The following is a 288,358-nucleotide window of genomic DNA, read 5'->3' on the forward strand; positions in this document are numbered from 1 at the left end:
AAAGGAGTACATCAAGGCTGTATATTGTCACCCTGCTTATTTAACTTCTATGCAGAATATATCATGCAAAATGCCAGGCTGGATGAATGACAAATAGAAATCAAGATTGCCAGGAGAAATATCAATAACCTCACATACGTAGATGACACCACCCTAATGGCAGACAGTGAAGAGGAATGAAAGAGCCTCTTGATGAAGGTGAAAGAGGAGAGTGAAAAAGCTGGCTTAAAATTCAACATTCAAAAAACTAAGATCACGGCATCTGATCCCATTACCTCATGGCAAATAGATGGAGAAAAAATGGAAACAGTGACAGACTTTATTTTCTTGGACTCCAAAATCACTGTGGACAGTGACTGCAGCTATAAAATCAAAAGACGCTTGCTCCTTGGAGGAAAAGCTATGACAAACCTAGACAGTGTGTTAAAAAGCAGAGACATTACTTTGCCAACAAAGGTCCATATAGTCAAAGCTATGGTTTTTCCAGTAGTCACGTATGGATGTGAGAGCTGGATCACAAAGAATGCTGAGCACCAAGGAACTGATGCTTTCAAACTGTGGTGCTGGAAAAGACCCTTGAGAGTCCCTTGGACTGCAAGGAGATCAAACCAGTCCATCCTAAAGGAAATCAACCCTGAAAATTCATTGGAAGGACTGATGCTGAAAGTGAAGCTCTAATACTTTGGCCATCTGATGCGAAGAGCTGACTCATTAGAAAAGACCCTGATGCTGGGAAAGATTGAAGGCATAAGAAGAAGAGGGCGACAGAGAATGAGATGGTTTGATGGCGTCACCGACTCAAGGGACATGAATTTGAGCAAACTCCAGGAGAGAGTGAAGGACAGGAAAGCCTGGCATGCTGCAGTTCATGGGTCGCAGAGTTGGACACGACTTAGCAACTGAGCAACAACAACTAAAGGATCATGACTTCAGAGGGTTAAGGTCTTTAAGTTCCTGCTTCTCTCTCTTTTTTCCCCCCAAAGAGAAGACTTTGTTATTTCTGCCATAGTGAGTACAACATATTACTTAAACATACTTTGTATCCATGGAGATGAAGGCAAACCAGACAGTCACCATTTTAAAGCAAAGAAACAAGAGAATACTCATCTGCTTTCACTTTTTAGATTATAAGCATCTAATTCTATTATATAAAAGATTCATATATTTCTTCATCTGTATTTATCAATCTTCAAACACTTGTGAAAGTGGAAGTCGCTCAGTCATGTTCGATTCTTTGCAACTCCATGGACTTTACAGTCCATGGAATTCTCTAGGCCAGAATACTGGAGTGGGTAATTTCACATATTACAGATGGAAAAACTCCATGCAACAGATTCCCAAAATGCAGATATTTGAATGGAAGGGTCATTCACAGCTAAGGTATGTCACTAGGAAATTTCAGAATCCGCTTCTTGCCGTTTTTTCAACCTCAAAATTCATTTTATTAAAAGTAGGGATGCATTTGACAGTCCCTGTTTCTCCGTCTTCACAATCAAATCTTGCTTTTGGCCATTGTCTCCTGTAAGGTTTCTGATGGCATGTACCACCCATTGGGTCAGAAAGGGGTGACTGTCATTGACACTGCAGCTGCTCAGGATCAAGAAACTGCTGTCCAGCTATTTACCTTGTCCTGGTGATCTTTGTTCTTACAGCACAGTTTTCCAATCAGACAAACGAGATGAGACATAAACGCTTTAGTCAGTCTTATTTGCGGTATCATCTTCGGCTCTTCTGCAACCAGAGGTACTGATGATGTTTGTGGTGTTTTTTGAGCTACATGAATCAGTCATAAAAGACTTGATTGCAGGTTTTTAATACAAGGATATAACTCAGAAATGAAATGGTCGGATGGAGGCGATGTACAGGACAAAGTATGGGAAAGGGCATGGAGCTTTCATGCCCCTCCAAGCTCGCCAGTCTGGACACTTCCTGCTTCTCTTTCAAGAAGCCAAAGTGGGTACTTCACTGGTAGTCCAGTGGTTAAGACTCTGCCCACTCAATGCAGCGGGCCCAGGTTCCATCCCTGGTCAGGGAACTGGGGATGCCACGACTAAGACCTAGCACAGTCAAATAAATAAAGAAAAGAAGAAGCCAAAGTGATAGCTACTTAGAAAAATGCAAGACTGACTGTCATTAGCAGCCTTGTAGCTAAAGAAAGTGATGAATCTGATAGAAGTTGTAAGGAACATTTTCAGTAAATAGTATTAATGTGTAAGTCTCTTTTTTGTGACTTCCTGCTTTAACTGACTTTTTCAATTACCAAACAAACCACCTATTTTAAGAGCTGGCAAAGAGGTTTGCAGAAAATGTTATCTCCCCCTCACTGTTCATGCTTCCCTTCTTCCACATGAAGAGATTCTCATTTTTAGCTGTGCTCTAGCCACCTCTCCATCCCAAATAAAAATATTTCTTAGTCCCTTGAAGTTCAGCATAACCATGTGACTAAAGCCTGGTGAACAGACAGACATATATTGAAATATCTTTTGGCAACTCCTGGGAATGTTCTTTAAGCAATAGCTATAATGTGCTCTTTGCTCCTCTCTTCTTTGTCTGCCTTCAATTCTGGTACCTGGAATGCATATGTGATGGCTGGAGCTCTAGCCACCAACTTGAGTTATAAGGAAAATGTAGAGGAGTCCTGGTCCTCTGAGGACTTTATGTACCCCAGTTGTCAGAATAACATGGAAATTTCATGTCTGCCTTCCTTAAATTACTATTATTTTAGTTCTCTGTGATTCACAATCAAGCTTCATTATAAATGATAAAGAGAGTTTGGGTCTTATTATTTTTTCTGAACTGAAATACAACTTGACCTGAATATTCTGGCAACCAATATTTACGTAGACATTATTACAACACTTAGGGGCTTAATAGAAGCAATACTGGAACTAGGAAGAGAACCCTCTCAGGTCTTTTAAACTCAAAGACTCCACAGTGCTACAATTTACTTTTTTTTTTTTTTTTTAAATCATAAAGTGTATGCCTTGCCCTGAGATAATCCTATTAAAACCAGTAATTCAGCCTAGTGGTCATAGTAAATACTTTTGCCTGCAAAATTTCCTCAGGCCATATTGATTTATTTTCCCTTGTCTAACTTGGAAATGGTTGCAGTTTTAGAGCCAGGACCAGTGTGTTAACACAGATTGATGACATAAGTACCCTGTTCCCTTGGTTCTCTGTCAACAGAAGATGCATCACTGGCTTTGTAACAGCTTTTGAGAAAAGTATATTAAATGAACTCTTTTTTCCTTAGTAAATGTTAATAGCAATATATGTGTGTGTGTATATATATATATATAATGTGTATATACATAATATATATTCATTTTTTTCATCTTTTCCACATCTAATCTGAAGATTCTTTTGAATTACTTTTGTTTCACAATACACTGAGTCTCTGCTTTATCGAACAAGTTCTTGTGTTTTGGGGTCAATTTGCATCTGTGTTACTAACACTGTGAATGGTTAATACTACATGCTCCTATTTAATTGTCTTTAGATAAAGTTCTTTTCATCCTTTTCTCTATTTTTCCCCAATAGAATTAATCTTTAGGCCTGATTATTGTTTTGAAAGTTAATGAAATTCCAGAATCCAGCTTTAAAATGCAACTCCTCATAATGGACAAAAAGTTTCAGAAAAAATTGGAGCTGTGTCTTCCCCTGAACTTCAGAGAAGAAGGTTGATAGGGTCACATTGTGTCTATAGACAGCTTTGGGTAGTCTGGCTAACACAATGGCAGTTTACAAGTCACTTCCTAGAATGGTCACTGTTGGCATCCTGCCCAGAAACCCTTGGATACTTTTTACTAGCTCTGTTTAATCACTTTCTTTTCCCCCAAATCCCCTAGGGCATCAACAGAATATTTTACATAAAGTATTTTACTTAAAAATGTTATCGAGTAAAGGGGGAATGTAGATAAATGGGTGGATGAATATATTTGTAGAATTTAATATATTTATTAAATCAATATATTATTTATTATAATTTATTGATTATATACTTATTAATTAATAATGTTTAATATATAATTATTAATTATATATTAAATTAATATGTTTGATTTAATTTTTATTGAATAATTCATTAACTGATAAGGGAGAAAACTTGTTAATTATTATCCATTTGCCAGAATAGGTTTCAGAATAACAGAGATTTCGCTCAGGGAATGAAACTGAGGCAGGAACATTTATTCTCTTCTCCTGTGATTTGATGACTATTTTGAGCGTTGTATTTAGATTCCTTTTTGTGTGTGTGTGTGTATCTATTATAGATTTTTAGGTTGCAGTTTTTTTTTTTTTGCAGTTTTTTTTTTTGCTATACAAAAAAACATGAGGTTTTTTGTATAGCAGTCTCTCTGTCTCTCTCTCTATATATACACACACACATATATATGATTGTTTTTAAGTTGCTGAACTCCTAATTTCAAAAGCATTAAAAATACTCTGATTTGTACTCTTTTCCCCTCATGATAACTGCTTTTGATACCATATTTTAACATTTAATTATTTTGTGTATCCTTTAACTGAAAAAATATGGAGGACTTCACAAATTTGTCTGTCATCCTTGCCCAGAGGCCATGCTAATTTTCTCTGTATCCTTCCAATTTTAGCATCCGTGCTGCTGAAGCACGAAGACAGGAACATTTAAGGAGAAATTTCCAAGATCGGGCATGATAACCAGAGAGGCTTGCCCGGTTGAGTGAACGTAGAGGAAGGAAGATCTGCTTGTGTGGGGACTAGCACAAAAGGAACACGAAGGACACGTTTATTTGGTCTTCATTTCCCTTCAGTAGACCCATAAAATATCACAGTTCTGTGTGCAAGGCAGACTGAGCCAGGAGAGGACAAGGCAAAGCACCACCGTCTGGTGACCAAATCTGGAAGGGTCGGAAACCCGCCAAGACACCACCCCGAGGGCAGTGAGGCTGTTCCGGGCTCCTAGACTGAAAAGAGCCTCCCAGCGTGGGGGGGCTCGAATCACCCGGCTGCGTGTCTTCCTGTCTGCCCGCCTCCCAGCTCATTGATTGGGGTGAGTGCTCAGCTGTCTTTTCCTGCTGAGAAAACTGCCTAAGTGCTGCTCTCCGCTCTCCTGCTCTTTCCGACACACACGCACAGACCCACTCCAAGCAGGAGATGAGCTCCAAGCGGCGCAGCAGTCATCTAATCTATTGATTGCCCTTTTCCGGTGGCCTTTCCTGAGGAGCTGCACTTACTGGGACGGCAATGTGTGGAGCTGACGTTTGAAGAAACAGAAGTTGAGAGGAGGTAGCAGCACAGACTGAGGCGCCTTGTTGTGAGAGCCAGGGTCTCATGGGTGGCCTGCACGACTTCCGCGGGCCTCCCTGCCCAGGAGGGCCCATGGGTGACCTGCCCTTTGAGGGGGTTTGAATGGTAGCCAGTGTGTACGCGCTCACTGCCTCAGCTCGGGCACTGTGAGTGACAAGACACAGGAGAGGGAAAGAGGTGGGACTGGGGGATTTTGCTCACTCACAGCTCTCACCAGCATCCTCCAAAGTTGCCCAAAATAAATATTAGATCCATATAACTGTTTCTGGCTATATAAATGCAGTTTCAAAATAAGTCCCTGACACCTCTTCCAACCATAAAGCTGCCCCAAGCCCTTTCTGGGAAGAAATTCTAAACTGAGGGACAACTTGGCACAGAACAGTTCCCTAAGAGAAGTTCTCCAATTAGAGTGGACATCAGCCTATCTACCAATATCGGATTCCTTTTGTAATCCAGGCCTGTGGAAGGCTGCACTTCTCAGCTTTTGTGTTCCTTGAAGTTGAAGAGGGCCATGTGACTAGTTGTGACGGCCACTGTAATGGCACACACCATTTCCAGGCTGAGACAGGGAATCGCCCGTGTGTGACTTTCCAGGCTTTTTCTTGCCCTACTGAGGCAATCGTGTGATGGAAGGTCCAAAAGATAGAAGCAGCCTGGACAACTCAGTCCCCGTGCAGAGGACAACTATCCTAGAGAAATGCCTGGGCCTACAAAGGGCCTGGCATGAGAGAGAAATAAACTTTTGTTGTATAAAGCCTTTGAGTTTGGGGCTTGTCTGTCACTAATTTAGCCAATCCTTACTAATTAATATAAGACGTACTATTCAATGGAGTGCCTATTTTTCCCCCATATACACTATATTTTATTTGATTTGACTTTTTTTTTTTAATTGGAGGATACTTGCTTTACAGTGTGTTGGCTTCTGCTATACATCAACATGAATCTGCCTGTTAATTCTCCTCGGATGCCACGTTTCCTTCCTTCAGCTGAGTACTATCCTCTGAACCAGACCTCTCTCTTCCAATCTTCTCCCAAGCCAGATACCCCTTCCAGGCCTTGCTTCCACAGAGCCTGCTCAATTGTGGAGTTCATGCTTAACCACTCAAATCTTAGGGTGCTACAGACTCAAGAATCTTTCTCAGCCAGACTGGCCAAAGCAGGAAAGTCTGTTGAAAACTTATCCATTTGTTTCATGAACCAAAAAAATGTTAAGCCCCATGGGGAATTAGTTTGAGTATTCAGGGAAGAGAGACTATTTGCCTGTCTTCACTCAATAAGTATCTTTACCTGATTCAATTGTGAAGCAGATCAAGTATGTCTTCACTAGGTAAAGGTAAGACTACTTTCCTTTTTTCCTGACACCTGTAAGTCAATCTTAGGACTTAAAATGTTGGTGTAAAAATAATTGCTTTTCTATGTCTATGAAGTTAACACTTAAGTGCCCGGAGGCTCTGCCAATGACGAAACATGAAAACCCAAGCATTTCCACAGAAGGATGCCCCCTTGACCAAATAAAATGTCTCCTTGCTCTAAAAGTCAGGCTTGCAGGCTTGTGAACTGCTCCATTGATTTGTCTGAAACTTGCCATGACTGCTGGGAAGGAACTAACTAGGTCTCTTTTCTCACTGATCACCTCTGAGCCAAACCTTCAGGATAAACAAAGCAATGTCTCCTCAGATGGGCTGTAAGAAATCTTCCAAGGTCACCTTTGAAGTTAGTGAAGTAGGCATCACTCAGATGGTATGTGCACTTGCAATTTTAACTTATTTAGAAGCAAGTAACAGAAAGTCTCAACACAGAGGTTTGAACAATTAGCATTCAATTGATGATTTCTCCTTGGTTTAATACTTTAGAGCTTCAAAGACCTCTTGAAGGTAAGAGGTATCCTTCAGAGAGCACTGGAATGTTATCCCTCGTCCCCAGGACACAGAAGCTTTTTTTTTAAATGAGCTGTAGAAAGGCTGGAAAGCAGCCAATTGTCAGGAAAGTCTCTGTGGGTTATGTGCAGGGCAGTCATGCTGATCTTACTTTCTGCAGAAGACACTGGTAGTTGCCTCAGTGCTACAACCTGCTGCGTATCTATCCAACATCCAATATTTCTCTCTCTTTCCTTCTCCAGCTCTTTCAGGGAGGCAATAGTCTACTGATAAATCATACCTAGCTTAAGCCAGTCATGACAGTGCCGTTTCCTGCTTTCTCAGATTCACAGATAAAGATGACCTCATTATGGCCAATGAGATATAAGGGTAGGTTTGCTAGGGAACTTCTGGGAAGATACTTGTATTTGTAATGAAATGAACAGGCATGGCTGGCACTAAATCCTGCCTTAAATGTAAAGATAATGCTTAGTGATAGAGCAGTCATTTTGCAATCATTAGACCAAGCAAGAGGGAGACGTTTCAAGAAAAAGCTTGAGATGCTAGCTAGCTCTCCCCTCAAAACCTCTGCATCTGGCTGAGATGGAGTGACAGGGATCAGGTTTACCCTTCTACCTGAAATGGACATAAAAGAGGACAAAATATACGAAGTGACAGATTTCAAGGCAATGAAAAACAGTGATATATAAGAAGCTGAGAGGAAAAAAACATGAGCTCTATGATTGCTCCAGATTTCTGCCTTGACAAGGGTTTCCAGGTTGTGGGACAGGAAGGAGGGACCCAGGCAGAGCTAGTGGCCTTCCTGAGTTAAAAAGATAGAGGAAGAATCTGAGGGGACAAGGGCAGCTAGGTTTGCAGGATGGGGTACTGGAGTAGAGGGAGCTACCAAGACAGAAATCCAGCAGTCTGCAGAGAGTTTTCCTTGAGTTTCAGCCAAATATTGATCAACACAGCATGTAAGAAAATTGTGTAAGGCCAGGGAAAAAAAGTGAATTATGATATGTTGCCTGACCACATGGAATCAAATTAGAAATTAATAACAGAAAGATCTCTGAAAAATCCCTAAATATTTGGAAATTAAACACTTCTCAAAATAACTGTAATAAAGGAAATAAAAAGGGAAATTAGAAATTAGTTGGAACTAAAAAAAAAAAAGTATATCAAGTTTGATGGGATGCAACTTGGCGGAAAGTTATAGCACTATTTTAGCAAAAAAGATTTTTAAGTACTTTCAAATTAGTGATCTAACCTTCTATCTTGAAAAAAAAAATAACAACTAGAAAAGAGCCAGTGAGACCCAAGATAAACAGAAGAAAGGAAATAATAAATTTTAGCGCAGAAATCAGTGACATAGAAAACAGAAAAAAAAAAAAGATTGAAGAAATAAAAAGCCAGTCCTCTGGGAAGATTAATATATGTAATTAACAATCCTTATTAGTTAAAAAAGAAAGACAAAAATTAGCAATGTCAGGAATAGTAAAAGTAAAATTGCCACAGATCTACAAATCTTAAAAGGGTAACAGTGGAGTATTATGAATAAGTTTATGTCAATAAGTATGATAGATGAAAGGGAAAAATCCTTTGAAAGACCTACAAAAAACACACACAAAAAGAAATAATCTGACTAGCTCTGTATCTGTTAAAGAAATTGAGTTTATAGTTAAACTTGGTCCACATGACTTTGCTCATAAACTCTACCAAACACTTAAGGAATATTAATCCTAGAGAACTCTATTATAATTCTAACACAACTGACCCCACAGAAAATCTCCCCCCAAAATTGAAGATGAGGAAAATGTTTCCTAATTCAGTTTATATGGGCACATAACCCTGAGATTAAAACCAGATAAAGACATTACAAGAAAAGAAAACTACAGTGTAATATACCCCATAAATATGTATGCAAAAATTTTAAACAGACATTAGAAATGCAACATTGGTTTAACATTTGAAAACTGTCAATGTAATTCACCAAATAAACAAACTAAAAACCAAGCAACTTTATGTGATCATCTCAATAAATGAAGAAAACATTTTTTAAAAACTCAGCATCCATTCCTTATATAAATTATCTGCAAACTAGGAATAAAAGGAATTTTCCTTAACCTGACAAAAGACATTTACAAAAATGTACAGATAACATCATACTTGATGGAAGACTGACTAGTGTCTTCCTAAGATCAGAAACAGGACAAAGATGACCTCTCTCAACAGTTCTTTTCAACACTGCCATTGATGGCAGTGCGATCAGGCAAAAGTAAACAAATAAAAGCATTTGTTTTTATGGAAAAAACAAAAAGAAAGAAAAGGCATTCAGCTTGGAAAGAAAGAAATAAAACTATTTACATACATACACAGAAAACTGTGTAATCTATAAGAAAGCTACTAAAATAAAAAGGTGAGTTTGGCAAGGTTGCAAGATACATGCATAATCTATAAAAATCAATTTTATTTCTATATACTAACAATGGACAATCAAATATTGAAAGTGTAAAAAACAATACCAATTACTATAGCACAAAATATTTAAAATATTTAAAGATAAATCTAATGGAAGTGTTCAACATCTATATACTATACATATTATTAAAAGAAAATTCATAAGTTACAAATAAATGGACAGATCAATTGTGTTTATGGGTCTGAAAACTCAGTTATTACTACAATGCCATTCCTTCCCAAACTGTAGATTTGATGAATCTCAACCAAAATCCTAGCAAGCTTTTTTTTGTAGAAATTGACAAACTGATTCTAAAATTCATATTGTAGTACAAAAGACCAAAACTAGACAACCATCTTTGAAAAAATTTGTTGAAATTAAATTATTCGCTTTCAAGAGGTTACAAACCTACCATAATTGAGACAGGATGATAATAACACAGTTAGATAAATAGATGAATGAAACTGAATGGAGAGACCAAAAATAAGTCCATACCTATATCAATAACTTATTTTTCACAAAATTCCAAAAGCAGTTCAGTATAGAAAGATAGCACCAGAATAACTAAATATCCATATGCAAGAAGAAAAAGTGGAGTCTGAGCCTTGTGTGTGTGCGCTCATCACGTCTGACTCTTTGCAACCCTTTGGGTTATAGCCCACCAGTTTTCACGGTCCATGAGATTCTTTAGGCAAGATTACTGGAGTGGGTTGCCACTTTCTCCTCCAGGGGATCTTCCTAACCCAGGGATCGAACCCACGTCTTCTGTGTCTCCAGCACTGCAGGCGAATTCTTTACCCCTGAACCCTACCTCATACTATACACACAATTAACTCAAAATAGATAGTAGACGTAAATGTAAAACCTAAAACTACATTAAAAAAAAAAAAACTTCTAGAAGAAAGTATAGAAACTCATGGTGACTTTGGGTTACACAAAGGTTTCTAGATACTACAGTAAAAGCATTATTCATAAAAGAAATAATTTATAAATTGAATCTTATGAAAATAAAATACATCTGGGGACTTCCCTCTTGGTCCAGTGGCTAAGACTGCATGCTTCCAATGCAGGGGGGCCAAGGTTCATTCCCTGATCAGGGAACTGGATCCCAAATGCCACAAATAAGAGTTTGTATGCCGCAACAAAGATCCTATAAGATCCAGAGTGCCGCAACTAAGAACTGGCACAGCCAGAATGAATAAATAAATACTTTTAAAAATAAAAAAGTCTGCTTTTTGAACAACACAAAGAGAATGAACAGGTAAGCCAAAAACTGGGAGAAAACATTTGCAAATAACATATCTTATAAAAGATTTGTTTCCAGAACACACAGAGAACTTTTAAAACCTGATAAAAAGGAAACAAAAGTCCAATCAAGAATGGGCAACATTTTGGACGATGCTTCACTAGGAAAACACAAGGAAACAAACACAGAAAGGGAACAATGTTAGGGAAATACAAAGTGAAAACACAATGTGATACCACGGTAAACCCATTAGAATGGTGAAGATTTTTTAAAAATTATCATACCAAGTGTTGGATGAAGGATGAAGAATGGGAACTCTCATACTGACTGGTAAGAAGTTAAAATGGTGGAACCATGTTGGAAACAGAAGATCCCCTAGAGAAGGAAATGGCACCCCACCCCACTTCAGAATGGACCTTAAAATAATTACGCTGAGTGAAAGAATTCAGAGGAAAGGAGTCCATACTGTTGATTCTATTTATATAAAATTTGAGAAAATACAAATTAATCTATAGTGACAGAAAGCAGGTTAATGGTCGTGTGAGGAATGTGGGGACATGGAACAACAGGCTGGTTCAAAATCAGGAAAGGAGTACCTCAAGGCTGTATATTGTCACCCTGCTTACTTAACTTATATGCAGAGTACATCATGAGAAACGCTGGGCTGGAAGAAGCACAGCTGAAATCAAGATTGCTGGGAGAAATATCAATAACCTCAGATATGCAGATGACATCACCTTCATGGCAGAAACCAAAGAAGAATTAAAGAGCCTCTTGATAAAGATGAAAGAAGAGAGTGAAAGGCTGGCTTAAAACTCAACATTCAGAAAACTAAGATCATCATATCTGGTCCCATCACTTCATGGCAAATAGATGAAGAAACAATGGAAAGAGTGAGAGGTTTTATTTTGGGGGGCCCACTGCAGATGGTGACTGTAGCCATGAAATTAAAAGACACTTGCTCCTTGGAAGAAAACTGATGACCAACCTAGACAGCATATTAAAAAGCAGAGACACTACTTTGCCAACAAAGGTCCATCTATTCAAAGCTATGGTTTTTCCAGTAGTCATGTACAGATGTGAGAGGTGAGTGCGGCAGAATTGATGCTTTTGAACTGTGGTGTTGGAGAAGACTTTTGACAGTCCCCTGGATAACAAGGAGATCAAACCAGTCCATCCTAAAGGAAATCAACCCTGATAATTCATTGGAAGGACTGATGCTGAAACTGAAGCTCCAATATTTTGGCCATCTGATACGAAGAGTTGACTTACTGGAAAAGACCCTGATGCTGGGGGAGGAGAAGGGGACAACAGAGGATGAGATGGTTGAATGGCATCACCAACTTGATGGACATGAGTTTGAGCATGCTCTGGGATTTGGTGATGGACAGGGAAGCCTGGACTGCTGCAGTCCATGGAGTTGTAAAGAGTTGGACATAACTGAGTGAATAGAACAGAACAGAAGAATGTGGAGACAGACAGGAAGAAGGGATAAAACAAAGGAAGGAGTAAACTTTGGAGGGTGACAGACATGTTCACTATTGCGAGAATTGTGGTTTCATGGATATATACAAATGTAAAAATTTATCATATTGTATATTTAAATTACGCTGAGTCTCCTCCATGTCAATTATACCTCTAGAAAACTGGCTGGAAAAAGATGCTATCCCTGATGTTGTTAAGCCATTTAACCAATGGCTGTTTATTTCTAAATCATTGACTATGAAAAAAATCTAAATAATCCAAAATAAGTAATTTCCCCATATTTGCAGCTGGAAGAAAAATTTAATACTATATCTACCCAACACCTTGGCTTACATAATAAAAATCACAGCATATTAAAGCTTGAAGAGACCTTGAGGATTAGCCATTAAACTCTTCCCAACAAACCTCCCCTCTTTTTTTTTTTTTTTTTTTGCCAGATGAGGGAAATAGAAACCCAGAAAAGTGGAGGTTGCCCAGATATGTCAGGAGATCCATGACAAGAACCACAGTGTTCTCATTCCCAAAGCAGAGCTCTTTCCAGGATGCCATACCACAGTCTGCCATTTTAATTTTTTACTTTCTAAATTTTATTTCCTTAAAACAACAAAGAAAAAAAAAAATAACACAGAGTGGAATTTCATGCTTACAAGTGGAATTACCTACGGAAAGGTTGTATGTTTTATAAATGAGGCAACAGAGCCTTGTGGTACAGGAAAGAAAGGTGATATTCTCTCCTAGAGTCTCAGAGCAAACATGAAACTTGCTGGTCCCTTGAAGCAAGTAAAGGAAAATGACATGACTCACGCCAGCAGTAATTCTCAAGTGTAGACTTACTTCCAGGAGCCAGGACCTGCTTCCCTTCACTGCCACTGAGTTCACACGGCTGGAATACTATCAGACATTTCAGTCCCGAGGCTTCCAAGGGTATTCACACATTAAAAGTGAAGTGCAACAACTCAGTCATGCTGTGTGGGTTGACGTTTTTTAAATGGCATGGGTTGTTTTTTTTTTTTTTTTTGTAACTTTAAATTTGTTTTAGATTAGGCTTACTCATGAAGAGCAGAAAGTTTCATTCCTTAAATGTTCCCCTCTTTGAGCAAAGGCCAAAGAGGGGCTTCCCTAGTGGCTCAGAGGTTAAAGCGTCTGCCTGCAAGGCAGGAGACCCAGGTTCAATCCCTGGGTCAGGAAGATCCCCTGGAGAAGGAAATGGCAGCCCACTCCAGTATTCTTGCCTGGAGAATCCCATGGACGGAGAGGCTGGTAGGTTACAGTCCACGGGGTCGCAAAGAGTCAGACACGACTGAGCAATTTCACTTAACTTGAGCAAAGGCCAAACAATGAAAATTCTAACTGAAGTATGAGGGGAGCATGAATGTTTCTCTAAACCATGGGAGACTGAGAAACCTTCCTGGCTCCACATGCTGGGAGGGAGGCTGCTTTCTACTCACGCTTCTTCCTTTACCAGAAGGGTGACCAAATCTGGGCTCCCGGGAGATGCTGGAAAGTCACAGTGACTCGCGGAAAAGTTACTAGAATGATTAAGCTTTGAAAGATATAAATGAGCTCTGAGGAAAGATGAAAGGAATGGCAATCACTGAGCCTCAGGGACAAGTTCAGAGGATACTGAATCTCTGCTACTGCTGCTAAGTCACTTCAGTCCTGTCCGACTCTGTGCGACCCCATAGACGGCAGCCCACCAGGCTGCCCCATCCCTGGGATTCTCCAGGCAAGAACACTGGAGTGGGCTGCCATTTATTTCCCAGCCTTCCTGTCCAACTCCTGCCGGAACTGCTCATGACATTAGTTACACCGTATGGTGGACTCTGATATTTGCCCACTTGATATCCATTCCAGTTTCTTCCTCAAAAACAGAATTACGGTTTTGTTAAGGCATGGCAACGTGCCCAGCACAATTCCTCTCTACATCCCCTTGCAGCAAGCGTGCCCATGTGACCCTCGTCTGATCGATGTGAGACGAGCTGGGAGTTTCGAGGAATGCCTTCTCCCCTATCTTCCAGCACCCACTCCTCTACATCTTCTTTTCTGACACATGGACAGGAAACCTGGAGGCGCAACAGATAGCTGGAGATGTAGGGGACAAGCCGAAGGAAGACATCCCAGGGGCCAACTGCCTTCCTGAAATTCTGCTAGGATTATCTCTGGCATTTCGGTCTCAACATTCCCCAAAGGGAATTCAGGATCTTTCCATTTCACACTTCGAGATTTCCTATTTTGCTAAATGGCATCACCACTCCTGCAGTTAAGACTGATCAAAAACCAGGACATCGTATTGACCCACTCCTCTCACGTCCAAGGCCCCCTAATTCTACCAATCAAAATTTCCCTTTTTTTGTGGGTTCTTAGTTCCACAACCAGAGATCAAACCCAGCCCCCCAGCAGTGGAAGCCCTGAGTCCTAACCCTGGACTCCCAGGGATTCTTCTAACCAAATGTTTTCTAACAGGGTTCTTGCTTCCAATTTTTTACTCATTGTGGTAAAGTTCGCATCAATATAAAATTTAGTGTTTTAACCAAAGTGTAAGTTTGGTGGCATTTAGCACAAAGTTGTGCAAGCATCATCATTACTTTGACCTATATTTTTAGGGGTTTCCAAGTGTTTTCATATGTTTCATGATGAAAACATGTTTTCATCACCCTCACCCCTAAAGAAACCCCAGCCTCATTAAGCAACAGTTCTTATTCTCCCCTACCCTTGGCTCCTGAAAACCACTAATCTACTGCCTATGAATTTGTCTATTCTGGATATTTCATATAAATGAAATCATACAGTATGTGGCTTTCTGCATCTGGCTTCTCTCATTCAGCGTGATGTTTTCAAGGCCCATCTGTGTTGCAGCACACATCAGTACGTGTTCCCTTTCACAGCCAAATAAATTCAAGTGTGTGCATATGCCGCATTTTGCTTAACCATTCATTCCTTGAGGGACGTTTGGATTGTTTCTACGTTTGACTATCATGAATAGTATTGCTATGAACACTTAGTACAAGTGTGCATTATAACATCTGTTTTCAATTTGGGGGGAGGATATGTATTGCTGAGTGAATTTGCTGGGTCATATGGTAATCTATGTTTAGCTTACTGGGGTACTGCCAAAATTTTTCGATAGTGGCTGCACAATTTTACATTCCCACCAGAAATTGGAGGGTTCCAATTACTCCACATCTTCATCACACACGTTCTTTTCTATTTGTTTTAAGTATAGCCATCCTAAGGATTGTGAAGTGGCATCTCCCTTCAGCTTCGATTTATATTTCCCTAGTGATGAATGGCACTCAGCATCTTGTCATGTCTTGTGGCCATTTGTGTATCTTCTTTGGGGAAATGTCTATTCAAGATATTTCCCATTTTCTCTTGGCCTGTTTGGTTTCTTGCTGTTGAGCTGTGAGAGTCCTTTATATATTCTAGATAGTAGACCCTTATCAGATCTATGTGGGTGTTCAGTCACTAAGTCCTGTCTAACTCTCTTGTTTGCCCATGGACTGTAGTCCACCAGACTCCTCCATCCATGGATTCTCCAGGCAAGAATACAGGAGTGCATTGCCATTTCCTCCTCCAAGGGATCTTATCCACCCAGGGATGGAACCCCAGTCTCCTGCATTGCAGGCAGATTCTTTACCACTAAGATGACTGTTGAGTATTTTCTCCATTCTGTGGGTTGTTTTTTACTCTTTTAGTAGCCTCCTTTGATCTACAAAAGTTGTTCATTTTGATGAAGACTAATTTGTTTATGCTTTTCTTTTGTTGCTTGTGCTTTTCTTGTCTTTTATCCACTTTTAAATCCTTTACCTCATGCATGGCTCAGCTGGTAAAGAATCCGCCTATAATGCGGGAGACCTGGGTTCAGTCCCTGGGTTGGAAAGATCCCCTGGAGAAGGGAAAGGCTACCCACTCCAGTATTCTGGCCTGGAGAATTCCATGGACTACAGTCCATGGGGTCGCAAACAGTCAGACACGACTGACACAACTTTCACTTTCAGAGAAGAATAATATTTTAAATAGTAAAATCTGATTGTCACTTTCCTGCTTAAACCTTCAATGTTTCCCACTGTGATCAGGATAAAGTCCAAAATCCTCTCCATGGGCTACAAGGTTCTGCATAATTAGGTCCCTGTCTTTCTCTTTAACCTCGCTTTTCCACATTTTCCCTCACTTTCTTTGCTGTCGTTTCTCAAGTATGCCAGGCCCTCTTTAGTCCTAATGCTAATGCTCCTGCCTGGGGAGGGTGTCCGCACCCCTTCTGTACGGCTAATTTTGCTAATTCCAGTTCATCTTTCAGGTTCCGTGTCACCTCCTCAGGAAAGCCTTCCTTAAACCCCTGGCTCCAAGCGTGTTCCCACTTGTGAGAGATGGAGTTTTGCAAGCTGGATATTAAACAGCCATGATTAAAAATTGAATTATGTAAACACAATTAGATAAATTATATTAAAAATCAATGCAATAAACACTTGGAACTCTTGCCATCCTAATTTCGTGTTACATTTACTATGACCCTCTTGAGGCATTCTCTACATACAAGTAGAATGTAATGGTCTGCTATTGTGCATCCCATCCCACCTTTTCCCTGGTGACAGGGATAGGCTTGAAATCCATCGTGGTGGGAGTATTTGGCCAAAGGCTGCAAACCATGAGTGGTTTTTTGGACAGCAAGTGTTAACATTTACCAGCATACCACCACCAGTCAGATTTCCCATTACATGCTGACATGGCACTCTGAACTTGTCTGTGGTTTTTCTTTCCATGCTCACACTCTTTTAGTTTTTTATTCCTAATAAATATTGCATTTCACCCCTGTGTTTCTCACAAGAGTGAACTCTATGAGGGAAGAACCAGGGTCCATAGTGTTCCCCTTTGATCTCCGTACCCCTGCTGCTGCTGCTGCTTCAGTCGTGTCCGACTCTGTGTGACCCCATAGACAGCAGCCCACCAGGCTCCCCCGTCCCTGGGATTCTCCAGGCAAGAACACTGGAGTAGGTTGCCATTTCCTTCTCCAATGCATGAAAGTGAAAAGTGAAATGAAGTCACTCAGTCGTGTCCGACCCTCAGCGACCCCATGGACTGCAGCCTTCCAGGCTCCTCCATCCATGGGATTTTCCAGGCAAGAGTACTGGAGTGGGATGCCATTGTCTTCTCCGCTCCGTACCCCTAGCACTTAGCATACTTCTTGACACATGGTAAATAACTTTGTCAACAGATTGTCAACAAGGCCCAAGAAGCAAACTTCAATATTTTAAACATAGATGAATTGATGGCAGGGATTCACCTTAGAAAAGTATGAAATGTTCCATTTCACTGACTGGCCTGTCTTGAGGATTTAAATACTGCTGAACAGTCAATTACATTCAAAAGGCTAAAGCATTTCTTTGATGCCTTTTTCATTAAAAGAGAGCCCACGATGGCCAAGGGCAATTTTCACCTGGCTCTCTGCACAGGCATACACCCCTGTGTATTGGTTTTTCTAACGTGGTTTCCAACTTCATACGTCCAGCTCTGCCTGTTTCCACGTAGTGTTCTCTTATTTTTTCACTGTTTTCTTATAAGAACATCAGTCGTATTGGATTAAGGGCCCACCTTACTCCAGTAATGACCTACTCTTAACTAATTGCATCTGCAGAGACCCTATTTCCCCATAAGATCACATACAGAAGAACTGGGAGTCAGGACCTTACCATTTTTTTTTTTTTGGAGACAGTTCAAAATAACACACCTACAAATGGCTCATTTCAAATAGCACTTTCTTAGTGTGTTGCAACCAATTGAACCCAGCAGATTGCAATTTGAATACTCAGCTTCACATGATCAGCCTAGGCAGCTCTTTACTTCCTCTAGCTCCAGAATTTGCCTTCACTGTCAGAGGAAGGAGTTCCCAGAACCTCAAAATAACCCCAAGTCCAAATACAGTCATTATGTTTTGTTTGAGGGTTTAAATAAACCCACCCACAGGCCATCATTGCCAGGGATCAGAAGCTGGCATCAGGGCACAAAGCATACTTTCCAGCCCTTGGCTGGGATACCTGAGAAGAGGGAGCCAATATTTACACCAACTCTACATAAGCCTTGAAACATCAGAAGTGATCACCATCCTTAGGATGCAACCCATGAACCAGGTGGCTGACATAGAGGGTGGCCCATCTGGGCTTCCCTGGTGGGAAGAATTGGTAAAGAATTCACCTGAAATGCTGGAGACCCAGGTTCGATCCCTGGGTCAGGGAAGAGCCCCTGGAGAAGGAAATGGCAACCCACTCCTGTATTCTTGCCTGGGAAATGCCATCGACCTGGGAGGCTACTGCCTGTGTCTATGGGGTCACATGAGTCAGACACGACTTAGTGACTAACCCACCACCATCCTTTCCGGGTCATTTCTCAAATTATATTTCTACATTCCTCTGGGGATATATACTTTCAGTAGCCTTGGTATAGATTTAGTGATTGTAGAGCTAGAACTATCCAGAAAAGCTCTGTTCCAAGACTCTATTTTACAAAACCCAGAAGCCTAGAGGAATGGAGAGGTAAGCCTCGAGTCATCAGGCTGGAGAGTGATAGATCTCTCAGCAGTGGCTCTCAAACTGGGCTGCATACTGGAATCACTTGGAAACTCTAAATCCATACTGATATCTAGGTTCCCAGAGATCTAATGTGATGGCTCAGAAGTGCAGCCCAGGATTGGGGCTTATTTTAAGTTTTCCCTGGGTGATTATAATGCACAGCCAAGACTGAGAAACATCAATGAACCTACCAGTCAATATCTTCTTTTAAATGCTTCATTCCTGATCTTTTCAAAGAACGAACTTTTAGTTCTGATTTTCTCTATTCTTTGCCCATTTCCTGTTTATTTCATTGATTTCTCAACTTATTTCCTTTCTTCTGCTTATTTTGGGTTTAACTTGCCCTTCTTTTTTTCAGTTTCTTAAGGTAGAAATGTAGAGCACTGATTTTAGACCTTTCTTTTTCCTCAGAAAATTTAATACTACAGATTCCCCTTAATGTACTGCTACAACGTGTGTATAAGTGTTGATGTATGGGCTTTCATTTTCATTCTGTTCAAAATATTTCCAGGTTCTCTTGTGATTTCTTCTTTGACATCTTATTTAGAAATATGCTGCCTGATTTTCAAGTATTTAGGTTTTGCGGTCACATATCCTTCTGTTACTGATTTTAAGTTTAATTCTACTGAGCAGAGAATATGCTTTGTGTCATCTTGATCCTTTTAAATTCAGTGAGACTTGTTTTAATGCCCAGAATATGTACTACTTGAATATTCTATGTTCATTTGAAAAGAATGTGTACTCTACTGTTGGGTGGAATGTGCCATAAATGTCAACGAGGTCAAATCAGTTGAGAGTATTACAAACCTGTCTATATGCTGATTCATTTTCTACGTCATCTGTTCATTATCGAGAAAGAAGTATTAAACTCTTCAACAATAATTTTAACTTTGTCTATTCCTTGAAGTTCCCAAAGTTTTTGTTTCCTGTGTTTGGAAGCTATGTTATTGTGGGCCTACACACTTGAATTGTTATGTTTTCTTGACAAATTGTTCCCTTTATCACTCTGAAATATCTTTTTGTCTGTGATAATATTCTTTGTTCGAAGGACATTATTTTATTTGAATATGATCCAATACAGCCACTCCAGCTTTCTCATGGTTAGTAATTGTATGGCCTACCTTTGTTATTTACTTTTAACCTATTTGTTTTTATGTTGTAAGTAGATTTCTTATAGACAGCCTATAGATGGGTTGTCTTATTTTAAAGTTTAAAGATTCTTTTGATGGCATGACACAACACAATGACCCTCAGACAGCTGAAAGGCAGAACTCTGTTACTTTTAGGTCCAAAGGAGAGCAGGCCAGGGCCACACAGGGCTCTACACTCAGGGTTATAGCAAACTGGAGCTACAGAAGACAGTTTTCAGAGAAGGCAATGGCACCCCACTCCAGTACTCTTGCCTGGAAAATCCCACGGATGGAGGAGCCTGGTAGGCTTCAGTCCATGGGGTCGCTGAGTCGGACATGACTGAGCGACTTCACTTTCACTTTTCACTTTCAAGCACTGGAGAAGGAAATGGCAACCCACTCCAGTGTTCTTGCCTGGAGAATCCCAGGGATGGCGGAGCCTGGTGGGCTGCCGTCTATGGGGTCGCACAGAGTCGAACATGACTGACGTGACTTAGCAGCTTAGCAGCAGCTAGTTTCTTCAGGGTCTAGGAGATGGGGATCTCAAACAGAGACTGCAGGAAGCCCCCAAACAATGCTGAAGGGAAGCTGCAGGGTTACAGCTGTGCAGCAGCCCAGAGACAAATCAGTGCAGGTCATGGAGAAGGATAACTGAGGGACTGTTAAAAAGTGGGGGAGAAGGGGAGGAGATCTTGTTATTTCCTTGATTCGACTGTCCTGCAAAGAGCATGATTTAGCATGTTATTTAGAATTATGAAGGCAAATATGAAGAAATACAATGAGAAGATTTGAAAATGGTGGTTCTGGGTAGTGGGAATTGAAGATCAGGAGGACCTTGGGGAGGTGATTGTTATTTTTGTTTTAATCCTGTTTTTCTATTTGATTTTTAGGATTGTATCCACGTATGACTTCAATACAGAAAAAATGAAACGGTAAGAGGCCTAAATCAAAATTCACAAATACCAAGCCCCTTACTGGCACAAACTCTTCCCTGGTACCCTAAGGGGTGTGAATGTGACTGCTGTGTGAGTGAAGTCAGAGCATGGGGCTTGCACTCCAAGCCAGCTCAGGTCCAGAGTTCGGTCTTCCCCCTGGCGGATCTGAACCTAATAGGGTTAGGGTTGCTAGACCGCCTGCAAACTGGCTTACCATGTGAGTCTCTGAGAGACCGTGGCAGAAGGCCAGTTCAGCAGTTTTCAGTTAGAAATAACAGCTGTCCAGGACACTTGGGGACCTTCCTGGTGGCTCAGGCGGTAAACCATCTGCCTGCGATGCAGCAGACCTGGGTTCGATCCCTGGGTTGGGAAGATCCCTTGGAGAAAGCCATGGCAACTCCAGTACTCTTGCAATGGAAAATCCCATGGACAGAGGAGCCTGGTAGGCTATAGTCCATGGGGTCACCAAGGACATGACTGAGCAACTTCACTTTCATTTTCACTTTTCAGAATGTTTGGGAATTCTTGTAGCAAGTCTGCTTCAAGAATTCCTCTTTAATAGGAAAACATACTCCGGAAGTCTAATAACATTCACAAGATTGCTTGAAAAAGAGAAACTCAAAGTGAAGCATGTTACACAGCCCTCAGAAATATATCAGTCAGACCACAACAGCCGGGTAAGTCACTCTGCTCCTTTAATAGCCACTGAAGTTCAGCAAACTTTTCTATAAAGGGTCACGTATTCAATGTTTTCAGCTTTGCAGACCATCTCCGCTGCAACCAGTCAACTCGAGGGTTACAGAGCAGCCACAGACGGTATGTAAATGGTGTGGCGGTGGCCACGGCACAACAGAACTTTACCTGAATCCATGCAGATGCCAGCTGGCCTGCCTGCCAGAGCTCTGTCCCCTGACACGCTGAGACTCACAGATTCTTATTCTCTGACTTCTCCTTTCTCTAACTGTCTTCATTCCAATAATCTCAGAGTGTCTTTAAACTCTGGAGAAGGAAATGGCAGCCCAATCCAGTATCCTTGCCTGAGAAATCCCAAGGGACAGAGGAGTCAGGCTGGCTACCGTCCATGGGGTCACCAATGAGTCGGACATGACTTCGCAACTAAAGAGCAAAAACAGAGAAAGAGTGACCTAATTTTAGTTCTAAATGACAGCATCTGGGTTAGATTAAGGAATCATCATAAGGTCAATAGTGGATCAGCCTCCAAATCAGCCTGCCTCAAAATTATTTGGGGAATTTTTTCCACTGAGGCAATGGGACAGAGGAAAGTGGGTTCTCCTGTCTTTCAGAAAGGAAGTTCCTTGCTTCCTCCTGCCCTCTCCACGTCCCTCCCCCCTCCTCCTTCCTTTCTTCTCCCTTCCCTCCCCCTTTTAAGCCTCTGTAGTTTTCATCACCATTGTTGCTAGACTTTTTTTCCTCTTTATCTACATGGCATAAACATCTTTCTGAGATACGTCATTATAAGCAACCTGTGATATGGCATGCATGCCCAGTCACTGAGTAGTATCTGACTCTTTGTGACCCCATGGACTGTAGCCCACCAAGCCCCTCTGTCCGTAGAATAATTCTGACAAGAATACTGGAGTGGGTTGCCATTTCCTACTCCAGGGGATCTTCCTAACCCAGGGATCAAACTGCCGTCCCTTGCATCTCCTGCACTGGCAGGTGGCACCATCTGAGAAGCCCCCTGTGATATGGCATAAAGATCTTTTTGAGATATATCATTAAAAGTGCCCTCTGAGATGTGTTTGCAGTGTTTGTGCTTATTGGGAGAAAAGGCTGCCAATATCAGGTGTGAATTAGGGTTGAGCTGGTTGTACAGCTGGTGAGCTGCTTTTGCAGTGATCTAGGCTCCATCTGTAAGGAAGCACCCAGCACACACTAAGGGGTGTCAGGCCAACCCTTGCTAAGATGCTTCCTAGACCCTACTTTGGCCTCCTATGAGGGCATGATGCTATTCCTATATGATAAAGGAAAGTATTTCCCTCACCTTCTCAGAGTCACAGAGCCCAAAACCCAAGGCCAGGCACATTTTCAGAGAAAAGGCAGAGGGCTGGATAATTCCGGCAGAGTAATTGCTTACTTGTCCTAATCCCCAGGTTTGATTCCACAAATCTGCTTGTCTAGGATTTTATCCTGGGATTATCCATTGATATGATTCTGAACCACTTATACTCCCTTTTAGAAATTCATATCTTATTGATCCAGAGATCTGGCTTCTCAGCGGATCACCAAGTCCAACGAGAGTTATAAATTTGAAGGGGATTTTGGCCATTCATGTACTCATTAACAGGCCGGGTGCTCTGGAAAAAATAAAAAGTTCATCCTTTAGGAAAGGGTTTACACCCACTGTGTGTGCCAGGCATTGTTCTAAGTGGTGGAAATGTTGCTGTTAACAAGAATCTGTGCCTTTCTGTAGTGGGAGTGTGGTTCTAGGCAGTACAGAGTAAGGGAACATACAAAATAAACACATCTGAGTCGGGTGGTGATGAGAGCTATTTAGAGAAATAAAACTCAACAAAAGGACAGGCATCTAGAGTTGGGAGGGGTCGGCAGGCTAGTTAGATGGGTGCTCAGGGAGGCCTTGCTTGGATATGGTGATGTCAGAGCAGAGACTTCACTGCAGTGACAGAGGAACCATGTGGATACAAGGGGATGAGGGCTCCTGGCAGAGGAAAACAGCGACTGCAAAGTCCTGAAGGGCTGATCAGTCTCAGCTGTACTCATGGGATTTCAGTTCATGAAGGTGACCAAGTGATGACGTGGAAACAATGATGCCATTGACAGAAGATTTCATTGCCTGAAGTTGCTGGGGGGATGGGGCATGCCACACCACGCAGGGCCACTCAGGGAAGAATGAGGTGGGGGCAGAGGGGAGTGAGGGGAGAGCCTCACCGCCAGAGCCTTGGATGGGGCTTCCACAGAAAAGGCAGGACCTGGCAGAAGAAACAGTGGAGAAGTGGCTAGTTTGAATAATGTAGCTGGGCTTTGGCTATAGAGGTGGTCCCTACCTGTTTGGTCACTGGCCCTGGGGTGATTTAGGGCCGTGAAAATACTGGTTCAGTGTGTGAGGATTAGACTAGGAAGTGGTTCAGTGTGGGCTCTGGATCACAGCCAAGTGTAAACAACTTTGAGCTTTAGTTTGGTGCTGTGATGAATGGATGCCAAACAGACGGAGAATCTAAAAAGGGCTTCCCTGGTGGTCCAGTGGTTAAGAATCCACCTGCTGATGCAAGGGACACAGATTCGATCCCTGGTCCAGGAAGACCCACAAGCCGTGGAGCAACTAAGCCTGTGAGCCACAGCTGCTGAAGCCCGCGTGGCCTAGCGCCCGTGCCCCACAGCACGAGAAGCCCCACAACGAGCAGCCCCCACTCACCACAACTAGAGAAAGCCCGTCCATAGAGACGAAGACCCAGAGCAGCCAGAAATAAAATAAGTATAAAAGGTTTCAAAAAGAATCCACGGAAACTCAGAACACAATCACATAGGGTCATGAGAGCATAATCAGATCATGTTTAAATTCCTACAGTGGGAAAACTGGATGCACCTCTGGAGAGTCAGGAATCCTTCCGGTCACCAGGACCTGTGTGACAGTAATAAAGATGAGTACTGACTGCTTGTACTCAGTTCTGAAGATTCCTACTGCCTCCGGTCTGATTTTAGACTCTATCTCTATGCGCATTCGTACAGCTGGTTACAAGTTTTATCTGAGCATTCTTGGCATCATTTAGCATGTCTTGTTTTTCCTATTTTTTTCCCTGTTCCAAGTCCTATTTTGTTTCTCTTCCAAGACAAGTAACAGCAGAACTTGTAGCCAGGGACTTTCTAGAACAAGACCGATGATGACAAAGATGCCAGCAAGAGGCTGTTCTTTGTTATTTGTCATTAAGCTTTCATTTCATGGAAGAATGTATCATGAGATTCACACTCATATTAGGACAATTTAAAGGTTCATTTTGTGAACTTAAAGATGCTTCTTAAAAAATTAAAGATGTCTCTCACAGCCTGGCTGTCTGACCAGTTCTGGCTTTTGTTCATTTTGTTCATTTGTTTTCACCGCAATTAAAAACCACAGCAATTATTCAAATGCAAAGAACTGAAAGAACCTTGTTATTGTCTAAACCTTGGAAATGAACATTTTGCTTCCCATATGCTGCATTCTGGTTTACTCAATCTGCTGAAAGCAAAAAGGCCAAATAAACAATGTCTTTGTAGAGCTGCCTGAGTTCATATGACAAAGAAACATCGATTGTAGGTTCAGTCACACAAAGCTCCGAATTTCATTCATTTGGCAAATATTGATGGGGCACTTACTGTGTGCCGGGTACATAAGAGGATGTAGTGTTGAATGAAACAAACGTGGTCTCTGGCTTCATGCAACTCAGGTCTAGTGGCGAGACCTTTAAAACCGAAAAATGCCTAACTACATATGCAACTATAAACTGTGATATGTGCCAGAAAGGAAAAGAGGGGAATGTAACTTAGACTTGGAAGTGGTGTCTAAGGAGGACTCTTTGAAGAAATGTTATTTGATCTGGGGGTTAAAAAAGGTGAATAGGAATTTCTAGTTATCTATTACTCCCTGATGAAGTGAAGTGAAGTTGCTCAGTCGCGTCCAACTCTTTGCAACCCCATGGACTGTAGCATACTACACTCCCTCGTCCATGGGATACTTTCTGATAACCCATCCCAAACTATATGACATAGAATATCATGTTATTATACTCAAAAGTTCTGTAGGTCAGGATTTCAAACAAGACATGGTGATCACGACTTCTTTCTGCCCCACAATGTTTAGGGTCATAGCCAGGGAAATGTGAGTGTCTGGGAGTAGCTTGAACACCTGGCGGGCGGGAATCATCTCCAGGACACCTCACACACATGCCTGGGGCTAAACAGTGGCTCCAAAGAGGTGGGCCAAGTCCTAGTCCCCCTTACCTGTGCAATTTGACCTTATTTGGGAAAAGGGTCTTTGTAGACACGATCACAGTTAAGGCTCTTGAAATGCTCTCATCCTGGGCTTAGGTGAGCCCTGAAGCCAATAACTGGTGTCCTTTTATGAGAAAGGAGAGAATTGAGAGGAGAAGCACAGGGGAAGGAGTATGAAGGTGGAGGCAGAGGTTGGGGTGATGTGTCGATAAGTCAGGGAACGTCAGCGATTGCCACATACCATTAGAAACTAGGACAGAGGAATGGAACAGACGCTCTCTTAAAGACGCAGGAAGCAGCAACACCTTTAACACCACGACACCCGCTGACATCTTGATTTCCGACTTCCGGCAGGATTCAGAACTGGAAGGAAATGGATTTCTGTTGTTTTAAGCCTCCATGTGGGTGGTAATTCATCATGGCGGTCACAGGAAACCAATATAGGTGCCTGGGAGGGATGCCCCGAAGGATGGAGCAGCTGCACGTGGCCTCTTCGCACAGCTTTGGCTGCTCACAGGGTGGTGACTACTTTCTGTGATGGAGTTTCCTGAGAGCAAGTGTCCCAGGCCTATGAGATCAAGGCAGAAGCTGCAAGGTTTCTTCTTTCCTAGCCTGGAAAGTCCTGTTGAAATCATTCCGGGACTTTGGGTAGCACGATGGTTAAGGCTCCGAGCTCCCGACACAGAGTTTGATCCCTGGCCAGGAAACCAGGACCCACTTTGGTTGTAGTGTTAGTGGCTCAGTCATGTCCAACTCTATGTAACCCTCTGGACTGTACCTGACAGGCTCCCCTGTCCATAGTATTTTCCAGACAAGAATACTGGAGTGGGTAGCTGTTTCTTTATCCAGGGGATCTTCCTGACCCAGGGATCGAACCCACATCTCTTGGGTCTCCTGCACTGCAAGAAGATTCTTTACCACCTGAGCCACTTTGGCTGTGGGTGTGCTGCCCACCCCTAATCACTTCTGTCACTAGACATAAGCCCAGCTAGATTCAAAGAGAGGGGATATAGACCCATCTCTCAATTAGAGGCGTGTCAGAGAATTTGTAACTACTCTCTAAAACCACCTGAAGGTGTAAGAAGCTGTGTGCCCCAGAGTAGTTGGGATCCGTACTGTCCATCCTGGCAGCTGCTAGTCACGTGTGATTGTCTAAATATAAATTAATCTGATTTAATCTAAATATAAATTAATCTAATCTTAGTTTCTCAGACATACCAGCCACATTTCAAATACTCAATGGTTACATGCAGCTAGTGTCTACCAAGTTGGACAACACAGATTAAGAATATCTCCATCACTGGGAGAGTCCTATTGGGCAGCCCTGCCTTAGACTGAAGGGACACTATGGGGCAAGGCTCTGAGTTGGAAAATAAATGAGCTTATAAGCCAAACAGATAAAAAGCTGGCTGTAAGGGTAGGGTCTGCCGCCGTGTGCCCACTGGACACGCAGCTCATAGCACGTCCTCACAAAGTATTTGTGTTACAAACAACACAGGCATAAGGCTGCAGTATTCCACGTGTCCTGCCAGAGAACAGTGGTATCAGATGAGACTGGACAAGCTGACAGAGTCAGATCACACAGGGCCTCTCTGACCCCTCTAAAGGGGGTTATATTTCATTTGAAGTGAAACAGAACTTGCCTATAACTTGTTTTGCATTGTGAATACTTATGAGAGGTCTAAAAAGAAGCAGATTTGTGGTTAGTTGATGCATTTGTTAGTAAAATGTTCTGCTATAAGAGACAGAAGTCCAAACTATCACAAAGGCTTCAGGAAATTAGAAGTCTGTTTCTTAGTTTATGTAAATGCCGGCTGCCGTTTTCACCAGAGCTGCTCCAGGTCTTTGCTCACAGCCCTCCAACCCCCACCTTTGGCAGGGGTTCACCTAAATCTTTAAGTTGAAGTATCCATAGATAAGAAAGGAAGCTACAGACGAAAAACCAGATGGAACCAGCTGGGGCCAAGATGGCAATGAATCTGACCTCCAACAGACCTGAGTCTTATTAAACCTTGATTTTACTACATTAGCATATTAAGTGACACACCTACCAGTGACCAGGTGGTGCAGTGGTAAAGAACCTGCCTGCTAAGGCAGGAGACGCAAGAGATGCAGGTTTGATCCCTGGGTTGGGAAGATCCCCTGGAGGAGGAAATGGCAACCCACTCCAGTATTCTTGTCTAGGGAATCCCACAGACAGAGGAGCCTGGGGGGATATAGCAGCACCAGTGGCCATGATGGAACATTTAGGATCAAAAGAGGATAAAAAAAAAAAAAGGGTGGGGTGCAATCGACTCCCTGAGAGAAAGCCTTTCCTGGTAGATTAGTTCATATGCTTCCCCATCATTAGCCTCACTCCTTCTCCCTTTACTCTTTAAAATGAAATCTCTCTCACTAGGTGGGTGAGAAGTTGATCTGTGAACTTAGTTCATTTTCTCCATTCTTTGATCACTGAATAAAGCTTGTGCTGCATCCATCTCAGCTTCGATTATTATTTGGCTGCTCAAACCCCGAAAGGAAAAAGAACTCTCCCCTCCCAAGGCAGAGAGCTTCAGCCAGGCTAGGGCCCGAGCAAGGTCCATAGGACTTAACTCAGCAACACTATGGTGACTCTGGAGAAGGCAATGGCACCCCACTCCACTACTCTTGCCTGGAAAATTCCATGGACGGAGGAGCCTGGTAGGCTGCAGTCCATGGGGTCACTAAGAGTTGGACACGACTGAGCGACTTCACTTTCACTTTTCACTTTTATGCATTGGAAAAGGAAGTGGCAACCCACTCCAGTGTTCTTGCCTGGAGAATCCCAGGGACGGGGGAGCCTGGTGGGCTGCCATCTATGGGGTCGCACAGAGTCGGACACGACTGAAGCAACTTAGTAGCCGCAGCAGCAGCATGGCGACTCTACAGTCATCAGGAACCCAGGCTATCGGTTGAGGCTTCCACCTCATTGTCTAGAATGTCTGCTTTGGACCAGCTATTAATCTGTTTGCCAGCCAGAATACAACAGAAAAGGGAAGATGGAGAGCTGTTGCCCCTCATATCCAGGGCAAGCTCACTGCCAAATCTGTAACTTTGTTATATTTGCAAAAACCCTTTTCCCAAATGAGGTCATTCACAGTTATGGGGCTGAGGGCTTGGACACCTGCTTGATGTACATCCCATTGGCCAATACTTTGTCATATGACCACACCTACCTTGTGAGGAGGGCTGGGAAATACATGACCACACTCACTTTGCAAGGGAGGCTAGGAAATATAATCTTTCTTCCAGGGAGCATGTGCTCAGCTAAAGGAGAGTTCTGTCACTATGGAAGAAGCAGAGATAAGATGTGAACGGGCAGCAACTATCGATCCCTGGCATCGTTGTGAAACAGGAGGGAAGCGGGCAGGACACAGTGTTTAAAAGAATGACAAAGGCTGGTTAGAACTGACTAGGTCCAAGATGGTTGAAGATCTGACTTCCAGTAGACCTTAAGCCTCCCTGTACACTCATTCAATGTATTAGCATGCTAAATGCCACACCCACAGGGTCATGGCAGTTCTGAGGCTGTGAGCATTAAAAGCCCAAAATTGGGCAGTGGCTCAGCTCCTGGAAATTTCCTCCTCATTAGACTTTGAAATTACCCAGCCCATAAGAACTAACCACCCTATATTTAAGGGCCTGTGCCTTCTGAGCTGACCCAGACTCTGCATAGACTGTGCGTCTCTCAAGCCCTTCGTGCCTAATGAGATGGAGACTCTGTGCATAAACTGTGCCTCTCTCAAGCCCTTCGTGCCTGTTGAGATGGACTGTGTTCTATCTATAGAATGTGTACCTCTCTAAATAAATCCACTTCTTATCACTTTGCTTCTCACTGAATTCTTTCTACGATGAGACATAAAGAACTTGAACTTCATTAAGCCCCGAGACCAGATGTGTCATCTCAATTCAGACAGTGGGTTCAAGTTCCACTCCGGGTTGTACAGTTTCAGTTGTATGCACATATGCGTTTCCCCCTAGACTATGAGCTCCTTGGGGAGAGGGAACCAGTTTACCCTCAATCCCCAGCATTTAGCATGTAACAACCCATTGGTGATGTAGCATGTAACAACCCATCAGTGGTTACCATGTAACCAGCCTTTGTCTTTCTGTTAAATGTTGTGTCCTGCCTGCTTCCCTCCTGTTCCACAAGGATGCCAGGGACCCATAGTTGCTGCCTGTTCACATCTTATCTCTGCTTCTTCCATAGTAACAGAACTCTCCTTTAGCTGAGCACATGCTCCCTGGAAGAAAGATTATATTTCCTAGCCTCCCTTGCAAAGTGAGTGTGGTCATGTATTTCCCAGCCCTCCTCACAAGGTAGGTATGGTCATACTACAAAGTACAGTAACAACCCTGCCTGCTTGATTTCAAAGTTTCAGCATCTTTTTCAGAAAGACTTATTTCCTTGAAGCAGCACCGTCTTTTCCTCTCTACTTGTTGGAAGTATGAGGGGACGTTTCTCTAGTCTTCACCTTGAGAATCTGATGATGCTTCAGGAAATAAACAAAAGGATAGACATCCTCCCCTATAAGCACCCCCATCCCTCCCTGCCCCCATTGACTTTGGAATTTTCAACTCTCAAATTAGCCCACTCTGAGCCTCCAACAAATTGTCACTTACGTTTGCAATGTTCCCACCACTACTGGCTCCAGCTGTGGACTTGTGCTTCTGGTAGGTTGAGATTCTCTGTATTTCCTCGTCCCTCCAACTTTCAGGGTGATGGTTGCCTTGTGACCTCAGTTTTCTGAGGGATCTAGGAAGAGGTGTTGATTTTCAGGTCAACTTTTCTCTTTTTGAGATGAGGATTTGAGAAGTGGATGGATTGGTAAGGGGAAATGAAGAGAGAGTGACATGGAGGAGAGGCAAGAAGCACAGGCAACGAAAAGGCTTGGAAGCCAGAGCCCCACCATCCTGTAACCATCACACTTTTCTATCTGGCCAGGGATTCATCCAACTGACCACCCAATATCTGCTGCTACTTCAGTCTCCAAAGCAGTGTTTTTCAACTCTGACTGTTCATTAGAATCAGCTGAGGAGCTTGTATAACTCCCTGCACCTAAGTCCTCCCTAATTAGAAGCACATTAGGTGGCTCTAACGTGCTTCTAGGAGGTTAGGGGAGTTAGGTTCAATCCCTGGGTTGGGAAGATCCCCTGGAGAAGGGAATTGCAGCCCACTCCAGTATTCTTGTCTGGAGAATTCATGGACAAGTAGTCCATGGTGTCGCAAAGAGTAGGACACAACTGAGTGACTAACACTTTCACTTTAGGTGGCTCTAACATGCAATTGGTGCTGAGAACCAGTGATCTAGATTCTTGTTACTCGAAGAGTGGTCCACAGACCAGCAGTACTGTTATCGCCTGCTAGCTTGTTAGAAAGGCAGCATCTTGGGAGCTACCCAAGATAGCACCAAGAGTGGTGCATGGGTGCTCAGTGGCTCAGTCGTGTCCAACTCATTGCAACCCCATGGACTGCAGCCCACCAGGCTCCTCTGTCCATGGGATTCCCCAGGGAAGAATACTGGAGTGAGTTGCCATGCCCTCCTCCAAGGGATCTTCCCAACCCAGGGACTGAACCCACATCTCCTGCATCTCCTGCACTAACAGGTGGAATTTTTACCACAGAGCCAGCTGGGAAGCCCCACCCTAAAGCTACTGAATCAGAATTTGCATTTTAACAACATCCTGGTGGGATTTGCATGCATATCAAAGTTTGAGAAGAAATGATGAGGTAATCCTCCTATACCTCCACTTCCAGTTGTCCTCATGAAGCAGCCAGCTCCCTGGGAAGTGCCATGTGAACTGGGCATCCTACTGACCATATCAGAGCAGTGGATCAGTCCAAAGCAGCTGGGATAGATGGTGTGCCTGCTGTAATTCTCCAAGGCTAACATATTTGAAACGGACAGAATTAGATCTTCCAGCTGAGGGAGGTGCTTGGGCCCTTTAATCTGAAACACCAATGCTGGGGGTCACTAACTTCTGGCCCCACCAGAGTCAAATCACTCTAATTGAATATGTTATAGTTAAAGAGCTGGGGTTAGCTTGGAGGCTGGGGTTGGAAGGAGGCTAAAGAGACTGAGCAAAAAAAAGAAAATAAATCAGGAGTTAAAGAGAAATGACCACTGGGGTAAGGAGGTGAGGGAAGGAAGACCAGAGGTCGTCCATTTTGGTGGGGGTGGGGGTGGTGAGGAGCATGGCAGCGAGGCTGGTGGACTCAAACAGGAATGCCTGGGGGTGGGTGACTAACGAAAAGAAGCGCAACAGACCACCCCAAATCCTGACTCCCCTGAGCCACATGGATGCAGTCCTTCAGCCCTGCTTACTTCCATAGGCTCTTATGTCCTTCTTCCGTACAAGATCTCAGCACTTTGTGAAATAAAATATATTAATAGGCGTGTGTTTGGCACTTTATTGCTCAGCAGGACTGGGGCATACTAGGCACAGATGGGGGAGGGGCTAAGAGCTTGGACTTTGGAGCCACATGGCCTGAATTCCACCCTCAACTCTGCTACTTACTAATGATGTTGGGCGAGTCAGCCGACCTCCTTGGGGGCGCTTCCTTGTTCACAAAACACAGACGATACTGGTAACCCCTTCGTGAGGGTAAACGCAGAATGGATGTGAAGCAAAGAGCACCCTGCCTGGCATAGGTGCATATCCACACGCACATACACATATATGGCATATTATTCAATGTAAAGTGTGGGTATAGTAAACAGTATAAACAAGGAGTTGGGACCTGATTCTTCTGACTTCTGTTTGAGGATTGCCCACCATCTCATGTCACCTTTTAAGGTTCCTTCAAGAGTGCTAAATGAGAGTGAGAACACTTAAAATGATATTTTAACCAAATCACTGTGGAGACTTTATTCAGATTCTGTTTGAACAAATGGTGGATACAGAGACATATTTGATACAAGTGGGAATATTTGAAAATGGACTTGGTGTTAGATATTAAGGAATTAATCTTAATCTTGTTAGGTGTGATAATCAGATCAGATCAGTCGCTCAGTCGTGTCCGACTTTTTGTGACCCCATGAATCATAGCACACCAGGCCTCCCTGTCCATCACCAACTCCCGGAGTTCACTTAGACTCATGTCCATTGAGTCAGTAATGCCATCCAGCCACCTCATCCTCTGTGGTCCCCTTCTCCTCCTGCCCCCAATCCCTCCCAGCATCAGAGTCTTTTCCAATGAGTCAACTCTTCGCATGAGGTGGCCAAAGTACTGGAGTTTCAACTTCAGCATCATTCCTTCCAAAGAAATCCCAGGGCTGATCTCCTTCAGAATGGACTGGTTGGATCTCCTTGCAGTATCAAAAAAACAAAAAACAAAAAAAGTCCTTAGCAGTTGGATTAGATTCATAAAGGGCTTCTCTGGTGGCTCAGATTGTGAAGAATCCACCTGCAATGCAGGAGACCAGGATTCAACCCCTGGGTTGGGAAGATCCCGTGGAGAAGGGAATGGCTACACACTCCAGTATCCTTGCCTGGGAAATCCCATGGACAGAGGAGCCTGGCGGGTTACAGTCCATGGGGTCCCAAAGAGTTGGACAGGACTGAGCAACTAACACCTTCACTTTCAATTCATATTGAGGTATTAGATCAAGCCATATAATATTGCCAGTATTTGACCAGATAGCTTCAGTATGAACAAAACTGGCCTTTGTTTGGCACCTTACTTTTCACCAGGACCAGTGCATAAAGCACAGATAGATTGTAGGGGCTGAGTCGAACGTCTGGGATTTTCTTTGAACGTATTTCTAAGGAACAAAAAGGGTAGAAGGATAGACAGATGAAACAAGATAGTCAAAACCTTAATAGTTGTGAAGCTGGGTGATGGAATGTGGAAATTATGCTCTTTCTACTTTTGTGTTTGTTTGCAACTTTCTGTAATAATCTTATTTTAAAGTTTTGTTTGATGCTTTTCGACTGTGTATCTATGACTACAATGGAAAGGAACCCAATTCAATCTTGCTTAAACAAAAGGAGGGATTTAACTGACCAATGGGCAGCGTAGAGCTGGTCTGGAGGAAGATTGGATTTACTCCTTTGAATGCTTTGAGGACCCTCTTTGTCCTTCTCTATTCTCTGTTTGCTTTGGCACATTAATTTTGTTGGCTGGAAGGAACTTGTCCAGATGGTGAGGTAGAGGGCTGCCCTTACAAGTATATCCTAGGTTTTGTGATCAGAGAAGAACAAGAGGTTCTCACCCCTGGGCAGGAATTTGAAAAGCCCCAGGAACGCTTAGTTTAAGTCATGTGCTTAGTTTAAGTCTTGTGTTTAGTTTAAGTCATGGCTTAGTTTAAGTCGTGTGCTTAGTTTAAGTATTGTGTTTAGTTTAAGTCATGGCTTAGTTTAAGTCATGTGCCACCTCTTAGGCCAATCACTGTGGCTGTGAGGATCTATAACTGGCCTACTACCCTGGGTCACCTGACCACCTCTGTAGCAAGGACGGTAGTTTTCTGAAGACTTGGGAGGGATGAGGGGAAGGACAAGGGCTGAGCAGACAGAAGCAACAGCTGCACTTATAAGGTTTCTTGTTATTTGCACTGTTAGATTACAATCAGCCTTTGATCACAGATCACGTCTTTTTCCTTTCCAGTATCTGTTTCCCCCCACCCCCAGTTTTTAGTTTAAGGTTTATGGAACTGCTTGCAAGGCTTGTTGAAAAAAAACAAAACAAAACAAAACAAAAAACCAGCAGTTTCCATCTCTTCCTCCATTTCCCTTCTTCAGAGGAAACTAGTTTCAGCTCTCTCAACTGGTTCTTTGGCTTTACTTTCACATATCTGAATAACATCCTTATACTCCTACACTTGACGTTTCAGTCTTAGGCATTATCACTGATTACCACCATGGGAGATGATTTTGACATCTCTCACATACACCTACACTCCCCACCCCACGGGTTCAATCCTTCTAATCTCCCCAAGTTCCCAATAAGTTATATCAGCATCCTGTTGATTAGATCAACATTTAAATATTACATAATTAACATTATATGATTATGCCTCTGAAAACAGTATCTAGTTAAGCCATAACTGTACTACTCTTTGTTCTCCTTAAATAATAATGATAATTTTTTTTCATAGACTTTCATTCAGTCCTCAATACTCTGATGATCTAATTTGCCTCTAAATAAATGCTCCCCTCATAGCTCAGTCGGTAAAGAATCTGCCTGCAATACAGGAGACTCAGCTTTGATCCCTGGGATGGGAAGATCCCCTGGAGAAGGAAATGGCAACCCACTCCAGTAGTGTTGCTTGGAAAATCCCATGGAGAAGGGAGCCTGGCAGGCTACAGTCCATGGGGTCGCAACAGTCGGACATGACTTATCAACTAAGCCACCACAAATACACTCAGATTTATTGTGTATTCTGTGTTCATCATCCCCAAGAAATCTCTAAAGCCTTCTGACCTCTTCCAGTCTGTACTGGTTGCCACCCCCATTAGCACCCAGCTCTCATCCTGGGGTGTCCATTCAGCATCACCCTTGGGCTCCTCTTCACCTCTTCCCACATTGGAGTCCCTTTTTCCTGCACAATGATCTTCTTAACAAGTGTGAGAAAAACTACCTGTAAAACTGGTTTAATAATAATCTTTAATAAAAAATAATTAGTAGCCATTAAGACTAAATTAAGCAATGGTGAAACTTATCTCTTCCTTGTTGGAATTGAAAACAAAGTAATGAAAAAGACTCTAAAAATAGGAAGCAATTTCCTATTATTCAGTTCAGTTCAGTTCAGTCGCTCAGTTGTGTCCGACTCTTTGCAACCCCATGAATCGCAGCACACCAGGCCTCCCTGTCCATCACCAACTCCCGGAATTCACTCAGACTCACGTCCATCGCGTCAGTGATGCCATCCAGCCATCTCATCCTCTGTCGTCCCCTTCTCCTCCTGCCCCCAATCCCTCCCAGCATCAGAGTCTTTTCCAATGAGTCAACTCTTCGCATGAGGTGGCCAAAGTACTGGAGTTTCAGCTTCAGCATCATTCCCTCCAAAGAAATTCCAGGGCTGATCTCCTTCAGAATGGACTGGTTGGATCTCCTTGCAGTCCAAGGGACTCTCAGGAGTCTTCTTCAACACCACAGCTCAAAAGAATCAATTCTTCGGCGCTCAGCCTTCTTCACAGTCCAACTCTCACATCCCTACATGACCACAGGAAAAACCATAGCCTTGACTAGACGGACCTTTGTTGGCAAAGTATATTAAAGCACATACATTTTGCTGAGTTTTTTTTGGTTCCCTCCCCCGCCACCCCACTGCCTCTTTTTTTTTTTTTTTTCAGTATCCACTCAGTGTTGAAGTAAAAACTTGAAAGCATTTATGAGATGGCACATAACTCTGTATCTATTTTGCATTGGCATTCCTGTAATGGCTTGAACCAGTGAAGAGTTAGAATGATAGGGCTGTTTCACTCTTTCAATAATTTTTCAGGACTGTCACATTTAGTTTGTGAAAAATTCCTTCTGGGTAGAGTCTGCCTCACCAGCAAATACCTTTGTTTAACAGAATTAACACATCAGTCTCAGCTTGAGACTTTACCACCACAACTTCGGGTTAAATTCATTTATTTTTATACATTTGATAAAATAGTTCCAAATAAGGTAGCAATGTGGTTGAAAATAACTGTAGGAGGACATGTAGATATGGAAATGTATATCAACTGTAGTCATTATTCAGAAAATAACATAGCTATTTCTTCAATGGTATAACGAAAGCACACAAGGCAAAGCATATAAAACATATCTGGACTTCTGACCACAGTGCTTTAGGATCTGAAGGTATCTATTTTTATTGCCATCTATGTTTACTGGTGTTTTCTAAATGCATTTGCCCTAATGTTTAAGAAGTAATTTTGGGGAAAGATACCCTAATAGTAGTTCTCAAAATATGATCCGGAACAGCCTCATCTGGGAATTTGTTAGAGGTGCAAATTCTCTCCCCGCATCCACCCCATTTAATGAAAAGTTCAGGGAAGGAGAAGAGATCTGTGTTTCAACAAGCCTTCTAAGGCAAAGTTTGAAAAGCATTGTCTTAGAAAAACATTGTAAAAGTTAGGGCTCATGTTGTTCTGCTGTTAGTAATAGAGAACTAAAATAACAGTTGTTTAAATACACTTTTTTTCCTCCCATAAAAAAATACTGAAGGTAGGTAGAATTGGCTGATTCAAGTGTCATATTTTCATTGTCTTTGATTATAACTTATATACTCATGGTTTTAAAATGGCTGCTAAAATTCCAGCTATTACAAACACATTCCAGACAGTAAGAAAACGTAAGGGAGGAGGGAGGAAAGCAAGCTAAGTCAGCCACCTTTCAAGTGCATTCTCAGATGCCCCATGCAATGACTTCTGCTTTTTCTCCTTTGCCACCATTGATCAAAAGTGACTATATATTTCAGTTCAGTTCAGTTCAGTTGCTTAGTCTTGTCCGACTCTGCGACCCCATGAACTGCAGCACGCCAGGCTTCCCTGTCCATCACCAACTCCCGGAGTCTACCCCAAACCCATGTCAATCAAGTCAGTGATGCCATCCAACCATCTCATCCTCTGTCGTCCCCTTCTCCTCCTGCCCTCAACCTTTCCCAGCATTAGGGTCTTTTCAAGTGAGTCAGCTCTTCACATCAGGTGGCCAAAGTACAAAGTATTAAAGTTTCAGCTTCAACATCAGTCCTTGCAATGAACAACCAGGACTGATCTCCTTTAGGATGGACTGGTTGGATCTCCTTGCAGTCCAAGAGACTTTCAAGAGTCTTCTCCAACACCACAGCTCAAAAGCATTGATTCTTCAGTGCTCAGCTTTCTTTATAGTCCAACTCTCACATCCATACATGACTACTGGAAAAACCATAGCCTTGACTAGAGGGACCTTTGTTGGCAAAGTAATGTCTCTGCTTTTTAATATGCTGTCTAGGCTGGTCATAACTTTCCTTCCAAGGAGTAAGCATCTTTTAATTTCATGGCTGCAGTCACCATCTGCAGCAATCTTGGAGCCCAGAAAAATAAAGTCAGCCACTGTTTCCCCATCTATTTGCCAGGAAGTGATGGGACTGCATGCCATGATCTTAGTTGTCTGAATGTTGAGCTTTAAGCCAACTTTTTCACTGTCTTCTTTCACTTTCATCAAGAGGCTCTTTAGTTCTTCTTCACGTTCTGCCATAAGGGTGGTGTCATCTGCATATCTGAGGTTATTGATATTTAAGATCATTTAAAGAACAAAAAAAAATGAGTAACTGTGGATATAATTTCAGACACTTTCCTAAACCACTGAGAACTTGAATCATCTCTGAATTATATCAAACTCAACCACATAGCCAACCATTTTTAAAACAGTATCTGCTAGCAGCAGCTAGCTGCAAACTTGTAGTTGCAAAGTTCCCTCCCTCTTTGCAACTATGTAATCATTTCAGACCCTAACTAATCCTTGCTTAACAAACACTCAACTTCTTGCCAGCTTCAATCCTAATTCATGACAATTTATTTAACTTTGTAGGGTTTTGCCTTTATAATCCTCCCCCATTTGCAGTCCAGGGCAACATAAGCACTTGCTTCTTGAATCTGTGTCTCCCTGACTGCAGTCCTAACAACTCCCCAATAAATGTCTCCTTACCTCGGTCAGGTCTCTGCTTCTGAAATTTTGGTTAACAAAAGGCTGGGAATTAATAGTTGCCCAGAATTAAGTCACAGAAGCCGGGGAGAATGGATACGAGAAGGAACTAGCAGCCTTTAGACCCTTACTGGAATGGAGTCAGTCATCAAAATGCAAACCTTTACTATTCTGAAAGGGCTTTCACTAACCATACAGCAAATGCCTTGATTTGTTAGAAGACTGGTTGCATCCTTGCTTTAAGCCAAAGTCTTTGCTTACCTTTGAGAATCAGACTAGCCTTTTATTGGAATAAATAAATAAAATTTATTTCAAATAGGTTGAGGCTGTAGTTGATATATACCAACTGGATGTCCCATACAATTTCTTGAGAGGGCATTTTGCGACATACATGAAAATAAATTTTTAAAAATCCATTATCTTCAGGATTGTCACTTCTCTCTCAGAAATAAGGAAGTCACTCAAGGAAAGGAGAAGATTTATGTATAAAACTGTTTATAACACTGTTATTTATGACAGAAGGGAAAAAGCAGTTTACAATCCAAATGTCCTACAATCAAGGAAGGACTGAGGGAATTATGGTATGACCATTAGGTAGCCATAAAGATTAAGCAGCAAGCAACATGGGAAGTGATTGAAAGTATATTGGCAGTGGAAAGAGACAGAGGAGGCACATGGAAATGGATAGATTAGAAGGGCATTCAAGATAACTATAATGGTTTTGTCAGGATGTTAGAATTATGAATATAAATGATTTCTGTTTAACTTTCCTTTATGCTCTATAGAAAACAGCAACATTAACAACAAAAAAAGGTGAAATAAATTTACCCACATCATTGAACATGATTTTTTTCTCAGATTCTTTCCTGGCTATTTGTCCTCTGCATGACTTGGTCCAAGCTTCTCCCAGGAAGGACCATACATGAATGCCATACCTGAGGGCAGGTGAATAGTCTTTCTGGGGCTTTTATGCCTCCTCGTGGGCTGACACACTGATCATCCGTCTGTGAGACAAAGCTCAAGCTGTTTACTATGCATCATCATAGGAATTTTTTCCCAGTAGTAGGAATAAATTTGCAATCATCTACTTTCTCTTGCCAAGCTTTCCTCATAATCAGTTTCATGAAACTAGAAGCCAGTTGCCCTAGTTTACATATAGATTTGTAGGCACCAAATGGGATTTTTAAAATATGGAATTGCTAATCTGGGAATCAAATAGCTTCTTTTCAAATACCTATGAAGAGAAGTGAAAGGCAAAGGAGAAAAGGAAAGATATACCTATGTGAATGCAGAGTTCCAAAGAATAGCAAGGAGAGATAAGAAAGCCTTCCTCAGCAATCAATGCAAAGAAATAGAGGAAAACAATAGTACGGGAAAGACTAGAGCTCTCTTCAAGAAAATTACAGATACCAAGGGACCATTTCATGCAAAGATGGGCTCAATAAAGGACAGAAATGGTATGGACTTAACAGAAGCAAAAGATATTAAGAAGAGGTGGCAAGAGTATACAGAAGAACTGTACAAAAAAGGTCTTCACCACCAAGATAATCACTATGCTGTGATCACTCACCTAGAGCCAGACATCCTAGAATGCAAAGTCAAGTGGGCCTTAGAAAGCATCACTACGAACAAAGCTAGTGGAGGTGATGGAATTCCAGTTGAGATCTTTCAAATCCTGAAAGATGATGCTCTGAAAGTACTGCACCCAATATGCCAGCAAATTTGGAAAACTCAGCAGTGGCCACAGGACTGGAAAAGGTCAGTTTTCATTCCAATCCCAAAGAAAGGCAATGCCAAAGAATGCTCAAACTACCACACAATTGCACTCATCTCACACCCTAGCAATGTAATGCTCAAAATTCTCCAAGCTAGGCTTCAACAGTACGTGGACCATGAACTTCCAGATGTTCAAGGTGGATTTAGAAAAGGCAGAGGAACCAGAAAAGGCAGAGATCAAATTGCCAACATCCGTTGGATCATGGAAAAAGCAAGAGAGTTCCAGAAAACATCTACTTCTGCTTTATTGACTACGCCAAAGACTTTGACTGTGTGGATCACAACAAACTGGAAAATTCTTAAAGAGATGGGAATACCAGACCATCTGACCTGCCTCCTGAGAAATCTGTATGCAGCTCAAGAAGCAACAGTTAGAACCAGACATAGAACAACAGACTGGTTCCAAATCGGGAAAGGAGTATGTCAAGGCTGTATATATTGTCACCCTGCTTATTTAACTTATATGCAGAGTACATCATGCAAAATGCCGGACTGGATGAAGCACAAGCTGGAATCAAGATTCCCGAAAGAAATATCAATAAGCTCAGATATGCAGATGACACCACCCTTATGGCAGAAAGTGGAGAAGAACTAAAGAGCCTCTTGATGAAAGTGAAAGAGGAGAGTGAAAAAGTTGGCTTAAAACTCAACATTCAGAAAATGAAGATTATGGTATGCAGATCCATCACTTCATGGAAAATAGATGGGGAAACAGTGAAAATGGTGAGAGACTTCATTTTGGGGGGCTCCAAAATCACTGCAGATTGTGATTGCAGCCATGAAATTAAAAGATGCTTGCTCCTTGGAAGAAGAGTTATGACCAACCTAGACAGCATATTAAAAAGCAGAGACATCACTTTACCAACAAAGGTCCATCTAGTTAAAGCTATGGTTTTTCCAGTGGTCATGTATGGATGTGAGAGTTGGACTATAAAGAAAGCTGAGCACCAAAGAATGATGCTTTTGAGCTGTGGTGTTGGAGAAGACTCTTGAGAGTCTCTTGGACTGCAAGGAGATCCAACCAGTCCATCCTAAAGGAGATCAGTCCTGGGTGTTCATTGGAAGGACTGATGCCGAAGCTGAAACTCCAATACTTTGGCCACCTGATGCGAAGAACTGACTCCTTGGGAAAGACCCTGATGCTGGAAAAGATTGAAGGCAGGAGAAGAAGCGGGTGACAGAGGATGAGATGGTTGGATGCCATCACTGACTCAATGGACATGAGTTTGAGTAAACTCTGGGAGTTGGTGATGGACAGGGAGGCCTGGTGTGCTGCAGTCCATGGGGTCTCAGAGTTGGACACGACTGAGTGACTGAACTGAACTGAACGGAATCTGGAAATCAAGCCTAATGGGTTGTCAATGCCATGCTGTATACCCACCCTACCACTGCCACTACCTAAAGCAGTCCGAATTCTTCCATGGGATTACTGTGGATTTGCAAAGTTGTCCAGCTTGGTAAGACCTAGAATTAATCTTAGGTTAAAGTAGATGTTAGTTTTTTATATTGAATTTTCCTAAAATAGCCTTATTCCTCAAGATGGATTGTGATTTATGAGTGTGACACGCATACTCCTTGTTAGTTAGGTAGGATGGTGACTGTTGCTGCTTTAGAAAGGGTGCTAGAAGAAAACTAACTGGCCAGGAGGATCTCCAGAGCAGAGGTGGAGGTGGGGGGCGACAGTGATGCCAAATACCCCTCAGTTTAGTAGAGCTGCAAAGATGGTGTTACCCAGGACAGAGAGAAACTCATCCAGAAGCACCCAGCCATTGAGTCTGAGGATCCTGGTGCAGCCTCCTCATACCCGCGGGGCTCCCAGCCAGGGCAGGCATCCTGGTGCAGAGAGGAAGTATTGCTTTTCCAGGGACTGAGGAATGAAAGAGAAAGAGCTCAACCTACTCTGTTAAGAACAAACTTCCATAAAGTAATCAAGCAAGTGAGAATATTTCTCTATATAGTTAATCTGAGAGGAGAAACTAACCTGAAGGAGAATTAAGAGAAATTCTGGAACATTCTTTGAGACTTTGCCAAATTAAATTCAAATTTGTGAACCTATATTCTGCATATAATACACACACTGATTTTTAAATTTTGACTCTGAGGTGAAATTAACTGTCCTCTTCAAATACTGGGCAAGTGTCATCAACTGAAAGAGTGTGGGGAACCAGTACAACCAGAAAAAAGGAGACATCAGAGATTCCAAGGTCTTGGTTTTGGAGGCACATTTTATTTGACCGTACTAGAGATTAACATCTAGTAACAGCATAATACAAAAATGCAACCCCAATCTACCTAAAACTCATATAATGGGAACATGTCTTTCAAGAAACGTGGAAAAAAAAGTTGGAGATTTCGAGACACGTTGATAAAAATGTTAACAAAAATCAAAGCTCATTCCATCATCATCATTCACTTTACAGTCTCATGAAAAGATTGTCATTTTGTTTTCTCCACAATATGTCAAAAATATATATACTTATGCATAATATTCACATTCTGGAAGGCAAGAGAAATCTTCGAATTTAATTCCCTAAATTTAAACATTACATATATTTCAATTAAAATAACCTAAACATTAAAAATAGCAGCAACACCAGTCTTTAAATTACAGTAGATTATCCACATAATGTAGACATATTTGGGTGGCTCTTTCATTATTATCTGATATAATTTACAAACTCCAAGGTAATGGTCTCATCGTCAAATAACATAGAATCTAGTGTCAATAAATACTATGCAAAGAATTATTATAAAACACAGACTGCCAAACATTCTCCAGACTAGAGAGAACCATACTAAAACATTTCAGGGGAGAATCAGGTTTGAAGGAGGTTTGAAGGCATGCAGGAATCTGTGGGATTCCCAAGGCAAGAGAGAATGATCTGACAAGCTCCCCCAAATGACAGGCAAACTGTCAGGAACTGAATCCTGAGAAATGTGTCCATGGGGACAAGGCACTGTCACCTCTTCATGGCGCCACGTTTCACTTGAATATGGCATTAAAGTGACTAACATCTGGAAAATTTCCCACTAAACAAAGGCTAGGATCATTTCTCACCAGGAGACAAGACATTGGACCAGGAGGTCGGTATTTCTCTATCATGTACATTATTCTGATGACCAAAAGCATAGAAAATATTTCAGCAGGGCTTTGTGTTTTTAAGCCTGGGTGGTAGGAAAAGTATTTCTACCCCTACTCCTGATTTAGGCCACTGGGCCAATTTCCTAATCCTACTGGCTTAAAAAGGACCCCAGGTGTCGGGACAGGGGTTTCTTCATAACTGGACTCAGTTACAGAAGTTGCCTTGAAGATTGTGCCTTCTTTGTATATTTGGAAGGTTTTTCAGAAAAGGTGCATGGTTAAGTATCACAATGGGGTTGGGATCTCCATTTCCCTCACAGTAAGACTGCTTGCTGGTATTTCAATAATTTGTCCCCATCTTCAAGCCACTTCATACACGATTGCATTTGATACCCTCACACAGAAATCTGTGAGGCAGCCAGGACACACCCACGTGTTCCCTTTATAGACGAAGAAAACTGAGGCTCCTGGAGAGGAAAGCAACAAGCTTGTCACAGTCACACACATGGACAAACTGGTAATTTGAAGGAGGCAGAAAAGAAGAGAATATAAATGAATTCATGAGAAAAAGAAAGAGAGACAGAAGTGGTGCCACTTGGCAGACCATATCATAAACTTTAAAACAAGCAAAAGGCATCTCACATGTAGAAAACAGACATTCAAAAATACATTTCAATACTTCAGTCTTCCCAACTGTCTCATACTAGCCTGGATTACCACATATTTATGTAGTCACTGAGGCTGACATTGAAACATAAGATCACCAAGAAATTCTGACATGAGTTTCATGATTTCCCAGTAGACGTAAAAATATCATAACCTGTTCTGAGGACCCTCACTCCTGTCTCATTTCACCTCCAGCACAGTAATTACAGGAAAATACATGTATATTTTGACTCATTTTGGTAGTTTTCTAAGGTGTAGTTTTCACAAAATATTATTAGTGAATTTCCTTGCTATGTCCTTAGGAAAATTAGCTTTTTCTCTCTTAGATCAAAGCTGAGAACACTGCAATAAACTTAGAGCTTTAATAATTTTACGTTTGAACTCTACTTGATAGTTGTTGGAGAAGAACATGTTTTAAATGACTAATAGTTAATTTAGAAAGCTGTCTTATTTCATACAATCTTTTGAAGAAAATTCAGTGATTTTTAGCTTGACAGTTTCACAAAACAAAATTGTACCTATTGCGGTGTAAAAAAAAAAAAAAAAAAACCAACAACTTACATATACTGATAATCTATGAATTGAAAGACTTAGGTTCAATGTTCTGGAGAGTGACGCTGAACTGTTAAGCAGTTTTTAATTTTAATCAGTAAATATGTTTTAAAGAAACAGCTGAATTAAAATAGGAGGCCATTCCGGACACCGCTGGGAAATGTGATGGAAAAGTCATACAGATCCCTTCATTCCCTCTCAGCAGCACTGCCGCTACCCCAGGCACCCCACCGCCTTCCTGACACTCATGCTAGAAACGCCCGGCCGCCTTCCTGACACTCACACGCTAGAAACTCCCGGCCGTTTTCCTGATACTCACACGCTAGAAATGCCCGGCCATCGATGTCCCGGGCCGTGCACGCAACAGACAAGGTGCCACAAGGTAAGTTACGCTTTGGCAAGTAGGAAATCGAACAATTCTTTGAGTTCTTCTGAGGTAGTACAGTCTTTCTAATATTCTAATGGTTGAGAAGAGTCTAAGGAGCTGAATTAACAGGCAAGTGGAGTGCTGGTCACGGCGCTTGAACACTGCTCTGAAATTGGCGGCTAACAGGGCTATGTAATCACTCCACTACTTCTTCAGCCGCACCCTGATTGTCACGTGGAGAACCTAAGATAGTAAGATTGCTGTGTGACTGGGGTAACTGTAACTCATGACAACTGGGATTTAATTCCTGTATGTTTTTTAAAAAGTGCCCGGTATACAGCAGAAACTCAACACATATCAGATTACTGACTGTTTAAAATCTCCCACTTAGCTCAGTGAGATTATAAGTGAAAACAAACATAAAAACACCCAACTGATTGCAGACTAATTGTCACCAAAGGCCAGGTCTCTTTCCCTTGTTCAGGGAATTGTAGACACCTTTCAAATGGTACTGGCTGTGGTATAGCATGCAATTCCATCTTAACCTTTTTTCCATTACAGTTTTATCATGAGGTGGTTACGGAAGGTTTAGCCATAAATAACTTTGCTGAAGACAGTGTGATCCACTTTCTCTGTTGTTCTTCAAGCTTTTCTGCCAAGCATTTAATCAAGACGGGGTCCACCTTAGAATCAAATTTATTAGCAAACCAATGTCCATATTTCATAAGCCACCTTAGTTCCGCTGCTCCATAGATACACACACTTCGGAGGTGAGAGCCAGTACAACTGGGATAGAAAAGGCCTTCTAGATAATTCCACTTGACCAGGCGGGTCTTACTCTGCAGGTCAGACACATCCTGGGCTGTCTTAGAAATCTCCCCAGGGATTCCTGGTACCCGAATTAAGGTAGCCCAAAAGTGTTCATCAGGTGAGTATGTATCTTTAGACCAGGCAAAAAAGTCTTTAACAAAGGAGTTGTTGAAAATATATTTAACAAATGCTCGACTTAACACAAAATAAGCACTGCCAACAAATATCTCGATGTTATGAGGGGGGGCCTCCTTGGAAATGTTCGTCCTCATCGGTAGTTTCACATATTCATAAGGTGCCTGTTTGAGCTCATGGTGATAAGTGAATCTTTCCGTCTTAGTGCTAGGGGGTTTCACTGTCTCTAACATATTTGATCCATTGAGTTTCTTCAACTCTGACACTAATTCGAAGTTTGACTTCAAAGGAAAATCCTGCCCACACAGGTTGATAACATATTTCCACTGAACTGAAGACTTGAGGAGGTCTGACAGGCAATTTAAATCAGCCTGGAGTCTGGAAATGTGTGCGTACTGCACAGTCTCTAATTTGGAAGCAATGAAAATATTGGAGAAGCACTTAGCTAAGTTGTTCATGGCAACTTTGAAGGTATCCGGTGATTTTTGGTCATAATGGATGCAATAAATATTGTGCTGGTTGTATATGGCAAGGATTAGCCTTTCAACCATAATTGCATCTTTGTGAACAACCAAAGAATAGGCTATTGGGAAGCTCTTCTCCTCCTCTGAAACAAGCTTTTCATCGTAGCTTCGGAGGGCCTGATAAATCTCACAATCACTGGTGATTGCCACAACATCATCATCATCCAAGTCGATGATGGTTCTTCTTCTTATTTCCAGACTCTTGCCAATTTCCAAAGGCTCCTGTTCATAGACACCCGAACAGTTAATCTCATATCCGATTTCATTCTTGATATGGGTGTATCTGTTCCTTACAAAAGGCGAGGTACTTAGAGAGTACTCAACCAAGTAAATGCCCCGTTCAGGGAAGAGGAATCGTTTAACATTTAGGAGCTTCAACAACGAGAGCAGCCATAGGGTTAGAAACAGGATGAAAACTTTCTGTTGTAGGTGATACTTAAAACAACATTTGAATGTCTTCATTCTGTAAGAGAACAAACAAACAATTCAGTTGAAATAGGAAGAGAAAATTAGTTCAGTTCAACCAACATCCCCTAGGTGCCTACCACACACTAGGCAAAATGCGGGCCCAGAGATGATTTAAATAAGTGTTCTTGCCCTTTAAAGAATCCAGAAATAAGGCAGTGGAAATATGTACAACAGTTGTATTTTGTTGTATTCTCTGTTAGATATCTAATTTTGAGAGATATTGGTTACCAAATATTAGAATGAAAAATAATGTTAACTCCTTAAATATAGGTACTGCTGCTGCTGCTGCTAAGTCGCTTCAGTCGTGTCTGACTCTGTGTGACCCTGTGGATGGCAGCCCACCAGGCTCCTCTGTCCCTGGGATTCTCCAGGCAAGAATAGTGGAGTGGGTTACCATTTCCTTCTCCAAATATAGATACTAAGTATCTTAATTGTCTGATTTTCTGCTTAGTATATTTGCAGAAGGATTGCTGTGGTTTGGACAGAGGTCTAGACTGGATTTTTTAGTAGTCATATACAGATGTGAGAGTTTGACCATAAAGAAATCTGAGCACTAAAGAATTGATGCTTTTGAGCTGTGGTGCTGGAGAAGACTCTTGAGAACCCCTTGGACAGCAAGGAGATCCAACCAGTCCATCCTAAAGGAAATCAGTCCTGAATATTCGTTGGAAGGACTGATGCTGAAGCTGGAGCTCCAAAACTTTGACCACCTGATGCAAAGAGCTGACTCATTGGAAAAGACCCTGATGCTGGGCAAGATTGAAGGCAGGAGGAGAAGGGGATGACAGAGTATGAGATGGTTGGATGGCATCACTGACTCAATGCAGGTAAGTTTGAGCAAACTCTGGGAGAGAGTGAAGAACAGGGAAGTCTGGAGTGCTACACGCAGTTCACAAGGTCACAAAGAGTTGGACACAACTGAGCGACTGAATAACAACAACAAAGAGGTCACTGAAAATGTAAATGACCCATCTGAGGCTAAAAGGAATACCCATCTTGATTTTTACCTTCAGATTCTGATTAGATCTTGATCTGAAGTCAAATGGGGAAAGCCCAGTGAACTCCACTGCTATTAACTGAATGTCTGCATCCTCCCCAAAATTTTAAGTTGAAACCTAATCACCAATTTAAGTTGATTATATCAGGAGGTAGGAGTTTGGGGGAAGTTTTTAGGTCTTGAGGGTGAAGTCCAAATACATACGATAGGTGCTCTTATAAAAGAGATCCCAGGCAGTTAGCTCCCTTGCCCCTTCCATCATGTGAGGAAAACCCGTGGGAAGACTGTTATCTATGAGCTAAGAAGCAAGCTCTCATCAGGCATGGAATCTGCTGGAGTCTTGATCCTGGACAACCCAGCCACTAGAACTGTGAGAAATACATTTCTGTTGTTTATAAGCCACCCAGTCTGTGATATTTTATTATGGCTGCCTGCGTAGACTAAGACACTCACCTTCAGAAATAAGAGCAGTGGGCAGACCTTAAAGGAGGCTATAGTAAATATTAGACATTGTAAAATTTTATTCAGATTACACAAATGTAGTAAACTTGCACATTTCCTTTATTTTGTTAGCTCCCGTTTCCTCACAGGGATTAGCAGTTTAGCCCTTAAAATGAAAAGAATCTGACTCATTGAGAGTATATGGTAGGGCGCCAGTTTGGCTGAATCTGTCCATTTTATGTACTCATCCAGAAGAGTTCATGTGTGTGTGAAGGTTCCCTGCAGGTCAGGCTAAAACCTGAAAACCACTAAAACATCCTACAGGGCAGTGGTGAATTACACCCAACCTGAGACGAATGTGTGTGTGCCTCTGTGGGACAGTCCACACCAGACTGTGAAACAGAAATAGGACTAGGCAGAAAACAGTGTAGAATGAGCTCACATGTGTGTCCAAAATAGACTGTATACACCCAGCAGCCTACACACAAAGAGCACACGTCAGTAAGCTTTTTCTTTCTCTGTCACAGCTGTTCAACTCTGCCACTATAGTGGGAAAGCAGCCACAGATAGTGTGCAAATGATTGGACGTGACTGATTTACTTTTGTAGATTTCTTTTATATAGATTAATTGAAAAAGCTCCTGTAGGAATGACATTCTCTGATCCACCTTCACTTGAATCACTCCCTTTAAAGAATGACACCTTATTTATCAACAGTGAAGTGCCCTGCACAGTCTGTGTTCTCCTGCCACACCTCAGACTCTCCTCTGGTTTCCCCAGGGTCTTATTCTCAGCTTACTGCTCTTCTCACGAACACTGTCCTTGCTTCCAGGATTTCACCTTCCATGTATACACTGCCAGCGTCTTTATCTTCAGCCTCCACCTCTTGACCAAGCTTCTGACATGAACATCCAATTGCTTGATAGACATCTCCACTGAGACAGCCCTTGGGCACCCCACTGAGAGAGCCCATGGGCACTCCACTTCAATGAGTACGTAAGTGAGCATGACACCTCTCCTGTGCTTTCCGTCTCAATTTATCCACTCAATGACTCAAGCTTGAAACACAAGAGCCACTTGACTCTTCCATTTCCTTTACACCCATATGGTCATCTCACAAATACCCCTCAAATTCATCTTTTCTTCTCCTTCCCAGTTACCAGGCCCAGACAACATCCTTGCTGACCATCATCCTCACACTTATTAAAAGCAAAGGCTTCAGCACCTGGGGGGATAACCTGCTGACTCTCCCCAGAGCTGGGAAGAGGCTGAAAGCCCCTTTCAGGATTTGATAAAAGCTCTTTCTGATCCAAGGGCTTGTACCTCCACCCCTTGTTCCTTCTAACTTGGGAAAGGGAGTGCTTTCAAAGGCATTTTTGGCTGTAGTGAGCAGGTGAAGGGGCTTCACATGGACTTAGGACAGGACAGAACTGGAAGGCTGGTTACTTCCCTGATGTTAAAGGCTACCCTGGAGACAGGTAAGTTCTCCTTCTTAAAAATGCCTGGCATGTGGGGAGTCAGAAAGCAAGCTTCTGGGCCGCCCTGATTTCCTCCCTGTCTTCCTTTAGAATTAACTCTCCACCCTGGTTGGCGAAGCTCAGACCCAGGGCCCAGAACACTCCCATAGGACTTCTCTTAATGGGCTGCCACCTCTCCCGCCCCAGGCGCCCTGCAACCCTCCCCTGGGCAGCCATGGCCTCCTGGCTCAGCTCAGACTGTCCTAGGAACCAGCTCAGCCATGCCCCCTCGACAAGCACCCCATCTGCTCTTTCCCTCTGAATGGCTCGTGGGCAGAGAGCAGGCAGGTGTGTCTCTCCTTGAAGTAGTCTTATAATTACATTACAAATAATTCCCCGCTCCTGGGAGAAGGGATATTTCCTTCCTACCCAGCCAGGCGGGCGAGGAAGCTGATGTGCTGGGGAGTTATCACCACACCACACGGGTGCAAGCGCCTCGTGATGACGCAGAAGGAAATGACAACAAAGGTTGACTGCTGCATCAAATGAGTTCTATCTGGATAATTCAATAAAACCCCAACAGGGACAAGGAATAAAGCGTTCTTCCCAAACCATCTTCTTTCCCCTTGCCCTCCCAGGCATCTTTCACAGTCTTAAAGGAAACAGCAGGCACACCAAAGCACACCCCAGCTAAGTGGTTATAATTGCCTTCAGGGTTAAATGGCCACAGCCATTAGCAGCTCTTCAATGACCTCTCCTTCCTTCATCAGCAATTTAAAACCCAGGGCTGTCACTGCAAGACCTGCCTCCTCATGGGGGCAGGAAGGGGGACGGGAAATAACCAGGGAAGGAAAATGGTGAATGCGGTCTAGCTTGGGCACCGAGAATAGGGGGCCCACCGTCCATATTGCAGGCGAGCTGGCCTCTGCCCCACTCCACCCCCACCTCCCTGCCCTGCCTGCTCCCTCCCTGCACACCCGCACACCTTCCCAGGAGCGCACAGGGAGGGGGTTGGGGGGAGAGAAAGCAGATGGGAGGGCTCAGGCACCCAGACCCAGGCTGGAGTCCCCGGAGTGGCAGTGGCTTTAAGACTGAACAAGCGACCCTCTTGAGACACTCTTGAGTCTCAAACTGAGGACTGGAAAGGCTCCCCACTCCCCACTGGGCTGTGAAGGTTCAGGAGCCTGGGTGAAAGGAGTCCCCACGGAGGCCCTTGGAACACGTCCGGGTCTTTTCTTTCCCAGCGCCCAGCTTGCCTGGGAAGATTGAATCTTGGTTTTTTCCCCAGTGTATTACACAGGATGTACTGATTTTTTTTTTTTTTTAAAGAAAAGAATCCACTAGGTAATTATAGGCAGACAACGTGAAGGAAATGACCTGCACTTTTCTGACCACATGAGGAGGTGGAAAGGCAGAAGGAAGAATAGAGCGGCTGAGAGTTACGTTCCTGCTCCAGGCTGAGTGGGAGAAGAGGCGGTCACACGTGGTCCTGGCCGTACAGCCAGGCTTCAGCTTGTGGGAGGCCCCGTGAGCTCCTGGGCGAGCCCCTTACCCGCCACCTCTCTGCCCCATCAGTAAAAGGATGTAAATAACAGTAACTACCTAAAGGGATTTGAAGGCCAAATGAGGTAACGCACGGAGCTTGGGCACAGTCCAGATCCTGGCTCCCTGGTTAACGCTGGTGTGGCTTCCCCCTCAGCCTCATCATCTGCTCCTCAGCCCCCCAGCCTCCTTCCTCCTCCCGTTACCACCACTACTCACTGACTTCTTTAAAGATCCTGCCCAGACCTATGGCTTACTGGGCTACTTTTCAACCTGTCTCCCATTTTACCCCAAACGGTTGACATAAATTCAATATTTTAGAATCAATGCCTGAATGCTTTCATGTAATGCTCTTTATTAATTTAACAATACCATGATTATTAATGTAGAACCACTCAGGAAAGAGTTGTTACATGGTTCTAAGTACTCCACATGTAGCAGGAGTTTCCTCCACGGATCAACCAGGTAGATGCTACCTCTATCCCTCTAACACGACAGGAAATGGAGGCACATGGAGATTAAGAAACTGCCCAAGATTATAAAGAGCTAGTACTGAAGAAGTGATGCTTTTGAACTGTGGTGCTTGACAGTCCCTTGGACTGCAAGGAGATCCAACCAGTCCATCCTAAAGGAGATCAGTCCTGAATATTCATTGGAAGGACTGATGCTGAAGCTGAAGCTCCAATACTTTGGCCACCTGAGGTGAAAAGCCAACTCATTGGAAAAGACCCTGATGCTGGAAAAGAGTGAAGGCAGGAGGAGAAAGGGGTGGCAGAGGATGAGATGGCTGGATGGCATCACTGACTCAATGGACATGAGTTTGGGTAAACTCAGGGAGTTGGTGATGGACATGGAGGCCTGGCGTGCTGCAGTCCATGGGGTCGCAAAGAGTCAGACACAACTTAGTGACTGAACAACGACATAAAGAGCTAGAAAGTGCTTCAGCTGGAACTTGAACCCAAGACAGTTTTGCTGCAGGGACAAATCCTGTAGGCAATGCTGTTTTTTGGAATATAAATAAAAAATATTTTCACAAGAGTTTTAGTCCTCAGTTAAAATTTCTCATTACTATGTCTTATCTAACTGTCTTAAAGTTGGAACAGAAGTGAGCATCGAACCACGTTTGAGGTCCGGAGACCTTCCACCCGGTAGTTTAAGTGCTTGTTTAAATGGAGAATTAGCCTGGAGGAATGCTGGCTGATGAACAAGTTCTGTTCCTGCAGCCAGGGGCTGGAGTCAATCTACATGCTGATGAAGAGATTAGTCCACGGTTCAGTCAATGGAATCTAAGAAAGGAGAAGAAAGTGAGCTCACCCTTAGAAATTCTGCCATCACTTACTCTTGTGTTCTGTCACTGACTATTGACTGATTCACTTGTTCTTGTAGTGACCAGTGTTAAAAACTGGGTTCTCTGAGAATCCCTAATTATTTTAGAAAATTTTCTGGGTGCAATTTCTCTCTACCTAGTGAATATACCCTGTGTGTGTGTGTGTGTGTGTGTGTGCTCAGTCAGTCATGTCTGACTCTTTGTGACCCCATGGACTGTAGCGCACAAGGCTCCTCTGACCATGGAATTCTCCAGGCAAGCATACCAGAGCGAGTTGCCCAGGGCATCTTCCTGACCCAAGGATCACACTTTTATCTCCTGCACTGGCAGGTGGATTCTTTACCACTAGTGCCACTTGGGACAGCCTCCTAAAAATTTTTAAAGTTTGAATCATTATACATCAGTGTAAAAAATAAGATTTGAAGAGTTTATTGATATAGAAATGTCACAATTTCGTTTCTTTCTTACAGAGAGGAATTACTTAAAAACACTAATATAAAGATGAGCTCACTAAAAAAGAAATCCTGTCCTTCTACTGTAGAGCCTTGATTTCAACAAAGCCACTCATTCTCCCCTTGATGACATGCTCATCATCAAACCCAAGGAAAGTTATGGAGTAAGACCACGAGTGGAGGGATGGCACAGCCTAGATGCATTTCTTCAGTGCCCCCAGAGCACCTGAAGTCAGCAAAGGAGCAGGAAGGCCAGTTTTTCGCTCCGATGACCTTACATCTTCATTGTTCTAGAGGGACGATCGCAGTCAGTTCAGTTCAGTCGCTCAGTCATGTCTGACTCTTTGTGACCCCATGGACTGCAGCACGGCAGGCTTCCCTGTCTGTCACCAACTCCCGGAGCTCGCTCAAACTCATGCCCATCCAGTCAGTGATCCCATTCAACCATCTCATCCTCTATTGTCCCCTTCTCCTCCTGCCTTCAATCTTTCCCTGCATCAGGGTCTTTTCCAATGAGTCAGTTCTTCGAATCAGGTGGCCAAAGTACTAGAGTTTCAGCTTCAGTCCTTCCAGTGAATATTCAGGACTGATTTCCTTTAGGATTGACTGGTTTGATCTCCTTGCAGTCAAAAGGACGATTGCAAAAGGCAAGTAATTACCAGGCTGTGAGCAGGTAAAGAGAAGCAAAAAGCAAAGGAGAAAAGGAAAGATATGAGCATCTGAATGCAGAGTTCCAAAGAATAGCAAGGAGAGATAAGAAAGCCTTCCTCAACGATCAGTGCAAAGAAATAGAGGAAAACAACAGAATGGGAAAGACTAGAGATCTCTTCAAGAAAATTAGAGATACCAAGGGAACATTTCATGCAAAGATGGGCTCAATAAAGGACAGAAATGGTACGGAAGCAGAAGCAGAAGATACTAAGAAGAGGTGGCAAGAATACACAGAAGAACTGTACAAAAAAGATCTTCATGACACAGATAATCACGATGGTGTGATCACTCATCTAGAGCCAGACATCCTGGAATGTGAAGTCAAGTGGGCCTTAGAAAGCATCACTACGAACAAAGCTAGTGGAGGTGATGGAATTCCAGTTGAGCTATTCCAAATCCTGAAAGATGATGCTGTCAAAGTGCTGCACTCAATATGCCAGCAAATTTGGAAAACTCAGCAGTGGCCACAGGACTGGAAAAGGTCAGTTTTCATTCCAATCCCAAAGAAAGGCAATGCTGAAGAATGCTCAAACTACTGCACAATGGCACTCATCTCACATGCTAGTAAAGTAATGCTCAAAATTCTACAAGCAATACATGAACCGTGAACTTCCTGATGTTCAAGCTGGTTTTAGAAAAGGCAGAGGAACCAGAGATCAAATTGCCAACATCCGCTGGATCATCGAAAAAAGCAAGAGAGTTTCAGAAAAAAACATCTATTTCTGCTTTATTGACTATGCCAAAGCCTTTGACTGTGTGGATCACAATAAACTGTGGAAAATTCTGAAAGAGATGGGCATACCAGACCACCTGACCTGCCTCTTGAGAAATCTGTATGCAGGTCAGGAAGCAACAGTTTAAACAGGACATGGAACAACAGACTGGTTCCAAATAGGAAAACGAGTACGTTAAGGCTGTACGTCACCCTCCTTATTTAACTTATATGCAGAGTACATCATGAGAAACGCTGGACTGGAAGAAACACAAACTGGAATCAAGATTGCCGGGAGAAATATCAATAACCTCAGATATGCAGATGACACCACCCTTATGGCAGAAAGTGAAGAGGAACTAAAAAGCCTCTTGATGAAGGTGAAAGAGGAGAGTGAAGAACTTGGCTTAAAACTCAACATTCAGAAAACTAAGATCATGGCATCTGGTCCCATCACTTCATGGAAAATAGATGGGGAAACAGTGTCAGTCTTTATTTTTGGGGGGCTCCAAAATCACTGTAGATGGTGATTGCAGCCATGAAATTAAAAGACATTTACTCCTTGGAAGGAAAGTCGTGACCAACCTAGATAGCATATTCAAAAGCAGAGACATTACTTTGCCAACAAAGGTCTGTTTAGTCCAGGCTATGGTTTTTCCAGTGGCCATGTATGGATGTGAGAGTTGGACTGTGAAGAAAGCTGAGCACTGAAGAATTGATGCTTTTGAACTGTGGTGTTGGAGAAGACTCTTGAGAGTCCCTTGGACTGCAAGGAGATCCAACCAGTCCATTCTAAAGATCAGTCCTGGGTGTTCTTTGGAAGGACTGATGCTAAAGCTGAAACTCCAGTACTTTGGCCACCTGATGCAAAGAGTTGACTCATTGGAAAAGACCCTGATGCTGGGAGGGACTGGGGGCAGGAGGAGAAGGGGACGACAGAGGATGAGATGGCTGGATGGCATCACTGACTCGATGGACGTGAGTCTGAGTGAACTCCGGGAGTTGGTGATGGACAGGGAGGCCTGGCGTGCTGCGATTCATGGGGTCGCAAAGAGTCGGACACGACTGAGCGACTGAACTGAACTGAGCAGGTAAACAGTAAGCACAGTGTGGCTTCCCTGGGGGCTCAGTGGTAAAGAATTCACCTGCCAAGCCAGGACACTGGGTTTGATCCATGATCTGGGAGGATCCCACATGCCGAGGAGCAACTGAGGCCGTGCACTACAACTACCGAGCCTGTGCTCTGGGTCCGGGAGCCACACCTACTGAGCCGGCACTCTAGGGCCGGTGATCCAAAACTAAGCCTGTGCTCTAGGGCCCGGGAGCCACGACTACTGAACCTGCGCTCTAGGGCCCGGGAGCCACGACTGCTGAGCCTGCGCTCTAGGGCCCGGGAGCCACGACTGCTGAGCCTGCGCTCTAGGGCCCGGGAGCCACAACTACTGAACCTGCGCTCTAGGGCCCGGGAGCCACGACTGCTGAGCCTGCGCTCTAGGGCCCCGGAGCCACGACTGCTGAGCCCACGTACTGCAACTACTGAAGCCCATGTGCCGTAGAGCCCGTGCTCCACAAGAGAAGTCATCACAGGGCGAAGCCCGAGTACTCCAACTGGAGAGCAGCCCCTGCTTGCTGAAACTAGAGAAAAGCCGGCACAGCAAGGAAGACCCAGCACAGGCGAAAAATGAAAAGAAATGTGTGACTGCGTCAGTAAGACAGCACAGTATAAATCGAGGACAAACGGGCCTCAAATAATAAGAGGTTGTAGTCTCCAAAAGGAGGGGAAAAAAGGTTTTCCAGTCACTGTAAAAGTAAACTTTCTTTTTTCCCTATTTTTTTAAATCAGAAAGTCAGAATAGTCCAAGGAAGAAAACGAAGCTGACCAGTAATCCACCACCTGGCCATAGTACTCTGTGGACAGTGTTCCCATCCAGACTGCTTTCAGTAAACATGCCTGTTTTGGCTTGTTCTTTTTGTTGTTGCTGTAAAAACACTTTTTTTTTTTTAATTAATTCTTAATGGAGGATAGTTGATTTTCAGTGTTGTGTTAGCTTCTGCTGTGCAGCAAAGTGAATCCATTATATATGTAGATTTATCCACTCTTTTTTAGATTCTACATATAGGTCATTGCAGAGTACTGAGTGGACTTCCCTGGGCTATACCGTAGGTTGTTATTAGTTATCTCTTTTCTATATAGTAGTGTATATATGTTGATCCCAATTTATCCCCTTGCCCCCACCCTTGGCTTACTTTCAAATAAGAAATCTCACTCTATAGGCACAGTTGTAGCTATTTCTTTTATTTTGAAACATAGTGTGAATGAGTCCTATTCTAAACTGGGTTTGTGAACTGTTAGAAAATAAAGGATTTCTAACTGAGGTCAGCATACTTTTCTACAGGAAGAAACATTGAAACAATAGAATTGACTTTTGGGGGCTTTTCCCACAGAAGCTGATTTAATTATCCCATAATTCCTGAAGAAGCTTAGAAGCAAAAGCTAAAGCTGCCAGGGACTTCAGTGGCGATCTGAGTCCAAACTCCTTCTCTAAGTGAGGAAGCAGAGGCCTAGTTATCAATAGATGCTGTCTCACTCCTCACCTTCCCCCACTACATGCGCCTTTGTATTTCCAGCTGCTTCTCTTCAAGGGACTGGGCAGAGGGGGCCCTCTGCTGCCCCGCCCCCCAGGTCCCTCAGAAGGCACTCGGTCCATCTGGCTCCACTGCCCCCTTAGCTGAGGCTGTTCTGCCAGCGTGGGTGCACACAGGCCCATCTGTCTAATGGTCCATGCTGAGCCAGTACCATTTACAGTATCTTAGGAATTCCAGCCAGTAAACCTGTGGGGGAGGTACTGTCATCTCCATGTTTCAGATTAGGGAACTGAGTTTCAGAGGATAAAGAGCTAGGATGAGGAAGAGCCAAGATTTTCAACTGTGGCTGATTTCAGAGCCTACACTAGTAACTGTAAAGCAAGCCTGCCATTCAGTCTCCTGGCAGTAGAAGAACCCTGTTGGTTCTACAACTAAAAGGTCAGGGAGTCCACCCATCCCTTTCCACACTACAGGAGCCACCCTGATCCAGGCCAGCACCATCTTTTGCTTGTATATGAAGTAACCTCCTTACTCGCCCGCCTTGTTTCCCTCTAACCCACTCTCTGTACTGTATAGACAAAGGTATCTTTTGAAACCATCAGTCAGATCACACCCCCGGCCTGGCCCCACTCCCCACACCTACACCACCTTCATTTGGGTTTCACTGCATACAAAACTAAAATCCTAAGTCCTTGCCATGGCCAGAAGGCCTAGCTAGTTCCTGCCCCTGCCTTCCTCTCTAACTAACTTCATTTTATTCAGTCTTTTTTTTTTTTTTCAATCACTCATTAAGCTCTAAGCAATTCCAGCCTTTCTATAAGTTCCTAGAACACCACCTCGGGACCTCTGCACTTTCCTGCCTCAGGACCTCTGCACTTGCTGTTCTCCCATTGGGATCATTTTTCCTGAATCCTGGCCTGACGGGCCCTTCCATATCCCTCAAGTTGTAAGAGAAATATTCTTCCCTCTGGTCCTCTCTACTCACCCTTCTTGAATCTCTTTCCTGAATGTCGTACTCCTATTTGCTTCTCAACACTCATCCCGCATAGGAGGCAGACTCTGCCCTCTGAGCCACCAGGGAATCCCACCCTCATCACAGCAGCAGTTAACTTATTTACGTCTGTCTCTGGGACAAGCCTTATTTATACTCTACCGCCTGCCCCAAGTACACACCTACCTGGCCCAGAGTGCTGCTCAGCAGGACAAAGTCAGAAGACTCACGTTCCATCTGGGCTCTGCCACAAAAATGCCTCGAGTGACCCTGGTTAAGTCATTTAATCTTATCTGCACACGCATGCGTGCTCAGTTGTGTCTGACTCTTTGCGATCCCATGGATTGTAGCCCACCAGGCTCTTCTGTCCATGGAATTTTCCAGGCAAGAATACTGGAGTGGGTTGCCATTTCCTTCTCCGAGGACTCTTCCCGACCCAGGAATAGAACCTGCATCTCTTGCGTCTCCTGCATTGGCAGGCAGTGCCACCTGGGAAAGCCCCCATCTAATCTTGGATAAGTTTTTTATTTCCCAAGTGTTGAGCAAAATAATGGTTTTGCTCCCCAACAGTGCTGTTATGAATGTCTTATACCACCATGCATATGAAATAACTATGCAAAGAGAACTGTGATATGCAGAAGTCAGGTACTAGGACCTTTACAGGATGGATGATTTCTTGGGAAACCAACATATTGACTCTTTCCCAGTTTTATAAAATAGTACATTCATTATATTTCTAAAATAGTACATTCATTATTCTCTTCATTCTGACATTCAATTATTGTTTTTCACTTCCTGAAAGCATTCTTTTTTTGTTAATGCCTGACGCATAGTGTTCTTGAAGACATACACCTATCTTGGATTTTGAAAGGCAGAAAAATTTACTCTAGTTAAATTTAAATTTTTAAAATTTAGAATTTTTTCCCCACGTCTGCTCTATATCTTTTGAAAGATCAAGAGCCAAAGAATTCCTTTAAAAGACACCCAAGGAGAGCCAACAGAACTACTTCTGTGTGGTTACAACCAGCCAAACTGTTTATGTAACTCCATGCATTGCAGTAGCTATAAACTTTCCCCGAGTTCATTATCTTTAGGGCGATTCTCTAGATAGTACAAAATTGAAGTGACTCCCTCTAGGATCCCTGGCAAGCAAAGCCAGCTCCAGGAACCACTAACAAAGCAGTCCTGAGAAAGCTGCAGCAATTTGAGTACCCAAAACATACCCTTGAACAGGGCCTCCCCTGGCTCAGTCGCTCAGATTGTCCGTTCAGTTAAAACTGTCCCACTGGGGCAACGAGATGCCCTTCATCCCAAGGGGAGCTGGTTATGGTCCCTGGGGAACATGTCACAACTGATAGTTTCTTCTACAGGCAGCAGGCTTCTGTTGACAAGTACAAGGACTACGGTCACAACTTTTCTTAAACAAAGGTTTACTTAACCCACAGGATGTGAGAACAGAGGTCTGAATAAAAATGCTGGATGGGAATCTCAGTCTACCAAACACCTCTTTACATTATAATTCTTCCAAATAGCAACTTGGCTGGCTCCTCTCAAGCTTGGGAGAGATTTATAGGGTCATTTAAGGTCACATGGAAACAAGCAACCCGAATCAGGATGTACTTACCTCACGTCCGACCCTCAAGGTCATCAGAAATCTGGGCTTGCAGCAATGGAGCAAAAAAGTGCCGAACTCAGCCAGCTTTTTATAGTCACACCAATTAGGAGACAGCCAAGGATTCTGGGCTTTGTTTCATCTGGTCCACAGGGCAAACCTCAAAACCTGATCGTGTATCCTGCTGGGCAAAGCTATATGACTTAAGAAGTCTTTGCTGAAGTCCATGGGGTTGCTAGGAGCTGGACATGACTGAGCGACTTCACTTTCACTTTTCACTTTCACACATTGGAGAAGGAAATGGCAACCCACTCCAGTGTTCTTGCCTGGAGAATCCCAGGGACGAGGGAGCCTGGTGGGCTGCCGGCTATGGGGTCGCATGGAGTCAGACACGACTGAAGCGACTTAGCAGCAGCAGTAGGAAGTTGAAAGGACCAGAAATGATCTTACTGGGTGAAGTTTTTTATTTTGTAGCCATTTGTGCCCCTCATTATGTTGCAAAACAAGATTGGGGCTGGGGACCAGGTTGAGGGTTGGTTCAAAAATACCTATGCTCTCATATTTTAGCTCTGATGGCAATAGCTTAAATCAAATATTTCCTTCTTTGCAGATATAAAGGTTACAAACAAGATGTTTATTGATGTACTTCATCTTTATCTCCCAAGTTTATAAACAGCAAAGTTACATTCCTTTCTCTAGTTCTTCTCATCTCTGCCTCCCATACTTAGCTGGCCCAATACAAACCAATACATAGTTTATGCTTTATGTTCTAACTGTAAAATGTGGCTTTATTTTGGCTTCTTTTTCTATAAAGAGGAAAATCTTAATTGGAAAACATTTAACTCCTTTAAACAAACAAATGAACAAACAAATGCATGTTTAGTGTGCTAGAGAGAAGAAAGAACTTTCTCTGTGCAGCGTGTACCTGGGGTCCATCCCACTCCAGCAATTTCTGGAAGCACTTATTTGGTACTATATGGCTAACTCTCTATTTCACACTGGCCAAAATTAATTCCTCAGGGGGGTTATGCAGCAACTGAAGAGGTACAATAACTCTGATTTCCACATGTGCATTTAAAGTAGAATCTCCAATGCTCATAACTACATCACAGAGACAGCACAGGGACCCGCAGATGTGAATCAAGGTTATGGACAGCAGAAATGGCTTAAAGCCAGGCCACGCTCTTCTTGAATGGATTAGACACACACAGTTTTAAATCATCAGAAAGGCTCCTTTGTTTGTCTTCTGTGTTCTGCCAATGTAGTGGGGAGCCGAGCCGGAGATTTCAATATGCTTCTGCACTTTCACTAAAAAATTCTAGGCTGGCAACACTGTCAGGCTGTCACGAATGAGTCAAGATCTGTATTGTCCTGAGAACTTGTGTGCACAGAGACACAATAAACTTAAGATCCAGGAACTTAAAGGGATGGAACAAATAAAATTGGCAGGGCTCAGGAAAATTCTGCCAAAACAGTAATTTCAAAAGCAGAGGTTTTGTGTAAAATGTCTTACCCAAAGTCAAATCTAGAAATGACTTCAGAAAATTCTCCAGCTGGCATCTCCTAAAGGAGGCATTGTAGCAATGGTTTTTATTACTATGTTTATTTTTACTGAGGTATAGTTGATTTATAATGTTAAATTTCAGATGTACAAAACAGTGATTCACAATTTCAAAGGTTATAGTCTATTTATACTTATTATAAAATATTGGCTATATTCCCTGTGTTGTACAATATACCCACGTAGCTTATTTATTTTATACATAGTAGCTTGTACCTCTTAATCCTCTACCCATATCTGGCCCCCGCCCCTTCCCTCTCTCTATTGGTAACCCATTTATATCTGTGAATGTTTCTTTTTGGTTATATTCTTTAGTAATGGTTTTAATTAAGATAACAGGTCTCAACATGGAGGTTTTATTTTTGGCTAATAAAAATTTTGAAGATTATTTAGTTAAAAACTAAGTATCTCAGCAAACTTATATGCCAACTCAATAGAATGCAAAAGTAGTAATCAGACTCTTCAGGTCTCCAAGTGAATTATAATGTTACAATCACTGAAACAGTGTGGCCAGAATAGACAGAGTTCAGTGGGGTGAAATTCAGAAGCAGATCTGGTAGGGAAGGATTGTATTAATAGGTATGGCTCTGGTAAAGATGGCAATTGCCTCCCAACATCCACCCTCCCTTTACTACGAGAATCTCTATATTGTTGACAGCAGAACCATACCCCTCTAAAAGACTTTTGCCCCTGCCTCCCTTGTAGAGGAGCAGTCAATGAAATACAGTGTGGGGTATCTGGGAAAGCTCTTCAGATGAACCTGATTCACTGGTATGCCATCTGCGGCTTTCTTTCCCCCTTCATCCACTTTTCTGCTTGGAATTCTGACATGATGGCTCGTATGGTAGCAACCACCTTGGGACCATGAACAGGCCAAGAGAATACTAGCAACCTCAGCCCCCAAATCCTCAAACCATGCAACCAGCAGTGACCACCCACTCTACAGTTTTATTATGCTAGTAAAATAAGCCTTTATACGTGTAAGCAAATTTGCAAAGGTGCAACTTTGAAAGAACATATGAAAATGGTAATGCTTCACACACACGAATAAAGCTTAAACTGAAACCAGGTTAAAGTGTCCACTTGAACAACAGTATAATCCTATATACAGGCAAGCACAAATGTGTCTCACATGAGGCTGAAATTCTCATCTGTTTGGATTTAGAGGCAAATGGTGGTTTTAGATAAACCTCTGAAGAAAAGCAAACTCTCAGAGTTACCAATTTAACTCTGATACTGGCATGAACTGAGCAGTCTGCTCACCAGGCCTCAGGTAAGCTGTCTTCAGCTTACAGCATACCCCCTCTTGGATCTCTGAAGGTCACCTTGCAGGTTGGCTGCCTTCGTGAGAGCATGTTTTGCAACAAGCTTGTTGTATGTCAAGAAACAGAGTATCAGCACCATGGAGGGTGAAGTGTGTCCAGCTGTTCTTCCCTCCTCCTCTTGCATGCTCCCCTTCCTCTCCTCCCTGCCATACCCTCAGCTGCCTCCATCTCAGCCTCCTGCTTTATCTGTGCATAGCATTAAGGTTTGGAATTTAAAGCCAAGGTTTCTGAATTGAAGTCCTAAACTGCACTGACAAGAGGTCACTAATCTTGTTAGAACTCTGCCTCCTCATCTGTGAAAGAGGGTCAGGGGTGCTCACTCCCATGAATACAGTGATGACTAACTCAGCTCATGCACTGGGTATATTTTGGCAGGAAAAGCCAATGGGTGCCATTTGAGAAAACCATTAAAAAAAATCAGTAGTGTTAAAAAGTCTTGTTCCTTAGCCTATCCTAGAAAAGCTGTCCCATAAATGTGGCGAGGTCATGGGTGGGTGAGTGTCTGGATAGATGGATGGAAAAATGGGTGGCTGGCTGGCTGGAGAGGTAGATGGACATGGATGGATTCGTGGTTAAAATTTCAGCCATTTTTTTTTCTCTTTAAAAATATTTTTTTTTAGTTGAAGGATAATTGTTTTACAGAATTTGGCTATTTTCTGTCAAACCTCAACATGAATCAGCCATAGGTATACATATGTCCCCCTCCCTCCTGAACCTCCCTCCTACCTCCCTCCCCACCCCACCCCTCTAGGTTGATGCAGAGCCCCCTGTTTCAGCTTCCTGAGCCATACAGCAAATTCCTGTGGGCTGTCTATTTCACATATGGTAATGTGAGTTTCCATGTTACTCTCTCCATACATCTCACCCTCTCCTACCCTCTCCCCGTGTCTATAAGTCTGTTCTCTATCCTCATGTTTCTTTTTTCTTTTTTTAAAATTAATTAATTTTAATTGGAGGCTAATTACTTTACAATATTGTGGTGGTTTCTGCCATACATTGACATGAATCCACCATGGGTGTACATGTGTCCCCATCCTGAACCCCCCTCCCACCTCCCTCCCCATCCTATCCTCAGGGTCATCCCAGTGCACCAGCCCTGAGCACTCTGTTCCATGCATTGAACTTGGACTGGTCATCTATTTCACATATGATAATATACATGTTTCAATGCTATTCTCTTAAATCACCCCACCCTCGCCTTCTCCCACAGAGTCTAAAAGACTGTTCTTTACATCTATGTCTCTTTTGCTGTCTCGCATATAGGATTGTCATTACCATCTTTCTAAATTCCATAGGCATGCATTAATATACTGTATTAGTGTTTTTCTTTCTGGCTTACTTCACTCTGTATAATAGGTTCCAGTTTCATCCACCTCATTAGAATTGATTCAAATGAATTCTTTTTAATGGCTGAGTAATACTCCATTGTGTATATGTACCACAGCTTTCTTATCCATTCATCTGCTGATAGGCATCTAGGTTGCTTCCATGTCCTGGCTATTATAAACCGTGCTGCGATGAACATTGGGGTACACGTGTCTCTTTCCCTTCTGGTTTCCTCGGTGTGTATGCCCAGCAGTGGGATTGCTGGATCATAACGCAGTTCTATTTCCAGTTTTTTAAGGAATCTCCACACTGTTCTCCATAGTGGCTGTACTAGTTTGCATTCCCACCAACAGTGTAAGAGAGTTCCCTTTTCTCCATACCCTCTCCAGCATTAATTGTTTGTAGACTTTTTGATAGCAGCCATTCTGACCGGTGTGAGATGGTACCTCATTGTGGTTTTGATTTGCATTTCTCTGATAATGAGTGATGTTGAGCATCTTTTCATGTGTTTGTTAGCTATCTGTATGTCTTCTGGGAGAAATGTCTGTTTAGTTCTTTGGCCCATTTTTTGACTGGGTCATTTATTTTTCTGGTATTGAACTGCATGAGCTGCTTGTATATTTTTGAGATTAATTCTCTGTCAGTTGCTTCATTTGCTGTGGTTCAGTGGCATTAAGCACAATTACACTGTTGTACAACCATCACCAGTACTCATCTGCAGAACTTATCATCTTCCCCAAGTGAAACTCTGTGTCCATCAAACACTAAACACTCCCCTCTCCATGGCCCCTGGCAACCGCCATTCTAGCTCATCTTCCTATGAATTCGACTACTCTAAGAACCTTGTTTTAGAGGAATCATGCAATATGTCACTTCATAGCTGGTTTATCTCACTTAACACCAAGTCTTCAAGTTTCACTCACATTACAGAGCACGTGTAAATTTCCTTCCTTTGAAGGCTGCATAGTATTTCCTTGGATGTACACAACCACATTTTGTTTTTCCATTTGCGGAAAGTGTCTGTTTATGGACACTTGCATTGCTTCTACCCTTTGGCAACCGCGAATGCTGCTGCTGTGGACACGAGTGAACAAACACTAGTTCATGGCTTTGCTTTCACTTGTGTTCATATGTTACACGTCTTTATTTTTATATATCCTATTTCTATCCCCCTTCACTGGCTGCCCATCCATCCAGCAAACATTTACTGTGTGTCTACTACGTCCCAGGCAGGCATGGCGTTGGATCCTGCAGAAATAGAACTAGAGACTATGCTGTCCGGCGGAATAAATACACAGACAAAGAACTAGTGAGGTTCTGAGAGACTTGACAACACAATTTGAGGAATCCCAGTGGTTTTGTTACATTTAAATTTTGTTGTTTAAGGATAAACTCCCAGAAAAGGTAAGTCACTAGCTAGCATTTAGAAAAGTTTCTTTTCTTTAGAGATTCTTTTGCTGTGGTGTTCATCTTATGTTAGGGCTTCCCTGGTGGCTCAGACAGTAAAGAATCTGCCTGCAGTGCGGCAGACCCAGGTTTGAGCCCTGGGTTGGGAAGATCCCCAGGAGAAATGAATGGCTACCCACTCTAGTATTCTTGCCCGGAGAATTCCATGGACAGAGGAACCTGGTGGGCTACATACAGCGCATGGGGTCGCAGAGTCGGACACGACTGAGTGTCTTTCACATTTTCACTTTTCCTTCGCATCTCCCCTCTGGCTGCACATCCCTTACTCCAGTTGCATGATCTTCACATCACTTGGCAGTATTTCCCCACGATCCAGCCTTGGCGACTTACTTTGTGCCTACCTGTGTGTCACTCTGCCTCTCTCCCCCAACCCATCAGCTTTCACATCTCTCTGCTTCTGCCTGAGAGTAGGGCAGGCTATGGCTGGAAGGGCTGAAGGAAGGGAGAACCTGGGGAAGACGACAGCTGGCAGAGAGAGCCCTCCTTACTGCCCCCCAGAAGGAACGTGGGGGCATGGGGCAAGGAAGCCACACTGCAAATATCCAGCCACGCTGCAGTGATGCAGAGAAGGAACACAGGGGCTGGGCTACGCCTAGTTCTTGCTGATCCTGGGCTTGCCCTCTGCTGCCATCTGAATGAGTTCTGCCAGAGGCTGTCCTGGTAGGATCTGGTAGATGACCAGGAAAATACCAAGGTCTACAAAAACAGGATTGAAAAACAAGGTTTTCAAAGTCCTGCAGAACCTTTATCCAAGAGCAGACCAGCTGACAGACCTGAGTCTGAGCACAGCCAGGAAGCTTTCCTTCAAAGCAACAACCTCATCTATTTTCCCCTAAACTACACTGGAAAAACAACAAGGGGGCAGGAAGAAGGAAAAGCAGTCAAAGAGGCAGAAGTACAGGATATCATGGAGATTTCCTAGAGATTACAAACAGTTCCCTTATCACCCAGCACTTCTTTTTTTCTTGCCATGCTAAGCTAGAATGTCACATCAAAAAAGGTTTGGTAGCATCCTGGAGGAGGAAAGTAGGCTTGGATTTTATTGGGATTTTTTGCAGTTTGGTTTAAAGCTGGTCTTTCAAAGCAGCGTGACAGAGGAGGGAGAGGGCTTGAGTAGGACTGCATAAAGTGCTAGTTGCTTAGTCATGTTCGAGTCTTTGCGACCCCATGGATTCTAGCCCACCAAGCTCCTCTGTCCATGGGATTTCCCAGGCAAGAATACTGAAGGGGGTTGCCATTTCCTTCTCCAAGGGTCTTCTCCAACCAGGGACGGAACCCAAGTCTCCTGCATTGCAGGTGGATTCTTTACCATCCGAGCCACCTGGACTGGATAAGGATCATGAATGATCATGAAGGACCATGAATGTGAGAGTGCAGGAGTCCAGGCATTTTTTCATGCTCTAGCAACCATGGCTCAAAAGCATTCTCACCATAAAATTGTTCTGCTTTCTGACTTTTAAAACTTTTTTGTGTGTGTGATTATATTATTTAAGTGTACTCTTTTAAGAATCAACTCTCTGACATACATCACAGCAGGATCCTCTATGACCCACCTCCCAGAATATCGGAAATAAAAGCAAAAATAAACAAATGGGACCTAATTAACCTTAAAAACTTCTGCACATCAAAGGAAACTATCAGCAAGGTGAAAAGACAGCCTTCAGAATGGGAGAAAATAATAGCAAATGAAGCAACTGACAAACAACTAATCTCAAAAATATACAAGCAACTCCTACAGCTCAACTCCAGAAAAATAAATGACCCAATCAAAAAATGGGCCAAAGAACTAAATAGACATTTCTCCAAAGAAGACATACAGATGGCTAACAAACACATGAAAAGATGCTCAACATCACTCATTATCAGAGAAATGCAAATCAAGACCACTATGAGGTACCATTTCACACCAGTCAGAATGGCTGCAATCCAAAAGTCTACAAATAATAAATGTTGGAGAGGGTGTGGAGAAAAGGGAAGCCTCTTACACTGTTGGTGGGAATGCAAACTAGTACAGCCACTATGGAGAACAGTGTGGAGATTCCTTAAAAAACTGGAAATAGAACTGCCTTATGATCCAGCAATCCCACTGCTGGGCATACACACTGAGGAAACCAGAAGGGAAAGAGACACGTGTACCCCAATGTTCATTGCAGCACTGTTTATAATAGCCAGGACATGGAAGCAACCTAGATGCCCATCAGCAGATGAATGGATAAGAAAGCAGTGGTACATATACACAATGGAGTATTACTCAGCCATTAAAAAGAATTCATTTGAATCAGTTCTAATGAGGTGGATGAAACTGGAACCTATTATACAGAGTGAAGTAAGCCAGAAGGAAAAACACCAATACAGTATACTAACGCATATATATGGAATTTAGAAAGATGATAACAATAACCCTGTGTACGAGACAGCAAAAGAGACACTGATGAATGGAACAGTCTTATGGACTCTGTGGGAGAGGGAGAGGGTGGGAAGATTTGGGAGAATGGCATTGAAACATGTAAAATATCATGTATGAAACGAGATGCCAGTCCAGGTTCAATGCACGATACTGGATGCTTGGGGCTAGTGCACTGGGATGACCCAGAGGGATGGTACGGGGAGGGAGGAGGGAGGAGGGTTCAGGATGGGGAGCACATGTATACCTGTGATGGATTCATTTTGATATTTGGCAAAACTAATACAATTATGTAAAGTTTAAAAATAAAATAAAATTTAAAAAAAAAGAATCATATATGAGCAAAATTTCACATTAAAAAAAATTAAATAACCCTAATCTCCCAGCAAAATACAGACTTGACCACAAAATATCTAAATTCTAGAGCCTGGAGGGATAGAGTCCTGAAGCAGAGAGAAATGACAAGGCACATTTTTTTGCTTCCCATTAGTTGGAAATTTCTGAATTCACCTTAATCTGACCATTAACAAGCTGAAACTTACCTTGGATCACCTACGCAAAAAACCAAGACGCTGATGGTATAAACATAATAGGGACGGAAAAGCAATTGTCAGAGACCAACTGCTCCTGCCGAATGTACTAGGGAGACTGAACCATGGGGGGCACTCAGGAAGGATCTGGGAAACAGGCCTCACGTGGAGAAACCACGCGAGGGGCACTTCCGAACAGCAGTAATTTAAATGCAAACACCAGTGGGGCTGATGACAAGCATTCTTCCAATTTTAGGCCCCCCAGGGTCCATAAAGATGCCAAGTTTTTAAGCCTCATTAACTGTGACAAAGGCCTCTAATCGAGATGCTCCTGTTGTTATTTACTTCCTCGGGCCAGGACACCAGCAGAGAGATCAGCAGAGGGCTCAAAGGTTCACGTGAAAAAGGACAGAAGGACCCAAACAGATCTGGGCAAACTTGGGTCTAGTAAGATGAAACTGAACAGAGATACATACAAAGGCTAACAGTCAGGTCCACGAAATTAACTGCATCGTACCAGCTGGAGAAACGTGATTTCACAGGAGCATCTGGAGAGAATGGTTCAGGGTTTTGGCTGACTGTATATTCAGGAAGAGTCCCAGTTTGTTTGGTACAAGACTGCCAAAAGATTTTTAAAAGGCAGAAAAACCAAACCAGAAACCAAACCAGTATAATCCTGGGCAACATGAAAACCACAAGCTGTAGAACGTTAGAGCCTAAAGGGATCTTAGCATTTTCCATCAGCGTAGACTGTGGGACAGAGGAACGGATGGGTCTGTGTCTGGGTACCACCCTCTACCAGGACACTGTCTGATGGAAAAGTAAGCAGCACAGTGAGCTAGTGACCACAGGAGGGAAACGGAAGGCTAAGACCAAAGAAGGGAAAAAACAAAGAGGCATGGCTGCAAATATTAATTCATAGGTTTACTGGGCCCCACTAGCAGAGGTTCTGATTTAGCCGGTCTGATGGCTGCAGAATTGGCATTTCTAGCAAGTTCCCAGGTGACGCTCGTGCAGCTTGTCCAGGGATCACACTTTGAGAACCGGTGCTCTAAGAAACAACATCTTGTTTTCACAATATATATATATATATTTCTAAGATTTTCCTAAGACACAATGGCCTGTTTTTCTGCTAAGTCTAAATTAGGGAGAATTTACTGGTTTTGAAACACCACACATTTATATTTAAGAATATGCTCCTTTTAAAACCTTATTGTTTAGCAGAAATTCCACCTTTGCTTTCTGACCCTTAGTGTTTCTTACTAGCTCAGCTTCACAAAGCAGACTTCTGCTTCCATTTCTGGCATTTTTATATAATAGGCAGTTTCCCTCTGGTCTTCTACTTTTCCTGAATTTTCTATTGTGTTCAGCAAATCAAGCTTCATTACATATTAAGATGTGACCTGCTTTTACCAAATGGTATCTGGTTTCCCATATCTTCTAAAATAGTAAATATTGACCCAATCCTTTCCCTTAAAATCCACACTGAGCACACCATGCCTGGGGGCCCATTAGGTTTTGAAGCAGCTGCATTCAACTCCTGATTAATATAATTTGATCTTATATATGTGAAGCTTCAGCCTGTAGATCCCAGTTGGTAAATAACCAGCATGTGAAAATGCATATAAAATAGCATGCAAAGCAATGCAAATTAATACAAAACATATATCTCTAAATTGCTTGGGAAAAGTCTGTAAGCCTTGACATTGTTATTATCTGCTTTGCTTATTGCATTCTGACAAGCAGTGACCAGATCCTTTTATGAATTTCATGCAGCATCCAGCATGTTATACTTGTTGACTTGCTAAGGGGGAAGTGACCCTGCCTGTGAGTCAGGCAAATGGGATCCTGGCCTTAACTTCCACTGCTGTTGGGCTCTCTGGACTTGGACAGGATCTCAAAATTCTGAGTCTCCGATTCTACATCTGGAAAAGATGGGAATGAGATCATCATCATAAAACCACCCGCTCTAAGGCTTCCCGAGCATTCATTATGCACCAGGTACAATGCACACAGGCACACACTGTACAGAGATGACGTACACACAAGTGTTGTGCACACACAATGCACACATGCCTACCTTGTGCACACCTCATGCACACAGGCAATCCTCCCCACAGCCCCTGAGCAGGGACCAGAACACACACCCCTCCGCCGTGGGGCCATTTCAGAGACCAGGAAACCAGGGCAGAAAGGTAAGGAGACGTGTGCAAGGTCACAAGGTAGGCAGTGGAAGGGTCAGAGCCAGGGACTCAGCAGCCACATTCCAGGGGCCGCTCTGAGCTACAGTGCAGCTCTCTTTCATGGTTGCCATCTATGTTCCTCCTCATCATTAAATTTCCACGATCTACAAAGTAAAACTTCAAATTTCACGGTCATGTGGGTTTCAAAACATCACTTCAGTAGATGGTGACGGTTTATGTTTTATGAGTTTGACAGTGGAATGACAGCATAATCAGACTGTTTGTAACCTACTACATTAGTTATGTGGCTTCTGCTTAGTTACGTGGCTGCTACTCATCCATCAGACCACAGTGATTGTGTGCTTAGTCACTCAACTGTATCCAACTCTTTGCGACCCCAGGGACTGTGGCCTGCCAGGCTCTGCCCATGGAATTTTCCACGCAAGAATACTGGAGTGGGTTACCATTTCCTCCTTCAGGGGATCTTCCCAACCCAGGGACTGAACCCAGGTCCCCTGTGTTGCCTGCCTTGGCAGGTGGGTTCTTTACCACTGAGCCACCTGGGAATCCCACTCATCCATCAGGTCCACCTTAAATCTCCCCAAGAAGGCTTCCTGCCTCCCCCAGATCAGTGAGCTACATCTGTCCCCCTGCACCCCAATATGGGCCTGGCACACAGTAAGGGCTCACTGAATTTGGGACAGATTGGCTTTTCAACCTCACATCACACAACCTTCCTATCTTATTGCTTTCTTCCTGCATCTAAACCAAAAAAGGAAACCACAGTTTTACTTCATAATCATAGTTTTAGCCATCACAGTTTTCTTCCAGTATGTGGGGCTATGATAAGGCCCAGGGCACCAAATCATACTGAGCAGTCACATTCCAGGGGCCGCTCTGAGCTACAGAGCAGCTCTCTTTCATGGTTTCCATCTATGTCCCTCCTTACCATTAAATTTCCATGATCTACAAAGTAAAACTTCAAATTTCACTGTCACATGGGCTTCAAAACATTGTTTCAGTAGATGGTGAACGTGTTGGCTTCTGTGACTTCTATCGTCAGTCATTCTCAGGGGACCAGGAACTGGACATCACTACAGCCCCACCTGCCCCCGCCCGCCCAACTGAGCTCATTCAAAGTCAGTTTGATAACTATTGACTGCCCACCTATCCTGAGGGTACTTAGTGTGAAGCCAAGCGCCAACCTTGACTTACTGCCGAAAACCCGCCATTCACTCTTACCTCCCTCTGTGCAGACCTTGTGGCATTCAGTAAATGTGCCTCTCAAAGGAGACAAATTTACAGTTGTCCCCACTTCCCGCCCCCAAAGGAAATCCTTTCACTCAGTGCCACACAACCTGATTCTTTGGATACTGTTTCTCTGCAAATACAAGCATGATACGATTCAACAGCAGCTTAATCGATCATTTCTCACAGAGAATTGATTCTTAGAAAGTGCAATAGAGGAACTGCTTTCTGCAGTAACCTCCTGACTTTTAAAGATTTTACTTCCTCAAGACGCCATCAACAAAAGCTGTCAAAACTGACAGCTAGGTTCTAGATTGTCTTAAACTGATAGGTGGTTCAATAGGTGGTTCAACAAGGGCATGCTTCTGTAAAACCAGAAGAGGTGACTTCTATCTACCGAACCACATGAACATTTAATTTAATATCACTGAATGTCATCCCCAACTCCCTTAATCTGGTTTGCCTCTTTTCAGTTTAAAGGACGAGAAGAGGGAACGACAAGTGCCTAAGGGCGAAGGTCACCTCTCCCTTATCCAGCGAGAGGAAAACACGGTTCCCACTACAACCACAAGGAAAACCTCGCCGAGCAGGACAACTCAGTTCTGAAATATACATACAGTATCCATCCGCTCGCACTGTTAGCCTACGTGAAGATGGTAAACTGACTCGAGAGCCTAGATCTCTTGGCTCGGATCCTCGGAGGCTCCCAGCTCGATGGAGGAGGTGCCGCCACCTCACAAGGGGACGATCCGGGCCAGCTCTGCGGTACGAAAACTTGACCGTAAAAAGCGCAGAAGCTCGTCCCAGCTGCAGGCGCGGCGGGCAGGACCGCTCCGCAGCTTCTAATCCGCGACCTACTGAGAGACGCGCACGCCCACCTGGTCCTAAAGGAGAGGCCACGCCAGCAGCCCATTCCCGCGCGCCGCGTCCCGCGCCGCCCCCTCGCCTCCGCCGCCCCCGGGCAGCGCGGCGCGGCGACGCGCCGCGGGTCCAGGGCTGCGGAGAGGCTGGCGACGGCGCGGCACAGCGTGCGTCCGACCCCGGCTCCGCAGGTCCCTCACGGACCCGCCCCTCGCCCCTCACCTGGGCGGCTCTCGGCGGCCGGGAGGAGAAAGACCGCAGTAGCCCCAGCCCCGGAAGGGGCGCGACGGGGAGCCGCGTCCTCACCGCTCGAGGAGAGCCCGGGACGAAACCTAGGTGCGGGTGCGCCCGGCTGCTCCCGGCCTCCCAGACCGGCCCTGCCCGGCGCCGGGAGCCCGGGGTGCGGGCACCACGGCCGCGTCTCTGCAGGGCAGCCTCAGGCAGACGCGCGCTGACCGCCCCGCAGCCGGGCGGCCTCGGAGAACTTTGCAGCGTCCGGCCACCGGCAGGGGCCCGAGTCAACGAGGGCGCGCAGCCGGGCCAGGGCTCAGCTAGGCTCGCGCGGCGGCTGCCCCGGGCTGACCCCTTCCTTCCTACCTCTCCTTCCCCCACCGAGCGAGGGACGCGGAGCCCAAGTTCTCCCCGGCGGGGAAATGAAAGTCGTGAAGAAGGGGTCCCGGGCATCCGAGGCTGGGCCAGGAGACCCGCACGCTGGCCCCGAGCGTTCCTCGCCGGCCTGCGTGGCCGAGTGGACTTACGAAAAGGGAGCGGGGGAGCCCCGGGCGCGGAGTCCCCGCGGATGGACGAGTCGCTCCGGCCCGGCCGCGAGCTGCGCTTTAGGCTCCCGGCCCCTCGGCGGCGGCGGCAGCCTCTGGCTCCAGGCTCTCGCCTCCTCCTCGTCCTCCGCCGCCACCTCCTCGGCGCGCCCGGCTGGGGAGTCGCTCTCCCCCGGCCGGGGGCTGGGAGCGCGCTGAGCGGCCCCCGTGACGTGGAGGGAAAGGAGGAGCGTCGCCGCCGCGCTCCCGCAGAGGGAGCTCCGGCCCCGCGCTCCGGGGCCCCGGCGCCGCGCCGGGGACTAAGTTCCCAGGTGCGCGGTGCGCTGCGCTCTCCGCCGCCGCTCGGAGCGTCAGCCAGCTTCGGTTCCCTCCCCGCATTCAACAGCAAGAAAGCGGAGGTCTGGAGAGCTAAGTGACTTGCCCAGAGATGATCAGAGGGCGGTGACAGAGCAAACACATCTGCGACTCGTTGCTGTTTCCTTTGCGAGGCTCCGGTCCTGCAGGAATCGCCTCGCTCTCACTGGTTAAGACCCACAGGTCAGTGTCCCAGGCAGCCTGGAGAAATACCTAGGAGTGGAGTGGGAAGGTGGAGTTTTATGCCCCATAAATAGACTACAAAGTTGTTTTCCCGTCTGTATCTGCAGGTCAAATAGACACTCTAAGGCTTCCTCTTTACCGTCAAGCGGGGGTGAGGGTGGCGGGCCGTGCCGGCATGGTATCCGGTCCCATTTCTGTTCACCCAATTGCCGGAAACACGCCTACTTAACCAACTGGGCAATATCTACGCCTCAGCCTTGGTGGCGGGTTCTTGTGAATAGACCAACTCTGAGAAGTGGATGCCCTACCTTCCAGACCTTCTAATTCCCGACCTTCCAGACTTCTCTCGCTGCGCTCCGAGTCCTTGGTGGCCAGCGAGGCTCCTGGGGGCCACCTTACAGGCCAGGGATGCACCAGGGAAGTCAGTCCCAGCCGGTTTCTTCCTTCCGTCCTCAGTTAACCCACGTTGACTGAGCGCCTGCTGTATGCCAGGTGTGTTGGTGAGGAGCCAGATCGGACCAGGTAAAACCGGCTAGGCCTTGCGACCCAGGAATCCTAAAAGAGGGAGCTGCATAGGACCCCATATCCTTTACTCCTAGGCTCTGAAATCTGCCCACAGTAGTAGAGACTCTGAGATCACCCTGCTTTAAAAAAAAAAAAAAAAAAAAATCCCCAGTGTTTGGAAAACAAGTATTTTAATAAATACTCTAATACTTTGCACTTATTTTCAAGCAAATGGCCAACTTTGCATTTCTCTCTCCAGTGGAGCCCCCCCCGTTTCTGGAAGAGTCATTAAAGGTCACATTATTCACCCTTCTGGTCTCCCTCATGATAATGATAAGAACAACTAAGCCTTCTGTTACCTGCTGTGAGCACTGTTCTAAGCAATTTGTGCAGATTAATCTTTCAACCCTCACAACTTTATGAGGGAGATGCTATTTTTTCTATTCTGATTTTCCAGAGGAGAGGGAGGCAAGTGAGGGGAAATGACATGCCAGTAAATGGCAGAACCAGAACTCAGACTAGCATGGTCTGCCCCAGTGTCCATGAGATAACAGCTGAGGAAACTGTGACTTCCAGGGCTCAGTGGTCCACCAGCCACCCTCAGCCCGGCTCCCACCATAGGCCCCAGTTATCTAAGCAAGGGCTGCTATGAAATCCATACACACATAGTTTCTCCCAAATTGGTCAGTTTAAAAATTTGGATATATCATATCATAAAGTAGTTGTCCATTCACTTACTTGCACCCCTGTTTCCAACTGGAGGATCAGCCTTTTGTCATAAAGTAAACTGTTTCTATGGTAAGACCTTAAAAAATAGCTGTATGGGCTTCCCTGTTGGTCCAGTAGTTAAGAATCTGCCTTCCAGTGCAGAGGACACCCATTAGATCCCTGGCTCAGGAACTAAAGATCCCACATGCTGTGGGACAACTGAGCCCAAGAGCTGAAGATCCCAAGTGCTGCCACTGAGACCCAACGCAGCCAAAACAGAATTAAATAAATAAATATTAAAAAGTACCTTTACCATAATGCTTGTAAACTCTTTTCTACCCAGACTATATTCAGTTCATTCCCTGTCCTCTTCAGTTACCCTCTTCCCTTAAAGCCTTGCTCTGATCAGCATCCCAGGTCTTCAGGAAGGATGCTTCTCAGCTGCATAGGTATGTGTTTATGCTTAGTCACTCAGACATGTCCAATTCTTGTGACCCCATGGACTGTAGCCCACCAAGCTCCTCTGTCCATGGGATTTCCCTGGCAAGAATACTAGAGTGGGTTGCCATTTCCTTCTCCAGGGGATCTTCCCCACTCAGGAATCAAACCTGTGTCTTCTGTGTTGGCAGGTGGATTCCTTACTGCTGAGCCACCAGGGAAGCCCCTAGGCTGGGTGGTGGCCCCCTAAGGCCTCCACTACACCCTACAGTGTGCTTAGCACTCCTGGGGTATTAGTCTCCCAGGACTGCCGTAACAAGTCACTACAAACTGGGTGACTTCAGACAGTATAAACTTATTCTGTCACAATTTAGAGTCTAGAAGTGTGACATCAAGGCATTGGCCAGACAGTGCTCTCTTTGAAGGATCTTAAGTCCAGTATGGGCTTCCCTGGTGGCTCAGTGGTAAAGAATCTGCCTGCCAGTGCAGGAGACTAGGGTTCGATCCCTGGGTCAAGAAAGATCCCCTGGAGGAGGAAATGGTAACCCACTCCAGTATTCTTGCCCAGGAAATCCCATGGACGGAGAGGAGCCTGGTGGGCTACAGTCCATGGGGTTGCAAAGGAGTTAGACATGACTTAGAGGTAAAACAACAACAAAGAAATCCAGTATGACCTATTCATAACTTGATTACATATGCAAAGACATGAACTTTGAGGGGACACTTGTCAACCCAGTACAACCCCCAAAAGTCACTGTTAATGAAAACACATTGTTTGAGCTAAGAATACAAAGAGGCATGCATAAATCACAGACCTTGCCCTCAAAGAAAGACACTGAAGTTACAGAGGTAGTAACTACACATGTCCTGTACTCAGAACATGCATCACCAACAAGACAGAAGATGCTTAGAATCAGCTGCCTGGGACCAAATGGCAGCCATGCCAGGGGAATTCAGAGGAATTCCCTTTGGACATAGTCCAAATATAATAATCACTGAGGATACCACTAAAGGACTTCACTCAGAGTACAGGGAGTTCCAAGCAGGTCCTTGAAGGAAAAGTAGGAAAGGCGAAGCTAGGTAAGGAGGGCTTGTCAAAAGCACAGCTCCAAAGGGGAAGGTGTGCCTGAAAGAATCTTACTTGTGAAGTTTTGCTATAGAAATGGGAGGCTGAAAAGGATGTAGGTAAGTGCCATACAGAGTGGAAGAACTCAGTGAATTACTCTGACTATGATAATACTATGCTGTAATACTGCAGCAGTGAGCATGCTGTGGAGTGGTCTCTAATTCATTCATGTTATTTGGTCTTTATGGCAATCCTGAGTGCTATTATACAACCAAGGATCCTGGGGCTCAAAGGAAGAGTAACGTGTCCAGGTAAATCAGCAAATCAGTTGTAGAACTGGTAGGGAAACATTGGTCTTGCTATTCTTCATTCAGGAATTCCACCACAAAATAATGTGCCTCCTGGGTTACCCTTCCAGTCCTGATTGTGTTGTTCTTGGCCCAAGGAAACCATTTGAAGAAGACAGTAATCCTGGAAGAAATGGAAATGTCTTCTAAGAAAAGTCATGTAAATCCCAAATTGGAATTGTGGTAAACCCTTCCCAGCCATCTGAATTGCTTTCACGAAACCTTATGAGGAATTTCTAATGTATTTAAAAAGTCTTCTTAGGCCTTCAGAGACATCATAGGATCCAGTGTCTTTCTGCAGAACTAACTTAGCTGGTTATCTTAAGGAAATAGGGGCTGAATGGAACTTGAAGGCATGCAGGGACGCTGGTAAGAAGTTGAGGGGAAGTTGAATCCAAAAGACAAGAAATTACACCACAAGTCAGCAGAAACTGATAATTCAAGCTCTAGGTCTGGGCTCACCAGCGTGGAGGCAAGCACAGATGACCAGATCTTGGCATGTTTGGGAGGCTTTCTGATAAGAATTTGTCACAGGCTACCAACGGGAAGCAAGAAGGAAGTCTAGCCTTGGGTTGGCTATCTGATACTTAATGTATTTCCCTGGATTTTCCTTTACTTAGCAAGCATGTAGCTTGCCAGATTCTCTGCTGGCTGAGTGTTTAAAGGTATATTTAAGGATGAAATGCTTTTGAGACTAATGTGATTCACTGAACTCTTGCTTGTGCAAAATGCTGCACTGGTTGCTATGGAAGAATACAAAAATACAACAGCCCTTGACCTTGGAGAAAATCCCATTTAATTTAGGAGACATGAGACGTATAAAATATGCATGATATAAGTGAGACTAAATGAAACTTGTAAGCAGTTTCTCATGTTTAGATACAACTTCTCACAACGAGGCCCTCCCGGCTCCCCTTTCTAAAGCCATGTCCTGCTTTGGAGAAAGGACCAGGAGGGGTGCGGCGAGTGGGACAGAGATGTGGGGGTGCTGGGGCAGTAGTGGCTGAGAGCACGGTCCAGGCCCCGAGCTGGCCGGCCGGCTGATGGAGTTTCACAGAAAAGCGCTTCAGGGAAGAGCTTGCTCTCGGGAAAACAGAGAAACAGGGGCCCCTAAGGCTGGGGAGGCAGGAGACTTTTCCCTGTATGTCGACTGAGGGACTCGTGTCATTTGGCTTGGCTTCTAAAGGAAAAGGAGACCCACCACTACAGAGACTTAGGGCCCTAGGGCTCACATTACTATACATAAAGTCATTTGTGGCACAGAGCCAAGCTCTTCCAAATTTAAGTGTTCACTCCTTTTTTTTTAATCTCGGTTTTTTATTTGGGTCAAAATCACCATTTTCTTTTTTTCCCCCTTTTAAAAAAAATTGAAGTATAGTTGATTTATAATGTATTGGTTTCATGTGTACAGCAAAGTGATTCAGTTATACACACATGTATGTTCTTTTTCAGATTCTTTTCCATTACAGGTTATTACAAGATATTGCAAACCAACCTTTTTTTAAACCTCTTCATTTCCATCACCAGCATTTCTTTTGGGGACATTTTTACACAAAGAGACATAGTTTCTGTTTTGTTTAATCATTTCACGACAGTTAATGAGTAGGCAATAATGAACAGAACCAAAAGAGCTGTGCTGAACTGAAGATGCTGGGGGATGGGCAAGGTTCACCCACTAGCTGGGTAACTTGCCTCACCATTTCCTTGCCTCCAGCTTTGAAGGACATGAGCCAACTTCGTATCTCAGCCACAAGGCCAGACATCATTGAACTTTAAGGTATCTCGTGAACAGCTAAAAACAGAAATGGTAACTGCTTTTACCTTTAGAAGTATCACTACTTACATTATAGCTTCAAATGTTCACACCTACTGTTCCTACTTTAAAGGAGCCTAAATGAAAGAATATGAACTTACAAATATGGCCAAGGAATTTAGAAGTTAACTATGCAGCCTATATGAGGGACTTTAAGATACAGGCAGCTTGATCTATTGTTCAGTCACCAAGTCGTGCCCAACTCTTTGCAACCCCATGGACTGCAGCACACCAGGTTTCCCTGTTCTTCACTATCTCCTGGAGTTTGCTTGAATTCATATCCATTGAGTCAGTGATGCTTATCTAACCGTCTCATCCTTGATCTGGCATGGCTTCAAATTCCATTCTTCTTATTTAACTGGTAAGAGAATTCAGGACATGAAAACATTACAATTAACATTTAAGCAGAAACTTTCCACATTTCTTGGCTTTTATGTGTTTAAGAGAGATGTATCCCTGGTTTCCTTTTGCAAAGCAGGCTTCAACAAAAATGAAATGAGAAGAAATAGAAAATGAGAGAGTCCAAAGAAAACACATGTGGAGTTTATGTGCTCTTATCCCTCACAGTCTTGAGAACCCAATGAGACTTAAAACCCAAGTCTTATGGGCACATGCAGTCAATTAACAGGGTAGTTTTCCATGAAAACTGAGTTTGGGCAGTATCTCAGATGAATCAACTTTACTTTCTTTATGCCTGGGGCTCCTAGATTGAAAAAGAGAAAGCCCAAGAGCAGGGATCAACACATTCGTACTGAAGCTCTTCCAGCAGGACTTCTGCATTCCATTTTCTACCAGCGAGCATCCCTGTCTGCCCTGCCTGTCATTCACCAAAGTGAGTCAACACTGGCTCCTCAGAATGTGTAGGTGGCAGGAGTCAGTAGGGCCACTGTCACTCAGAAAGATGTCAACACTTTTAATCATCATGTCTATTTTGGGGGCAGATACCTTTGATTGAGAGAGAGGAAACATATGATACCTAACAGCATGAGTTCTGAAACCAAATTGCCAGGTTTGAATCCCAGTTCTACCACCTGGTGGTACATGTGTGACTTTGGGCCAGTTTACTTCATCCTATACCTTGATTTCCTCATCTGTAAAATGAGGACAATAGTTCTACCTCATAGGGTGTGGTTAAGATTAAATAATACATTGGAAGTGCTTATAACAATGACTGGTATATGTTAAGTGCAATAAATACTAGCTCTTACCCCACCCCAGCCTTACTCACGTGCTTTTTGTTATCAGCAGAGTCCGGAGTGTGTACACCTGACTACTTTTCTGCACATGGGCACGTACTTACTTTTCTCAGCCAATCAAGGGTAGCCCGCTTCCCTGGCTAGTGACTGATGTGGGAACAAGCAGAAGGTAAAATTTTGGCTAATGAAATAAACTTTCCTGGGGTGGTGGTGGTGGCATTCGAGGAAGGTTTCTTCCCAAATGATGTGCGTTGGAGGGAATGTTTCTTTCTTCTTCTAATGATGCTGTTTCTGCATCTACATCTGCCTGAAACAGCAGAGTCATCTTGGCACCCTGAGGGGAGCTGGAAGAAAGATGGAAACAATCATAACACTGTTGAGTTAAAGAGCTAACCAACCCCCAGATTCCTACCTCTGGACTTGTTATATGAAAGAATAAAATTTCCATTTTGAATATGGTTTTCTGTTATGACTTGAATATACTCTGATAGTTCTTGAGTATCTAGTATGTCTGAGATATTTTATTGGAAACATGAAGTATAAAACTATAAAGCTGACCTCGACAAGTTTTCCAGCTACTTGAAGACAAGTTTTTCCAGCTACTTGAGGGAAATAAGCCATGAAAAGAACACTAATAATACCAAGCAGCAAATATTCAATGCTTGGCCTGAGAAAGCAACCCAGGAGGGTATGTATGAGGAGAGGGCTCAAAGAATAAGGAAAACATAAATGGACAGATGAGAGAGGGAACATTCTTGATAGTAAACAAAATATTGGGTAGAGTTAGGGATTGTGTTAGTTTGCCAGGGCTGCCAAACTGGATGGCTTAAACAACAGAAGATTATTTCTCTGGACGGGAGAAGTCTAAGATCGAAGGGTCAGCGGGGTTGATTTCATTCAGAAGCCTCTCTCCTTTGTTTGCAGATGGCTGCCTTTTTTCTCTGTCCTTATAGGGTCTTTTACCCCGGTATCCCTTAGTATGGCCAAAAATTTTTCATAAAGGACACCATTCAGACTGTATGAGGACCTACTTCAACTGCCTTATTTTAAACATCTCTTTTAATGATCCTCTCTCCAAATACAGTCACATTCTGAGCGACTGCAAGCTAGGAATTCAACATATGAATTTTGAGAGGACACAATTTCAGCCCATAAAAGGGATGAAAAAGGAGTTTAAGAGTGAGTCAAAGGTTACAGATGATTGGGAGATTAAGCTGGAAAGTTATGTCAGGACCAGAGAACAGGAGCCTCAAACCTTGGGCTGAGATTTTACTCACGCAGCAGCAGCAAGGAAGTAACAATAGACCTTTAGGAAGAATAATTCGGCACAGTGTGCTGCAGGTTTTTATAAGGGAAAGAACTGGGGTGAGAGAAATGGGATGAGGTTGCACGTAATCTAGTCCTGATAAAGGACTGAACTCAGGAAGGGAACTTGAAGGGACTGAATGAAAGAGAAGTGGCAGAGAAAAGGGCAAGATGTATTCTTGGACACTGCCAGCTATCAGGCCAGTGGAAGCTAATCTGTAATTCAAGTCTTAAAAGGAGTGTTATTTTGTCATAACAGGATTCTGAGTGAGTCCCAGGTGATTGGGGTTCCATCTCTCTAGAATTTAGGAGTACCTGTCTGAAAGGGAACAGACTTCCTTGTTGGGTATGGAGTATCCTGGAGGTGTTCAGGAAGCTAATTTTATCGAAAGGATACAAATATCAGGGATTGAGTAATTGGATATTCTTGGAGGTCTCTTATATAGCTCAAGGTCTAGAAGTTAAGCTAATGCTTTAGGGTCTAAAAGCCTTTCATTTAGAACCCAGAATAGACAAAATGTCTTCCCATCACTCCAAATCACCCAGTCATCTCAGAGGGATGATCTGGGGTAAGGTAGCTCTCTGGACCCCAGTCTGGCTTGAAGTAGACCCTTGTGCTTAGTTTGGGCAATACTCACATGCCTCCCCCAGGTGTTATGTCAGTTACCAGTTGGTATATTTAATGTTAAATGGGCTTGGAAAATCAAGTTTAAGAATTTGATTACTAAAATGAAAACTCAGAATTGCAAGATTGGAAGAATTGATGCTTTTGAACTGTGGTGTTGGAGAAGACTCTTGAGAGTCCCTTGGACTGCAAGGAGATCCAACCAGTCCATCCTAAAGGAGATCAGTCCTGGGTGTTCACTGAAGGGACTGATGTTGAAGCTGAAACTCCAATACTTTGGCCACCTGATGCGTAGAGCTGACTCATTGGAAAAGACCCTGATGCTGGGAAAGATTGAAGGCAGGAGGAGAAGGGGATGACAGAGGATGAAATGGTTGGATGGCATTACCAACTCAATGGACATGAGTTTGAGTAGACTCTGGGAGTTGATGACGGACAGGGAAGCCTGCTGGGCTGCAGTCCATGGGGTCACAGAGAGTCGGACATGACTGAGCGACTGAACTGAACTGAACTGAGAATGTATGACTTTTATAAACTGTAATCACTAATAAACAAAAGACCTGCTTTTAAGTTACTTTTTTAAACTATTTTTAAATTACAAAAGAAATGTTTAGCTTTTTAAATGTTCTTTTTTGGCTTTTTTAAAATGTTGAATGTAAACTGCAAAACATCTTTCTACCTTCCCCAGTCCAGCTCCCTTAGGGATAGGCATTGCAGTTTTATTTGTAACATTCCAGGCCTTTTACTGGACATTCCCAACACCACACAAATACTTCTGCATACAAATACACATTTCATAGCTTATAAAGTACATATACCATATATAAAATATGTATAAATATAAATATATGGCCTTACATATTATACATGGACTCAAGGCATATAATTTTTATTTAACATAACCAGGAGTTATACTAAATACTGTCTAACAATCTGCATTTTTTTTAGTTACTTATATATACAATTTCCCATGTTAGTACATATATTCCCAAATGGCCCATGTTTTAAATATCTCCTTAAGGAATGAAAGCCAAACAGATCACCAAATAAGGTAGGCTATTCAAAAATTAGAAAAATATAGTCGTCTAAGAAAATGATAATGGAATAAAATTCTTGTCAGGTCTCACACATTACATGTAGGGTCACTTTATCCTGAACATTTTCAATTGACTCTCAAAGGAAGAAAAATAAAATGATCTGTCTTTACACTTTTATTAATAGGCAGAACTTTTCAGCTGCTTTCTTTTCAGATATTTCAAATTTTTATCTGAATAGAAAGAATAAACACAGTACCAATTTCAAAGTTGCCAAAGGGTGCACATAGTTAGAAGTCCTTCTTTCCTGTAGCTCTCCAATCCCATAATTCTCTCCACAGGCAACTGCTGACACAGTTCTTGTGTATTCTAAAGACAGTTAAGATTCTGTACGTTTAAAACAAGAAAGTATCAAGAAGCAACACATTATGGCTCCTCTGCATCCCCACCAAATTCTAGCACTTGCTAGAGTAATCTTTATTGCAGTCTGACATCTCTACCCAAAAAATGACAGAGACAGGCCACAGAGTTAAAAAGCATATTTGGGAATCTGGGGTAATTACAGATACGAATAAGATGGCTATCAAAGACAGCTAAGACACTTATTTTTTTTTAAAGCTTATGAAAACTTATAAAACTCTTGAATATAACTCTTTAAAAATATCTTCATGACAATGTAGCAAACTTTACAGGTAAAATATACACCCTACTTAAAATAATCAGCCCCAAATCAACCCTTGATTCACTGTTTGCTGTAAGACTTGGCACAGCTGCAATTCTATCTACACTAAATTTTATGAAACTTATGATAAACCTCTTTCATAATTCTACATTTTGATTTCAATATAAATTCCAAAGTAAATGGGGGGTACGTAGTAAGGTTTTAAGTTCTTTTTTGAAGTAGATTCACTTTACCAGGGACTTTTTAAGACCAATTATCACTCCTAGTTGTATCCTTACTTCCCATAGAGAACAACTGTTATTTATGCAAAAGTGAGGTGTTGATTTAAAGATTAAAAGTCTATGATAGTAAAAAGAAAGCCAGAGAGTCAATATTGTTTATGTCAAAAATGTCTTTAATTGCAAAAAGTATTAATCTTACTGTAATAGTTGAAGAGTTACATTTTTTCTTATTATAGACATTATACTTACACATCTTAAGCAGCAGCTCATAAAATGTGTGTTAAATAGGTTCGCCAGTCCAAACAATACGAAATATGAACATTGGCTAATAACATGAACAAATATCAAATAAGTTATTTAAAAGCAAGGCTTTAGAATGTTAGCTCCTCACATTCCACATAGAACTTCCAATGCTCATCCATTATATGGCATGGGAGGAATTCTTGATCGCTGCTTAACAGTATTTCTTTTATTTGAAGATAATGTGGGACGCTTTGCATTGATTCTTTGGAAGTTCCTGTTTAAAGAAGTGTCAACAAATTAGAAACTGCCTTTTGAAAAAATAAGATTTAAATTTACTTATTACAAACCTTAGACCCTAGTTAAGGGTATTAGCATACATAACAGGTTTTCTTGCCAGGTCATTCTTCACTCACTCCATTTTCTATACCCAAGAGAAAGCTGTAAGTCAGCACTAACCCATCTGGGAAGAAAGAAGCCTGTTTGCAGTCTAAAGTACCAAGGCAAAAAAAGGATAACTGGAGGTTCTGAAGGTAGTTAAACAAAGTCCCTCTATGCCTCCATTTCCAATAAACTGAGGGTAAAACAGTTGTGAAGATTAAATGAGACACTGCAAGTGAAATGCATGGATACTGCCTAATACACAGCAACACTCAAAATACTAGCTGCTGTTATTTATTTATACTTCATATTTATTACTGAAGACATCGTTAGGCTGAAAGATTGGTGATCAGTTTTCTAGGTCACACAAACTCGGCTGTGACCTGAAACAAGTTATATGGCTTCTCTAGACTTCCGTCTCCTCTGAGAGGTGAGGGTAGATTATCAACGGGGTCCCTTTCGGCTCTGCCAATCTGAACCAATGATTCTAAAACTGGCTTCTTTAAGCTCCCTGACAGTCTCAGAGATTCCTGTCTTGGAGATTGGCTATATGACCTGTAAGTCACTCAGCTAATTGAATCTTATTCCAGGGATAGCACCAATATGCGTCTGTGTGACCTCAGCCAGGCAGTTTCAGACAGACACACTGTAAGTCCGAGAGCTCTGCTCATAATTCTAAGCAGTACAAATGTTTACACAGTTACACATCCGCATAGATATCTGGGCTTCTAATACCCAGTACTCATTTACCCTTCTAGTGGTGACCCCACCCTAATTTGCCTCTGGAGGACGATCCTGTCCTGTCACACTTGGCCCAGGTGCTTCTGGTGAAATTGCTCTCCCCTGTGTGGCTGAACCACACTGCCTGCCTCTTATCAGCTCCATCTTAGGTCTGCAGTCCATCCCCTCCCCTTTCTGCATGACCACACCTTCGTCTGCTTATGAGGAATGTGCCCATCAACCCACTCCAGTATTCTTGCCTGGAGAATTCCATGGACAGAAGAGTCTGGAAGGCTTCAGGGGGTTGCAGAGTCAGGACTGAGCAACTACCACTCACTCACTCAAGGAATGTGCCCAAGCCAGATAAACTCCCTAACAGCTTGCCTTACCCTTGCTTCTACTGATGAGAAAACTGGAAGAACGCCTTTTGCTGAGGTAGGTAAACGGTCGTGAGACCCCCAGGGAGGGGCAGGGAGCTCCATCAGCACGGACCAGCCAGGCTCCTCCCTAGCAGTCAGGCTCTGTTCCTAGCTTTGGTCCCTTCAAGTCCTCCTTACCCTCTGCAGAGGCATGGAGCTCCGCTGTGAATGCTTCTGGATCATCTCCTGATCCCTCCTACCTGTATGGAAGTTACCCACAATAAACACTTCACAACTGTACTTTAAGGAGTTGCCTGCTTAGTTTTTTGGTCTTCAAGTTCCTTCTCAGTTTGGGGGACATTATTCAATATCTCTGCTTTTCAACATCAATCTGATTTGTTTAGATATAACCCAATCAGTGAACAGACAGATTCAAGGTAAGAACATGACCCATTCAGAGTAGAGTTACATGCAATGAGATCTTTGCTTCACCTTCTAGAAAAGAGTCACATCCAGGTTCTTCCCCTCTGGACTTGGATCTGAAAGCATGGAGCTCTGGAATGAGGACAGGAGAGGCTGTTACAAAGGAGCTAAGAAATGGAAAGTGAGAAAAACTAGTGGTAAGAAAGTGAGAAACACAGGCAGTGCCACTTCCTTGGTAAACCCACGGATGGTAGTGCTGTCTGAACCCTGGCTTAAGTCTGAAAACCTATTCCTAGTACACGAATCAACAAAATTTCTTTTTAGGGGGTTTTAAGGCAGTCTGATTTGGGTTTTAATCTGTTACTTATGACTCAGAGAATTTAAACATTTTTACAGATGGTCCATACGTAAACAAAATAATTCCTTTATTAGCAGCTTTGTTGTAGACAAAGCTGTCTATCTGAAGCAAGGTATCCCACCAAAGTTAGAAGTGGAGAGCATTCTTTCAGGAAAAACTCATGGAAATAAGTTTAAATGTGTACTTAAATTCATTTTGCTAATATTATCTTAGTTTCATAAGAGCAAGGATGGGCTTGTATACACAAAAAACCTATTTCCTCTCTCCAATGAGTGGGCCTTGCCTTGAAAGTCACAGACCCAAACATGGGCACTTGTGAAAGATGGCTGGGAGCACCTGCTGAGCTTTATCTTATCTGTAATGGGCGTAACCAGAAAGGATCAACAGGGTGCTCACACAGCAAAGGTCACCAACAGAAGTGCAGGGTGATAAGCAGCAGCAGCTGCAAGGGGAGCGACCTGCCCATTTTTCCAGCTGACATGCTCGAAACAGAGGGGCCCAAATCTGGCGTGCTGAGACGACACACCTGAAGTGTTTGAAAGACAATGTTCTCAGATGGACGTCTGTTAACTTATTAACCCCTAGAAGTGGGGTTTTCAATCAAGTAATGCTAGTGTTAAACACTCTGATGCTGGGAGGGATTGGGGGCAGGAGGAGAAGGGGACGACAGAGGATGAGATGGCTGGATGGCATCACTGACTCGATGGACGTGAGTTTGAGTGAACTCGGGGAGTTGGTGATGGACAGGGAAGCCAGGTGTGCTGCAGTTCATGGGGTGGCAAAGAGTCGGACATGACTGAGTGACTGAACTGAACTGAGTGTTAAACATTCTTTTCCTTTCGCTTTACCATTCCCATCATTCATCACCTTTGTCAAATGAGGAAGTAAGAAATGTGAAAGCTTTCTGTAAAACTGTAAAGTGTTATTCAACATTGCTTTGCACTCTAAACGAGCTTTGCTTGGAGATGATTTGGGTTTCTCTCTCCCTCATGGGCTGTAATAAATTGAGAGAAAGGGACCATTTTAGGCCCATCTCCTCTTTTTGTTGTTTTTTGTTTGTTTGTTTTAAGCAGTGCTGACTTTATCACCAAAGTCAGTAGGGTGTGATGGTTTTAACGTATAACTTTCTCAACAGGTTAGCTGTGATATACCCACAAGGGTTATTTGGTTGACAGTCTAGCTAGTAGCTGTTCACATGGCTTCTCTTTCAAAGGGACACAGGTCATGGCAGCCAAAATCCCACTCCTAGATCCACTTTTTACTGTTAGCATACTGTTAGTAATTAGAATTACTTCTGAATTTCCTGTAATCTCAGGACTTTAGGAAAACTGCAAGGGGCTCTGTGGTAACGGGCAGTGCCACTTCCTTGGTAAACCCATGGACAGAAGTCCTGGGAACACACAAATCCCACCACAAAATGCATATTAAGAACATCTTCTACTTTCTCACAGTACAGCCTCTTTTCCATAATAACCAGCCTGGAAAAATCAGAGATCACTCTACAAAACCCCTGCTCTCATCTCTGTTGCCTCTCTTGCCCTCTGCTGCCTCTCCCTTCTCCCCTGCCACCTCTTCTGCACCAGCCATGTCTGAACTCTGTCCACCACTCATTCCCACCCATTTCATTCCAGCTGGTGCTGCCAGGAGCCGGCGCCTTTGGTTGACCACAACTTCTAACACTTCCAAGTTTCTTTGTTGTTATCTACTTCTCGATACATTGGGACCAGGCGGGCAACAAAACAAAACAAAAACACACATATATACAGAAAACTGAGCTAAACAGGGTAATCCCCATGTAAGAAGGCAGCAAATTAATTTCAAATGTATGATCCTGGTTTGAATTGTGTTAAGTAACTATACAATTGCTACATTATCCTAGTACATAATAGTACAAGCTTCAAAATCATTTGAATCATTCCAGACAAGTAACATTCAGCAAAGTTAAAGACAAAGAGCTTCACTAACTTTCCTTTCTTTTTCGAAGCTGAACAAACCTTTTCTCCATATCCACATATGAAAGCGTATCTGAAAGCATCAATGCCAGTATATAATGTTTTAAAAACTCTTCACTTTTTCTTTTCATAAAAAATTAAATATATATGCAGTATACTATATGTACATAAAATGAGTAAAAATATATCATGAGATATATTATCAGTCTTCTGAGAAATAATAATAACCTGTTACTAACAGTAGCTGAGGACACAGTTACAGAACCAAGAGTCTCTTCCGTGGGTCCGCGTCTGGGCTCACTCTGCAAATCTCCTGGCTTCAGGGCTTTTACAGCTGAGCTCTTAGTGTTTTACTGTTGTCTATACTTTAAATTTGGCCTGTAGGCATGGTTTTCCTGAAACCCTCCCTCTGTTCCACCTCCCCTCCTACCCAGGTAACTAACGATAACAACCCAAGGTATATTACAGCCTTCTGTAGCTTGCTTCTGTGTTGACAGTATAGTGCACATTTGTCCATCAATTTTCAATACTCTACTCTTTGCACAACCATGTGAGACAAGAAAGGGAAAGAATCCAAGTAGTTGGGAAACTGGGATTGAGATTTTTAAAATTTAATAACTCATTTATAGTATTCAATATATTTATTGTACTTGCTGCTGCTGCTACTGCTGCTAAGTCCCTTCAGTCATGTCCGACTCTGTGCGAACCCACAGACGGCAGCCCACCAGGCTCCCCCATCCCTGGGATTCTCCAGGCAAGAACACTGGAGTGGGTTGCCATTTCCTTCTCCAACGCATGAAAGTGAAAAGTGAAAGTGAAGTCACTCAGTTGTGTCTGACTCTTAGCGACCCCATGGACTGCAGCCTACCAGGCTCCTCCATCCATGGGATTCTCCAGGCAAGAGTACTGGAGTGGGGTGCCATTGCCCTCTCCTGAAGCAACTAAGCTAGTGAGTCACAACTACTGAAGCCCACCTGCTCCAGAGCCTGCCAGTTCTTAATACAACGACTGAACCGGTGCCTTAGAGCCAGAGCACCACAACAAGATAATAGCTTCTCCAAATCACAACAGAGAAAGCCCAAGTGTGCATCAGCAAAATCCCAGTATAGCCAAAAATAAATAAATACTAAAACTAAAAAAAAAAAAAAAGAATTTGGCAGGCTTTGGTCCCCAGGTTGTGCAAGTTTGTTAAGTACTCTTGGAATTTATTTATTTATTTACTTATTTATTTCCTCTTGGAATTTCCTTAGTGACTGAAATGGCTTTATTACTCTCCATGGGCCCTGATAATTTATGCTAACAACATGACCTACGGTTGACCCCTAGTTTAATAATGGGATGACTCAGGTTGTGAGGCTGGCCAGTTCACAAAGACCAAGGAAGTGACTAGAAGTTTGGGGCTTAGAGCCAGGTGGGCTTATTAGCTTCCCTGGTGGCTCAGAGGAGAAAGCATCTGCCTGCAATGCAGGAGGCCCTGGGTTCGATCCCTGGGTTGGGAAGATAACCTGGAGAAGGCTATGGCAACCCACTCCAGTATTCCTGCCTGGAGAATCCCATGGACAGAAGAGCCTGGCGGGCTACAGTCCACGAGGTCGCAAAGAGTCGGACACGATGGAGCAACTTCACTTTTCTAAGGAGAGGAGAATGCTGGAGATGTTACTTTGTAGGTACTTAATAGGTTGCACAAAGTACAGGCACTTAAATAGAAAAGAAAAGAAAACAAGTCTGGCCTCACCAGTGCAGTCTATACTCTTACTACAAGCCTTACTGTTCCCATCAAGCTCTGGGCCAGTTTGGAAGGATGGGAACAGATAAAGCAAGAAGGACATACTTAAAAGACCTGCTTCCAAACTGGAAGCTCCCAGACACTGGAGTTTTGCTTCCACTCTAACCTGGACAGTCATGTTGGAGGTGGTAGCAGAGAGGGAATGAAGCAGCAAGACTCAGATATTGCATGGAAAATGCTTAAAAATAATATACTTTATAGGAAATGATTTTCCTTTGGATCCATTAGCAATTGTTCCTGTGCCGTGGCTGCTGTGATCTGCAGTGATGTGAACTCACAGGCAGGGTGCTGTAACACCAGAAGCAAACACACACATGGAGTCTAAGCAGTCTGACGTGATCTACTATTCATTTTTCCCAGTCTTCACTGCGGGGAGGATTCATGTGTGGACTAGTGCTCAGAAGTTCTGTTCTGCTTAAGGGGCCAGACACCTCCTGGTCCTGAAGCCCCCAAGAAACAAAGAGGAATACGAGGATTTAAAAAGTTCTATGACTAAAAGAATTCTTGTAAGGAAAGGAGAAATTAGAACCCCGAGAAACATTAACTTAATCCATTATTTGGTCAAGAAATTATCTTCTTTGCAATGATAACCAAGGACATCTATTTGTAGCTTTGTGACAAAAAACTTATTCCATCAGCACTGTGAAAACTACCGAATCACCCCACTGGCAGGTAGGCACCCTTCTCCCTTTAATTTTCACTTTTACTTGAGGTAGATTCCCTAGACAAAGTCAGTGCCCTCTGAGACCAGTAAATAAAATTTCTGAACAGTAGCACATTTAGCCACCCAGAACAGCCAGGAAGAAAGCCATTTAATTGGGTCTTTGGCTCATCTTGACCCTAATCTCCAACAGGAAAGGCACAGCTAAGGAGACATTCTGCTCATGGACAGGATAGGGAGAAATAAATCTCCTTCAAGTAGTATCACTCCATGTTAGCTACTCTGCACAAGTCTGCTTAAAGTGAATTGCTAGATTCACTAGTAGGCAAAGGAATGGGCTCATGCAACTATTCATATTATCTAGTTGCCGAAACTAGCACTTCAAAAATGACAAATTAGTTTAAAAATAATTTTAACTTTTACTGTTCTTTTTCCTGTTTTTTTTTTAATTCTCTTGATATGTCAAAACCAAAAAATAATCAGATTCATTATTTTAACTGATAGTTCACTTCAGACACACCTCTATCCCATTTTACTTCTCTTGCTCTCAAGTTTCATTATCTGTAAAACAGGTGCAAGACCTGTTGATGTATTAAAAGTTCACTTCTAACTTTAAAATTATTGAACTGAGACTTCAAGAACTTGTGCTTACAAATGAAGCATTCTACACTTCATTAAGATTATGGGATGAAACACCACTTACTGTAGTTAAAAATGAAAATTAAAATACTTATGTATATATTCTCATTCTGAATCAGAAATATAATTCCAATCAAAGGGAAATGATTAAGAATAATTTTAACAGACTGTAAAAATACATCTGCTCTAGTTATGATGGGGAAAAATTCTATTATGGCTATTTAAATGCAAAGTTCAATGCCTTCTGATAAAGGAAGGATCCTAACTCAAAAGCAGAGACATTAATTTGCCAACAAAGGTCCGTCTAGTCAAGGCTATGGTTTTTCCAGTGGTCATGTATGGATGTGAGAGTTGGACTGTGAAGAAAGCTGAGTGCTGAAGAATTGATGCTTTTGAACTGTGGTGTTGGAGAAGACTCTTGAGAGTCCCTTGGACTGCAAGGAGATCCAACCAGTCCATCCTAAAGGAGATCAGTCCTGGGTGTTCTTTGGAAGGAATGATGCTAAAGCTGAAACTCCAGGACTTTGGCCACCTCATGCAAAGAGTTGACTCATTGGAAAAGACTCTGATGCTGGGAGGGATTGGGGGCAAGAGAAGAAGGGTACGACAGAGGATGAGATGGCTGGATGGCATCACTGACTCGATGGATGTGAGTTTGAGTGAACTCCGGGAGATGGTGATGGACAGGGAGGCCTGGCGTGCTGCGATTCATGGGGTCGCAAAGAGTCAGACACGACTGAGCGACTGAAGTGAAGTGAAAGGATACATATGGTGATAAAGTATTATATGATTGGATATCTAAAACTAAATTAATAATTTGGCATATATTTACAGGGAAGGGCTTCCCTGGTGGCTCAGCTGGTAAAGAATCCTCCTGCAATACAGGAAACCTGGGTTAGGACAACCTCCTGGAAAAGGGATCGGCTACCCACTCCAGTATTCTGGCCTAGAGAATACTATGGGCTGTATAGTCCATGGGGTGGCAAAGAGTCGGACATGACTGAGCGACTTTCACTACACTGATAAAATCAAAAGCCATCTGTGAAAATTGGACTGGAGTCAAGAAACAGACTTGATCATAATATTTAGAAGTTTAAAACTATTTAGGCCTTCATTATTCAAGGGAAAACTGAAATTAACAGGCAGTTCCTTAAGCTGAACTGGGTTTGAGGGACTTGATCGTACATGTAAGGTGTTCAGGTTTTCTGTGTATCTGTTGTACAGATGTGAACCCTGGAGTTCACATCCTGAAAAGAAGCTCCTGTCTACCCTAATGTATGTAGCATAATCCAGCAGGGGGATGGCACATGGCAAGTGCTCAACAGATCATTTGTTTTCTTCTCTTTCTTCCTCTATCAGTAGATGTAAACTACCAGGGTGAAAAAAAAAATGACCTGTTAAAATAGTGAAAAAGAATCAAAAGAGTTTAAATAGGAGCTGAAAGAAACACCCGCTGCTCTGTTATCAGGCAACCGGCTTCCTTGGGTGTTTAACTTTAACCACATCAAACAGAAGCACCTGTGAACGTTTGTCTTCTATTACATATTCTTTTACAGAGAAATGAAGCACAATAACAGCACTAAAATGAATAAAACTGTTTCTTTAAAGTCATGTATTTACAACAGATTACACATACGTCAAAGACTTTTTCAAAACAAAAAAGTCTACTTTTTAGAACGGAAAAATTGTGTTCTATTTCCAAATGAACAAGTGATGTTAAATCCTCATGAAAGAAAATTATAAATTATATAATCAGTGTGCATTAAATGATAGCTTGGGAAAAGAAAAGACCTCAGGAGACACCTTTTTGTTCTGTTTTGCTTAGATAAATACACTCAGCTTCAGGTGTTTTGAGTGTCTTGGTACTATGGTGACAGGGGACATAAGCATATAAAATTGACTTTCCAGGTAAATGATGAAATGTGATCTATATTAACATAATTTTAAAGAGAACTTTATGAAAAGTATATCATTATGTTTATACACAGTGTTCACAAATGATGTAGAAGTTTTGGGAATGTTCATTTTTTCCTATTCCAATATATACTGAAATATCAATGAAGAGTCCCTCAATAACACAAAAGGGAACTATAACGAAGTACGCAGTGGAGAGAGAGACTTGGGAGGAAGCTGTGAAATTTTAAGGGAATATGCACCACAGATTCACTCCATTTTAAAGCTTAAAAGGACGTTAGAGATAAAAACTTCAGGGATTCAATCAACATTTCATTAACAGAATTTCATTTTTAAAGGTTAGCTTTGGTATGTTTAAAATCTTTTATTAGACTTAATATATACCCTCAAATGTGTTACTATACCACATTTTAACACCCTGTAGTCTATCAATATGTTGCCTCGTGTTGCCAAGTTAACTAGTTTTTGTGCAGAACTCAAAAAAATAAAAAGCTCTTCCATTATCTCTGACTTATTGAAGAAAGTCATATTATCTGTTATCTTCAGGACTCAGGATTTTCTTGATACCATGAATCCAAAATGATATGTATTAACAGAAGTAAACTGGATGAGGGGTAAAGAGAAATAGTTCTTTTAAATTTCTGGATGAGAAAATGTGAAGGGCCATCACTTCTTTCTTTTTTCTTAAAGTATAGTTGATTTATAATGTATTAGTTTCTAATGTACAGCAAAGTGATTCAGTTACACATAATATGTTTTTCATAAGACACTGAATATAGTTCTCCGTGCTATGTAGTAGGACCTTGCTGTTTATCTATTTTACATTTAGCGGTTTGTATCTGCTAATCCCAAACTCCTCATTTATCCCTCTCCCACCACCCCTTTCCCGCTTTGGTAATCATAAGTTTGTTTCCTATGTCTGTTAATCTGTGTCTGTTTCATAAATAAGTTCATTTGTGCCATATTTTAGATTCAACATACAAGTGGTATCACATGGTATATGTCTTTCTCTGTTTAACCTACTTCAGTGAGTATGATAATCTCTAGGTCCATTCACGTTGCTGCAAATGCATTATTTCATTCTTTTTTATGGCTGAGTAGTATTTCATTGTGCATATATACCATTCCTTCTTTATGTAAAAAATGTATTTATTTAACTGCATCAGGTCTTAGTTGCGGCACGAGGGTTTAGGTGCCCTGCGCCATGTGGGACCTTAGTTCCCCAACCAGGGGTCAAGTCCACATCCCATGGACTGCAGGATGGATTCTTAACCACTGGACCACCAGGGAAGTCCCCTCCTACATCTGCTTTATCCATTCAGCTGTCAGTAGACATCTAGGTTGCTTCCATGTCTTGGCTATTGTAAACAGTGCTGCTATGAACATAGAGGGGCCTGTATCTTTTTGAATTATAGTTTTGTCCAGATGTATGCCTAGGAGTACCCACTCCAGTGTTCTTGCCTGGAGAATCCCAGGGACAGGGGAGCCTGGTGGGCTGCTGTCTATGGGGTCGCACAGAGTCGGACACGACTGAAGCGACTTAGCAGCAGCAGCATGCCTAGGAGTAGGATTGCTGGGTCATGCGGCAGCTCTACTTTTGATTTTTAAAGGAACCTCCACACTGTTTTCCACAGTGGCTGCACCAATTTACATTTCTACCAACAGTGTAGGAAGGTTCCCTTTTCTCCACACTCTCCCCAGCATTTATTTGTAAACCTGTTAATGATGGCCACCTCTAACAATGAGGTGGTACCTCACTGTAGTTTTGACTTGCATTTCTCTAACAATAAGCAATGATGAGTATCTTTTCATGTTCCTATTGGTCATTTGTATATCTCTGGAGAAATAAGACAGCAACCTTGCTTGTAATAAGGTTAGAGGCTTTACATTTTTCTGACTTGCCAGGTCTTTTGATTTCTTTTAGGTACCATAAAACCAGGTACAAAAGAATCCTAAATCAAGGAATGTTTAAATAAAACTTCAACAGTAGCCTACAGACCTGTTTTATAGATTCCTAGGTCCAGATCAAGGTAGCAAGATGCTAGTTGGCATACTGGTGCCTCCACAGTTCTCAAATTAGTGCTAACATCTGAAATTTCTAAAGGAAAGAAAATTCAGGATTTCTGGAGAGACATTAGTAACAGGAAACTGTTTATACTGCTGGCAACAGAAGCAGAATCCATTTTTCAAATTTCATGCCCCCTTAGCAGGTGATCTATGAGCACTCTGAGAAAGGAGATGTATGGCTGGGGAATATTTTTCTGGGCTCCAAAATCACTACAGATGGTGACTGCAGCCATGAAATTAAAAGACGCTTACTCCTTGGAAGAAAGGTTATGACCAACCTAGATAGCATATTCAAAAGCAGAGACATTACTTTGCCAACAAAGGTTCGTCTAGTCAAGGCTATGGTTTTTCCTGTGGTCATGTATGGATGTGAGAGTTGGACTGTGAAGAAGGCTGAGCACCGAAGAACTGATGCTTTTGAACTGTGGTGTTGGAGAAGACTCTTGAGAGTCCCTTGGACTGCAAGGAGATCCAGCTAGTCCATTCTGAAGGAGATCAGTCCTGGGTGTTCTTTGGAAGGAATGATGCTAAAGCTGAAACTCCAGGACTTTGGCCACCTCATGCAAAGAGTTGACTCATTGGAAAAGACTCTGATGCTGGGAGGGATTGGGGGAAGGAGGAGAAGGGGACGACAGAGGATGAGATGGCTGGATGGCATCATTGACTCGATGGATGTGAGTCTGAGTGAACTCTGGGAGTTGGTGATGGACAAGGAGGCCTGGCGTGCTGCAATTCATGGGGTTGCAAAGAGTCGGACACGACTGAGCGACTGATCTGATCTGATCTGACATGCCTGGAACTAGAAACTCTGAGGAGCAGACAACCTTTCTAATATGAGGAAGAACCTATATTTCTGCTTTGACTCTTAAGGATAAAACTAGGAGAAAGGTTTGCTTGATCTTCCTTCAAGAAGTGTGTGTCGTGTGTGTGTGTGTGTGTGTGTGTGTGTGTGTGTGAGAGAGAGAGAGAGACAGAGACAGAAAAAGGGAGAGGGGAAGGGACAGAGAATGTGAGTATGCAAGCCCTGGGGTGGGTATGCTTTGGAATCAAAGTGAAGGGCTGAATATAAAGAATTTTCAAATTATTACCTGCCTAAGAAATCAGACACTACTAGTCATTCAGAGTCAGCTGTCAGGCTGGCTGCCTAAGAATCACTTCTAAAAACTCTGGGTCCTGGGCTCATCTCCAAGATTAGGTAGAACTGCAGTCAGGGTTAGGAACCAAAGGCCATGAATCACAACTCCTTCTAGTAGTTCCTTAAACCCTTTAACTTCTTCACAACTGTTTTATTTTATGAGTTTCCCCAAAATGATGAGAAACATTTTTGAGGCTATCCTTAGAAAACTGGGGAAAATGCATCTTATTCTGAAGCCACAAAGGGCTCTCTCTGTGTAAAGTTAGGAACGTGCTGAATTATTGGATTTGTTGTAAGGGAGCAAGTGACCCTGGGAAGCCCTGGTTAGGGGCCTGGTGACAGTAATCCTGTTTGATTTTTGACTGGTTATTACAGAATTCTCATTTCTGTTTTGTACCTCTTTTCCTCATATATTGTCCCCAGCTGGTCTAAGACAGGGCCACTGGGGGAGAAAGCGGGAACGCTGCAGTACAGGAGGGTAACAACATTAGTTACGTCCACTTTTCATAAAGCTGCTGGCCTTTCCAACAACTCTGCAATCAACTGCTGACTGAAGACTGCATTCTCCTCAGTTTTCTGAAGGTTTATTCCATCAAATGAAGTGTATCAGTCTACATTAATAAGCAAAGCTTTATTCTAGCATCTAGGATTTATTGTTAGAAAATATGGGAAACTAACCAAATCATGCCTGAAAAGAAAGGAAAAATACCATTTTCCCTCTTGTGCTAAGTTGCTTCAGTCATGTCCGACTTTTTGTGACCTTATGGACCACAGTCTGCCAGGCTTCTCTGTCCAGGGTGTTTCCCAGGCAAGAATACTTGAGTAGGTTACCATTTCCTCCTCCAGGGGATCTTCCCAACCCAGGGATGGAACCGGCGATTCTTACATCTCCTGCGGTGGCAGGCAAGTCTTTTACCACTAGCGCTACTTGGGAAGCCATTTTCCTTTTATGACACTTAAAAAAATCTACCTTACCAATTTTTATTTGGAGCTTGAGTTTTTACATGAAGTCGCATTATTGAAGACTTGGCTGTCTTGTGATGAATTTTTCATATGCATTCTCTGCCATACTATTGTTAAAATGAAATGCTGCTACTGTGAGATGGGTTTTAATTGACCTATTATAGGTTTCTTTCAGATGGCACTACTTTAGGGACATTCAAGCATTCGCTGCTATTGTTTGGGCCTGTGGATAATGTACAGATTTAAAAATAAATCTTATTGCTGATATGTCCGTTTCTTTCCCTGCGCTTTGTTATATCTGGGATGTAGTCAAACTTATCTGATTTAATAAGCATTTTTTAAAAAATGCCATGACTATTAAATACCTTGTTTACATACAGGTGAAATAAATTTATTCCAACCAAAAAAAAATCTACCTAAAATAAGTACATCATAGATTCACAGAGAAAGGAGCTGTGAGGAAAGGGTTATTCTTCTAGAAATTAAGTTAAATGGAGTTTAAATGGAGTGCAGTGAACAAACAGAAAATAATTTTTGGTGGGAATGTGGGAAAACTGGAACCCTTGTACACTGCTGGTAGAAATGTAAAATGATTCAGTTGTTGTGGAAAACATATGGCTGTTCCTCAAAAAAAGTAAATATATAATATATATTAGTAATATTGCAATTCACTCCTTGGTATATACCCAAAAGAACTGAAAACAGGTACATACAAATATATGTATATACCTGTTAATAGTAGTGCTATGTCCAATAGCCAGAAAGTGGAACCCCAAATGTCAATCAAACAATGAATAAACAAATAAATAAATAAATGCCATTATATACATAATGGAAGCATAAAAAGGAATGAAGTGCTGAGAGATGTTACAGTGCAGACAGTCCTTGAAAACACTATGCTAAGTGAAAGATGTCAGACACAAAAGGTCATATATACTAGGATTCCACTTATGTAATATATTCAGAATAGGCAAATCCACACAGACAGGAAGCAGACCGGGAGTTCCCACGGATTGGAGGGGTGGAGAATGGGAAGTGCTGAATGGGTATGGGTTTCTTTTTGGGGTGATGAAACTGTTTTGGAACTCTTTTGTAACAGAGGTGGTGGTTGTACAACATTATGAATATACTAAATGCCACTGAATTGTTCACTTTAAAATGGTTATCTGAACATTAGGTGAATTTAACCTGAATGAAAAAAAAAAAAAGACAAGTGAAATGCCTTCTCAGTGGATTAGGGTGTCGTTTTCCACAACTAAGAAATAGGTTTTGGTCTGCACATACCTGGAAGACAAGGTTGATGTTGTTGAGGTTCCAAGTTTGGGTCTGGAGGCATGGGTGATTCCTCAGAAACATACTTTAAAAGTTCCTTCCCCTGGTATGTTATCTGCACATAAGTAAATACAGAATTTCAAAATCATACAAAATCACCAGAAGCAAATGCACCTATCTCTTGCAAATTGTAACTCCAGTAGAGTACTGACTGTTGTATATTATGTATTGGCAAACTATAACTCACAGTCAAATGTGGGCTACCATCTTTTCTGTAACTAAAGTTTTTATTAGAACACAGTGATACCATTCATTTACTTAACATCTATGGCTGTTTTTATGCTACAAAAGGATCAAGTAGTTTTGACAGAGATCATATGCTCACAAAGCCTGAAATATTTATTATCTGTCTCTTTACAGAGAAAATTGTTGACCTCTGATATATATCATTAATTCTCTCATACATTCACTTACTCAACAAATGTTAATTCAGTACCTGCTACTTTACAACATAAAAAAAGTAGTGTTGCATTAATAAAATTAAGCCATAAAAGTAAAATGGTACTTTTCAAGAAATCAGACATGCAACTGATTAGACGAACAGCATTTCAGGTCTAAACATCAAAGCTTCCCCGCCTCCTCTGCCCTTGGTTTACTTGTGAACTTAGCTATTGTTTATCAGCCCCAAAGTTCAGAGCTTAGAAATACATACATAAAAATGGGCTGGACTGAGGCAGACTGGCAAACACCTGCCAGAAATGTATCAGCCCAAGAGTCTTTGCTTTCTCCAGACTGAGTTCTAAAGCAGTCTGATAACATAATCCCAGAAGCTAGGTTCACTATGGTTAACCCAGCAAATCTTGACTTGAACACCCCTTCCTCCAGGATACTCACCCAGAGATGCTCAAGTAGTGACATTCCTACAGGACCCCATAATCTCTGTGCTTATATTTCTGTCAAGCACTAAACCCACTTAAATGAAACTATGTATTAATGTGTCTGTTTTCACTAAAGATCTGTATCATACTAAGTTTTATTTTCTAGCACTTCACATAGTGCCTGACAATACAGGGAGAAAGCTCTGAAGTCCCAGATCTTAATCAGGATTCTTAAATTCTTTGAGTACCTCCAGATTTTTAAGTTGTGGGGAGTAAAATGGAAAATACTTATGAGAAATATACCTTTGGCATACTGTTGAGCACACCCTCGGTACTCAATAAGTGCTTGTTATTGAAGGGAGCAAGGACGGCCTAAGGAATATGGAATGGTTAGGCAGACTTATAGCTCAATCCTATGACCAAACAGAGCTTCACATGTTAATGTAACAGACTTGGCCTACTCAGCTTGCTAAACCCTCCTTACCTGCAAAGGAAGAAGCGGTGAGGCCACTAAATGCCTTCTGTCACTTCTCCAAATAATAAACAGGTGAAAACAATGGATTTTGACCATTCATCCAAAAAAAAGAAGAATATACCTTCAAAGCGCACATGAAATCATATCAAGCATCTTTTCTAACCACAATATTAAGTGACTAGAAATCAACTACTAAAAAAAAAAAAAAGAACAACTGCAAAACACACCAACACGTGGAAGCTAAACAACATCCTACTAACCAACCAATGGCTCACTGAAGAAATGAAAGAAGAAATAAAAAGTACCTAGAGACAAAAGAAAAGAAAATCACAATGATCCAAAATCTATGGGATACAGCAAAAGCATTTCTAAGAGGGAAGGTTCTAGTGATACAAGCTTACCTCAGGAAAAAGAAAAAACTCAAACAACCTAGCCTTACACCTAAAGGAACCAGAGAATGAAGAACAAAAAAAAACCTATCAAAAAGATTAGAGCAGAAATAGAGACCAAAAAAAAAAAAAACAGGAAAGATCAACGAAACTAAAACCTGGTTCTTTGAAAAGATAAACAAAATTGATAAACCTTTAGTCAGACTCACAAAGAAAAACAGGGAGAGGGCCCAAGTCAATCAAATTAGAAATGAAAGAGAAGTTATCACCAACACCACAGAAATACCAAGGTTCTTAAGAGACTACTACAAACAACTACATGCCAATAAAATGTACAATCTAGAAGAAATGGACACATTCTTACAAATGTACAATCTCCCCAAACTGAACTGGGAATAAATAGAAAATCTGAATAGGCCAATTACCAGTGATGAGATAGAAACAGTAATTTAAAAATTCCCAACAGGGGGACTTTCCCGGTCCAGTGGCTAGGACTCCATGCTCCCAATGCAGTGGGCCTGGGTGTGATCCCAGGCCGGGGAACTAGATTCCACATGCCACGAGTAAGGCGCTGTGTGCCACATTTAAGACCCAACGTGGGCAAAAAAATAAACACACATTAAAAAACCCCACAAAACTCCCAACAAGGATTTCCCTGGTGGTAAATCCAGGGAAAGTGGGTAAAGCTCTATGCTCCCAGTGCAGGGGGCCCATGTTGATATCACTAGCCTGGGAACTAGAACCCACATGCCACAACTAAGAATTCACAGGCCACAACTAAAGACCCCACAGGCAGCAGCTAAAGGGCGAAGATCCTTGAGTCATAACTAAGTCCCGGTGCAGCCAAATATGTAAATGTTAAAACAACAAACAAACAAACTCCCAACAAACAGAAGTACAGAACCAGAGAGCTTCACAGGTGAATCTTACCAAACATTTAGAGAAGAGTGAACACCTATCCTTCTCCAACTATTCCAAAAAACTGCAGAGGAAGGAACACTTTCAAACTCATTCTAGAAGGCCGGCATTACCCTGATACCAAAACCAGACAGGATATCACAAAAAAAGTCCCATAAATTACAGGCCAGTATCACTGACGAACACAGACACATAGATCCTGAACAAAACATTAGCAAACAGAATCCAGCAACATATTAAGAGGATCATAAATCATGATCAGGTGGGATTTATCCTAGAGTTGCAAGGATATTTCAATGTCTGCAAACTGATCAGTGTGATATAGCACATTAACAAACTAAAGAATAAAAATCATACAGTCATCTCAATAGATGAGACAAAGATTTTGACAAAATTCAATATCCATTTATGATAAAAAAAATACTCCAGAAAGGGGGCAAAGAGAGAATATGCCTCAACATAACAAAGGCCATATATGACAAACCCATAGTTAACAAAATAGTCACAGTGAAAAGCTGAAAGTATATCCTCTAAGATCTCAAACAAGACAACGATGACCACTCTTGCCACTTTTATTCACATAGTACTGGAATTTCTAGCCACAATAATCAGGCAAGAAAAAGAAATAAAGGGCATCCCAATTGTAAAGATATAAGTAAAACTGTCACTGTTTGCAGAAGACATGATACTATATATAGAAAACACTAAAAACACCACCAGAAAACTACCAGAGCTCATCAGTGAATTCAGAAAAGTTGTTGGATACAAAACTAATATACAGAAACCTGTTGTATTTCTGTATGTTAACAATGAACTATCAGAGAGAGCTAAGGAAATAATCCTGTTTACCACTGCATCAAAAAGAATAAATACCTAGGAATAAATCTACCTAAGGAGGCAAAAGTCCTGTACGTGGGAAACTGTAAGACACTGATGGAAAAGAAACTGAAAATGACACAAATAAATGGAAAGATATACTGTGTTTTGGGGCTGGGAGAATTAATATTGTTAAAATACCACACTAGCCAAGGCAATCTACAGATTCAATGCAATCCCTATCAAAATACCACTGGCACTGAACTAGAACAAATAGTTTTAAAATGTGTATGGAAACACAAAAAACCCTGAATAGTTACAACAATCTTGAGAAAGAAGAATAGAGCTCAAGGAATCATACTCTCTGACTTCAGGTTGTACTACAAAGCTGCTGTAATCAAAACAGTCTTGAACAGACACAGAAACAGACACACACATCAACAGAACAGAATACAGAGCCCAGAAGTAAACCCATGCACTTATATTCAATTAATCTCTGACACAGGAGGCAAGAATATACAAAGAAGAAAAGAGTCTCTTTACTAAGTGGTGCTGGGAAAACTGGACTGCTGCTGCTAAGTCGCTTCAGTCATGTCCGACTCTGTGCGACCCCATAGACAGCAGCCCACCAGGCTCCCCCGTCCCTGGGATTCTCCAGGCAAGAACACTGGAATGGGTTGCCATTTCCTTCTCCAATGGGAAAACTAGGAGCAACATGTAAAAAAATGAAATTAGAAGCATTTCTCACACCATATACAAAAAGTATACTCCAAATGAATTAAAGACCTAATGAAAGACCGGAAATCATAAAATTCCCAGAAGAAAACACAGGCAGAACACTCTCTGACATAAATTAGAGCAACATTGTTTTGGATCTGTTTCCTAAGGCAAAGGAAAGAAAATAAAAAATAAACAGGACCTAATTAAACTTAAAAGCTTTTATACAGCAAAGGAAACCACTGACAAAATGAAAACACTGAGGGGGAGAAAATACTTGCAAATGATATGACCCATAAGGAGTTAATATACAAAATGTATAAACAGCTCATACAACTCAGTATCAAAAAACAGCTTGTCAAAAAATGGGCAGAAGACCTGAATAGAAAATTTCCCAAAAAAGAGACATACAGATGGCCAACAATGACATGAAAAGATGTTCAACACTGCTAATCATAAGAAAAATGCAAATCAAAGCCACACTGAGGTATCACCTCACACCTGTCAGAATGGCCATCATCAAAAAGAACACAAATAACAAATGTTGCCAAGGCTGTGGAGAAAGGGGAACTTTTCTACACTGTTGGTGGTAACGAAAACTGGTATAACCTCAATGGAAAACAGTACGGAGGTTTCTCAAAAACTTAAAACTACCATATGATCCAGCAATTCTGCTCCTGGGTATACATCCAAAAACAAAAACACTAATTCAAAACAGGTGAATGTGCACTTCAATGATCAAAGAAGCACTGTTTACAGTTGCCAAGATATAGAAACAACCTACGTGTTCACTGGGGCTTCCCTGGTGGCTCAGCTGGTAAAGAAGCCACCTGCAATGCAGGAGACCTGGGTTCAATCTCTGGGTTGGGAAGATCCCCTGGGGAAGGGAAAGGCTATCCACTCCAGTATTCTGGCCTCGAGAATTCCATGGACTGTATAGTCCATGGGGTCGTAAAGAGTCGGACATGACTGAGCAACATTCACTTTCACTTTAAGTGTCCATCAACAAATGAATAGATAAAGAAGATGTGGTGTAAATGTACAATGGAATACTACTCAGCCATAAAAAAGTATCTTGCCATTTGCAACAACGTGGATGGACCTGGAGGGTTTATGGTATGTGAAATAAAAAAAACACAGAAAAAGACAAATATTCTGTTATTACTTACATGGGGAATCAAAAAATAAAAATAAATGAATGTAACAAAATAGAAACATAGATAAAGAGAACAGACTAGTGGCAACCAGCGTGGAGAGGGAAGAACGGAAGGGCAAGATAGGGGCAGGAGACTGAGAGGTACAGGTGACCACATATGAAATAAATAAGCTCTGGGGATACATTCTGCAGCACAGGGAATAGAGCGAATATGTCACAATAAATTTACATTCAGTTCAGTTCAGTTCAATTCAGTCGCTCTGTCGTGTCCGACTCTTTGTGACCCCATGAATCACAGCACGCCAGGCCTCCCTGTCCATCACCAACTCCTGGAGTTCACTCAGACTCACGTCCATCGAGTCAGTGATGCCATCCAGCCATCTCAGCCTCTGTCGTCCCCTTCTCCTCCTGCCCCCAATCCCTCCCAACATCAGAGTCTTCTCCAATGAGTCAACTCTTCGCATGAGGTGGCCAAAGCACTGCAGTTTCAGCTTTAGCATCATTCCTTCCAAAGAAATCCCAGGGCTGATCTCCTTCAGAATGGACTGGTTGGATCTCCTTGCAGTCCAAGGGACTCTCAAGAGTCTTCTCCAACACCACAGTTCAAAAGCATCAATTCTTCAGCGCTCAGCCTTCTTCACAGTCCAACTCTCACATCCATACATTAAGTATAACATAAAAACTGTGAACCACTATGTTGTACCGCTGCAACTGACTATACCTCAAAAATAATAACATTTATCTGCAAGTATATAAAAAGAAGAAAGACTGGGTTTTGTTCACATTATTGCCCTGATGATATCCAACACATGCTATGCCCTCATCAACATGTAGGCTCAGTATGTTTTCATCTGTATCTCAAAATTTTAAGTATATTTTTAATCAGTTAGTGGTGTGTAAAATTTTACCTTAGTAGACTTAGGGGTCCTGAGTCCCCCATAAGCCGCAGACATATTACTAGGGATAATTCACGCATTCAAAGAACATAGCTTTAAGAAAATCCATTGAGTTAAAAATCTACTTTCCATAAGGCAGGAGTGCTTTAATGGACAGTGGTAACAGTGACTAGGCCTCAGACTGAACTGGCACCAGGTCCCTCAGGACACTGCAGCAGCGGGAGGAGCGCGTGCCGCCTGGCGGGTGAGCATGAGGACTCCCCTGGCAAGGCCGCACTGGCTCGGCTGCCTGGGTAGATCTGAGTCAGTTCTGGGGCTCGCCGCTCTGTCATCCTGTCAACGTGGATGTAGACGTAGGACGAGACCCAGTTTTCTGGCATTTCTCGCCTGACAACCTGGCTCTACATCCCCACACCACCTAGTCAGTGAAAATGTCCACATTTACCAAGACAGCAGAAACCTGTTCTCATCAAGAAGTGACTGTGAATTCAGGAGTCACCCCAAGACAAGAAGAGGTAAAGGTTACTGTGGTAAATTTTAAAGGAGGCTTTAAAAAAATTTGTAAACAAACTCAGTTTCTCAGCCTGTGTTATTTATGAGAAGTACATGAGTACTCTATAGTAATTTTTGAAACTATTTCTATTTCTAGGATAATTTAAAAAATCTAAGCTTGCTTAGATAATCTGTATGAATATCTCATATCCAAGAATTGCCCTAATTTTAGTGCCCACATTTGTATTTGGCTTCACCATCACCATCACTGTGAAACAGTATGACTCTAATTGACATGGCTAATGAGAGAAGACCAGAGGTAATGTGATATGTAACTGAGGCATATAAGTACAGCTGCTAAGCTGCTAAGTCGCTTCAGTCGTGTCCGATTCTGTGTGACCCCATGGATGGCAGCCCACCAGGCTCCCCCATCCCTGGGATTCTCCAGGCAAGAACACTGGAGTGGGTTGCCATTTCCTTCTCCAATGCATGAAAGTGAAAAGTCAAAGTCAAGTCGCTCAGTCGTGTCCGATTTTTAGCGACCCCATGGACTGCAGCCCACTAGGCTCCTCTGTCCATGGGATTTTCCAGGCAAGAGTACTGGAGTGGGGTGCCACTGCCTTCTCCAATATACGTACAGAGTGAGGGCCAAATGACATCACAGCCAGATATGCAAAACCAGAAAATGCAGTAACTCCAACAGAGATAAAGAGTGGGAAGACTGAGTCATCGCTAGGCACAGGCATGTCAGACTCCAAAGAACCTCGCTACAGCAACTACCCGTTCGCTCTGTGAGCAGAGATTCAGTTACAGCAAAATAGTATCATCTATCATAACTCTAAGAAGCTTTGTAATAAAAAGGGATTTCCATGCATAAAATGTTAATTACTAACATGCAAATATAATTTATGAAACCATGGAAAGGATTAAGCAGGTTGAATTTAAAGCAGGTGACTCAAGTGGTCAGAAGAAAAAAATTACAGGAAAAGAGGAAGACAGAGACTATAAAGTAGAGAAAATTTAAAATATGCTCATGTAAGTGAAGGAACTGAAAACTGTTCTGGAAACACCTGTAACAGAGGTCCAGGAGACCAGAGTTCACAGTTTAGGGACAAAAACTGAGACAGAAGCCAGCAAAGAGGGTGCGCAGAGCTGAGTTGGACAAAAAAGGGGAGAGGAAACCGCCTTCTACTACTGGTGCATTAAGGCTTACTATAATGGCTAGTGGAGGCTGAAGGTATTTGCAACTCTATAAAACAGTAATGGTGACTGTCTGATGATTCACACTTTTCTGGGTAAAACATTGCAACAGTGTTCCCTGAAATGGTGCCATGGACATCTGGAGATCATCTGGCTGATCATCAGACCTCAAGGGTGTTAGTCATCAATACTCTTCATATAGGTCGTTAAACTGGGCTTATAAATCAGATGACAGAGCTGAAGGAGGACACTACTAAGTCTGGGAAGTCTGAGTAAAAACAGAAATTTTTCCTCCTAGAAGGCTAGCAATTCGTGGGAAAGACTATGTTCAAACATGTGGGTCTCAGGCTCCTTGATCATAACTTTCACCTTTAGGGGAAGAGTCTGCTTTATCATATCAGAATACTAGTAACATATTATTAACTAAATTATCCATACATCAGTGGCCCTGCATCTTCCATGTGGAATCACAAGGACCTGATATCTCTGTGGGGTGGCAGGAACTCTCGAGACAGGAAGATCGGGGCATTCGGTTTTCTGAGACGAGGTAAGGCACGAGGAAGGAGAGGCTCGGTCTGCTGTGCGACCCTGCTGCGGGGCGTTCTGGCAAACGCGGACTGCGGGAGAGCTTGCGGCGTGCTGCAGCAGGGACGCACAGAACTAGTCTGGAGAACCTTCAGCATCCTTTTTAATACAGGAAGCAGTTTTATCAGCAAAGAATATGATGTTATCTCCAACTGAATATGAAGTTAAAGATTAATTTAGGAATGACCCACCTTACTCCAAGCATAATTCCAGGTCACATATCTGTCACCTCCTAGAAGATCCTTGAGCCAGGTGACTGGGTTTTGATAAATCTGACCATTTTCTACCTTAATTTTGCCACTCAATAAAACACTGGCTTTGTGGGTAGCCTCCTGAAGTGAAAAATAAAACAAAAATTAGGATTGAAAAAATACCTGAACTTCTGCTTCTGTCCATGATAAAGTAAACGGGGACCAGAATTATGTTAACACCCGACACAACCAAAAAAACAGACAAACTTAATATATGAAACAATGGTTTCCAAGCTACCAAACATCAGGGGGAAATGTATAGTGATACTGAGAACTGAGGAACTACTGAGGTGAGCCCTACAATCATCCCAGTTCACTGCCTTGAGAGAGCTTCCAGGTCTTCATGCATGGATAGGAAATCCGGACAAAACCTGTCGAGTCTCTCAATTGAGTAGACAGAGCAGGGTCCAGGGAGGCATGATGGTTAGAGTTTGCAGGACAGAGTACTGAAGAAGAGAGAAATACACAGAGACAGAGAACTATATAGAGCTTCAGAGGGTCCTCTTTAAGTATTCTGCTGAGTTGTGATTGGCCACGTGCCAAGCCTGGGAAAAGAACCATCTGAAAGAATTAGATGTAATGGCATTCTCAAAGGGCAGAAACAGCACCTGTTCCCAAAAGTAAGACTAGAAAAAGAAACTGATGGGGAATTGGTAGATACACAGAAGTCTTGCCTTTGCAGTGGGATATAATTAGCCTTAGACTGAACACTGCTCCAATCCTGCCTAACACACTATAAAAGGAAGACCCAAAAGGACTGGAAAAGGTCAGTTTTTATTCCAATCCCAAAGAAGGGCAGGGCATAAGAATGTTCAAACTATCATACAATCGCACTCATTTCACAAGCTAGTAAGGTTATGCGCAAAATCCTTCAAGTTAAGCTTCAGCAGTACATAAACCAAGAACTTCCAGATGTACAAGCTGGGTTTAGAAAAGGCAGAGGAACACAGAGATCAATGGCCAACATTTTCTGGGGGCTTTCCTGGTAGCTCAGCTGGTAAAGAATCCGCCTGCAATTCAGGAGATCCCAGTTCGATTCCTGGGTTGGGAAGATCCCCTGGAGAAGGGAAAGGCTATCCACTCCAGTATTCTGGCCTGGAGAATTCCATGGACTGTATAGTCCATGGGGTCACAAAGAGTTTGATGCGACTGAGCAGCGACTTTCACTTTCAATTTCTGGATCACAGAGAAAGCAAGGGAATTCCAGAAAAACATCTGCTTCATTGATTATGCTAAAGCCTTTGACTGTGTGGATCACAACAAACTGGAAAATTCTTAAAGAGATGGAATACCAGACCATCTTACTTGTCTCCTGAGAAATCTGTATGCAGGTCAAGAAGCAACAGTTAGAACCTTACACTGACAACTGACTGGTTCAAAATTGGGAAAGAAGTAGAAGTCTGTATACTGTCATCCTGCTTATTTAACTTATATGCAGAGTACATCATGTGAAATGCTGGGCTGGATGAAGCACAAGCTGAAATCAAGACTGCTGAGAGAAATGTCAACAACCTCAGATATGCAGATGACACCACCCTTACAGCAGAAAGGGAATAGGAACTAGAGCCTCTTGATGAGGGTAAAAGAGGAGAGTGAAAAAGCTGGCTTAAAACTCAACACTCAAAAAACTAAGACCATGGCATCCAGCCCCATCACTTCATGGCAAACAGAAGGGGAAAAAGTGGAAGCAGTGACAGATTTTATTTTCTTGGACTCCAAAATCACTGTGGACAATGACTGCAGCCATGAAAGTAAAAGACGCTTGCTCCTTACAAGGAAAGCTATGACAAACCTAGACAGCGTATTAAAAAGCAACGACATCACTTTGCTGACAAAGATCTGTATACTCAAAGCTATGGTTTTTCTAGTCATCTATGGATGTGAGAGTTGAACCATAAGGAAGGAAAGTGGAAAGGAAAGTGAAGTCGCTCAGTCGTGTCCAACTCTTTGCGACCCCATGGACTGCAGCCTCCCAGGCTCCTCCGTCCATGGGATTTTCCAGGCAAGGGTACTGGAGTGGGTAGCCTATCCCTTCTCCAGGGGATCTTCCCGACTCAGGGATTGAACCCGGGTCTCCCGCATTGCAGGTGGACGCTTTTGTGAGAGTTGGACCATAAGGAAGGCTGAGCGCCAAAGAACTGACGGTTTTGAATCATGGTGCTGGAGAAGACTTGAGAATTCCTTGCACTATAAGGAGATCAAACCAGTCAATCCTAAAGGAAATAAACCCTAAATATTCATTGGAAGGGCTGATGCTGAAGCTGAAGCTCCAATATTTTGGCCACCTGATGCGAAGAGTCAACTTACTGGAAAAGACCCTAATGCTGGGAAAGACTGAAGGCAAAAGGAGAAGGAAATGGCAGAGGATGAGATGGTTAGAAGCATCACCAACTCAACGGACATGAATCTAAGCAAACTCCAGGAGACAGTGGAGGACAGAGGAGCCTGGCGTGCTGCAGTCCATGGGGTTGCAAAGAGCTGGACACAACTGAGCAACTTACAACACACAAAACCCTTCCTGCTGAGTATAACTAATCTGGTCTGAGAGCCCAAAGGTACTTGTGACTAAAAGGAATAGGGCAATTTTAGGCTTCCCTGGTAGCTCAGCTGGTAAAGAATCTTCCTGCAATGCAGGAGACCCCAGTTTGATTCCTGGGTTGGGAAGATCCGCTGGAGAAGGAATAGGCTACCCACTGCAGTATTCTTGGGCTTTCCTCTAAGCTCAGCTGGTAAAGAATCCACCTGCGATGTAGGAGACCTGGGTTCGATCCCTGGGTTGGGAAGATACCCTGGAGAAGGGAAAGTCAACCCACTCCAGTATTATGGCCTGGAGAATTCTGTGGACTGTATAGTCCATGGGGTCACAAAGAGTTGGACATGACTGAGTGACTTTCACTTGCTAAGAATATAATGGTCAAGTTTCTCCATTTAAACAGCCCAACCAAACCCTTTCCCCTAATAAGAGCTATACACTGACACTATGTGACAGCAACATTTTAGTCACTTATTTATAAAATTTACATAATTTTAGAGGGAAAAAAAGACCAATAGGATACCTGTGTTTTGAATTCCAGAATGTTATTTCCTGGATTAAGTCTTCCTAGCAATATCAGATCCTTTATCTGCATACATTTCTTTTTGAGAGTTGTGTTGTAGTTTGAAGGTTTTTTCACAGTATGTTGGTAGCCAGACCCAGAGAAGGAGGAGCTCTGAGTATCATTTGCATGAGGAACAGTGAGAGCTGATTTTTTAAAGTAAGGTTTCAGCTGTTGCCCCATGTCACTGCCAAAGGCACCAACCCCTTGCTGTGCCAGGGATTCTGGTGTCCCCCTGGGGGCTTGGTGGGGAGCTGTTTTCCTGTTTCCTTCTTTTGGATCACAATCAGAAGGAGCCTGATCACAAATAACACTTGATGGATGGGCATCATGGTGGGCAAACACACTGGTGGTTGCTGAAGTCTTTAATGTGCCAGTCACTGCTGAAGGACTAAAGGACACGTGCCTCTTGGCTGTACTACCTGGACCTGTAAGATCTTTTTGTGAATGCTCTGCTTCAGCAATAAAAGTAACAGATTGGGACTGCACTTTAATCTGATTAGTGCCATCTGAATGTCTGGATTTTGATAATCTATCTAAGGTACAGTCATGGAGATTTTGCTTAGAATTCACTTCACTGCCAGAAAATTCTTCCCTTCTCACTGTCTCCGAATTTGGACAAGTGTGGGTACTTTGGCTGTCGTGCCAGACTTCCTGAGACGACTGTGTTTCCTGCATGCCTCTGCACGCAAGGCTGACAGGAGAAAGTGGACCTGACTGGGGCTGCATGGAATTTTCCAGACTGATACACTCTTGCTTGTCCTTTTCATTAGAGGTTTCTGAGCTTGATGGCAGCTTCCTAAAACTAAGACCAGACAAAGATGTAGCATTCTTATAGGTGTGAAATTTCTGGCTTATTTTTTTCTGTTTTTTGGCTACGAGTAGGAGGCTCTTCTGTCTTGCCGCCAAGTTAGCCAGTTGCTCCCTCAGGACTCCATGCTTAAATGATTCTATGGACACCCTGTAGAAAGAAACAGAAAAGGGAAAAATACAAAAACAGTGGAAAACTCCTTTTTTAAGCAGTCATTTAGATTTTATAGATACTCTGTGTCAATTTAAATTTAATCAGCTCCAAGTACACAAGAGCCTATCTTTGCCCTGTGTATTCTTTGAGAGCAAACTGTTGCTCTACATGAGGCAAATAAGTATGGCTTCTTTAGGAGGTGACAGTGTGCTTATCCACATTCATATTTACATTATTTATCAGTTGTGAGTCAGCCCTAAGACAGAAACACAACTTGCATTATCTATCTAGATATCTACTAGTCCTTTAGTTGGAAGGTACCAACTGATGACCAAGGAGCAATACGACCTTCTTTAAGTTTGGAATTGGCTTAACTGGTTTACAGCTAAATGGTATATCAGGAAGTCAAATTTGAGAGTAAGTTCCATCCAAATTCACTTAGCTATGGAGGACTGGGGTTGTTTTGTGAATAATCATAAGTAAGCTAGACACAGAAATGTCAGTTCATCAAGCGATCACTGTAGCTGTGCTTTCTGAACCTGCAGTGAGGTGCCTGGAGGCCAGACGGCGGCCCAGAGAAGCACTGTCCTGCGTGTCCCCCCAGACCACGCCTCTCGGGGCTGGAGGACTGAACGGGAGGCACTGACTCACTCACACCTCTGACTTCTGGTTATCCTCACCTATGCCACAGTGACCTTCAGGATACCAGACACTTTTGTTTCCAGTGGCTCTCAAACTTTTTGGTCTCAGGACTTTTTTATACTCTTAAAAGTTACTGAGCAACCCAAAGAGCTTTTGTTTATATGGGTCATATCTATCAATATTTACTGTTTTAGAAAATAAAACTGAGAAAATTTTAAAACACAGAAACACACAAGTGTACATCCATTAGATATTAGGGTGATGATATTATTATATACCATGTAGCCTCTAGAAAATTTCATTGTACACTTTTAAGAAAACGAGAGTAAAAAAGGACAAATAACATCTTAATATTATTGTAAAAATGGCTTTTGACTTCTTGGACCCCTTGATATGGTCTCAGTGACCATCTTTTAAGAGCAGCTGTTTTAAAGGGAAGCAACAGTATAGACAATTGTCTCTCCTAACACAGGTTAGAGTTGTTGGTACTAAACTCCAAACTGCCTGGATATTAAAGTAAGTAGCAGATGCAAGGGGAAGAAGTGTCAAGAAGAAATCAGAATTAGCAAATAACTAGCAGTACTAAATGTAAGAAGCTGGTTGGATAGAGAAGAAAAAAGAAATTAATATCACATTTAAAACTATGTGAAACAGAGTCCAGATAGAAAATGAAAATGCTCTTTAGATTACAAAATTTCAAGACTAATAACAACATTAGTAAGAAGACACACATATATAATGGAATATTTTTCAGCCATAAAAAGAAACAAATCCTGCTGTTTGTGACAACATGGACGCATCTTGACGGCATCATGCATCATGCTAAGTGAAACAAGTCAAAGACAAATACTGTACGATCTCACTTATATTTGGAAGCTAAAATAAAAACCAAAAGTCACAGGTTCAGAGAACAGACTGGTGGTTGACAGAGGTGGAGGAAGCATTCGGGTGAAACGGGTGAAGGAATCAAAAGGTATAAACACCCATGGTGACTACAGTTGATAATACTGTATTGTATATTTGAAAGTTGCTGAGAGTAGGCCTTAAAAGTTCTCATCTTAAGAAAAAAGAAAAGAATACAAAAATAGAAAATAATACCCAAATAAGAAAAATACATATAATAAGTTTCTCAAAAAACAAAAAAGAAAAGAGGTATATAATCAACATAATTAGGATAAAACTCTTTAAGGACCCTGAGAACTTACAAGTACACAAGACTACAAAATACACATGATTATACTGCTTAGAAGAACATTTGTAATAGCATAGAAGAACCAATTTTAATGTAAAAAAATGTGAGTTTACTAAGAAAAGAAATTTACTTATGAGATTCATGGCCAGAAAGGCTTTCATTAAATTCATGGCTGTGGACATTTTAATATCCTTTTCTGAACATTTCAAGTAATAAAGTAGAAAAACATCTCTCTAGGAAGTACATATAATTCCTCGTGGACATAATAGATTAGATGACCTCATAAAGTCCTTTTCCAGTTCCACAAAACATCTGTAATCACAAGAAATTCTAGGCCAGGGTTTCCCTGGTGGTCCAGGGATTTAGAGTCTGCCAGCCAGTGCAGGGTCACAGATTTGACCCCTGGCCTAGGAAGATTCTACATGCCATGGGGGCAACTGAACTCATGCACCGCAGCTACTGAAGTCTGTGCTCCGCAACAAGAAACATGCTCTGCCACTCCAATGAGGGCCCATGTGTTGCAACTAGAGGGTAGCCCCTGCTCACTGCTGCTAGAGAGAGCCGGTGTGCAGAAACGAAGACCCAGCACAGTCAAAAATAAATAGATAAAGTTAAAAAAGAAATTCTAGACCTATTATAGATTAAAAATAGATAAATTCTGAAAACTCCAAAGCATTCTTACCTTTTTTTAACTCACCTGTATTTTTTAGCTAGATCATCCCTTTCTGCCTTCTGTTTAGCAAGCACATTGTCCATAACTTCCTTTATCTCTAACATCTCAGCAGCGTATTGTTCTAGAAGCAAGATAATAAAATAAATTATTTTAAGTCAGTTAACTGAGAGACAGCAAATGTTAAATTTGATCACAAAGGACTTAGCCTTATTGTTAATTTAAAAAGCCATTATTTTCCTACCCTCTTCCACCATATCAATGGTCCAGATATCAAAGCTTATGGACTTATGTCACTCTAGAGAAGTACCCTGAGATGTGTGAGACCACATCAAGAAGGAGCGGGCAAGCCTGAGTTCTAACCCTGTTATCCCGCTGACTAGGCTTGGTGATCCTAGACAAGTCATTAACCTCTCTGGTCGCTGTCTTAACTGTGAAATGAGGGTACTAAAAGAAGATAAATAGTAAGATAATTTTGTCTGTTAAAATTATTTACTTTTTAAAATACAAAAGGAAAACACTGTCAATGTAAAGGAAATTTTGAAATAATATGAATGTTTACAGAGAAGAATGCTCGGAAAGATCAAAGGCAGAAGGAGAAGAGGGTGATAGAGGATAAGATGCTTGGATGGCATCATCAATTCAATGGAAATGAACCTCAGCAAACTCAGGGAGGTTGTGAGGGTCAGGGAAGCCTGGCGTGCTGCAGTCCATGGGGTTGCAAAGAACTGGACATGACTTGAACCCAACAACAGAGAAGTCAGGGTATTCCCACTCACCCACTCCTCCTCAATATTTCACTCCATGAAAGAGACTGCTTTTAATACTTTGGTAGGTGTGTGTTTAAAATATGTTTATTTTATATATTTAGTCTATATATGTAGACTATATATAACTCTATTATATGTACTTAAAAATAAGAATCATGCTATCAGTTCTTGTTCTTTACACTTAACACTTAGGGCTATAGGATATCTAAAGTCACTTATGAAGTGAAGTGAAGGTCTCTCAGTCATATCTGACTCTTTGCGACCCCATGGACTGTAGCCTGCCAGGCTCCTCTGTTCATGGAATTCTCTAGGCCAGAATACTTAAGTGGGTAGCTTTTCCCTTCTCCAGGGGATCTTCCCAACTCAGGGATCGAACCCAGGTCTCCCCCACTGCAGATGGATTCTCTACCAGCTGAGTCACCAGGGAAGCCCAAGAATACTGGAGTGGATAGCCTATCCCTTCTTCAGAGGAACTTCCCAACCCAGGAATCAAATCAGGGTCTCCTGCATTGCAGGTGGATTCTTTACCAGCTGAGCTACCAGGAAAGCCATAGATCTATATAAAATTATTATGATCACTTAAATTATTTTCCTACTTTCTTCCATTGCTTCCCAAGTAAAGACATCATGATCTCCCCAGTACAAATTCATAGGATTTACATGTAAATTATGTCCAAACCCAGATTCCCAAATAGGAAATTATTTCTTTTACGCTACTTGCTATTCATTTAATTTTTGGCTTTGTTTCTTAAGTTTTTTCTTAATTTTTTTAGACCAAGGTGTATTTTTCTAGATAATTTAACTAGAGAACATCAGTGGTGAAAAGTGACATAAAGTTCATAGTTGGAATTTGCTCCAGAACCTCCTTTTACAAGTCAGACAATGATCTGACAAGTACAGAGTCAGTGTTCCCAGAGCAGTTTCTATCTCCCTAATCTCCTTAAATGATAATTAAGAATTTAGACACAGATTTGTTGGGAAGACTTGACACTTTAACAAAAGACATTTACATTATCTATATACCCTGCCACGTTTGGCTTTTCTAACTGAATTTTAAACCACAGGTAAAAATAGCATTATCATAGTAACCAAAGTTTCTATAAATAGATATAAAGATATTTTATGTCTAACCTGATACTATATACTTATCAAAGAGACAAAATTAATCAATGGCATCTTTGAGAAAACCTAGAAATTACCCAAATATGTGAGACTTTAATATGTGATAATAAGGCATTATAAAATAATGAAGATGAGAGGAATTATTCAACAAATAAGAGTAGGCAAAGGGGTAGTAATATGGGGGAAAGCCCTATTCTATCTTTCTACCATACGTGGCAAAGAAATTTCAGATGAATTATAGAGTTACAATGCTTAGGAAAAATAACATATAAAATGTTTAAAATGAACATTTTTTTCTGCTTCAATTCAGTTGAGGTGCTAAAAATATTTGATATAAAAATAAATATAAAACATCTATAAAAAATTTACAAAGAAATAAAATTCTTTACTCTTGGCTACCTCAACCAGATCAAAGATGAAAAGGCATCAAAATATGGAAGTGGTGAATTTGCAAAGCTATTTCTTTAGAGAGTTGAAGCTTAACTTGGTGGGATTCTCTGTTTTGAGAAGCAAACGTGAGCAGTGAGGGCGTCTCTCCTCTTCTGTTGTTGGTGTTCAGTCACCCAGTGGTGTCCAACTCTTTGGGACCCCGTGGACTGCAGTATGCCAGGCTGCCCTGTCCCTCACCATCTCCTGGAGTTTGCCCAAGTTCATGTTCATTGCATTGGTTATGCTATCCAGCCATCTCATCCTCTGATGCCCTCTTCTTTCTTCTGCCCTCGATCTTTCCCAGCATCAGGGACTTTCCAATGAGTCATCTGTTCACATCAGATGAGCAAAATACCAGAGCTTCAGCTTCAGCATCAGTCCTTCCAGTGAATATTCAGGGTTGTGCTCCCTTAAGAGTGATTGATTTGATCTCCTTGCTGTCCAAGAGACTCTCAGGAGTCTTCTCCAGCACCACAGTTCAAAGGCATCGATTCTTTGGCATTCTACCTTCTTTATGGTCCAGCTCTCACAACCGTACGCGACCACTGGGAAGACCACCGCCTTGACTACATGGACCTTTGTCAGCCGAGTAATCTCTCTGCTTTTCAACCCGCTTCTCTTTACCTCAGCCTAAAGGGGTAGTTTCTCAAAGGACGGTTAAGAGTGTAACAACTTTCTATTGAGGTGACAATGGACTGATAATCTGACTTGCTCTTTGATCTTGAACATCTAGAGGTTCAGAAGAACAGGGAGCTTCCACAGCAGTGCAAAGAGAAAGCTGCTGTTGTGCTAGGAATTAATTATCCTCCCTTCTGATAGTGGGTTCAAGATCTTCAGGATTGTGAAGACAGTAGGGAGACTGCCCTGTGGTCCTCCTTATGAGGGCTTATACTTGAGGGTGACAGTCTGTGTAAGGTAGACCACCAGGAGAAAATGGTGAGAGGAGACTGAGAAGAGCCAGGGGAAGAAACATGCACTGTCACATTACAGGAGCTATGTAGAAGCTTCAGAAGAGCCTCAGAAATTTTGTTTTGATGAACCTTAGTTTTCAACAACTGTTAAAAAGCAATGGGACCAACAGCAGTCAGGACCTGATCATGAGCCAAGAACTCTAGTATTCTACTGCTGTACCTCTCCTTTCCTAAAGGGGCAAAGAGACTCAAAAAAGGGATCATGATTAGAATAATCCCAGTGATAACATGATCACAACAGAATAAAATTAAGTTACAAAGCCTGGTGGTGAGGAGGGGAGAAAAGTTTCTAATCTTAGAAGCATTAAAAGCAACAGAAAAGAGGCTGATACATTCTACTATGCAGAATTTGAGAATCTCTGTATTTAACACACACTAATATGTTATAAATAAAAACACTGTTAAGGGACAAAAAATGTATTTACAGCAGTTATGGCAAAAAAGGGGTCAATAACTTGATTATATAAAATGGCTTCAATTTCATAACAAACAGGAACAATCAATTTATGAAATAGAAGATAAAATTAGTGAAAAAATACCATTAATAATCAATAAGTAAAAATAATATACATATTTTTTACTAAAATAGTAAAAATTTTTTCAGTAAAATTATTGTAAATGGAAATACTGATGCTATTAGCAGTGTAAAAGCAAACACAAATGTGTGTTGGTGGAAGTACAAATTATTATGTAACACTATAGGAAATCAACTTATCAATATGAACCAACAGATTTTACATGTTTATATATTTTGACCCAATAATTTCAATTATGTTAATTTTTCCTAAGAGGATAATCCTAAATCCAGAAAAAACTATGTATGGTGGTGTAATAGGAAAAAATTGGAAAAATCTACATGCTCAACAAAAAAGGAAAAATTAAGTAAACCATGGGACATTTACTGAACAGGATACTATGTAACCACTAAGAATGATGACCATGACAAAAAGAAAACACAGCATATCTAACAGGATCCAATCTATGCTTTTTAACAATTTTATTGAGGTATAATTGCATAAGCATTCTCTTAGAAAAAAAAAGAAAACTAAACACCAAAATATTACAGAAGAGCAGTAGGTGATTTTTAGAATATTTTTCCTCATTATTGTTTTTGAAGTGTATCTATATACCTTTTATAATGAAAAAAGTATATTCTTGTAAAATTCACCTTAGATGTATAAGATACTATAAATACTAAATAAAATATATGAACTATACACACTGTTTGGGGATATAAATTAATTTGTATTATTTTCCTCAAAATATAACGTGTATCATGTGTTAGGCCAGGATAAAAAGTAGAATGGGTATAGTTTAAAAATAAATAATTTTTTAAAAAGGTATACAACATGAATTAGGGCTTCCCTCATAGCTAAGTTGGTAAAGAACCTGCCTGCAATGCAGGAGACCCGGGTTCAATTCCTGGGTCGGGAAGATTCCCTGGAGAAGGAAATGGCGACCCACTCCAGTGTTCTTGCCTGGAGAATCCCATGGACAGAGGACAGAGGAGCCTGGCCTCCATGGGGTTGCAAGAGTCAGACACAACTTAGTATCTAAACCACCACCACCACAACATGAAATTAAGCTAACAGACTAATTAACAGTTATATCCTGCTACAAAAAAGACTGATGAGGTACCATTTTGATTTTTTTAATTAATTTTTATTAGAGTATAGTTGATTTACAATGTTGTATTAGTTTCCGTTTTACAGCAAAGTACATCAGTTATACATATACAAATACCCACTTTTTTTAGATTATTTTCCCATATAGGTCATTATAGAGTACTGAGTAGAGTGCCCTGTACTATGCAGTAGGTCCTTACTAGTTGTCTATTTTATAAATAGCAGCATGTATGTGTCAATCCCAATCTCCCAGTTTATCCCTCCTACACCCCTTCTCCCTTGGTAACTATACGTTTATTGTCTACACCTATGACTCTATTTTTGTTTTGTAAATAAGTCCATTTGTACCATTTTTTTAGATTCCACATATAAGTGATATCATATGATACTTGTCTTTCTCTGATTTACTTCACGCAGTATGACAATCTCTAGGTCCATCCATGTTGCTGCAAATGACATTATTTCGTTCTTTTCGATGGCTGAGTAATATTCTACTGTATGTACGGACCACATCTTTATCATTCATCAGGGCTTATAATGTGGACATTTTTGGGGGGAGGACAACTTCAACCTCACAGCACTCCTATTTTGAATTCTATCAAAAGTTTAGTTTTGCCTCTTCTTGGACTTTTTAAAAATGGAACCATACTATACCCACCCCATCCCCAAAAGAAAATGAGGCAGCAATGCCTTGGATGACTGAAATAATCAAATATGAGTGCATATTTACCTGCATCTTCAGGGGTTCTTATTTCAAACTCTAATAAATTTTCTTGTTTTTCTTCTATATTTTGTAGAATGGCACTGATGGTCTGATGCTATCAGATAAAATATTAAAAAACTCATTACAAGAAGGTAGATGTTTTTCTCTAACAGGCAGCTGAAAAATGCACAGTAAAAGTGCTAAATCAGATCAGATCAGATCAGTGACGTCCAACTCTTTGCGACCCCATGAATCGCAGCACGCCACGCCTCCCTGTCCATCACCAATTCCCGGAGTTCACTGAGACTCACATCCATCGAGTCAGTGATGCCATCCAGCCATCTCATCCTCTGTCGTCCCCTTCTCCTCCTGCCCCCAATCCCTCCCAGCATCAGAGTCTTTTCCAATGAGTCAAATCTTCACATGAAGTGCTAAATAAAGTACCACAAAAGAAGCTGATTTCCCTTTATGTTCCAAATATATTCAGGCCTCATTTAAACTTAACTATATATATATATATATATTTGGGAAAAAATTAAACTTAAATACATCTTGATTTATGTAGCAGATCTGCTCCTGGAAAACAGAATGTTAAGAGTGGCAACCATAAAAACAATCACAATTTCTCAATGACTCTTTTTATAGGTGTAGGAGGAAAAAAAAATAACTCAGCAAATAATATTTAAAGATTACACATATGCAAGAAGTTTAAGGCTTTATGATTATCATTGCACACTATCAAGATTTCACATACAGTCTTAGAAATACAAAACACTCTCAAAAACCCACCAAGAGGATTTAAAACCACCTCTTTATATACTTGTCAGTATTAATAGTATTAATTAAACTATTAATATTAATAGTTTAATATTAACATTAAACTATTCAATGCAGATAGTTTCTTGGTTTATTGTTAGGGAAATTAAAATAGAGGAATATTCAGACTGAAATGCCTTCAACATATTGGGTTGGCCAACAAGTTCGTTCGGGTTTTTCCATAACGTCTTAGGATCATTTTTACTTTTGACACGTCTTTCACAAATTTGTATATTAAAGCATACTGGTTGAGAGCACAGGCTCTGGAGTCAGATTACCTGGATTTTAATTCTACCACTGCTATGTAATAGAAATGTAATTTTGGATTGTTACCTACCCTCTCTTACTTCAGCTTCCTTAGCTGTAATGAAGAAGGTAATGATATTAATAGAAACTACTTTCATTATTATGAAGGCTAAATGGATTAACATAAAGCACTTAGAGAAGAGCTCACCATGTCATAAATACTCTGTGAACGCCAACTGTTATCATTATGATAATCACTTTTGTACTCACTCTATATGGAGGGAGAGAAGGAGGATGCCTAGATGCTGTGATCTGAAGGTGTTAGAAGGTAGCATCAAACTAAAATCATCGCATTTCCTTTGCATCTGGCCACAGAGTCACCCCTCATCCTCAATTTGGTTTGAAATTTTCAGCACTCAAAAACAAATTTACATTTACAAAGGACAAATCTTTAATGACTTTAAAGTCTGTATATTTTAAGTTTTTTCTTAAAGCTGGTTTTCATTAAAATCTTATATTTTCATTATATTTCCCTGAGGCTTGGCATCTAAAGTGATACACATTATTCCTGAAACAAATACTCATACAGTTACGGTGATTTTTCCATAATGTTTTAATCTTTACATGAAATATACCTTAAAGATACTAATGGTCAATAGTGTGAGCTGAGCTGATACAGAAGGATCCCTGTCTACTCCAAACACCTGGAAAAATACATTAGACAAAATACAATAAATTTTAACCACCCACGCCCAGCCAAAATTTGAAAAATAAAGGGAAGGAAATGAAGCTGGTAGCAGCCCATGAGGGATGTGGAACAAACATAAGTATTAGGAATTAGGGCCCATGTCCAAGGTACTAGAAACCCAAGTAAGATGGTAGGTGTTGTTAGAGGGCATCAGACGGCAGACACACTGAAACCATAATCACAGAAAACTAGCCAATCTGATCACACGGACCACAGCCTTGTCTAATTCAATGAAACTAAGCCATGCCGTGTGGGGCCATCCAGGATGGGCTGGTCATGATGGAGAGGTCTGACAGAATGTGGTCCACTGGAGAAGGGAATGGCAAACCACTTCAGCATTCTTGCCTTGAGAACCCCATGAACAGTATGAAAAGGCAAAATGATAGGATACTGAAAGAGGAACTCCCCAGGTCAGTAGGTGCCCAATATGCTACTGGAGATCAGTGGAGAAATAACTTCAGAAAGAATGAAGGGATGGAGCCAAAGCAAAAACAATACCCAGCTGTGGATGTGACTGGTGATAGAAGCAAGGTCCGATGCTGTAAAGAGCAATATTGCATAGGAACCTGGATTGTCAGGTCCATGAATCAAGGCAAATTGGAAGTGGTCAAACAAGAGATGGCAAGAGTGAACGTTGACATTCTAGGAATCAGCGAACTAAAATAGACTGGAATGGGTGAATTTAAGTCAGATGACCATTATACCTACTACGGTGGGCAGGAATCCCTTAGAAGAAATGGAGTAGCCATCATGGTCAACAAAAGAGTCCGAAATGCAGTACTTGGATGCAATCTCAAAAAGGACAGAATGATCTCTGTTCGTTTCCAAGGCAAACCATTCAATATCACGGTAATCCAAGCCTATGCCCCAACCAGTAACACTGAAGAAGCTGAAGTTGAATGGTTCTATGAAGACTTACAAGACCCTTTAGAACTCACCCAAAAAAAGATGTCCTTTTCATTACAGGGGACTGCAAAAGTAGGAAGTCAAGAGGCACCTGGAGTAACCAGCAAATTTGGCCTTGGAGTACGGAATGAAGCAGAGCAAAGGCTAATAAAGGTTTGCCAAGAGAACGCACTGGTCATAGCAAACACCCTCTTCCAACAACACAAGAGAAGACTCTACACATGGACATCACCAGATGGTCAACATGGAAATCAGATTGATTATATTCTTTGCAGCCAAAGATGGAGAAGCTCTATACAGTTAGCAAAAACAAGACCAGGAGCTGACTGTGGCTCAGATCATGAACTCATTATTGCTAAATTCAGACTTAAATTAAAGAAAGTAGGGAAAACCACTAGACCATTCAGGTATGACCTAAATCAAATCCCTTATGATTAGATTATACAGTGGAAGTGAGAAATAGATTTAAGAGACTAGATCTGATAGACAGAGTGCCTGATGAACTATGGACGGAGGTTCAGACATTGTACAGGAGACAGGTATCAAGACCATCCCCATGGAAAAGAAATACAAAAAAGCAAAATGGCTGTCTGAGGAGGCCTTACAATTAGCTGTGAAAAGAAAAGAAGCGGAAAGCAAAGGAGAAAATGAAAGATATAAGCATCTGAATGCAGAGTTCCAAAGAATAGCAAGGAGAGATAAGAAAGCCTTCCTCAGCGATCAATACAAAGAAATAGAGGAAAACAACAGAATGGGAAAGACTAGAGATCTCTTCAAGAAAATTAGAGATACCAAGGGAACATTTCATGCAAAGATGGGCTCGATAAAGGACAGAAATGGTATGGACCTAACAGAAGCAGGTGTGCCAAGAATACACAGAAGAACTGTACAAAAAAGAGCTTCATGACCAAGATAATCACGATGGTGTGATCACTCACCTAGAGCCAGACATCCTGGAATGTGAAGTCAAGTGGCCTTAGAAAGCATCACTACAAACAAGGCTAGTGGAGGTGACGGAATTCCAGTTGAGTTATTTCAAATCTTGAAAGATGATGCTGTGAAAGTGCTGTACTCAATTTGCCAGCAAACTTGGAAAACTCAGCAGTGGCCACAGGACTGGAAAAGGTCAGTTTTCATTCCAATCCCAAAGAAAGGCAAAGCCAAAGAATGCTGAAACTACCACACAATTCCACTCATTTCACACGCTAGTAAAGTAATGCTCAAAATTCTCCAAGCCAGACTTCAGCAATACATGAACCGTGAACTTCCAGATATTCAAGCTGGTTTTAGAAAACGCAGAGGAACCAGAGATTAAATTGACAACATCCACTGGATCATTGAAAAGGCAAGAGAGTTCCAGAAATACAACTATTGCTGCTTTATTGACTATGCCAAAGCCTTGACTGTGTGGATCACAATAAACTATGGAAAATTCTTCAAGAGATGGGAATACCAGACCACCTGACCTGCCTCTTGAGAAACCTATATGCAGTTCAGGAAGCAACAGTTAGAACTGGACATGGAATAACAGACTGGTTCCAAATAGGAAAAGGAGTACGTCAAGGCTGTATATTGTCACCCTGCTTATTTAACTTATATGCAGAGTACATCATGAGAAACGCTGGGCTGGAAGAAGCACAAGCTGGAATCAAGATTGCCAGGAGAAATATCAATAACCTCAGACATGCAGATGACACCACTCTTATGGCAGTAAGTAAAGAGGAACTAAAAAGCCTCTTGATGAAGGTGAAAGAGGAGAGTGAAAAAGTTGGCTTAAAGCTCAACATTCAGAAAACGAAGATCATGGCATCTGGTCCCATCACTTCATGGCAAATGGATGGGGAAACAGTGGAAACAGTGTCAGACTTTATTTTTGGGGGCTCCAAAATCACTGCAGATGGTGGTTGCAGCCATGAAATTAAAAGATGCTTACTCCTTGGAAGGAAAGTTATGACCAACCTAGATAGCATATTCAAAAGCAGAGACATTACTTTGCCAACAAAGGTCTGTCTAGTCAAGGCTCTGGTTTTTCCAGTGGTCATGTATGGATGTGAGAGTTGGACTGTGAAGAAAGCTAAGCACCAAAGAATTGATGCTTTTGAATTGTGGTGTTGGAGAAGACTCTTGAGAGTCCCTTGGACTACAAGGAGGTCCAACCAGTCCATCCTAAAGATCAGTCCTGGGTATTCATTGGAGGGACTAATGCTAAAGCTGAAACTCCAGTACTTTGGCCACCTCATGAGGAGAGTTGACTCATTGGAAAAGACTCTGATGCTGGGAGGGATTGGGGGCAGGAGGAGAAGGGGATGACAGAAGATGAGGTGGCTGGATGGCATTACTGACTCGATGGACATGAGTTTGAGTGAACTCCGGGAGTTGGTGATGGACAGGGAGGCCTGGTGTGCTGCGATTCATGGGGTTACAAAGAGTCGGACACGACTGAGCCACTGAACTGACTGACTGACTGACTAAGGAACAGGAGATAAGGCCTCAGGGCCACATAAGGAAGAGGTTAGAATCAGTCAGTTCAGTTCAGTTGTATCTGACTCTTTGCGACCCCATGGACTACAGCATGCCAGGCCTCCCTGTCCATCACCAACTCCCAGAGTTTACTCAAACTCATGTCCATTGAGTCGGAGTTAGAATGGAGCCCCACATAAAATTAGTGAGCATGAGTGGGTATCCTTTAGCTTAAATAAGGATTAGTAAAAACTCTACTTGTCACCCACTCAAGCCTTTGGGTAGAAAATTAGAGGTCAAAGGGTATCACACAGAATATAGTGCAGAGAATTAAAGAGATGGAAAATTCAAAAAAGATATAGGGAGACTGGTTTAAAAACAACCATCTCAAAAAATATGAGTTCCATAAAAGGAGAATACTGCTAATGGGAGAGGGGTAATAGTCAACAATCTAAGGGCTAAAAGTTTCCAGAATACAAAGAGAAATCTGTCTTCAGACTAAAGGAACATGTTTAGTCCTTTTAGAGTAAAATTAATTAAAAACACACCCACATTTAGACATACCCTAGTGAAACAGCAGAATATGAAAAAAAAAATCTTTAAAACTGTAAGCCTCAAAGACATATTATCTACAAGGGAGTGACATTTAGATTGACAATTAACTTCTCATTCATTACAAGAGATACCAGGAACAATGTAAAATATTTTTGAAATGTTGAGGCAAACAGAATTCATTTTAAACAGCATTTAAAATATTTTAGGTATAAAATAGTTGATTAATCATAGTTTATGTTCAATGAATTGTATTTTCCTCTCTATAGTATACAAAAAAAGTCTAATCCACACCCATAGTCTTATTCAAAATATTTCTTTGAGGAGTCTACTTTGCTTAAGAAGTTAGTGTCTAGGATGCTACGTGTTTTAATCAAACTAAGCATGTCCATCTCATAAATTAATATATGTGCCACTAAGTTATTTTGTTTAAAATACACCTTCACATGAGGGATTTCACATATAGCAAACTATCACTATAAACCATGCGGGGTCCAGGTTGATTAAACCAGGCTGCTTTCCTCTTCTTCGTCTAGGTTCCAAGGTCTTTTCCTCCACTATGTATCCGAGATACTTCTGGAAGTTGGGTGGATGAAGACACACTAGAACACTGCAACAGTGACACTGTTTGTGGGATAGGTAAGTGCCAAAGAATCCAATCCAGGAGTAAAGGATAGCAGCTGAACTATACTTCTGTTCAATGCAGACAGTTGCTTGGTTCCTTTTTAGGGAAATTAAAATAGAAGTCTTATTCTGGCTTCAAAAGCAGGACAGTAGACCTCTCTGACCACCTGTCTGGGCACTGCCTAGATTCTGAACTCAGTGCCTGCCCTCAAGCACAGCAAATCAGGAGTCACTTTACATAAGAAAGGGAGTGGGTCTTAGAATTCTTGAGCCCCTGGAGGTCTGGTCAACCCTAGGATCTAAGGAAATTCTGACTGACTCACAGGTGAAACAGCACTGGAAAAAGGTATAAAGTAAAACCAGTGCTGCATTTTTGCATGCAAACTGATGTTGACATCAGTTTGTGGCCTGGGATTATAAACAGGAGTCCCGGAAACTGCAATCTGAAGTCTCACCCACAGGGCAGATGCACTGCCCAGAACCTGTCCCGATTGTGACTCCAAATCACTATTAATGAGGGACTTCTTAGTGCTGTTCAAGGCTGGATGTAGGCTGGCCCAATTGGTGATGCATATACACGCTGTTATTTCTCTCTATTGTTTCTATTTCTTTTCTTTTAATGCTTGCATATTGAAATTAAGTCAAATAATCTTCCATAAAAAACTGAAACTGTTCATGTGTGTAATGAGTGGTTTCTTTGGCTAATGAGTCCTTCAAACCTAAAACAAAAGTAAAACTTTTGGCAAAACATTCATTCTGCTCAATTATGCTGTATTATTATCTATGACAAAAAAACATTTTTAACCTGTATGTCCTTAAAATGGAAAGAATGCTGCCAATAGCCAACGGCTGGCTGGTGCAAAGAATGGCATTTTCTAGGCTAAAGAACAAAAGCATTTCAACTTCACTCACCATGGAAAGGTTTTCTTCTGTTTTTTCTTGGTGTGGAACAGAAGGTGTATCAACAGTTTTGGAATCATCACAAATGCACTGTTTATGTCTTCTTGCCCGGACGTCAGGAATTTTTACTTTAAAACATAAAATCAGAAAATATATTAACAATGTGCAAAAATTTTGCCTAATTTTATCAATTGTAATGGTGACAGGAATAGGAAGGATAAATTAAGTCTATAATTACCATGATACCTTAATGTTGATTAGCACCTCATTATTTATCATCAATTGACTCATTTTAGCAAATCTACTGAATACTTATCGCCTGCTGGATATCCAACTCTTTCCATGAATCATCTTATTTAATCTTCATATGAGCCCTGAGGGGTAGGTAGTTAATTACATCTATTTTACAGAAGAGGAACATGAAGCTTTGAGGGATTCAAGAAGTTGCCTGATGTGTCACACAGCTAGTACTGAAACCAGATCTGACTTCAAGTCCATGCTCTACTATGACCGTAATTCACTGTCGCTATAAAGTTCTCTCCAAACCTTTTCCCATTCTGGATTCCCTTTCTCCACATATGGGTACCCTATATCCCTCATTCTGTTGGGTTACCTGTCCAAGGAAAGGTATATACAAGGAGCAACAGAATAGTGGGAACAGATCTAGTACTTTATAACAGAGTGCTCAATAGCTCCACATATGGCTGTGAAGAGAGAAAAAGACATGCCTGGGGCTATAAGAAAAGTCTCACACCCTGTGGGCTTAGCACATGGGAGCAGACAAAGAAATGAGGATCTGTGTGTCAGTCTCCTGACTTTGACCTACATGTGGTCTAGCGCACCAGTGCAATAGGCACGATGACTATCCTTGCCTGTCATCAATCCTATCAGTTGGTAGGGAGAGTGGCAGGCCAGGGGAAAAGCACATCACAGGGCTTCTCTTCCCAATAATCTCCCTCACAGACAGCACGGATAAGCTCCTGGCTTTCTTCTTCCATGAGTCAAGGCTCATGCCTGAAGGAAAAGGAAGATCAATTCCCTCTCCTCAATGCTTCTAAAATTGTTTTTAACTGCCTGTTTTCTGGTTTATCTCTCCACAAGCCTGGAAGCTCCTCTTGGGCTGATGTGTATAGCATGTGCTCAACAATGTATGTTTTCTAAGTCAGTGCTCACTAAATGCTTCTTTAAAAAAACACAAACACACCCGTCACCTCACATTGTTACCTTGTGTGTTTGTGTGTGTGTTGGTGAGAACATTTAAAAGTTACTTTCTTGGCAAACTAAGTACACAATTTATTATTAAAAACTGTAATCATCATTTTATACATTAGACCCGCAGAACCAATTCATCTTTTAAGCGTAAGTTTGTACTCTTTGATCAACATTTCTCCATCTCCTCCACCACTTCCTCCCCCAAGCCCTTGGCAACCACCACTCAACCATCTATCTGGTTCTTTAAGCTTGACTTTTTAAAGTTCCACATATAAGTGACACCACAAAGAGTTTGCCTTTCTGTATCTTTCTATGCTTATTTCATTTAACATGACATTCTCCAGGTTCACCTATGTTGCTACAAATGGCAGGACTAAATGCTTATTTCTTATAGATAACTCATTATATTATTTAAGTGCAAAATACTGCTAAAAATGGTTCATAAAAATTTCCCTGACTATATATTTCCTTGAAATATTCTTTCCACTATAATATATATTACACATACACTCACACACATATATAAGTATAGTATATTTGCTTAACAAATTCATATTCTAGCATTATAATATTAGTCTTGAAAAGTTGGCATGGGTCCAACTTATGCATGAATCATTATAAATTCTGAAGTAATGGAATCTTAGTCACAAAGACTTTAGTATAACGTCATCCTTTTTCAGCCCCACTATAAAGTAAACCAATTTGCATAGTTTCAGTAACAGCTCTATCTCAGACCCAGTGTTATGAGAGATGAATGTTTGTTTAATGAATGTGTTTTGTTTCAACATATAATTCTAATACAATAGAACCATATAATCTATAAATTAAACCAAGTTTTGAAATGCTGTTTCTAAAAATAAATTATACTTTTCAAGAGTTTAATAAACAGACAAAAAATTATCCTTAGTTATGAAACAATTTCCACAAATCTGAGGAATTTGTTTTTCTAAGCAGAGGTATGCTGCTGCTGCTGCTGCTGCTAAGTCGCTTCAGTCGTGTCCGACTCTGTGCGACCCCATAGACGGCAGCCCACCAGGCTCCCCTGTCCCTGGGATTCTCCAGGCAAGAACACTGGAGTGGGTTGCCATTTCCTTCTCCAATAAGCAGAGGTATACATCTGTATAAAATAGCAAGAAACATTGCTATGCATACCAATGACGACAGCGTCACTCCCATCTCTATTGTCAGTCTCAATCGCACCATAAGACTTCAGCAGCTCTTTCATATTTTCATCATCTGCTTCATCCAAAGCAGTCTTCTGCTTTTCATCCTTCTGATTAGGGTTTGCTCCATGTTGTAGTAGAATCTCAGCTGCCTAGAAGGCATTTTTCCAAAGTTATCTCTACAGACACCTAAAATCAATCATTTCTGCTTTCATTATAGGATAACACTATCAAATATTAAAAGTTATCCAAAAATTGCTCAAACTCTGACCAAGAAAATTTTGATTAAACTTGATATGACACTTGTAAACTGATTCACTGTTTGGCCTGGTCTGTCTTCACAGGACAATCAAATACAGTGATACGAAAGTACCAGACATGCTGCTCTCATTGTCTAAGAGCAGACTTAGACAATTGATGCGCAAAAGGATTTACTCCGTTTCTTTTACACAGCCTTTTGCCCTCCCCTAAGCTGCTGGAAGACAGGGTACAGAAGGGAGCGAGGATCATTTCAGGACTATATTATATTGTATTATATTATACTATACACTGTATTATAAACTGCCATTAGACAAAGTTGAATAAAGTTTTACTTGAACTATAACACTTCAGATATGTTACTTGTTTAGGAGTTTTTATAAGTTAGCTTGGGAACCTAATGTCCATTCTAATACTCTCTATGCAAATATGTTTCCTAAATAGATGACTTGTATTCACAGAATCTTAACAAGATAAAAGAAACAGAAATAATCTACTCCAACCCCATCTTTTACAGAGGAGAAAACTGACATCAAAGATAAATGTTGTGACATTCTGGGGGCAAAACTTTCTAATATAAATAATGCTTTCCTGAATAACTCAAACTTGTGTATTAGAATTAAATTAGTAATTCATCAAAGTTAAAGACTGTCATTTATTAGTCGATAGTAAAAGTCAATTTAGTAAAAAACAGTCAATGATTCCATCTGCACAATACAAGCAACTCAAATCACTGAAAAACCTTTTGATCAGGAAAAGATGGTCAGTATTTTGTTAAAGATATGTTATGTTCTAGTAGCTTTTCTCTTTCCATTGGTGTTCAGGTATGGAGAAGCATAAAAATTTAGAAGCAAATGCACCAGTAGAAATTATGACAGTTCCTTATTTGTTCTATAAGCCTAGAATTAGCCCAGCATGAAGGAAAATATACTTGTTTTAAGGTCAAGCATACAAAACTTACTCCTTTCTATGTTCTTGGGCAAGTTACTTACCATTTGAATCTCATCACCCATGAGGCTTAAATGTGAACCCATGTATAAAGTATTCGGCACATGGTGGGGCTTAAGGGAAAACAGTCCCCTAATCAGCTGTGTGTAAGCCCCAGCAACAGTTCTGCCAGTCCTCCCTGCAGCATTTTGCCTAACTTTACATAGTTTCCTTACACAGATTTATAGAACAGCCAAAGTGACGAAGTTCCCCCTTTAAATCACTGGAGAGGTCTCTCTACGCAGATACATTCTGTCTGGTGTCTTGTCCTCAGAATTATAGCTGTTGGAGCCTTTTAAACTCCGAATTCTGTCTTCTCAGCTCTCTGAGATTGTAAGGCTATTTGTTTTCCTCCTCCCTACACTGCTGCCTGGAAACTCCCTCTAGCCCATAAGGTGGGGCAATCCACAGGGCTCATCTCATTTGCTTCTGTTCTCTCCTGCATGTTGTCTAATATCTCAAAACTGTTATTTTACATATTTTTCTCACTCTTCTAGCTTTTAAGGTGGGAGGGGATATCTTATCCCTGCTATTCTATCTTGTACAAAAGTGAGTGTCCATTCCCATTCATATTTTATCTTTAAAAAAAAAAATCTTTTCCTCTTGTTATCCTTTTCCTTATCTTTAAATACTCCACAGTTTATAAGGTAGAATACAAAACCACCTTGGAAGATAAAACAGAAACTAAGATTTTTTTTTAAATATGCAAGTTGAAAAAGAAAATAAGATGATGAACTCAACTTTGTATATAGTCATGCAAGAGAGAAAATCACAGGATATTATAGAATTGATACTTATTGGTTCTACAATTGGGCTTCCCAGGTGGCACAAGTGGTAAAGAATTTGCCTGCAATGTAGGAGACCTGGGACGGGAAGACCCCCTGGAGAAGGAAATGGCAACCCACTCCAGTACTCTTATCTGGAGAATCCCACGGACAGAGGAGCAGGACAGGCTACAGTCCATAGGGTCACAAAGAGTTGGACACGACTGAAATGACTTAGCACACACACAGGTCTACAATACCATAGATTTATATATCTTGCTCCCTTACTTATCTTTCTAATTATCTATCAATATCCTACCTCAAAAAAAAAAAAATAGGGACAAAAGGGAGAAAGTGAATCAGAAATAAAAAAAACAAATGACAAACTGTTACATGGAGGGAAAGTTAATGAAGATATAAGGAAAGATGCTGGCCAATATATGTGTTAAAGTAATTAAAATATGATTAAAAACACTACCTCCATTTTAAATAGAATATTTCGCTTTAAAGTGAAGGCAATAGAGATATGAAAGGTTAATCCAAAAGCAAACTTTATCTGTATCACCACCTAGGTATCAAGAACATCAGTGATTCTCTAGAATAAGCAATAATAGCACACTACGGTCCATGGGCCAAATTCTGTCTGCTGCCTGATTTTGTAAATGAAGCTTTAGTGGCATACAGTCAAAACCCACTCATTTACAAACTGTCTAGGGTTGCTTTTATAACAGAACAGCAGATGAGTGATTGCAATAGAGGCTGTGTGGCCCAGAAAACCCAAACTACTGATTATCTAGCCCTTTGCAGGAAATATTTACCAACCCTTGCTCTAGAGCAGAGCTGTCCAACAGAGGTCTTTGTGATGATGGAAATGTTCTAATCTGCATTGTCTAATACGGGAGCCACTTGCCACATGTAGCTACTGAGCACTTCAAATGTGGCTAATGCAACTGAAGAACTGAATTTTTAAATTTAATTGATTTTAGGTCATTTAAATTTAAATAGTCATTATGTGGTTAGTGGCTATAGTACAGGGCAGTGCAGCTCTAGATCAAACTCCTTATTTCAAGGGTAAAGTTATCTTTATCTTTTTCAAGCAGCAGAGCTAGGCCTAGAATTCAAGTTCTCCAACTTGTTGCTAAAACAAGTTCCCTTTCTGCTATTTCCTGTGGTTAATTTTCAGTTCTTGACATTTATCTTTACAGAAGACCCTCAACGTCTGAGTAATCATCTTCTCTACCCCTTGAAGTTACCAAATTGCTATGAGAGAAGCTAGAGTCTTCAAAATAGGAAAATTCTCACTTATGAAGTGAAAGTCACTCAGTCGTGTCCGAATCTTTGCAACCCCAAGGAATGTAGCTTGGCAGGCTCCTCTGTCCGTGGAATTCTCCAGGCCAGAATACTGGCCAGAAAAATATACTACAAATTGATAACAAAGGCAAAATGTAAAGATGTAGGATTGCCTAAAAAGAAAGTGAAAGTTACTCAGTTATGCCCGATTCTTTGTGACCCCATAGACTATACAGTCCATGGAATTCTCCAGGCCAGAATACTGGAGTGGGTAGCTGTTCCCTTCTCCAGGGGATCTTCCCAACCCAGGGATCGAAACCAGGTCTCCTGCATTGCAAGTGGATTCTTTATCAGCTGAGCCACAAAGGAAGCCCAAGAATACTTGAGTGGGGAGCCTATACCTTCTCCAGGGGATCTTCCTGACCTAGGAAATCGAACCAGGGTCTCCTGCATTGCTGGCAGATTCCTTACCAACTGAGCTATCAGGGAAGCCCAGGATTTCCTGAAGTCATTATATTAAAATAATATTGTAGAAATGCTTAAAGCACCCATGAAGAAAAACTGATAAGGGATAAACTAAAAGGTAAAACTGTTAACCTAAAAAAAGAAAAATCAGGATTTTAATGTCATGTCTGACTCTTGCTACCCCATGGACTGTAGCCCGCCAGACTTCTCTGTCCATAGGATTCTCCAGGCAAGAATGCTGGAGTGGGTTGCCATTTCCTTCCCCAGGGGATCTTCCCAACCCAGGAATTGAACCTGGGTTTCCTGTGTTGCGGGCAGATTCTCTACTGACTGAGCTACAATTAGAAAGAGTTAAATTTATTATATAAAAATTTAAAGTGTGATGTTGACTCTTTTGAAGATTTAATGTAGATTATAATGAACTAGCAGTATTAAAAATACAAGACTTGTCTTTAAATTAGCTTATCTAAATTACTTTGGAATATGGTGTTTTTAGTTGGATACTGTAAAGCCAAAGCCAAGAAGAACTACATGATCACTATATTCTTATTTAGATATTACCAAACTTTTTCTGGAAAGAGTCAGATAGTAATTATTTTGTGGGTGTGTGCTGTGGTGTCTCCGGCATAACTACTCAGCTCTACTGATAGAGCACAAAAGCAGTCACAGACAACACATCAACAGATGAGCATGACTGTGTTCCAGTAAAGCTTTATCCATGGGCACTAAAATGTGAATTCCATGAAATTGTCATGAAATATTCTGTCTTCCCCCACCTAGTCATTTAAGAATATAAAAATTACTCTCAGCTATCAGCTATTCCAAAACAGGCAAAAGGCCAGAATTGCCCTGGGAGCTGTTTGCCAGCCCTTGCTCTAGACGAGAAATGTGTTTTACACAGTGATATGGATTAACAATTCTGAAAATGCATTACATTTATATGAGAGTTGGACAAATAAGTAAATAAATTGTGGATAAAATAACCAGGTTTATCATTGTCAGAAAAAGAAGCTGTAAAGAAACAAGATAGATAAAAGCTAGAATGAACTCTGTGAAGCTGGATTAGAGTATTTTAATATATACAGATAGATTAATTCAGAGATACAGATAAGAGTATACATGTATTAGTATACTCACATATTTTCCTGTCTTTACCCTCTGAAAGGCCAAGAAAGAGTGACAAACTGATAGCAATAAGCATAAAAAAAGAAAAATCAGAATTTTAATATAAGTGTATTAATACAGGACTTAGGGCCAAAACTGTGGCACCTTTCAAAATTTTTGAAAAAAAGAACTTCCCTGAGACCATGATGCAAAAAGTTAACTGTGAGATAAAGGATGTGCTGTCATACTATTTTGCCAGAAAAGCTAGGCCAAGAAAACATACTTTATTATAGTGTCTCTGCTGAACCAGAAATCAATCAGTATGTATTTCAGTTAGAAACTAAATACAATACTACTTAGAGGAGTTAACACAGCAGGCCTAAGACTGCTCTCTAGAGAGGCCGCTTATGTGGCTGGCCTGTAGCTGGCATGTGACAAGTGGGCTGGCAGTCAGTGTCCAGTGCTGATATAAACCTGTCCCTAATTGCTGTGACTCTCTGTGCTTAAACTGTCTACACACACAATGTGGTGTATGCTTCTGGGAGTCTGGAATCTTGGTAAGTGCTAGGTAGAGGGTGCCCACATGACCAGCCCTCAATATAAATCGTGAGCATTAAATTTCTAATCAGCTTTCCTGGACAAAAACTTCATACTTATGTCACTACACTTTCACTGCTGAGGGAGAAGCAAACCGTATGTGGCCTCTCGTGAAGAAGAGTACATAGTAGAGCCTGCACACAGATACCTCCAGACTCTACCTTTTCCTCTGATAATCCAACTATGTATCCTCACTATATTGCTGGAATAAATCTTATCCATGAATACCATATGCTGAACTCTGTAACACCTTCTAACAAATTTCCAGGTATAGGGGTGATGTTGGGGGGCGGTTCCTTATATTCTATATTGCATATATGCAATATTCTATATTGCATTTTTCAGGATAGTCTAAAATCCTAATTTTCCTACTGTGAATTTTTTGCCCTTATTTAAGTGCTTTCACTTTAAATGACCTTTTCCCTGTACAAATAACCAGCAGGTTCATCACTTCAGTGACTCTTCCTGTTTGTTTTCTTCCACTGCACGATCACATAACTTCAAGATTTTGTCAATTCCTTTTTAATGTAAACATCTTTAAGGTCAAATAGCTTCTTTGATCAAAAGAAGCCTCCCTGGACATTAGCCTACCCATCTGGTATTATTCTTAATTATTAGTTTATACCTTTTCTCTCTGCAAATCACAAATTCAATATTTTTCTTTCACATGACTATATTCAGGCTGAAAACAGTGGAGATATATTTTCACAAAATTAAATAAAACTGCTGCTGCTGCTGCTGCTGCTAAGTCACCTCAGTCGTGTCCGACTTTGTGCGACCCCATAGACGGCAGCCCACCAGGCTCCCCCGTCCTTGGGATTCTCCAGGCAAGAACACTGGAGTGGGTTGCCATTTCCTCCTCCAATGCATGAAAGTGAAAAGTGAAAGTGAAGTCGCTCAGTCGTGTCCAACTCTTAGCGACCCCGTGGACTGCAGCCCACCAGGCTCCTCCATCTGTGGGATTTTCCAGGCAAGAGTGCTGGAGTGGGGTGCCATTGCCTTCTCCAAAACTACCAGACTATTAAAAAATACCTAGAGACAGATAAAGTGGTATTAGTGAGAGATCCAAAATATTTTTTTACATGAATCTTGGTTTTATACTGTTGTTGTTGCTGGTAATTTATTCCTGAAATCTACACTATCTACAGACAAATTTTCTCCTAAGGTTTGTCAAAAAAAAAAGATAAGTTTAAAAATCTGAAGAATTTTAACATCTAGATTTGAAATTTAGTGTTACTCTAATAATTAACCTAATAATTTTCCCGTTATTTTCACCATAGTTGTTTATAAAAAAATGAGAAAAAAAATACAACAACCCCCAAAGAAACAAGCAACTTAAGCTTTTACCCATTTCTTTGAAACTTCAAACTAAGAAATTTCTGAGTTTAAAACTTGTCTTGTTATCACATATATCATCACTATATATACTCTTTTATGTACAACAGCAAATCATTTCAGACAATTAAAATTAGAATGTATTACATTGATAGGCTGTGTTTACTCTCAGCCATTTCATTTTATTCTGATTTACATGAATTACACAATGAAGAGACAATGGAAACAGGATTCATTAGGAAATATATTGCTTTTCTAAACTATATGTAATATCATATACACTTGTACCTCTAAGCAGTTTTAAAAATTCTTTGTCTTAAGGAATCACTTTAATTAGCAATTTAAAATACCTTCACTGTCTTCATTCACTTTTTAAAGAAAAAGAAATAGGAACCTAATATGATGAACTATACCTTTAAATGGTTGTTTGCAACAGCATCATGTAAGGGTAGAATTCCATCTACATTTTCACAATTAACATTAGCACTAGCTTTTAACAACTCTACAATTACATCACTCCATCCGTTACTAGCTGCCTTATGAAGTGGTGTCCAACCTAAAAAAGGAAAAAAGAGAAAACAAAAGAAGCTACTTACAAATCAATACTCAAGTAGTATCCTCATTATTAAGTTTATTTGCACTAATGGAATGAATATATATATTGATTCAAATGTATATACTAAGTACTGGACAGGAAATAATATTGAACACGGGCTACTTTAATATCCTCTGAGCCCACAGCTGCCCTTGGACATGGCCCTGTCCACCAGAAGGCCCAGGACCCAGATCCTCCCATTGTGCACACACACTAGTCCCTGGAGCCCAGTTCTACCCACCAATGGGTGGGGACCAGCCCCAGAAACCCCTGGGCCTAAGCCCTGTCTATCAGCAAGCCTGCTCTAGCCTTGGGAATAGCCTCAGCCACTAGCAGGTGGACGCCAACCCCTGGACAATTACAGCTCCACAGCCTGCCATGACAGAAGTCAGTCTACCAACAAGCAGGCCAGCACCAGCCCTAGGACCAGCTGGGCCTGAGTTCTTGCTCAGCAGTAGGCCAACATAAACTTTAGGTCCACTGAACCCCACAGCCACCTGTAATAAGAACTGGTCCCACTCATCAGCAGTCCAGCACGAGCTCTAGAACCTGTGGGCCCTGCCTCCAGTCCCTAAGACCTGGCTCTGCTCACCAGTGGGCTGGCAGTAGTCCCAAGAACTAGCTTCATCCACTGGAAGGCAGGAAACAGCCCTGGGGTCTCCAATATCCAGACTCTGCCCATCAGCAAACAAGCACTAGTCCTGGGGTCTCCTGGGGTGCAACAGCCAACTGCCTTGTGACAGCTCCACCAACCAGGCCAGCAGCCTCCACACAAAGCAGGGCAACCAACCCAACTGGGGACAAGCAAGCCTACCAGACCACCCACAGCAGTCAGACTGACGCAAATGAAGGACACATGTAGCCCACATCGTGGGGACCCCTAGAATATACAGCTCTGCTAATCAGAGGGAAGTGAGCTCCTAGAAGCATAAGACATTTCCTATAAAAGGCTACTTCTCCAAGGTTGGGAAATGTAACAAACCTACCAGATACATAGAAATAAAACTAGTTAGTTAGGCAAAATGAGGCAACAGAGTTTAAAAGAAAGAAACAAGATAAAACCCCAGGAGAAGAACTAAGTGAAGTTGAGATAGGAAATCTATCTAAGAAAGAGTTCAAGGTAATGACTATAAGGACAGTCAAAGAACTTGGGAAAAGAATGGATAAACAGAGAAATTAGAAGTTTTTTAACAAAGTTAGAAAACAAAGACCAACCAACCAGAGACGAAGAATACAATAACTGAAATGACAAATACACTAACAGGAATTAACAATACACTAAATGATATATAAGAACGTATCAGCAAGCTGAATGACACAGCAGTGGGATTCAAAAAGTAAGGAGTTTAACAGCTCTCTGGAACAATATCAAGTGTGCCAATATTTTCATTACAGGAGTCCCAGATGAAGAGAGAGAAAGGGACTGAAAACATATTTGAAAACATAATAGCTGAAAGGTCCCCTAACCTGGGAAAAGAAAGAGACATCCAGGCCCAGGAAACAAGATCAAGACAGTCCCAAACAGGATCAACTTAAAGAGGACCACATTAAGACACATTGTGATTTAAATGGAAAAATTTAAAGACAGAGAATATAAAAAGCAGCAAGAGAAAAGCAACAAATAACATACTAGGGAACTTCCATAAGACTTTTGGCTAACTTTACAACAGAACTCTGCAGGTCAGAAGGCAGTGGTACCATATATTTAAAGTGATGAAAGGGAAAAATGTACAACCAAAAATATTGTACCCAGCAAGGCTTTTATCAAATATGATGAAGATATCAAAAGCTGTATAGACAAGGAAGAGCTAGAAGAGCTCAGTACCACCAAACCAGCTTTATGAGAAACGTGAAAGGGACTCCTCTAAGCAAAAAAAAAAAAAGGCCACAACTAGAAACATGAATATTATTATGAAAGGAAAAAGTTAATTGGTAAAGGCAAATATACAGTAAAGATAGTAACTCAACTGGGTACAAAATTAATAGGAAGTTTAAAAGACAAAAGAAATAAAATCATCTATAACCAAAGTAAGTAGTTAAGGAATACACAAAACAGATGAAAAATATGATACTAAAAACAGATACTGAAAACTCCTTACACTACTGGAGGAGTGGAGAGTAAATATGCAGGGTTGTTAAAATGCGTTTGAAACTAAGAGATCAGAAGCAAGTTAAAAAATCATATTTTATATATATATATATATATATACACACACACACTCTCATGGTAACCATGAAATGAAAATAGATATGCAAAATATCTATATCTATCTATAATAGATATCTATAATAGATATGCATATCTATAATAGATATGCAAAAAGAAAATGGAAACTAAACATAACATTAAAGATAATCATAAAATAACAAGAAAACAAAAGAAAAAAATGAATAAAAAAAGAATTACAAAAACAACTCCCAAACCATGAACACAATGGAAATAAGAACATCAGTTCAGTTCAGTTCAGCCGCTCAGTAGTGTCCGACTCTTCGCGACCCCATGAATTGCCAGGCCTCCCTGTCCATCACCAACTCCCGGAGTTCACTCACACTCACGTCCATTCAGTCAGTGATGCCATCCAGCCATCTCATCCTCTGTCGTCCCCTGCTCCTCCTGCCCCCAATCCCTCCCAGCATCAGAGTCTTTTCCAATGAGTCAACTCTTTGCATGAGGTGGCCAAAGTACTGGAGTTTCAGCTTTAGCATCATTCCTTCCAAAGAAATCCCAGGGCTGATCTCCTTTAGAATGGACTGGGTGGATCTCCTTGCAGTCCAAGGGACTCTCATACATATCAACAATTACTTTAAAAGTTCATGGACTAAATGTTCCAATCAAAAAACGAAGAGTGACTGAATGGATACAAGAACAAGACCATATATATATATATATATATATATATACACTGCCTACAAGAGACTCACTTCAGATCTAAAGACACACACAGATTGAAAGGCAGGGGATGTAAAAAGGTATTCCATGCAAATGGAAACAAAAGCAACCTGGAGTAGCAATATCAGATAAAATACTTTAAAACAAAAATTGTTATAAGAAACAAATAAGCACAACATATAATGACCAAGGAATAAATCCAAAAAGAAGGTATAACAATTTTAAATATATCTGTATCCAATACAGGATCACCTAAATATATAAAGCAAATATTAACAGACATAAAGGGGAAAATCAACAGTAACACAATAATAGTAGGGGATTTTGACACCCCACTTTCATCAATGGACAGATCATCCAGAAAGAAAACCAATAAGGAAAACTCATAAATGACACATCATACTAGATGGACTTAAACTGATATATATAGAACATTCCATCCCAAAGCAGCAGAATACACATTCTTTTCAAGAATGTGCACATGGGACATTCTCCAGGATAGGTCACATGCTAGGCAACTAAACAAGTATCGGTAAATCTAAGAACATAGTAATCATATTGAGTGTCTTTTCATTCTTACTGAAATCACTGAGACTAGAAATCAACCACAAGAATAAAACTGAAAAAACACAAACATATGGAGGCTAAACAATATACTGCTCAACAACCAATGGATCACTGAAGAAATCAAAGAAAAAAACAACAAACACCTAGAGACATATGAAAATGAGGACAAAATGATCCAAAATCTTTGGGATGCAGCAATAGCAAGTTCTAAACTTCTACAGAAGAAAAATCTCAAATAACAACCTAAACTTATCCCTAAAGGAACAAGAGGAAGAAGAACAAAAAATGTGAAAGGAGAAGGAAAGAAATCATAAAGTTCAGAGCAAAAATAAATTAAATAGAGGATAAATAAATAGAAAAAAAATCAGTGAAACTAAGAGCTGATTCTTTGAAAAGATAAAATTGAAAACACTGTGGCCAGATATACCAAGAAAAAAAGAGAAAAGGCCCAAATAAAATAAAATATAAATTAAAATGTTACAATTAACAGCACAGAAATCATAACAGATTACTACAAACAACTACATGCCAATAAAAAGGACAACCTTCAAGAAAAGGAAAAATCCCTAGAAATATACAATCTCCTAAGACCTAACCAGGAAGAAATACAAAATATAAACAGATCAATTACCAGTAATTAAATTGAATCAGTAATTAAAACTCCCAACAAAGTCCAGATGGCTTCACAGATGAATTCTCCCAAACATTTAGGGAAGAATTAACACCTGTCCTTCTCAAGTTATTCCCAAAAATTGCAGAGTAAGAAACACTTCCAAATTCATTGTGCACACCCAGCATCTCCTGGACACCAAAATCAGAAAAAGATATCACACACACAAAAGAAAATTACAGGTCAATATCACTGATGAACATAGGTGCAAAAATCAACAAAATTTTAGCAAATCGAATCCAACAATACATTAAAACTATCATACACCATGATCAAGTGGGATTATCCTAGGAATGCAAGGATTTTTAAATGTCTGCAAATCGATTAATGTGACATACCACATTAACAAAATGAAGAATAAAAATCATATGATCCATTGGTGCAGAAAAAGCTTCTGATAAAATTAAACATCCATTTATGATCAACTCTCCAAAAAGTGGGCATAGGCGGAACACATCTTAATAAAATAATAAATGCCATATATGACAAACTACAGCTAACATCATACTCAACAGTGAAAAGCTAAAAGCAGTTCCTCTAAGATTAGGAACAAGACAAGGATGCCCAATCTCACATTTATTCAACCTATTATTAGAAGGCCTAGCCACAGCAATGAGAGAAGAAAAAGAAATAAAAGGAATCCAAAGGAAGGAATCCAAACTGCAAAGGAAGAAGTAAAGCTGGCACTCTTTGCAGATGACAAGATACTACTATACATAGAAAGATCCTAAAGATACCACCAAAAAACTACTAGGGCTTATCAATAAATTCAGTTAAGCTGCAGGATACAAGATTAATATACAGAAATCTGTTGCATTTCTACACACTAACAACAAATGATCAGAAAGGAAAATTAAGGAACTTTCTCATCTTCAGCTGCATCAAAAAGAATAAATACCTTGGAATAAACCTACCTAAGGAGGTAAAAAACCTATACTCAGGAAATTATAAAATAGTGATGAAAAAAACTGAAGATGATACAAACAGTTGAAAAGATAAGATACACTGTATTAGAAAAATAATTAATAGTTAAAATGACCATACTACCCATGGTGATCTAAGATTCAATGTAAGTTCTATCAAAATACCAATGGAATTTTTCACAGGGATAGAATAATTTTAAAACTTGTATGGTAGCACAAAAGATCTTAACTAGGCAAAATAAACTTGAGAAACAAGAACAGACTGGAGGAATCACATTCCCTGACTTCAGATTATACTGCAAAGCTACAGTAATCAAAACAGTCTCATATGGGCAGAAAAAGAGACACAGAGATCAATGAAACTGAACAGACAGCCCAGAAATAAATCCACACACTTACATCAGTTAATCTATGACAAAGGAGGCAAGAATAAACAATGGAGAGAAGACAGTTTCTTCAATACTGGTACCGGGAAAAACTGAACAGCTATATGTTTTAAAAAATGAAATCAGAATAGTTCTCACACTATATATAAACATAAACTCAAAATGAACCAAAGAACCAAATGTATGACTGGAAGCCATAAAACTCATAGAAGAAAACATAGACAAAATGTTTTTTGAGTAAATTATAGCAACATTGTTTTGGATCTGTCTCCTAAGACAAAGGAAACAAAATAAAAAAATAAACAAATGGAATCTAGTTGAACTGTAAAGCCTTTTCACAGCAAAGGAAACCATTAACAAAAAAGAAAATCTACTGAATGGCAGAAAATACCTGCAAATGATATGACTGGTAAGGAGTTAATATCCAAAATAGATAAATAGCTTATACAACTCAACACCAAAAAACAAACAGGCCAATCAAAAAGTGGGCAAAAGACCTGCACAGACATTTTTCCAAAGAAGATATGCAGATGGACAACAGGCACATGAAAAGATGCTCAACACTGATAATCATCAAAACAATGCAAATCAAAGCCACAACGAGATATTACCCCACTTTGGTCAGAATGATTATCATCAAAAAGAACACAAACAGTGTTCACAAAAAGAATAACCACAGATAACAATGTTGGTGAGGATACGTAAAAAAGAGAGCCCTTACACACTGTTGGTGGGCGTGTGAATTGGTGCAGCCACTGCAGAAAAACAGTATGGAGGTTTCTTAAAAAACAGAACTCCACATGATTCAGCAATTCCTGAAAATATATACCCAAATACTGCTGGGTATATATCTGAAGAAAACAAAAACACTAATTCAAAAAGATACATGCACCCCAATGTTCACAGCAACATTATCTACAATAAGCAAACGAGTACTGCTGCTGCTACTGCTGCTAAGTCGCTTCAGTCGTGTCCAACTCTGTGTGACCCCATAGACAGCAGCCCACCAGGCTCCCCCGTCCCTGGGGTTCTCCAGGCAAGAACACTGGAGTGGGTACTCAGCCATAAAAAGAATGAAATTTTGCCTTCTGCAAAAACATGGATGAACCTGGAGGGTATCATGGTTAGTGAAGTAAATCAGACAGAGAAGTATAAATACTCTATGTTATCATTTATACGTAGAATCTAAAAAATACAAGAAACAAGTAAATACAACAAAACAAAAACAGATTCATGGATATAGACTATAAACTAGTGGTTACCAGTGGGGAGAGGGGTGAAGAGAGGAGCAAGATAGGGTAAGGAATTAAAAGGTATAAACTACTATATATAAAATAAATAAGCTCAAGGATATATTGTACAGTACAGGGAATACAGTCAATATTTTATAATAACTAAGTGGAATATAGTCTATCAATTTTGAATCACTATGTTGTACACTTGAAACTAATATATTATAAATCAAGTATATCTCAATAAAAACATAATCTTCATTTTTTAAAACAAATTAATCTCATCAAAAATATTTATTGATACAAGTGACAAAAGACTAACAGAACACAAGCTATCATGGGACCAAGTAAGTACTAATCAAGTCAAATGGTTTCAAGTCAGATGAGTAAGATCATCTGACCTTGCTATTTATATCTTGTATTGTCACATTTCTCTTTAAAAAGACATGTGAACAATCAGTCTGAGTTTTTTCCCTCTGGAATTTCTTACACAAGTTTTTTTGTGTGTGTGTGCTTGAGAAAAATGTTAGAAGATCAACTTAAAAATGGAGCTTTAAGATAAAAACAAGACCTGGAAGAAAAAAAGGAATATTATCAAGAAATAAGAAAAGAAGGGACAGGGAAAGAATAAAATTTGGCATTCCCTATAAAGTTAGGTAATGATATTAAAGTCTCCAAGGAAAATGCCTAAAGCTTCTTTACTGAAAAATGAATGAAAATAAATGAATGCTCCCAAAGGTATATTAAAAGCTGTTTCAATGGATATTTTGGCAATTGGTGGGAACTGAGATAAACCATAAAATATTATAAAAAGAATTTTCAAAGTGAGCTTCTATATAACAGTCAGGATCAAAATGGGGGAGGGTGGGTGAAATGTATATATCAGTGAGTTCAAATTATAAAGACATTTACAACTTAAAAATCCAAACCTGCATTATCTTTTAGATTCACGTCTGCTCCAGATTCTATCAGAGCTTTCACCAGAGACAAATGTCCTCTTCTGGCAGCCAAATGAAGCCGGCTTTCCCCTGTGGCATTCCTCTTATCGATCCCAGATGTTTTCATTTCTGTAAATTTGCCAAGCAAAACTGAGTTTTCTGCCAAGTGCTGATTTTAATGAAGGATCTTAGAAAACACAAAGCAACTTCCTAAAAACATCCTAAAAAGGATGCACTACACAGAAAGTGAAAGTCGTTCCGTCATGTCCGACTGTTTGCAACCCATGGACTGTAACCCACCAGGCTCCTCTGTCCATGGAATTCTCCAGGCCAGAATACTGGAGTAGGGTGCCATTCCCTTCTCCAGGGGATCTTCCCAACCGAGGCATCGAATCCAGGTCTCCTGCACTGCACGCGGATTCTTTACCATTTGAGCCACCAGGGAAGTCCCACACAGAAACATACGTCAATTAATATTATAATTGCTGTTGCTATTTTAAAACACAATTTGTAAAGAAATGGTAGAGCATCTGAGCACATTAATTCATTCTAGCTGTTGTTCACTCTATCCTAAGCTTGACTGAAGTAAATAAGACTTGCTTCATTTCTATACTCGTTTCACTCAGTAGTCCATAATCCACTTTCCACGTTTATTCTCATATCTCAACGAGTGTGTTTCTGATGACAAAAGATGTCAAGAACCAAACTATGGCCTATTGAGCATTTCATTTTTCTTTCACAGAAAACTCAGTACAATATTATTATCTAAATATTTTTATTTCTTTTCCTTACATCAAAAGTTAGAAATACTAAAAATAATGAATTTTTTCCCTAAACTATGCTAAAATGATATACTAGAAGATATTTTTGTAATATTATATAAAGAAAATAGAAGACACTATCTCTTGAGTGGCCTGCAGCCTAGGGGAATGAGAGACATGTAAAAAATTACATTAAAATCTGATTAAGTGCTACCAGAGTAGCATATAACTAGTAGAAACATACTAGTTTCTTGTGGTTCTGGAGACCAGAAATCCAACACCAAGGTGTCAGCAGGGCTGTACTTTCTCTGGAAGTTGTAAGGAAGAATCCTTCCTTGCTTCCTCCAACTTAGCTTCTTTGGCTTTTGGCCACATTGTTCTTTTGTCTGGCTCTTCACATTATCTTCTCTTTCCTTGTGTGTCTCAAAGCTGACTCCATTTTTCTTTTATAAGGATACTTGTTAGATTTGGGTCCTATTTGGAAAATCCAGTACAATTTCCTCATCTCAAGGTCCTTAACTATATCTGCAAAGATTCTTCTTCTAAATAAGGTAATATTCACTCTTTTTTATATATATTAAATGCAACAGTATCACAGATTCCAGGGATTAGGATATGGACATAGGTTTTTTGGGGGGCCACTATTCAACCCACTATAGGAGGTATATATGCTGCTACTGCTGCTGCGAAGTCGCTTCAGTCGTGTCCGACTCTGTGCGACCCTATTAGACGGCAGCCCACCAGGCTCCCCCGTCCCTGGGATTCTCCAGACAAGAACATTGGAGTGGGTTGCCATTTCCTTCTCCAATGCGTGAAACTGAAAAGTGAAAGTGAAGTCGCTCAGTCGTGTCTGACTCTTAGCAACCCCATGGACTGCAGCCTATCAGGCTCCTCCGTCCATGGGGTTTCCCAGGCAAGAGTACTGGAGTGGGGTGCCACTGCCTTCTCCAGAAGTATGTATAAGAAGTGCTTTAGTTTACATGAGAAGGAGACAATGGGGAAAAGTTCAAAAAGGATGCCTAGTATTCCTACCTCTAACTCTATCAACTTTTTCTTACTAATCAACTTCACAGGGCTTAACATTTGACCTGAGGTAGTCCAGCCTATGGTTCACCACAGAACCAGCTCCAAGAACTACCAAAGAATAGTCATTTATCCATATTGTCAAACACTGACAAAAAGAAACTAGTGGCTATGCTTCTTTAATTTCCCTTATGTTAAAAGGGCTCAGTGAAAGTTCTAAGGGATCGGACACAATCCAGATCTGCTGCCCCGACTCAACCTCCTTGCTGTCTCTACTGTTTACCTTATCTCCTCTAACATAACAAATAGACAAAAATATGACAATATATTGGAAGACTAAGAGATTCTCAAGTGGTGTATTATAGTAAAACCACCTAACAAATAGAGCCAAAATAATCTTATAATTTAGTGAATGACTAAAAAATAAACAGTAAATATGAAAGTATATATAATTCTTTGAAGGAGAGTGGATTGCTAGGAGTGGTCATGCAAAAACCTTGTCCCTATATAGTACAGGAATACAAACCTTGGCTGCAGGTAGCTCTGGAGACATTTTTTCTTTTTCTGAAATTCTGAATTTTTTTGTGTGATTGGATGTGAGTAGGCATATGAATTTCTGAATCTGGTTTTTCTTTTTTCTCTTTACAGTTTCTTATAGTGTTTTCATCTCCATTGACAAATTCCTCACCTGAAAAAAAAAAAAAACATTTTTAAGTATCAGTGTTGTATTTCTCCTTACTGGTTATAGGACTAAGAAAGAGTCTATAATTGCTCCATGTTTCTGTTCCTTTCTAGACTGCTTTTTTATTTAAAGGAATGGAAGCCTTTAAAAATGTTTTCATACAACAAACGTAAATTAGTTTCCTGGATACAATTTCAACAGTGAATCACTAAAATCAATGGAGCTAACATTTTCCTGCTATGAAAATGTTGTTAGGTTTCTTGACATCAAGTAGGTGCTATATTAAAAAGAAAGCTAAAAACTCATAGAAATAGTTTTTTTAACTTCTGTCAATATTAATTTAGCACCTTCTTTCAAAGAAAATACCATTACTTACCTAATTAATAATATCTCTAAATTGTGATCCACATGTCCTCATTCTGATCAGTTTGGGCAGAGGTTAAGTGAAATTCAGTTGGAAATTTCTATGAAATAACTAAATCTATAGGAAATGTGTACAAATTGAACACTACTACTAATACCTGGTTTGTGAGAAATCTCCTTCTCTTCTCTTTGACTAAGTTGTGAGATGTTGGTCAATTCTTCACTGTCAGTAGAATGAAAACCTATATTTTGTACGGCTTTGCTCTCTTGTCTTTTTTCAACTTTAGTTGTTTCCATTACTTGAAAAGGAACACCTCTGGATGAAGGCCTATTTGAAGGACTTGTTTCTTGGCCTGTGTCAGTATAATTCCTTTTAGTGTCTCCTTCCTTATTCACCTTTTCCACATGTAGATCTGTTTGATTCATTAAAGGAGTTAGTATGCTAGGGCTATAATCCTGAGGATTCTTGATTAGCTTCTCATGACTGGTCAACTCTGAAACTTCATGTGTCAAGACTGTCCCTATACAAGCCAGAGGAGTATGTTCAGGATTGCCATGTGAGTGATCAAAAGAAGTTCCACATGAACATTGTTCATAATTTGAAACATGTTCAAAAACTATTATATTATCTGAATTAGAAAAACTAACAGCTTCCTGTTGTGGAAGTATGGTTAGGCTGTCTTCTTTTAACTCATTTTCCTGTGGAAAATGGTCTTGAGAAAGTAAAAATTGTTGAAAATCCATTTCTTCTCTATTTGTTTTATTCTCTTTATAAGTATCATGGTTTTCGCAACCTGAAGAACTTATCACCTTTTTAGATATTACAGTCTCCTCAGAAGCACAGGAATCACCATGATCATCATTATTAAAGTTTTCCTTTATAAAGGATGGGGAAAATTTTTCCCACTTGAGGCTCTCATCTTTTTGACTTGAGTTACTGTTTTCATGAGATTTATAAGGGCTAATGTGCTCCTGGTCTTGGAGAGTATGAGGCTGCTGATCTGTAGTAACAAGTAGTAACTTGGTTTTTTCATGTAGAGAAAGTCCTAAGAGAGAAACAGCTTCAGCTTGGTCAATGGATTCTACTTCCATACATTTTATTTCTTGACTGTCTGATAAATCCAGGCTTTGAACATGTGTCTCTCTGGGAATTGAACAAGTTTCAACACCATTACGCAAACCATTGTTCAGGCCTGATAGAGCTTGGCTAAAAGGTTTACGTGACTTTTCTGGAAGGTCATCAAGGATTTGGAGAGCTTGTTGCTGACGAGTAACTGATCTGCTTATTCTTCTAGAAGAAGAGACAGCCACTGTCTTTCTTGGACTACTTTCTTGGCTTGTATCATCCACTTGAGTCCTTTTATGTTGTGTATTTCTTCTGCCTTTATCTTTAGACACACTTGTGCTGGGATCCTCAGCACTATGGAGATTGTCCTTTCTGAATCCTGTAGAGTGTATCTGGTTAAGAATTGATTGTTTCTGCTTGGATTTACCAATTCTCATGTTTGGGGAATCTTTTTGATAATGTTCATATATATCTGTATTTATAAATAAACTCTTCTTGCTTCCTTTATTGACTTCTACATGTTCTGGCTTCTGTCTGTTGGAATTTTCATCATAAACAAACCCACTGTGATTTTTAGAACTGAATTTTGGTTTCTATAGAAACAAAATACACAGTTTTAACTGTCAGCTGTAATTCTGCATTCAACTCATTCTGGATTGGAGAAAAAGAAAACTATTATTCCATTCAACCTTATAATTTGATCTAACCACAGGGCCTTATAATTTGATCTAACCACAGGGCCTGCTGGGATATATACAACCTGATATATATTTCAGAAAAAATAGACTAAAAGCAGGAAGACAAATGTAATAGATTCAAACTCCATGTATGTGCTAATTGTTATCTTTTCCTGTACATTTTAATTTGTACTTGCCAGTATTTTAGCACTATCAATCTTATTACTAAACATAATAAAAAATTTTAATCAAGCTAATCCATATAGGCTTTTAAAACAATCAGATAATTCCTTCACAAGGAATCTTTGTAACTCTGCTTTAAAACCACTCTCCTCTCCCATTTGTTATAGAGATAGAATTAAGTTTCTTCTTCTGGTATCTGTTAGCATCATAGGTAGGGTAGTGGAAGAAGGGATTTAAAAACAAAAGGACAGATATGCAACCAAGTAGGCGTGTACGGAAAGATTACTGTGGGCTGACAAGACTGAGACAGGGCCAGGGCTTCCTCTCACACATCACAACCTAAAGCATCAGATGGGAAATAACTGCCCACCACATAAAGTTTAACGGGCTGGATTAGCACCTTTGACTCTCATACTGTGCTCAGGCCAGAGGGAAGTCAACATGGCTGATAAACCTCATGGCTTTATAAAGAGGAGAAAGGAAGTAGGAATGGTTACCAATACATTAGTGTGCCCACATACACTACATTTACTCAACTGCTTCCCAAACTAACAGCCCAGAACCTTCTGAGTCTCATGTAATTATTCCAAAGTGTCTAAAAAGCAAAGGCGAAGTCACTGTTCCTGATGAATGCTTCAGCGGTCTTTCTTTCCCCTCCGATGAGCAATAAAATAACCCGCAGGTGTGCTCTATAAACACGTTCACTGCTGAACAGAGAGCTACCTTGTGCGGGTGTGCATCCTCTCCATCTGAGGGGTCAAGGCTATTCTTCTGAGCTGTAAACAAAAAGAGAAAATCAAAGAAAACAGCCTCCAGAGGTCAGACTCTAGGCTTTTAAAACCACAAGGCCTTTGCCATGAGCAAACCAAGTGGAAAAAATAAAATTATGGAAACACATTTTATTAAAATTGGCACATATAAAATTACATAATTTACGATTTCCATATTTATTATAAAACAAATACTATCTTGAGAGAGCTGAAAACACTTCTGTAGGAAAAGCAAAACAGACCCAACAACATAATGCTGAAGATGGGCACTGAACTCGGTATTTTTATATTCCCCACAGTTATACTCAGATATGCAAGTGTACAAGCTTTTATAAGGCAAAAATTCTTTCATAATGAATTGTATCATTATCACTTCCTAATACATCTGCTTACTAAAGTTGAAGGATACATGATTAACATACAGAAATCCACTGCTTTTCTATACACTAATAGGGAACTATCAGAAAGAGAAAGCAAGGGAATTAAAAAAAAACGTACATTTACAATCTCACCAAAAAGAATAAAATACCAAGGAATAATCTTAACCAAGGAGGTGAAAGACTTATACTTTGAAAACTGTAAACATCAGTGAAGGAAACTGAAGATGATACACGGAAAAGAGAAGACATACTGTGTTCTTGGACTGAAAGAATACTGTTAAAATTTCCATACTACCCAAAGTAATCCACAGATCTAATGCAATCCCTATCAAAACAGTCACAGCATTTTTCGCAGAACTACAAGTAATCCTATAATTTATGCAAGACCACAAAAGACCCTGAACTGCCAAAGCAATCTAGAGAAAGATGAACAGAGCTGGAGGAATCATGCTCCCTGACTTCGGACTACACAAAACTACAGTAATCAAAACAGCATGGCGACGGTACAAACACAGACACAGATTGATGGGACAGACTAGAAAGTTCAGAAATAAACCAATGCAGTTATTTTCAACTAACCTGTGACAAAGGAGGCAAAAATACACAATGGATAAAAGAAAGTCTCTTCAATAAACGGTACCTAGGATAAGTCGTGAAACCGGACAGCTACATGTAAAAGAATGAAATTAGAACATTTTCTCACACCACATACAAAAATAAACTCAAAATGGATTAAAGACATAATTGTAAGAACAGAAACCACAAAACTTCCAACAGAGAACATGGGCAGGATGTTCTTTGAAATAAATCATTGTAATATTTAATATTATTTTGGATCTGTTTCCTAAGGAAACAAAGGAAATGAAATAAAAGATAAACAAATGGGACCTAATAAAACTGAAAAGCTTTGCATAGCAAAGGAAATCACTGGCAAGACAAAAAGATGACCTACTAAATGGAAGAAAATATTTGCAAATGATATGACCAATAGAGGTTAATATCCAAAATATATAAACAATTCATAAAATGCAATATAAAACAAAAAACTAAAAAAATGGGCAGAAGACGTGAATAGACATTTTTCCAAAGAAGATATACAGATAGCTAACAGGCACATGAAAAAATGTTCAACAGTAATAATCATCAGAGAAATACAAATCAAAACCGCATTGAGATGTTACCTCACACCTGTCAAAATATCTATCATCAAAAAGTCTACAAACAACAAAAGTTGTTAAGGATTTGTAGAAAAGGGATCCCTTGTACACTGTTGGTGGAAATGTAAATTGCAGCCACTATGCACCGACTCAATGGACATGAGTTTGAGCTGGGAGACAGTGAAGGACAGAGAAGCCTGGTGCGCTGTAGTTCATGGGGTCGCAAAGAGTTGGACATGACTTAGTGACTGAACAACAACAACAACAATGGAAAACAGTATGGAGACATGGAGACTTCTCCAAAAACAAAAAGTAGAGCTAAGATATGACTGGACTTCCTTGGTGGCACAGTGGATAAGAATCCACCTGCCAATGCAGGAGACACAGTCTGATCCCTGGTCTGGGACGATTCCACATGCTGTGGAACAACTAAGCCCGAGGGCCACAACTACTGTGTCCATGCTCTGGAGCCTGTGAGCTGCAACTACTGAGCCTGTGCACCGCAACGAGTGAAGCCCGAGAGCCCACACGCTACAGCTACGGAGCCGGCACACTGCAACTGCTGAAGCCCAAGCACCTACAGCCAGTGCTCTGCAACCAGAGACGTCTCCGCAGTGAGAAGCTCGTGCACCACAAGGAAGAGCAGCCCCTGCTCTCCACAACTAGAGAAAGCAAATGAAGACCCACTGCAGCCAAAAATAAAATTAATTAATTAAAAAAAAAGAAACCATGACATGACCCAGTAATTAAACTGCTAGATGTATCTCCAAAGAAAATGAAAACATGAATTCAAAAAGATACTAGCATCCCCATGTTCATAGTAGCATTATATATAATACCAAAGATATGGAAACAACCTAACTGTCCACAGCAGATGAATGGATAAAGAAGATGGAGTATATATTCATGCAATGGGATACTGCTCAACCATAAAAAAGAATGAAATTCTGCCATTTGCAACAACCCAGAAGGTATTATTCTTGGTGAAATAAGAGAAGGACAAATACTCTATATTACCACTTATATGTGGAATGTAAAAATATAAATCAATGTATAAACAGAAACAGACTCACAGATACAGAGAACAAAGTAAAAGTTACCAGTGGAGAAAGGCAAGAGGGGCAAAAAAAAAAGGTTTGGGAATTAAGAGATACAAAATACTTTGTATAAAATAAATAAGCACAGGGATATAGCCATTACTTTGCAATAACTTTAAATGGAGTATAACATATAAAAATACTGAATCACTACATTGTATACCTGAAACTAACATAATATTGTAAATCAATTATACTTCAATAAAATATAAACGATTCTTATATAATCTTTTTGAAAGTGAAGTTTAACTTAACTGATCCTTTGCTGTTTAACTTACCAGTGTAATGATGAATGACAACGCAAAAGTATAGCCATAAGAAAATATTCTTAAGGAATGAAAGTTAACAATCCTGGCCATATTCATTGAAAAAGATACAGCCAAGCATAAGTCACAACTTATAACTCATGTTATTCAGTCAATGGATTATGGGGGGAAAACCCAGAACTGTATAAAAGTTTTCTGTTTGCAATGCATATCCTGGGGAAAAGTACATTTAGTGTTATCTTTCTAGTTCCTTCAGAGTTCTTCCATTTGGTGCCTTTGCAAACAAGTCAGTGTGCTCTACTAATGGAATGAAGCGAAATTTCCTCAAAATTTCTGAGGAAAATCAATTTAATTTCTATAATTCTAAGCTTGATTTCTATAACTCTCTACTAAGGATGACATGGTTGGATGACATCACTGATTCAATGGACCTGAGTCTGAGCAAATTCCAGGAGACAGTGACAGACAGGTTAGCCTGGCGTGCTGCAGTTCATGGGGTCACAAGGAGTCGCACACGACTGAGCGCCTCAACAGCAACTGCTGACATGATGAACAGATGTAATAGAGCAGTTTAAGTTTACCTGATGCAAGACGGTTTCGATGTTTAGGAACAAATCTCTCAAGGAGACGCATCATACGTGAGTCTTTGGCTTCATCTAAAGCACACTTTCCATTATCATTTCTAAATAAAGGATCTGCTCCATTCAAAAGAAGTAACTCTGCCACCTAGAGGAAGATTGTTTTATGTGAGGAGCCCAGACATTATTATTATAAATGTATGCTAGCATACAACTGTAAGCAACATCAAATATTTCTTTCCAAATATTTGGAATTTACCAACCATACAGAGTTTGGGTTTACCTGTAACATCGTTGCCCAACAACAAAAATCAATGTAACCACTACTGAATCATAATTTGTTGATGTACATATGACTTCTCTTACCAGGAAAAGAGACAGGAAGCAAGGAAGAGGGAAGAAAGCAGGGAGGGTGGGTGGCAGAATGTCTATGGTTTGGCTGATGATGAAATGGAGCTAGCATATATACTGGGAACTTGAATTACATTCTGGGAACCTGAATTACATTAACAGGTTCCAGGAGATAGTATGTCTTCTACACATACCTTTGCTGCTGCTCCTCCTCCTCAGCGTCAGAGAGAAACCAGGAAACTGTTACTACTCCTCAAGTAGCCTCCTTTATGAAGCACTCCCTGACCTCCTCACCCACTGATGCCCTAGAGAAAAATGACCTCTTCCTTCTTTTATGTACATATTTTATGTCCAATATATGCTATATTATATTATACTCACCTCTTATACCTCTCGCTTATATTTCAAGTTTTTTAGGGTGGGACTCTGTTTTTCTTTTAAAATTAATATTTTTGGGTAGAAAATAAATATGGTTCAGAATACAGAAGGCTCAGAGAAACAGACAATAAAAACTAAGTTTCCCTTCTCTACCCTTGTACATCAGTCATCTAATTATTTCTTCTAAGTTAGCTCTAGTTACAGTTTCCCCTGAATTTTCCCAGTGTCTAGTCCAACAGATATATATGTGTATATCATAAATGTGTATATATGTTGTTTCTTACACAAGTGGGCCTATAATACGTACATTTTTCTGTGCTTTAGCTTCTTTCCTGCCTACCCTACCCTGCATCAGACTCTGAAAACTGTTTCAAATCAGATAGATTGAACTTCCTCATTCTTTCTAGCAGCTGAGTAATAATTTACTTTTTAATATACCTATATGAATGTATTAATGCTTCAATTTAGAAGACTCTTGAGAGTCCCTTGGACAGCAAGGATCTCAAACCAGTAAATCCTAAAGGAAATCAATCCTCAATATTCATTGGAAGGACTGATGCTGAAGCTGAAGCTCCAAAGCTTTGGCCACCTGATACGAAGAGCTGACTCACTGGAAAAGATCCTGATGCTGGGAAAGACTGAATGCAGGAGGAAAAGTGGATGACAGAGGATGAGATGGTTGGATGGCATCACTGACTCTCAATGGACATGAGTTTGAGCAAAGTCTGAGAGATGGTGGAGGACAGGGGAGCCTGGCATGCTACAGTTCATGGTGTCAAAGAGAGTCAGACATGACTGAGCAACTCAAAAACAACAACCCTACTAATGGATATTTAAGTTGCTTCCAAGTTTTCACAACAGATATATGTCTTAATCATCTTTATATTCCCAGTGTCTATTTCAGTATCTGGAAAAGACTGTATGTTTAATAAATGCTGTTTAATAAAAGAATGAATGTTGGTCTAGGAGGATGTGTGGAACAAGCTTTAAAGAACATTATACTAAAAGAAGCCTAGATTTCCATGTAAATGTCTAGAATGAGAGATAGGTCAGAATTTCTATAAATTTTAAGCATATAAAAATTATATATATATATACTTATATCTATATATATTTAATATGTATTTCCTTTTACATATATGTATTTCCTTTTACAAAAAAGCATTCTACAAGAGAAAAGTGCCCCATCACACACAGGGATAATATAAGCCAAATCCTTTAAAAATTAAGATTCAGAAACTTGATGATTCTGCTTTTCAAACGACTTTGTTATGGGAGTTTAAAGCTAGGTAAGAGGATTGAAAGTAATAGTAGGTATAATTAAATCTATAATTCATATGCCTAGATCTGCACATACTGTTCAGCAATACAAATGGAAAGCATATTGCTTTCTTTCAGGAAAAGTAATTCCATAAGTTTGTTTATCTCTGGAGGTTTTATGTCAAATAATAAAGCATGCAGTATGAGAGTATCTGAGGGTCAAGGAACATGAAAAGGAAGACAGGAGGAAGGGAAGAGAGCCTCACTTCTCTGGAGATCCGGATGGTTGCCCTAAGCGAGGGAATACATTACTTTGGCAGTCTCTGTTTTATCCACTGCCTAGTGGATACTCTCTATCCATGTACTCTATGGACACCAACTATCCACATTTACCAATTTCCTCTATAGCCTGCTATCAGGACTTCTGAAGCCTACTTATATTACACACTCTTTAACTTAAAAAACTCTCTCTCTTCTCATCAAATGGCAGTAAATAAGTTATTTCCATGGAGTTTTTAACCCTGTATTTTAAACCTGCATTTGATTCTATATTAGTTACCTGTTGCTACCTGACAAGTTACCCCAAAACTCAGTAGCTTAATAATAAATATTTATAATCTCATGGTTCTGTGGGTCAGGAATTTGGGAGTGGTGGAGGTGGTTAGTTCTGCCTTGGGGCCTCTCAGGAGGTTGTAGTCAAGAGGCTGGCTGGAGATACAATCATCTAGAAGCTTGACAGCACCTGGAGGATCTGTTTCTAAGATGGCTCACTCATGTGGCTCTGGGCAGGAAAAGGCTCAGCGCGCTGCCAGAGCACCTCGCCATGGAGCTGCCTGAGTGGCTACTTGATATGACATCTGGCTTCCTTCAGCTGTTGAACGAGTGGCTGACAGAACAAGGAAGACGCCACGATAGCTTTCAACCGGGTCTCAGAAGTCATATGATGTGTTACTTCTGCCACATCCTATTTGTTAGAAGCAATTCACTGAAACTGCAGCCCACACTCCTGAGGAGAAGACTCAGGTTCCACCTTTCAGACAGAAGAGTGTTAAAGAACTTGTGGCTATTTTAAGGCCACCACATATTCTTAACTGGAACAAGCAGAGCCATTTCAGTAAGTGGCTGGCCTCACAATCTCCACTTATTTAATTCATCAAACAGTAGACCCCTGAAGGAAATACTTCTACTGAGAGCTTGCCTGTGGCTTTTCACCTTCAACAATATTATTGAATCTAGTGCTTCTCCTTCTAAAATCAGCTGACTTCTGTATTGCTGAACCACTCTGACTCCATCTTGTCAGCTCTACTTTAGTCCTTCCCCTCTCCTTTCTGCATGACTGCACTTTAGCCTACTCATAAGGAATGTGCTCAAGCCAGATAAATTCACTAACAACTTTGCCTTCATCAGATGTGGAAGCTGAAAGAACGCCTTTTGCTGATGCAGATGGTTAATGGTCATGAGACCCAGGAGGAGGAAAACTCTCCATTCCAGTCAGTGCGGATGTGCTTCTCACTTGGTGGTCAGATTCTAATTTTAGCTCTGGCCCCTTGAAATCCCCCTGGACTCCTTTCTGTGGTGTAGAGCACAACTGTGCATGCCTCTGGATTGCTCTCTGCCCAATCTTGCCAGTATATAAGTTATCCACAATAAACTTCATGATTGCACTGTATGGAACTGCTTTGTTAATAAAGCTCTGTTTTACAGACTCAAAGTTCCTCTAAGTTTGGAGGATATTATTTCATATCTCTTCCTTCCAATAAATCCCTTGTGTAAGAAGCCAATAAGACAGAGAATAAAATTCTTTCAAGTACTTGAAAAGCCAGTATTTTGACTATACATTCCTAATGGGGTATAAACAAAACAAAAAGCTTCATTAGTAGTTCCATTGTTATTACTATTGTTAATAACAGAAATATCACTAATAGTAATATTGTAAATAAAATGTACAATAAAGAAATAAGTTAATATATTAAGAAACAAATGCTTAGCATAAAAGAAAAAGAGATACAAGTAAAAAATAAAGTTATTATTAATCTATAATATTAAGTTTGAAATGGAAATACCAGTAAGAACTCATGATTTTTCTTTCTAAAAGTATGATTTCATGGAAAATGCCTAAAAACAATAACATCCAATAGCAATGAGCACACCTCGCACCCAAACTATGGTCTCTAAATAGATTTTCCATTAAAACAGCCATTTACAGAAAATACGGGAAGAAACCATAAAAATCAGTCAAATCCAGAATTTCGGAAACCCCAACCAACAAATTACCCAGGCTCCAGAAGAGACAAAACACAGGAAGAAATGTTTTAGATTAAAACATACTTGAGACATAAAAAACACATGTAGTACATAGACCCTGACAGATCCTCATTCAAACAAAACTTTTAATAAAAACCACTTTTAGATAATTTGGGAAAATTTGAATATGGACTGGGTAGTATTAAATGGTATTAACAAATAAGTTTTATTAGGTAAGATGATTTAAAAAATGTGGGTGTGAGAAAAAAGTCCTTATCTGTTAGAGATGCAGGTACAAGTATTTATCGGTAAAATGGTACGATGTCTGGAATTCAAAAAAAATACTCCCAACAATGACAAAACACTATCCATGGTCCTGCCTACTATGTGGTATGACTTTCTATAGTACAATAGAATAAACAATCAAACATTATAAGATAGCTCACTCCAGACACAAATGGAATGGATAACCAACATGTCTGGGGATATCTTTTTAATATCTGTGAATCCTAATAACACAGTCAATGAACCTCTAATTCAACATCTCAAATACATATCACAAGCATGCTCCATCAAATAAAAGCTTGCTGCTGCTGTTGCTGCTAAGTCACGTCAGCGTGTCCGACTCTGTGAGACCCCATACACAGCAGCCCACCTGGGATTCCTCTGTCCCTGGGATTCTCCAGGCAAGAAAACTGAAGAAAAGCTTGCTAAAACTGCGATACCTTATATCAACTTGTCATGCCATTTCCTTCACAAATTAAGCCTAATAAAGGAGGATCAAGGTCAGTCTGACATGATGTGTTCTTAGCGATGTCTGCTTATGCTCAAAGATCATTATGCCTGCCTAAATGTCTCCCGCTGTATGTTTAATAATTTATCCCAGATTTTTCTAAGTAACCACAGTAAGCTGATCATCTTAAATTCACAAATTCTACTTTTTCCACACACTTAAAAGAATGTATTTAAGTGTTGTTGCTGTTGTTGTTTAGTTAGTAAGTCATGTCCAATTCTTCGCAACCTCATGGACTGCAGCATGCCAGGCTCCTCTATCCTCCACTATCTTCTGAAGTTTGCTCAGATTCATGTCCACTGAGTTGGTGATGCAATCTAACCATCTCATCTTCTGCTGCCCCCTTCCTTTGCCTTCACTCCTTCCCAGCATCAGGGTTTTTTCCGATGGGCTGGCTCTTCGAATCAGGTGCCAAAGTATTGGAGCTTCAGCATCAGTCCTTCCAATGAATAATCAGGTTGATTTCCTTTAGGATTGACTGGTTTGATCTCCTTGCAGTCCAAGGGACTCTCAAGAGCCTTCTCCAGCATCACAATTCAAAAGCATCAATTCTTTGATGCTCAGCCTTTTTTATGGTACTTGACTACTGGAAAAACCATAGCTTTGACTCTACGGACCTTTGTCGGCAAAGGGATCTTTCTGCTTTTTAATATGCTATGTAGGTTTGTCATAGCTTTCCTTCCAAGGAACAAGCATTTAACTTCATGGCTGTAGTCACAGTCCACAGTGATTTTGGAGCCCAAGAAAAAAAAATCTGTCACGGATTCTACTTTTCCCCCCATCTATTTGCCATGAACTGATGGGACTGGATGCCATGATCTTAGTTTTTTAAATGTTGAGTTTTAAGCCAGCTTTTTCACTCTCCTCTTTCACCCTCATTAAGAGGCTCTTTAGTTCCTCTTCCTTTTCTGCCATTAGAGTGGTATCATCTGCTTATCCGAAGTTGTTGACATTTCTCCCAGCAATCGTGACTCTAGCTTGTGATTTATCCAGCTCAGTATTTCACATGATGTACTCTGCATAGAAGTTGAATAAACAGGGTGACAATATACAGCCTTGATGTATTCCTTTCCCAATTTTGAACCAGTCAGTTGTTCCATGTCTGGTTTTAACTGTTGCTTCTTGACCTGCATACAGTTTTCTCAGTAGACGGTAAGGTGTTCTGGTATTTCCATCTCTTTAAGAATTTTCCAGTTTGTTGTGATCCACACAGTCAAAGGCTTCAGTGTAGTCAATGAAGCAGATGTTTTTCTGGAATTCCCTTGCTTTCCCCATGACCTAACGACTGTTGACAATTTGATCTCTCGTTCCTCTGTCTCTTTGAAAACACAGCTTATACACTCAGAAGTTCTCAGTTCACATACTATTGAAGCCTAGCTTGTAGGATTTTTTTTTTTTATGCTATAAGTTTATTTACGAACATATCTAGGATGCTGAATTCAAGGGATTGATCCTTTTAAGAGACTGCACCTCTTAATATGCTCCTCTTCCTATCTGTCTCATGGATTACTTTTTAAGCAGTTGGTGTCTTACTATAAAGAAAGGTGCAGCAAATCCAGACCCAAAGAACAAAGTCATCATAGCTAGTAATCTCCACTTGTTTTCCACTGAAAATGGTATATTCTTCCCTGGACCCTCCTCATAGTGGCTCCAACGAACCACTGAGGTTGTGAACCTCCGGATGCTCTGTCCCAACACAGCACTGTTGGACGCTCTACAAAAGATCCAGAGACCGGAGGCGGAAGAAATGGCGGCTGCAAACCTACCGCTCCTTGCCTCACGACCTTGCTCCTCCAACTGCCTCTTGTAGGATTTTGAGTATAACCTTCCTAGCACATGAAATGAGCTCAACTGCATCTCTTCTAAGAGATTCTTGCCTACAGCCTTCCCCAGCTCTACCTGTGGCAGGTATTTCTTCTGGAGAAACACAGAACAGATCTTCCTTAGCCCTCTTCCCTACTCTAGAGGTTTTAAACCCAGAAGCAACTTCCACCACTTTAAGTAAACAATAAACTATTTTCAGGAAATGCCTCAGCCCGATGCAGTCCCTGGACCAGAAAAAAATGCCTAGGAAGCTCAGAGTACATATGATAAAGCATTTGTGCCAGTCTTAATTAACAGTTCCATAATTGTGGGCTTCCCAGGTAGCACTAGTGGTAAAGAACACAGCTGTGAATGCAGGGGACGTAAGAGACCTGGGTTCGATCCCTGGGTCGGGAATATCCCTAGAGGAGGGCATGGCAACCCACTCCAGTTTTCTTGCCTAGAGAATCCTATGGGCAGAGGAGCCTGGTGGACTACAGTCCATAGGGTTGCAGAGTCAGACATGACTGAAGCGACTTAGCATTCACGTACCATTACTCTAGTTACTATTAACCAACATATATGGAATTATATTATAACCATTGGTACCTCTGTGCTGGTGTGTACTGGTTGGTCATTAAACCTGAGAGGTTCTCATGTCTTAGTCTGATTTTGAAAGTAACAATAGACTACAAAAAGCTGTGAGCCTGCTGCGACCCTATCATTGCATAACATACTAAGAAGGAAATGTTCTTCTAGAGCCTGTAAGGGTGTCCCTGGTGACTCAAGCACTAAACAATCTGCCTGCAGTGAAGGAGACCCGGGTTTGATCCCTGGGTGGGGAAGATCCTCTGGAGGAGGAAATGGCAACCCACTCCAGTGCTCTTGCCTGGAGAATCCCATGAACAAAGGAGCCTGACGGGTTACAGTCCACCGGGTCGAAAAGAGTTGGACTCGACTGAAGTGACTCAGCATGTGCACACAGAGCCTATAAAGTACTATACAAAAAGAGTCCTAAGGAAGTTGAAAAAATACTATGTACAACCAAAATACACATCATGTAGTTATTAAAAGTAACATGTAAAACTGGATCTGCCATATTAGGCACAACCAATCCATCACAGTAATATTTTATTATAAATTCTGAGTACTGATTAGCAGAATGAACTGAAACTGAATCCCTATCTGTTTTTCTATTGTTTTCCCAGAGGTTTTTAATAGTTGCAGAGTGTAGTGTTTTCTCTGCAAACGAAAGAATTACAGTACCTGATAATGTCCATTAATCACAGCATCATGTAGGGGAGTGATCTGGTACATTCCTCTGATATTCACATCTGCTCCACCTTTTAACAGTGCACTTACTGTCTGATAAAACCCTCCTAAACTAGCTTCATGAAGTGCTGTCCAACCTATGACACAAAAAAGTAATGGTGTTTGTTATATTTGGCATCTTAATAATGTCTGTGCTTGCCCTTAAAATAAGAACTCTAAGTTGTTGCTTTAAAAATATTTTGGCTATATGAAACAAGATAATCTCACCATGAAGCAATCTGTATTATTTGCAGATTCAATTCAAATTTTTATTAAAACTCCTACCCTTAACACTGTTGGTATTAATATGGAAAAATATGAAAACAGTAAAAAATTTGAAAACACTCCTGCCCCCCTCAAATAAAAAGGCTGTAAGGAGGGGGGTCATTATTAGCTCATAGAGAATGCTGGTTGCAGGTTACTTTTCTGCAGAGAAAAGGGAAAAAAGCCTTATTCGTAGCTCAAGGTACTTTCGTTAAAGTAACCCAGCCAGCAGGACCTCACAGAAGTCAGTTTAAAAGTTGACTCTTGAACTTTGCAGGTCTATCTTATATACAGATTTCTTTCCAACAGTAAATACTACGCTATCACATAATCTGAGGTCATTGAAGGAGAAACCATGAATAGGGAGAGCTAACTATAATTTATACTCAGATTTTTTACCACAATGAGAGTCAGGACCCTAACTCCCACACTATTCAAGGGTCAACTGTATAATTTTTTCTCCCAATTTGCAAAAAGTTAGTTACAGTAATTCAACTAACATACTACAAAGTGCTCCAAGAATACCAGTCATCCAGATAAATCTTTCTGTTAGTCAGACACAATGATATAAGTCAAAGATATCTATTAAACTCCAAAATAACAAATCTTTTATTATCTCCCCAAACTGCAAGTTGGGAGATCCTCAAGCAAACTTTTTTTCTTTTTAAAAATGTAACTATCTTGGAGGAAATTTCCTCAAAGCTTTCTGAGAGGACAGATTTCCTATAAAGACAATACAATTGAACACATTTGTTTAAAAAAATTCCATGTCATAATGATATTAGTTGTATGATCTAATGCAGCAACTGTTAACACCCACAGAGATATGCAGTGCACCTTCTTCTGTATTACAGTCCTCAACAATTTTGCTCCTCATTTTTAATGTTTTTATGTGTCTCTTGCCTTGTTGTTGGCTTAAACTTCTTGCTATTATCAATATCCTGGCCTGAGTCAATCTTTTCAGTTCTAATGTGTCATAAGCTTAGGAATCTGTGTAAAATAATCCTCAATTCATTGATCTGACAGGGTTTTAGCAAAGAAGCTTTATTAGATCTATTTTGGGTATTCAGAGTTTATTTTCAGGCTATTTCATGGTTGTCACCATTGGTTTTGATAGGTAAAGAATTATTGAAGTAGGTTTTCTTTTTTAAATCAAAGACAAAAATATCACAAAATGTAAATGAGGACTTATGAAATGCAAATGTTACCTATGAAAAGATAATTGGGTATACTACATTTTATGTGCACTTAAGTCTTTATCGGATTGTATCAAAAAATAAATATATTTTAACCTTTCTAGTAGATACTGTGTATTTTTTTGTTTCCACAGTATTTGGTGCAGAGGAGGCATATGGTAAAAGCTCACTACATTGAACCAATATGTTATAAGGAGGCCATACATCTCTTGTCAGTAGTTCTTGAACTTTAATGAGAATATAAATCACCTAGGGAGGGACTTCCCTGGTGGTGCAGTGGCTAAGACGCTGCACTCCCAGCACAGGGGTCCTGGGTTTGAGCCTGGTCAGGGAACTGGATCCCGCACATTGCAACCAAAGACGCTGTGTGTGCAACCAAAGATCCCTCAGGCCGCAATGAAGATTAAAGACCCCACGGGCCACGACAAAGACCCTGTGCAGCCAATAAATGAGTGGATACTGAAAAAACCATCTAGGGAAGCTAGAGCTCTAGATTTAGCCTAAAGATTTTGACTGTGATTTTCAGTGATTTTGTGTGTGTGCTTCAGTAAAGGTTAAATTTTAAACAAATATTGTAGGTGACTGATAGGAAAATGGCTTATGGACAACCTTTTGCAAACCCTGCTCTCTGCAATTCTGTGAGACATGGTAGTCAGAAGTAGTAAGGTCAGAGTAAGATGCCAACTGAGAAGAAAAAGTAGAAAACAGGGGAGTTCAAAAGTCTGGAAAATATGGACAGGTAAGGAATTCATGAAAGTCACAGAAGTACATGGGGCAGTGAGGAGAAGGTGTATACTGCCAAGCAAAAGACAAGTAGGGAATAGCAACCAAGGATGCTAATAATGGCACAGGAAAGAAAAAAAAAAAAAGGTTAATGAACAGAAACCTGTAAAGATTGATGTTTGGGAAATCCATAAATTCCAGTTGGAGGCACGCAGAACTACTCCTGAACCTAAGAAGCACACAGAGACTTAACAGAAAGAACCATGTGTTTCTCAAAATCAAAGAAGCAAGTGCTCTGGCTAGCAAGTAAGGATCCATGGTTTAGGGTTACAAGACCATGATAGATGAACTGGTTACGAGACTTAGAATAACAGTCTTTAAAGCTCTGATTGATTATAGTACAAACCCAGGTCCTGCTAAAGTAAGTTCTGGGGGAACACTTGTATCACCTGCTTATCTGTGGATTGTGCCGCCGATCTCTGTGTATCAAAAGACTTTATGCACTGTTTCATACGCCAAGAAAGTCTAGAAACCACAGTAAAAGCAAGGACACACAAAAGGTGCTGGCCCAGTGCTGCTCAGTGCTTTAAGTATGTAAGCGCCACTGAGGAATCATTCCTCTCCAAGAAAATATGCCAGGTTCTCCCCACAGGAAGACTACCAGAGATCCAACCTGGCAGAAAGATTGTTCTTTCTGAGCTTCCTGCTCCACCCTCTCCAACTCATCTAGTCTGTTCTCTTCATTTCCCTGGCAACTGTTTTGCTGTCCCTCTACCATTAATTTTCCCAGAAGCTCAATGTATCACCAGCTTCTTTCAGCTCTGAACCTCATTCCTCTTCCATTAAAAGCTGAGTCTTACAGTAACAATGCTCACACAAAGTCAGCAAGCTGGCCCCAGGAGCCCCATCCCTCTGTGGCAGCTGCTGCACGTGGCCCACCAGGTGGGCCCAGGCAGGCACAACCTTTGAAGGGGAAATGCCTCTCCCCTTAAAGATACCACTTCCTGGAGAGGATGGTAAAGCATCACCTAAGAAGAAAAATTACTTGGAAGCTTTCTGTTTCAGGCTTGCCTTAAGCCTACTTTGCCATAATTTCATAGCAGTAATTCAGCTGAAAGAAAAAACACTCTAAAGATAACTGTAGGTGTTAACCACAACCTACCGGCATAACTTGGCTGATTAACATTTCCACCTTTTTCGATATAATGATGAACAAGACCAATATCATTGTGCACAGCAGCTTTATACAGTAAGTTCTCTCCAAAAATGTTTCTCCGGTTAATGTTAGCAAGAGTTACTTTATTCATCTTCATTTTTTCTGAAATAAAGGCATAAACAAAAGAAAACCAAAAATATGAGTAATTCTTATTTGAAAATCAAGAGGAACATCAGTAACAGAATGATTTCAGTTAACATTCTAGAAGAGAGATATATCATATTATGAAGGAGCATTTCATTCATTAACCCAACTATAACGGTATCTACATGCAAAAAGGTGAAAGAGGCAAATGTCATTAGTTTGAAATATTTGAGTAAACTATAGATCATGCAAGCATTTATGTAGATTGAAACTCTAGGAAAGCTGCATATGTAAGAAGACGAATAGATTAGTTTCTTAGAAGTTCTAATGAAAGGGACTATTTAGATGTTATTACACCTAACAAAATGTTACAATACCAAAATGTCTTATAAAACCATGAAGAGAAAATCTCAGAACTGTATCAGAAAGATACAAAAATTACCTCCAGGAAAACCAGAAAAAAGAATGCTACTAAATTTTCTTTCTTTGCTAAAAATAATTGTCATGAAATTAAATAAAGGACTATGATCTTGAGCTGTATAGTAGTTTTGACTTCCTAAGCCGGGAAATACACAATTAAAATAGTTCTCCAGGTTCTGCATCAGTTCAGTTTAGTTCAGTCGCTCAGTCGTGTCCGACTCTTTGCGACACCAAGTATCATTTCTCCACTGTGCCTCCTAAAATACTGAAACTCTTCATTTAGATAACCCAAATCCTGTCCACTTTTACCAATAATACTCATTTGGTTTTCCCAAATTTCAGAAAAGCTTTGATGATAGCTTTTCTAGTTTTCATGTAAATACCCTGCTCCATCCTAAAAAGTAACTGAGTACTGCAGCAGATTTTCTCAATGGATCACAATTCAACTGCTTTGTTTTTATGTGATTCTCTCCATTCAGTCCCACTGTAAACTAAAACCAACCAACTGCTGAACACTTGAGCCTACCTTCCCCTACCCCAGACTACAAACCATTCTGCTCCCACCAGATAAACTATATATAAAGACCAATAGTCTGTAATCCATATCTGTCTTTGCCAGTTGTACTTTCTATTATAAATATGCAATTTATTAAAAACAAATTAAGAATATAAAAATTTTCAATGAAAACTAAGTTGTGAAAGACATTCACTTCCAATCAGGACTAAATGACTGCTACGACTTACCGTCCTGTTGTAAACAACTAGAAAACTAAATAAAATATACGTGGTGGGGGGGAACCCTTTATCCAGAAATTAGAAAAACGGGTAGTTCAGATCTATGACTCCCTGAGTGAAGGCAAACAATGCAGTGAGACCTAAGGTCACTCCAGCTTCCCGTCTGGGGTTTTCCGAGGATAACACCAGCATATGAGGTGCTCCTGCTGGGCAGAGGAGACAGATCAGCGTCTAGGGAGGCCGGGGTAAAAAAATTTACAGGGCAGGGCACCAGAGATGAGGTTGTAGAGAAAAGGCACCAGAAATCTAGAAAAAGGGCTCTTTGAGTCATTATCTGAATACTAAACCATTCATGGGTAAATAGTCATGAGACTGGGCAAGAAATACCCAGGAACTATAAATTATTAATAACAACCATCAGAGATCATACAGGCTGGGGAACATTTACATTCCTGCTCATCTGGGGAGAGAGACTTTGTTGAACAACTGGGGCATTTAGAGACACCTTTAGTGGGTCATATCTTAGGGGCAGAGCTAAACTAGTCCTAGAGTAAGGCCTACACTAGACCTACCTAACCAGAATTTTCTAAATGTATTGAAAGGACCAAGCTGAACTTGTTGGCCAAAACAAAAATAAACACTCTTAAAATACAGAGAATAACACTTAATAATATTCTGCTGCATACAGATTTTCAATTGTTCTCAATGTAAAGGCCTGTGCCTTTGTCAAAACCCAGGGTTTGCTTCTGAACTCCCTTCTCTTCCACTCATCTACTAATATTTCCCTATATTGATGACAGTACCATGCTGTTTTGATCACCACAGCCATAAAATAATAATAATTCTTGAAATAAGGTAGTGTTAGCTCTCAAAACTTTGTTATCAGAGTTGTCTATTTAGATCCTTTGCATTCCATATGAATTTTAGAACCAGCTTTAGAATTTCTACCAAAAAAAAAAAAAAATCCTACAGGGATTTTGATTAAGATTGTGTAGATTCCATAAATATATCTCAGCAGAAAGAAATCTTAATCATATCGAGTCTTCTGACTCAATGAACAAGATATGTTTCCATTTCTCTCCATCAAATTTTGTTCTCTATGTGTAACATCTTCTAGGTTTCAGCATACCTGTCTTTTACATCATTTGTTAAATTTTATCTGTATTTCACATTTTTTTGAAATTTCAGCATAAATTTCACTTCCTAATTGTTTGGCTTTCAAATTTAACTAATTGTTTGTTGCTAGAATACAGAAGTGTAATTAATATTAGTATATTGATCTTTTATGTTGCAACTTTGCTAAACTCATAGTTGCTTTTATTGTAGTTTCCATCAGATTTTCTACAGACGATCATGTGACTTGTGACTAAAGACGGTTTTCTTTCAATGATCAAAAGAAGTAGTGAGAACAGACTTTCCTATCTTATTTCTGATCTTGGGGGGAAAGCACTAAGTCTTTCACCATTAAGTATGAGAGCTGTGTATCTTCTTGTAGATGCCCTTTATCAGGTTGATCCAGTTCCCCACTATTATAAATTTGCTGAGTTTTTAATCAGTAATGGATATTCAGCTCAGTTCAGTCGCTCAGTCGTGTCCAACTCTTTGCAAACCCATGAAGCACAGCACTCCAGGCCTCTCTGTCCATCACCAACTCCCGGAGTTCACTCAGACTCACGTCCATCAAGTCAGTGATGCCATCCAGCCATCTCATCCTCTGTCGTCCCCTTCTCCTCCTGCCCCCAGTCCCTCCCAGCATCAGAGTCTTTTCCAATGAGTCAACTCTTTGCATGAGGTGGCCAAAGTACTGGAGTTTCAGCTTTAGCATCATTCCTTCCAAAGAAACCCCAGGGCTGATCTCCTTTAGAATGGACTGGTTGGATCTCCTTGCAGTTCAAGGGACTCTCAAGAGTCTTCTCCAACACCACAGTTCAAAAGCATCAATTCTTCGGCGCTCAGCCTTCTTATCAGGTGTTACCAAAATCTTTCTCTGCATCATCTACTGAGGTGATCATACGGTTCTTCTCTTTTAGCTTATTAATGTAACAAATTACAGTGTTTCAATTTCAAATGTAAAGTCAACCCAACATTCCTGTGATAAATCTCACTTGGTTACAATGCACATATGCACATATGTTGCATATGATTTGCTAAAATTGTTTAGATTTTTGCATCTCTGCTTATGAAGGATACTGAACTGCAGTTTTATGTTCTTATAATGTCTTTGATTTTTGTTATCAGTTTAATGGTGACCTCATAGGATGAGCTGGAAACAGTTCCTCATTGTCAGGTTTTTGGAAGAGTTTGTGAAGAACTCTGTCCTGGCTTCCCTGGTGGCTCAGAGGGTAAAGCATCTGCCTGCAATGCAGGAGACCCGGGTTTGAACCCTGGGTCGGGAAGACCCCCTGGAGAAGAAAATGGCAACCCACTCCAGTATTCTTGCCTAGAGAATCCCATGGATGGAGGAGCCTGGTAGGCTACAGTCTATGGGGTCACAAAGAGTCAGACACGACTGAGCAATTTTACTTCACTCACTTTGTGAAGAACTGGTATTATTTCTTCCTTAGCTGTTTAGCAGAATTCACTATTAAAGGTATAATGGACTGAAGTATATTCTCACAAAATTCATGTGTTGAAGCCCTAATATAATAGGTTTGCATCCTTATAAAAAAGGAAGAAACACTAAAGCTCTCTGCACACACAAAAAAGTCACTGCAGGAAGGCACTGTCTGAAAGCCAGGAAGAGAGGTCTCAGCAGAAACAGAATTTTGTAGCACCTTGCTGCTGCTAAGTCACTTCAGTCGTGTCCAACTCTGTGCGACCCCAGAGACGGCCTCCTACGAGGCTCATCTGTCCCTGGGATTCTCCAGGCAAGAACACTGGAGTGGGTTGCCATTTCCTTCTCCAGTGCATGAAAGTGAAAAGTGAAGTCGCTCAGTCATGTCCGACTCTTAGCAACCTCATGGACTGCAGCCTACCAGGCTCCTCCGTCCATGGGATTTTCCAGGCAAGAGTACCTTAATTGTGGACTATCATGGCATCTGGTCCCATCACTTCATGGGAAATAGATGGGGAAACAGTGGAAACAGTGTCAGACTTTATTTGGGGGGGCTCCAAAATCACTGCAGATGGTGACTGCAGCCATGAAATTAAAAGACGCTTACTCCTTGGAAGAAAAGTTATGACCAACCTAGACAGCATATTGAAAAGCAGAGACATTACTTTGCCTACAAAGGTTCGTCTAGTCAAGGCTATGGTTTTTCCCAGTGGTCATGTATGGATGTGAGAGTTGGACTGTGAAGAAAGCTGAGCGCTGAAGAATTGATGCTTTTGAACTGTGGTGTTGGAGAAGACTCTGGAGAGTCCCTTGGACTGCAGGGAGATCCAACCAGTCCATTCTGAAGGAGATCAGCCCTGGGATTTCTTTGGAGGGAATGATGCTAAAGCTGAAACTCCAGTACTTTGGCCACCTCATGCGAAGAGCTGACTCATTGGAAAAGACTCGGATGCTGGGAGGGACTGGGGACAGGAGAAGAAGGGGACAACAGAGGATGAGATGGCTGGATGGCATCACTGACTCAATTGATGCGAGTCTGAGTGAACTCGGGGAGTTGGTGATGGACAGGGAGGCCTGGTGTGCTGCAATTCACGGGTCGCAGAGTCAGACACGACTGAGCGACTGATCTGAACTGTGGACTTTCAGCCTCTAGAACTATGAGAAAGTAAGTTTCTGTTGTTTAGGCCACCCAGTTTGTAGTACTCAGTTATGTTAGCCTCAGTCAACTAATACAGGAAGCATCTTGGCCTAGAAGTTTTTTTGGTTTGTTGTTGTTTGTTGATTTGCTTTTTGGTGGGGAAGTTTTGAAATAAAGATGCAATTTACTTAGTAGATTTGTTATTACTCAGGTTGCCCATTGCTTTATAATACTTATGTCTGTCAAGGAATTTGTCCATTTCATCTAATGCACTGGCAAAAAGTTGTTCATAATATTCCCTTATTATCCTTTTGCATATCTGTAGACTACGTCATGATGCCGCCTCTCTTACTTCTGACGTTGGTAATCTGTGCCTCTCTTTTTTTTTCTGGTCAGTTTGAGAAAGGTTTATCAGTTTTACTGATCTCCAAGATTACTTTTATTGACTTTCCTTATTATTTTTCTGTTTTCAACTTCATTGATTTTTGCTTTACCATTGTTTTCTCCTTTACCATTTCCTCTGTTTACTCTGGATTTCATTCACTTTTTTTTCTAGTTCCTTAAGTTAGAAGCTGATATCACTGATTTGAGAGGGTTCTTTATTTCTAACATAGGCATTTAGTACTACAACTCCCCCATCACTCTTTTCATGACATCTTCATGAAATTAGCTGACTATTGTTGACTATTAGTATTAGTTGACTAAGGCTAACATAACTGAGTACTACAAACTGGGTGACTTAAACAACAGAAATTTATTTTCTCATAGTTCTAGAGGCTGAAAGTCCACAATTAAGGTGCTACATAATTCTGTTTCTGCTGAGACCTCTCTTTCTGGCTTTCAGACAGTGACTTCCTTCAGTGACTTTTTTGTGTGTGCTATGTTGTATTTTCACTCTATTTTAGCTAAGCATAATCTCAAATTTCCTTTAAATTTCTTTGACCCATGGGTTATTTTAAAGTGTGTTACTTACTTTCCAAATATCTCAAGATTTTATAGAGATCTGTTACTGATCTTCTGTTAATTCTATTTGGAATCATAAAAAACACTCTATGATATTAATCCTTTTATGTTTATTGATACTTCTTTTATGGTTCAGCATATAAACTATCTTGATAAATATTCTGAGTCCTTGAAAAGAATATGTTATCTTCTGACCTTGAGTGGAAAGTTACACAGATGTTAAACAGACCGAGCTGTCTGACAGCGTTGTTTTGAATCCCCTCTATCCTTACTGTCCACTTCAGTCACTATAATGAGTTAACGATCACTGAAGACTGGCATTAAAATCACTGACTATAATTGTGGATTTGTCTATTTCTTCTTGTACTTTTATCAGTTTTCACTTCGTGTATTTTGAAACTCTGTTATTAACAGAGTAATTGTTTATTTCAGATAGATACCCAGGAGTGGAACTGCTGGATGATATTGTAGCTCCCACTTTTTGAGGAATCTCCACACTGTTTTCCATAGTGACTGTACCAATTTACACTTCCCACCAACAGCGCACAGTGTTTCCTTTTCTCAACATCCTCCCTAACACTCGTCATTTACTGTCTTTTTGATAACAGCCATTTTAACAGGGGTGAGATGGTATCTCATTGTGGTTTTGACTTGCACTTCCCTGATGATTTGTGACGTGGAGCACCTTTTCATGTGTCTGTGGCCATCTATTTGTCTTCTTTGGAATAACGTCTATTCAGATCCTCTGTGAAAACACTAACTAGAAAAGATATATGCACCCTTACGTTCATTGCAGCATTTTTAGAGATATAGAAGCAACCTAACTGTCCACTAATAGATGAATGGATAAAGATGTGACATATGTATACGATGGAATATTACTACTTTTTGCGACCCCATGGATTACAACATACCAGGCTTCCCTGTCCTTCTCTATCTCCCACAGTTTGCTCCAACTCATGTCCATTGAGTCAATAATGCCATCCAACCATCTCATCCTCTGTCGCCTCCTTCTCCTCCTGCCCTCAATCTTTCCCAGGCTCAGGGTCTTTTCCAATGAGACGGTTCTTCACATCAGGTGGCCAAAGTATTGGAGCTTCAGTTTCAGCATCAGTCCCTCTGATGAATATTCAGGGTTGATTTCTTTTAGGACTGACTGGTTTGATCTCCTTGCTGTCCAAGAGATTCTCAAGAGTCTTCTCCAACACCACAGTTCAAAAGCATCAATTCTTCAGCACTCAGTCTTCTTTATGATCCAACTCTCATATGCATGTATGACTACTGGAAAAACCGTAGCTTTGACCATACGGACCTTTGTCGACAAAGTCATGTCTCTGTTTTTTATGATCACATGGATCACAGTCTTGTGTGCCTCAATGAAACTATGAGCTATGTCATGTAGGGCCATCCAAGATAGAAAGGTCATGCAGCAGAGTTCTGACAAAACATGGTCCATTGGAGAAGGGAATGACAAACCACGTCAGCATTCTTGCCTTGAGAACCCCATGAACAATATGGAAAGGCAAAAATGGAGTATTACGCAGCCATAAAAAGAGTGAAATCTTCCCATATGCAACAACATGGGTGGACATAAAGGGTATTAAGTGAAATAAGTCAGACAGAGAAAGACAAACACTGTACAATTTCCCTTACATATGGAATCTAAAAAACAAAACAAATGAACAAACGTAACAAAACAGAAACAGAGTCACAGGTTCAGAAAAGCAACAGGTGGTTGCCAGAGTGGAGGGAGTGAGGGGATGAGAGAAACAGGTAAGGGATCCTAAGAGGTACAAAACTCCAGTTGCAAAATAAATGAGGCCCAGGTATAAGTGTACAGTGTGAGAATACAGTAATATGTAATATCTTTGTATGGTAAAAGATGGTATCTAGACTTATCATAATGATCAATTTAAAATGTACAGAAACACTGAATCACTATAAAGCCAATGCAAAGTTGAGGTCATTACACTTCAAAAATAAACAAGCAAATAAACAAACTCATTGGAAAAGAGACCACATTTGTCGTTATTGGGAGTAAGGGGAAGGGGTTGGGGGGATTGTATCAAGGCAGTCAAAAGGTACAAACTCCCTGTTATAAATAAGTACTAGGGATATAATGTACAATATGATAAATATAATTAACACTGCTGTATATCATGTGTGAAAGTGGTTAAGAGTAAATCCTAAGACTTCTCAACACAAGGAAAAAAATTTTTTTTCTATTTCTTTAATTTTGTATCTATATAAGATGATGGATGCCCACTAAACTTACTGGGTAATCATTTCATGATATATAATGTCAAATCATTAGGTTGTACACCTTTAATTTATACCAAGCTGTATGTCAATTATATCTCAACAAAACTGGAAGAAAAAAGAGAGAAAAATTATTTAGATTTATTATGTACTCTTGGGGAAGAGATCTCCCTGTAGCTCAAATGGTAAAGACTCTACCTGTGATGCAAGAGATGAGGGTTCGATCCCTGGGTCGGGAAGATCACCTGGAAAAGGGAATGGCAACCCACTCCAGTATTCTTGCCTGGAGAATCCCATGGACAGAGGAACCAGGTGGGTTACAGTCCGTGGGGTCACAAAGAGTTGGACACAACTGAGTGACTCACACACACACACACACACACACACACACACACACACTTGGGGAAGTAACCCCTGCATCATTATGGAATAACTTTATCCCTGCTAAGATTCTTTGTTATAAAATTTACTCTGTCTGGTACTAATGATGTATTATATAATGTATTATAGTTCATAATATATGCTGTTCTATATAACAGTATATAGTGACTTCACCCATCTTCTAATTTGTGTGGTAAGATAAACAATGGTCCTCCAAAGACGTTCATATCTTTTTTTTGAGAGTTGCAATATTTTATTTTATATAAACATGTATCTATTCTTTTTCAAATTCTTTTCCCATTTAGGTTGGTATATTATGTTTAGCAAAGTTCCCTGTATACAGTAGGTCCTTGTTGGTTATCCATTTTAAATATAGTAGTGTGTACAGTTCCATCCCAAACTCCCTATCCCTCCCTTATCACTCTTTCCCTGGTAACCTTAAGTGTGTTCTCTAAGTCTGTGAGTCTGTCTCTGTTTTGTAAATGAGTTCATTTCTATCATTTCTTTTTTAGATTCCATATATGGGATATCATACAATATTTCTCTTTCTCTGACTTACTTCACTCAGGATGACAGTTTCTAGGTCTATCCCATGTTGCTGCTGCTGCTGCTGCTAAGTCACTTCAGTCGTGTCCGACTCTGTGCGACCCCATAGACAGCAGCCCACCAGGCTCCCCCGTCCCTGGGACTCTCCAGGCAAGAAAATTGGAGTGGGTTGCCATTTCCTTCTCCAATGCATGAAAGTGAAAAGTGAAAGGGAAGTCACTCAGTCGTGTCCAACTCTTTGCGACCCCATGGACTGTAGCCTACCAGGCTCTTCCGTCCATGGGATTTCCCAGGCGAGTACTGGAGTGGGGTGCCATTGCCTTCTCCACTGCAAATGGCATTATTTCATTTGTTTTAATGGTTAAGTAATATTCCATTGTATATATGTACCACATCGTCCTATCCTTTCCTTTGTTGATGAGTATTAAATTGTTTCCATGTCTTAGCTATTGTAAACAATGCTGCAATGAACACTGGGGTGCATGAATCCTTTCAGACCATGTTTTTCTCCCAATATGTGTCCAGGAGTAGGATTGCAGGATCATACAGTAGCTCTATTTTTAGTTTTGAAAGCAACCTCCATTGCTGAACTCTTCTCCATTGTTCAGTTCAGTTTGGTCACTCAGTCGTGTCCAGCTCTTTGCAACCTCATGGACTGCAGAACGCCAGGCTTCCCTGTCCATCACCAACTCCTGGAGGTTGCTCAAACTCATGTCCATTGAGTCAGTGATGCCATCCAACCATCTCATCCTCTGTCACCCCTTCTCCTCCCGCCTTCAATCTTTGGCAACATCAGGGTCTTTTCCAGTGAGTCAATTCTTCGCATCAGGTGGCCAAAGTATTGGAGTTTCAGTTTCAGCCTTCCAATGAATACTCAGGACTGATTTCCTTTAGGATGAACTGGTTGGATCTCCTTGCAGTCCAAGGGACTCTCAAGAGTCTTCTCCAACACCACAGTTCAAAAGCATCAATTCTTCGGTGCTCAGCTTTCTTTATAGTCCAACTCTTACATCCATACATAACCACTGGAAAAACCATCGGCAAAGTAATGTCTCTGCTTTTTAATATGCTGTCTAGGTTAGTCATAGCTTTTCTTCCAAGGAGTGAGCATCTTTTAATTCCATGGCTGCAGTGATTTTGGAGACCCCCAAAATAAAGTCTGTCACTGTTTCAACTGTTTCCCTATCTATTTGCCATGAAGTGATGGGACTGGATGCCATGATCTTAGTTTTCTGAATGTTGTATTTTAAGTCAACTTTTTCACTCTTCTCGTTCACTTTCATCAAGAGGCACTTTAGTTCTTCTTCGCTTTCTGCCATAGTGGCTATACCAATTTGCATTCCCACCAATGGTGTTGGAGGGTTCCCTTCTCTCCACACTCCCTCTAGCATTTATTGTTTGTAGATTTTTTGAAGATAGCCATTTTGACTGGTGTGAAATGATATCTCACTGTAGTTTTGATTTGCATTTCTCTTAGTAATTAGTGATGCTGAACATTTTTTCATGTGCCTCTTGGCCATCTGTATGCCTTCTTTTGAGAAATGTCTATTTATCTCTTCAGCCCATTTTTTGATTGGTTTGTTTGTTTTGATATTATGCCACATGAGCTATTTGTAGATTCTGAAGACTAATCCCTTGTTGGTCACATCATTTGCAAATATTTCCTTCCGATCTGTTGTTTTGTTTACAGCTTCCTTCATATCTTAATCCTCCAAACCCTGAGAATGTTCTCTTATAGACAGGAAAAGAGACTTTGCAGATGTGATTAAGGATCTAGAGAAGAGCATCTTACCATGGATTATCTGGGTATCTATACAATCACAAGAATTCTTTAAAGATGAAAGGGTTGGTGGGAATGTAAATTGGTGTGGCCACTTTGCAAACGAGTATGGAGGTTTCTCAAAAAAATAAAAATAGAACTACCACATGCCCCAGTAATTCCTATCCTGGGTATACATATGAAAAAAACAACAATATTAATTTAAAAAGATACATGTACCCCAATGGTCATAGTAGCATTATTTATAATTGCCAAGATATGGGAGCCACCCAAGTGTCCATCAACAAATGAATGGATAAAGGACATGTGGTATGCATATACAATGGAATATTACTCAGCCATTGTTGTTTAGTTGCTCAGTTGTATGAGACTCTTCACAACCCCATGGAGTGCAGCCCACCAGGCTTCTCTGTCCATGGGATTTCCCAGGCAAGAATACTGAAGTAGGTTACCACTTCCTTCTCCAGGAGATCTTCTGGACCCAGGGATCAAACCCACTTCTCCTACATTGCAGGTGGATTCTTTACCACTGAGCCACCAGGAACTCAGCCATTAAAAGGAACTAAATTTTACCATTTGCAGGAATATGGATGGATTTGGAGGCCATTATGCTAAGTGAAATAAGTCAGAAAGATAAATACTACATGGTATCCTTCATATGTGAAATCTAAAAAATACAACAAACTAATGACTATAACAAAAAGACTCACAGATACAGAGAACAAACTAGTTATCAGTGGGGTGGGGAGGGGCAATATAGGAGTGGGGGAGTGGGAAGTACAAACTATTGGGTGTGTGACAGGTTACAAGGATATGCTGTACAATATGGGGGAGATAGCCAGTATTTTGTAATAACTGCAAGTGGAGTACAACCTTTAAATTTTGTATTAAAAATAAACACAGAGAAAAGGAAAAAGATTAAAAGAGGGGAAGGCAAAGTGACAAGAGAACCACAGATTGGACAGATGTAGCCAGCAGCAACAGCAGCAGCAGCCAGCAGCAAAGGAATGCCATAGCCTCCAGCAGCTGGAAGGGAAAGGAACACATTTTTCCCTGAGCATAGAGAAGGAACCAGCCCTGCTGAGACCTTGGTTTTAACTCCCAGCACTCATTTGGACTTCTGACTTCAGGATTGTAAGAGAATGTATTTGTGTTAAGTCACTAACTTTGTTGTAAATTATTATCACCATAGGAAACTAATACAACTGATGCTAGCAAAGTATATGTTCCCTCTATTCTTTTCATTTTAACCTGTTTATGCATTTATATTTCAAATATGTTTCTGAAAGTAAGCATATAGTTTCAGTTCAGTTCAGTTCAGTCGCTCAGTCGTGTCCAACTCTTTGCAACCCCATGAATCGCAGCACGCCAGGCCTCCCTGTCCATCACCAACTCCTGGAGTTCACTCAGACTCACGTCCATTGAGTCACTGATGCCATCCAGCCATCTCATCCTCTGTCGTCCCCTTCTCCTCCTGCCCCCAATCCCTCCCAGCATCAGAGTCTTTTCCAATGAGTCAACTCTTCACGTGAGGTGGCCAAAGTACTGGAGTTTCAGCTTTAGCATCATTCCTTCCAAAGAAATCCCAGGGCTGATCCCCTTCAGAATGGACTGGGTGGATCTCCTTGTAGTCCAAGGGACTCTCCAGAGTCTTCTCCAACACCACAGTTCAAAAGCATCAATTCTTCAGAACTCAGCTTTCTTCACAGTTCAACTCTCACATCCATACATGACCACAGGAAAAACCATAGCCTTGACTAGACGGACCTTTGTTGGCAAAGGAATGTCTCTGCTTTTCAATATGCTATCTAGGTTGCTCATAACTTTCCTTCCAAGGAGTAAGCGTCTTTTAATTTCATGGCTGTAGTCACCATCTGCAGTGATTTTGGAGCCCCCCAAAATAAACTCTGACACTGTTTCCACTGTTTCCCCGTCTATTTCCCATGAAGTGATGGGACCGGATGCCATGATCTTCGTTTTCTGAATGTTGAGCTTTAAGCCAACTTTTTCACTCTCCTCTTTCACTTTCATCAAGAGGCTTTTGAGTTCCTCTTCACTTTCTGCCATAAGGGTGGTGTCATCTGCATATCTGAGATGATTGATATTTCTCCCGGCAATCTTGATTTCAGCTTGTGCTTCTTCCAGCCCAGCATTTCTCAAGATGTACTCTGCATAGAAGTTAAATAAGCAGGGTGACAATAGAGAGCCTTGACGTACTCCTTTTCCTATTTGGAACTAGTCTGTTGTTCCATGTCCAATTCTAACTGTTGCTTCCTGACCTGCATACAAATTTCTCAAGAGGCAGGTCAGGTGGTCTGGTATTCCCATCTCTTTCAGAATTTTCCACAGTTTATTGTGATCCACACAGTCAAAGGCTTTGGTATAGTCAATAAAGCACAAATAGATGTTTTTCTGGAACTCTCTTGCTTTTTTGATGATCCAGCAAAAACTCTGCTTTTTAACTGAGAGTGTCGTAATCATTTATATTCAGTGTGATTGTTAACATATGGTTGGGTTTGAGCGTATCATCTTATTACTTTTTTTCAATTTTTCTCATGTATTCTTTATTTTCTTTTCCCTCTTCTACCTCCTTTTGGATTAAAAATGAATATTTTTGTTAATCCATTATAACATCTGTGCTGACTTCCTGGGATTATTTATTTGTTAAAATGTTTTTTTCAGAGTTTATAGTGTATCTTCAATTTATCATGAGTGAGTGAGTAAGTGAAAGTCACTTAGTCATGTCCGACTCTCTGCGACCCCATGGACTGTAACCCACCAGGCTCTCCTCTGTCCATGGGATTCTCCAGGCAAGAATACTGGAGTGGATTGCCATTCCCTTCTTCATCAACTTATCACAGTCTACCTCCAAATGATATCTCCTTACACAAATTTTACAGTGGTATACTTCCATTTCTCCCCTAAAAGTCTTTTTATGTTATTATTGCCAGGCATTTTACTTTTATGTACATTTAAAATCTCATAATCAATTGTTATTTTTGTTTAAATAGTCAACCATTCTTTAAAATTGATTAATAAGAAAAAATTTGTATTTTTATCCATCAGTTTAGTCACTCAGTCATGTCCAACTCTTTGCAACCCCACGGACTGCAGCACATCAGGCTTCCCTGTTCATCATCAACTCCTGGAGCTTGCTCAAACTCATGTCCATTGAGTTAGTGATGCCATGCAACCATCTCACCCTCTGTCGTCCCCTTCTCCTCCTGCCTTCAATCTTTCCCAGCATCACGGTCTTTTCCAATGAGTCAGTTCTTCACATCAGGTGGCCAAACTACTGGAGTTTCAGCTTCAACATCAGTCCTTCCAATGAATACTCAGGACTGATTTCCTTTAGGATGGACTGGTTGGATCTCCTTGCAGTCCAAGGGACTCTCAAGAGTCTTCACAAACAGCATAGTTCAAAAGCATCAATTCTTTGGCACTCAGCTTTCTTTATAGCCCAACTCTCATATCAATACATGCCTACTGGGAAAAAAAAATTGCCTTGACTAGACAGACCTTTGTCGGCAAAGTAATATCTCTGCTTTTTAACATGCTGTCTAGGTTGGTCACAGCTTTTCTTCCAAGGAGCAAGCGTCTTTTAATTTCATGGCTGCAGTCACCATCTGCAGTGATTTTGGAGCCCAAAAAAAGAAAGTCTGTCACTGTTTCCATTGTTTCCCCATATTTGCCATGAAGTGATGGGGCCAGATACCATCATCTTATTTTTCTGAACGTTGGATTTTAACCCGGCCTTTTCACTCTCCTGTTTCACTTTCATCAAGAGGCTCTTTAGTACCTCTTTGCTTTCTGCCATAAGGGTGGTGTCATCTGCATATCTGAGGTTATTGATATTTCTCCTGGCAATCTTGATTCCAGCTTGAGCTTCTTCCAGCCCAGCATTTCTCATGATGTACTCTGCAAAGAAGTTAAATAAGCAGGGTGACAATATACAGCTTTGATGTACTCCTTTCCCAATTTTGAAAGAGTTTGTTGTTCCAGTTCTAACTACTGCCTCTTGACCTGTACACAGGTTTCTCAGGAGACAGGTAAGGTGGTCTGGTATTCCCATCTCTTTAAGAATTTTCCACAGTTTGATGGAATAATTTTTATACATATAGTTAACAAGTCCAATGATCTTCAAGGTGTAAATGCAGATTTCCATTGAGTGTCATCTTTCTACTGCCTGAAGAATGTCCTTTAAAATTTCCTATAATACGGGTCTGCTGATGATGAGTCCTTTCAGCTTTTGTGTGTCTAAAACTATTTCACCTTCACTTCTGAAAGATACTATGTTGGGTATGGAATTCTAGGTTCTAGTTATAGAATTCTAGGTATAGAATTTTTTTTAGTACTTTAAAACTGCTGCTTGCTTTGTTTCCAACAAGAAATTTGAATCACTCTTATTACATGAAAAAAAATAGCTTTTTTTCCTTATCCACATATTTATACTCTTCTGATTTCATAAATGACTGAATATTATTTAATTGGTTATATTGTAATTTGTTAACCATTCAATTTAGGTTGTTTCTAAGTCATTTTATTATAGTAAACAATGCCGTGATGAACATCCTTATGAAATATATCTACATATTTGAGTAAACATAGCCATAGAATAAATCCCTGTAAGTAGAATTGCTGATTCAAAAGAATTGTGATTTAAAATTCTGATAAATATAAGTAAACCACCCTGTAAAAAGACTGAACATACACCATTATCAAAAACATATTTTGTTACATTCCTGTCTCTGAGAATTCTCAAATGTTTACTGGCATTCTCTTAGGTGAAAATTACACCTCTTAACTTGCATTTCGTTAAATGTGAATGAGATGTTAATCTTTTCAAGTATTTATGTATTTTTTCCTGTGAATTCCTTGTTCATATCCCTTACCTATGTTCTTTATAGTTAACTGTTTTGTAAGACGTTTTTGCATACAATAATAATTAACTCCTTGTCATTGTTATTAATATTTCTTCTGTGTTTGATGACTGATTTTCTTTAGGATATTTTTCCATACAATTTTTTTAAAATGAATGTGGTCAATTTTATCATTCTTTTCCCTCTTGGCTTCTGGGTTTGAGTTGTTCTACACAAAGGTTTTTCCAAGGTTGCAAAAGATTCACTTGTCTTTTCTTCTAGGGCATTTGTTTTAAACATTTTGGCCAAACAGGAATTAAGTTTGGTATAAGGAATGATACAGGGATGATCCAGTTTTGTGTTTTTCACTACTTATTGCTTAGTTCTCTCTGCCACCAATTTTAGATGCCATATCTATCACATACCTGACCCCATGTTCCCATTGTATCTGGCTTCTACATCTAAACACTTTATTCTGCTTCACTGATTTATCTGTTGATTCTTGTGTCAGTATCAAATCATTTTAATTTTTATTGCTTTTCTAATTGCTTTCATATTATGTAGAGCTGGTTTGTTCCTCTCTATTCTCCCTTGGCTTTTTTTTTTTTTCAGAATTTTCTTGGCTAGTTTTTATATTTACTTTTCCAATTGAAATTTTATATTATTCTCAAGCTAGCCTCCAGACCTATAAAGCAAAAAAAAAAAAAGAAAGAAAACAATTAACAAATATACGAAATCAGTTTCTGATTGCACTGCCATGCATTTACAGAATAATTTAGGGAGAAGTTTCTTACAATACTGGATCTTTATTGTCAAGAATACGGTTCTCCTTTCCATTTATTCATCTTTTTTATATTCTTCTGCATAATTTTTACACTCTCTTTATGCAGGCACGGCACAATGGCAACCCACTCCAGTACTCTTGCCTGGAAAATCCCCTGGACAGAGGAGCCTGGTGGGTTGCAGTCCATGGGGCGCTGAGGGTCGGACATGACTGAGCAACTTCACTTTCACTTTCCACTTTCATACACTGGAGAAGGAAATGGCAACCTGTTGGGGGCCGGCGTGACGCACTCCGCCCATGACAAAGGTCATGAGGAAGGAGGCTCGACATACACAAAGACGGGATCGAGCCTCAGGAGTCCCCCTGGAAATCCTCAAGCATCTACCCCCATAACCACAGCTTGCCTACTTTACTACTTTATGCTCTCACCTACACCTCTGACTTTACAGGGGGCTGTCTCCCACCACCTCTTTCGGAGAAGGAGTTAACCTAGAGCTCCAGTTAATAAAAACTCCTGGGCGTGACAAGAGTGTTTTAACCTACAAACTCCTCTGAAGGTTCTCTGGCCTGCCTGATAGGCTCGTCCGGCCACATGTGATTGCTCACAGCCTCCCAACCATGAGAGGCATGAGATGGTTTAAACCTTCTAAAAACAGGTTCCTTAGAAAAGTTAGAAAACCATTAGTATAAGTATAGTGGGCTGATAAGAAATTGTATGGGTGAAGGGTTTTTCATTTGTTGAGCCAATGTTTGTTGCTAAGTCTCCACATCCCCTGCCCTTACACACGTTAATGAATATATAGAAGAAATAAGTATTAACCTTTGATATAAATCACATTAGACCTTAGGCTAAGTAAATTCTTTCCCTAACTAAAACCCACTACACCCTCACCCTATAGGAATGTAACTTTATTTGGGTGGTGATTAAGAATAATCACCCCTGGAGAAAAAAGTGTTCTGGTTGACTGACCACTGTCACAAGGAGAGGGTCATAAATTGTCAGCAGGCCCCCCTGGCCAGAAGATGATGTAACACCCCTAAGACCTCTTGTATACATTTGTATGAAGCACCTGACTTTAATAAAAGTCAGGACTGCTGTCCCCACGCGACTTTTATATAACATCTCAGTGTATAAAAACAGACTCTGGAAAATAAAGAATGGGGATCAGTTCCTCGAAATACTGGTCTCCCCATGTTGCTCTCTCTCTCACTCTGGCTGAGTCTCCATCTGGAGCGCGGAACCCACCATGCTTACTAATTATGCCTGGGCTTCTAAGATCCGACCGGGGAGGCCTCAGTGTCTCCTCTCCTTCGGGAGAACGGAAGGATGCCTGCGGCCTACATAAGTGGTGCAAGCTTCTTGTCTTGAAGTTTTATTGGTCTCCCGCATAAACCAAGCTACTCAGCCTCTTTTCTCCACTGAATTTTCCTACTGAGCTATCCTCATTCTCTTATTCTTTATATCTTTGATGAATACTTAGTCACCGAAGCCGTCTCCCCTTCGAATACCCTGGATCAGCTGGGGCTGGACCCCGGCAGCAACCCACTCCAGTGTTCTTGCCTGGAGAATCCCAGGGACGGGGGAGCCTGGTGGGCGGCCATCTATGCAGTCGCACAGAGTCAGACACGACTGAAGCGACTTAGCAGCAGCAGCATATAAGCAGGTATTTTCTCGCTTTTGTAACTATTGTAAATGGGATCTTCTTTATATTTTGAAAATGTGTAATATATATATGTGGAGAAGGCAATGGCACTCCACTCCAGTACTCTTGCCTGGAAAATCCCATGGACGGAGGAGCCTGGTAGGCTGCAGTCCATGGGGTCGCTAAGAGTCGGACACGACTGAGCAACTTCACTTTGACTTTTCACTTTCATGCATTGGAGAAGGAAATGGGTACCCACTCCAGTATTCTTGCCTGGAGAGTCCCAGGGATGGAGGAGCCTGGTGGGCTGCCTTCTATGGGGGTGCACAGAGTCGGACATGACTGAAGCGACTTAGCAGCAATATATATATGAAAGATATTTATTTGTCATGTTTTGTTTTATTACATTTTTTAAAGCATTTTAGCTGGAAATAATTTCAGATTTATAAAACAGTTGTAAAAATAAAACAAAGGATCCACCCATTGTTAACATTTTGCCACCACTTAAATCATTCTCTCTCTTTATATATACATGCACACAGACATATATACACACAGAAATAATAATTTGTATATACCATGCTCCTTTACTCAGTAATACTTAAGGATATATTCTCTAAAAATAAGGATACTACCTTACATAGTGATCAAATTAAGAAAATTCAACACTGATAAAATATTAATCTTTAATCTACAATCCATATCTCAATTCTACCAACTGTCTCACTATTTTTTGTAACCAGTCTTTCTGTTGGTGCTGCTAAGTCGCTTTCTAGGTTCTTATTATTTCTGACAGTTTTAAGTTCATTCTTTCAGGTTTTACATATAGGAACAAAGAAATAACATCTACAAACATAATACGTTTGCCTTCTTTCCTCTATTTATTCTTCTGGGTTTAATTTCCCAAAGCCTATGTTGGCTAGTTACACCACAAAAGGTCAGACATCTGAATCCAAAAAGGATTCTGAAATTACTGTCTTAAAAGTACCAGTTTAGAAAATACATGACCCTATGAGGTAGAAGTTAAGGATACTGACTGAGCCACCAGGGAAGCTTATAAGGTAGAAGTTAAGGATCAAGTCCTAGTTACACTGCTGATGAGCTGCACAGTGCTGGGGAAAATCCTTTCTGAACTTCCTCATCAGTAAAATGAGAAAGTTGAGACATAATAATCTCTAAATCCTTTTTAGTACCAGAATTCTGCTTCTGTAAGTTACTTATTAAAGAAATAAAGAAAACAGGCCTCACCTCCAAGTTTTCTGTTTTTCTTGATCTGTTCTCCATTCTTGAGCCTGGATGAAGGAACAGTCTTCCCTTTACCTTCAATCTTTAAAGCAGGGTTCTGCATTCTTGAAAATCAAACGTGTTTTTAAAATTACTATCATGTTCTCCACAAACATTCACAGAGAATCATACCAAACTTTTGACTAATATTTTTTAAAACTCAAAGGTATTTTACTAGGCTGTTGTCATGCACGATGGCAGTTTTATACATGAAGATTGCTCCTGAGTAAGCTGCAGATAATACAGTGACATATATGCCTGTTATTATGGTTTCTAGGCTTATTTTTTTGTCATCTATGGTATCTCTCCTTTAGGGAAAGTCAGTCACAAGTGTGAGTATTTTGAGTCTCTTGTCCTTCACTCCCCACCTAGGCATGCCACTATCTACTCTATTTCCAACTTCTAGGGAAAAAGAGGCAGGCTCTCTGCAAGAAAGAAAGGACTTGCCATGTAGTATGGCACTGATCAAAAACTGTAAAAAACTGAGATAAGAACAGACATATAGATCAATGAAACAGAATAGAGAACTCCAAAATAAACCTACTCATATATGGTCAATTAATCTACAACAAAGGAGCCAAGAATATACCATGGGGAAAGGATAGTCTCTTCAATAAATGGTGTTACGAAAACTGGACAGTCATATGTCAAAGAAAAAGACTGGACAACAATCTTAAACCACATACAAAAATCAACTCAAAATGGAGTAAAGACTTAAACACAAGACATGAAACCATAAAACTCCTAGGAAGAAATGTAAGTAAGCACCTTGACATCAGTCATGGAAATGATTTTTTGGATTTCACACCAAAAGCAAAAATAAACAAGTGACACTACATCAAAGTTTCTGTATAGACAATGAAACTATCAACAAAATGAAAAAAAAAAAAACCTACCAAAGGGAGAAAATATTTGCAAATCATATATCTGAAAAGGAGTTAATATCCAAAACATATAAAGAACTCATACAACTCAACAACAAAACAGAAAATAAATCCAATTAAAAAATGTGAGAGGAGCTAAAGAGACATTTCCAAAGAAAGCATCCAAATGGCCCACCATCCAAATGGTACATGAAAAGGTGCTGAGCATCACTAGTCATCAGGGAAATGTAGATTAAAACCACAATAAGATATCACCCCATACCAGTCAGAATGGTCATTATCAAACAGTCTACAAATAATAAATGCTGGAGAGGGTGCAGAGAAAAAGGAGCCTTCATGCACTGTTGCTGGGAATGTAAATTAGTGCAACCACCATAGAAAACAGTATGGCGATTCCTCAAAAAATTAAAAATAGGACTACCATATGATCCAGCAATTCCACTCCTGGGTATCTATTCAAAGGAAACAAAATCACTATCTCAAAATAATATCTGCAGTCCCATTTTCACTACAGCTTTATTTTTAACAGTCTAGACATGGAAGTAACCTAAGTATCCATTGATGGATGAATGGATAAAGAAAATGTCACACACACACACACACACAATGGAAAAGTATTTAACCATAGAAAAGAAGAAAATCCTGCCATCTGTGACAACACAAATGGGCCTTGAGAGCATGACGCTAAAAGAAGTAAGCCAGACAGAGAAAGACAAACAATGTATGACCTCACTTATATGTGGAATCTAAAAAGACAAACAAACTAATAGATACAGAGAATAGACTGGTTCTGTAGGTTAGAGACAGGGTGGGTTAAGTGAAATGACTAAAGGTGGTCAAAAGGTAATAATGTATAGCATGGTGGCTATAGTGAATAATATCATATTACATGTTTGAAAAGTTGCTCAGAGAGCAAACCTTAAAAGTTCTCAACCCCCCCAAAAAAAGAATTTGTAACTATGTGTGGTGATGGATTTTAAACAAAGAAAGAAAATTAGCATTAAGCTAAAATACAATTTCCCATTACTTTATCTTAAAAAAAGAAAGTAAAGGTGTTTTCTGGGTTTTTTTTTAATTGAAAAATAAATGTAACAACACTGAAAAATAAAGTTCTTTACTTAAACATAACTGTGAAAAAGCAGAGACATTACTTTGCCAACAAAGGTCCGTCTAGTCAAAGCTATGGTTTTACCAGTAGTCATGTATGGATGTGAGAGTTGGACTATAAAGAAAGCTGAGCACCTAAGAATTGATGCTTTTAAACTGTGGTGTTGGAGAAGACTCTTGAGAGTCTCTTGAACTGCAAGGACATCCAACCAGTCCATCCTAAAGGAGATCAGTCCTGGGTGTTCATTGGAAGGACTGATGTTGAAGCTGAAACTCCAATTCTTTGGCCACCTGATACGAAGAACTGACTCAGTGGAAAAGACCCTGATGCTGGGAAAGACTGAAGGCAAGAGAAGAAGGGGACGACAGAGGATGAGATGGTTGGACGGCATCACCGACTCAATAGACATGAATTTGAGTAAACTCCGGGAGTTGGTGATGGACAGGGAGGCCTGGCATGCTGCAGTCCGTGGGGTCACAAAGAGTCAGACATGACTGAGCAACTGAACTGAACTGAACTGTAAACTTACTCTAATGTCCCAAGCATAAGTCTATAGCATACCTGAAATTCTCAGTTGAAGAGCTATTATTTGTTTGATCCTCACGGCCAAGTATTTTGGGTAAAATTTTCTCTGGCATCTTATACATGTCATCTGTGGGCTTTACCTCTCTGACTACTTTTAGTCTGGACGATCTTCTTAACACATGTGGAGGGTCCTGGTCAGAGTTATTTTCCAGATATGAGTTTCTCTTATTATTTATTGGATCACAAGAGGTGACATTTTGATGAACCAACATTTGCAATTCAAATGGATTTGGGTCTTCTAGACTCTGTAATAAGATGTAAATACATATACAAATGATTACAACAATTCAAAAAAATAAAATTAGAGGAAATTAAGTTTTATCTTGTCCTTTGATTACACAAAAATGCCTCATAAGGTGAAAACATAAAAATCCATGACATATGTGAACAGAATGAAAATTTCATATTAATATAATAAATGACAATATGGATTTAAAAGCTTAATACAAAAATATACTACTTGTATTACATAAGTAATATTCATCCTTAAAACTCAAAGGTAGGGAATTCCCTGGCAGTCCAGCAGTTAAAACTGCCTTCCAGTTCAGGGGGTGTGTATTTGATCCCTGGTCAGGGAGCTAAGATTTCACATGTCTTAAGGTCAAAAAAAACAAAACATAAAACAGAAACAATATTGTAGCAAATTCAATAAAGACTTAAAAAAAAAAAAACAAGCTCAAGGTCAAACCTAAGGTCACTCTGGGTGCTTTCATTTTATAGGAAATGAGTAGTACAAAATGATGACTGGCACATAAATACAGAAATATCATGCCAGGCCAGATCAATGTTCTATTCAGTCTAGAATTTTGCTATTTGACAGCAACAGTAAGTGGTATTTGTGGGACAAGATAGTATTAGTATATAACTTCCATTACACTGATTTAAAAGGTTAGCCAGTATATCATGAATGGCTCAAATATCCCCTTAATAATCCATTATGGAATTAACTTTCACGAGGATACATGTTTTTACACATATCATATAAACCTTTCTTGAGCTTATTTATATATTCAGCATCTGAAGCTTCACAAGGTAACAAATTTCATATTTTCATTACAGCTAAGTAAAAGAGTATTTAATTTGATCTGTTCTAAATCAATCTCCTTTCTACTTTTATGTAGACTTTTTTTTAAGCCTGCCTAAGTCAAAGCTTACTCTGTCAATACCAGTCATAATTTCCTACACTTTACTAATACCACCTCTTTTTAGATGAGAATATTGGAATGTTTAATTTAATCCTCATGTCCTATCCCCATGATTAGTTTCTCTTTTTCTGGATTTTTAAAAATATCATTAAAAAATGTCTGTATTGAAATTTTTTTATCAGAATTGCATGCAGTATTATTCTAGGTATGTATGTTATGTGAATAACATGAGCTTAGTATCATGTTCGGAGAAGGCAATGGCACACCACTCCAGTACTTTTGCCTAGAAAATCCCACGGACAGAGGAGCCTGGTAGGCTGCAGTCCATGGGGTCGCTAGAGTCGGACACGACTGAGCAACTTCACTTTCACTTTTCACTTTCATGCATTGGAGGAGGAAATGGCAACCCACTCCAGTGTTCTTGCCTGGAGAATCCCAGGGATGGGGAGCCTGGTGGGCTGCCGTCTATGGGGTCGCACAGAGTCAGACACGACTGAAGCAACTTAGCAGTAGCAGTAGCAGTATCATGTTATTTAAACCTTTCAAGAAATGTACAAAAGAGCATTTTGGTAAGAGCCAGAGGAAAAAAGAAAAAAATCCAAATGACCTAGTGAATTGGTTAAATAAATTATATGTATTATTTTATACACACAATATATATATGCCCACACAGTGGAATAGCACTCAACAAATAATAATACTTAAGTAGTGCTACCTGGAGAAGGAAATGGCAACCCACTCCAGTATTCTTGCTTGGAAAACCCCCTTGGACAGAGGAGCCTGGCGGGCTACAGTCCATGGGGTCACAAAGAGTCAGACACGACTTAGTGACTAAACAACAACGACAAGTTGTTTACATTCATGGACATAGAAAGATAACCAAGATGTATCATTAAAATTTAAAAATAAGTTACAAAGCATTATGTATAATATAATCCCATTTACTTACAGAGACTGTACATAGCAAAAATGGAGACATACAGTAAATGGTTAACAATTATCTCTGGTAAGTGGAATTGTCAGATACTTCCTCTTACTGTAATGTTTGATTATTTTTATATATAATGAGGATGTATTACTATTATAACCAAGAAAAAACTGCCAACATGAAAAGTTGGTAAGTTGGTTAAGTGATAGGTACTGGAGGGTCTCCCAGCACAAAAGTCCAGGAACTCTAAACCAAACTGTGTCACCGGACAGTATCCTCAGCCACGAAAAGCAAAGCCATACTGAAGCCAGGCAGACCAACTATATTTCCCTCTCCTGGAAGAGCAACTGTATTTATGTCCAACTAGAAATTAACATGGGGTATCTTACCTCTACTTTGCACTCAGGTAGACACAGTGATTTTCTGAGCTAACAGGGAAAAAGTCTGAGAAAGAATTTTTTCTTTCAACTATATAAGCAATGTGATAAAGATATATCTTCTCAGGTTTTCAGAGGATAAACTTGACTATTTTAACTTTCAATTCCTTGAAAACTCTATCCTGGGAACTTTTCAAAAGATCACTATATGCTTCAAAGTCAAAAAGTTGTTGTTTAGGTAGGTTTGAATTTAAAATAAAGTGTATGGGCAATGAAGACTCGTTAAAGGTCACTATAAAAGGTAAAATTGTCGGTTCATACTTACACTTACTTGCTGCACTGGAAGATGCTTGTCCTGCAGCTCAGCTAACTTGGAATCTTGTTCAAATGGTGGAGTAGAACAAAGAGTCTCAAAATCCACCTCTGCTATCTGTGTACAGTCTTCATCAGTCTGAGACATACCGGGCTCCACTCCTGAACATTCATTTCCAGCACCGAGACTGATGCCTCCCTCTTTCCTGTGACAGATGGGTTCCACCTTGGCATCTGACAATGTGTTTAAGGCTGTTGATACCTCAACTGGCAATGCATCATCCTTTGGGTCTTCTAGAAAATCTCTGTGACATGTCAAAGGTATTGATATGGAGCTCGAAGAGTTGCTCAATGGGTTCGCCAGCTCTCTAGGTTCAAAATCATTCATTTTTCTAAACAGTCTTTCTTCCTGGCTGATTTCTGGTGATGTGAGTACCCTTTCTAAGGCAGATACAAAAGTTTCAAGAGAGCTTTCTTCATCTTTGTTTTCTTCCGAAGTCATGGTTAATGCACCTTGCTCACTAGGCTCCTTCTCTGGCTCTAATAATGACTTCTCCTTTACAGCAAATGTATCAGATTCTTTAATAGAAGGATTTGAGAGAAGGCTTATTTCAGGAGAGTCTCTGTTTCTACTAAGTTCCTATATATTCCAAATAGAAGTTACATTATTAGTACATATACCAAAAAGTGTTTAAAATGAAAATGTTATAGTTTTCTAGTTCACCATGTTGCTAAATTCCACTAAAAGGCTTTATCAACTTTCCTCCTTTCCATAAATATAAATATTCTTTATTACTTCCTCCAAATAGGAAAAGGAGTACATCAAGGCTGTATATTATCACCCTGCTTATTTAACTTATATGCAGAGAACATCATGAGAAACGCTGGGCTGGAAGAAGCACAAGCTGGAATCAAGATTGCCGGGAGAAATATCAATAACCTCAGATATGCAGAAGACACCACCCTTATGGCAGAAAGTGAAGAGGAACTCAAAAGCCTCTTGATGAAAGTGAAAGAGGAGAGTGGAAAAGTTGGCTTAAAGTTCAACATTCAGGAAACGAAGATCATGGCATCCGGTCCCATCACTTCATGGGAAATAGACGGGGAAACAGTGGAAACAGTGTCAGACTTTATTTTTTTGTGCTCCAAAATCAATACAGATGGTCACTGCAGCCATGAAATTAAAGCTTACTCCTTAGAAGGAAAGTTATGACCAACCTAGATAGTATATTGAAAAGCAGAGATATTACTTTGCCAACAAAGGTCCGTCTAGACAAGGCTACGGTTTTTCCAGTGGGCATGTATGGATGTGAGAATTGGACTGTGAAGAAAGCTGAGTGCCGAAGAATTGATGGTTTTGAACTGTGGTGTTGGAGAAGACTCTTGAGAGTCCCTTGGACTACAAGGAGATCCAATCAGTCCATTCTAAAGGAGATCAGTCCTGGGTGTTCATTAGAAGGACTGATGCTGAAGCTGAAACTCCAATACTTTGGCCACCTCATGCGAAGAGTTGACTCACTGGAAAAGACCCTGATGCTGGGGGGATTTGGGGGCAGGAGGAGAAGGGGACAACAGAGGATGAGATGGTTGGATGGCATCACTGACTCGATGAACTTGAGTTTGCGTGAACTCCAGGAGTTGGTGATGGACAGGGAAGCCTGGCATGCTGCCATTCATGGGGTTGCAGACTCGGACACAACTGAGTGACTGAACTGAACTAAACTGAACTGATACCAAATTACTAATGACAGTGAATCCATGGTTAAACATTTAATAGTGAATCAAAGGTAAAACTGGCTGGACCATAATTACAGATGACAAATTATCTATTCATTTAAGTTTAAATTATCCGGGCTAAGGAAAGAGGCAGAGATAACATAACATGGATAGTTAAACTAACAGATAACCTAAAAACTTCACTGCACTTAATGGTTGGAAAATTCTCCCTTGCTAAAAATCCGTATTGAATTTTATTAAAACCATTAACCAGGAACAAAATTGGTGTAGTTTCACCTTCTTTTTGTTCCCCACCTCTGTATGAATATGTAAATGTGAAGTAAAAAGGCCAAAGGACAGGAGGTCAGTGGGGAGAAAAGGAGAAATGAAAACACAGATCTATGTAAATATTATCAGCTCTGCTATAAATCAATGGTTCTGACCTGTGGTTATTTTGAACAAAAAGCACAAAACTACAAAACTATTTTTTTGTTCTTTTTTTTAATTTTATTTTTAAACTTTACAGTATTGTATTAGTTTTGCCAAATATCGAAATGAATCCGCCACAGGTATACCTGTGTTCCCCATCCTGAAACCTCCTCCCTCCTCCCTCCCCATACCCTCCCTCTGAGTCGTTCCAGTGCACCAGCCCCAAGCTCTCAAAATATTTCCAGTAATCAAATATTATTAGACTTCTTCTTTTGAAAGTGCTTTTAAAATCATTTATAAGCCATTCAAGAAAATCAGTTTCAATAGCTTAAAGGCACTAAGCTATTTTTCAACATTTCAGATTGTTAATTTGCATAACCTTAAATAACAGAATGGGTTTCAGTGACTTTTGTCTGTTTCTAAAAATCAAGTCCACCTTCACTGACACACCACTGCACTGTAATTTGTAAGCCCTCTAATATTCTGATTTGAATAAGAGAAGTGAAGAACATTTTATTCTCCCTCTCCTCCTTTTCCACCTGCTACCATTTATATTCTCTGTACATAGCATGCAGAGCTTAAGAAGATATATTTACTTGTTAGCAACGCAACCTATAAGTTGCTCCAAAAGATAAAAGAAATTTAGAAGGAACTGAAGAACTGGACCCTACCCATTCTTTAAACATGTTCAAGCTTTCCTTCCTATCTGAAATCCTTATATCTACTAAACTCAAGGTCCTCAATCAAATAAAACTTACATATATATTGAATTGAACTCTGCCCTAAAGGAACTTAACTCCTAAATTAAAACTGAAAGCATTAACTAACACATGACATTAAATAAACTGTAGACAACATCAAAAACACTGCACTAACTCAAATTAATAGCGTAAACCATAGCCCTAGTGTTACAAGAATAAGTTTTCTGGAGCAGAAAAAGAGGAGGCAATAAAGAGTTTTCAAGATAGCCTAAAATTGGTTAAATAGGTTTCTTTACCTCAAGACTTTTCAGAACGTGAGTTATCAATCTCTGAGGAGACTCTGGCATACAGTGCTCTCTAAACTTCTTTGCTCAAAAAATCCTTTCTCTCAAATACATTAATGTCATAGGAGGCAAGTGACAGGTAAATACTGACACAGTAAATAATGAATGCTAGATAGAGAAGGAGCAGTTACTTTGGTCAAGATCACTAAAGTTATCTGAGACAGATCCAACGAGATGGTACTTAAGCCAGAAATTAATGATCTGTGAAGGAATAAAAGAGAAAAACACACATTTCTTAAGCACCAACTAGTACCAAACACCATGAGCTATCGTTGCTCACAGCCCTCATTGTAAGTCTATGACGTATCATTTTCCATATATCACACATGTAAATGACATACTTCCCTTAGAATGCAACCTATATAGTTCCAAATGTTATGCTTTCTCTTGCTTTCTGGCTCCTGACTTGAACAAAGGCATAGAGGTGGGAATGCTAAGGTATATCTGAGATGAAGTAAGGTACAGCTATGACAGGGTTGGCCTTGGGAGGTCCTTGACTGTTGTAGTCTGTTATGGACGGAGCCAGTCTTATCGTCCTCTGATTTCCCATAGCACCAAGCAGAAAGCAAAGCCAAAACAAGCACTCAGGACATGTTTATCAAGTAGCAACTGGAAGATGAGAAAGCACTATCCAATAGGAAATATCAAAAGAAAGAGGGTAATAGATGTAAGAAAAGTGTCCTCATGCTTTCTGTCTGTCTTTGGCAGCCCAGATTGAATGGGGGAAGACAGGGGGAAAAAATATTTCCAATTCACAAAAAACCTTGTGAGCAGTAAAAGCCTGCGTTATTCCAAAGAAGGATTTATAAGAGTTTATAAGGAAAGTATTGGAAAATTATTCCCCTTTTAAAAAAAAACACTGAAATGGGTTTATAGACACATTCTTTTCCAGGTAATAAACAAGGCAACAGAACGCATTTTTGCTATATTACCTCAGCAATTAATCTGATATTATATTCTCCTCCTCTAGATAATGAATAAGACTGACAGAAAAGAAGCACAGATCAATAAAATTCTATTTCATTGGAGACCAGAATAAATACTGCAATGGGTTTCCACTACAGATGTAAGAAAAGTGTCCTCATGCTTTCTGTCTGAGGCAGCCCAGATTGAATGGGGGAATGTAGGGGATAAAAACTTTTGCAATTCACAAAAAACCTTGTGAATGGTAAAAGACTGCTTTATTCCAAAGAAGGATTTATATGAGTTTTCATGAAAAATATTGGAAAATGATTCCCCTTAAAAAACAACAACAACACTGAAATGGGTTGTTACACAATTCTATTGAAATGGTCTAGTCACATTTCTGCTTAGGGGAAAACTTAAATGGGCTTGATACTTATTAATATAATTTTAAAAAATCTAAACCCAAGATCTGAATAGCTAATTTCCATTATACAGACAAACCTTTTCTGGGTGTGTTAACACTTCAGGATTTTCAGCCTCAGGTCCTAGAAGATAACATTATATGTTTTCATTCCAGTTTTATTAAAACAATAAAACATATTGTCTTACTCAGCATTTCTTAATCACATAACTTGAAATGATTTCCTCAGACATGCATGAGATATATCAAATACTTTATAAATGTTACACAAATTTATTAAAAGTATCATGTTAGCAATAAAGTTGTGAAATTCTTCCATTCCTTAAGAAATATTTCACATGAAGCAAGGTAAAATGATAATTATTTGGGACTAGTCGAATTAAAAACTGACCTCTCAGGCTTCCCTGGTGGCTCAGTGATAAAGACTCTGCCTGCCCAAGCAGGAGATACGGGTTTGATCCCTGGTTCGGGAAGAGCCCATGTGCAGTGGAGCAACTAAGCCCCTGTGCCACAACTACTGAGCCCGTATGCCACAGCTACTGAAGCCTGCAAGCCCTGGAGAACACGTTCCTCAATAAAAGAGAAGCCACTGCAATGAGAAGCCCAAGTACCACAACATATAGCCCCCAAGCAACCACAAAAAGCCCACATACAGCACCAAAGACCTAGGGCAGCCAGAAACAGAAATACGTAAAATTATTAAAAACAACAAAAAAACAAAAACCTCTCTACTCTGGCTGAGTCCTTCTAAGTATCTGCAACTACATGAGGAAAACTTGTATCTGCTTTCTCAGTGTCATCATCTTCTCCATTATATGTAATAGAATTTAAATGAATGAATGTGGTTAAGCATAAAAGGAACATTCATGTAAGGGCCAAAAGGAATCAGGAAATGTTCTAAATGTACATGTATTAAAAATCTTTACTTCTTAAAGTCATAAAAATTTTTTACACATTTTGCTATAGTTTGTATATATGTATATAGAGAGAGACTACATTGCTAACATTTTTTGAGTACATGAACTCATGGTTTTTTTCACAAACTTATTTCTATAAACCAAAAGCATTGTTCGTTTTTTTCCTCAACTAATTTGCCACAGGTTGGACAGTGGGAGCACAACTGATCTTTATCCTTTTAGCATTGCCCCCAGACACCCTTGAAAACATTTTTGTTTTCCACCAATGGTAAGACGGTTCAGATCCATCCTATCTTCAAGCTCCAGATCAGCTATCCTTTTAGGATCCCTGGTTTACTTGGCATTTGTACACCCATAGCGTCCATACGCCTGTCACTCAGCAGGCTCAATACATATTTGTTAAAATAATGAATAAATAATATTACAGACCAAACTCCAGGCACTAGGAATACCTAGTTGAGAGTTGGTGCCGGGCTTAAGTGGTAATTCTATTGTTATAGTGGCAACAAAACAGGAGAGGGCAGAACTTTTAAAGCTTAACTTTTCAATTTCAACTATCATGTCCTTGTACCTTTTCTTATAATACAAGGTTTTAATGACCACTAAGAATATTTTCTACACTGTCATACAACATACTTTGGAGACACTTCAAAGAGAAAGACAGCCATCCTCTAATACAGCTGAAATCAAGCAAATGGTCTGCTATGAACAGAGAAAACAAACACTGTTTTTAAATTTGAGCCCCTGAGTTGCAAGTAAAACAGCAGACATATGGAGGAACAAGTATTGACTGCACCTGAGCTGCTTCTCACATGAGCAGCTTCAAGCAGCAGGATCCAAGGTCAACAGCAACACTGATTTCATATGTAAAAGTGTATGGCAGCAATTACAATAGACCAGCCTATTTGTAAATAAATCCATACCTAACTAAGGCTTCTATTTTTAGGCAAAGACAAATTCATTTTATATGATTCTACCCATAAAAGCATACCTAGACTACTTCGGTGGTTCAGTGAAAGTTCAGCCTGGGGAAATGATACTGTGAACACTGGATGACTTTTTCTAAACCTCAGGAAAAAAAAAAAAAGTCAATCAATTAATAAATAAATACAAAATTTTAAGTGGAAAAAAAAACTACTATTTCTCATTCAGACAAATTTAAATTTCTTTTTAATTTAAAGGAATTTCAAATAGGCTTTGTCTTTGCTCCATCATTCTAGTTACTTTTACAATTACTACCAATTTATTAACATGTAAATTTCAAATGGCTTCAAAACTGGAGAGAGCCAGAATATTAAGGAATGAACTTCAGGAGTGTAAACAAGCTAAAGTACACTTAGACCTGAAAGTAACTTTGGAGATAATTGTCTACCAAATACAGGGGTGGGGTGAGAGAGAAAAATTTGTCCTAATTCATGTAGCATGGCTATTTAAATCCTCAAATACACTTAAAGTTTGTCATTATAGTTTAAGATGTAAGTGAAAGTCAGTAATGAGAAAATTCTCAGACATTATTCACCTTAGTAGTATTTCACAGCAAGGGGAAAAGGGTAGGAAATGCTGAAGGGAAGAGATTACAAGCAAAATAAAGGTCATGCTTAATCTACAATTTTGATCACCTACCCTGGGATAATTAAAAGCTGATTGAAGAAAAGCAATCAGTAAACTATTTTTTTCTCAATCTAATTTACTATACAAATGCAATCAAGATATCTTCCTTAAAAAAAAAAAACAAAAAACACTGCTCGTTCCAGTTGTTTTAAGTTTTCATGCACCAGGCATAGCTACTTGAATCCTAAGCAAGAATAATAAATTGGACATTCTCTCCTGCCTAAAAAACAGAAGCAATCAATATAAGCTATCTTGAAAATGAAACTGCTCATACAGAATAATTTCCATGAGGCAAACAGAAAAAATGCCAATTTTTTTCCTAAAATATGATTATGAGTACAAGCTGATCTAAAATAAAACAAAATCATAGTCTGAATCAGCAACAAGATTTTTTTTTCCTTAATTATAAAAGAGAATTTTGAAATTAGAGCAAACTTTCACCTAAGTTATTAAAAAACTTATTTATATTAGGCATAGTTATTTAGATAAGACTGCAAACAACAGTGACTAGTCTAACAATGGTAACTAGTCCACTCTGTGGCCTTTTGACACACTGTTTTTATAATTTGCATCATTGGCTAATTAGATGATATTTAAAATTCTCTGACGATTTCTCTGTGGTTTCATGCTTGATTTCTTTCTGAATATTTGTAAAAGAACAGTTCTGTATGTTTTCCTTGCTGTTGGAGTTCTCTGACAGTGTGTCTGCTTTCATCATTGGTTTTGATTTCCTGTCTCATCCTGTAGTCTGCTTAGTCATAGCCAATCCAGACACCCCCCCAGCCCCCGAGGCTGCAGTTTACCCATCCATCTCCCCTCCCCCGTCCCCCCACTTGCTCTGGTCATAGCCGTGCTGTGGTCCATAGCATGTGTCCCCTTAGTCGGGTTTGTGCTTTGTCTTCATGTCTCATTAAATGGTGTTTTTCCCCCATAGCAGTAAGTTGAATTGGTGTATCACTATGCAGTTACAGGAGAAGGCAATGGCAACCCACTCCAGTACTCTTGCCTGGAAAATCCCATGGACGGGGGAACCTGGTAGGCTGCAGTCCATGGGGTCGCACAGCGTCGGACACGACTGAAGCGACTTAGCAGCAGCAGCAGCAAACAACATACACATCCAATAAGAGAAAAATGATTATATGAATTATAGTATAATAAGTTATACAATGAAAAAATGAGGTCATTAATGCATTTTTTTAGAAAATATTAAAGATGTGAAATAGTAATTATGGTAAACTACTACTTAAAAATTTAAAAACAAGAGGAATTCCCTGGTGGCCCAGTGGTCAGGAATCCAGGCTTCCACTGCAGGGGGCAGGAGCTCGGTATCTGGTCTGAGAACTGAGACTCCGCAAGCTACATGGTGAGGCCAAAGAAAGAAAGAAAAAAAAACAAACAGGAAACAAAACTATCCGCAGACGAATCTCAACTTGGTTGAAAATACAAACAAAACAAAAATATACAGAAAGCCTGAAATAAAATGTTCCAAAACGTTAACAATGGTTCTCTCCAGGCAGTGAGATTATAAATGTTGTATTAGTCTTTTCTTTTTCCAATTCTGAAGATCAACTTATATTGCTGATATATTCAGTAAAAGGGTGATTCTCAAACTTTTGGCCCTTGGACGCCTTTATAATCTTAAAAATTAGTGATGAACTCAAGGAGTTTTTATTTATGTGGCTTATATTTACTTGTATTTACATGTTAAAAATTAAGATGGAGAAAAAAATGTTAATCGTTAACTTAAAAATAACTAATAATCTAATAAATTAATATATTTTATTAAAATTATTGTATTTTCCAAAATGAAAAAAAGTTAGTGTGAAAGTTTCACATTTTTAAAAATCTCTTTAATATTCAGCTTAATGGAAGACAGCTGCCATCTGAACTGCTACAACACATTCAATCTTTTGCCATGTATTTTTTTATTTGAAGTATATTACAAAAGTCTGGCCTCACACAGACATGCAGTTAGCACTTTAGTAGCCTTTTTGGATAATTGTGCGTATTCTTTTTAGATGACATACCAAGACTCCAGAAGCAATCATCTCCTTAAAGGTTACTGGAAATGTGAAAACTGAAACAAAACCAGTCAACTTTTGTATTGGTCTGTCTTGCCCTTTGACCGGATCTTTCACTTGTCTGTGGATGCTGTTGTGATACCATGCATTGGTCTTTAAGAAAATACTCATGTGTTAAGTTATGCAGATCTTCCCTATATTGATACATTTTATCACAAAAATTTCAAAAAGGTCACCTTCATAAATATTTCCACCAATCTTCCCAGAAAGTTCAAGAAAATATCTGCCATTTACTTGCATAAATAATCAGTTTGTCATTCTTTCAAGTTAAAAAAAGTAAACCATGCTTTTTTTTTTTTTTACAAATCTTGTAACTCAATCAAGTGCTCTTAACTATCACACTTTAAACAGAAGTATAAAAAGATATATATTCAAGGTAGAAATTTAATAAAACTAACAACTTTTCTGCTTCATCAAATGCACTAAGTAAAACTGACCTTTTTTTTTTTTTTTAAACTGTAAGTACACGGCCGGGAAAAACAGGACTATTAGTACTATTTGGTGCCCCTGCCCTGATTCCTACTAAGGCTCCATCATTTTATCCACCATTTGCTTTAGCACTATAAGTGCAAATGTCAATACCATGACATAAGCAAATAATGTGTTGGCATTATTATGAAAATAGTTTTGACCTCACAGACCCTCTGGAAAGTCTCAGGGACTCCCGGGGGTCCACAGGCCATGCTTGGTTTTTTCAAAAAAATTTAAAGGACAAGGTCTCTTTAAATATAACAGTTCTATGAAGTCTAATTTCAATAAGCTCTACAAATTCTTCCTTCATGCTATGCTACAAATCTGGTTTTTAAATAATCTTAAGTCAGAGAGAATCAACCCTATTCAATTTTGCTCATGAAATAAAACTTACCTAGAATGTTCGTAAAATAACATACTTATGCTGCTACAGGGACAATTACTCAAGAACATACAATAACCCTAAAATTCTTAAGAAAAAGACTTATTTTAAAATGATTTTTAAAAATCTACAATAATCCAAAAATCATTATACTTACTGTAACAAAGCTCCATTTTGTTCCATTTCATCCTGAGGTTGCTAGAAAGAAAAAACGTTTATTTTCAACTGAGGAATGCGAAGCTAATGCAACAACTAAAAAACTTAACATTTAATATAATTCTTATGTCATTATTTGTTAGATTCTTTTTTATTGTGGCAAAATATACATAAGATTTACCATTTTGACCATTTAAAAAGGTACAGTCCTTTGACATTATGTACAGCCCCACTGATGCATAATCATCACCTCCATTTCAAGAACTTTTTGATCTTCCCTAACTGAAACTCCATATCTAAATAATTTTCCATTTACCCTTCTCCCAATCCCTGGCATCCACGCTTCTACTTTCTGTCTCTATGAATGTGACTAAGTGCCTCATATGAAAGGAATCATGTAATACTTGTCCTCTTGTGACTGGCTCATAATAAGTAATATTATTAGTCTTCAAGGTTTATCTATGTATCAGCAACTATCAGTATTTTGTTCCTTTCTCAGGCTGAATATTCCATTGTTCGTGTGTACCACATTTTATTTATCTACTCATCTATCAATGGACACTTGGGTTGCTTCCATGTTTTGGCTACTGTGAACAGTGCTTCTATGAGTGTAGGTGGACAAACATATTTTCATGTCCCTGCTTTCACTTATTTTGGGTATATACCCAGAAGAGGAGTTTTTAAGTCATATGGTAATTCCATGTTTAATTTTTTGAGGAATGACCATACCATATTTCACAGCTGCTGCACCATTCTACATTTCCCACCAGCAGTGGGCAAGAATTTCAATTTTTCCACATTCTCATCAGTATTTGTTATTTTATTTTGCTAATAGCCATCCTAATACATGAGAGATGGAATCTCATCATGGTTTTGATGTACATTTCCCTAATGGTTAAAGATATTTAATATCTTCTCATGTGTTTATAAGCCATTTGTACATCTCTTTCTCTCTCTCTTTCTCTTTTTAAGCTGCACTACACAGCTTGTGGAACCTTAGTTCCCGGACCAAGGGTAGAATCCAAGCCCAGCGATGAAACCAAGTTGTAACCACTGGACCACCAGGAAATTCTCTATATCTTCTTTACTGAAATGTCTATTTATGTCCATTGCCCATTTTTTAGTCAGGTAGTTAGTTGCTGCTATGAGTTTCCATATATTTTGTGCATCAATCTCTAATCAGATTTATGATTTACATATATCAACATGTTCTCCCTTTCTTCAAGTTACTTTTTCACTCGGTTCACAGTGCCATTTGGGTTTCCCTGGTGGCTCAGAGGTTAAAGCATCTGCCTGGAATGCGGGAGACCCAGGTTCGATCCCTAGGTCGGGAAGATCCCCTGAAGAAGGAAATGGCAACCCACTCCAGTAGTCTTGCCTGGAGAATCCCTTGGAGGGAGGAGCCTGGTGGGCTACAGTCCATGGGGTTGCAAAGAGTCGGACATGACTGAGCGACTTCACTTTCACTTTCACACGTTCTCCCTTTCTTTAAGTTACTTTTTCACTCTGTTCACAGTGCCATTTGATGCAGATAGGTTTTAAATTTTCATGAAGTCTAGCTTACCTATTTTTTATTTGTTTGCTTATGCTTTCATGTGCATGAAATCACTGCCAAAGAGAATGTCATGATACTTTCTCCCTGTATTTTCTTCTAAGAGTTTTACGGGTTTGGCCCTTATGTTTAGTTTTTGTCTTAATTTCTTTTCACAAAAGAATTTGTGGAACTTAGGTAAAGAGAAAGGGAGTGTTCCTTCTTTTTAATTCCTAGTTTTCTCCTTTTCTTAGTTCATTAATCCATAATGGTTCTGATGAGACATTCTTGTCAGGTTCTGAGTTCTATATTTCTCCTGAGGGCCAAAAATCATACAATCTCTGTGTCACAGTGTTAAATGCTTAATGGATTCTACTCAATCCTCAGGTCATGCCCAAAAAGCTGAAGTTGTTGTGTCCCTTTCAAAAAAGCTAAAATGCTCTGATAAAATGCTTACATTTTAAGATTTCACAACACACTGGCTTTCATCACTTTAAAAGAAATCCTTACCTTAAATATCTTATTAGAATCAAAGAAAATCTTTAGAAAAAGATCTCTCTTTGGGGGCCTTCTACATTTGTTTCTATGATCAATAATAAAGCTTTCTGAAAATAAAACCATTAGTCTGAACTTCCAAACTATTTTTGATCACTGACAGTCATAATAACAAGAAAACACAAAGTAATGTGAGAACTTCAATGTTCTCCAATTAGTCAAAGTGAAAGTCGCTCAGTCGTGTCCGACTCTTTGCGACCCCATAGACCATACAGTCCATGGAATTCTCCAGGCCAGAATACTGGCGTAGGTGGCCTTTCCCTGCTCCAGGAGATCTTCCCAACCTAGGGATCAAACCGGGGTCTCCTGCATTGCAGGCGGATTCTTTACCAGCTGAGCTACCAGGGAAACCCTCTCTAATTCACTGTTCACTGTTATTTATTGATAGTGCATCTTTACACTGCTCAAGGTTACTACATTGGTTCCACACATATATACTTCCTAAGACTTTACAAAAAGCTCAGAGACACACAGCAAAGAAGGAATTTTAAGAAGTAAACTTAGAAAGTCCCAAGGATTAATTAAACAATTCACTTCAGTCGCTCAGTCATGTCCAGCTCTTTGTGACCCCGTGGACTGCAGCACGCCAGGCTTCCTTGTCCATCACAAAATCCCAGAGTTTACTCAAACTCATGTCCATTGAGTTGGTGATACCATCAAACCATCTCATCCTCTGTCGGCCCCCTTCTCCTTCTGCCTTCAATCTTTCCCAGCACCAGGGTCTAATTAAACAGGGTATACTTATATACTTGGCTTCCTAAGTGGCTCACTGGTAAAGAAACCACCTACTAATGCAGGAGACGCAGGTTTGATCCCTGGTTTGGGAAGATTCCCTGCCATTCCTTAAATGGCAACTCATTTCAGTATTCTTGCCTAAAGAATCCCATGCACAGAGGAGCCTGGTGGGCTACAGTCTATGGGGTCACAAAGAGTTGGACAAGACTAAGCAGGCACATGTGCACACACACACACACACATTATTTATATATTCACTAGGTAATTTCTGAGTCTTCACAAAGCAATTCATTCAAGCATCTATAACACCCACTTATCTTACTAGAGGACCAGTGAATTTTCCTGTTGAGGGCTAATTATTCCTTTGCTCCTACCCACATAAGGAAAATGCAAAAGATAAGAGAGCAAGTAAGAAGGAAGTTTGCTCCTGACTGCTGATTTTTTCCCTCTTCCACAGGCAGAAATACTCCTCAAGAGATAATGCCTCAGAATATAATGGGTGCTGGAGCTGTTCATTTGTTGATTATCAAAATACAAGGATACACTCAATGCATTCTTTCTTAAGCAGTACAAATTGCTATCTGTGCTGTTGATACATGTGACATCTTCCCCCTGCCCCTTCCAGGTAATTCAAGTGCAGACATTAAAAAAAAAAAACCTATTGGGGGTAGGGTGTGAGAGGTGAAAGAAGGTTTAATTTGTATTAACTAAGAGTACTTGAAAAAGGAACAAGTCTGCTTATAAATCCTTAACCAAAACACAATATTCTACTATCTGAGATCTTCTTCAACTGAATAATGGATTGCTGGGAGAGAAATGGGAGCCTGGCCGACCAGGTCAGCCAGATCAACCCTGGCTCTCCATAAGGCATGAGATGTCTATCCTCAAACTATCCTCACATTCCACAGAACGGAATACACATTCCTGCAGTGCTTCAGTGATCTTGATGAATTATTGATAACGTGTACTTAAAATACCTTTCTCTCACACTGAGGTAGTGAGATTTGGTTATCTATACAGATTTTTTTTTATTATTTTAAAATACCCGCATGATTGTCTTTTAGACTGTTTAATCTGGATATATAGTACCATCTTTACATTGCTTCTGAGTTATAAAATGATAAAACGGTCATTTTAAACTGCACTAAGTGTGCATGCTAAGTCACTTCAGTTGTATCAGACTCTTTGCGACCCTATGGATTATAGCCCTCCAGGCTCCCCTGTCCATGGGATTCTCCAGGCAAGAATACTGGAGTGGGTTGCCATGCCCTCCTCCAGGGGATCTTCGCAACCCAGGGATCAGACCCACATCTCTAATATCTCCTGCACAGGCAGGTTCTTTACCACTAGCGCCACCTGATAAGCCCTAAACTCCACTGCTGCTGCTGCTGCTGCTAAGTCACTTCAGTCGTGTCCGACTCTGTGCGACCCCATAGATGGCAGCCCTCCAGGCTCCTCTGTCCCTGGGATTCTCCAGGCAAGAACACTGGAGTGGGTTGCCATTTCCTGCTCCAATTCATGAAAGTGAAAAGTGAAAGTGAAAAGTGAAAGTGAAGTCGCTCAGTCGTGTCCGACTCTTCGAGACCCCATGGACTGTAGCCTACCAGGCCCCTCCGTCTGAGTAGTATCTAAATACAACTTAAACACAAAGTAATTTAAACACTGAATGAGAATTGTCTTTACTCTGGCTGAGTTAGGAGCCAAGGCCCTGGTTTCATCCTATTTCTTTCCAAAATAATCCTAAGCAATGGCAACTCTGGGCAGAGACAGCAATTCTAGGACCCTAAGAATTAAAGAAGGTCAGGATGGGTTAGAGTCAGGAAAAAGATACCAAAGACACTAATAATCAGCATAGTAGAGTCAAGGAATTCCCTAAGTTTTGCTCACTCACACTGAATTTGACTGGTCCAGCTATTCATGCCTCAAGAGAGGTAGCTAGTAAGAGAGAATGCTACCTTCTCCTGGGGCTTAAAAAGACCCTGCAGGATGCAACCTACTATATACAGAATAGATAAACAACAAAGTCTTACCATACAGCACAGGGAACTATATTCAATATCCTGTGATAAACCATGAATATGAAAGAGAAAAAATATATATGTATATACGTATAACTGAATCACTCTGTTGTACAGAAGAAATTAACAACATTGTAAATCACTACACTTCAATAACAATTTTTAAAAGCCCTTACAGTACATATTAATATACACATAATCTCTGCAACCTCTGGCTTTACCAACAATGATCCTTCTTCCATTACACAACAAGCCTGTCAAACAAGCCTGTGGTTGTTCATTTCTCTTTAAAGGTTCTCTCTAACGTTCGTTTTAACTGATTTCACCTTTACATATGGATAAGGCTGGAAAGTGGAAACTGCATAATGGAAAGGAAAAGTGAAATTCAACCTGATTCAGAACTCTTAGACAGCATTTCAGAGAGCAGAAGATGGAAGAGGCAACCTGACAGTAATAATCACAGGACTAATCATTATTCCCTGTCAAATAAGCATCTTCCAGATGATTAAACAGAGAAGGCAATGGCACCCCACTCCAGTACTCTTGCCTGGAAAATCCCATGGACGGAGGAGCCTGGTGGGCTGCAGTCCATGGGGTCGCAAAGAGTTGGATACGACTGAGCGACTTCTCTTTCACTTTTCACTTTCATGCATTGGAGAAGGAAATGGCAACCCACTCCAGTGTTCTTGCCTGGAGAATCCCAGGCATGGGGGAGCCTGGTGGGCTGCCATCTATGGGGTCGCACAGAGTCAAACACGACTGAAGTGACTTAGCATTAGATGATTAAAAGCTAATTATATTAATACTAAGATCAATGGTGCCTACTGTATTAGTCAGGGTTCTCCAGAGGAACAGAACTAACAGGATATGTATATACAGAGTAAGAGATGTGTCCTAAATGGCTCATGTAATTATGGAAACTGGCAAGTCCAGATCTGCAATGTGGGCTGTCAGGCTCAAGACCCAAGAAAGCTGACAGTAGACCCAAAGACCCAAAGGCTCTCTGCTGGAGAATTCTCTCTTGCTCAGGGAGGCTGGTCTTTTTCTTCTATACAGGCCTTCAACTGGATGGATAAAGCACACCCTCATCCATAATTGGCCCATTTGATTATGGAGAGCAATCTGATTTACCCAAATCCACTGACTTAAATGTTAATCTCATTCAAAAACATCCTCAAAGAAACTCCCAGAATGTCTCACTAACTATTTGGGTACCCAATGGCCCAGTCAACATGTAAAATTAACTATTATATCTTCTAATTTTGATAGTAATGTCTCCAATTATCTCTCCAGACATACTACTAAGCTAAACAAAATTTTAAAAATTTCTATGTAAAATTTAAAAACTGCTTGCCATATCACCTATAAAGAACAAAACTGCTTGCCATATAGCACCTATAAAGAACTGCTTGCCTATAGCACCTGCAAGACCCAACAAAAATGATATTTTAAAACACTTCTTATGTTTTTAAAAATTAGCATGGTACTTGTCAAACCAAAGATTCTCATTATCATCTTCATAGTTTGCCCTTACTTAAAATGTTCCACCATTTAAAAAAAAAAAATCTTTATTGGAGTATAGTTTCTTTACTATATGTTTACTATAACTTTAATGCTGTGTTAGTCTCTGGTGTAAAGTAAAGTGAATCACTTATATGTATATATATATCCCCTCTTTTTTAGATTTGCTTTCCTTTTAGATCACCACAGATCACTGAGTAGAGTTCCCTGTGCTAGACAGTAGGTTCTCATTAGTTATCTATTTTATACATAGTGGTGTATATATGTCATTCCCAATCTCATCATTTCTAAAATTGTTTTCAAGTTGAAATGTCAGTATTATATCTGAGTTTTAATGAAAATTTTGTTTAGAAATCTCTTTAGTAACTGAACTTTTTAGAATTTACTTAACATCAGATTTTGAAGCAATACATATTCAAGTTTCAAAACAATACATTATTTTTTTCTTTAAATTAACTTTGGGAAGTTATTTAAAGAGACCAGTGCCTTTCCTGGTCTATTTATTTGATAAAATCATTATCTCTCACATAGTTAAATTTCTAAAGGTTTATTTTCAAAGAATAAAATTAAAAACTGTGAAAGTAGCAGTATCTTATCAATTAAAAAAAACACTAATTAAAATTTGCTACAGATGTTTAACACTTTGATAACATGGCCTAACTTACTGTTAAAAGAAAAATGGGGGAGAAGCAGGGGAAAGTTAAAGGAGGTATCTATTTTACTACCAATGAAATTCTATGAAGGCAAAAAAAGAAGGACAAATACCAAATACTTCATTTAACCCTTCTTATCTTAAGAAGCCCATGGTCAGCAGATAGCTGATTTACAATCTGATGAAAGAATCTTTGAAAGATAGTCAGGCCTCTAAGGCAATTGTTTCAATCTAGCTGATCATTAGAAATTTCTTGGGAGGCTTTTGAAAAATGGAGAGTCCTAGGTTCTACTCAAATATGAGTCTGAGAGTCTATATTTTTAATTAGATTTGACTACCAAAAAGGTTTGGTAATCAAGCTTTCAAAATTACCATTCTGAGGTACAATCTAGAGCCAAGTACAATATTCACATAATAAACATTTCTGAGATAAAGAGAAAAAATTTAATTTTTATTTCCCATTTCACAGTTACTAAAGCTAAAGGGGAAAATTTTTTTCTTTTTAATTCAGAAGTTATAAAACTTATATTTAAACGAACTGTTAGAAACTAAATACAGGCATCTCCAGCTTTTAAAAAAATATTTGGTGTTGTATTTTTCTCTTTTGACTAGTTACACAAGTTATACACCTTCCTAGATACAATATCCGGAGAAAGCAATGGCACCCCACTCCAGTACTCTTGCCTGGAAAATCCCATGGACGGAGGAGCCTGGTAGGCTGCAGTCCATGGGGTCGCCAGGAGTCAGACGCGACTGAGCGACTTCACTTTCTCTTTTCACTTTCATGCATTGGAGAAGGACATGGCAACCCACTCCAGTGTTCTTGCCTGGAGAATCCCAGGGACGAGGGAGCCTGGTGGGCTGCTGTCTATGGGGTCACACAGAGTTGGACACGACTGAAGCGACTTAGCAGCAGCAGCAGCAGATACAATATCAAAGAAACCCTCACAGTCACTCTTTGAAACTTCTGTCAATTTCTGCTATTAAAATACATGTATTCTCTCTTCCATTCCTTAAATTCTGTAGTTATCTCTGGTTAGTTAACTTATTTATGGCAAGGTGCTAAATGAATCATCCCTTAATTTTCCCCATGGTGACTGCATTAAAAAGAAACAAGTGAAAATTTGTGTATATAATGTATGCCTGCACACATGTACTCTCTCTCTCTCACACACACACACACACGCGCACACACACACACACACACACAGGACAATAGAGGGGGTCTTTCAGTGGCCTGTATCTCAAATTACACCACACAGATTAGTATCTTATTCACAAATTTAAGGTGACCTCTAACATACAACGGAGATGAAAACTGTTAATTATTATATCTTATTTTAGCCTATTTTAACTGTCTCAATCCCACATTTCTATGAGAAAGAGAAATAAATAAAAGAAAAAGAGCCTAAAACATTTGACTTTTACATAAGAAACAGAGTGACTGGCTAAGAAATGGGAAAAAAAGAAAAAAAGAAAGAAAAGCAAAACAATAGCAAAAAGAATTAATTATGAGTAATTTTCCCTTATTTCAAATAGCATTACTAATTTTTAAAAAGCATGCATTTAATCAGTATGCTACACACCTGTAAGACTGTATCCTCAATAAGAATAAGCATCGTTTGATTTATTCTCATTTGCTCCTGTGGATCCTCTCTGAATCTGAATCTAACCTGAATCTCTGGAGAAGATGCACCTAAATGAAATACAATCACAGGTCATTTGCAATAGTGTTATTGCTCTGCTTTAACAATGACCCAAGGCTTCACTCACTCACACACACACACACACACACACACACAACTGTAAATGGTTAATATTAAAGTATGCCTAACCTTGGCACTCTTCAAAAATGCAAATTAAAATAAACAGATACATTTTACTTACCAGTTTGGCAAAGGTTGCGTATGTCCTGTGTTGGATCTAGAGAGAAAAAGCCATCTTTTATAGGAGGCAATATATGTCAAAATCTGACATGTGTTCATCCTTTAAAATCAAATTAATTTTAGCTGCTTATTCTAAGGAAATAATCAGAAAAGTAGGCAAACATACTGAGAAGCATCAAACATTATCAAGTTATTATGTAAAGGTATATTCATATAATGGAATAAAGGCAGCAATTTAACAGGCTGGGGTAGGTCAATATAACAAAGAAAAAATATATGTAGGACAATACTAATGATTAAAAAACATATTTATATTGGTACACAAATGTCTATAAAACAACACAAATACTAAACACTGGCAATTGTTAGGTGCTAAATTAACAGAGAAAAGTAGGCGATGGGATCTTTCACTTTTTACATTATATAATATTACACTTTAAAAATGTTATACTGTTAATAATTAGCAAAATAATTAAGGTCTATCCACCATTTGGAAAAGGGAAGGGAAGCAAAGGGAAAAAACTTTGTTGGAATATTGAAACAGAAATCCAACTTCTTCCTAGTGGCATTTTATACATCATAAGAATACACTTTGGAGACCAATGTTACACAATATCCCTTCCAATTACATGTAGGAAAAACTGTTCCAAGATCAAACTGTAATTTGCCATTGGGGTATCAGGTGCGATGATGTACAGCAAGGACTTTGTGAACTACAGTTGACCCTTGAATAACAGGGGGTCCACTTAAACAAGGATGTTTTTTAATGGATATACATTCGGCCCTCCACAACCGTGAGTTTGACATGCACAGATTCCACCAACCACACATGAAATCGTGTACTGTGTTTACATTTCACAGCTGGTGGAGTCTATGAACGTGCAGTACACAGATGTGGAGGGCCAACTATGGGATTTGGGGATTTGGGTGTATACAGAGGCTTCTGCAAACAGTCCCCCACGGACACCTAGGCACAAGTGCATACACACAAGAGTTCCATGATGGTTAGGATATTTTCCTTCTGTCCTACACCTATTTCCAGATATTCTCCAATAAAAAATGGCTCACAGGAAGAATCATAAAAGGAAATAACCCACTATTTGAATGGCTTTCTGCAAAATTAATCTTTCTGAACTGCAACAATCAGTGACAGATTTTTCTGGAAGTGTAAATATTGATCTAGAAGTGGACTCAGGAAGTTTGGAGAATTTGTAAGTGAAAGGCTCTTTTTAAAAAATATATACCAAGGATACTTGTACTCAATTTTAGTCTGACAGAATCAGACTGATTATTAAAAAGTATTATTCACTTTGCAAATAGGAAAGTTCGAGGGTTAAGTGGGAGATCTCTGGGGGGAGAACTGCTATCCCAGTGCTACTTCCACATTATCAGTAGCCCTCTTTAGGAGTCATAAACATCTTCTAGAAGTTACAAACCCCATTGCTATCCTTAAAACAATAGATCTTAAGATCTGTTACAGATGCCTGTAAGAAATTTATTCTGTGTAAAGTTAAAGAATAAGACTAAATATAAAAGAAGTTAATAGAATAATAATACTTGGAAAATTAAAGGGACTGCTGCTGCTGCTAAGTCACTTCAGTTGTGTCCGACTCTGTGTGACCCCATAGACGTCAGCCCACCAGGCTCCCCCGTCCCTGGGATTCTCCAGGCAAGAACACTGGAGTGGGTTGCCATTTCCTTCTCCAGTGCTTGAAAGTGAAAAGTGAAAGTGAAGTCGCTCAGTCGTGTCTGACTCTTATCGACCCCATGGACTGCAGCCTACCAGGCTCCTCCGTCCATGGGATTTTCCAGGCAAGAGTACTGGAGTGGGGTGCCATCGCCTTCTCCGTAAAGGGACTACTTAATGAAAAGAATTATTTCTCACCTTTACTGGGATGGAGACTGAACTCAGATCTAAGAGACGTGTCTTGATTAAAAAGCAACCTTTCAGAAACAAAAAAGAAGGTATAGATGTTATGATGTTTCTTAAAGACTAACAATTCAACTGTCATTTAAGTTTTTTTTCCAGTTTTACTGAGATGTAACTGACATATAATATTGTATAAGTTTAAGTTATACAGTGTGATGATACACAGCATGCATTGCAAAATGATTAAGTAAATAAACTTTTAACATAGTTCAATATAAACTACTCATAAAAATTATACCTAAATTTGCTAAAATTCCTAGTTATACTGCTGTTAATATTCTATATCAATGCATTTTTTCAGAAATATAGTCTTTAAATTAAAACTTATCCAAGATGACTCACACACCTACGGGTACCTTATTTTTGACAAAGGAGGCAGGAGCATACATTGGGGCCGACAGCCTCTTCACTAAGTGGTGCCGGGAAAACTGGCAGCTATGTGTGAAGGAGTGAAGTCAGAGCACTTCCTAACGCCACGTGCTCGGTCGCTCAGTCATGTCTGACTCTGCGAGCCCCTGGTCTGCAGCCCGCCAGGCTCCTCTGTCCATGGGATTCTCCAGGCAAGAATACTGCAGTGGGTTGCCATTTCTTCCTCCAGGGGATCTTCCCAACCCAGGGATTGAACCCAGGTCTTCCACACTGCAGGCGGATTCTTTACCATCTGAGCCACCATGCATGCCCTCCTAATGCCACACAAAGATAAACTCAAAATGAATTAAAGACCTAAATGTAAGACCAGAAACTATAAAACTCTTAGAGGAAAATACAGGCAGAACGCTTGATGACATAAATCAAAGCAAGATTCTCTATGACCCACCTCCTAGAGTAATGGAAATAAAAGCAAAAACAAATAAGTGGGACCTAATGAAACTTAAAAACTTTTGCACAGCAAAGGAAACTACAAACAAGGTGAAAAGACAACCCTCAGAATGGGAGAAAATAATAGCAAAGGAAACAACTGACAAAGAATTAATTTCCAAAATACACAAGCAGCTCATACAACTCAATACCAGAAAAACTAAAAGCCCAATCAAAAACTGGGAAAAGACCTAAACAGATATTTCTCCAAAGAAGACATACAGATGACTAACAAAACACATGAAAAGAGGCTCAACATTGCTCATTATTAGAGAAATGTAAATCAAAACAAGATACCATTTCACACCAGTCAGAATGGCCATCATCAAAATTCTACAAACAATAAATGCTAGAAAGGGTGTGGAGAAAAGGGAACCATCTTGCCAGTCGGAATGTAAATTGATACAGCCACTATGGAAGACAGTATGAAGATTCCTTAAAAAAAAAACTAGTAATAAAACCACTATATGACCCAGCAATCCCACTCCTAGGCATATACCCTGAGGAAACCAAAACTGAAAAAGACACATGTATCCCATTGTTCATTGAAGCACTATTTACAATAGCTAGAACATGGAAGCAACCTAGATGCCCATCAACAGATGCATGGATAAAGCAGCTGTGGTACATATCTACAATGGAATATTACTGAGCCATAAAAAGGAGTGCATTTGAGTCAGCTTCTAATGAGGCTATTATACACAGTGAAATAAATAAGAAAGAGAAATATAAATATCATATACTAATGCATATATATGGAATCTAGAAAGATGGTACTGATGAATTTATTTGCAGGGCAGCAATGGAGAAATAGACATAGAGAACAGATGGACATGGGGGATGTGAGGAGGGAGAGAGTGAGATGTATGGAGAGAGTAACATGGAAACTTACGTTACCATATGTAAAATAGACACCCAACAAGAATTTGCTGTTTGACTCAGGGAACTCAAACAGGGGCTCTGTGACAGTCTAGACAGGTGGGATGGGGAGGGAGATGGGAGGAAGCTTTGGGAGGGAGGGGACATGGGTGTACCTATGGCTGATTCTTGTTGATGTTTGACAGAAAACAACAAAATTTTGGAAAGCAATTAAAAAATAAATTAAAAAACTTTTCCAAGATGAAAATTAAGACGTATTCATGTGCTCATGTTCTTTTTAAATAAATACTCTGCTATTTTTGGATATTTTGGAGTAAGGGGCAAACATCAATATAGTTTTTGAACAGAAATGAAATGAGGAGATGATGTGAAGGAACCAGTGCTGGTGGGTTTTTTCATTCACCTTTCTCTACATCACAGAGAATTTAAGATCCCAGGGTTAAATTCAAGTGTATATTTTCAGAACATAAATAACAGAAATTTAAGTTTTGGATTCACATCTTACTATGTTCTAGGCAGCACCAAGGTAAAGAGAAAAGATAGTCCTTGTTCTCAAGAAGCTTCAGATCTGGTGAGTGATAAAAACAGCAGATATATCATGGCGAGTATGCTACTAAGCAGAGCATTCTAAGTATGCTACTATATATCATTCTAAGTATGCTACTAAGAATTTCTTCTGTTTAAAAAATCTTTAAAGAATGAAAAAAAAATGGGCAAAGGATTTGAAAAGACACTTCTCCAAAGAAGATATACAAATCAGTTCAGTTCAGTCACTCAGTCACGTGTGATTCTTTGCAACCCCACGGACTGCAGCACACCAGGCTTCCCTGTCCATCGCCAACTCCCGGAGCTTGCTCAAACTCATGTCCATCGGGTCAGTGATGCCATCCAACCATCTCATCCTCTGTCGTCCCCTTCTCCTCCTGCCTTCAATCTTTCCCAGCATTAGGGTCTTTTCCAATGAGTCAGCCCTTTGCAACAGGTGGCCAGAGTATTGGAGCTGCAGCTTCAGTATTAGTCCTTCCAACAAGCGTTCAGGACTGATTTCCTTTAAGATTGACTTGTTTGATCTCCTGGCAGTCCAGGGGACTCGAGAGTCTTCTCCAAAAACACAGTTTAAAAGTATTAATTCTTCGGCACTCAGCTTTCTTTATGGTCTTTCTTTACAGTCCAACTCTCACATCCACACATGACTACTGGAAAAACCATAACTTTGACTAGACAGCACTTTGTTGACAATGTGTCTGCTTTTTAATATGCTCTCTAGGTCTGTCATAGTTTTTCTTCCAAGGAGCAAGTGTCTTTTAATTTCATGGCTGCAGTCACCAGCTGCAGTGATTCTGGAGCCCAAGAAAAGAAAGTCTATCACTGTTTCCATTGTTTCCCCATGTATTTGCCATGAAGTGATGGGACTGGATGCCATGATCTCAGTTTTCTGAATGTTGAGCTTTAAGCCAACTGTTTCACTCTCCTCTTTCACTTTCATCAAGAGGCTTTTTAGTTCCTCTTTACTTTCTGCCACAAGTGTGGTGTCATCTGCATATCTGAGGTTACTGATATTTCTCTTGGCAACATGAAAAATGCTCAACAATACTAAGCATTAGGGAAACCATAATGAGATACTACTTCACACCAACCAAAAACAAATAAACAAACAAAAAACAAAAATAACAAATGTGGCAAGTATATGGAGAAACTGGAACTCTTGTTCATTGCTAGTGGGAATGTAAATTGGTACAGCCACTGTGGAAAACAGTATGGTGCGTCCTCAAAAAATTAGACACAGATTTACAGTTTGATCTAATAATTCCATTTCTGTGTATGTACACAAAACAACTGAAAACAGAGACCTGAATTTGTACACTTATGTTCACAGAAACACTATTCACAACAGCTAAAAGGTGGAGATTGACAAGTGTCCACTGACAGATGAGTAGATAAACAATGTGGAACCTACATATAGTGGAATATTTTTCAGCCTTAAAAAGGAAAGAAATACTAATAAATGCTACATCATGGACAGACCTTAAAGACATCATATTAAGTGAAAAAAATCAGACATAAAAGAACAAAAATGGTATCATTCCACTTACATGAGGTACAGAGAGTAATCAGATTCATAGAAACAGAAAGCAGAATGGTGGCTGCCAAGGGCTGATGGCAGGGAAGAATGGGGAGTTATACACAGAGTGTCAATTTGGGGAGATGAAAAAATTCTAGAGATAACTAGTAGTGATGGCTGCACAAGAATGTGAATGTATTTAATGTCACTGAATTATACACTTGAAAATGGCTAAAATGCTATTCTACATTATATATATATCTCACCACAATTAAAAAAAAATGTTTTAAAATCTTCCCAGAATCCAAGAATGTAACAATGTACTAAGGCATAAATATATGATTTGGAACCCGGGTATGTTTTTTTTTTTTTACCCATTCTACTTCTTTATGGAAAATTACAAATAATCACAAATAAAAGACAATAGTACACTCACCATCTGAGTGCAATAATTATCAGTACCCAGCCATTATTGCTTCCTCTATAACCCTTGCCATCCTCTCCACCCAGTGTGAGTCTCTTACTAGATTATTTTTAAAGCAAATCCTGAACATCTTATTCCATTTCATCTGGAAATATTTCAGTATTCAATTCTAAAAGATAAGGACTCTTTTAACATAACCATAATAATCACACCTGTAAAAACAGCCAAAACTACATATTTAAAAAAGCTAATAATTAATTAATGTTATTAAACGTTATATAGCCTATAGTAAGCAACCTCTTTAATGGCTCTCAGTATTTATACCCTTGTATATGGTATTTATCCTTGAGTATGGACTGGATCCAGCAACTCTTCTCATAAACAAAACACAGCAAACAGGTTGGGATGTGGCCTCACTGGCTTCCATCTTCTCCTCTCATTCTCTCGCTGCTTCCCTCTTGTGGAAGCCAGCCTGCCAGGTTGCGGATGTCCTTTGCAGAAGCCTACATACCAGGAAACTAAGGGAGGCCCCCGTCAACAGAGAGGAGCCAAGGGCTAAAGTCAACAGCCAAAGAAGGAGCTGAATCTCACAACCACCATTCGGGTAGTGGCTCCTTTTCATGAAACCGTGAGATGAATGCAGCCTTCTGAGTCCTTGAGCCTGATGATTAGTCAAGTGACTCCTCAACTCCTGAACCACAGAAACTACACAGTATGTTTATTGCTTTAAGAAGTTAATACGTTTTGGAGTAAGCTGCTATACAGCAATGTAAACTAACAGACAGATTGCAGTCAGATTTCCCTGTCTCTTTTTTCAATGGTTTTGTTCATATCAGGATCCAAACAAGATACACACATTGCATTTGGTTGTATGTCTCTTAAGTCTCTTTTAAAATCTGCAAGTTATACCTTTCCCTGCCCCTTACAATTTATTTGTTGAAGAAACTGGGTTGGTTTTCCCATAGAGTTTCCCACATTTGGGATTTGAAGACTACATGTCATGTGTTCGTCTGTCCTGTATATTTCCTGTAAACCAGTTATTAGATCGAGAGGTTTGATCTGATTCAACTGAGGAGGCAATATGTGTACTTTCTACAGGAGATAACAAAGAATGTGTTGAGAAAGGCAGTCGTGCGCATATCATCTTTCACCCCTGCTAGGCCTTGGGTCTGGAACATTTTCCTCCTAAAAGACAGAGTCCTCCCAGCCTGTACTAGACTTACCACCTTGTATGGGAATACACTTCCCTGTCTAGCCTCAGGGTGTACTCCTCTGTTCTGTTGAAAAGTGTGTGCCAACCCCACTACTCTGTGTGTCCTCTGTGGGGAGAGGATGAAGTCCTTCGTCCGGTGGCACCAGAGAGGGGTGTGCAGGCCAATGACCCTGCATCAGCTGCAGAGAGTGGCTGCTGGCCATGGGGGACTGATGCCCCACTACTGAAGCTAATCTTGCTCTATCTCTTCTCTCAGAGTTTACAGCTTTAAGAATAGTACTTGGCACCATTCTATTTTAATCATTGGAGGAGTAATTATTTTGACATAGATCCTGACCCAAAATGTTTCTTACTTTAGCTATTTTAGTCCAATTATTCATTGTCTCATTGTATCTTGCTTTATATTTTTCCCTTCTGCAACTGTATCCTTTATAACAGGTATTTTTCATCTAGACAATTCATGAGGACAGTGCTAGTCTGTCTTAAAGGACAGAATGAACACTCATTTTATAGGGTATTTTATTCAATTAGCCTTTATATTCACTTATAATGTTCACAGAATATGATTTGACCTGAACATATACTTGCTGTTGCTGCTAAGTCGCTTCAGTCATGTCCGACTCTGTGCGACCCCATAGACGGCAGCCCACCAGGCTCCCCCGTCCCTGGGGTTCTCCAGGCAAGAACACTGGACTGGGTGGCCATTTCCTTCTCCAATGCATGAAAGTGAAAAGTGAAAGTGAAGTCGCTCAGCCGTGTCCAACTCTTAGCGACCTCATGGACTACAGCCCACCAGGCCCTCCGTCCATGGGATTTTCCAGACAAGAGTACTGGAGTGGGGTGCCATGAGAACTCCTGAATTGGAATCCACCTTTTAACAGGATTCTGAAGTGATTTAAAGAAATAAAAAACTTTTCATTGGAATTTACAAAGCCCCGATCCAGGGCATGCATGAGTGAATGAAAATCTGATTATGCTACTCCTCCACTTAAGATCTTAGAGACTCATACAAGCTCTAAGAAGCCTTACATGACCTTATCCTACCTTTCTCTCCAGGCTCATCTTTCACCACACCTATCACAACATTTAACACATCAGTAATACTTAACTGTTTGCACGTTCCAGCACACATAACACATTGCTATGTCCCACCACGACACCCTTACCCAGGCAGTTCCCTTGGCCTAAAAACCTCTTCACCTGACTTAACTCCTATCCATCTTCACGCCTCTACTCAGAAGCCAACTCTGTATAGCAGATGGGAATCCACCTGTCAGTGCAGGGGACATGGGTTTGATCCCTGGTCTGAGAAGATTTCACATGCCGAGGGGCAGCTAGTCCCCTGCCACAACTACTGAGCCGGCACCGGTGTGCCGACACCCTACACTCAACAAGAGAAGCCACCACGATGAGGAAGCCCGTGCACCCCAACAAAGAGTAGCTCCCCAATGACTGCAACTGGAGAAAGCATATGCGCAGCAACTCAAGGGAACCAAACATAAATAAATAAATTACAGAAGACAACCCTCCTCTGAGCTCCTAAACCAGCCTGCACCTACCTCCAACCCTGAACTTCCCACACAATATTGAAACGATCTGTTTATGGCTTTCCTGGCCTGCAGGTTTCTCAAAGGCAGTGGCCTCTTCTCTTTTATCTTCTCCCCGTGTCCAGCACAGAGAACTAGCTATGTTTTGATGAAAGAACTACCATCTTCTCTTGATTCTTACAAAGCTATCCGTCTCCAGTTTGGCAGTAACCAGCTCCCCCATCACACGATCGTTTCTGGAAAGTATAGGAACTGCCCCTTACACGTGAGTTAGGAGTCGCTTGAAGCGTAACGCATGAAGGGTTTAGACCCAATACTTTTGTACCTGTGCAAAAAAGCCCCAGGCTAAGAAAGCGGGCTTTTTTAAAGTGCCGTAATGGTGGCTCAGAGGTTAAAGAGTCTGCCTCCAATGCAGGAGATCCGGGTTCGATCCCTGGGTGGGGAAGATCCCCTGGAGAAGGAAATGGTAACCCACTCCAGTATTCTTGCCTGGAGAATCCCATGGACAGAGGTGCCTGGTAGGCTACAGTCCACGGGGTCGCAAAGAGTCGGACACGACTGAGCGACTTTACTTTCTTTCCTTCCAACGCCACTTAACTATAAAGCTCATTCGGTCCTAGGTGAGGGGGTATGGGGAGGGTTTGGGGGTCTTTATCTACAAAGTTCTTAGCTCAGGCCTGGGCGCCCACAGGCCCTACTCCCGCCTGCACGCAGTCTGGCTGGGAACACCTCCCCCTCAAATCTCGGAGGGCCACCCGCCGCCAATGCCCCGCCCAAGGGCGGTCACCTTCTCCAGGGCAGCGCCTCTTCCTCGGGGTCGCTCTCCGTCACGGACCCCTCTACCACCGTTTCATCGCTGTCCCAGTCTGCGGCCTGGGAGCCTTCTTCCATCTCCACGTCGCACTCGGAGTCTTTCTTATCCTCCTTCTCCAACTCCTCCATTTCCGCAAAACAAAAAAAATTTGTTTTTTAATTAAAAAAATAAAAATCACAAAACAAAAAGTGCTCTGAGGGCCAGGAGAAATTATGAATTAATAAGAACATTCTTGGCGGGAGACCGGCCTGTTCCGCGAGTGCAGCGCCTCAGGCCGCGAGTGCGTCGTGAGGGAAGCAGGCCAGCGCCGCGGTGTGATCGCACGCGGCCGGCAGGGGGAGCCTCACGTGGCCGACAGGCGCAGCCGCGCGCCGCCTGCAGGGGGAGCCGGGCGCCGCACGTCAGCACGCCGCACGACGCCCCCGCCCCGCCTCGCCCCGCCCCGGCCCCGCCTCGCCCCGCCCCGGCCCCGCCTCGCCTCGCCCCCGCCCCGGCCCCGCCTCGCCCCGCCCCGGCCCCGCTTCGCCCGGGTCGTGGCCGGAAGGAGCCGAGCGACGTCCAGAGGGCCCAGGGATTCTCGGCGATCCAGGGCGTGGCTTGCTACCGCACCCACTTTCCGCACTTTTGCTTTGAGGCCCAGCGGTCCTCAAAGGGACCGGAGGTGCGGCCGCGGGGATCAGACAGGAAGCGTTGCCGCAGACAGACCGCAGGCCGAGCCCGCCTAACGCTTCCGGCAGAGAGGGAGAGCTGGGTCAGGTCCCCGTGCAGCGCCATCTCCAGGCTTGTGAGACGCAGACCCCGGAAGGAACTGTCGCCTCTGACAGACTTCTCTGAAGCCAGAATGTAATCTTAGCCCCGAAGAGTGCTTTTGAGTCCTCCAACTGCTGCCTTTTCCACATCCCCTTCCCCCCAAAGTCGCCTTAAGTAGGCAAAAACAAAAATATTAATCAGGAGTTTTTGAATCACCAGCTGATTTATTAATAACTGATGTATCTTGTATTTTTTTTTCCCCCTCATCAACTCTTTGGTTACCCTGGAATACAAATGCTTTATTTTTTCCCTTTATTAATTTTTATAATAATATGGGTGCCTGAGTGAGTGAGTCAGTGATAGTCGCTCAGCCGTGTCCGACTCTGCGACCCCATGGACTGACAAGCCCACCAGACTCCTCTGTCCATGGAATTCTCCAGGCAAGAATACTAGAGTGGGTTGCCATTTCCTTCTCCAAATATGGGTGCCTAGCAACATCCAAAAATTACCAATTATTTTTAAATGAAGTGACTAGATTTTTATATATATGATTTCAGCCTGTTAAAATGTTTTAAACTGAAACTCTTAAAACAAAGCCAAGTGGGCCCCACCTGCCAAGTGAGAGGAAGACTCCAATATGACAGGCTGCTTCTGCATAGCAAGTGTTTAGTACCCATATTGGGTCTTGGAAGGTTTATCATGTAAATGTTAGGAAATAGGATTTTCTGACTCAATGTACTTCACTTTGCAGTAGATGGAATGGCTTTGTCATGCTATTATTTTACTGTTTAGATCTAATTCAAGCCACTGCTATCTAAAACAGTGGTTGTCTTTTAAACTTATTTGATACTGGTGAAGGTGTGGAGAAAGGGAATCCTCCTACACAGTATAGAGATTCCTTAAAAAACTAAAGCTAGTAATCATGCTTGTAGGCATATACCTGGAAAAGACAAAAACTCTTAATTCAAAAAGATACATTGACCCAATGTTAAAAGCAGCACTATTTACAGTAGCCAAGACATGGAAGCAACCCAGATGTGCATGGATAGATGAATGGATAAGAAAGACATAGACACACAAACACACACACACACACTGGAACATTACTCAGTCATAAAGAATGAAATATTTGCAGCAACATGGATGGGCATAAAAAAACACTAAGTGAAGTAAAGCAGAGAAAGATAAATATTATATGATATCACTTATAAGTGGGGAAAATAATACAAATTAATTTATTTACAAAGCAGAAACAGACTCACAGACATACAAACAAACTTATGGCTACCAGAAGGGAAAGTGGGAGATGGGGAGGGATAAGTTAAGAGTATGATATTAACAGATATTATGATATATAAAAAACAACAGAGATTTATTGTATAGCACAAGGAACTATATTCAATATCTTACAAAAACCTATAATGGAAAAGAATCTAAGAAAAGATCTGAATTACTTTGCTGTACACCTGAAACACAATATTGTAAATCAACTGTACTTCAATAAAAATAAAATTACCTACAGTAAATATACAAAAAAAACTTACTTGAATATTCCTCACCTCAACCCCATAAGCCAGGCAGAATAGTAATAAATATGCAAAGAACTAGACATCTTTGTGTTTTTAATACATTTCCACCTACATCCTGCATTAGTCACTTCAGTTCAGTTGAGTGCTTCAGTCGTGTCTGACTCTGCGACCCCATGAATCGCAGCACACCAGGCCTCCCTGTCCATCACCAACTCCAGAGTTCACTGAGACTCACGTCCATCAAGTCAGTGATGCCATCCAGCCATCTCATCCTCTGTCATCCCCTTCTCCTCCTGCCCCCAATCCCTCCCAGCATCAGGGTCTTTTCCGATGAGTCAACCCTTCACGTGAGGTGGCCAAAGTATTGGAGTTTCAGACTCAGCTTCAGTCCTTCCAATGAACACCCAGGACTGATCTTTAGGATGAACTGGTTGGATCTCCTTGCAGTCCAAGGGACTCTCAAGAGTCTTCTCCAACACCACAGTTCAAAACCATCAATTCTTCGGTGCTCAGCTTTCTTCACAGTCCAACTCTCACATCCATACATGACCACTGGAAAAACCATAGTCTTGACTAGACGGACCTTTGTTGGTGAAGTAATATCTCTGCTTTTCAGTATGCTATCTAGGTTGGCCATAACTTTCCTTCTAAGGAGTAAGCGTCTTTTAATTTCACGGCTGTAGTCACCATCTGCAGTGATTTTGGAGCCCAAAAAAAGAAAGTCGTACACTGTTTCCACTGTTTTACCATCTATTTCCCATGAAGTGATGGGACCAGATGCCATGATCTTCGTTTTCTGAATGTTGAGCTTTAAGCCAACTTTTTCACTCTCCTCTTTGACTTTCGTCAAGAGGCTTTTTAGTTCCTTTTCACTTTCTGCCATAAGGGTGGTGTCATCTGCATATCGGAGGTTATTGATATTTCTCCTGGCAATCTTGATTCCAGCTTGTGCTTATTCCAGCCCAGTGTTTCTCATGATGTACTCTGCATATAAGTTAAATAAGCAGGGTGACAATATACAGCCTTGATGTACTCCTTTTCCAGTCTGTTGTTCCATGTCCAATTCTAACTGTTGCTTCCTAAGAGGCAGGTCAGGTGGTCTGGTATTCCCATCTCTTTCAGAATTTTCCACAGTTTACTGTGATCCACACAGTCAAAGCCTTTGGCATAGTCAATAAAGCAGAAATAGATGTTTTTCTGGAACTCTCTTGCTTTTTTGATGATCCAGCGGATGTTGGCAATTTGATCTCTGGTTCCTCTGCCTTTTCTAAATCCAGCTTAAACATCTGGAAGTTCACGGTTCACATATTGCTGAAGCCTGGCTTGGAGAATTTTGAGCATTACTTTCCTAGCATGTGAGATGAGTGCAATTGTGTGGTAGTTTGAGCATTCTTTGGCATTGCCTTTCTTTGGGATTGGAATGAAAACTTACCTTTTCCAGTCCTATGGCCACTGCTGAGTTTTCCAAATTTGCTGGCATGTTGAGTGCAGCACTTTGACAGCATCATCTTTCAGGATTTGGAATAGCTCAACTGGAATTCCATCACCTTCACTAGCTTTGTTCGTAGTGATGCTTTCTAAGGCCCACTTGACTTCACATTCCAGGATGTCTGGCTCTAGGTGAGTGATAACACCATCGTGATTATCTGGGTCATGAAGCTCTTTTTTGTACAGTTCTTCTGTGTATTCTTGCCACCTCTTCTTAATATCTTCTGCTTCTGTTAGGTCCATACCATTTCTGTCCTTTATTGAGCCCATCTTTGCATGAAATGTTCCCTTGGTATCTCTCATTTTCTTGAAGAGATCTGTAGTCTTTCCCATTTTGTTGTTTTCCTCTATTTCTTTGCATTGATCACTGAAGAAGGCTTTCATATCTCTCCTTGCTATTCTTTGGAACTCTGCATTCAGATGCTTATATCTTTCCTTTTCTCCTTTGCTTTTCGCTTCTCTTCTTTTCACAGCTATTTGTAAGGCCTCCCCAGGCAGCCATTTTGCTTTTTTTGCATTTCTTTTCCATGGGAATGGTCTTGATCCCTGTCTCCTGTACAATGTCATGAACCTCAGTCCATAGTTCATCAGGCACTCTGTCTATCATATCTAGTCCCTTAAATCTATTTCTCACTTCCACTGTATAATCATAAGGGATTTGATTTAGGTCATACCTGAATGGTCTAGTGGTTTTCCCTACTTTCTTCAATTTAAGTCTGAATTTGGCAATAAGGAGTTCATGACCTGAGTCACAGTCAGCTCCTGGTTTTGCTTTTGCTGACTGTATAGAGCTTCTCCATCTTTGGCTGCAAAGACTATAATCAGTCTGATTTCGGTATTGACCATCTGGTGATATCCATGTGTAGAGTCTTCTCTTGTGGTGTTGGAAGAGGGTGTTTGCTATGACCAGTGTGTTCTCTTGGCAAAACTCTATTAGCCTTTGCCCTGCTTCATTCCATATTCCAAGGCCAAATTTTCCTGTTACTCCATGTGTTTCTTGACTTCCTACTTTTGCATTCCAGTCCCCTATAATGAAAAGGACATCTTTTTGGGGTGTTAGTTCTAAAAGGTCTTGTAGGTCTTCACAGAACCGTTCAACTTCATCTTCTTCAGCATTACTGGTTGGGGCCTAGAGTTGGATTACTGTGATATTGAATGGTTTGCCTTGGAAACGAACAGAGATCATTCTGTCGTTTTTGAGTTTGCATCCAAGTACTGCATTTCGGACCCTTTTGTTGACCATGATGGCTACTCCATTTCTTCTGAGGGATTCCTGCCCACACTAGTAGGTATAATGGTCATCTGAGTTAAATTCACCCATTCCAGTCCATTTTGGTTCGCTGATTCCTAGAATGTTGACGTTCACTCTTGCCATCTCCTGTTTGACCACTTCCAATTTGCCTTGATTCATGGACCTGACATTCCAGGTTCCTATGCAATATTGCTCTTTACAGCATCGGACCTTGCTTCTATCACGAGTCACGTCCACAACTGGGTATTTTTTTTTTTTGCTTTGGCTCCATCCCTTCATTTTTTCTGGAGTTATTTCTCCACTGATCTCCAGTAGCATATTGGGCACCTACCGACCCGGGGAGTTCCTCTTTCAGTATCCTATCATTTTGCCTTTTCATACTGTTCATGGAGTTCTCAAGGCAAGAATGCTGAAGTGGTTTGCCATTCCCTTCTCCAGTGGACCATTCTATCAGACCTCTCCACCATGACCTGTCCATCTTGGGTGGCCCCACACGGCATGGCTTAGTTTCATTGAGTTAGACAAGGCTGTGGTCCATGTGATCAGATTGGCTAGTTTTCTGTGATCATGGTTTCAGTTTGTCTGCCCTCTGACGCCCTCTTGCAACACCCACTGTCTTACTTGGGTTTCTCTTACCTTGGTCGTGGGTATCTCTTCACGGCTTGTGGTAAACAAAGCCAACAAAGCCCAGCTGCTCCTCCTTACCTTGGACAAGGGGTGTCTCCTCACTGCCGCCCCTCCTGACCTTGAATGTGGAGTAGCCCCTCTCAGCCCTCCTGCACCTGAGCAGCCACCGCTCCTTGGATGTGGGGTAGCTCCTCTCGGCCACCGCCCTAACCTTGGGCATGCAGTAGCTTGTCTCGGCCACTGCCCCTGACTTCGGACATAGAGTAGCTCCTCTCGGCCGCCGCCCCTGATCTCTAAGGTGAATTAAAAGTAGAGTGTCAGCTTGACCACCTCAGATTTCCATTAGGCACTGAAAATTTCAAATTTCAGGACCTAAATTTGTTTTGAATATCCAATAGCGTATATGAAAGTGAAAGTGAAGTCGCTCAGTCGTATCCGACTCTTTGCAACCCCATGGACTGTAGCCCACCAGGCTCCTCCATCCGTGGAATTTTCCAGGCAAGAGTATTGGAGTGAGTCGCGATTTCCTTCTCCAGGGGATCTTCCTGACTGAAGGATAGAACCCAGTCTCCTGCATTGCAGGCAGATGCTTTACTGTCTGAGCCACCAGCAGCTGACTAATATCATATATGCTATGTCACAAATGTTCATGAGGATCAGTGCCCTGGAGGAGGGCTGGGAATTAGGGCCCTTCCTTTACTGCCCTCTCGTCTTAATGGATGAGGCAGATGATAAACAAGTACATGAATAAATGAGATAACTCAGAGTGATCTGTGCCTGAAAGAAAGAGGGTGCTGATTAGACACCATGGTTAGAGACCACCTCTCTGAATAGGTGACATTTGACCTAAGACCTACAACATGAACACAAGTGCAAAGGCTGAGACATCCCAGGAGGCTTCTGCGCCTGGAGCTGGGGAGTCAGGGGAGAGCAGCGTGGAATAAGGCTCAGGCACTAAGCAGGAAGTGGAGTATGTACAATCTGTAATGTAACGAGAATTGCTTGGAAGTGTGGATTTTGAAAAGGAAGTCTCAGGATTTTATAGCTACACAATATATGTGGCTTTTATAATGAAAATTTTTTCCTGCCTATAGTTTCATATCATCTCCATTCTACCCAGGATACTTTATTTTTTTAACCTTTTATTTTGTATTGAGCTATAGCTGATTATGGAGAAGGCAATGGCAACCCACTCCAGCACTCTTGCCTGGAAAATCCCATGGACGGAGGGGCCTGGTGGGCTGCAGTCCATGGGGTCCCTAGGAGTAGGACATGACTGAGCGACTTCACTTTCCCTTTTCACTGTCATGCATTGGAGAAGGAAATGGCAACCCACTCCAGTGTTCTTGCCTGGAGAATCCCAGGGACGGGAGAGCCTGGTGGGCTGCCATCTATGGGGTCGCATAGAGTTGGACACGACTGAAGCGACTTAACAGCAGTAGCAGCAGCATAGCTGATTAACAAAGTTGTGATAGTTTCAGGTGAACAGTGAAGAGACCCAACCATATATTTACATGTATCCATTCTCCCCCAAACTCCTCCCCCATCCAGGCTGCCACATAATGTTGAGCAGAGTTCCGTAAGTTATACAGTAGGTCTCATCAGTCATCCATTTTAAATATGGCAGGGTGTACATGTCCATCCCAAACTCCCTAACTATCCTGGTTACTCTGGATCCCAGAACTATACGATTTGAGACTTTTATGGAAGGTTTGACTAATCATAAATACAATACAACTTGAATATCTAAGAGAGTAAACCCACATTTCACTTTATTATTTTATTTACCACCTCCCACAATAAAGATAGATAAAATATTTCACTGACTATTTCATGGTAAGTATTTTAAAATACATTTTCCTAAAAGAACATTCATTTTCTCAATGATTTGCATTTAAAAAGAAAAAATGTTGATGTTCATCAACCCAAACAGTTTATATGGTGTTTAGCACAAATCAGAACTGTTTTGTGAATTGAAAATTGAATGAGAATATTATGCAATCAGAAAAATTGGGATACGTGAGACCCTTTCTCAAAAACTGCAAAATGTGGGAAAACAAACAGACAGGTTTGCCCAGGATTAGATGTTGGTTCAGTACCTAAATTTATTCTGCAGTCACATTATAGTTGATTCACTGCAGAAATTTGCCAAGCACAACTCCTACAGGCTATGCCCTTCTTAGTACAGAATTTAATAGAGAAGTTCAATTTTACTTTAAAATAGCATACATAGAATAGATATGAAAGTACTTCAGAAAGTTAAAAGTACTCTGAAATTTAAGATAGTAGCCTGCACGTGTGCACACTAAGTAAATCAATCCTTTCCAACTCTTTGCCACCATACGGACTGTAGCCTGCCATGCTCCTCTGTCCATGGGATGTGCTAGGCAAGAATACTGGAGTGAGTTGCCATTCCTTCCCCAGGAGATCTTCCCAACGCAGGGATCAAACCTGCATTTCTTACGTCTCCTGCATTGGCAGGCAGGCTCTTTACTGCTAGTGCCACCTGGGAAGTCGTTAAGATAGTAGCCTAATATGCAATTAATACTTCATTTTTTAAAAATCTAAAAAATAACTAATAGCATCTGTTATTCTGATAACAGACAAAAAAATATAATGAAGTCCATAAAATCAGCAAAAGATGACTGCAAAAACATTCAGCATTTCAAAAATGAGAAACAGAGGATCAGACATGCCTAGTAATAAATCATAACAACCCTCCCTGACCCACTGCCCCAGGATGCCTGCAAGGTGTTGCTATTGTGTGTGATCTTTACTATTATAGTTATTCATTGCTTAGCTCTACTGGACCATGAATAATACATTTTTTTTAGAAGGGAAAATGCAAATGTCCCAGTTAGGGGAAACAGTTACACACTGATCATCTGTCTAAGAAAGAGAACTACAACATTTTATCATTTATGATGACATGAAAAAGCAACAATATTGTAACATGATTATGAGGGTTTTGTAAGGATTCTTAAGATTATTTTCCCCCTATAATATAATCACCATATGGTCAATACCAAAATCAGATTGATTATAGTCTTTGCAGCCAAAGATGGAGAAGCTCTATACAGTCAGCAAAAGCAAGACCGGGAGCTGACTGTGGCTCAGATCATAAACTCCTTATTGCCAAATTCAGACTTAAATTGAAGAAAGTATGGAAATCCACTAGACCATTCAGGTATGACCTAAATCAAATCCCTTCTGATTATACAGTGGACGTGCGAAATAGATTTAAGGGCCTAGATCTGATATATAGAGTGCCTGATGAACTATGGAATGAGGTTCATGACATTGTACAGGAGACAGGGATCAAGACCATCCCCATGGAAAAGAAATGCAAAAAAGCAAAATGGCTGTCTGGGGAGGCCTTACAAATAGCTGTGAAAAGAAGAGACGTGAAAAGCAAAGGAGGAAAGGGAAGATATAAGCATCTGAATGCAGAGTTCCAAAGAATAGCAAGAAGAGACAAGAAAGCCTTCCTCAGTGATCAGTGCAAAGAAAGAGAGGAAAACAACAGAATGGGAAAGACTAGAAGGACAGAAACAGTATGGACCTAACAGAAGCAGAAGATATTAAGAAGAGGTGGCAAGAATACACAGAAGAACTGTACAAAAAAGAGCTTCATGACCCAGATAATCACAATGGTGTGGTCACTCACCTAGAGCCAGACATTCTGAAGTGTGAAGTCAAGTGGGCCTTAGGAAGCATCACTACGAACAAAGCTAGTGGAGGTGATGGAATTCCAGTTAAGCTATTTCAAATCCTAAAAGATGATGCTGTGGAAGTGCTGCACTCAGTATGCCAGCAAATTTGGAAAATTCCTTCTCTAAAGGACTGGAAAAGGTCACTTTTCATTCCAATCTCAAAGAAAGACAATGCCAAAGAATGTTCAAACTACCGCACAATTGCAGTCATCACACACACTAGCAAAGTAATGCTCAAAATTCTCCAAGCCAGGCTTCAAGAGTACGTGAAACAAGAACTTCCAGATGTTCAAGCTGGATTTAGAAAAGGCAGAGGAGCCATAGGTCAAATTGCCAACATCCATTGGATCATTGAAAAAGCAAGAGAGTTCCAGAAAAACATCTACTTCTGCTTCATTGACTACACCAAAGCCTTTGACTATGAGGATCACAACAAACTGTGGAAAATTCTTCAGAGATGGGAATACCAGACCACCTTACCTTCCTCCTGAGAAATCTGTATACAGGTCGAGAAGCAATAGTTAGAACTGGACATGGAGCAACAGACTGGTTCCAAATAGGAAAAGGAGTACGTCAAGGCCGTGTACTGTCACCCTGTGTTTATTTAACTTCTATGCAGAGTACATCATGAGAAACACTGGGCTGGAAGAAGCACAAGCTGGAGTCAAGACTGCCAGGAGAAATATCAATAACCTCCGATATGCAGATGACACCACCCTTATGACAGAAAGCAAAGAGGAACTAAAGAGCCTCTTGATGAAAATGAAAGAGGAGAGTGAAAACCTGGCTTAAAACTCAGCTTTCAAAAAACAAAGATCACGGCGTGTGGTCCAACCACTTCACGGCAAATAGATGGGGGAACAATGGAAACAGTGACAGACTTTATTTTCTTAGGCTCTAAAATCACTGCAGATGGTGATTGCAGCCATGAAATTAAAAGATGCTTGCTCTTTGGAAGAAAAGCTGTAACAAACCTCCTCATAGTAATAGTGTTAGTCACTCAGTCATGTTCGACTCTTTTCGACCCCATGGTTCCTCTGTCCATAGGATTTTCCAGGCAAGAATACTGGAGTGGGTTGCCATTTCCTCCTCCAGGGGATCTTCCCAACCCAGATATCAAACCCACATCTCTTACATCTCCTGCATTTGCAGGAAGGTTCTTTACCACTAGTGTTACCTGGGCAGCCCTAGCTTACAAACCTAGACAAACTTAGACAGCATATTAAAAAGCAGAGACATTACTTTGCCAACAAAGGTTTGTCTAGTCAAAGCTATGGTTTTCCAGTAATCATGTACGGATCTAAAAGTTGGACTGTAAAGAAAGTTGAGCGCCAAAGATTTGATGCTTTTGAACTGTGTTGTTGAAGACTCTTTAGAGTCCCTTGCCCTGCAAGGAGATCAAACCAGTCAATCCTAAAGGAAATCAGTCCTCATTATTCAACGGAAGGACTGATGCTGAAGCTGAAGCTCCAATACTTTGGCTACCTGATGTGAAGAACTGACTCATTGGAAAAGACCCTCATGCTGGGAAAGATTGAGGACAGGAGGAGAAGGGAATAACAGAGGATGAGATGGTTGGATGGGATCACTGACTCAATGGACATGAATTTGAGCAAGTTCCGGGAGTTGGTGATAGACAGGGAAGCCTGGTGTGCTGTGGTTCATGGGGGCGTAAAGAGTCGGACATGACTGAGCTACTGAACTGAACTGAGGGGGATTGAGGAAATAAGAGGGTATCAATCATATCAAGCCACCACCTGACCTTGCTACTGAAGAACTGTATAATTGTTTAATATCTTTCCTTCATTAAGGGATAATTTACATATAATGATATTATATAACTTAGAGTTTGGCTCAGTATGTAGTGGATCTTTTTAACTATTGTAAATTTCTATATTTCTTAAAAAAGCATACACAACCTATAGGAGGAAAATGGGAGTGGTAGGTATAAAAATGGTAATAACTCAAATCCTAAAAGTATAATTTACATAGTTGATATATAATAAAAATATAGATTTTAATTGATTTTTGGACTCATAAAATTGCAAATTTACACATGGTAGGGGTCTTTTTTGTGTATAATTGAAACAGTCACATAAACAAATTTCAGTTCAGTTGCTCAGTTGTGTCTGCCTCTTTGCGACCCCATGGACTGCAGCACACCAGGCTTCTCTGTCCATCACCAACTCCCGGAGCTTGCTCAAACTCATGTCCATTGAGTCAGTGATGCCATCCAGCCATCTCATCCTCTGTTGTCCCCTTCTCCTCCTGCCCCCAATCCCTCCCAGCATCAGAGTCTTTTCCAATGAGTCAGTTCTTCACATCAGGTGGCCAAAGTATTGGAGCTTCAGCTTCAGCGTCAGTCCTTCCAATGAATATTCAAGACTAATTTCCTCTAGGATTGACTGATTTGATCTCCTTGCAGGCCAAGGGACTCTCAAGAGTCTTCTCCAACACCACAGTTCAAAAGCATCAATTCTTCAGCACTCAACTTTCTTTATAGTCCAACTCTCACATCTATATATGACCACTGGAAAAACCATAGCTTTGACTAGACAAACTTTTGTTGGCAAAGTAATGTCTCTGCTTTTTAACATGCTGTCTAGGTTTGTCATAGCTTTTCTTCCAAGGAGCAAGTGTCTTTTAATTTCATGGTTGCAGTCACCATCTGCAGTGATTTTGGAAACCAAGAAAATAAAGTTTTGTTTCCCCATCTATTTGCCATGATCTTAGTTTTTTGAAAGTTGAGTTTTAAGCCAGCTCTTTTGAAGGACACAAAAATCCTAGCCACAAAAGGTTAACCAGAATTTTGATGTAGTTAATGATGCAATTCAATAATTTTAACAATATATTTACACTCAGGAAATCACTGCTTAAAACAGAATAAAGAATATTTCCATTGCTTCTGTCCTTTCCTTGATACCTACCCCCAGACAAAGATTTTCTGATTTCCATCATGTAGAGTAGTTTCTCTACACCACAGAGTGCTGTTTCATACAAATGGAATCATATAATATGTATCTTTTTTAAATTGGCTTCTTTTAGTAAGTTTGATGCTTTTAAGATTCACTTATGTGGTTTATATTAATTCCTTTTTTTGCTGAGTACTATTACATGTATGAATATACCAAATTTATTTAGTCCATTCATTGTGGACAAATATTTATTTCCACTTTGGAGGCTATTATAAAGAGATTGCTATTCATATTCTCATTGAAGTCTTTTTTGTGGATGTATGTTTTCATTTCTCTTATGAAAATACCTAGAGTACAACTGCTGAGGCTTATGGTAGGTATATGTTTATAAGAAATTACCTTTCTGTACTCCTACCAGCCACATATGAAAGCTCCGTTTGTTCTGTATCTTCACCAACAGTTGATACTGTCAGTCTTCTATGTATTACCCATGCTGGTGGGCGTGAAACAGTATTTTATTGTGCTTTTTTAAAACAATTGTATTTATGTATTTATTTTTGGCCACGCTGGGTCTTCAGTGCTTTGTGCAGGCTTTCTTTGTTATGGAGGGTGGTGGCTACTCTTCGTTGCAATATGCAGTCTTCTCGTGGTATGGTTTTCCTTGTTGCAGAGCACGGGCTGCAGGTGCACAGGCTGAAGTGATTGCTCGTGGACTACTTCATGGACTTGGCAGTTGCAGCCATGGGCTCCAGAGAATGGCTCAGTAGCTGTGGTGCACAGGCTTAGCTGCTCTGCAGCACGTGGGATATTCCCAGACCAGGGATCGAACTCGTGTGTCCCCTGTATTGGCAGGCGAATACTTAACCTACTGTGCCACGAGGGAAGTCCTCACTGTGGTTTTAATTAGCATTTCCCTCATGGCTAAGGATACTAAGCACCTTCTGTATGCTTTTTGGCTGTACTTTTTTTGAAGTGTCTGTTCAAACTTTTTCCCACTTGCCAATTTGGCTACTTGTATTTTAATTGTTTGTTTGTAGGAGTCCTTTACACATTCTGAATGTGAAGCTTTTGTCAGATATATCTATAATAAATAATTTTTAATGTGTCTCTGGCTTGCCTATTCATTTTATTACTAATGTCTTTTTATCAGCCAAGAGGTTTTAATTTGGATGATGTCTGGTGTATAGATTTTTTTCTGTATGGTTAGTGCTTACATTAGTTTCCTAAGGCTGTCATAATAAATTACCACATACAGGATGGCTTAAAATAATAGAAATTCATTATCTCACAATTCTGAAGCCAGAAGTCTAAAATCAAGGTGTTGGCCAGGACAGGTTCTCTCCAAAGCTTCCAGGTGAGAATCTATTCCATCCCTTTCTCTTAGCTTCTGCTGTTCCTGACAGTCCTGGTCATTCGTTGCCTTGATTCCAATCTCCACTCCATTATCCAGTGGTGTTCTCCCTGTACATCTCTTTCTCTGTGTTTCTTCTCCTCTTCTTGTAAGAACACTAGTCAGATTAGAGTAGAGCCTACCCTATTCCACTTGACCTCAGCTTAAGTTATATAATGACAACAAAACAACCCCATTTCCTAATAAGGTCACATTCTGAGGTTCCTGGAAGGCTATGAGTTTGTGGGAGAGGACACTACACACCCCAATGCAGTGCTCTTTGGTCTTACGCTAAAAATCTTTGCTTAAGCCGAAGTCATGAGGATACTTTCCCTTGTTTTCTTCTGGAAACATGATGGTTCTAACCCTACATTTCATTCTATGTTTTATCTCAGATTATTTTGTGTGTATGTATTGAGGTTGGGGACAAGATTCTTTTCTTTTTTCCATATGCATGTCCTGTTGTTCCAGCTCCTTGTGTTATAAGGTTAGCCTTTCTTCATTTTATGGCTTGGCACTTCCACTTATTTTTATTACAGGTGTGACATCTTTCCTATATGATAACTACCAGAATTAAATATTGATACAGCGTAATTAGACCATAGGTGAACGTTGGTTTCTTCTTGCATCATCTGTATAGTGAAAAAAAATACGATTGTGTGTCCTTTAGCTTAAATTTTCACACTGTGGGCAATACTAATGAAAGGAGAGGTTCAGTAGAGGAAAGTGATAAATGAGATGAGGGGAGGTTGAACTGTTTTCCAGACACAGAAGGAAGAAAGGACATTCCAGGTAGAAAGACCGAAGCTCATGACTCAGGGGCAGAAGGCCTGCATCTAGAACTGGCTCTTTATAACATGATTTCTTTGTGGCAGTTCAAAGTTGAGTTCTAGTTAATCATTTTACAAGCCAGTTACATGCCGAAAGAAATAGTCACTGTTGGTGAGCCTCAGTTGAGGAAGATTATACACAGGCAAAGGGACCACAGCTACCCAGCCCCAGGCGAGTGGTCGTTATTTCTTTCTGTCACCGTTCTCCTTCAACAATCATTTTACCTTTTGCTTTTCTTTCTTTGGGCTTCCCTGGTGGCTCAGCTGGTAAAGCTCAGCCTGCAATGCGGGAGACCTGGGTTTATCCCTGGGTTGGAAAGATCCCTTGGAAAAGGGAAAGGCTACCCACTCCAGTATTGTGTCCTGGAGAATTCCATGAACTGTGTAGTCCACAGGGTCGCAAAGAGTCGGGAAGATTCCCGGGGGAAGGAAATGGCAACCCACTCCAGTACTCTTGCCTGGAAAATTCCATGGATGGAGGAGACTGGTAGGCTACAGTCCATGGGATCACAGAGTCGGACACGACTGAGCAACTTCCCTGGTTCACTGATTTTTCTCTCTTTACTGTCCGCCTCTAGTCTTCCACCTCGTATTTGGTTTTCCTACTATGTCTATACGTTGAAGAATTAACTCACTTTCCCCCCCAAGTAGGACTCAGAGAATTGAGACTTCCAAAACTTATTCTACATTATTATTGCTTTTTCTTTTTTGTTTCTCTTCTTCCCCTTAATTAAACTCAGGCTGATCCTTTCAGGACTGGACTATGGGGAAGACAGAGAGATGAGGGAGGGAGTCAGGGAAGTCCTTTCTAGAGTAGTGTCAAAGGAGAGTTGGATCCAGCTTCAACTAGTTTGTAAGATCTGATTGTTAAATTTTCAGGAATTTGCAAGTCAGTTATTAAATACGGTCACTAAGGAAAAGGAAAGATAGCACTAAGTCGTGTCTGACTCTTGCAATCCCATGAACTGTAGCCTGCCAGGCTCCTCTGTCCATGGGATTCTCCAGGCAAGAATACTGCAGTGGGTTGCCACTTCCCTCTCCAGGGAACTTCCCAACCCAGGAATTGAACCCAGGTCTTCTGCATTGTCGGCAGATGCTTTCCTGACTGAGCTACACAGGAAACATGGGAAATACAGTCACTATTAAAAATTAAAGTATATGAGCATAATTGAACAAATTATATTAAAAATAAAGGCAATAAATCCCCAAAACTCATCACTTCCCAAATCTTTTGTTATATTTTACTATGGGGCCAAATTTTGTGTTTTACTGAGCAGAGGAAGAGAACCAAGAAAGAAGAACTAATAATGTATAGAATAAGTTTTGCAGTATTTACACCACCAAAATCTACAAATTCTACCGAGTCCCCTTCTCCCCTCTACCTGCCCTGCTCCCACATATCATAGGACTAGCTATTAAACATTTGCCAGCACAGTGCTAGTGATATTTTTCTAAGGTAGTTTTGTACTCTTTGGGTCTGAGATTTGTATCAGGCCAACTCTTGGGCTTCCAGATAGCTCAAGTGGTAAAGAACCTACCTGCCAATGCAAGACATGAGTTTGATGGCTGCATCAGGAAGATCCCCTGGAGGAGGGCATGGCAATCCACTCTAGTATTCTTGCCTAGAGAATCCCAAGGATAGAGGAGTCTAGCAGGGTGCACAGAGTCCCAAGAGTCAGACACGACTGAAGCACAGTCGTGCGACTTAGTAAAGCACAACTCTCTCCTATAGGACTTTGTAATATTTTTGGAGACCTGACCCGCCACTTCAGTTATCTTGATCTGGGAGTATTTCCCTGTTTTAATGATCCCTTATTCCAGCCTTGGATATGGAATACAGAAGTCCATCTCCAGCTTTTCTGTGGAGAACTGTTCTCCTTCTAGACTACCCTTTGGGCAGGATATAACGAGCATGTCCCCTATCTAGCTCAGAGAAACAAATTCTGGTTGTGCACATTGATTACCCCCTTTGCTCTACCATCAGAGCCAAAGAGTCTCCTACTCATCAGTTTTCCTCAGGTGTGAATCAGATACCAGTCTTTCTCTGGAGAACTGGTCTTCTTTCAACCCTTCCTCATCTCATTAAATGCTTCCCTCTGCTGAGCTGCCTCTTTCATAATCATTGTCCACAGTGTGATGTTTTGTTTTATTTTATTATTTTTGGCTGCACCATGTAACATGCAGGATTTCATTTCCCCAACAGGGGATCGAACCCGCACTCCCTGCATTGGAGCCATGGAGTCAACCATTGGTCTTCTAAGGAAGTTCCCAATGTGATATTTTAAATTAAAGCAAACATACTTACTTTTTTTCATACTATATATGATGGCAGAAGAGACCAACACCTACCTTATAGTCTCATTATACTTTATCAGGCTTTCCTGATGGCTCAGTGGGTAAAGAATCAGCCTGCAATGCAGGAGACACAGGAGACATGGGTTTGATTCTTGGGTCAGCAAAATCCCCTGGAGTAGGAAATGGCAACCCACTCCAGTATTCTTGCCTGGAAAATTCCATGGACAGAAGACCCTGGCAGGGCATAGTCCATGAGGTCACAAAGAATTGGACACGACTGAGTGACTAAGCATGCATACTTTATCAATATTTAACTCTGGCAGTCATCACATATCAGGGAACATATCATGATTGTGATAAAAGTAAGCGGAGGTGCCAAGTCATAAAATGAAGAAATGTTAACACAAGGTGCTGCGGGCACAATTGGACAACCATATGGGAAAAAATAAACCTTGTCCTTTATCTCAATACATATACACAAAATAATTTGAAGTAAATCATGGGACAAGCATCCTATAATCCAGTAATCCTATTCCTGGAGAAATCTTCACCCACCGGTACCAGGACACACATACAACGTTACTCATAACAGCCTCAAAATATAACCGGCCCACTTATCCTTCTCAGGAGAACAGAACTAAATGTTCTTGAGGAGGAGAATGGACAGATCACGGTATACTGTAAGATGGGCTATCTTATGGCTGAGAAAAGGAATGAACTTAGCAGCATGGATGACTTTTAGAAACCGTTCTTACAAAGTTAAGAAACAAACAAAACTGAACAGTTTATTAGGGTCCATTCATATGTGGTGAAACTCAAAATAAAGGGATGTTCCAAAAAAAATTCAGGGTAGTGACCACCGCTCTGGGAGAGGGAGATGGGCAGGACGGGAAAGAGTTCATAACTGAAAACAACTGGCAACATCTTATGTCTTGACATGTGCATTTCATCACAGTATCTATTTTGTCATTATGTTTCATAGCTTCCACAGGATGCATGTATGTGTATATATCGTATGTATGTATACACACATCATGTACCATATATGTGCAATACTTTATTATCAAACAAAAAAGTTTATATGTATGTCTACATATACAATATATATAATTAAACAAAAAACATACGTGTACACATATACAATATCTATACAATATTTTATAGTTTAAAAAGTACAGGAAAAAAACTGGAAGGGAAGAAATGCGCTAAAGTGATTATCACCCTGAGTGATTATCTCTGAGTTCTGGGTAATTATTTTCTCCACTATAATTTTCTATTATTTTCCCAATTGCTTAAATGGTAGGGTAATACTTTTATAATCAGAAAATGGCAATTTTTACAATATAAAGTAATTTTTAGAATGTCCAGAACATTTGTACTGTTTTTTGAAACCGGATTAGAAACGTCAGTCAAATTTCTTTTCACATGCCCTAGGAGGGATAATCTCTAAAGATTTAACATTGTGTTTAGCTGACAGATGTCAAAATGCTAATGAACACGTTTCAACTACGCCAACACTGTCTTTAAATATTCAGCCCTTAGTTTTACTTTCTTCCTGTCTTTTGAAGATATGCTTCCTGGTTCTGTGTTTAGGCTTTTATCCTTCCTATTTCCCATAGCTCCAAGTTTCCTTCAAGCTCAAGTTCAGTACTTCAGAAGCTTTGGATAAACCTGAAGACTGCTTTTCCCACAGCCCTTTAGCAACATCTAGTGGGTACTTAAAAACAGAACAAGGCAGTTTCCTACGTAATTTAAAGAGCAACTGTTTTGATAGCAAATGTGACTTAGCAAAAAAAAAAGTCTTAAATCCTCAAGACAAATGGAATCTCTCCTGTGATTAAATAACTTTACATATATGGGTGTGTAGGTAAACATTTAAGATAAAATGTAGCTGACATTTCCTCATCCAACCTGCTGGAATTTAAACAACATTCGTTACTATATTATATAATGGGCATTATCTTGTAGAACCATATTAGAGATCCCTAAGCAAGAGTACCAGAGCAATGTAAAATCCTTCAAAAGCGAAAAGGAAGCGCTTGTATAGAATGCATGTATAAGGAATAGAAGTGCCGAGGAATATAAGCACAGGGTAAGAGAGAAGAAAGCAGGAGGGAAGGCACAGGGAGGAAGCCAAGGAAGAAGAGCAAAGTGAAGCAGAATCACGGGAACTGGCAAGTTTACAGAATTCACGTTTATCCTAACATAACTGCACTCCTGTCACTGTTGTCAACCAAAAGGTCAGTGTCTCTTAGCCCTGTGCCTGTGTGAGGTACCCAGTCCCCTGAAGATCTTTGCCATGTTTCCCTTTGACTTGATGCATTACCTCTCCCATCACCCTTTCACTAAAAGTTGAGGACCTAGGTAGTTGATAGCGTGTAGCTGATAGTCAAGGGGAAAAAGTTACCTTAGAAACTCTTTAATCTCTCTGTGCCTTAACTTCTCTAGCTGCAAATTAGGGATTAATTTGGTCCCTGTTTCTTTTCATAGACATTTCTCCATGATAATCAACTATTATTTCTGAAAATGCTTTTACTCTTAGGAAAAATCCATTAAGTTTATATGGTAATGTTAGCATTCCTGTACACAACTAAGAAGCAAATACCTACTCCTGGCTGTCAACATGTGGGGCTGGGCCGAGTACCACATGAGTTAGGAAATCTCCTCTGCAAAGTGGGACCTTTTTTTCCCCTAATTTGGTTTATTGGAAAGGGAAATAGAAGCACTACGAGGAATTATTGAGGCAGTATGGTGGGGAGGCAAAAAGTACGATGTTGGGGAAATGGAAGCCTTGCTCTATCAGATAGTAAAATGTATTTTAAAAGCTCTATGAATGAAAAGGATATCGGTCCTGAATATTCATTGGAAGGACTGATGCTGAAGCTAAAGCTCCAATACTTTGGCCACCCGATAAGAAGAACTGATTCATTGGAAAAGACCCTGATGCTGGGAAAGACTGAAGGCAGGAGGAGAAGGGGTGATGGAGGATGAGATGGTTGGATGGCATCACCGACTCGATGGACATGAGTTTGAGCAAGCTCCAGGAGCTGGTGATGGACAGGGAAGTCTGGTGTGCTTCAGTCCATGGGGTTGCAAAACAGATACCATGGGAAAATATTTGGAGAACATATAACCAGGAAATTATTAGTATCCAGAGTATATTTAAAAAAAAAACTTTTCTAAATCAAAAAAAAAAATCAAACAATCCCACAGAAAAATGTGCAAAGGTCATGAACAAGCATTTCATTCAAGAGGAAACTTGGACACGTGATAAGATGCTCAACTTCATTTGTTAAATTAGGAAAATGCAAACTGAAATTAAAAGTAGTACCATTTCACATTTACCTAGATATACTTTCTTGGAAGGTCTTACAAATGTGCATGAGAAGATGAGTACAGAATATTCACTAACGCCTTGTTAATTATTAGCAAAATCTGGAAAAAATATTAAGGCAAATGGATTAATAAACTGTGATATATATTCATGGGCTTCCCTGGTGGCTCAGCAGTAAAGAGTCTGCCTGCCAATGCAGGAGACACAGGTTCAATCCCTGGGTTGGGAAGATCCCCTGGAGAAGGAAATGTCAATCTACTCTAGTATTCTAGAGAAATCCCATGGACAGAAGGAGCCTGGCAGCCTACAGTTCGTGGGGTCATAAAAGAGTCAGACATATGTTCATGTAATATGATAAATACAGCAGCAAATCTGAATGAATATAGTTATAAGCATCAACATGAATGACTCAAAAACATATCATTTGGCCAAAAGGAAGGTATAAAAAAAATACATATTCACATAATTTTCAAAGGAAAAAGCAAAACTATTTAAAATATACTGCTTAAAGATACACAGATTGTGTAACATTATAAAGAAAATCAAGCTGAAAGTAGCAGCGGCAGTAGCACAGGGTTTTTTTTGTTTGTTTTTTTTCCAGTTTAGCTATTAACTTATTTTTTTTAATTGAAGGATGGTTGCTTTACAGAATTTTGTGGTTTTCTATAGCACAGTTTTTGAATCTCCTCAAATTCCCAGATATAAACAGAGAAACTAGAACAAAATTTGTGGACAACATTTTTAACACAACCATTTGCCAAAGTCTCTCCATGAACCTGAAAATACAAACGGATGGACATAAACACCCATGACCCCAAGAGCTCTGTGGTACTGGGGGCTGTGCAGGGAGAAACAGAGGGGAACCGGGGCATGTCTGACAGGCTGAGAACAGAGAAAGCCCAAATAGCCAGAAGACAATCTCTGGAAAGCACGATTCACTCGTTTCAGAACAGCCGCTGAAACTGACAAGGGTATTCTCCAGTGCAACAGAGGGTTAGTACAGGGTCCTTTACTTTCAGAGTAAAGTGTGAAAGGCCACAGGCAGACTGGAATGCATGAATGTAAAGACAGCCAGGCAAAGCTGTCTTTCAAGATAAAAATCCCATACTGAGGAGCAAGTGCTGAAAATAGGTTTGAAAAGAGTAGAGATGGAATTTGTGTCTCCTAATGAAAAAACACTGTTTTGAAAAGTGTATTGTTTCCATTTTTATATGTATGCATCAGATCAGATCAGATCAGCTCATATGAGTTGCTCAGTCATATCCGATTCTTAGCAACCCCATGAATCACAGCACACCAGGCCTCCCTGTCCATCACCAACTCCCGGAGTTCACTCAGACTCACGTCCATCGAGTCAGTGATGCCATCCAGCCATCTCATCCTCTGTTGTCCCCTTCTCCTCTTGCCCCCAATCCCTCCCAGCATCAGAGTCTTTTCCAATGAGTCAACTCTTCGCATGAGGTGGCCAAAGTCCTGGAGTTTCAGCTTTAGCATCATTACTTCCAAAGAAATCCCAGGGCTGATCTCCTTTAGAATGGACTGGTTGGATCTCCTTGCAGTCCAAGGGACTCTCAAGAGTCTTCTCCAACACCACAGTTCAAAAGCATCAATTCTTCGGCGCTCAGCCTTCTTCACAGTCCAACTCTCACATCCATACATGACCACAGGAAAAACCATAGTCTTGACTAGATGAACCTTTGTTGGCAAAGTAATGTCTCTGCTTTTCAATATGCTATCTAGGTTGCTCATAATTTTCCTTCCAAGGAGTAAGCGTCTTTTAATTTCATGGCTGCAGTCACCATCCACGGTGATTTTGTAACCAGAAAAATAAAGTCTGACACTGTTTCCACTGTTTCCCCATCTATTTCCCATGAAGTGATGGGACCGGATGCCATGATCTTAGTTTTCTGAATGTTGAGCTTTAAGCCAACTTTTTCACTCTCCTCTTTCACTTTCATCAAGAGGCTTTTTAGTTCCTCTTCACTTTCTGCCATAAGGGTGGTGTCATCTGCATATCTGAGGTTATTGATATTTCTCCCAGCAATCTTGATTCTAGTTTGTGTTTCTTCCAGTCCAGCATTTCTCATGATGTACTCTGCATAGAAGTTAAATAAACAGGGTGACAAAATACAGCCTTGATTTACTCCTTTTCCTATTTGGAACCAGTCTGTTGTTCCATGTCCAATTCTAACTGTTGCTTCCTGACCTGCATACAAATTTCTCAAGAGGCAGATCAGGTGGTCTGGTATTCCCATCTCTTACAGAATTTTCCACAGTTTCTTGTGATCCACACAGTCAAAGGCTTTGGCATAGTCAATAAAGCAGAAATAGATGTTTTTCTGGAACTCTCTTGCTTTTTTGATGATCCAGCGGATGTTGGCAATTTGATCTCTGGTTCCTCTGCCTTTTCTAAAACCAGCTTGAACATCAGGAAGTTCACGGTTCACATATTGCTGAAGCCTGGCTTGGAGAATTTTGAGCATCACTTTCCTAGCATGTGAGATGAGTGCAATTGTGTGGTAGTTTGAGCATTCTTTGGCATTGCCTTTCTTTGGGATTGGAATGAAAATGGACCTTTTCCAGTTCTGTGGCCACTGCTGAGTTTTCCAAATTTGCTGGCATATTGAGTGCAGCACTTTCACAGCATCATCTTTCAGGATTTGGAATAGCTCAACTGGAATTCCATCACCTCCACTAGCTTTGTTCGTAGTGATGCTTTCTAAGGCCCACTTGACTTCACATTCCAGGATGTTTGGCTCTAGGTCAGTGATCACACCATCGTGATTATCTGGGTCGTGAAGATCTTTTTTGTACAGTTCTTCTGTGTATTCTTGCCATCTCTTCTTAATATCTTCTGCTTCTGTTAGGTCCACACCATTTCTGTCCTTTATAGAGCCCATCTTTGCATGAAATGTTCCTTTGGTATCTCTCATTTTCTTGAAGAGATCTCTAGTCTTTCCCATTCTGTTGTTTTCCTCTATTTCTTTGCATTGATCGCTGAAGAAGGCTTTCATATCTCTTCTTGCTATTCTTTGGAACTCTGCATTCAGATGCTTATATCTTTCCTTTTCTCCTTTGCTTTTCACTTCTGTTCTTTTCACAGCTATTTGTAAGGCTTCCCCAGAAAGCCATTTTGCTTTTTTGCATTTCTTTTCCATGAGGATGGTCTTGATCCCTGTCTCCTGTACAATGTCACGAACCTCATTCCATAGCCCATCAGGCACTCTATCTATCAGATCTAGTCCCTTAAATCTATTTCTCACTTCCACTGTATAATCATAAGGGATTTGATTTAGGTCATACCTGAATGGTCTAGTGGTTTTCCCTACTTTCTTCAATTTAAGTCTGAATTTGGCAATAAGGAGTTCATGGTCTGAGCCACAGTCAGCTCCTGGTCTTGTTTTTGCTGACTGTGTAGAGCTTCTTCATCTTTGGCTGCAAAGACTATAATCAATCTGATTTCGGTGTTGACCATCAGGTGATGTCCATGTGTAGAGTCTTCTCTTGTGTTGTTGGAAGAGGGTGTTTGTTATGACCAGTACATTTTCTTGGCAAAACTCTATTAGTCTTTGCCCTGCTTCATTCCGTATTCCAAGGCCAAATTTGCCTGTCACTCCAGGTGTTTCTTGACTCCCTACTTTTGCATTCCAGTCCCCTATAATGAAAAGGACATCTTTTTGGGGTGTTAGTTCTAAAAGGTCTTGTAGGTCTTCATAGAACTGTTCAACTTCAGCTTCTTCAGCATTACTGGTTGGGGCATAGACTTGGATTACTGTGATACTGAATGGTTTGCCTTGGAAATGAACAGAGATCATTCTGTCGTTTTTGAGATTGCATCCAAGTACTGCATTTCGGACTCTTTTGTTGACCATGATGGCTACTCCACTTCTTCTGAGGGATTCCTGCCCGCAGTAGTAGATATAATGGTCATCTGAGTTAAATTCACCCATTCCCGTCCATTTCAGTTCGCTGATTCCTAGAATGTCGACATTTACTCTTGCCATCTCTTGTTTGACCACTTCCAATTTGCCTTGATTCGTGGACCTGACATTCCAGGTTCCTATGCAATATTGCTCTTTACAGCATCGGACCTTGCTTCTATCACCAGTCACATCCACAGCTGGGCATTCTGTTTGCTTTGGCTCCATCCTTTCATTCTTTCTAGAGTTATTTCTCCACTGATCTCCAGTAGCATATTGGGCACCTACCAACCCGGGGAGTTTCTCTTTCAGTGTCCTATCATTTTGCCTTTTCATACTGTTCATGGGGTTCTCAAGGCAAGAATGCTGAAGTGGTTTGCCATTCCCTTCTCCAGTGGACCACATTTTGTCAGATCTCTCCACCATGACCCGCCCATCTTGGGTTGCCCCATGGGCATGGCTTAGTTTCATTGAGTTAGACAAGGCTAACTCCTAGTGTGGTCCTAGTGTGATTAGATTAGATTGACTAGTTTTCTGTGAGTATGGTTTCAGTGTGTCTGCCCTCTGATGCCCTCTTGCAACACCAACCATCTTACTTTGGTTTCTCTTACCTTGGGCATGGGGTATCTCTTCACAGCTGCTCCAGCAAAGCGCAGCCAGTGCTCCTTACCTTGGATGAGGGGTATCTCCTCACTGCAGCCCTTCCTGACCTTCAACATGGGATAGCTCCTCTAGGCCTTCCTGTGCCCACGCAGCCACGGCGTGGGGTTGGTCCTCCCGGCCACCACCCCTGGCCTCGGGCGTGAGGTTGCTTCTCCAGTCAGGAAGATCCCTTGGAGGGGGAGATGGCAACCCACTCCAGTATTCGTACCTGGAAATCCCAAGGACAGAGGAGCCTGGTGGGCTACAGTCCATGAGGTGGCAAAAGAGTCGGACACGACTGAGCGACTAAACAACATCACCAACACCTATGGCGATCAAGAGCCCCAAATCTGGAATAAAAATAGAGGTTTACGGGACCAATGCAGAAATGCCAACTACTTTTTCAATATGTTGGCCAAGAAAAGATGTAGACAACAGTGAACAATCCCATCCTGGGACAAAAAGAGATAAAAGATATTCTTTCCTTCCCTCTCCTTCCATGTGTACACAAAACATGACTAAATACAATTTTGAGTCTTTGAGCAGAAGGTGAAGGTGTGCGATGGTATTTTTCAGGAGTCCTTTCACTGGGTTCCTGGTGTACAATGCACATGTCAATAAACTTTTGTTTGCTTTTCCCTTGATAATCTGTCTTTGGTCAGTCTAATGTACAAGGGCCTCAGAGAATCTAGGAGGATGGAGGGAAAGGTTTTCCCTTCCCTACAACATGAATATTCAAACTGTTTTCAACATAAAACGTAATTTTTTGTCTGTTTTTCCCCTTTGTGCACAAGAAAAATCGAATTCAAATATTTATAGTTCACCTCCTGTAAAGATTTAAAAATTAGGCTATCAGTCACACTTAACCAGTTCTCAGGGAAAGGGAAATTTATTTTTTTGTTACTAATGATCACTGTTCTTGGTTTTAGAAGATAAGAAGGAGGATTTCCCAAAGTCTAAAAAGGAAAAGCAGCAAAGTGAGGTCGAACGTGCGTATATATATATATATATGACCTCATTTCCAAGGGCAATCCTGACATGCCTTGCTTAAGAACAGCAGTCCATGGGACTTCCCTGGCCGTCCAGTAATGAAGATTCCGTGCTTCCAATGCGGGGGAGTGAGTTTGACCCTGGTCGGGGATCTAAGCTCCTAAATGCTGTGGTGTCAAAAATAAACAAATGTGCCTCAGGACATAAAGAAGTTCAAAGAAAGGTGGGGGGAGGGGAGCTAGAAACCCAGTTGGGTAGGAATTTCTTATATATACACCTGTACTTGTCAGAGAAGAATGAACTGAAAGATTTTAAAACATTCAGGCTCAGGCAATATTAGTAATAATATTTAACATTAGCATTGGAAAACAGTATGGAGGTTCCTCAAAAAAATTTAAAATAGAACTACCGTAAAATCCAGCAATTCCACTCCTGGGTATTTTTTCAAAGAAAACAAAAATACTAATTCAAAAATAAATATGCTCTCCTATATTCACTGCAGCATTATTTACAATAGGCAAGACATGGAAGCAACCTAAGGATCCACTGATAGATGAATGAAAAGGAATATGCGAAATATATATATATATATATGTATATGTGCTGTGCTGTGTGCTAAGTCATGTCATCTGTGTCCAACTCTTTGCAGCTCCATGGACTGTAGTTCACCAGGCTCTTCATCCGTGGGATTTTCCAGGCAAGAATACTGCAGTGGTTTGCCAAGCCCTTCTCCAGGGATCTTCCCAACCCAGGGATGGAATCTGTGTCTCTTGCATCTCCTACATTGGCAGGCGGATTCTTGACTGCCTTTGTATTATGTTGGGGAAAAATATCTCACATATCATCTGTTTGATTAACAATAAGAAAATGTTGTAACATTTTCTTACATGTAACAATAAGAAATTAACAATAAGAAAATACGTGATCGTGTTGCTCACAATTAAAATAATATGGCTAATGGAGTTTAAATGGTTAGGATAAAGGTCAATGGAGAGCATGCAGGGGTCTGGGTGCTTGCGGCTGACGGTACACTCAAGGGAAGGAGGCAAAAGATCTAGGCCATGCTATTTTCTCCAGATTGACCAACACAGGGCAACAGGATTAGCAAGGAGGCAGGAAATCTCAGCAACAGCACTGTCTTGGGAGCAAAAATCATGCATTTAGCTGAAATGTCTCAGAAAAGAGGAGAATATGTCAAGACCTGGGCTTGAATCTTTTTGTTCTAATCAAAGAAAAAGAACAAGAAGCAAAAGAAAGTCATAACCCAAATAAGCGCACAGTTGAAATTGCTAAAGGTCAAGTAGCCACTCCTTTGCCCCAAACTCAGATCAACACAATTACGAGACACAAAGAGCTAACAGAGTTTTTGAGGTCAATTATCTCTCACCTGAAACCAGAGGGGACCCTGAGAAGATCCAGAGGCAAATGCTTAGAATAATGTAGGACCGCCTGACCCTTTGTCTCTGCTGGAAATGGCATCCGGCAGCAGGTGAGGGCACAAGTTACTGTTTACTTCTGCTCAGCCCACCTACTATTTTGAAAGCTCCCATTGGTAAGACTGTTTTTGAGGTAAATAAAGCTCTGGTACTTCCTTCCCGAGCCTCCTCTCAATTTTCCCCAAATACGACCTTGTTTTTAGACCTGAGAGACGCTGAGTGGTATAGCAATGGCATCGAAGCCTGCAAGAGGGACTGATTTGGTAGGACCAAAAGTCACTTCAGGAATCTATTCAATCCCGGTGTCTTTCTGTTGCCTTCTTTACACTGTTTTAATCAGGAAAGTAAGCAATACGCAAGATGAACAGAGAAAAGTGTAGCACAACTCGTGGTGCTGTCAAACAGGGCACTTCCTGTCCTAGGTCTCCAGAGTGAGGGTCTTTGCTATTTAGGCCTGTACTTGCCTCCCTGACTACCTGCTTCCACTGGTTCTAAGGGGAAAAGGATTCCACTACACCACAGGCTTTACATCTTTGGGTCTCAGTTTCTTCATCTATAAATTGGGCATTAAATGCATCTCTGTTGTGAGACTTAAAAAGAGATAAACTCAATGTTGGCATTGAAAGTGAAAGTGAAGTCGTGTCCGACTCTTTGCGACCCGTGGACTGTAGCCTACCAGGCTCCTCCCTCCATGGGATTCTCCAGGCAAGAGTACTGGAGTGGGTTGCCATTTCCTTCTCCAGGGGATCTTCCCAACCCAGGGATTGAACCCGGGTCTCCCGCATTCCAAGCTTTAACCTCTGAGCCACCAGGGATTGACAAGGTCCAATTAAAGAGATTCTTGTTTTCAATAGTCATGTTCTGAATAATTGAGGAGTAAGACAAAAGGATATCTCAGATGGAGAACTATAATACCACTTTTATTAGTGATAAAGCTAATGTGAAAAATGAATTATATCTGCAAGCACATAGAATTCCAAATATAGAACTGAAGAATTAAAAGGACTTACCCACCCAGCACTGGAATACTCAAGTGCCCCTCATCACCTCCTCCCTTCCCAGTAAACACCTGGAATGTAGGGAAAGGGGAGAATTTATGATTCTGCTGGGTAGCTTGCTTCCAAGAGGAAGACAGTGTAATTGAGCTGAACATGGCTGGTTTACACTTCCAACCCTACCAATCTATTAGGTCATCTCTTCTTTTCTGGGGAAATGCAAAAAGAGAAAAAAGGACAGAAAGAATCAGGAACGTCATACAAGTAAAGTCATCTCCATATGGACGCGCACTTCAGAAATGTGGAAAAAAAAAAGAAAACACTGCCTTCACCTTCCCAAGAAACCGATCTTATCACACCACGAACACGTTTTATACTTGTATTCAAAAGCTGCACTTTAAATGTAGTACTTCATATCTATAGCAAATGCTGGGGGAAAGGGAACCCTCCTATACTGTTGGTAGGAAATAGAAGTTGATGCAACCACTGTGGAAAAAAGTATGAAGTTTCCTTTAAAAATTAAAAGGAAAGTTGCCATATGATCTAGCAATCCCATTTCTGGGCATAAATCCAGACAAAACTATAATTTAAAAAGATATGTGCACCCTTATGTTCAGAGCGGCATTATCCACAATAGCCAAGACATGGAAACGATGTAAATGTTCACTGACCGACGAATGGATAAAAAAGATGTGATACATATATACAATGGAGTATTACTCAGCCATAAAAAGCATGAAATATTGCCATTTGCAGCACCATGGATGGACCTGGAGATTATCATACTAAGTGAAGTAAGTCAGAAAGAGAAAGACAAATGCCATATGATACCACTTATGTGCGGAATCGAAAATATGACACAACTGAACTTACATTCAAAACAGAAACAGCTTCACAAACATAGAGAGCTGATTGGTTTCCAAGGGGGTGAGGGGTGGGTAGGGGTGAACTGGGAGTTTGGGATTACTAGATGCAAACTAGTATACATATAATGGATAAACAGCAAGGTTCTACTCTATAGCACAGGGAACTATTTTCAGTGTCCTGTGATGAATCAAATGGAAAAGAATTGAATCACTTTCCTGAAACTAACAATGCTGTAAATCAACTATACTCCCATAAAAATTATTTTAGAAAAGAGAAAATGAGGAAACCACACACAAAAAGGCTAGTGAGAGAGTCCCTTTCTCTAGTCTGCTACAACGGTTTAATGTAGCATAATCATAGGGGTAACATCGCCTCATTTTTGGCACATTCTACTGGTTAAAAGCAAACAGCAGGTGTCGCTCTTACACGGGCCAAGAGATCATACAATGCTGTAACCCATGGGAGGCAGGGACCGCCTTGCAGTGTGTCTACCACACGTGGTATGCAGTGGTACTGCAGTTCATCACATTATCACCTATGGTTGGTACTGTTACAGCAATAATGATGACTGTAAGGATGTGGTGATGAACAGATTTTCCTGAGTGCATAGTAGCAGTTACAGAAGAAAAGGAACTGAGGCTTTTAAACTCTCAGCTTAAGTCATCATCATAGAACCAGAGAGTTTCTATGGCAGCCCTAAGGTTTTCAATGTTTTGTGGCCATTAAATTTCTCCTATGAAACTTAGGGCATTGACTGGGAAGAAGTGGGAGGCTGAAACTTAGAATGATTACCTTTGTTTGGATTAAGGTGAAGCTGAGATTCTTGATTCTCGAGACACCCCTTGCAGTGTGGGGAGCTTACACTCTTTTTGTTTGAGTTGGCAAGCCTTAACTTGCTTGAAAAACCTGTAATGATTCTACATGAAGCGGGTGCCCATAAGGGGATGACTTTGTGGCTCAGTTGGTATAGAATGTGGGAGACCTGGGTTCAATCCCTGGGTTGGGAAGATCCCCTGGAGAAGGGAAAGTCTACCCACTCCAGTATTCTGGCCTGGAGAATTCCATGGACTGTATAGTCCATGGGGTTACCAAGAGGTGAACATGACTGAGAAACTTTCACTTTCAGTTTCATGCTCCTTGAGATTTACCCCTACACTCTATCTGGTCACAAGATCCATAACTAGGGTGAGATTGCACATTGCTTCGAGGAGATAAGTACGAAGTCTGACATGGAAGGAAATAGCTTACTCTCTAAAATAATGGCAAAATTTTGCTACTTTCTATTGGCAGAAAGCTGGTGAATATGTGAATGCACTGGTTTGATCAAGGAGGATGAAATGTAACTCTTGATGGATCAAATGTTATTGTTGTGGGTGTATTTGCCAGTGATTCTGGATTTAATGAGTTAGCAGTGGTGCACCTTTGTTTTTATCTGACAGGGCCTGCAGCCCACCGTCACAGTCTTGCCTGAAGGATGTGTCAATTTACCTGCTGTCTGCCAAAATTAGCAGAGATCTTGACTGTCTTCGATTCTATTAAGCATCACACTGGTCTATTACTAATTATGCCTATTGGCCTAATGAGCAAGAAATTTGCAAGTTTTTAGATTCCTTCTCCTATGCTATGACTCCAGTGTGGTGCACATTCCCACCAAGCATTCTGCCTTTTTTAAAGGTAGGCCATCTAGGGGCAGAATGCTTGGTGGGAACGTGCACCACACTGGAGTCGTTATACAGAGCTAGTTACTGAGTAACTGGACAGATTTCCAGACTTTTTTTTTTTAAACTTTATTTCTCTGGAACTTAGATTGACTTCACTCTCAAGCCCCCATTTCCACCGAAAGTAGAAAACATAAATCTTCCTAACCCAAGCTTTCTTAGTTTCATCTGCATGAGATGTCTTGTAGAAACAGCGATGAAAAGCAAGGCATGTGTAGCCTCTACTCTTGTGTTCCCAAGCTCATCTAGTTTTTCTTTTTTTTTTTTTCACTTTGGCTGACAGATCTGAGTGGATAGAAAGTTCAGGCTGCAGTACAAGCTGCTCTTAAGCCCTATGACCAAAATACCAATGACCAATAATACTCAAAGGGTCTAGGGCAGGGGTTCCCAACCCCCAGGCCATGGACCAGTACTGCTCCATGGCAGGAGCAGTAGGAACCCAGCTGGATGGCAGGAGGTGAGCTTCCTCTGAGTCTCCCCATCACTTGCATTACCGCCTGAAACATCCCCTCTCCCCATCCATGGAAAATTTGTCTTTCACAAAATAGGTCCCTGGTGGCAAAAAGGTTGGGAACCGCAGGTCTGGTGCATGTCTATCTAGAGACTTCTGTTAGCACCAATAGGCAATTCAGAGCATATACCTTAAAGATTTGGAAGCAATTTATTATCATCTCTTTTTCAAACAATATTAATCTGAAGTTAAATAACTTGTCTAAAGACAGACAGGTGGGAGGTGGTAGAGCCAACACGAACCCATGTCATTTGAATTAGCCAGCACACTCTATTGGCTTCCGTAATAAACACTCAGGACTTCAATTATAGCACTGGTTGTCATTGTTATTGTGGGCTCCCCCAGTGGGTCAGCAATAAATAATCCTCCTGCAATGCAGGAGATGCAGAGACATGAGCTTGATTCCTGGGTCAGGAAGGTCCCCTGGAGGAGGAAATGGCAACCCAGTACAGTAATCTTGTCTGGAAAATCCCATGGACAGAGGGGCCTGGGAGGCTACAGTCCATGGGGTTGCAAAAGAGTCAGACACAACTGATCGACTAAACAACAATAACTTCAATTACGGGACTTATCTTGATCTAATCTATGCCTAGTCTTCCCACTAAATGGTAAATTAACTAACATGAAGTCACTATTTCTTGATATCCCACACTACCCTGCAGAATGCCTCTCACAGAACGGATTCTGCATTGAATGTCTGTAGGATTTGATAGCTACATCTCCACCCTTGAGGTATAACACTTACCTACGATGTGCTGACTTGGCAATCAATGAGCACCATAGCAGGGCTTCCTGGGTGACTCCGTGGTAAAAATCTACCTGCCAATGTAAGAATGCCAGAGATATGAGTTCAATCCCTGGGTCAGGAAGATCCTCTGAAGAAGGAAACAGTACCCCATTCCAGTATTCTTGCCTGGATAAACCCAGAGACAGAGGAGCCTGGCAGGCTACAGTCTGTGGCGTCACAAACAGCTGGACATGACTGAGCGACTGAGCACGTGCACAAGTATCATAGTAGTCTTTCCCCTGCCAAACCCAATGCCAAGGAGTCTCCTAAGTTACATTAGAATCAGAGCATCCATGTGCCCATGCCTGTGATCCTCTCTTGCAAAGTGCTTTCCTCGTGACATCTGCTTTATAACCCACCCAAACGGAGCATGACTCTCCTCTGTGGGCAAAGTCATATTCTGAGTCCTTTGATCACAACAAAACAGAAATTATACAACCAAAAACCAGACATCTGTAACCAGACATCTGTAAAAACCAGGTACAGTGCTAAGCAATATCCAGATATTAAATTGTTCTTGCGTTTGACTGAAGGCATAATTCCTTTACTTTTGACCTTCGGCCTCAAAGATAGTGGTGACGCCACCTTGTGAGCGTAATCAGGTAACCCCACGCAAGAGTAACAAATAGCCAATTACAAAGTTTCACTCCGGGCCTAAACTGTGGGCCCAGGTGACGCCCAAACGTCATCATCTTTTACGTTATTCAGGACACTGAGAGTCAACCTCCTCCCTAATCTCTGTAGCAAGAAAGAAAGCACAAGGTATGATTTTTCAACAAAGGGGGTTACAGCAGGGGATTTGTGGGCATTATTACTTGTGAAAATCAACATAGGCTTTGACATGTTTTTCTAAAGAACAACAGACAATGTTGATCCATTTGCTCCTCAGGAGACAGTAAAAGGACAAACTGACATCAGGAGATCTTAGACATCATGGGGTCTTCCACCACATTTGTCTACACCATGGGATTATGTCTAGTGAAAGTCTTCTTAAATGAGAAATCATAAGAATGAGAGGACATGTCTCAAGACCAGAAGATTGTCTCTGGGCCTCTGTGTAGGGACCACTCTATGAGCTGTTCAGTACTCGGCATCGCCTATCGGACTTTACCAAAATCTTTGGGAAATTCTACAGTGAGAGATGTTTGGCCCATTCATTCAGCCAACACACAGTTTTGGAAATCTTAGACTCTGGGGAAAACTACTAAGTCTTCTGGAGTGAAGAGGAATGTGAATGGGAGACAAAGCAGATGAGGTCTCTTTCGTCAAGGAATGTGGACTTTAGTAGCAGAGGCAGGAAATCAGACAAACAATTGCAACCACTGTGTGAAAAGCTATAATAAAGGAGGTTCAAGGATACAGTAGTTAACTCAGGGGAAGGGAAGGAAACCCAGCAGAGGTGACATCTAAGTGGACACCTGGGGAATTCCCTGGTGGTTCAGTGGTGAGGACTCCACACTCTCGTTGCCAAAGGTCTAGGTTCAATCCCTGGTGAGGGAACTAAGACCCCAGAAGCCATGTGGTGCAGTCAAAAATAAATAAATAAACAAATAAAATGGTTAGTTAAAAAAAATGTCTATTAAAAAAATAGACATCTGAAGGATGTTTGCAGGTCAGGAAGCAACAGTTAGAACTGGACATGGAACAACAGACTGGCTCCAAATAGGAAAAGGAGTACGTCAAGGCTGTATATTGTCACCCTGCTTATTTAACTTCTATGCAGAGTACATCATGAGAAACACTGGGCTGGAAGAAGCACAAGCTGGAATCAAGATTGCTGGGAGAAATATCAATAACCTCAGATACGTAGATGACACCACCCTATGGCAGAAAGTGAAGAAGAACTAAAGAACCTCTTGATGAAAGTGAAAGAGGAGAGTGAAAAAGTTGGCTTAAAGCTCAACATTCAGAAAATGAAGATCATGGCATCCGGTCCCATCACTTCATGAGAAATAGATGGGGAACAGTGGAAACAGTGGCTGACTTTATTTTGGTGGGCTCCAAAATCACTGCAGATGGTGGTTGCAGCCATGAAATTAAAAGATGCTTACTCCTTGGAAGGAAAGTTATGACCAACCTAGACAGCGTATTAAAAAGCAGGGACATTCCTTTGCCAACAAAGGTCCGTCTAGTCAAGGCTATGGTTTTTCCAGTGGTCATGTATGGATGTGAGAGTTGGACTATAAAGAAAGCTGAGCACTGAAGAATTGATGCTTTTGAACTGTGGTGTTGCAGAAGACTCTTGAGAGTCCCTTGGACTGCAAGGAGATCCCACCAGTCCATCCTAAAGGAGATCAGTCCTGGGTATTCATTGGAAGGACTGATGTTGAAGCTGAAACTCCAATACTTTGGCCACCTCATGCGAAGAACTGACTTATTTGAAAAAACCCTGATGCTGGGAAAGACTGAGGGCAGGAGGAGAAGGGGACGACAGAGGATGAGATGGTTGGATAGCACCACCGACTCACTGGACATGAGTTTAGGTGGACTCCGGGAGCTGGTGATGGACAGGGAGGCCTGGTGTGCTGCAGTTCATGGGGCTGCAAAAAGTCGGACATGACTGAGCGTCTGAACTGATCTGAACTGAAGGATGTTAGACTTTGCCATATGATAAAGAGATGGTGGGGCTAGGAGGTGTGGGAACACTCTTTTAGGTGGAAATAATAGAATATTTGAAGATAAAGAAGAGTGGAAGCAGGAAGAAAATAGTGGGACTGGGCCACAATGTTGACATCGGTCAAGTGGAAGTGACCGATGACTTCCATCATCGGTGGAAGATGAGGCTGAAGATGGAGACAGTCAACGGGATCCAGTGCTGCCGAAGGGTGCCACATGCCTGTGGATTCTAGATAGCTAGCTGCTGCTGCTGCTGCTGCTAAGTTGCTTCAGTCGTGTCCGACTCTGCTTACACATTTTGTTTCAAGTTGCATGGCATTCCATTGTACAGATGCACCAAATGTATTTACTTAGAAGGTGATAGGTAATCTTTCACTACCATGTATGATGCTACAGCGTATCACTTTGCCCATGAGAGCACAGCCCCCGTTGTCCATGACTGCTTTCTCAGTTAATCCTCACCTTACTCTCCACTCCACAGAGGCTGAGAAAAGGGCTCGGGTGCAGTTAGTCTATTGAAATGTAATTCCAGGAAACAGCAGAAAGGGAGTAGGGAGAGGGAGGTGAGGGGGAGGAAATGCCAATATGAAAGTGTGTCTGAGAAGTTGCCAGGACCCCCGAGATATGTACAGAGCACCCGCAGAATTGTTTACATGGAGACAAGGCTGGAGCACTTATCCGCCGCCTCCCATGCCCCCCCTAGACAAAGCTTGCATTAGTTCCCCCTCAGGGCCAAGCTGAATTTCCCCTACAAGAAGCTCACTAAAGGTTACTGTCCGCTGAGATGAGTCTGAGAAACCAAAAAACTGTCCACAGCAAGCTGGCTGAGGTATGTGGTGGGATTATAGAAACATCAGTCATATTTGCCTTTGTGAAATTCAGAAAAAAAGGCGCTCTATCTAAGCAGAGCCAATCCTGCATTCTCCTTGCTTGGTGAGTAGATAGCATCTCTGTGTTAATTTGAAAAAGACTTCTTTCTCTAGGCTTTTATCACCCTGCTCCAGGGCCAGCGTGCACAACTAGAAAAAAAAATAGACTGAATTTCAGCCCCTTGGCCAAAGGTATTCAAGCAGTGAACAACTTGTACAACCATATCGCACGCCCCGGTATGTCTCTATCAGGAGAGTCGTTTTCTCAAAATGGCCCAGAAGTATCCAGAGGTTCTATCCCCAGCTCCGTGGATTCCTTATGTGTCTGCAGATCTCTGGGCACTCTCCCTGTGCATGCTCCTCTCTGGAACTCTATTCATAAATGCCATCCACCCTGGCCTCAGTTCGGTTCAGTCTCTCACTCATGTCCAACTCTTTGCAACCCCATGGACTGCGGCACACCAGGCTTCCCTGTCCATCACAAACTCCTGGAGCCGGCCAATGTCCATCAAGTCAGTGATGTCATCCAACTATCTCACCCTCTGTCATCCCCTTCTCCTCCCACCTTCAATCTTTCCCAGCATCAGGGTCTTTTCCAATGAACCAGTTCTTCGCATCAGATGGCCAAAGTATTGGAGTTTCAGCTTTAGCATCAGTCCTTCCAATGAATATACAGGACTGATTTCCTTTAGGATAGACAGTTGGATCTCCTTGCTATCCAAGGGACTCTCAAGATACTTCTCCAACACCACAGTTCAAAAGCATCAATTCTTCAGTGCTCAGCTTTCTTTATAGTCCAACTCTCACATCCATACATGACTACTGGAGAAACCATAGCCCTGACTAGATGGACCTTTGTTGGCAAAGTAATGTCTCTGCTTTTTAATATGCTGTCTAGGTTGGTCATAGCTTTTCTTCCAAAGAGCAAGCATCTTTTAATTTCACTGTGATTTTGGAGCCCAACTAAAGAAAGTCTGTCACTGTTTCCATTGTTCCCCCATCTATTTCCCATGAAGTGATGGGACCAGATGCCATGATCTTAGTTTTCTGAATGTTGAGTTTTAAGCCAACTTTTTCACTCTCCTCTTTCACTTTCATCAAGAGGCTCCTTAGTTCTTCTTCACTTTCTGCCATAAGGGTGGTGTCATCTACGTATCTGAGGTTATTGATATTTCATTCAGCAATCTTGATTCCAGCTTGTGCTTTATCCAGCCTGGCATTTCACATGATGTACTCTGCATATAAGTTAAATAAGCAGGGTGACAATATACAGACATGACGTACTCCTTTCCCAATTTGGAACCAGTCTGTTGTTCCATGTCCAGTTCTAACTGTTGCTTCTTGATCTGCACACCTCAGGAGGCACTTCAGGTGGTCTGGTATTCCCATCTCTTGAAGAATTTTCCATAGCTTGTTATGATCCACACAGTCAAGGCTTTGGCATAGTCAATGAAGCAGAAGTAGATGTTATTCTGGAACTCTCTTTCTTTTTCTCTGATCCAACAGATATTGGCAATTTGATTTCTTGTTCCTCTGCCTTTTCTAAATTCAGCTTGAACATCTGGAAGTTCACAATTCATGTACTGTTGAAGCCTGGTTTGGAGAACTTTCAGCATTACTTTGCTAGCATGTGAGATGAGCGCAATTGTGCAATAGTTTGAACATTCTTTGGCATTGCCCTTCTTTGGGATTGGAATGAAAACTGACCTTTTCTAGTCCTGTGGCCACTGCTGAGTTTTCCAAATTTGCTGATATCTTGAGTGCAGCACTTTCACAACATCATATTTTAGGATTTGAAATAGCTCAACTGGAATTCCATCACCTAGCTTTGTTCGTAGTGATGCTTCCTAAGGCCTACTTGACTTTGCATTCCAGGATGTCTGGCTCTAGGTGAGTGATCACACCATCATGATTATCTGGGTCGTGAAGATCTTTTTGTACAGTTCTTCTGTGTACTCTTGCCACCTCTTCTTAATATCTTCTGCTTCTGTTAGGTCCATACCATTTCTGTCCTTTATCAAGCCCATCTTTGCATGAAATGTTCCCTGGGTATCTCTAATTTTCTTGAAGAGATCTCTAGTCTTTCTCATTTGATTGTTTTCCTCTATTTCTTTGCATTGATCTCTGAGGAAGGCTTTCTTATCTCTCCTTGCTATTCTTTGGCACTCGGCATCCAGATGAGTATATCCTTCCTTTTCTCCTTTGCCTTTCACTTGTCTTCTTTTCTCAGCTATTTGTAAGGCCTCCTCAGACAACCATTGTGCCTTTTTGCATTTCTTTTCTTGAAGATGGTCTTGATCCCCGCCTCCTGTACAAAGTCACGAACCTCTGTCCATAGTTCTTCAGGCACTCTATCAAATCTAATCTCTTGAATCTATTTGTCACTTCCACTATATAATTGTAAGGGCTTTGATTTAGGTCATACCTGAATGGTCTAGTGGTTTTCCCTACTTTCTTCAATTTAAGTCTGAATTTGGCTATAAGGAGTTCATGATCTGAGCCACAGTCAGCTCCTGGTCTTGTTTTTCCTGACTGTATAGAGCTTCTCCATCTTTGGCTGCAAAGAATATAATCAGTCTTATTTCTGTATTGACCATCTGGTGATGTCCATGTGTAGAGTCTTCTCTTGTGTTGTTGGAAGAGGGTGTTTGCTATGACCAGTGCATTCTCTTGGCAAAACTCTGTTAGCCTTTGCCCTGCTTCATTTTGTACTCCAAGGCCAAATTTGCCTGTTACTTCAGGTATCTCTTGACTTCCTACTTTTGCATTCCAGTTCCCTATCATAAAAAGGACAACTTTTGGAGGTGTTAGCTCTAGAAGGTCTTGTTGTTCTTCATAGAACTGTTCAACTTCAGCTTCTTCGGTGTTACTGGCTGGGGCATAGGCTTGGATTACTGTGGTATTGAATGGTTTTCCTTGGAAATGAACAGAGATCATTCTGTCATTTTTGAGATTGCGCCCAAGAACTGCATTTTGGCCTCTTTTGCTGACCATGATGGCTACTCCATTTCTTCTAAGGGATTCTTGGCCACAGTAGTAGATATAATGGTCATCTGAGTTAAATTCACCCATTCCAGTCCATTTTAGTTCACTGATTCCTAGAATGTCGATGTTCACTCTTGCCATCTTCTGTTTGACCACTTCCATTTACCTTGATTCTGGATCTGACATTCCAGGTTCCTATGCAGTATTGCTCTTTACAGCATCGGACTTTACTTCCATCATGAGCCCTGGCCTCCCCATGGTCTAAACCCTATTCCCCACACCGGAGACCCCCTGAGCCTCCCTTGCCTTGTCAAATTGGAACCTCTCTGCAGGCAGTGATCTTGGACACTGAAAGCATTCACCTTGCTTGTATTCCCAGTTTCTCAGATCACTCTTCTTGGCTGCCTGGTGGCCAATATTTTGAAAGTCATGATTTCATATACTTGGTCTGAATTTACAGTTGTTAAATATTAATATGAAGGTAAATTTGACATCAGTTACTCCTTTTCGGCCAAAAATGGGAATCTCTGTATACTCATGAAAAAAAATTATTATTGGGCTGGTTTGGATCTTTCTTGCATCAGGTGAGATCTTTCCTTGTGGTGCATGAACTCTCTAGTTGTGGCTCAGGGGCTTAGTTGCGTGGCATGTGGGACCTTAGTTTTCCAACCAGGGATTGAACCCACGTTCTCTGCATTGCAAGGTGAATTCTTAACCACTGGGACACCAAGGAAGTCCCTGTATATGCATTTCTAATTTCGATAAATACTCCCAGAATTATTTTCACACCAGTGGTACCAATCTTTACTCCAACTGGCAGCAACATGTGAGGCCCGTGTCTTCATGTGACAGCCACAAGACAGAATATTATCAAAATGTGTTTACCTTTGCCAGATTGATGGGTAAAATGGTGTCCAATGATAGTTTTAATATGCATTATCTTGCTGTGAGTGATATTGAGACTCTTTTAGGATAGTTAAGAACCATTTGCATTTCCTTTCCCATGATCTCTTTATTCACATCTTTTGCCCATTTTTTCTGGGTTGTTGGTACTTTTCTTTTTGACATATGTCAAGGTCCACTATTTCAAAGGGTCACATTATCAGTTGAAGGTCACATCAAGTCAGAGGCTAAGGTGACTTTATAGTGCATCTCATGTCATAGTGTTTCATTTATGAAGTAGCATCATATTTTAGATTTTGCCTTAGTATTTCTTGAGTAAAATGTGAAAATGAAAATACCTTCTCAGCTAAAATAATGGTCTCAATACGTGAGAAGTGTTAGTCACTCAGTCATGTCCAACTCTTTATGACTCCTTTAGGATCCCACCAGGCTCCTCTGTCCATGGGGTTCTCCAAGCAAGAGTGGGTAGCCATTCCCTTCTCCAGGGGATTTTCCCAAGTCAGGGACCTAACCCAGGTCTCCTGCAGTGCAGGCAGATTCTTTACTGTCTGAGCTACCAGGGAAGCCAATATATGAGAACACACATGTAAATATGTTTTGAAGCAGGAACTTCCAAGACAGGTACATTTATTACTATGTAAGTGCCTTGAGGGAAGAGATCATGTCTTATTTTTATAGTTTAATACATTTTAGTCTTTCTCACCATATATATATACACACTCATTCTTAAAAGGATTCTCTGATAAAAATTGATACATTACCCCAAAATTGATACAAAGGCAGAAATTCTAAGCTTTCCTTTTATTGTTATAACTGTCTTCTAGCTTCCTTTTTTAGACTGCATTTTCTTCCGTCTTATATGCTACTTTCCTTAGTATTCAGTCTATATTTTTTCAACCCCTTGAGGAAGGATTTAATATGTCTTCATTTTCATTAAAAAGAACTCAGCTTTACCAAACTTTTGAAAGCAAAACACTTTTTCAAAAACAAAATTTTTGTTATTGAGACAAAATGTAAATATAGTGAAAAGCATCCATCTTAAAGGAACAATCTAATAAGGGTAAATCTACAGACAGGATGCTGGATGTCTGCATTATGGTGGTGTGAGTTATTACTTTTCTCTCCCCTTTGATTTCAGTTAAGTGAACATTCATAATTTTAAAAAAAATGCCTCTGCAGAGCACACCAGGACACCTGAAAGATCTATCCATCTATGCATCGGAAACTGGGTTGACTGGACCACAGAGAAGATGGCAGAGCAAGAGACGTGGTGGCAGAGCCAATGGCAGCAAAGGCCGTGGCTGGTCCAGAAGCAAGCCAGCACGAGGTGGTGGAGGGTGAGGGCGCTAAATGGGAGTGTGCCTGGCCATGCAAGCTGCAGCTGCAGGGACCAGTTGCTCTCTCTAAGGAGAGACCACAGTGACTAGCGAGAACAAAAGAGACGCTTTCATATCTCTTGCTGCCTGCCTTGGGAGGCAAGGAGATGGCTCATAGACCTCTGACATCACCCCAGGCTTGAGGATCCCCCTACTGGGCTATGTGTTAGTCGCTCAGTTGTATCTGACTCTTTGCGACCGCATGGACTGTAGCCCACCAGGCTCCTCTGTCCATGAAATTCTCCAGGCAAGAATGCTGGAGGGGGTAGCCATTCCGTTCTCCAGGGGATCTTCCCAACCCAGGGATTGAACCCAGGTCTCTTCCATTGCAGGCAGATTCTTTGAGCCACTAGGGAAGCCCCTCTACTGGCCATAGGCATATTCAAGTGCTAAGTACGCACATTCCCCACTTCCTGCACCCTGAAATAGGCACTTATGCTGCCACCACATTCGCTTTTTTCTTTTAATGCACCATGGGTCAGTTCCAGAGCAAGAAGCCTAAAACCTGTGCTGTATCACCACCTTCTGGAAACATAAGAAAAGTTCCTAACTACCAACCCGTTAGATAAACAAAGCCTTGCCTGAAAAAAAGGGTGTGCATTATTTCAAATGCAGCAGCAGAGGCAGTTTTCATCAAACATCATAAAAAGTCACAGTGATATGGTATCACAAAAGTAAAATGACAGTTCTTCAACAGCCAAAGCCAAAAACATGGAATATTGAGATGTAAATCATAAAGAATGTAAATAGCTGTTACGAAGAAAATCCATGAGCTACAAGAAAGCTCAGAAAGGCAATTCAATGAATCCCAAAATAAAATTAATGGACAGAAGGAGTACTTTACCAAAGAGATGGAAATTCTAAAAAAATAAGCAAATAAAAATTCTGCAGGTGAAGAACCCAATAGATAAGATGAAGAGTGAGTGAGAATGCAATGGAAATAGAACAGGTCATGTGGAAGAGAGAGGGAATGAACTTGAAGGCAGGTGCCGGGAGCCGGCGAGAGGCATTCCACTTGTGACAAAGGTCATGAGGAAGGAGGCTCGGCATACGCAAAGGCGGGATCAAGCCTCAGGAGTCCCCCCAGATATTCTCGAGCATCTACCCCCAAAAAACCAGAGTCTGCCTACTTTATTGCTTTGTGCTCTCACCTCTGACTTTACTGGGGGCTGTCCCCCACCACCATCTCACTCTCTCTGTCAAAGAGTTAACTTACAGCTCCAATTAATAAAGTTCCTGGGCAATTAGGAGTGTTTAAATCCAAACCCCTCAGATCGCTCTCTAATTTGCCTGACAAGTTTACCCGGACTCCTACAGCTATGCATAAGATTATTTACAGTCTCCCAGCCTCGAGAGGCACGGGAAGCTTAAGATATTCAAATAGCTTAGAGCCTCTCAGAGAGTTAGAAACTATCAGAATAAAACTAGTAAAAGATTTCATTGATGAACCAATGCTTGCTGCCAAGTTTCCACATTCCCTGTGTTGTATCCTTGAATGTGTATTAATTAATAGTTGGTATGTAGAAAAAATAAGTAGTGGCCTTGGTGTTAGTAACTTTAGACCCTTAAGGTAATAAATTCTTTCCTTTGTTGTAAACCCATTACACATCCGCCCTATAGGAATGCAATTTTATCTTCGGAAGATGGTGCCAACCCTTAAAATAATTACTCTTAGAGAAAATAAGTCTTTGTTGATAAGTCTTTGTCAAGAGTCATAAAATGTTAATAAGCCTTCTGGCCAGAAGATGATGTAAATCACCTAAACCATTTGTATATGATAAATTTGCAGGAAAGAAACCCTGGTTTTTGATAAGGATCAAAGACTGCTGACTTTGCATCCCCTATTATCCTCTATGTGTAACTTAGGGTATAAAAGCCTCTGTTGAAAATAAAGCTATGGGCCTTGCTCACCAAAGCTTGGTCTCCCCATGTCATTCTTCCCCTTAACTTCCAGCTGAGTCTCCATCTGGAGCGCGGATATCCTCTGCGACCATTTATTTGCCTGGGCTTCTAAGACCCACTTGAGAAGGTGTCTAAGGTGGGGCACCTTCCGCTATTCGAGAGGGCGCCCGCGGCCTCCGTGGTCAGAGCTAACCTGGTGTCACGGGTTATATTGATTCTCCACGTAAACCAAGCTACTCAGCTTCTTTTCTCCACTGAATTTTCCTACTGAGCTATCCTCATTTTATTACTCTTTATATCTTTGATGAATAAATAAATAAATAGTCGCCGAAGCCATCTCTCCTTCGAATACCCTGGATCAGCCAGGGCTGGACCCCAGCAGGTAGGAATATAGAAATGATTGGGGTGGAAAAGGAGAGAGTATTAAGATTTTTAGAAAGTGAAGAAAACCTGACTCCATTAGAAGAGCCAACAGAAAGAAACTCCCTGGTGGTCCAGTGGTTAGGACTCCATGCTTTTACTCCTGGGGCTAAGGTTCGATCCCTGGTCAGGGAACTAAGATCCTACAAGCCAAGTGGTATGGCCAAAAAAATAAATAAAGTCAACATAAGAATAATGAGTGTAATGACTGTCCCAGCAGCTGCAGAGAGTGAGAAGGGAGCAGAGTGTATTTAAAGAAATAATAGTTGAGAACTTCTCAAACCTGGAGAAGGAACTAGAAATTTGAGTCCACAATGCTAATAGAACACCTTATTATCTCAACCAAAAAGACCTTCTCCAAGACATATTGTATCAAAACTGTCAATAGACAACCATAAAGAAAGGATTTTAAAGGCAGCCAGGGAGAAAGACAGTAGCCTATAAAGTTACGCCCATTCGGCTATCAGCAGATTTCTCAGCAGATATAACAATTGTTATGTAAAGCAGTGCAATATATTCAGCAATTAATAACAGATATTAAGGGACAAATAGACAACAATACAATAATTATATGAAACTTCAGTACTAGAACCTTGAAGATGAGGAGTACAGTGGCCAGCCACTGGAAGTTGACAATGACCAATTGGGAGCACCATCAAAGCCGATCCTCTTACAAGAAGCTGCCCAAGAACTCAAAGTCAACCATTCTACAGTCACTTGGCATTTGAAGCAAATTGGAAGGGTGAAAAAGCTCAATAAGTGGCTGCCTCATGAGCTGATCGCAGATCAAAAAAAATCGTTCTTTTGAAGTGTTGTCTTCTCTTATTCTACACAGCAACAATGAACCATTGCTCAATTGGATTGTGATGTGAGACAAAAAATGGATATATAAGACAACCGGCAAAGACCAACTCAGTGGCTGGACCAAGAAGAAGTTCCAAAGCACTTCCCAAAGCCAAACTTGCACCTATAAAGGGTCATGGTCACTATTTGATGGTCTGCTGGCTGTCTGATCCACCACAGCTTTCTGAATCCCAGCCGAAACCACCACATCGAGAAGTATGCTCAGGAAATCGATGAGATGCACTGAAAACTGCAACACCCGCGGCCAGCACTGGTCAACAGAAAGGGCCCCGTTCTTCTCCCAGGCGATGCCTGGCTGCACATCGCCCAACCAAAGCTTCAAAAGTTGAACGAATTGGGCTACAAAGTTTTACCTCATCTGCCATATTCACCTGACCTCTCGCCGACTGACAGCCACTTCTTCAAGCATTTTGACAACTTTTTGCAGGGAAAATGCTTCCACAGCCAGCAGGAGGCAGAAAATGCTTTCCAAGACTTCATCCAATCCCACAGCATGAATATTTATGCTACAGGAATAAACAAATTTATTTTTCATTGGCAAAAGTGTGTTGATTGTAATGGTTCCTATTTTGATTAATAAAGATGTGCCTGAGCCTAGTTATGATTTAAAATTCAGGGTCTGAAACCATAATTACTTTTGCATCAACCTAATAATAAATGCTCATGTTAAGAAATCAGAAAGGTCTCAAATAAACAACCTTACTTTACACAAGGAACTAAAGAACACACTCAGCCTCAAGTTAGCAAAAGAAAGGAAATAATAAGAACCAGAACAGAAATGATTGAAATGGAGACCAGAAGGACAATAGAAAAGGTCAATAAAACAAAAAGCTGGTTCTTCAAAAAGATAAAAAAAATTGACAAACTTTCAGCTAAACTAAGACAAAAGGAGAGAAGATTCAACTAAATAAAAATAGAAATGATATTACAGCAATACGTAGAATCATAAGAGACTATTATGAACAGTCATATGGCAACAAACTATATAGAAGGAATAGATACATTTGTAGAAACACATAATCCATGAAGACAGAATAAGGAAAAAACAGAAAATCTGAACATAATAATAAAAGCAGATATTGAATCAGCAATCAAAACACCCTCAACACAGAAATCTCCAAAGCTAGTATGACTTCACCAGAGAATCCTATCAAACATTTAAAGGATTAACACCAATCTTCCTCAAACTCTTCCAAAATATTGAGCAGGAGGGAACTCTTAGAAATTCATCCTGTACAAAATTAGCATTACTTTGATACCCAAATCAGATAAGGGTATAACAAGAAAACTATAGACCAATATCCTTGATTAATATAGATGCCAAAATTCTCAACAAAATATTAGCAACCTGAATTTAAGAACACATGAGGGTTATAAATTCAGACTTAAAATGAAGAAAGTGGGGAAAACCACTAGACCATTCAGTTCAATTCAGTTCAGTTCAGGTATGACCTAAATCAAATCCCTTATGATTATACAGTAGAAGTGAGAAATAGATTTAAGGGCCTAGATCTGATAGACAGAGTGCCTGATGAACTATGGACGGAGGTTCGTGACATTGTACAGGAGACAGGGATCAAGACCATCCCCATGGAAAAGAAATGCAAAAAAAGCAAAATGACTGTCTGAGGAGGCCTTACAAATAGCTGTGAAAAGAAGAGAAGTGAAAAGCAAAGGAGAAAAGGAAAGATATAAGCATCTGAATGCAGAGTTTCAAAGAATAGCAAGGAGAGATAAGAAAGCCTTCCTCAGAGATCAATACAAGGAAATAGAGGAAAACAACTGAATGGGAAAGACTAGACATCTCTTCAAGAAAATTAGAGATACCCAGGGAACATTTCATGCAAAGATGGGCTTGATAAAGGACAGAAATGGTATGGACCTAACAGAAGCAGAAGATATTAAGAAGAGGTGGCAAGAGTACACAGAAGAACTGTACAAAAAGATCTTCACGACCCAGATAATCATGATGGTGTGATCATTCACCTAGAGCCAGACGTCCTGGAATGTGAAGTCAAGTGGGCCTTAGAAAGCATCACTATGAACAAAGCTAGTGGAGGTGATGGCATTCCAGTTGATTTATTTCAAATCCTGGAAGATGATGCTGTGAAAGTGCTGCACTCAAGATATCAGCAAATTTGGAAAACTCAGCAGTGGCCACAGGACTGGAAAAGGTCAGTTTTCATTCCAAAGAAAGGCAATGCCAAAGAAAGCTCAGACTACTGCACAATTGCACTCATCTCACATGCTCGTAAAGTAATGCTCAAAATTCTCCAAGCCAGGCTTCAGCAGTACGTGAACCGTGAACTTCCAGATGTTCAAGCTGGTTTTAGAAAAGGCAGAGGAACCAGAGATCAAATTGCCAACATCTGATCGATCATAGAGAAAGCAAGAGAGTTCCAGAAAAACATCTATTTCTGCTTTATTGACTATGCAAAGCCTTTGACTGTGTGGATCACAATAAACTGAGGAAAATTCTGAAAGAGACGGGAATACCAGACTACCTGACCTGCCTCTTAGGAAGCAACAGTTAGAACTGGACATGGAATAACAGACTGGTTCCAAATAGGAAAAGGAATACGTCAAGGCTGTATATTGTCACCCTGCTTATTTAACTTATATGCAGAGTACATCATGAGAAACGCTGGGCTGGAAGAAGAACAAGCTGGAATCAAGATTGCCGGGAGAAATATCAATAACCTCAGATATGCAGATGATACCACCCTTATGGCAGAAAGTGAAGAGGAACTAAAAAGCCTCCTGATGAAAATTAAAGAGGAGAGTGAAAAAGTTGGCTTAAAGCTCAACATTCAGAAAACTAAGATCATGGCATCTGGTCCCATCACTTCATGGCAAATAGATGGGGAAACAATGGAAACATTGTCAGACTTTATTTTTTTGAGTTCCAAAATCACTGCAGATGGTGATTGTAGCCATGAAATTAAAAGACACTTACTCCTGGGAAGGAAAGTTATGAACAACCTAGATAGCATATTGAAAAGCAGAGACATTACTTTGCCAACAAAGGTCCATCTAGTCAAGGTTATGGTTTTTCCAGTGGTCATGTATGGATGTGAGAGTTGGACTGTGAAGAAAGTTGAGTGCAGAAGAATTGATGCTTTTGAACTGTGGTGTTTGTGAAGACTCTTGAGAGTCCCTTGGACTGCAAGGAGATCCAACCAGTCCATCCTAAAGGAGATCAGTCCTGGGTGTTCATTGGAAGGTCTGATGCTGAAGCTGAAACTCCAATACTGTGGCCACCTCATGCTAAGAGTTGACTCATTGGAAAAGACCCTGATGCTGAAAGGGATTGGGGGCAGGAGGAGAAGGGGACGACAGAGGATGAGATGGCTGGATGGCATCACTGACTCGATGGACATGAGTCTGAGTGAACTCCAGGAGTTAGTGATGGACAGGGAGGCCTGGCGTGCTGTGATTCATGGGGTCACAAAGAGTTGGACACAACTGAGCGACTGAACTGAACTGAGGATTATATACCATGACCAAGTATAATTTATCCCTTGGATGATGTAAGGATGATTCAATATATGCAAATCAATAAATGTAACATATCACAACAATGTGCTTTCCAGATAGCACTAGTGGTAAAGAATTCGCCTGCTAATGCAGGAGATATAAGAGACTCGGGTTCAATCCCTGGATTGGGAAGATCCCTTGGAGGAGGGCATGGCAACCTACACCAGTATTCTTGCCTGGAGAATTCCATGGAGGAGCCTGGCGGGCTACAGTCCATAGTGTTGCAAAAAGTTGGACATGACTGAAGCAACTAAACCACCACCACCACCACCATCATACCAATAAAAGGAACAATAAAAATCACATGATCATTTCAGTAGATACAGAAAAAGTATTTGACAAAATACAACATCTTTTCATGGTAGAAACACTTAATAGACTGGGTATAGCAGGAATATACCTCAATGTAATAAAAGGTGTGTAGGAGAAACTCATAGCCAACATGACAGTCAATGGAGAGAAATTTTAAATGTTTGTTCTAAGATCAGAAACAAGGATAGGATACCCACCCTCACCACTCCTATTCACTGTAGTCCTGGAAGTCCTAGCTGGAACAATTAGGCAAGATAAAGAAATAAAAGGCATCCAAAACAGAAAGGAAGAAATAAAACTGTCATTGCTTGCTGATAATATGATCTTATACTAGAAAATCCCAAAGAATCAGTTAAAAACAAACAAACAAAAAAAAAAAATCCTTATTTTTACTTATGAACACACGAACTGTATATCTCCTAACGGTAAACTGAATAACTCTATTCTTTATCAGAAATATTGTTTACTGAATTCTCTTTCTACAAAGTCACCCAAAACTAAAGCCTAAAAGTCATCCTGCACTTCCCTGGTGGCTCAGTGGTAAAGAATCTGCCTGCCAATGCAAGAGATCTGGAAAGGTCCCACATGCTGAGGAACAGCTAAGACCCTGAGCCACAAGTATTGAGCTTGCGCTCTAGAGCCAGGGAGCTGCAGCTGCTGAACCCACATGCCACAGCTACTGAAACCCGCCTGCTCTAGAGCCTGCGCTCTGCAACGAGAGAGGCCACTAGAGAGGAGGCCTGCTCACCGCAGCTAGAGGAAAGCCCGTAGCGTGAAGACCCAGCACAGCCAAAAGCAAATAAGCAAAATTAGTTTTAAATGTCATCCTATACAAATGAACTCATTTACAAAACAGAAACAGACTCACAGACACAGAAAACCAACTTACAGTTACCAAAGGGAAAAGGCGGTGGCAGAGCGGATAAACTAGGAGATTAAGATTAACAGACACAAACTACTGCATATAAAAGAGATAAAAAACAAGGTCCTACTGTATAGCACAAGATATTCAGTATCTTGTAATAAACTATAATGGAAAAAGAATGTGAAAAAGAATATATATGTATATTAATATATAAATATACTTTGCTATACACCAGAATCTAACCTAACACAACATTGTAAGTCAAGTATACCTCAATAAAAATTAATTAATTAAAAATAAATCATCCTTTATTTCTCCTAATCCCTTTTCCCAAATCACTGAGTCCTTCACATTCTTCTACCTTTTGAATTTCTCTTAATACATCCTTTTCATTCAACCCTTATTACTCTGCTTTGGTTCTTAAACACCATAATTTCTCATCCAATTTCCAGACCTTCAAGTCCCACTTTCTCATTTTTCATTCCACCTCCAAGTGGTTTAATAAGCAAGTTTATAAAAGGAGCCTAAATATTCATTGTGTGAAAATGATTTGTTTACATAGAAGCCCTAAGAAAACCCACAGAAAAACTGTTAAAAATAGCAGAACTTGGTAAAGTGGTTGAATATAATAAAACATTTTTAAAAAATATCTTTCCTTTATAAGGAAATAGAAGGGAAAAGTAATCTGTTTATGATGGCAAACAAAATACCTAAACCATCATAGGCAAGTTAAAAAAAAAAAAAAAGAAATGTGCCATGAAGAGAAAAATAGCAAACCTCAGAAATATATAAATACAAAGAAATGTCTTTGTCACTTTTTCTCATCAGATCAGATCAGTCGCTCAGTCGTGTCCGACTCTTTGCGACCCCATGAATCACAGCACACCAGGCCTCCCTGTCCATCACCAACTCCCGGAGTTCACCCAGACTCATGTCCATCAAGTCAGTGATGCCATCCAGCCATCTCATCCTCTGTCGTCCCCTTCTCCTCTTTTTCTCATGATAAACTCCTAATTTTTGTAAGAAAATATGTATAAATTTTTGTTCCTTGTAGACATATCCTATTGATGTCCTTGGTAGAGAGGACTGAAGAGTATAAACACGTCAGTTCAGCCCACATTAATACGTGGATTTATCGAATTGCCACCAGGAACTATTGAGGGAGAAGAGTGCTTGATGAAATAATCTTAAAATTCATGTGAAAGAACTTGTAAAATGGCAAGGAAAATTTTACAGAGGAGAACATTTAGGGGGACTAGGCTCCCTAGCTACCAAAACATTCTAAAGCCACGATAAGTAAAGGTTAAGATACAGCAAAAGAATACAAAAATGAATGAAACAGAAAAGGAAATTCCCATATATTTGTATAAACATCATAATATAATAGCTATTTTATATATTATAATTTAATTGGGAAGAAATGGATTATTCAAGGAACAATTGGGGACAAGGGTTAGATATTGAGAAAAAATATTAGTTGTTTAAGACTTTGATGTCATTTATTTATCTAATCTATTCCAAACCATAAATACAAAAGTATTTCTTAATAGTTGCTACCTCATGCCCCAGACACCAGTGTGAGTCAAATGCCTCCCACTGAACACACTGCATTGCAATAATTGTTTTACTCGTCTGTTGCCCAACTCAGACAGGGACAAAGAACTGGGAACTCAGACCAAGAGGAGAACTGCGGTGTGTCCCATCTTTGTTTGAGTGAGTGCTCAGATAGTTGCGTTTGACTCTTCGCAACCCCATGGACTGCAGCCAATGAGGCTCCTCTGTCCATGGGGCTTTCCTGTCAGTACTGCTACATGTGGGTTGCCATTTCCTCCTCCAGTGGATCTTCCAGACCCAGGGGTCGAACTTGCATCTCTTTCATCTCCTGCATTGGCAGGCAGATTCTTTACTGTTGAGCAACTGAGGAAACTGTTTATTTTATATTAAATATCAGTATGTATAGAGTTCATAACAGAAGGGAGGGAACACTGTGTGTGCAGGCTGGTAAGCAAGACTCCCTTCAATAGCTTTTATTACTCAACTAATAATTGATGGTTGGGTAACTCAAGATTTCCTTTTAGCTGTACAAGTTTAAACAACAGCAATTTCAAAATCAAGATGTTAATTAAATGCAGATTAATGGGGATTTAAAAAGATACAGTAGTAAAATGAAGACAAACAATACCCCCCAAAGAACAGAGAACTTTCAGCTACATCTATCTTTTATTCTACATGGAATAATACCATATCTTCTTGTGTGCTGTGTGCTTAGTCGCTCAGTTGTGTCCGACTCTTTGCGACCCCCTGGATTTTAGCCCACCAGGCTCCTCTGTCCGTGGGGATTCTCCAGGCAAGAATACTGGAGTGGGTTGTCATGCCCTCCTCCAGGGGATCTTCCCAACCCAGAGATCAAACTCAGGTCTCTTGCATTTCAGGCCGATTGTTTACCATCTGAGCCACCAGGGAAGCCCAAGAATACTGGAGTGGGTACCTGGTCCTTCTCCAGGAGACCTTTCCCACCCAGGAATCAACCCAGGGTCTCCTGCATAGGAATACCGTATCTTCTTACATAACTCTAATTCCTCCCAGGTGTATTTCCTCATCTGCCAACATTTAAAGGAAAATACAAGATTCTTTGGTATGGCATATTTTTTTATCCTTTTTTACTTTTTTTAATTAATTAATTTTTATTGAAGCATAATGGCTTTTCAGAATTTTGCTGTTTTCTGTGGGTTAACAGTGTAAAGTTGTTGTTATTGAGCATTTTATAAACATTCATCAAGGTAATTATTTTTCCTGCTATGTTGGAGGGAACAGCTACACAGCATTGCAAAAAACTATGTATCCTCACAATGGTACAATGGAGCAACCATGTCTAGGTGTACAGAGTAGAGGGAGGGGAGACTACGTTCTACTAGATTTCCAAACAGCTTAACAGCAGCAACAGTGAGGTTTGTAGGTATGAGAGTGGTCGTGGTGGCTGTCGTTTAGTCACTCAGCTGCTTCTGACTCTGCGACCCCATGGACTGCAGCCCACCAGGCTCCCCTGTCCATAGCATTTCCCAGGCAAGAATACTGGAATGGGTTGCCATTTCCTTTTCCAGGGGATCTTCCCAACCCAGGGATCAAACCCCCGTCTCTTGCATTGACTGGCAGATTCTTTACCTCTGAACCACTGGGAATACCCAGTAGCAATTGATACTGTGGTAGGGGGGTCTATTTTGTTTTGTTTTAATATTTATCTGTTTTGGCAAGATCTTTTTTTTTTTTTTTTGCAAGGTGACAAGTGGACCATTTGATGGCTTTACTGTTACATAGAAGGAAATGTCTTCTGTGTTAATGATCAGGCTCCCAAAGGAAATTCAGAAAGAAAATCCATGCTGCCAAACATGCTTTTCTTTTCCATGTATAATCCATAACTGAAGGACGCTGGATGATCTTTGGCTGGCTATTCTTCTCAATATGGTGGCCCTTTTCAAACTGAAGGCAGTGTTCATGAGCAGATGACATAGGCAGCCTAGAGAGAGAAGCTGAAGGAGGAGAGCTGGTGGCAGTTGGCAAGAAAAGGATTAGGGAGAAGTCTAATGAGGGCAGCAGGTTGCCTAATACTCTAAAACCCAAACACCATCCTTGTTCTTGCAGCAGTTTGATGGGCCCTTGTGTTTATGCTGACAGCTTCTCTCTGTCACTGCCTTCTTACTACCAACCAACCGCCTGACCCTCCATCTCATATCTCCTACTTACTCATAGTTTCTGCTTACTCATAGCTTCCATGTGCCATACTCTGAGTCTTTTGGATTCTGTTACTACCACCAACTCTTTGGTTCCTTCTTCAGACCTACAGTTCAAATTTCCTAGGAAGAGAATCGGCTTCACTAAACATTGTCCCCATTAAAATAGAGTTTTCCTATCAGGAGATTTAATAATCACAGGGCTAAGTCTATGGATTACGGAAATATCTAGGACTTCTACAGTCAGCAAGATCTTTGGGGGAGAAAAGTTCAATACCAGACATGGAAGGAGCCTGCGGACATAGCCACATAGGCTGGTCTGGTACTAAGACACGAAAGAAAGAACTTGAGAAAGTGGGATGGATGGGGAGTCACAACATGGGTTTTGTTTCGTTGGTTGTCTGTAGTCTAGTCCCATCCATATGTCCTACAGGCTAAGGGAAGTTTTGGGTCCTAGAGTTTTGGAAATTTGGGCAGCATTTTTCATGTCTCTTACAGTACGTCAGTTCAGTTCAGTTCAGTCGTTCAGTCGTGTCCAACTCTCTGTGACCCCATGAATCGCAGCACACCAGGCCTCCCTATCCATCACCAACTCCCAGAGTTCACTCAGACTCACGTCCATCGAGTCAGTGATGCCATCCAGCCATCTCATCCTCTGTCGTCCCCTTCTCCTCCTGCCCCCAATCCCTCCCAGCGTCAGAGTCTTTTCCAATGAGTCAACTCTTCGCATGAGGTGGCCAAAGTACTGGAGTTTCAGCTTTAGCATCATTCCTTACAAGGAAATCCCAGGGCTGATCTCCTTTAGAATGGACTGGTTGGATCTCCTTGCAGTCCAAGGGACTCTCAGGAGTCTTCTCCAACACCACAGTTCAAAAGCATCAATTCTTCAGCGCTCAGCTTTCTTCACAGTCCAACTCTCACATCCATACATGACTACAGGAAAAACCATAGCCTTGACTAGACGGACCTTTGTAGGCAAAGTAATGTCTCTGCCTCTCAATATGCTATGTAGATTGGTCATAAATTTTCTTCCAAGGAGTAAGTGTCTTTTAATTTCATGGCTGCAGTCACCATCTGCAGTGATTTGGGAGCCCAGAAAAATAAAGTCTGACACTGTTTCCACTGTTTCCCCATCTATTTCCCATGAAGTGATGGGACCAGATGCCATGATCTTTGTTTTCTGAATGTTGAGTTTTAAGCCAACTTTTTCACTCTCCTCTTTCACCTTCATCAAGAGGCTTTTTAGTTCCTCTTCACTTTCCGCCATAAGGGTGGTGTCATCTGCATATATGGGGTTATTGATATTTCTCCCGGCAACCTCGATTTCAGCTTGTGCTTTTTCCAGCCCAGCGTTTCTCATGATGTACTCTGAATAGAAGTTAAATAAGCAGGGTGACAATATACAGCCTTGATAATGACCAATGTACTTGTTTCCAAACACCAGATTGCTCACTCCATGAAGCCCAGTATTGGTCTTATTTATCTTTGTGCCCTTAGTGCCTGACATGGATGATGAGCAACACGGATGATGAGTTAAGTCCAACTCTTGGCGGCCCCTTGGACTATAGCCTGCCAGGCTTCTCTGTCCATGGATCATCTTGGTGAGAATACTGGAGTGGGTTACCATTTCCTCCTCCAGGGGATCTTCCTGACCCAAGGATCAAACCCTAGTCTCCTGCAGCTCCTGTGTTGGTAGGTGGATTCTTTACCACTGAGCCACCTGGGAAGCCCTGCCTGACACAGAGTAAATGCTTAATAACTATTGATTTGAATGAATGGTTGTGGCTTGGAATCTGAATATTAAGAATGTTTCTGAATAACTTGAAAGATCATAGTATCATGGCATTTTTTTCCTATTTTGTACTTGAAAAATATTAGCAGGAAAGACATTACATCTTTTGAGATCCTTCAATACATATTGATAATGTACATAATCTGAATTTTTAAAAAATGCCTTAATATACATTTCTTTACATATTTTGCTTTTTTCCATTTAACATTCTTTTGTACACAGATTTCCAAATATTGATGTAGCCACATAGTAGATATTTTTATGAACTTCCATGGTCTTAAATAATTGTCTACTTAACCATGTCTCAATTATTGGATGTTGAGAGATGTTATGGTGTCCAACAGAATAAAGACTTGTGTACATGTATAAGTTAATTTTCACCTCACCATAGAGGTATTTAGTTTATATTTAAAATACTCCAACCAAGAATCTGTACTCCTGAGATAGATACACAAGCATTCAAAATAACTTATTGAAATCTACCCAACGGTTTGCTAATTAGCTGAGGGACATAATGTATAACTTTTGTTGGTGAAATGAGTGGTGGTCAAGATTCAAAGACTGGGCTTCCTTGGTGGCTCAGATGGTAAAGAATTCACCTGCCATGTGGGATATCTGCGTTCAATCCCTGGGTCAGGAAGATCCCCTGGAGAAGAAAATGAACCCCACTCCAGTATTCTTGCCTGGAGAATTCCATGGACAGAGGAGCCTGGCAGGATACAGTCCATGGGGTCGCCAAGAGTAGGATACAACTTAGCGACTAACACTTTCACTGCACTTTATTGATGAGATGAGTGGTGTTCAATTCATGAATAGGGTGTCAGAATCCAAGAAGCCCAACAAGTTATTACTCTTGGTGGAGCATCTGAGGTCTAGAGCTTTGCTTTATCCAGCAGCTGTCACTTCAGAAAAGATTCCTGATAACTACAAGGTGAATTTCTGCCCAGTCCACTAAGAGTGAACCACCAACTTCAGATACAAGTCAGAGTGCCTGAAGCCAGAGACTGAGATCTGCTCTTAGTGTTGGTTACAAGATAACTTTGTGTTTGTTTGCTTACAAATGATTAGGCAGAATTTGTTTGAAGATTTGCTTTCACTGTAGCTTATAACTTGGAAGCAAGTTTGTGGAACAGAGACACCCTCCACCTATTTAATCACCAGAGTATTTATTTGTACCTGACAGCTGCTGAACGATCAATGCAAAGAAATAGAGGAAAACAATCAAATGAGAAAGACTAGAGATCTCTTCAAGAAAATTAGAGATACCAAGGGAACATTTCATGCAAAGATGGGCTCGATAAAGGACAGAAATGGTATGGACCTAACAGAAGCAGAAGATATTGAGAAGAGGTGGCGAGAATACACAGAAGAACTGTACGAAAAAGAGCTTCACGACCCAAATAATCACGATGGTGTGATCACTGACCTAGAGCCAGACATCCTGGAATGAGAAGTCAAGTGGGCCTTAGAAAGCATCACTATGAACAAAGCTAGTAGAGGTGATGGCATTCCAGTTGAGCTCTTTCAAATCCTGAAAGATGATGCTGTGAAAGTGCTGTACTCAATATGCTAGCAAATTTGGAAAACTCAGCAGTGGCCACAGGACTGGAAAAGGTCAGTTTTCATTCCAGTCCCAAAGAAAGGCAATGCCAAAGAATGCTCAAACTACCACACAATTGCACTCATCTCACATGCTTGTAAAGTAATGCTCAAAATTCTCCAAGCCAGGCTTCAGCAATACGTGAACCGTGAACTTCCAGACGTTCAAGCTGGTTTTAGAAAAGGCAGAGGAACCAGAGACCAAATTGCCAACATCCGCTGGATCATCAAAAAAGCACGAGAGTTCCAGAAAAACATCTATTTCTGCTTTATTGACTATGCCAAAGCTTTTGACTGTGTGGATCACAATCAACTGTGGAAAATTCTGAAAGACATGGGAATACCAGACCACCTGACCTGCCTTTTGAGAAATTTGTATGCAGGTCAGGAAGCAATGGTTAGAACTGGACATGGAACAACAGACTGGTTCCAAATAGGAAAAGGAGTACGTCAAGGCTGTATATTGTTACCCTGCTTATTTAACTTCTATGCAGAGTACATCATGAGAAACGCTGGGCTGGAAGAAGCACAAGCTGGAATCAAAGTTGCCGGGAGAAATATCAATAACCTCAGATATGCAGATGACACCACCCTTATGGCAGAAAGTGAAGAGGAACTAAAAAGCCTCTTGATGAAAATGAAAGAGGAGAGTGAAAAAGTTGGCTTAAAACTCAACATTCAGAAAACGAAGATCATGGCATCTGGTCCCATCACTTCATGGGAAATAGATGGGGAAACAGTGCCAGACTTTATTTTTCTGGGCTCCAAAAATCACTGCAGATGGTGACTGCAGCCATGAAATTAAAAGACGCTTACTCCTTGGAAGGAAAGCTATCACCAACCTAGATAGCATATTGAAAAGCAGAGACATTACTTTGCCAACAAAGGTCCATCTAGTCAAGGCTATGGTGTTTCCAGTGGTCATGTATGGATGTGAGAGTTGGACTATGAAGAAAGCTGAGTTCTGAAGAATTGATGCTTTTGAACTGTGGTGTTGGAGAAGACTCTTGAGAGTCCCTTGGACTGCAAGGAGATCCAACCAGTCCATTCTGAAGGAGATCAGCTCTGGGATTTCTTTGAAAGGAATGATGCTAAAGCTGAAACTCCAGTACTTTGGCCACCTCATGCGAAGAGTTGACTCATTGGTAAAGACTCTGATGCTGGGAGGGATTGGGGGCAGGAGGAGAAGGGGATGACAGAGGATGAGATGGCTGGATGGCATCATTGAGTCGATGGATGTGAGTCTGAGTGAACTCCGGAAGTTGGTAATGGACAGGGAGGCCTGGCATGCTGCAATTCATGGGGTCGTAAAGAGTTGGACACGACTGAGTGACTGAACTGAACTGAACTAACAACTGTTGAACGAATTGGCTTATGTCAGTTCTCAGTAGACAGCTTGAAATATTCCCTGTCAAAAGTAAGTGACAAGAACCTGAGGTCTTTGATGTTTAAGTGATTTGTTCAAGAAACACACAACTTGTTATGGCAGAGCTGAGGCCAAACCACAGGATCTTGTAGCCTAGAACTGTACAAACACACATCTTTATTTTTCCAAGGACATTCAAGTTTTTCTAATAATGGTCTATGTGGTGATCTTGAAGGCTAGATAAAGTTTTCATTGCTTAAAAGTTGTGTCGGGAAAGTTCAAGGTTGGCATATGACAACCTGAGTCATTTGGAGGCTTTATTCGTGTTTAGTTTTATTTTCAAGTCTACTAATCTTCATAATCTCAATTTAGTGATCTAATTTGAATGACATTAAACTAGAACAGGTTAAAGTTATATAATTATGTTTGACTTCAATTATAGTTACTAATCAATCTAGATTGCTACCAATCGGTTACACTACATATATGAACTTACAGATTCACATGTTACTTTAGTGTACATTTTTGGAGGCCTAAAATATTCATTTTCTATAGAGTGTGTGCATCATGCTCAGTTGCCTCAGATGCATCCAACTCTCTGCGACCCTACGGACCGTAGCCTGCCAGGCTCCTCTGTCCGTGGGATTCTCCAGGCAAGAATACTGGAGTGGGTAGCCATGCCCTCCTCCTATGTAGCACATGTGCTATGCTGCGCTGTGCTTAGTCGCTTAGTCGTGTCTGACTCTTTGCTGCCCCATAGACTGTAGGCCACCAGGCTCCTTTGTCCATGGGGATTCTTCAGACAAGAATACTGGAGTGGGTTGCCATGCCCTCCTCCAGGGGGTCTTCCCCACCCAGGAATCCAACCCAGGTCTCCTGCACTGCAGGCGGATTCTTTACCGTCTGAGGTATAGGGACGCCCCATGTAGTGTATACATACTAATCATTTCGCAGCTGGATCCTTACATGAGATTTTTTTTTTTTTCAAACTGGCTTCTGTCATTAAATGGCTGACTTTGGGTGAGTCACTTAATCTCTCAGGAAGTCCTCATAGGAGAATTAAGGTAGAAAATGTCTAAGAACAAGTCTCACTTCCAAACTGCCCTTCACCGCTCACAGTTTAGATACCCCTCGACATTCATATTTACTTTCAAAGGGTATTCTAGACTCCTGTCTTCTTTCTAACTTGGATCAGGCAGTTTGGAAGGAAACCTGAAAATCCCCTTCACCATTTCCCTTGCACCTAGAACCAGCCCTCTGAGGCTCTAAACTCTTCAAAGTCAAAGAGACATCTTAAAAAGAAAACCCTCCTTTCTCATCTAGCCTCTAAATTCCCTTCTACCCTATTCATGTCTAAAGTTCTACACTCTTCAGTTTTTCTGAGACTGTAATCGTTCCCTCTTCTAGACAAAATACTTTTCACTCTAAATGCTTTCTCTACTTCTAAGAAAGGAAGCAAGTGTCAGCTAGCATCTCTGTCCCAAAGTGTAGGTTTGTCCAAACTCCAATCAATTTAAAATATTTTGTGTAAGCAAAGTCAGTTTCACTCTTTTACCTCTGTCCCATTTAATTAAATTTCTTTTCTTTTGTCTCATCAAAAAATAATCACCAATCACTATACAAATTTGGAAATTATGGGAAACTGTAAGGAAGCAGATTTTTTAAAAAAAGAAGAAGAAACAGTGATAAACAAACTACCCCAAGGCAGCCACTGACCACAGTTGGGCAGTTTCCTCTTGGACTCGTTTGAGTCTCTGTAGTGACTTTTCACTTTTTCCTCCCACTCATCCTTCCTGTATACCTTCAGGGTCTGAGAACTCTCAATCTGCCCAAACAACCAGACTGAAGGATGAAAACTTTTAGAACTTGAAAAGGAAATTAAGTTCTAGAATAGGAAAAGCAATTTCCTCTTTTTCAGACCATGTTTTCTCCTCAACTTAGAAAAAAAAAAATTATGACGGCTTCCCTCGAGGTCTAGTGTTTAAGAATCCACCTGCCAATACAGGGGACACAAGTTTGAACTCTGTTCTGGAAAGATCCCCACATGCCACGAAGCAACTAGGCCTCTTTGCTTCAGCTACTGAGCCTGCGTGGTGTAGCCTTGAGCTACAACTCCTGAAGCCCACGGACCTAGAGCCTGTGCTCTGCAAGAGAAGCCACTGCAATAAGCCCATGAGCAGCAACAAAGAGTAGCCCCCCCGTAACCACAGCTAGAGAAAGCCCACATGCAGAAACGAAGGCCTGGCACAGACAAAAATAAATGAATAAATCTTTCTAAAATATTATGAACATTTTCAAACACATGAAAAAGTTGAAAGAGTAATGAAATGAAAACCTGAATGCCTACTACCTAGACTGAATAATCGTTAACATCCTAAAATTTTGCTTTATTTCCATCAATCATCTATATATACATTTTTTCTTTTGAACCATTTGAAAGCAGACATCGAGGCACTTTACCCCCAAAGACTTCAGCATGCATCTCCTCTGAAGAAGACATTCTCCTAGATAACTGCATATCATTACTTAAACTAGTAACAGTAATTTCACACCACCATTTAGTATCCAATCTATATTGAGATGTTTCTAGTTGTCCCAAGAATACACTTTGTGTTGCTTTTTTCTTTTGAACAAGGATTCAATCAAAGAATTACAGGTGGCAGTTAACTGTCTCTTTAGTCTCTTTATGGGCTTCCCTGGTGGCTCAGACGGTAAAGTGTCTGCCTGTAATGCAGGAGACCCAGGTTCGATCCCTGGGTTGGGAAGATCCCCTGGAGAAGGAAGTGGCAACCCACTCCAGTATTCTTGCTTGGAGAATTCCATGGATTGAGGAGCCTGGTAAGCTACAGTCCATGGGGTCGCAAAGAGTTGAACACAACTGAGCAATTTCGCTTTGCTTCACTTAGTCTCTTTTAGTTTAGAGCAGTCCCTTTTCCTTTTTCTTTTAAAATGAGCTTTACCTTTTGAAGTCAAACCCTATTTTAAGACCATCCTTTGAATTCATTCCCTGCCGGGGACCAGCCCCGGCTGATCCAGGGAATTCAAAGCGGGGACGGCGTCGGTGAGGATCAGGAAACAACTGCTTAATTAAACGTTAATTAAGGATATAAAGAGTAATAGAATGAGGATAGCTCAGTGAGGAAATTTAGTGGAGAAAAGCGGCTGAAATAAGGATAGCTCAGTGAGGAAATTCAGTGGAGAAAAGAGGCTGAATAATTCAGCCAGAAGGTAAGAGAAAGAACGACACGGTGAGACCAAGTTTCGGTGAACAAGGCCCGCACTTTATTTTCCAAAGTAGTTTTTATACCTTAAGTTATGCATAGAGGATAATGGGGGAAGGGGTAGAGTCAGGCAGCAAGCCAGGCTTTCTTCCTGCAAACTTATCATATGCAAAAGCTTAGGTGGTTTGCATCATCTTCTGGCCCAGAGGCCTGTTAACATTTTAAGACCCTTTCTTCAGAAAACTTATTTTTCTCTAAAGATGATAATTCAAGCGCCACCCTCCAAAAGCATTAGATAAAGTTGCATTCCTATAAGGCAAAGATGTGGTGGGCTATAACAAGAAAAAGAATTAACTCAAGGGTCCCAGGTTACAAACATTAAAGCTACTACTTACACCAATTATATTAATCAATACACTGCCAGGGACACAGCAGGTAAGGGATATGGAAACTTAGCAGCAAACATTGGCCCAACAAGTGAAAATCCCTTCACCAATACAATTTCTAATCAATCTTTTAACTGCTCAAAGGAATCTGTGTTTAGACAGTTTAGAACATCTCCTGCCTCTCACAGTTGGGAGGCTCTGAACAATCACATGTGGCCGGAAAAACCTATTCAGGCAGGCTAGAGGATTTCCAAAGGAGTTTGTAGGTTAAACACTGTCACACCCAGGAATTATTAACTGGATCTGTAAGCTAACTCTTTTTTCAGAGAGGTAGTGGGGGACAGCCCCCCGTAAAGTCAGAGGTGTAGGTGAAAGCACAAAGCAGAAAGTAGGCAGACTCTGGTTTTGGGGGTAGATTGCTCGAGAATTTCCAGGGGGACTCCTGAGGCTCGATCCCGCCTTTGCGTGTGCCGAGCCTCCTTCCTCATGACCTTTGTCATGGGCGGAGTTCCTCACGCTGGCTCCCGGCAGTGATAGAATTCCAGTTGAGCTATTCCAGATCCTGAAAGATGATGCTGTGGAAAGTGCTGCACTCAATATGCAATATGCACTCAATATGCAATACGCCGGCTCCCGGCAATTCCCCATCTCAGAATTAGCACAATCCATTGCTTTTCACTTGTACTCCTCACTCAAGTCCTGACTCCATCTCTCTGATACTTACTGTCGATAAGATTATTTTTCTAGAGAGCATCCCATATCACCTTCCAAATCAGGCCTGGTGAACAAAGCCCTGCATCCTTCATGGAAATATGACTTGAGCTTGGCTGACTAGCATGAATCTCAAGACTGGGGTAGAAGCTACTGGGCGTTACTCCTCTCTTCTCGCTAGACTTGAACTTGAGAGCTTTTGAAACAAGAGAGCCCACAGGTATCCTGCTTCCATGAATGAGGAAGAGCCTGGAGACACCAGGGCCACACTTGGAGCCAGAAAAACAGGCCAGCAGAAGGCAGAACAGAGAACTTGGGGAAAATAAACCCTGGGAATGAATATCTTTGGAGGCCTGAATCTAATGTAATAGAAGTCAGATCTCACTCCTGGACTTCTTAGTAACTGAGCCACTTAATTCCCTTGGGGGGCAAGCCAGTTTGTACTCGTTTTCCTATCACTGCAGTCTGAAGAGTCCCAGCAGATGTATGCTTTATAGATTCACTTTCACAATAATCACTGATTCGTAGAGACTCTTGGAACTTGAGCCTCAGCACCATTATTTATCAATATCCCACCATCTTCTTTCTGAATACTTGTTTTGTTTCATTTGCAGAGTTCTTTAAGGATAGAAACTTATCATGTTAGCTGATCTTTTTATGGCCTACATATTTCTATTCTATTTCTTAATTGCTTTAGCTGATTTGTTTTCTCACTGCATTTTCTTTTATATCTCAAGCTTTTCTCTTTATCACCAATTCTATTTGAAATCCTTGCTAATGAGTTCCCTGAGAGTTATAACTTATTTATTAGTTCTGTAATGATATTAAGTCTCAATTCACTTTCATGGTATTGAAATCTCCTTTCTCTGTTATTTTACCACCTAGTCTTTGAACTTTCACTTTAGTGAATTTATATTGTCAATACTATTATTAATTGCTCTAAATCATCCGTTGTTCTGAAATGAGAGTGAGAGACATTTCTTCTTTTCCTTGAGTTACATTTTCTTCTAGAGCAGATTCATTGTCTATCTCTTCACTTGCTCACTTCCTTAATCTAATTCACTTATGGTTCAAATGAATTATGGTATGTTTCTCTAGTTGCCATGTCATTTCTTTTCTTCTTGCTCATGTCTGAAGTGGGCTGCCATGTCTAGACTCTAGGGCAGTGTTTTTCAACTCAGGGTGATTTTGTACCCCAGAAAACATGGGGATATTTTTGGTTGTCACAACTCGGGTAGGAGTTGGTGGGGAGGGGTTTGCTACTGACCTTTAACAGGTAGAGGTCAGGGATACTGCTAAACATTCTTTAATGCACACGGTACTCCACTCCCCCACAACCGAGAATTATCTGGCTGAAAATGTTAAGTACTCAAGTTGAGAAACCCTGCTCTAGGGGCTTCTGTTCATCTGATGTCTGATCTATGACATGAAGCCACTGTCCTTGTTATTCCTCCATATTTCTCTTCCTTTAAAAAGAAGAACTTTCAAGCTGATTACTGGGCTTTCCTCGTTTCTCTGTATAACTGGAGGGGAGAAGGAAGAGTCCTTCGGGGACTGCGTGTACCTGTTATTACGGTACCCGGGCTTTGCTCTGTTTTCTGAGATTTCTTATAACCAGGAAGCCTCTCCCTGGGTGGAGGAGTATCTATTTCTATGGCTTCCAATCATATTCCTAACTCAACATGAAACCAAGAAAATGGTGAGATCGTGCAGTTCTTCTGACGCCTGTTTTTTGTGGGGCTTCTTTTGGCCACACTGCATGGCATGTAGAATCCTGAGCAAGGATCAGACCTGTGCCCGCTGCAGTGGAAGGGCAGATTCTTAGCCACTGGGCCCCACTGGCCCCAGGGAAGTCCCTTTCCTGCCTCTGCGGCCATCCTGTGGTGATGGTGGCTTCTCTTTAGGGATCTGTGACTTTTCCCTGGTCTATCTGCTGACCACCTCAGTCCATTTCTCGCCTGTGTGTGTTTGGGTGAGCTCAGTCGTGCCTCACTTTTTGCGACCCCATGGACTGCAGCCCACCAGGCTCCTCTGTCTATGGAACTTTCTACACAAGAATATTGGAGTGGGTTGCCATTTCCTTCTCCAGGGGATCTTCCAAGCCCAGGGATCAAATCTGTGTCTCTTAGGTCTCCCTCATTGTCAGGTGGGTTCTTTACCACCAGTGCCATCTGGGAAACCACTGGAAGTTGTTGAGATTGGATCAAACAACCTAATTCTTTTGCCTTGCTCAGTTGGGCTGGGATAAGATGAAGAGAGGGTCAATGGTAAGAATCTCTTTATTGCTTGGCTACTACTTACTTTTCGAAGTTTTGACCTAAAGTTGTACTCCTTTCCTTGCTTTATTGCTATTGGTGAAACCTCTCTATCTCTCTCTCTCAATCTCTCTCTCTTTCTGTCTTATGAAGATTTTATCAGGTGATGAGAACAGGAGATCTTTGTGTTCAGTCTGTTTTCTTTCCCTCCAATGTTCCTACTATAGCAATAGGTATTATTGCTCAATAATTATTGCTCAATATTGCCGTGACTCAATATTTTATTATGCCAATATTACTTTATTATCAATCTTGGATGGCTATGAAACCAGGCCACCCAGGAAGCCACAAATCAATATACTCACTTGTCAAATATAGTTTTCAAAACACATGGGAGAATTGACAGTCTATGGCCATACCACCCAGAACAGGCCCAATCTCATCTGATCTTGGAAGCTAAGCAAGGTTGGGCCTGATTAGTACTCGGATGGGAGAATCCACAAACCTCTGAACCTCAGAGTCCAGTCTTTCTGCCTCGGACAGGCCTGGCACACAGATGTGCTGACTGTTCTGATCACTGGCGAGAGCTCTGTAGCTTTCAACATTCACCTTCACTAACAGCTACTCCCTGAGAAAGGCAGCATGCAGGGCACCATCTGCCAACAGACGCAGTCCTCCTATCTGCAATGCTCAGGGGGAAAGCTGAGCAAAGAGGCGGCTCCACAGACAGCCCAGCCAACACCCTGGCAGGATTTCTGGCCACAAAAACACTGCACTCCCTGTATGTGCTGCGTTTGGAATGCCTCCAAATTTGCTAGACTCTAGTCAATGAGGACCTAGCAGCTGGACATAAATACTCATTTTTCATAGCCAGGAGAGGGTCAACTCCACAAGGGCTGTCTCTATCTGGCTTTGGCTTGCTGGTTTCTCTTCCACAGCTACAGTTCATGAGAGATCATAAAGCTGGCCGAAAGCAGGTGGGAGCTATTTCTGGCTGTAGGCCAAGAAAGCAGCAGATAGAGAGGCAGGAAATGATCAGCCCTTTTTCTCCCTAAGTGGCCAGCCTCCCAACCACTGAAGTTCCAGGAAGACTCTGAAAACTTCAAGAAATTCTGTGAAATCTTTCAACTGATTAATTCCATAGTTATATTCAGTTTAGTTAAGTTCAGTTCAGTCGCTCAGTTGTGTCCTACACTTTGCGACCCCATGAATCGCAGCATGCCAGGCCTCCCTGTCCATCACCAACTCCCAGAATTCACTCAGACTCACATCCATAGAGTCAGTGATGCCATCCAGCCATCTCATCCTCTGTCCTCCCCTTCTCCTCCTGTCCCCAATCCCTCCCAGCATCAGAGTCTTTTCCAATGAGTCAACTCTTCGCATGAGGTGGCCAAAGTACTGGAGTTTCAGCTTTAGCATCATTCCTTCCAAAGAAATCCCAGGGCTGATCTCCTTCAGAATGGACTGGTTGGATCTCCTTGCGGTCCAAGGGACTCTCAAGAGTCTTCTCTAACACCACAGTTCAAAAGCATCAATTCTTTGGCACTCAGCTTTCTTCACAGTCCAACTCTCACATCCATACATGACCACTGGAAAAACCATAGCCTTGACTAGACGGACCTTTGTTGGCAAAGTAATGTCTCTGCTTTTCAATATGCTATCTAGGTTGGTGATAGCTTTCCTTCCAAGGAGTAAGCGTCTTTTAATTTCATGGCTGCAGTCACCATCTGTAGTGATTTGGGAGCCCAGAAAAATAAAGTCTGATACTGTTTCCACTGTTTCCCCATCTATTTCCCATGAAGTGATGGGACCAGATGCCATGATCTTCGTTTTCTGAATGTTGAGTTTTAAGCCAACTTTTTCACTCTCCTCTTTCACCTTCATCAAGAGGCTTTTTAGTTCCTCTTCACTTTCTGCCATAAGGGTGGTGTCATCTGCATATCTGAGGTTATTGATATTTCTCCCAGCAATCTTGATTCCAGCTTGTGCTTTTTCCAGTCCAGCGTTTCTCATGATGTATTCTGCATATAAGTTAAATAAAACAGGGTGACAAGATACAGCCTTGACGTACTCCTTTTCCTATTTGGAACCAGTCTGTTGTTCCATGTCCAGTTCTAACCATTGCTTCCTGACCTGCATACAAATTTCTCAAGAGGCAGATCAGGTGGTCTGGTATTCCCATCTCTTACAGAATTTTCCACAGTTTCTTGTGATCCACACAGTCAAAGGCTTTGGCATAGTCAATAAAGCAGAAATAGATGTTTTTTCTGGAACTCTCGTGCTTTTTTGATGATCCAGCGGATGTTGGCAATTTGATCTCTGGTTCCTCTGCCTTTTCTAAAATCAGTTTGAACATCTGGAAGTTCACGGTTCACATATTGCTGAAGCCTGGCTTGGAGAATTTTGAGCATTACTTTACCAGCATCTGAGTGCAATTGTGTGGTAGTTTGAGCTTTCTTTGGCATTGCCTTTCTTTGGGATCGGAATGAAAACTGACCTTTTCCAGTCCTGTGGCCACTGCTGAGTTTTCCAAATTTGCTGGCATATTGAGTGCAGCACTTTCACAGCATCATCTTTCAGGATTTGAAAGAGCTCAACTGGAATGCCATCACCTCCACTAGCTTTGTTCATAGTGATGCTTTCTAAGGCCACTTGATTTCACATTCCAGGATGTCTGGCTCTAGGCCAGTGACCACACCATCGTGATTATCTGGGTCGTGAAGCTCTTTTTTGTATAGTTCTTCTGTGTATTCTCGCCACCTCTTAATATCTTCTGCTTCTGTTAGGTCCATGCCATTTCTGTCCTTTATCAAGCCCATCTTTGCGTGAAATGTTCCCTTGGTATCTCTAATTTTCTTGAAGAGATCTCTAGTCGTTCCCATTCTGTTGTTTTCCTCTATTTCTTTGCATTGATCACTGAGGAAGTCTTTCTTATCTCTTCTTGCTAGTCTTTGGAATTCTGCATTCAGATGCTTAAATCTTTCCTTTTCTCCTTTGCTTTTTGCTTCTCTTCTTTTCACAGCTATTTGTAAGGCCTCCCCAGACAGCCATTTTGCTTTTTTGCATTTCTTTTCCATGGGGATGGTCTTGATCCCTGTCTCCTATACAATGTCACGAACCTCATTCCATAGTTCATCAGGCACTCTGTCTATCAGATCTAGGCCCTTAAATCTATTTCTCACTTCCACTGTATAATCATAAGGGAATGGATTTAGGTCATACCTGAATGGTCTAGTGGTTTTCCCTACTTTCTTCAATTTAAGTCTGAATTTGGCAGTAAGGAGTTCATGATCTGAGCCACAGTCAGCTCCCAGTCTTGTTTTTGCTGACTGTATAGAGCTTCTCCATCTTTGGCTGCAAAGACTAATCAATCTGATTTCGGTGTTGACCATCTGGTGATGTCCATGTGTAGAGTCTTCTCTTGTGGTGTTGGAAGAGGGTGTTTGCTATGACCTGTGCATTTTCTTGGCAAAACTCTACTAGTCTTTGCCCTGCTTCATTCTGTATTCCAAGGCCAAATTTGCCTGTTACTCCAGGTGTTTCTTGACTTCCTACTTTTGCATTCCAGTCCCCTGTAATGAAAAGGACATCTTTTTGGGGTGTTAGTTCTAAAAGGTCTTATAGGTCTTCATAGAACCGTTCAACTTCAGCTTCTTCAGCGTTCCTGGTTGGGGCATAGACTTGGAGTACTGTGATATTGAATGGTTTGCCTTGGAAACGAACAGAGATCATTCTGTCGTTTTTGAGATTGCATCCAAGTACTGCATTTCGGACTCTTTTGTTGACCATGATGGCTACTCCATTTCTTCTGAGGGATTCCTGCCCGCAGTAGTAGATATAATGGTCATCTGAGTTAAATTCATCCATTCCAGTCCATTTCGTTCACTAACTCCTAGAATGTCGATATTCACTCTTGCCATCTCTTGTTTGACCACTTCCAATTTGCCTTGATTCGTGGACCTGACAATCCAGGTTCCTATGCAATATTACTCTTTACAGCATCGGACCTTGCTTCTATCACCAGTCACATCCACAGCTGGGTATTGTTTTTGCTTTGGCTCCATCCCTTCATTCTTTCTGGAGTTATTTCTCCACTGATCTCCAGTAGCATATTGGGCACCTACTGACCTGGGGAGTTTCTCTTTCAGTATCCTATCATTTTGCCTTTTCATACTGTTCATGGGGTTCTCAAGGCAAGAAGACTGAAGTGGTTTGCCATTCCCTTCTCCAGTGGACCACATTCTGTCAAATCTCTACACCATGACCCGCCCATCTTGGGTTGCCCCACGGACATGGTTTAGTTTCATTGAGTTAGACAAGGCTGTGATCCTAGTGTGATTAGAATGACTAGTTTTCTGTGAGTATGGTTTCAGTGTGTCTGCACTCCGATGCCCTCTTGCAACACCTACCGTCTTAATTGGGTTTCTCTTACCTTGGTCGTGGGGTATCTCTTCAGAGCTGCTCCAGCAAAGCGCAGCCACTGCTCCTTACCTTGGACAAGGGGTATCTCCTCACCGCCGCCCTTCCTGACCTTCAACATGGGATAGCTCCTCTAGGCCCTCCTGCGTCCGCGCAGCCATGGCTCTTTGGACGTGGGGTTGCTCCTCCTGGCCGCCACCCCTGGCCTCAGACGCGGGGCAGCTCCTCTCTGCCGTTCCTGCGCCATCGCAGCCTGGCACTCTCAGCCGCTGCACCTGACCTCGGACGTGGGATAACTCCTCTTGGCTGCTGCCCTTTGGGCATGGGGTCCTCCCGGCTTCTGCCCCTGACCTCGGACGTGGGGTAGCTCCTCACGGCCGCGCTTCGCTTAGTGCGCCGGTCGCAGCCGCCACCATAAAATGGTATGGTAGCTATATTAGCCACCATAAAACTGGTAGGAAAATAATCTTTCAATTATTTGTTTCTTGGAATTCAACCAGTGGCTAACCCACTCAGGATAGGCTGAGGAGATGTGACCAAATCAGACAGCAGACCCTCATCATCCCTAGAGTTTCCTTTGGTTTCTGAAAGTTTGAAACCTGACTCTGTTGCAGACTCATGTCAACTGTTTGGCTTGCATGCATGCTCAGTCGTATCTGACTCTTTCCAACTCTGTGGACCGTAACCTGCAAGGCTCCTCTGTCTATGGGATTCTCCAGACAAAAAAACTGGAGTATGTTGCCACGTCCTGCTCTAGGAAGTTTTTCTGACCCAGGGATCAAATCCGTGTCTCTTGTGTCTCCTGCGTTGACAGGTGGATTCTTTACCAATGAACCACCTGGGAACCCTAGGCTGTTTGGCAGCTGTCAGCAAATTGTTAATTGGCAAACTGGCTTTTGATGAAATCGTTTTCAGGGACATGACCTAGAGCCCACTTCCCTCCCAAACACTGGTCCCTTACTACCCACTCTGGCCCTTAGCAAGTTGCCCATTCCAGGCTCTGGCATTGACAACCTGTTCCTGAGCCTAGTCTGCTTCCCAGGTCTCTGACCTCAGCTCACACCTGGCCAAAACCAGCCATTGCAGGGCCATTAATCAACTGGCTTGACTTACCTTAAGCCTTCTAAACTACTCATCCTTGATCTCTCAGAATCGTTGTCTCTGTCTTTCTCAAAGTTCTTTGTTGTTTTAAACTGTAAGTCCTGCGGATTACCCTTCCAGGTCAAGGCTGCTACCCTCTGGTGGAGTAAGCTGGCCCTCCTTGGTCACAGTGGAACGCCTTCAGAGTCATTCTAACTCATCCTCTCCATTTTTTGCTCTATTGGTATCTCTGAGCTACTTTTACTCCCAACACTTTTGGCAACAAAGGTGTCGGGTGTTTTCTAACACCCCTTCTTTAACTCTGCTACATCAGCTGGCTGCCCTGCAATCGAATTGAATTCTGACACTACCTACCTGGAATTGAAGCTGAAGCTCCAATAATTTGGCCACTTGATGTGAATATCTAACTTATTGGAAAAGATCCTGATGCTGGGCAAGATTGAAGGCAGAAGGAGAAGAGGGCAACAGAGGATGAGATGGTTGGATGGCATAACCAATTCAGTGGACATGAACTTGGGTAAACTCCGGAAGATAGTGAGGGACAGGGAGGCCTGCCGTGCTGCAGTCCATGCGGTCGCAAAGAGTTGGACATGACTTGGCAGCTGAACAACCACCACCACCTGGAATTAGAATCAGAGCCCACGAGTTAACGACTCAATTCCACACAACTGCCCCACTTCAAATGCTAGTCTTAAGCCCCAGGTTGTCAC

At 40.9% G+C, this 288,358-nt stretch overlaps 3 protein-coding genes, 1 long non-coding RNA gene and 2 other non-coding genes across 12 annotated transcripts; 2 read left to right on the forward strand and 4 right to left on the reverse strand.

The window, feature by feature from the left end:
• Window positions 1–4,527: 4,527 nt before the first annotated feature.
• On the reverse strand, window positions 4,528–4,630 carry LOC138989671 (U6 spliceosomal RNA). The gene has a single exon (XR_011465916.1). It is a non-coding gene; the product is annotated as a U6 spliceosomal RNA (small nuclear RNA).
• A 28,159-nt stretch (window positions 4,631–32,789) lies between these two features.
• Window positions 32,790–74,521, reverse strand: GCNT4 (glucosaminyl (N-acetyl) transferase 4). 7 transcript variants are annotated; one of them, XR_011465542.1, is made up of 4 exons: window positions 73,414–74,521; window positions 44,939–46,918; window positions 35,775–36,083; window positions 32,790–33,237 (listed from the first exon to the last, which is right to left on the reverse strand). XR_011465542.1 is itself a non-coding variant. In XM_070377225.1 (2 exons), the coding sequence occupies exon 2, from the start codon at window positions 46,915–46,917 to the stop codon at window positions 45,553–45,555; it is 1,365 nt and encodes a 454-aa protein (XP_070233326.1). In that variant the 5' UTR covers window position 46,918; window positions 73,253–73,404; the 3' UTR covers window positions 41,391–45,552. The 7 variants fall into 7 exon arrangements, 3 of the variants coding, with proteins under 3 accessions (XP_070233326.1, XP_070233328.1, XP_070233327.1); XR_011465544.1 differs by lacking the exon at window positions 35,775–36,083; XR_011465541.1 differs by lacking the exon at window positions 32,790–33,237 and having other exon boundaries at window positions 33,255–36,083.
• A 4,056-nt stretch (window positions 74,522–78,577) lies between these two features.
• On the forward strand, window positions 78,578–80,493 carry LOC138989477 (uncharacterized). The gene is made up of 3 exons (XR_011465776.1): window positions 78,578–79,676; window positions 80,093–80,209; window positions 80,357–80,493. It is a non-coding gene; the product is annotated as an uncharacterized lncRNA (long non-coding RNA).
• Window positions 80,494–84,121: 3,628 nt separating this feature from the next.
• Window positions 84,122–218,509, reverse strand: ANKRD31 (ankyrin repeat domain 31). Its single transcript, XM_070378491.1, is given in 26 exon segments — window positions 84,122–84,424; window positions 86,100–86,162; window positions 98,790–98,892; window positions 107,491–107,631; window positions 110,607–111,606; window positions 114,141–114,237; window positions 119,761–119,848; window positions 126,998–127,113; window positions 129,350–129,512; window positions 136,574–136,716; window positions 144,353–144,490; window positions 146,672–146,833; window positions 147,349–148,849; window positions 149,840–149,892; window positions 153,368–153,512; window positions 161,460–161,602; window positions 164,850–165,005; window positions 184,289–184,398; window positions 186,887–187,155; window positions 189,782–190,312; window positions 194,270–194,313; window positions 196,098–196,174; window positions 199,809–199,849; window positions 208,406–208,515; window positions 210,591–210,649; window positions 218,406–218,509. Coding segments are annotated over 26 exon segments (5,703 nt in total). The 3' UTR covers window positions 84,122–84,278.
• On the reverse strand, window positions 159,793–160,247 carry LOC102270649 (cytochrome c oxidase subunit 7C, mitochondrial). The gene has a single exon (XM_005890093.3). The coding sequence runs from the start codon at window positions 160,245–160,247 to the stop codon at window positions 159,897–159,899; it is 351 nt and encodes a 116-aa protein (XP_005890155.2). The 3' UTR covers window positions 159,793–159,896.
• Window positions 218,510–278,248: 59,739 nt separating the features above from the next.
• TRNAY-GUA (transfer RNA tyrosine (anticodon GUA)) lies at window positions 278,249–278,320 on the forward strand. The gene has a single exon. It is a non-coding gene; the product is annotated as a tRNA-Tyr (tRNA).
• The last annotated feature ends 10,038 nt before the right edge of the window (window positions 278,321–288,358 follow it).

This window comes from Bos mutus, chromosome 10, assembly GCF_027580195.1.
Source record: "Bos mutus isolate GX-2022 chromosome 10, NWIPB_WYAK_1.1, whole genome shotgun sequence".
Classification (NCBI taxonomy): Eukaryota; Metazoa; Chordata; class Mammalia; order Artiodactyla; family Bovidae; genus Bos; species Bos mutus.

What these genes read in the sequence shown, in the direction of transcription:
- GCNT4 (XM_070377225.1), bottom strand. Translation starts at nt 46,917, where the DNA reads ATGAAGACATTCAAATGTTGTTTTAAGTATCACCTACAACAGAAAGTT.
- LOC102270649 (XM_005890093.3), bottom strand. Translation starts at nt 160,247, where the DNA reads ATGCAGTTGAGCTCATTTCATGTGCTAGGAAGGTTATACTCAAAATCC.